This window comes from Barbatula barbatula, assembly GCF_947034865.1.
Source record: "Barbatula barbatula genome assembly, chromosome: 14".
NCBI lineage: Eukaryota > Metazoa > Chordata > Actinopteri > Cypriniformes > Nemacheilidae > Barbatula > Barbatula barbatula.
In genome coordinates, this window is record NC_136777.1 from 10,781,750 (window position 1) to 11,063,931 (window position 282,182).

The 282,182-nt window shown below is 38.1% G+C and overlaps 24 protein-coding genes across 47 annotated transcripts in view; 13 read left to right on the forward strand and 11 right to left on the reverse strand.

Moving 5' to 3' along the window:
* Positions 1-2,101: 2,101 nt before the first annotated feature.
* Positions 2,102-40,112, reverse strand: sorbs1 (sorbin and SH3 domain containing 1). 6 transcript variants are annotated; one of them, XM_079473589.1, is made up of 27 exons: positions 40,012-40,112; positions 30,596-30,638; positions 29,960-30,046; positions 29,672-29,788; positions 28,089-28,201; positions 27,465-27,612; positions 26,861-26,997; positions 26,175-26,235; positions 25,951-26,025; positions 24,452-24,481; positions 24,254-24,350; positions 23,637-23,751; positions 22,188-22,271; positions 17,396-17,445; positions 15,141-15,322; positions 11,307-12,671; positions 9,959-10,044; positions 9,289-9,459; positions 9,120-9,166; positions 8,891-9,005; positions 8,670-8,795; positions 8,189-8,383; positions 7,251-7,799; positions 6,518-6,616; positions 5,817-6,001; positions 5,084-5,190; positions 2,102-4,545 (listed from the first exon to the last, which is right to left on the reverse strand). In XM_079473589.1, exons 3-27 carry the CDS (start codon positions 29,988-29,990, stop codon positions 4,478-4,480), a joined length of 4,353 nt encoding a protein of 1,450 aa, XP_079329715.1. In that variant the 5' UTR covers positions 29,991-30,046; positions 30,596-30,638; positions 40,012-40,112; the 3' UTR covers positions 2,102-4,477. The 6 variants fall into 6 exon arrangements, with proteins under 6 accessions (XP_079329715.1, XP_079329713.1, XP_079329710.1 ...); XM_079473587.1 differs by lacking the exon at positions 11,307-12,671 and having other exon boundaries at positions 5,817-5,869; XM_079473584.1 differs by lacking the exon at positions 11,307-12,671.
* A 999-nt stretch (positions 40,113-41,111) lies between these two features.
* Positions 41,112-51,417, reverse strand: pik3ap1 (phosphoinositide-3-kinase adaptor protein 1). Of its 2 annotated transcripts, XM_079473001.1 has the most exons (18): positions 51,125-51,417; positions 49,829-50,241; positions 49,542-49,694; positions 49,158-49,405; positions 48,317-48,461; positions 47,994-48,136; positions 47,433-47,565; positions 46,414-46,610; positions 45,956-46,118; positions 45,478-45,534; positions 44,582-44,860; positions 44,410-44,475; positions 44,131-44,333; positions 43,941-44,001; positions 43,360-43,527; positions 42,609-42,679; positions 42,304-42,404; positions 41,112-41,823 (listed from the first exon to the last, which is right to left on the reverse strand). In XM_079473001.1, exons 2-18 carry the CDS (start codon positions 50,220-50,222, stop codon positions 41,709-41,711), a joined length of 2,697 nt encoding a protein of 898 aa, XP_079329127.1. In that variant the 5' UTR covers positions 50,223-50,241; positions 51,125-51,417; the 3' UTR covers positions 41,112-41,708. The 2 variants fall into 2 exon arrangements, with proteins under 2 accessions (XP_079329127.1, XP_079329126.1); XM_079473000.1 differs by lacking the exon at positions 51,125-51,417 and having other exon boundaries at positions 49,829-50,345.
* A 1,762-nt stretch (positions 51,418-53,179) lies between these two features.
* Positions 53,180-57,308, forward strand: kifbp (kinesin family binding protein). Its single transcript, XM_079473002.1, has 7 exons — positions 53,180-53,663; positions 53,765-53,863; positions 54,609-54,688; positions 54,768-54,951; positions 55,094-55,187; positions 55,819-55,931; positions 56,033-57,308. Exons 1-7 carry the CDS (start codon positions 53,220-53,222, stop codon positions 56,909-56,911), a joined length of 1,893 nt encoding a protein of 630 aa, XP_079329128.1. The 5' UTR covers positions 53,180-53,219; the 3' UTR covers positions 56,912-57,308.
* A 3,519-nt stretch (positions 57,309-60,827) lies between these two features.
* srgn (serglycin) lies at positions 60,828-64,189 on the forward strand. The gene is made up of 3 exons (XM_079473003.1): positions 60,828-60,982; positions 61,380-61,518; positions 63,175-64,189. Exons 1-3 carry the CDS (start codon positions 60,916-60,918, stop codon positions 63,422-63,424), a joined length of 456 nt encoding a protein of 151 aa, XP_079329129.1. The 5' UTR covers positions 60,828-60,915; the 3' UTR covers positions 63,425-64,189.
* A 984-nt stretch (positions 64,190-65,173) lies between these two features.
* vps26a (VPS26, retromer complex component A) lies at positions 65,174-70,803 on the forward strand. Its single transcript, XM_079473007.1, has 9 exons — positions 65,174-65,350; positions 66,154-66,303; positions 66,382-66,457; positions 66,894-67,050; positions 67,868-68,032; positions 68,165-68,271; positions 68,810-68,878; positions 69,253-69,395; positions 69,522-70,803. The coding sequence occupies exons 1-9, from the start codon at positions 65,348-65,350 to the stop codon at positions 69,633-69,635; spliced, it is 984 nt and encodes a 327-aa protein (XP_079329133.1). The 5' UTR covers positions 65,174-65,347; the 3' UTR covers positions 69,636-70,803.
* A 326-nt stretch (positions 70,804-71,129) lies between these two features.
* supv3l1 (SUV3-like helicase) lies at positions 71,130-77,904 on the forward strand. Of its 3 annotated transcripts, XM_079473006.1 has the most exons (17): positions 71,130-71,431; positions 71,589-71,708; positions 71,820-72,041; positions 72,222-72,299; positions 72,485-72,592; positions 72,675-72,789; positions 72,911-73,079; positions 73,181-73,292; positions 73,381-73,458; positions 73,618-73,709; positions 73,938-74,118; positions 74,238-74,331; positions 75,197-75,416; positions 75,535-75,615; positions 75,702-75,878; positions 76,231-76,379; positions 76,499-77,904. In XM_079473006.1, the coding sequence occupies exons 4-17, from the start codon at positions 72,266-72,268 to the stop codon at positions 76,887-76,889; spliced, it is 2,001 nt and encodes a 666-aa protein (XP_079329132.1). In that variant the 5' UTR covers positions 71,130-71,431; positions 71,589-71,708; positions 71,820-72,041; positions 72,222-72,265; the 3' UTR covers positions 76,890-77,904. The 3 variants fall into 3 exon arrangements, with proteins under 3 accessions (XP_079329132.1, XP_079329131.1, XP_079329130.1); XM_079473005.1 differs by having other exon boundaries at positions 71,182-71,431; positions 71,589-72,041; XM_079473004.1 differs by having other exon boundaries at positions 71,182-72,041.
* An 801-nt stretch (positions 77,905-78,705) lies between these two features.
* hkdc1 (hexokinase domain containing 1) lies at positions 78,706-85,854 on the forward strand. The gene is made up of 18 exons (XM_079473008.1): positions 78,706-78,923; positions 79,928-80,090; positions 80,179-80,327; positions 80,465-80,584; positions 80,762-80,857; positions 80,943-81,042; positions 81,134-81,317; positions 81,473-81,628; positions 82,465-82,698; positions 82,770-83,074; positions 83,240-83,388; positions 83,476-83,595; positions 83,985-84,080; positions 84,169-84,268; positions 84,351-84,534; positions 84,867-85,022; positions 85,232-85,465; positions 85,548-85,854. Exons 1-18 carry the CDS (start codon positions 78,861-78,863, stop codon positions 85,696-85,698), a joined length of 2,760 nt encoding a protein of 919 aa, XP_079329134.1. The 5' UTR covers positions 78,706-78,860; the 3' UTR covers positions 85,699-85,854.
* Positions 85,855-90,084: 4,230 nt separating this feature from the next.
* Positions 90,085-102,164, forward strand: hk1 (hexokinase 1). The gene is made up of 18 exons (XM_079473009.1): positions 90,085-91,144; positions 93,213-93,375; positions 95,371-95,519; positions 95,788-95,907; positions 96,023-96,118; positions 96,216-96,315; positions 96,408-96,591; positions 96,663-96,818; positions 97,030-97,263; positions 97,590-97,894; positions 98,207-98,355; positions 98,720-98,839; positions 98,921-99,016; positions 99,173-99,272; positions 99,437-99,620; positions 99,892-100,047; positions 100,237-100,470; positions 100,670-102,164. The coding sequence occupies exons 1-18, from the start codon at positions 91,082-91,084 to the stop codon at positions 100,815-100,817; spliced, it is 2,757 nt and encodes a 918-aa protein (XP_079329135.1). The 5' UTR covers positions 90,085-91,081; the 3' UTR covers positions 100,818-102,164.
* A 913-nt stretch (positions 102,165-103,077) lies between these two features.
* tacr2 (tachykinin receptor 2) lies at positions 103,078-107,032 on the reverse strand (the record flags this gene model as incomplete). The annotated part of the gene is made up of 5 exons (XM_079473739.1): positions 103,078-103,334; positions 103,489-103,685; positions 104,425-104,575; positions 104,757-104,972; positions 106,638-107,032. The coding sequence occupies 5 exons, from the start codon at positions 107,030-107,032 to the stop codon at positions 103,142-103,144; spliced, it is 1,152 nt and encodes a 383-aa protein (XP_079329865.1). The 3' UTR covers positions 103,078-103,141.
* Positions 107,033-108,684: 1,652 nt separating this feature from the next.
* On the forward strand, positions 108,685-125,439 carry tspan15 (tetraspanin 15). The gene is made up of 8 exons (XM_079472768.1): positions 108,685-108,878; positions 115,131-115,316; positions 115,675-115,749; positions 116,401-116,496; positions 117,998-118,114; positions 120,589-120,639; positions 120,992-121,108; positions 124,236-125,439. Exons 1-8 carry the CDS (start codon positions 108,795-108,797, stop codon positions 124,395-124,397), a joined length of 888 nt encoding a protein of 295 aa, XP_079328894.1. The 5' UTR covers positions 108,685-108,794; the 3' UTR covers positions 124,398-125,439.
* An 11,214-nt stretch (positions 125,440-136,653) lies between these two features.
* rufy2 (RUN and FYVE domain containing 2) lies at positions 136,654-147,707 on the forward strand. Of its 4 annotated transcripts, XM_079472447.1 has the most exons (19): positions 136,654-136,819; positions 137,305-137,459; positions 140,192-140,365; positions 140,698-140,815; positions 141,692-141,793; positions 142,076-142,199; positions 142,287-142,351; positions 142,429-142,494; positions 142,571-142,640; positions 142,737-142,838; positions 143,417-143,533; positions 143,632-143,799; positions 143,885-143,982; positions 145,179-145,298; positions 145,575-145,704; positions 145,882-145,976; positions 146,060-146,108; positions 146,289-146,369; positions 146,929-147,707. In XM_079472447.1, the coding sequence occupies exons 2-19, from the start codon at positions 137,384-137,386 to the stop codon at positions 147,070-147,072; spliced, it is 1,899 nt and encodes a 632-aa protein (XP_079328573.1). In that variant the 5' UTR covers positions 136,654-136,819; positions 137,305-137,383; the 3' UTR covers positions 147,073-147,707. The 4 variants fall into 4 exon arrangements, with proteins under 4 accessions (XP_079328573.1, XP_079328575.1, XP_079328572.1 ...); XM_079472446.1 differs by lacking the exons at positions 136,654-136,819; positions 137,305-137,459 and adding an exon at positions 138,548-139,087; XM_079472449.1 differs by lacking the exons at positions 145,179-145,298; positions 145,575-145,704; positions 145,882-145,976; ... (1 more) ...; positions 146,289-146,369; positions 146,929-147,707 and adding an exon at positions 144,630-144,964 and having other exon boundaries at positions 136,695-136,819.
* A 72-nt stretch (positions 147,708-147,779) lies between these two features.
* On the reverse strand, positions 147,780-152,382 carry hnrnph3 (heterogeneous nuclear ribonucleoprotein H3 (2H9)). 3 transcript variants are annotated; one of them, XM_079472452.1, is made up of 10 exons: positions 152,237-152,382; positions 151,522-151,625; positions 151,289-151,444; positions 151,059-151,202; positions 149,880-150,018; positions 149,218-149,402; positions 148,901-149,106; positions 148,692-148,827; positions 148,556-148,612; positions 147,780-148,428 (listed from the first exon to the last, which is right to left on the reverse strand). In XM_079472452.1, exons 2-10 carry the CDS (start codon positions 151,607-151,609, stop codon positions 148,370-148,372), a joined length of 1,170 nt encoding a protein of 389 aa, XP_079328578.1. In that variant the 5' UTR covers positions 151,610-151,625; positions 152,237-152,382; the 3' UTR covers positions 147,780-148,369. The 3 variants fall into 3 exon arrangements, with proteins under 3 accessions (XP_079328578.1, XP_079328577.1, XP_079328579.1); XM_079472451.1 differs by having other exon boundaries at positions 148,232-148,444; positions 148,554-148,612; positions 152,237-152,317; XM_079472453.1 differs by lacking the exons at positions 149,880-150,018; positions 151,289-151,444; positions 151,522-151,625; positions 152,237-152,382 and having other exon boundaries at positions 148,232-148,444; positions 148,554-148,612; positions 151,059-151,109.
* Positions 152,383-152,976: 594 nt separating this feature from the next.
* On the forward strand, positions 152,977-158,605 carry pbld (phenazine biosynthesis like protein domain containing). Of its 3 annotated transcripts, none has more exons than XM_079473825.1 (9): positions 152,977-153,148; positions 153,229-153,325; positions 154,251-154,349; positions 154,446-154,555; positions 154,824-154,853; positions 154,952-155,040; positions 155,255-155,430; positions 155,579-155,641; positions 155,784-156,549. In XM_079473825.1, the coding sequence occupies exons 1-9, from the start codon at positions 153,065-153,067 to the stop codon at positions 155,894-155,896; spliced, it is 861 nt and encodes a 286-aa protein (XP_079329951.1). In that variant the 5' UTR covers positions 152,977-153,064; the 3' UTR covers positions 155,897-156,549. The 3 variants fall into 3 exon arrangements, with proteins under 3 accessions (XP_079329951.1, XP_079329953.1, XP_079329952.1); XM_079473827.1 differs by lacking the exons at positions 154,824-154,853; positions 154,952-155,040; positions 155,255-155,430; positions 155,579-155,641; positions 155,784-156,549 and adding exons at positions 157,235-157,264; positions 157,349-157,437; positions 157,540-157,706; positions 157,833-157,895; positions 158,078-158,605 and having other exon boundaries at positions 152,991-153,148; XM_079473826.1 differs by lacking the exons at positions 152,977-153,148; positions 153,229-153,325; positions 154,251-154,349; ... (3 more) ...; positions 155,255-155,430; positions 155,579-155,641 and adding exons at positions 156,579-156,675; positions 156,843-156,941; positions 157,031-157,140; ... (3 more) ...; positions 157,833-157,895; positions 158,078-158,605 and having other exon boundaries at positions 155,870-156,445.
* dna2 (DNA replication helicase/nuclease 2) lies at positions 158,260-166,522 on the reverse strand. The gene is made up of 23 exons (XM_079473820.1): positions 166,251-166,522; positions 166,066-166,116; positions 164,940-165,889; positions 164,677-164,850; positions 164,410-164,593; positions 164,034-164,182; positions 163,754-163,885; positions 163,431-163,659; positions 163,239-163,356; positions 162,936-163,092; positions 162,638-162,829; positions 162,336-162,566; positions 162,104-162,220; positions 161,913-162,022; positions 161,681-161,790; positions 161,356-161,577; positions 161,030-161,223; positions 160,780-160,869; positions 160,331-160,538; positions 160,142-160,231; positions 159,793-159,975; positions 159,554-159,700; positions 158,260-158,758 (listed from the first exon to the last, which is right to left on the reverse strand). Exons 1-23 carry the CDS (start codon positions 166,278-166,280, stop codon positions 158,711-158,713), a joined length of 4,116 nt encoding a protein of 1,371 aa, XP_079329946.1. The 5' UTR covers positions 166,281-166,522; the 3' UTR covers positions 158,260-158,710.
* A 117-nt stretch (positions 166,523-166,639) lies between these two features.
* LOC306903859 (E3 ubiquitin-protein ligase TRIM62) lies at positions 166,640-170,222 on the forward strand. The gene is made up of 6 exons (XM_079473395.1): positions 166,640-167,886; positions 167,999-168,094; positions 168,205-168,438; positions 168,988-169,010; positions 169,162-169,295; positions 169,414-170,222. The coding sequence occupies exons 1-6, from the start codon at positions 167,269-167,271 to the stop codon at positions 169,977-169,979; spliced, it is 1,671 nt and encodes a 556-aa protein (XP_079329521.1). The 5' UTR covers positions 166,640-167,268; the 3' UTR covers positions 169,980-170,222.
* Positions 170,223-172,473: 2,251 nt separating this feature from the next.
* Positions 172,474-198,749, forward strand: psda (pleckstrin and Sec7 domain containing a). The gene is made up of 17 exons (XM_079473527.1): positions 172,474-172,611; positions 174,700-176,986; positions 177,609-177,714; positions 179,188-179,719; positions 179,831-180,283; positions 185,699-185,884; positions 186,449-186,529; positions 186,650-186,762; positions 186,872-186,930; positions 187,213-187,302; positions 192,488-192,531; positions 193,718-193,905; positions 195,466-195,536; positions 195,640-195,797; positions 196,467-196,611; positions 196,700-196,843; positions 197,057-198,749. Exons 2-17 carry the CDS (start codon positions 174,833-174,835, stop codon positions 197,306-197,308), a joined length of 4,776 nt encoding a protein of 1,591 aa, XP_079329653.1. The 5' UTR covers positions 172,474-172,611; positions 174,700-174,832; the 3' UTR covers positions 197,309-198,749.
* Positions 198,750-198,969: 220 nt separating this feature from the next.
* Positions 198,970-210,014, reverse strand: nfkb2 (nuclear factor of kappa light polypeptide gene enhancer in B-cells 2 (p49/p100)). Of its 3 annotated transcripts, XM_079473310.1 has the most exons (25): positions 209,796-209,937; positions 209,311-209,370; positions 208,061-208,284; positions 207,334-207,370; positions 206,888-206,966; positions 206,754-206,794; positions 206,368-206,466; positions 206,123-206,274; positions 205,886-205,998; positions 205,639-205,797; positions 203,688-203,792; positions 203,504-203,592; positions 203,273-203,411; positions 203,030-203,149; positions 202,754-202,927; positions 202,429-202,570; positions 202,131-202,245; positions 201,837-202,044; positions 201,579-201,748; positions 201,399-201,501; positions 200,577-200,797; positions 200,362-200,443; positions 200,105-200,268; positions 199,742-199,853; positions 198,970-199,661 (listed from the first exon to the last, which is right to left on the reverse strand). In XM_079473310.1, the coding sequence occupies exons 3-25, from the start codon at positions 208,075-208,077 to the stop codon at positions 199,564-199,566; spliced, it is 2,739 nt and encodes a 912-aa protein (XP_079329436.1). In that variant the 5' UTR covers positions 208,078-208,284; positions 209,311-209,370; positions 209,796-209,937; the 3' UTR covers positions 198,970-199,563. The 3 variants fall into 3 exon arrangements, with proteins under 3 accessions (XP_079329436.1, XP_079329434.1, XP_079329435.1); XM_079473308.1 differs by lacking the exon at positions 208,061-208,284 and having other exon boundaries at positions 209,796-210,014; XM_079473309.1 differs by lacking the exon at positions 208,061-208,284 and having other exon boundaries at positions 209,742-210,006.
* Positions 209,900-220,509, reverse strand: shld2 (shieldin complex subunit 2). 2 transcript variants are annotated; one of them, XM_079473312.1, is made up of 9 exons: positions 220,356-220,509; positions 216,571-216,794; positions 215,901-216,008; positions 215,039-215,233; positions 214,555-214,701; positions 214,259-214,465; positions 213,937-214,174; positions 210,763-210,878; positions 209,900-210,644 (listed from the first exon to the last, which is right to left on the reverse strand). In XM_079473312.1, exons 1-9 carry the CDS (start codon positions 220,397-220,399, stop codon positions 210,469-210,471), a joined length of 1,455 nt encoding a protein of 484 aa, XP_079329438.1. In that variant the 5' UTR covers positions 220,400-220,509; the 3' UTR covers positions 209,900-210,468. The 2 variants fall into 2 exon arrangements, with proteins under 2 accessions (XP_079329438.1, XP_079329437.1); XM_079473311.1 differs by having other exon boundaries at positions 209,995-210,644; positions 216,571-217,793.
* On the forward strand, positions 218,979-229,837 carry glud1a (glutamate dehydrogenase 1a). Its single transcript, XM_079473313.1, has 13 exons — positions 218,979-220,231; positions 222,353-222,433; positions 222,539-222,594; positions 223,045-223,108; positions 224,057-224,151; positions 225,429-225,608; positions 226,371-226,508; positions 226,687-226,824; positions 226,906-226,986; positions 227,231-227,354; positions 228,118-228,209; positions 228,317-228,379; positions 228,913-229,837. Exons 1-13 carry the CDS (start codon positions 219,829-219,831, stop codon positions 229,030-229,032), a joined length of 1,635 nt encoding a protein of 544 aa, XP_079329439.1. The 5' UTR covers positions 218,979-219,828; the 3' UTR covers positions 229,033-229,837.
* A 132-nt stretch (positions 229,838-229,969) lies between these two features.
* LOC306903815 (uncharacterized protein) lies at positions 229,970-231,613 on the reverse strand. The gene is made up of 3 exons (XM_079473314.1): positions 231,428-231,613; positions 230,406-230,612; positions 229,970-230,241 (listed from the first exon to the last, which is right to left on the reverse strand). The coding sequence occupies exons 1-3, from the start codon at positions 231,498-231,500 to the stop codon at positions 230,189-230,191; spliced, it is 333 nt and encodes a 110-aa protein (XP_079329440.1). The 5' UTR covers positions 231,501-231,613; the 3' UTR covers positions 229,970-230,188.
* Positions 231,614-232,978: 1,365 nt separating this feature from the next.
* Positions 232,979-239,394, reverse strand: sncga (synuclein, gamma a). 2 transcript variants are annotated; one of them, XM_079473476.1, is made up of 6 exons: positions 239,088-239,316; positions 235,787-235,828; positions 235,532-235,659; positions 235,290-235,310; positions 234,793-234,849; positions 232,979-233,845 (listed from the first exon to the last, which is right to left on the reverse strand). In XM_079473476.1, exons 1-5 carry the CDS (start codon positions 239,206-239,208, stop codon positions 234,793-234,795), a joined length of 369 nt encoding a protein of 122 aa, XP_079329602.1. In that variant the 5' UTR covers positions 239,209-239,316; the 3' UTR covers positions 232,979-233,845. The 2 variants fall into 2 exon arrangements, with proteins under 2 accessions (XP_079329602.1, XP_079329603.1); XM_079473477.1 differs by lacking the exon at positions 235,290-235,310 and having other exon boundaries at positions 239,088-239,394.
* Positions 239,395-244,826: 5,432 nt separating this feature from the next.
* mmrn2a (multimerin 2a) lies at positions 244,827-258,550 on the forward strand. Its single transcript, XM_079473478.1, has 8 exons — positions 244,827-245,262; positions 251,051-251,173; positions 251,509-251,615; positions 251,806-251,886; positions 252,747-252,938; positions 254,240-254,676; positions 254,767-256,237; positions 257,051-258,550. The coding sequence occupies exons 1-8, from the start codon at positions 244,940-244,942 to the stop codon at positions 257,452-257,454; spliced, it is 3,138 nt and encodes a 1,045-aa protein (XP_079329604.1). The 5' UTR covers positions 244,827-244,939; the 3' UTR covers positions 257,455-258,550.
* bmpr1aa (bone morphogenetic protein receptor, type IAa) lies at positions 257,780-279,232 on the reverse strand. Of its 2 annotated transcripts, XM_079473479.1 has the most exons (14): positions 279,050-279,232; positions 275,721-275,857; positions 268,165-268,277; positions 268,002-268,093; positions 263,065-263,230; positions 262,886-262,988; positions 262,651-262,747; positions 262,463-262,553; positions 261,968-262,106; positions 261,689-261,881; positions 260,921-261,218; positions 260,622-260,797; positions 260,076-260,206; positions 257,780-259,957 (listed from the first exon to the last, which is right to left on the reverse strand). In XM_079473479.1, the coding sequence occupies exons 4-14, from the start codon at positions 268,069-268,071 to the stop codon at positions 259,832-259,834; spliced, it is 1,590 nt and encodes a 529-aa protein (XP_079329605.1). In that variant the 5' UTR covers positions 268,072-268,093; positions 268,165-268,277; positions 275,721-275,857; positions 279,050-279,232; the 3' UTR covers positions 257,780-259,831. The 2 variants fall into 2 exon arrangements, with proteins under 2 accessions (XP_079329605.1, XP_079329606.1); XM_079473480.1 differs by having other exon boundaries at positions 263,065-263,227; positions 268,002-268,277.
* Positions 279,233-279,998: 766 nt separating this feature from the next.
* ldb3a (LIM domain binding 3a) overlaps positions 279,999-282,182 on the reverse strand; it is a 30,378-nt gene continuing 28,194 nt past the window's right edge. For all 4 annotated transcript variants that reach the window (XM_079472412.1, XM_079472413.1, XM_079472415.1 and 1 more), the window contains 3 exons: positions 282,044-282,164; positions 281,849-281,964; positions 279,999-281,770 (listed from right to left, as the gene is read on the reverse strand). In XM_079472412.1, coding sequence (XP_079328538.1) covers positions 281,681-281,770; positions 281,849-281,964; positions 282,044-282,164 — 327 coding nt within the window. In that variant the 3' untranslated portion in view covers positions 279,999-281,680. The remainder of the gene's footprint in view (positions 281,771-281,848; positions 281,965-282,043; positions 282,165-282,182) is intronic.

Genomic DNA, 282,182 nt, shown 5'->3' on the forward strand with positions numbered 1-282,182 from the left:
TTAGTTGTCTCAATACATCCCTTCTCCTGTGAAGAACACATTTAAAGACAGCAGTCTTTAAAGTTGTTAGGTTTACAAAAACAACAGTGTGTCTAAAACATGTATGAACTTTCCCTCCATTGAAACACTGGGGGAACGGTATCCGACAGTAACGGTCTCAGCCGTCCGATACTGTTTCCCCTGTTCTAATGGTGGATTTAAGAACTAAAAGGCAATCAGTTCAAGAACGTTATGTTCTAGAAACAAACTTTAAGTGTTCATTTGTAGCAGAGACGTGTATGTTGCTTGTGTTAAAATCTGATTAATCGACCTTAAATATTTAGTTGAGTGAGCTATAACCAAAAAGCATTACGTTAATTCTGGCTCTCTCCTAAGTAACAACCGATTGTAATATTGAGTAATGCAAACTACAAAACGCCAAACACATTTATATGGTTAATGTCAGTGTGATGATCCAAAAACATGACCAGACCTCATTTTTAAAACGTGCATACGCACAGATTTGATCATAAAGCGTGCAGGGTCTGAGCAGACGTTTGCTAGTCCGAGTGCTGCCGCTTTTTGGAAATATACGTCGCTTGTATAGGATTTGGACATTGCAGGTGCTCTTTCATTCATCAATGACATTATTTAGACATCATTAAAAGGCAGAAATCCGAAACTGTTCAGTTGCGTGCACATTCACAATCATTTGTGATTTATAGATTTCACATCTGATAGAGAGGCGTACGCGCGTTTTTGAATTTTAAGCGTGTCACTCGCTTACCTTTATATCATTCAAACCCAAATGCCCTTTCATGAAAGATGGATTGTATTTCAATCTGGTAATATTTGTATTAAAATATCAGTTGAGCACGTGTTTACTGATAAACATGATTTTTAAAAATCTCATTTGCACTCACATATGTAGATCAGGAAAGTATTCTTTTTGTTTGGGACAGACGTCTTACAAACGAGAGCAGAGAGATCGACACAGGGAGAAAGAAAAGAGCAACGATGAATAACACCAGCATGTGAGATTTGTTTTGCATTTAGCTTCATGGAGAATCAGTTTTATCAGGCTATTGTAAACATGAGCGTTGAAATAGAGTAGTCAGTAATCATACATGGATATAAAAAGTAATGCTTCACATAATGTTAAGTAAACTTGGTACAGCACAGGCCAGACAGCAAAGACGTTGACAGTTCTGCTAACTAGCCTATTTTCCCAACAATCTACAGTGTTTACAGAACATAAAAAATATTTTTTGTCTGGTTTTTCAAAAATCAGGGTAAATCAAACACCATGACGTTTCTGTGGGAATTGTTATGTGGGAAGCCATTTCCTTTTCTTTGGTGCCTCTAAGTGGTACTAGCCAGTATTGCAAAATATCCTTCAATATAAAAAGGTTATATTATGTGTTAATACAATGGAAATCAACAGGGGCCAATAGTGTCTGTTTACCAGCGATCTTCAAAATATCCTGTGTTCTGTTAAAGAAAGTAATTTGCCCGGAGGATGAAGAAAGAAATTTCCATTTTGGGGTAAACTATCCCTTTAAAGGTACCCCTTGCTTTCACCGTTTAAAGAAAGACAGTAATTACAGTAAATGAGAAATGAGGCTGCCAGTACTATTCTGAAATTCTTGTTCTATATAAGAAAGTAATATGGATTTTTTTAGCTGAACAATCCCTTTAAATTGTGGGGAAAATGTATTCATATCAATAAATTAAATAAGTAATTACGATAATCACATTTACTTAACATATTTCATAATTCTTCTGCTTCCTCTAATATGATATACTGTAATCTTCTCTGTAATATGTATTTGATGTAAAGCCGCTTTGCAACAATGCAAAATTGTTAGAAAGTGCAATAGAAATAAATGTGGATTGAATTAAATTGGTTGGTCAATATTGGATATCCTTTCCTGATAAGCACTACAACAATGCCATTCTGGATCTTAAGCAGATTGCAGTTGAATGTAGAGTCACGCTGAGAGTCACTTGTCACCAATTCAGGTGTTCTTTGATTAATGACTTGGTTTTAAAGTGTAGAATGTTGTTAACATCAACTCTAACCCTTCGAATATTGGGATAAATAAACAAAACGTGCCAGACAAACGCTGTAATATTATTTATTAAATATTGCATAATGAGGAAATCACAGCAGTAAATAGTGTTTAAATTCACTGTAATTGTAACAGCACTGCAAATGAACAAAAACAAACAAACAAACAAACAAAATGCAAAACTGACTTCTGCATACAGATCATAAAATAATAATTATACATTACGCTTCTGAGGTGTCATATCACACTCTTGAATAACTCCGGTGATTGTGGTAAAGAACTTTGTAATTGTCTCCTGTCACACGTTTATGTTAACATGTGTTTACTTCTAGGCAACAAATAACAATAAATCAAAATACAACCAGGCACAGTTCTATGAGCCATGTAACCTGAACAAGGCATTTATATTCCAACACAGTGTAAGAATCACTCATTCAGTCATGAGATTGCCTGTGTTAAGAAAATCTCTGTGCTTTCCCAATATTCTTCATATAATATAAACTGTAATATTTATAGAGGTTGCTGCAACTTCAGTCACTTTCATTCATTTATACTTTACATATTTACAACTCTTGATAGAATAGGAAAACTTAGATTTTCAACTTTGTTCATGTTACAGGTTTCTCAGGACACTACATTCATGTATGCTACGCTATACACTGTAACAGTTCTAGAGACCAAAACGCATATTTTCAAGTTTATAGAGATACTAGAGATCGGAATTATTTCTTACCGATATTCTATGATTACTTCTTGACAAAAGTTTGAGCAACAACCACTGATTTAAAAAAGTAGATGCTTTTAATGATGCGTTTCTGCCCATATGAGATTTTCCAATGTCTCTTTTAGAATTACGGAAGTTTTATGCAAATGTCAAATACACGTTTAGCTGAGGGCAGATAATCCTCATCCGCTCTAGCAGCACAATTTCTGGCTTTTCATGGAATGGACCGTATAAAATTGGAGGGGCTATTCAAAAAAACATAAATGTAATTTTCTGGATAGACTAAGAGTCTTCTAGTTTGTAATACTTCTTAAATGGAAGCAAAAGCAAATCTACAACCGGAGTAGATGTGAACTACATTCAGGTAAGGAAGACTAATCAACTGAATAAAACTTGACGGTCCAGATTTAGCATCCTCTACTGTAAATGGCACTTTGAAAACGAGGTACGGGAATCTCATATGGATCGTCCAATCCAAACACACAAACAAATGTCCCATGTTGCCAGCCATAACACTATGTAAATGTCAGCGGGTACCTGGATTAGGATACTGTAAAACATTTTATCTTATAATACACTCTTCAGTACAACCAAATCAAAAATGAATGATTGAAACAGAAAAATATACACCACTCGAGCAAATAAATAGTATGTTTTGAGGCAAAGCTGCTCTGTTCTGTTCTATTGGGATTAGTTTTAGCCCTTCATATCACTATGTTACATAAGTCTAATAATATTTGGTTACCAACACTTTTATTTAGATCTGTTAGAGTTGGTCACTAAATTGTGATCACACAAGCTGAAATGTTGTATATGCAGTAAGTGCTGTGAAGATAAAAACATGCTGCATCACAACTCTCTGTTGGCTTTAAGTCAATAATGTTAATAGCTGTTTAACATCATACAAGCTAAAAGGCCAATATCCTCCTTAACATGACTAACACTGACAAAAAGCTTTAATGCTTTTGATGTCTACAAATAGCTTTGCTTGCATTGACAAACACATTGTAGAATGTAATAATAGTCTCTTCCAATGCTTTGAGAGCATTTCAAACCCAACACAGAATATACATTTAAATCCCACTCTTTAAAAGAGCTTTTCATGAATCAGCATTTCTTTTTAAAAGCAATGGGAGTGTACAATTTAATATTCATTTTTTTTAACATCATGTTAAACTTCCTTCAACGGTTTTCTGACCCATGATCACCTCCGTAATTCCTAAACACCAGATGCCTTCAATACACCGCCAAGCCTCATGCTCACACTGAATGTCTGCATTTGTAGCAAAAATAAATGTTAAACTTTAATACGCTTTTCTGTAATGTCAGGTATGTGATGAAGCATTTTGCATTGTACTTCAGTACAGTTTGCAGCTGTAAACGTACTCACACTCATGGGAAAGTTACATTAATGGCTTTTATCTGAATCTGAGCATTTCAAAAAGCAAAACATGTACTAACCGGTTAAAGGCTAAAATACATCATTCAGCGATTCCAAATAATCCACTGTTGAACTGTGTCTCGTGCTAACATGCCGCAAACCTTATCACATACCTAGACATTCACCTGGGCCAATTTGGGTAGGGATGAGATGTCTCCATTTGATGTCAACACATTGTTGAGTGTCCCAAACATGGTCAGCTTATTAAGCACAGCGCTAGAATCTCTTCATACACACAAGCGTTTCTTCAATGATGTTGCATCACAAATGAACAGCTTTAACATAATTCCCTGGGAAAGTGCCAAACTGCTTTGTCCTCTTCGATGTACCTGCACAGGTAAAAACATAACAGTATCTTAGAATCTCTATATCTGCAGGACATAGTTTAAAAAAAGTTGTACATAGGCAATATCACATTAGAGAATAAGAAATAGAGCAAAATTATTTTCTTAATCAGTTTTTTTGTCTATTTTTATTTATAAAAAAATCTTCACAAGATAACTTGATTTAAGAAGCAACATTTTTTAAGATATTTGTCTTCGATTATTGTTTAATCCTATCAGCATTTTGATGAACAGTGACGGCACCCATTAACTTGCATTGATTTTTGTCAGCACAATTGAAGGGGTGCTGCTGCATTCTTTAAAATATCTTCTTTTGTGTTCTGCAGAAGAATGGCAAGAGTGTGACACCATTTTCATTTTTGGGTGAACTATCACTTTAAAAGTAGTCGTATTTTAAAGAGTCTATAAAACTATATAAAAGTGTTTGATAGTACTACAAGCTGATTTAGTAGCACTGTCGTTTTGTAGATAATAATTTCACATTCAAGACGTGAGTTTCTGTAGTTTCAGTACTGTGACATACCCACAAACCAGCCATCATCACATTTCTCCATGACGTTGACCAGATCTCCTTCCTGTAGCTCCAGCTCATCCTCATTCTGAGGCGCATAATTGTACAGAGCCTGAAATCTACAGCAGAGCACAACACATCATCACTCATTGAACAACACTGAAAACAAATCCCCAAAATCACACCGTATTGACCAAATGTAAAGACCATGATGTCAGTTCAGAGCAAAAGCTGTTGAAAATATTGTGTTTGTGTGTGTGACACGATAGGATTCATGGGACATCACACTGCAGAGCTGGCACTGTGCCATGCCAAATAGCCGGCAGAGAGAATATCAACAATGAGATAAACAACTGGATAGTTATTGGAATACAAAAGCAGAAAACATGCTCTCAACTTTACTTTAGATAATGAATTGGCTGTAGTGAATTGGGGATGTTCCTGTATCTCATTTGGTATAGCAATGCAAAGGTTGTGGGTTCCAGCCCAAGGATCACACCTACAACACTGATGTGTTACTTGAATGCCCTGCGGCGCTTTGCATAAAATTGTCTGCCAGATCCATTTACGTCAATTTAACCCAGTGTTTAAAGTTACCCCTCTATCAAAAGGTCCTTGACCCTGAGTTACTATCTTTTCAAACCCAGAGAAATGTGTATCTTGCATTTTTGTGAGTCAGTGAAAACTCTGGTAAACTACATACAGTAAAGTCACAGATGCAAACGGTGTGGTATGTCGTACTTACATTCCACAGCTCATGCGTCCAGGCTCAGGGCTGCTGCTCTGGGACAGGGGTTGCTGGGAAATGATGAGAGAGCATTTACTGGGAGGAGACAGTAGTCGGTGGGCGGAGTCTATAGGGCGTGACAAAGTACTGCAGTACCTCACTGAGGTTTCTGCAATATTCATGATCTCATTACAAACTGCCTCCTATTGGTAGAAGAGGGTCAGCACAAGAAGTGGCCACAAACCAAGTAGAGTCAGTCATTCAGATGGAAATTGAGTTTTGAGGAGGGAGCATTGCGGTTAGAGAAGATAGGAATGGATTCCGGTAAGTAACAGTGCAGAAAGGAGGGAATGTCCATTAATACCAGGAAAGCCGGGAGTGATGGTAGTTTCCGGAGGACAGGCATGGAAGAGTGAGACAACACAGTGAGTGAATGAAGGAGCTAAATTTAAGCCAAATGCATATAGGACTGGTTTATGTGCAAGGCAGAGTTTTGACATGCATTATAGGGGTGAGTTTCAGGATTACATAATATTCACATGAAACAAAACAGTGAGCCTGATGGATATGTTGGCTTTGTAAAGGCCAATCAGAACAGATCATGAAACTGCTTAAATTCAACATTCATATTCACTCAATACAGGTGAAAAAGATGAAGAAATAGATATGTATGTGGCATCTAAGTGCAGTTACAATATAATGACTTCGAGTCAATTTACCGTGAATGAATTGGCGTTCATGTTGTTGTCTTGAATGTCAAACAGCATGACAGGACTTCTTGAAGATCTCCCGTAGTATTCTAAATCATTCTTTATTGGCTATAGGAAAAAGGAACATGAATTGAATCATTGAATCACCTTTTTGTGTTTTTAAAATGGGGTTTATGTTTATCTCTGAGGTTGAGGTTCAAGATTCCTCAAAATGGTAAAAGTTGATTTTGGTCAGTGTGCAAAAGACTTCAGTACAACCCGACATCAACCAAAGAACTGAAAATAATATGATTGTATGTTAGTAGTGGTCCTTACACTTCTTATAAAACCTCAAACAAACGTGAGTCAAAACATGCTGGAATTCAATTCTCCATACAGTACAAACAAGGGATTTTTTCCCATGTTTTTTTCCATTTTGTTATAGTTGGACTGGACTTGGATTTTTTTATTATTTTGAATAATTAAAACTATCTCTAAAATTGTAATCCTATAGATATGTGGCAAACATGCATGCAACTTCACAACAGACAGCAAGAGATTTATATCCAGGATTTTGTGAAGAGAAACAGAAGTTCATGCATTGGTTTCTCATTAAACAGGCTCAAAACTTCCTAACTTTAATCTGATGGGTCACTTATTGTTACCTATTAGATCTACAGCTTGTGCCAGTGTAAATGTGACTTTCTGTAATCTTATTCATAATCGGGACCTTAAACAACACACCACACCATGCAGAAGATACCTCTGCTGGGCTATTGCCTCTGCTGTAAGGAGCCTTGCGGAGGCTGCCAGCCCTGTCTATTTCTGCCCCATTTCTTTCCTGTAACTCTTGATCCAACCTGTTACCCCCAGTAAGCCAACCCTCAAGCCCAGCGCCCCCACATGGACTCAGGCTGCGAGAGAGGCGGGGAGAGGGCGGGGAAAGAAGGAAGTCCTCCCCTTGAGGTGGAGTAAAGGTGAGGAACGGGGTGGCCGAACTGGGGCGGGGTGGATAGGGTGGGGGTAAAGGAGAGGAGGATGGAGAAGCCATTGGGGAGACATAGTAAGGGCTGCAGCCGATAGGCGGCACAGGGCTGGCCGACAGGGAGGGGGGCAGGTATTCGCCCAAGCGGTATGAAGTGCTTGGCAGAGGTGGAAGGGGCGGAGTGGGTGCAGCAGGGGGGCTGTTGCCGACTCCTCCCACAGTGAGAGAAATCCACTCGTTGGAGATGGCATGGACCTCAGGTGAGATAGAGCGACGAGGGGAGCGGGGGAGAGGGAGGGGGGAGGTGATGAGCCGATTACGAATGGGCTTTTGGAGGACAAGGTGGGGTTGAGATGGAAAAAAAGGAACAACAAAGGATAAGCAAATATGAAACAAAATAGTCAAAACAATAAGAAAAATTAGAAAAAAATCACAGAAAAACGATGAATCGTAAAATTAAAAAATTGATTTGAATTCTTATGGCAGACAATGATTGTGATTATATGATGTTTAGTTTAATCAGCAGAGGAACATAGAACTCCCAAAACCATCAAAGAAAAGTATACTAGTTTATTTAATAAAATGGAACCCTATTTAAAATAGGACCCGCTCTCGATTCCCAACCCTAAGCATCAGAGCTCATAAAAAATGGAAATATAGATAAATGAGTGATGAGAACCATTTACAAAAGTTGATCAGTATTGTGAGGCTTTTACCTGTGGAGAGGCATTCGTGCTTCTATGAGGCGAGTGGCTGATCGGAGGATCAAGGTAATCCACTCCATTCTTCACTCGGGGTCTCTTGTGCACCTCTATGTAGGTGACTGGGAAGATGCCCTGCCGGTTAGTGCCAGAAATTTTGCCTTCATACCAGTTCTCATCCACTCTTCGAATCAGTATAATACGCTCCCCCTGCAGGCAGACAAAAGACTTTAGATTAGCTCCTGCAAACATGAAACGCTGTAGATTTGAGGATTGATTCTCCTCCAGGAGTGTGAATGTGTGCTTCACTGGGTACTAGGTCAAGTTCCCAGGTGAACAGTTTGCTTTTTTAAAACGTAAAATAGAACTTAAAATAATTTACAATAAAACCCATGACTGTCAAAAGATCCAAATAAAAAACACAATTGCGCAGCGACCATATTCAAAGCAAATAAAATCAGACTAAACCGTGAGTTGATAAGCTCTGCTAAATCACCTTTCTGAAAGACATTTCAACAGCTGTGTCACCATTGAAATTAAAACGAGCGATAGCCTCTCCGTATTCCAGCAACTGGACCGGAGCAGACTTTTTGGGCTGAACTTTCTCTGTTGGGGGCAGGATCTGGACAAATGGCGGGACAGAAGTGACAGAGTTTAATGCACATCTTAAACTCTTCAATGCAAAAAAATCTATTCTACTTTAAAAAGTACACATACCTCAACGTAACTGCGTGGAAATATTCCAACTCTCCCATGATGCTCTCCTTCATACCAGTTCTGGTCGACCTGCCGGTAGATGTATACAATATCTCCCTTTTGAAAGGGTAGTTCCCTAAACAAACAGCACAGTGTGTTTAGATTGCATTTGAAATATAGTGTCGGAATAAAACTTAAATCGGAATTTGAAGTGAATGATGAATGGTTCAATCTGAAAAATGAACCTTACTTTAAAGTTTCTGCTCTGAAGTCAAATCGTGCCAGAGCAGGAGTCCTCTGCAGACAGTAGGATTTATGTTAATCACTCTTCTACAGTAATGCATCCATTAAATCATGGTGGCTCTATGTGTCCCATAAAAAGACAATCAGAAAACATGATAATTTTAAAGATTTCTCACCTCTGTGACTTTCCGCTTTTCTTTCTCTTTCTCATTAATAACCAGTAGGTCACCGAAGCGATCATTAGTAATGAACTGCTGATTAGTCACGACGAGCCCTGCGTGTCTCCGAGAAGCTGCGTCTGCTTCTTCCTGCTCCCGCTTCAGCCGTCTCTGCTCTTCCAACATTTTCTTGAGAAAGAAATTGCATTTAAATTCACTTACAGGACTGTATTATAGATAGACAGCAGTGTCCTCTAGCTGAAAATGTCTCTGTAAAACCACTATTATTACACAACTCATCCATCATACGTCCCATTCCTATCCAGCTTGACCAATAATGACCTGATTCCTTCTTTTTTTCTTGATCTAGTCTTGTTAAAAAGTTTTGAAACCAGCTTTACTCATAAGAAAGGAAAATCACAGATGAGATATGAACTCAAACATTTCTTATCACATTTATCTAAATCCAGATCATACAATTTATTTTTTTATTTCTTCAAATCATTTATAGAAGTGACTACATAACTAAAAACTTCATCAAATCTCACGATACAGCTATCTTAGAACAACAGGAGATCGGAATATAAGCATGTCAGAGCTTTTATATTTATTTATACAATTCTCAGGAAATGTTATTTTAATATTAAACAAATATACATCTACAGTATAAACAAAACAAATATGGCACCTCTTTATCTCCATAACGTTTCCGGACGGCCTCGTCTGAGTTCTCTCCATGATCTCCCTGGCTTAAAGGGTGTGAGGAATCGGAATCTGTTTGAGAAACGCAAAATTTAGTTTCTGCTCCAGTGAGAATTATTCACAACAAAATCTGATACAAATCTATTCCTGCCCAATCATTGCATACGTGTTATCTTTACATCATTGAGATACATAGAGCACTGAAAGAGCCTACTTGGGTGATGTCATTACAATCACACTGAACAGAACAGAGATGAAGATGTTGGCTATATATGAAGTTAGCCTATATAACCCAATTATGTATACATACGTATATGGCTTATACATGTTTTATTTAAACTATAGAAATAACAATTGTTTATGCAAACTAAAGGATAAGCATAAGCCATTTTTGTATACCAAAATAAAGAACATCATGGAAACATTTGTGGCTCAACTGCATGCAAACACACAACATTATGACAATCCTCCACAAATGTGTGATGTGATATGTATAATGTTATATTTGGTATAAAGAAAAGAGTGACACAAACACATAAAACATGAGCATTAAATAATATAATTTTGGGTGTTTTAACCCTGACTTAGAACAGATTCACGGCAGTGTTACACCATTGCAAAATGCCTCAAACACCATTGCAAAATTAGCATTTCAGATCAACTCAATTTGAGCTATTTGCAAGGTTTTAGAATAAAGCCAAATGACCTTTAATTTAATAAACTTTTAGAAGATATACTGTATGTTCTATATTCAGTAGTGGCCGAAAATTATCTCCAACTTTTGGCAATTGAAATCTTCCCTCTTTATTAATATATTTAATTAAAAATTCATACAAAATTTGTGTGCATGTTGTATTGGAGTGTTTGGAAGCGGAGAAGAATTTAAGGAAGCTTGGTAAAAAATGACATAAAACACATGTGCAGTTTAAAATGACGACCCAGCAGAATGACTACAAAATATTACCATCTTAATATTGATATTTCATAAGAGATCAATTTGTAGTCAATGTATTCTTTTTCTATGCTTTTTGTATATGAGATTAAAACCCAAATTTCCTGATACATTATAAAGGTAATGAAAAAGTCTTTGAACAAAAGAAATGATATGACACACATTTACAAACCCAACAAAAATGGATAATATGCCCATTTGTTTACACACCACACAAAGTTGGCCACACAGTGCACACTGCAAAAATGGAAAAAGTAAAGTCGTTCGTGATGAAGGACAAGAGAGGAAAAGGCTGGAGGAAGATGAGCGGTCACAGACAGACACAGTCATGCCCGAACATAAGCATGGAGAATTGAATACTCATGGCACTCAGCATAGACACCTTCAGCGTGATCTTTACTGGCTTCTGAACATTCCACATCTGGGAGGTCATCTGAGTTGCACCCTTCACAGGGAGAGACCTCTCCATTACTAAGCCTTTCCAGCACCTCCAAAGAGGACAGGCGTTGAGGAATGACAGGTCTTGGTTTGGGAGAAAAGAAACGGTTCTCCGTCAGGTCTCCAGCCATGGGTTTCATAGCAGAGAGAGTCTTTTTGGCATGTTGACTGTGTAGCTGTGTAGATCTTCGCAAGGAGAAGGGGGCCGGACCCATCAGACGTAAGTTTTTCGCAGGAGAACATCTTTTCTCGTGCTGGGTGGTGGCTTGTTGGCGCTCATGCCTGAGGATGGTGGTGAAACGGGTGTAGGAGGCGGGGCAGGTGCCTTTACACTTGCTTTGTTTGAGGTGCAGGGGGAATGAATCGTGGTGATGATGGTGACCTGTGGGTTCTGAGGAATCACTGGAGGAGTTTTCTTTGGCAGCATCATGTGTACAACTGGTTCTCTCTTCCAATTTTCTCTCACTTTCCAAAACAGAGTCAGTTCTCAAAAAGTGTCTCTCCTCATTTTTGACTGTGCACTCTGGTGAAACAGAAGGTTCCTCATGGTTCTCTGCCTCCATAGCTGGACAATCGTTAGCATGTGCAGGCCCCGGCATGACCAAAGTCTCAGCTGAGACAGCTGATTGGAGGAAGCAAGTGGGTGGGGGGCTTTGGGAGGGGCTTGGGCTGCTAGGAAGTATGGGCATTGAGGCAGAGCGGGTGGGAGCAAAGCTGGAACACTGAATGATGCGTTCAAACTCCATTACCTGGTATGTGACGGCAGCCCGTGGGATGATCTCAATCCTCTCCGTGGTGGTGTCATCTCCAGGCTTCTCGAAATAGGAAGCCAGGCAGCGAACGCTACCGTGGGAGCTCGAGCCCAGGGAGCTTGGCCTCTGAATGTTATGCATGTTCCGATAGAGGGCGGAGAACTCGGCCGTACTTCTCACAGACCCCAAAACAGGTCCATTTTTATGAAGGTTCCTGCTCTCAGGTGAACAGTTACCCTTGGAAGGCGAGTTCAACCTGTGATCATTGTCTGTCGTATCTCCGTTCCGTGAGCCGCATGCCTCTTCGTGTAGATCCTCACAGCTGTGTGCTTTGGGGCGCTGTGTCGGCTCTGTCCGTCTCTCCTGGCTCTCATCAGTAGACGATGATAGCTTGGGCTTAAACTTAGAAGGAAGGATTTGAGGAATGCAGGCTTTGGCGGCCGACAAAGACTTTTTAGTCTTATATTGAAAAGCTAGTACATCACTGGCAATAACTGAGTGACTATTTACAGATGAGCTGGGTGAAATCATATAGCCATTCCCACCTTTATAATCCACTGGCAGGCATGCAGGATACAGAACAAACAGGGCATTAGATTACACTCACAACAGGCACAAATACAAGGGCCCCAGACAACTACGACATGTAAAAGTATATTATACTTTTTGGCTAAATCTTAAGAAATAATATGTACAAATAGGTCCATTTTTCAAATAAGTGTTGTGCATTTAGTACATATAAACACATGCTTATTACAGTTAATAATAAAGCTAAATATGGCCTTTAAATTGCTAATTCAACTATTAAAAAGCTTAAATATACAAATTAAATGAAAGTAAAAACAAACTTGTGAAGCTGTGATATAGAACCAAAATAAGAAAGTTACACAAAAAATAAGTACATATGTATAATGAGTGCGTTTCATTTGAAATTTATTTTAATTTAGCTGTTTTCAGACTCAAAGATACTTTCCGTTTTGCCCCTATGGGCATCACAATATACCGCTATCGACAATACCCATGATATTAAAACCATGATTATCGTTATGCTGTTAATTCTATACATTTCATAAATAATTCAGCATCTGTTTTAAGTTTTGCAGACGCAATGCTTTCAAACTCACTTTGTCTCCCTGCATTCATATTTCAAGTGTGATTAACGCCAGAAAAACAGATGTATTTGCTTTTTAAAAATATTTTATTGGGTATTTTGATAATATTGTTATCATTAATAATTTTTCAAAATAATCGTGTAGGACAAATCTGAACGGCTGCACTTAACTAAGGACTGTTTAAATGGCATTTTAAAAATTATACAAACAACTTTTGGATAAATAATATGTGACGACACTGTAAAATACACCAATGTAATTTGTGTGAAAGAATCTACGGTACTAGTATTTAATTGTTAAAGGCATATTCACCTAAAAATTCTTCCATCAAAGAGTACTTAGACCCCAATGACTACCATGGTCGGAAAATAACTTTTTTGGTTCTGTTGAACACAAATGATATTTTGAAGAATGTAGGAAGCAAACAGCTCTGGGGCACCTTTGACTACCATTGTCATTTTTCCTATGGGGTCCAAGAACTGTTTGGTTACACGCATCTGTGCAAATATCTCTCTCTGTGTTCAAACAAAGTAATGTATACAGATTTGGAACAACTAGAGAGTAATTAATTACATCATTATTCATTCATTCATTTTTGTGTGAACTATCCCTTACAATACAATAACGGGTCTGAAAGTTTACGATAGTTTTTCTCAACTCACACTACAGCACAGATATTATGATCTTGCACAGAATGTTCTGTAACTAAAATAGATTTAACAATAACTAATAGGTGGTACAAGAATAATGTAAAAATGTAGCACTTCACTTGATATTCCCACTCGCAAGGAGTTCTCAATGCGCCATCTGTTTCCAATTCTGAAGTTTGGTCCAAAAGAGACAATATGCTTTTTCATTTTAGTGCTCTCAAACTCCCCTTAACCGCTCCAAGACAGATACTTTACTCCGAATGTGGTCATAAACTCATGTAAGTACCTCCTAGAGTCCTCTAACAGGACAAGAAAGCTCACTAACTTCCACAGGAAATACAGTCGGGAGAGATCTGAGGTTGCATAATAAGATCAGAACCAAACACAGATTAACCAAACAAACAGTATCTGATCACACTGAAGAAAGAAACACCTGGCTTCCTAAAAGCTGTACAAGAATAATGGCTTCTGACTGAATAATGCCTCAAACGTTTTTTTTAAGGACAACATTTTGCTCAAAAACATACTGTGGGAACAAAAGGAAAGAAAAACTAAAATCACCGTAAAGTGTTACCCTTAGTTTTATATATGTATGTCTAAATGTCTTTATAATTTAAAAAAGTTTGGTCATGTTTACCAAATGAACCAAAATTGGGTATTAAAAGCTCCAGTCGGCATCTTCAACCCTGTTGTGTGCTGCTTTCGCCCCACCAACCCAAGCTCCTGGTCACATGTGCTCGCATTCCATTGGTTGACCTTACACGAGTAGTTGACCCCTCATTCCTGACCACCCCTGAACATACTGCATGTTTATCTCCTGCGTAGGGTGAGTCTCTCCCATCATTCCTACCCATTCATCTCCAAGTACAAGCCCTGTCCACACCACTGTCCACTTCTAAAGCAGTCGGACACCCAACCAAGCCGAATCTTGTGCGCTCACACTGGCTAACAGATCATAACAGCAAGTGTAGAGAGAAAGACCAAAGGTCGAACCGGACATCTGTTATGTGTCAACTGTGAGTAATGAGCAGCTTTCACGAAACACAGAAAGACAAATGAGCAGTGTTATTTGTGTGGTGTTGTGAAGGCAGGAATGTGGTAAATGCTGAGATGAGGAAAGCTCAACAGGTATGATTCTACTTAAAAATAGTGTAAAGAAATGTGACTATTTATATAAAAACAGGTTTTGAACACAAAATCAAATTGTTTAAAGTACAATAAGGGTTTGTTTTGGGTCAGGATAAATTATAAATTAGAATCCTACCTTTTGATGAAGTGCTGGGGTGGCGCTTGTTAAGCGCTCTCAAGCCCTGCAGTGGGATGTCGCCGCCCTCCAGGACACTCTTGTAAATGTGTCGATCACATTCTGGAGGTGCCTGCCCACCGGCAGACAAGCCGTCCCTCTTATCCGCGTCACCGTTGTCGTTGCCTGTTTTGCAGGTTGAGCTGTGCAAAAATAGAGATATGAAGATGTGACATAAATCATCACATTCTTGCTACATGTCTGAAAACAACAGTGCTCTGTTTAAAGGATGGAAAATAAACAAATGCTTTGTTTATGGGCATCCTTTGAACACTTAAGAAATCAATGATGATTTGTTATTTCCTATGCACCAACAGGTTGCAGCATTATTAAATAAGAGAGCATCTTATTGAACAAAAAATGCGTGCGGCGCAAATCGAGTAAATGCTTCATTTTCAAGTTTAATGTTAACATTTATATTCAAAATATATCCATATTTATATGTATTTACACATTTGATAATAAATATTGTTTTGTATTGTTGTCTTAAGCTTGAGAGGTTTGCTTCTGTATTTTTTCAGCCTGTGTTCTCTCTTCGATATAGATGAGACAGCACCAGCTGCTCTGGCCCTTATCACAGCATTCCACAGAGGCCTGTGTGGCATCCTATTAAAAACATGCATGAAGGTTTCCACATGCACACAGTAGATAATCATATAAATTATGTTCTTACAGCAAACCATGAAGTAACTTTCAAGGGTTGTGTCCAGCTTTTCCACATTACAAACTCCAGTCACACTGTATAATCTTTACAAATAAGTATGAAAGAAAAAATAAATTTCTTATCTATATGATACGTCGCAGTCCACTATGAAGTAATATTATGAGCTGTCTACTAGAGTCCAGTAAAGCCTATCTGAGTTTCAACACCCTATTATAAAGTGATTTGGGAGGAAATCTACACCATGACAAAGATTTTAGATGCACATACATGGGTCATTATTCAATTAAAAGTCAATCGTGTGAACACAACACTGTTCTTGTGACTGCTTTCCTAGGCGTTTCAGTCACAGTCTATACATTTTAAAGTGGCCATGAGTGACGTAACACCCGGAATGCATCAGATGCTTTCCGCTGGAGACATGTGAGGTGAGCACACGTCATTCCAGACGCCACTGGCTCCAATCTAAGGAACCTGAGCAGCTGTCTGACAACTGCTGGCGAGTGGATGCTCTTACCAGATTTATCTGACCATTCGTTTCCCAACAGCCACTCGAGGTATTTTCATGCTGTTTGGCTCATTTTCAAGGATAGCACCTCGGTCTGTTAACCATAAAGTAGAGGTATGTTTCCCTGGAGGTTACACATATAATGGGCTTGTCTTTCAGACATTCCTCAAGTCATGAGAGCATATTTTGGGTTTAGTGCTTTGGATGAACAAGTTGAGCTTCTGATTTATAACAGGGGAGGTGAAGGGAACCATGTGGCTTAAACAATACAAAACATTGAACTTCAGATTCGAACATCAAAGAGAATTGCTTGAGCCAGATTCTAAAGAGTAATATAAATAGCTCAAAACAATTAATTCGTTCATTTTACAGTATGTTTTAACATTACATTTTGCTGAATTTATCAAATCTATAACTTTTAAGTAAAAATGTATAATGAAAGATTAAATTCATTGCATTTTTGTTAGACATGCTTTATATGTTACCTTTTTACAAATATTAACATTGAGAAGGGAATGTTCTCCTCACAGGCACTTCAAAATGATATATTTAATGCAATAATATTCATTTCAACCCAACATCAAATCAGTAAACATGTAAAGAAGTTGTGGCCATAATAATGCAGTGACATCAGTGTTGTGATGACGATCGCCTAAATGTCACATTCCAGGGAAAACGTCACTCCAAAATGACTCAGATTTGGGGTATATGGGATAGTGGAACAAGCTTTCTTGTCTCGCCTGAAAAACATTTCTAGTTTTAGAATGGAATTTATCACCATGCACTATCCGTGCCCTCTCTTTCAATGAACCCCGACCACAAACACACGAATAATCGCTCGCACGCACACACGCGCTGGCCAGCCTGCAAATGGTCGCTCAGGAAATAGAAAAGGAAACGAGGGAAATCTCCCCAGCCCATGACAGCTCTCCCTGAGAACAGAGGCTTCAGAGCCAGACACACAAACACACACACGCCCACATTTTACAAGGGCATAGAAAATGGAGGAGAGGAACATTTGAGAAGGAAAAAGAAGCATTGACTTACTATTGCTGTAGGTCGGAGGATGTTTCCAAAGGGCTGAAAGAGGGGGCACTCTGCAACAAACCAAACAAAGAAGTCATTGATAGCTCCACGGGCTTGACTCTCTGGCAGCTAGAAAAGGAGAAGGCGCATTAGTCAGTCGGGCGTGCGAGCGTCAGCGACTCTCTTCTGCTGTGTCCGAAACTCACAGGTCCTCTGGACGAAGCGTAGCGTGAAGCAGCAAGCAAGTATTTTGGCCTGCATGCAAGTTGGGGGGGAAAACAAGCGTCTGGAAGCAAGGGGTGGGATTAGCGGGGGTAGCGAGGGGCGCCCATTTTGGGAGGGGGCTGTCAGCACTTCCACCAATCAGATTCCTTCTCTCGCTGTGCCTCTCTTTTGTCTGCTACTGAGTCACTCTCTCATTACTGGCTGACCAGACCAGGAGACAATCAACCAGCTGGTGTGGGAAGCAGGCCAAATGACATGGGCAGACGCAGACGTAGGCACACGTGCAAACAGATTTACACAAATATCTGTTAGGAATACCACTGACATGCTGTTTAGATTCATAAGGTGATATTAATAGCACGTCAAAGGAAGTTCACATAATTTGTGGCCGCGCTGAGCCAATAAGAAGAGTGGCTGTTATTGCCGGGCAGCAACTCTCAATGGCAGATCAGAAAGAGCCATTCACCAGGGCCAGTTTAGAGATGGCTAATTTTAGGCCACTGTTTCTGTTGCTCCTCTCCATGTGCTCGTCACTGATGATAAAAATAGCTGTCGTGACAGCACGCCTCCCGACAAACAGCGCCGATCATGTTTGCATATACGATTGCACAATCCCAGCCTGCGATGTCCCTTTAGAGGAATGCCACATGCGTGCCTGCGCCCCACGAGCACCCTCTCTTCTCTAACCGACAGAGGAAAAGCACAACTCCTGACCACAACATCCATTCATCATGCCATTGGTTGCTAGGTTGAAGGGGATCACAAATAACCTTTGGGAATTAATACAGGCTTTGTATAAGAATTTTAGGCAGTATGGACAACACTATTTATACACTGTACGTTCTAGATGTTTTGTTTACACAGGAACACAACAAGTTGCTTTGAAATCCTTTTCTTTTCCCTTTTTTTCTAAACAAAGCAGCCGGCGCAGCATCCCAAGAGGCCTTGGCACAGACGTGAAGCAATAGCAAACAGGAAGCATGCTCGAAAGCCTTATCTAAAGTGGCAGGCATCTTAATCTAAATACTTCTGACAGCCACTACAATACCTTTGTGTGATGCAGCTGATAAGATAAAGTGATAAGAAAGTGAAAATATGCAGTTTTGTTAGAACAGCGATCAAAGCGGATATAAACACTACTTTGCCACACGTTACAAAAGACCATTCTACTGTAACAGGAAGCCCCATACGGACTCATATCCTGTATCTGACAGTAGTGCTTAAAACAATATAGTATAAAAACAATGTCAATTTATGATTTTATTAGTCAGAAGGAACATAAAGGTTTATAAGCCAGAGACTCACAAACCATCAATGCAGCAAAGCCAAGACTGTCAGAAGTGAGACTTAAGCCGGGTACTTCACATTCTTGACGTGACCCACGGAGACGGTGGGTGAAAGTGACGTGCACAGTATGTCTCAGTGGATAATATTTCAAAGCCTTACGTTATTTGAAATGGCAACCAAAATAGAATTTCTCATATAAGGTCTTTTCTGGAAACAGCATCCGGACTTGTCAGACTTTAGAGTAATGCAGCCAAGTAAATGTGTTTCTCTGATTTCAGTATATCCGTTATAAAAAATAATCACGTTGAGTGTTCCTACAAGTGTAAACACGCAAATACTAATAAAATCCCATGTTTAATGTTATTAGGGTATATACCTCACTGGTTTAGCTGAAGCATGCAATAAACCTTGAGCGATGTTTACCGCAATAGTTCCTAGGATGCAAATTCCTTTCCCCTGATTGTTAATTCTTGTCAGTGGAACAGAGTGTAAATAATGTTCGCTCATTTTCATGTGCTTGTTTCCTAACAGGTGCAGGAGATGACACAAGAAAATTTACAACTTTCCTGTTTTATAAATAGCTTACAATGTGAGTGCGCTTGCAATGCAACTTAACCACATGAACAAATAGGGCTTATGACACCATTTATGGGACGGTTACATTAACATGTACTAAACTGAGTCCACTGTCTATGGCGTATAAACAAGAAGGCTGACTTGGTGACATGAGCTCCTATCAAAAGGACGTATATCGGAAATGGAGATGTACATACCGTGGCATAGGTGGCATTCCATATGATGGTAAACACAGAGACGGGTTGACTCTGTTTGTCACTGTCATAAGGTCTGGTGTCAATCACCGTGCAGGTCAGGGTACATGTAGTCTCAGATAACCTCCAACCCACTTACAGTACACACACAAACAACTTAATGCTTAAAGTTTCTTCTTGTCATACTGTCATTGAGCTTTAAGAGTCAGTGGGGACTGCTTGTGACCTCAGTCAATTTTGGAGTGTTGAGAACTTATTTAAACACTGACGGTATGTATGGTACTCTGATACTTGTAGTTTGTCCTTTGGTAGCAGATTCGAACACCCTTTTAAAATGTTCGAATGAGACAAACACAGTTTTGTCTTTAACAACTACATTTTATGAAAATCTGACTGAGCCAATGACAATTTCTAACAGGCATCTCAAACTAGCACTGCATGTGCGTTGCATCATGAGCACATCAGCAGACTCCAAGACATCTGCTCTCGAGGGAGGTGACTCCTCACCTTCTTCTCTAAACATGGAGATCCATGGAGAGAAAGGGGAACCTTCTGTAAACTTGTGCCATGATGCTGATTGTAAGATTTATGAGTCTTCTCATCCGGAATGTGGCCTGTGACTCAGTGACCCATACTCATGGGTTTGGTTTCACTGACAGAAGAATAGTTCTGAGGATGTGTCATACATATCAGTCAAACATGACAGATGAAAGAGAACCGTATAACAAAAAAAAAATTTCTTTACCCCAAATTAATTTATCATTTATTCACCCTCGCGTCATTTTGTATTGTATTTTATTGTAAGGATAAGCATTTGGGAATTTGACGAATAAATCGTACATGTGTCCTATGGTGTGACATAGCAAAGTTTTGAAAACAAACTGTTCATATTTCATTGTTTTATATTATTAATACTTATCATATAAAAAAGCGTAAGAGATTTATCTGTAGTGTTGGTTTAAGTTCAAAATCTTTGCCAAATTTGCATAGTCTGTCAACTACCCATATATATTATGCAAAGTTAATCATAAATTAATCATGGGTAAATAGTGAAGAGATGAAATGAAAAATGTTCATTCCAAACCTGTGCAGCTTTCTTTTATCTGTGAAACACAAAAGAAGATATTCTGATAATGTCTTTGTTGTTTTGTGTCCATACGATGGAAGTTGGTCCAATGCTGTTTGGTTACCAACATTCTTTAAAATATATTTTTATGTTCTGCAGAATAAAGGTTTGAAATGATATTAGGGTGAGTAAATGATGAATTTTATTTTTGAGCGTACTATCCCTTTAACAGGCATCTCTACAGCATCTATTTAATAATGACAAGGAATTACAGATCAGACATGTTATTTCCTATTTACCTAAAACACAAATCCAAGACAAATCCAAGATCTATGCGTATGACAAACCAAGCGCTAAACATCGGCATGACAGGTTCCTTCAAGGCGATCAGGGTGTCACAACCCAATCACCTTGGGGTGTATCACGGAACAGTACTGTACAGTACGTGTCCATAAGCAAGTAAGTGTGAACAAATGTGCCATTTACTCACAGGTGTTGAGTTGAGGACAACACGGCGCAGGCTCTGTGCCACTGATAGCATAGCAACAGCCTTTCTATCTTTCACTGAACTCACTGACAACAAGCCAATGCTCCCTTACAACGCCTTACTTATCCCCAACCCACTTCAAGGTCAGATAAAAAGTTTACACAGCAAAAAGTAATCGCCGTGACCGGAAAGTCTCCTGCAGAACGCTATGAGCTTGTGCATTAGTTAAGGTGGCTGAGGAAATCTGGCAAGTAAGCTGATAATGCAGAGGTCAACTTTTAAGACAATGTTGCTAAGAGACGCTGCTGAAAACAGGCAACAGGGTTTAGCACATGGGAATCGCTTGGGCATGCTATCTTTCCAAAACTAGTTGCATCACAGCCCGCTGTGCATTTCAAGCCAGGGTAATGTGTACAACACATCATATAAAGTGATTACAAGGTGACTACAAAGATGACAGCTGAAGCGGCCAAAATTATAGTACACTGACTACTGAAGTAGTTTTTTTGGTGATCCACACCTACAAGACATACTGTATGTTTAACGTACAATACAGTGCAGAAGAGTAGTAACAACCAGAAAATATATATTCAAAAGAAGATCATCAGGATGCATGCGATCAATTTAAGAGGTTGAGCTTATCTTGTCTAAAAACATCTTCTCCCTTTGAAATGATCTTTCTGGTTGCAAACTTATTGTAATGTACATCACCAGTAGTTTAATTTATTTAATGCATTTATTTGTATTAAAGCTTCTATACAACACTTCTTGGATAACCTCTGTCATTGTTAGTTACAAGCAACATTGAGTAACAGAGATAAAGGGAAACATACATATTCCCATACAGGAAGTTGAATAAGGGTGGTTCATAACATTAAGGTCCTGAAAATAAAATGGATTACATGCAAGTATCTTCGGTAGGAGTGGGAGATGGGGGGGAAGGAGAGATTGGTGGTCACGTTAATACCACAAACTTACCGGTTTGCCAAACTCCATCTCAGAAAAGAACCTATACCATGGCTCATTCTCTAAATCTACATCTTCCGGACTTACATCCTGAGGCTACAGAAAGGTGGCAACAAGTAAAGAAGGACAAAGAGGAAAAGAGACAGAAAGAGATGATTCAGAATACAAAGACAATGAGACTGAATGATAATGTCACAAACTCGCCCTCATGATCTCAGATAGTAAGGCTGTGGTCTCAGACAGCGGAAGAAACAAACATGAATTAGATTTGTTTGCCGCTTGATGACATAGGAACATCTGTGTTTTCTCAGCGGTCGAAGGAACGGGAAACAGAAATAAAGATATCACAGAAGCAAAGATAATGGAAGAGGTAAATTACATAAGCAACAAGCCATGAAAATATAAATGCATATTGCATTTTATGAGATCATTAAAAACAAAGTTTTTATATGAAAAATTTATATGTTTTGTTACTTGTCAACAATTCTCAAAAACGTTACACACGTTGTTCTGCTGTTCCAAAAAACCTGTCTGTTCTGCTGCATATTGCTTTAAAAAAGCCTCTAAATGTGCTATAGAATTAAACTCATACCATTATTTGTATAATTAGCATCTCCGTCATGTAATCTTAACAGGATGGCACCAGTTCCAGTCAGATAAAAAAAAGTGTCATATCTTTATTCAGCTTTAAATTTTGATTAGCATAATACTAAGTGTATCTTTAAATAAAAATAATATTAACATAATTGTACCACCTAATATTATATGAAATAATATTTAAATCCATTTGTAAATTGCCTTTTAGAAGAGCAGAAGGACAATGCTAATCCACATGAAGAAGAAGCACATTATCTTCTGCCCTAGATCATAGCTGACCTATACCATTTGAATTACTTTCCCTAACAATTAGAAAGGCCTAGATCACACATTGTTCCTGCCTTAAATGTTTCATTGACAAGGCTCCAAAACTCACTGCATGTCCCCCACAGTAGACCTATTACAGCTGTATGTCATCAGAAAGACATTATGCAATAACAACAGATCCAAGAATGAGTCATACTAACAAGATTCAATCATAAAAAATGCAACAAAGCTTCCACGACAAACAGCAGCCTACAGTCCACACATTCTCAGCTTGGTCTGGACATTGCCATGTGTTTGGTCACCATCAATCATGAAGTTTTCCCCTCATGCATGTATTTAACAGTACTGTACTTTACGTGTGCACTGTATGATGAGAAAAGAACATGCTATGTATAACCTCAACCTGGAGATTTCCAGAACGGAAGAATTAGGGTGAATGCATGTATACGCTTAATACAATTATAGAGCGAGACACATCTGTAAGTATGCTGTACTTTTACGTGAAACAGGCAGAAAATAGCTCTTGCAGCGACAGCATGCACAGGTCTCCACCACCAACAGCACTCAGACAACATGCATGTACAAAGAGCGTCATACCGTTCTCTCCACCTTCAGTACAGAAGACTTTCCTGGCTCGTACTCAAATATGCTCCTTGGCTCGGCACGGTACTTCCTGGTGTCTACTTTCTTGTCAGGGGGCTCCCACTCGTTCCTGCAGGGATGCATGGAAACAAGTGATACAGGAAGGTAGGTGGAGAGTCGCCATGGCAACTCAAAAGGAAAAGATTTGGATGAGCGCTATCACATGTGCAGATTATGTTTAAAAAGTATGTTTTTTACCAAAATTGTCTAACAGGCAAAGATGAATTGAAAATATGCAGTATTAATATCAAATTGTTATATATATATATCATTACATAATAAATAGTAACATTAGAACTGTAGTAAATTAACTTTAAAACATCAACAACTTCTCCTAAGTGGTGAGGTGACACACAGTTATAGTTATTGAATATTGGAACAGTGAACTCTCCAAGCCAGAATCTGCTTATTTTGACAGTGTGATAAATGATGTTCACATATTGGGACCATGTGAAGAAATGTTGGGCAACACCAGCCTGGTGTAAGAATTCACACCTTAATGATGGCATCCACCCCTGTGCTACAATCTTTTTCATAAGTCGTCATATTTGCTAAACAGTGTCACATCTCACCTGTGAGGTTTTAGGGAAGATGTGCGTGTTGGCACGGGCATCTGTCCTTTTGAGCTTCTCATGTCTGCTGCACTCTTTGAGCGAGGAACAGTCCACACTTAAAATATGTTTTGCAATTTAAAAGTTAATGCCCAGCTTCACCTTAAATAACAATGCATGAATTATTAAATTGAATAAACAATTAAAAGTGACACTTACCATCCTCTGCTGTATATGCTGGGCTGTCATCTATAAAAGGTAAGAAAAAGAATCATTGGGTGTAACACAAACAATGAACGAATACATAAAGCTTATATTGAAAACAAAGTGAAAGTCTTCACTTTGCAATCACTAAAACTTGTTAAGAACATACACTTTATTGTAATGGAGGACCAGAGCTAGTTGTCACATAGCATCAAGTTCCTAGCTAGAGAAAAAGGCCCAAAATATTAAACGTTTGTGACAGCTAGCTCTGTTCCCCCTACTTCCACAAAGCGAAGGCCCAAAATATACCACATGCCAATACATTAGACGGTGCTCTAATGCTTCATCTCCAGGGGGTATTGTAAACATTCAATATATAGTAGGTGAAAATGACCGGCATTAGTGTGATATTTATAGAAGTCATTATCAGCCAATCATCAAGTCCAGGAGGCCACATTACAGACCAATCTAACCAGTAGATGGCACTATTGCCACAGCAGAGCATTTTCCACACTAGAACATTAATTCAAAGCAGTTAAAATGTTTTTTTTACTTTTTTTGCAGAACCCAAGCGTTTCTAAAACTATTTTCATACTATTATAGATAACATCAATACAAGATGAATTGAGTGTTTCAGACCATCCCATTGCTAATCCAATAGATTCACCAAAGCCATTAGTTGTGTTGTGATGCCTTTAATAATTCAGCAGGATAGTTCTCTACAAGCACAAGCATCATACACATCACAGAGGATTGAGAGCTTTTAAAATAGAGGCTATCAATCTATACGTTTTAAATACACTGTGGTGTGGTATTACCTTGAGCACTATGATGCTTTTAAAGTGCTATAAGTGCCAATGAAACGGTTGACACTATACAACATCTATCGATATTTATGATCGATTCAAAACAAAGTGTACAAACATTGTTTGCATTCTATTATTAGTATTGCATAGTGGACTAAGCCTGGTTAACCTGGTATCCTATCCAAGAACTATGGTTATGCACATGTGTGTGTAAGAACGGATAAATCATGCTGATAAAACAACCAACAACACTTATTTGTAATATTTCTAAGTGTTTATTGTTTCTTACAAAAAAGCTATTTGTTTTTTCAATTGTACATTCATGATATCTTTGATTCAGGAGATTAGACAAGCAAGGTCAACCTGGACAAAAACATCAAGGACCTCAGTGTTCAAGGACACAGTTAATAGACTTTATGCGAGTTGTTAGGTGTTCCTATTTATAAAAAATGGGAACGTGTTAAAGGTCCAGTGTATGAAATGTATCTGATATTCTCCAACTGACAATTATCATGTAAGCACTGGATGCTCAGTGTTAACCGCATTTATTGATCAATGCACAGGGACTAACAGTGTTAGTGATACATGTCAGTTTCATTCTGGTTGTCAAGACCTGCTTAAGGTTAATAAATTACAAAGACCACATAAAGGCTCTAAAGACCCGAATGCCACAAATGATTACTATTAAAAAAACTATGACTAAGGTACCTCTGGTTCTGAGGGGCCTGTCATTGCTCTCAGGAAATATGTAGGTGGGACGATATGGATTTTCTTCGACAGTTTCTGAGTAAGATGAATGCAAGACAAAACACACACTGACAAAATGAACACACACTATGATGTGACCAGGACTCTTCCAAACTCCGTGCACACCAAAAAGCGACAATACAAACATATTAAATACATGTGATTATAAAAAAAAACAGCTTTACCTGGGACTTTGTGGATCTGTTTGAATATGTTTCTGTACCAGTCCTTCGATAACTCTGTGTTCTGATGTAAAAGAACAGTGTGCAGCAATTACACAGCGTCTTTCATTTAAATAAGCTTTTGGACACTTAAAGGGATAGTACACACAAAAATGAATATTCTTTCATCATTTACTCACCCTCAGATTGCTCTTAACCTTTATAAATGTATGTGTTCTGATGAACACAGAGAAAGATATTTGGTAGAACTAAACAGATTTCATCCATATTTACTGCCATAGTAGCGAAAATAAATACTTTATTTATAATAATAATATGGGAGTCAACGGAGGATGAGATCTGCTTGGTTACTGACATTCTTACAAACGTCTTCCTTAGTGTTTAGCAGAACAAAGAAACATATACAGGTTTTCAATAATTCAAGGGTAATTAAACGATGACAGAATTAAAATTTTTGGGTGAACTACCCCTTTTCTTTCCTGTAGCTCAGTGGTTAGAGCATTGCACTAGCAATGCAAAGGTCGTGGGTTCCGTCCCAGGGGATATACTTAGAATCAATTGTATAGGACAATGCAATGTAAGTAAGTGGCTTTCGATAAAAGCGTCTGCCAAATGCGTAAATGTAATGTAAATGTAATACATGTAGTCAAAACATAAGCAGATGAACACTCGAAGTGGGCTGGTCTTACCCGCACTGGGACTCTGGGTGCTGTTGGAGCAGACAGTATAATTCTCTTGCCATCCATGTCTACTAGAGTCTCAGCCGGAGCTATCTGGCTGATGGCAGGGCTCCGGTTAGGGCCACTGTCCTTATCTGCAACAGCTTCTGAAACGTGTGACCACAAACACAGATCATAAATAACCAAACCCAAAACGAAATGTTAATAATTCTACACAATTAGTAACAAGTTTGCATGTCAACATCTCGAGGTCTCTGAATGTCTAAATGAATGATTTGTTATATTTGCACTATTCAAACGGCATTCGTTTCCCCTGTGGTGCTCCGATTTTCATCCCATCCAAATGAGCGCGTTTATCTTTTTCTTGCACACTATAGTAATAGTGGTAAAAATGCAAGCTGTGATCTTCGCCTTTAATCATTCCTACAGTTTATAAAATGCTCAATTTAATAATTCCATAACGAATCACGTATGCATAAATGCACCCCAGTAATAATAACAGCGAAACAAACAGTCCCTAAAATTCTGTTCCCTTCTGTTTTCATTTGTGTATCATTTCAACACTTTACTTTTAATATCAGATCAAGTATTGAGATGCTGCTGTAGTATTTACCTCTGCCGTGATGCAGCAAGACGATTGTAGGGTTCACACTGCTGGTGGGGGGGTAAGAAGAGGACACTTTGGCTGATAAGCTAATAGCACTTTGTGGATCAAGGCAGGACGTGAGGTGACACTTGCTCTCATCTACAGGTGAGTCCACCTAAAGAGACATACGAAAACATTGACTCTTCCTTAACTCTGTGGTTATATGTCTGTGACATACAAACTACTTTGAATCTCCCAGGATTCCCCATTTTGACGACATTTGCATAAAATTTGCTTCTCTAAACTTTTCTTTTAAGCCCATGATTCTTCCTAAAACGTGTTATCGATTTGAGGTGGTTTTCTGGTGTCCACGATTACAGGAGAATAGAAATGTTATCTTGCTTTTGCAGTGTTATCAGACACTGAAAGCATTGAAAATCATATACTAAATGATTTAAAGAGTGAGCAGCTAGTCAATCACAGTTATACATTTGTTTTTAAGTTTGTCAATAATATGTTTAGTTAAACAAATTGTGCTCTGTGTTCTAGAGTTGTTTATCAACTGTTTAGCACTGATATATAACTAATAAAACATGATATTGCATTAGAAAGCATTGTTATAAAGGAATAACGCCTGAAGCGCTGACTCACCTTTGATGGTGTCTCATTGACTTGTGTTGAATTTAAATCAGCTGTGGTGTTGCTTACATCTTTATCAGCCAAACGTGTTTCTGTTTCTCCATTGACCGCACCAAGACAACCACCTGCAATGAGTTCAAACAGTTTGGATTCTCAGTGAATCTGTATATCTTCTAGAAACCTCTTCAAATGTAAAAAGGCATCATTCTACAGAGCTGACAGCACTTGGCAAGGCAACTGTTTGTTTTCAAAGCAAACCGCAAACTCACGCCAGAACAGATTCCTTTAACCTCCATAAAACCAAATGACCAGCCAGAAGCTGTCAGCACTGAACCAAACTAAAAGTCTTCCTCCACAGAGATGCCTATTTATTACTGGAAAAAAGATTCTCTGAACTTTGTCGTGAGAACAAGGGAACTATTGAACCCACTGTAAGAAGTGTTTGCTTCAATGGCCTTTTATTCAGGCACCACAACAATCAAGGCATCTCTACCAAGAGCTGGGAGTCAGCCAGAACAGTTCCAACATGGAGATGGAGAAACGTCCCAACTGAAGGTCCACATGTCCAGAAGTCAAAGTGGGTGTGAGGACAAAAGACTTCTTTGATGACCTCCAGCAAATATGAGCGTTTATTGAAAGCTATTTGGGCAATCAAGTTGTACATGATTGACCTGTCACAAAATGGTTTGGACAGAATGCAGGCAAATGAAGGGTTAATCAGAAACGTTTATTAAATGAAACGCCCACGATGGGGAAAGCATGAACATAACACTAGCAAAAAAAAACACTTCCCGCGAGGGGGACCAAACAAGGGTCTTAGAAAAATGAAATATGTCTAAAAAATGAAACAGGAACAACAGGTAATCCAATGACAAGGGTCATAAACAGCAAATACAAGACGGCCGTGTTGAGAACAAACATAAACAATGCAACGAACCCTGAACAGAGGGAAACTGGGGCTATATAAAGGGAGACATTAACGAGGAGTGATTACATGGGGAGAGTGGCGACAGGTGATAAGAATGAAACCTAACGAGATTGAATAACAGAGCAGGTGATGGGAATAAAACCCTAACGAGGGTGAAACACAGAGAACCCTAATGAAACGATTACGGGAGAAAGGAGGGCAGGGCTGAGAGACATCAAGGGAGGACACGTGGCACCAAGTAACAACATAAAGCCACGTGTCCCCACACATAGCACAACAGAAACCCGAAAGACGTGGCAATGTCATGACTCTGCCCAGTAAGATAGAGAACTCGAGACAGGCAGGACAGAGGAACCATTGGAACAAACTTTTAATGGCAAATTTAGCTTGACGTCCATTGATTTCTGAAATATCAATACCACAACATCAACAATGGTCATTAATAGGACAAACGGAAGCTTATGGAGCATCATTCCTGTAATCAGAGATCGTTTCAGATCAGTAAGAGTTTGATAAGAGCACTTTTAAGCCTAAATTATGTGCAGCTACAAACATAAACTCCATTATTATAATACACAACAATTAGTCTGGCACCATACAGCTTTGTGAAATATATTCAGAGCACTCATTCTATGAAAACATAAAGCTTTCTTCCTTTTTAACTCACGTTTGGCAGAGTTCTCAGGTGGCTCTGTGCTTGAGCTCTCCTCATCGTCAATGTGCACAAGCGTCGCTCTCAACGTAACAGCGCCCTTTCCTTTGCAAACACGGGTAGGGTCCAGTTCTGCATGCATGCATGTCGAGAAATATCATGCAAATGCAAAAAAATGCAAAATATCATTTTGTAGCATTTTATAACTATGCAAATTACGCTCACGTATTTAAGGTAGATGTATTATTTTCACACCGTTCATCTGGGTAGCCTTCAAAAATGACAGTAAAACATTACTCTCACCAGTTGGCATTAGGTCAGGGGAAGTCTTCATAGTTCTCAACGGTGTTACTCGCACGGCAGATACAGTCCGACGGCAGGCAGGTCGAGCTATAAAGATACATCAAGTTAGATTTGGTGTGGAATAATGAAATGAACTGTCACAAAATGAAGACTTCATTGACTTATTGTTGGAGTTCATTGAGAATAATACATTATGCTTGACTAATCATTGTTATATAAAGCTCTCGGGGAGCTTTTAATTCTACAAAGATTGTAATTTACAGTGTTCTGTGCTGCTGGCTGGCACGGATATCAAGGAAAGATGGATGAACGGAAGGAAACAGGGGTCCTGGCAGTGAGAATACCGATTCAACAATAACTCAAGCAAGAAGACAGAGAGTCTCTGTTTCTGATTGCTCACTCATGAGCCTCCCTAGACAGATATTATTCCTTACTACAGCCTTCCATTTATTATTGCAGTGTTGTGATATAACAACCCCTCTGTGGTGTGATTTAAATCTTTTGTTTGTACCGTTGCTTATATTATTTACATTTATGGCCACGTAATTCTCACTTTTCACTTACACCCATATAATTCTACAAACCAGTGTAAGTTCCTAGAACCGGATGGATGTGCACAGAGCAGGGCAAGCTTACCAGGGGCTGCATCAAGTTTCACTGTGCCCTCTGCTGGAGAGGCCTGCAAATGAAAAAAGGTGAAAGGGGAGATGAAGCTAAAAGAAGAAATACAGGCTGAGAACCGTGGTTATTCATGTGTAAAACTCTAAAGAGCCACTGTACAGTTACTTTTGCACAACTTAATAGTCCTCTTATCTGCTTTTTTTTAACCAACAGGTATATCACACACTAAACTCACACCATTAAGCCAGTACTGTTATATCTAGCTCAAACACATTTCAATTCCATCAGGCGCCTTTAGCGATGCAGTATTTACACACCTCACCATTTAATAAATAAAGGAATGAGGTTACAGATAATCTATTTAACATGGCGACCGAGAGGATGCTGATGCATCAGGAAATTGATAAAGCCTCCAACTGATGTGGCACGCCTATGACCATGGTTCACACTGAACAAAGACACAAAGTGACCTGTTACAGAGCACTGGAGTGGGAAATACGGGGCAATGAAAATTTATGAGTTTCCGGCAATGAACAGTCCTCAAGAAAAGAATAGTTTATTTTTAGTTTTCTAACAATGATGAGTAATCCAAGTTTTAATCCCATATATTTTATTGTACTAAAAACAGGTTGAACCTCAATTCAGAGGGGTGGGAATCCTTTGGTCCCTCACGATTAGATTCAGAATCGATTATGAGGGGGTCACAATTCGATTCAGAATTTATTCTCAATGTGTACTCAGAGTCAGACTAGTATTGGTACTTTTGCCTCTATAGTCTCTGAACTGTCATGGCACAAACTGTATTTTAAGCCACTGAATTTTTCATATCTTATAGTGTAAACATGGACCTTCTAATGAGTTGGGATACAGTTACACCAATCTAAACACAAAAAAAGACTTTAAATATATAGTTTAAATATTTAGATTTAGATAGTCTAAATAAAAGCATCTGAAAAGGCTACATAACACTGATAGGCTCTTTCAGATGTTTCGTTAGAGATGGAATCACATTCCACTGTAGATATAAAAACCAAGCAATGACAGCTGCATGTATGAATCCATTGATCATAAGATACAAAATGTGAGAATCCTTAAAGGGATAGTTTATCTAAAAATGTATAATATCTGATCATTTATTCACCTTCATTACTTCATTATCATGTAGACATCCACATGCGCTACAGAAGATATACATTTAGCTAAACCTTCAAAATAAAAAAGCTTTAAACTAATTAGTAAACCATGTGAAAGATTTATTCATAGTAATCTACACGCAGACACACAAAAACCATTAGGCATTTTGTATCTTACCCGTGAATATAGGACCTTCAGCTGCAGCGGCTACCAGCTCAGCTTAACTTGGTTTAAAGTCCAAACAAATAACCAGACAGACAGGGCTACCCTTTAAAAGCCCTTTGTTGTGGCCTATCAAACAAATCCAAACGTTCACTCCCTATTTACTTCAAAGAACTCAACCTTAACTATGCTTTGCCTCTTTCATATCCATAACCAAGATGGACCTGTCAGACCTGCCACCTGGGAATGTGGCACCCACTCAATATGTGATGAACGAATTACAGCATCCCACTTTCCATCCACCTCCACATCTCTGTCTGGAATGCCTGGCACCACATGAGGTTGTGAACTATTTTAGGATAACAGTAAGATAAAAAACATTTATGGGCGTTTTGTAATGTCTGTTTATTGTGGCACATTATCAGGGTCAGGTATACTGTGGAGACAAGTCTGGACCAAAGACAGTAAAAAATTATTTGTCTTTTCAAGGTCATGAACACTGACAGTGACAGTAGACACCTTTGTCGTATTGAATGCACTTTTTTTGATGACCAGAGTAGACCATCCTGCTATATGGTCACTTTATTGGTAACATATGATTTACATGTCATGCTATCAATAATTCTATTAAAAATGAGAAACTGAGAAAGAGGCATAAATCACGATATAATAATATAAATCTAAACAACAACATTTGTGTGAATATAGACGCTGTCATCAGACATACGTTTCTTGTTCGAACTTCTGGTCTATGTTTGTTGATCGGTCTGGCTAGTGGCTAATAATATAACATATTTTATTGTATAACATCTTTTTTAAATAAACATTTGTTTACATTTTTTGAACACTCGCCACAGATGCCATAGAAATCTTTTTGTCTATAAAGAACATTTAACATCCAAAGAACCTTTCTGTTACACAAAAGGTTCTTTGCAAGGAAAAAAGGTTCTTCAGATTATAAAAAGGTAAGAAAGAGATGGTTCTTTAAAGAACTTTTGACAGAATGGTTCTTTGTGGAAACAAAAATGGTTCTTCTATCTATGGCATCACTGTGAAGAACTTTTTAAGCACCAGAGTCGATGTAAATTTGCTTGTTACAAGAAACAATCTACAGGGAATGTATTATTTGCGAATGTTTACTGAAAGTTCCGTTTGGGCCACCAAAGAGTGCATGCATACTAACGTTTGTTTATGTTGATTTACATATCAAGCTATTTATGAATTCATTTGAAAATGAGTAACTGAGAGAGAGTCATAGATCACAAAGAAATATATCTAAACAACAAAATTTGTGTGATTAGTATAAATAAACTTTCAAAGTTCATTGCTTCTGTCCAGATTAAATTGTACTCAGTGGAGATTAAATTGCACTCAGTGCAGCTGAAAATGTATATCAATGTAATGACATTATTCCAAATCTTGAAAGGTCTGGTTGAACACACGGTTTCGGCCAATCTCATATTAATCTTCAGTAACTATAGAGCTCACTATATGCATACTATCTTCGAGGAGTATTTAGTTTGATCACGTTTGTAAAAGATAGATACAGCTGTACGATTAATTCCGAAAAGAAACGACGCCCTGGGGGTGTGCGGGAGGAGGAACTAAATTAAGCACACAAAACATAATTGCATTATCCCTGCATAACTGTTGATTCACTGTAAATTAATGTGGTTTATCTTAATCTATCCGCTCAATCTATCCGTTTCAAATGATCTGCAAATCCAGCGTTATATCCACACTTTATAGCTCAGTGGTAAGACCGTTGCGTTAACAATGCAAGGTTGTGGGTTCGATCCCAGGGGATTGCAGATACCTATGTAAAAAATGTATAGGATAATGCTATGTAAGTCGGATAAAAGCATCTGCCAAATGCCTAAATGTAAAGAGTAACAAGCTGCAGCTGCAGGTCCACAGTTCACCCCACCTTTACACAGCACAGCCAATCTTGAGAGTAAGCGGGAGTTCCTTTCGCTCGTCTGTTGAGGCGTGGGCGGGCATTTCCGGGAGAATTCGCCAATAAGGGACTAAGAAAAATTGTTAAGTAACTGTTTTTCATGTGGGGAAAAAAACTTTCTGAAACCGATACCAACCTTGGGGGAGTGTATCGAGCACAGAAATACTAAGTAATACGTCCAACAAATTTTATGACAAGTTGACCATGTTAAGCAAGATAAGCCAGCACGTTTAACATTGTTAAGAAGTCAGAATGCAGCGTTAAATCACCCCTATAATAAACCTTAACCAACTAACAAGGCTCAGGTCCATATCTTTGGTTAATGCGAAAAAAGGGGCCTACTGCAGGTGGCACAAGGCAAATCGTCTGCATAGTCTATTGCAACACTCTGGTCTAGTGAAATGTCCAGAATGTCAATGGTGAAAGCCGGACCCTATCAAATTTGGCCTAGTTAGAATTTTGATAGCAGCCAATTGCAAAAGAACTGGCATGGCAAAGTGGAAAACTTTAGAAACTATAATATCTGTGACAAGTATCCAACCACCAATAAATCTAGAAAAGATTACCACAGAATTGAAGGGCATATCATTCACAAACTTCTAAGCATCCCCAATGTGTATTTTACCTGTTGACCACTTTGAGATATTTTTAAAATGTTTACCATCTTTAAATCTATTTTTCTGAATTCCTCTGATTCTGTCACGGCCTGTTAATGAATAACAGCGTAAGCTTCTAGAACACAGCTGAAGGTCAACATGTACTGGACAGCTCTGCCCGGCTGCTGTCCAATTCCGTTATGCCAGCCCCATTAAAAAGAGGCAACGCAATCAATAGTACCATGATATTCCACCCAAGAATCTCTGGGGATTGCCTCATTCTATTTCCATGACTGCTTTGAAAGAGTTCAGTATTAATATACAAAAGAGATCTACAAGGGACCTGCTATAGCCGGAACTTTGGGGGGGTGGCTTGTGTTACATAACACAGTTTGACTTCTGCTTTGTCAACAAATGGCAGAATAAAGCTCACCAGGATCACGGCACACAGCTCCAAACATGGTTCGAACAGAGTGCTTTGGAAGAACGACCGTGGGTGTTTAATTGAGAATACCCCTCAATAACGTAAACATCTACAGCAGACACTGGACTAAGGAGTCAACTGTCCCACGCTGCACACATTTTAACAACCACATCATAAAAGGAAATGTATGCAGCTTTGTTCGGGCAAAATTGATCTATACACATCTTTTTTCGGCCTGTGATGGCAGTGCCAGAGAAGTGACGTAACAAACCTCTCAGTTGAATCGCAGTCTGGATTGTAGCAAAGTAAAAAATATAAAAGGATAGTTCCCCCAATTTTCTTTTACTAAAACTGTGTATGACTTTTTCTTCTGTGGAACACAACAGATATTTAGAGAAATGTCATAGTGGTTTGTAGAGAACTTGATTCAATTAGGGCCTGTCGGTGGTTTTAAGCATGACGTAGGCTATTGTGACAGTAAATATAATAACTTACTAATATTAACAATAATACTAATAATTACTTAAAAAGTAATACAAATTACTGAGTGGAACATTACTTTAACAATTACAATGGCTGAACTTAAAGGGATAGTTAAAATTATGTTATCATTTACTCTGTAACCTGTAAAAATGTCTTTGTTCTGACGAACACAAAAACATATATTGAAAAGAATGTCAGTAGCCAAAGAGATCTCATGCCCCATTTACTGCCACAGTAGGGAGAATAGATACTATGGAAGTCAATGGGGGTCTCAAATACCTTCCTTTGTGTTCATCAGAACAAAGAAATGTATACAGTTTTGGAGAAAGGTAAGGGTGATTACATGATGATAAAAATGTCAATTTTTAGTGAGCTATCCTCTGAACCCCCGTTTGTGATTTATCTGGCTTAATCCCTATATTACCACTATCAGGCAAAATAGACCTACACCACAGTAGGAATGCAGTTGCTGAGAGATATCATCACAAACATAGCGATAAAACATGCATCACTTTCCCTAGAATAGGGTGACATTTAAAAAAAGAGCCCAACATTATGTCACAGAACACAGAAGCCTATTATGTCTGGAAGACGTGAGGACTTCACAGCTGTGCATGATGAGTCAAAGTCTCCTGGCTTGGATCTCACAGGCCCCTGCATTTGCTGACTGGGACAACAAGCAATCACGGCAAGGGTGGGGGGGTTCATGGCGCATACACAGCATCAACGGCTCGAGCCAGAAGAAAAGCTTTTGTGTGCCGCATGAATGTTCTAGAAGGACAGATGAGGCAATGATAATGAGTTTCGCACTAGGGCTACAAAGCAGTGTGCAATGACAGGCCTTTCTGTCAGCTTGCATGTCCATGAGTAATAAAGATTATGAGAAATTGTGAGTAATAACATCCATACTGGGATACTGATTAATGCTATATGAGTCAGGATGTGAAATATACCCATACATTGACCATGACTACATTAATTGAACTCAGTGGTTAAAATTGTACCATGGTTTAATACACAAATACAGTAACAAAAATGTTCAAATACCATAACAATATTAAACAATCAATTATTATTTTAACTACCAGAACTAGAATGCGCACAATATCGTGCAACCTTACAATTATTTTGCAGATAACAATCACTTTTCAGACAAACTGCCATTCATCAATTATCAGGCATTATAAATTTGGATGGGATATGTATATGTTATATATATATATATCTTATATAGCCAATGGAGATTTTGTAAGTCGGACTTGGAATGCAGACACAGACAACTGCTGCAGAGCTCTCTGTTGTGTAGCTGGTGCCTGATAATTTTGTCAGGGGATGTCGACTATTCCACCACACCTAAAAACAGCTTGATGATAATCCAAACATTTCAAGTGCTTCCCAAATGGTGGCCAACATGGCAACATGATGGAGGACCCAAATCTGAAGTGTATAGCAATACCATCAGAACAGACTTTATGAAGAATACCAGGCCCATGCTGTGCATAGAAAACACACTCACACTTCGGCTACACAATGACGGTTACCATGTTACCTTAAGATCCGCCATCTCAATACTCCTAATGTGTCCCAGCTACGTGTTACACGGCACATAGTTCAAAATAAATTCAACGGATGACATGTACTTTTCACATTCACTCTAAATATGATCCGCATTCAAGCTAGACATTCTCATTAGGCGAACACCATCCCAGCACTGACCTCACACCAGCTGGCCTACAATCTGTCAGAGCAGCAAGAGGTGAACAGAAAAATCTGTCAGCACAACACAACCTGAAACAGAGACTTCATGTTTGCGTTAGCTTGCTGCTTTATGCACACAGACCTTGAAATGTGTGCCACTGACAGAATAAAAAGGCTCTCACACAAAGTACCACTTAAAACCAGAGCCAATGGGGCTTTAAACAAGTAAAGGGGAAGATAAAGGTTGCTAAGCAACATGGGGTAACATTCATAACGGGGCGGATGAGAGGAAGGGTCTGGTACCACATCCAGTCAAGGGCAACTCAATCATTGGGTTTACAGCTAAGAAAACAATGTACAATGAAGGCTCTGAAATCAATGAAACAACTTATGCTACTGGACAGACATGATTGAATTATGCACTGAAGTATTGGAAATCACATCCTTTCAAAACAAAAACATTTCGATTTGTTCAGGATCTTTTCATATGTGTGCTCTCTGAAAAAGACAACACATGCTTCATAAGTAGGCAAGCTTTTGTCAAACAAAACAGGATATACAATTAATACAATAATTCCCCAAATCCTTTGGATGTGAGTGGCTCAGCGACTCCATAAACCACCATCAATGGGAAGCCAGTGATTCTAACCCCTCTCAAAGCACTTACTTAGTCCACTGTTGTCCAGTCCAGTCACTGTCATATGCCTGCTCTTGTCTTCTTATTCATTTCTGGCTCTATGTATTCAATCGGAGCGAACGAGGAATGGAAGAACGTGCCTAAGCATCCAATAATAAATGCAATGGCTCATTTTAGGTTCACAAGTGTTCAGCGAAATGTGGAGTGGCACCAAATGAGACCGGGAGAAATTGAATAATGGCACAATATTAGCAGTCAAATCATGCATGGGGATAACAGCAATGCTAAAGGAAAGATACCAAAGACTTAAATGGCATTCAGAGTGACCTCATTATCAATGCTTGCTTACAGAAACAGCTATAAAATCTTAACGTATAATTATTGTTAAAAGGTTGATTCTGAAATATGATGTAACAACGTGATGATCCCCTAGAAGACCACAGCTGTGAGAAGCATTCATTCACAAGACAATTCGTTTAAACATTTAAACAGTGTTTCATGACTAATCTTTTGGGTGCCTGCTCACCACACTAGACAGTAACATGATTCTACACGAGGGTTATAAAATATTAACCGCACAACGCAAATTATTCATTACCCGTGTAAGGAGACTGCTTCCAAAGATGCTGGCAGCAACTTCACCCAAATGTTGCAGTCCCTCACCTACTTAAGTTTTTTATGTTGCTCACTTCCTCTTTGCTGAAATTCTATATATCACCAGTGCCAGATGATGATAATATCAGTGTATCTGGCACAGGTGCTTATAGGTCCTAGCTAGCAGATTATATCACTTATACCACAAATGTTGACGTAGAGCAAAAAAAGTTCAGTTTTGTAGTCTCAGTCGAAATTACTGCAAATATTAACATTTCATAAAAGGCTTAACCTTTTTAAAACACTGTTGAACATTTTGATGCATGAAAAGAACCATCTCTTTCTAAAGTTGATGAAGAGTGATTCCGATGTTGTTCAACTGTGATCATCACGTTATTATGGTTAAACCACTGGATATCTTTCAAATGGTCATAAAACAGTTCAAAGCTAAACAGAATAAATTGCCGCATCATTTCAATTTGGTCTCCATTTTAAACTTCCCTGGGGATATTTCTATTAAGTACAATGTACAGTATGTGGAGATCGCCACAAACACTTTTTATAACGTTACGATTTTAACCCCCGTAAGAATATCTGGTTTACAAACCAAATATTTTTCTCTAAATCCTAGGTTAACTTTCTTGAAGAAACAGTCCCCTGCTTTAATCTCTTTTTTTGTCTCCAAACATTACACAGACCATAAAGATACCCCAACCAATGTCCCCTCCTCACAATCAGACCCTGTCCAACCAAGTGCCAACTTAACAACTTTGTTTTATTGGTTTATGCATGTTTATTTGTTGAATACTTTGCACTTTGTAAAACTAAACTATGTTTGGGATTGATGCCTGTGTGGTACACAGTTTATCCTGGCATTTCTTACAAACATAAAGTGCATTGCATTAAAATAACTCCGACTCACTTTTAAAGGGACAGTACACCCAAAAATGACAATTTTACTCGCCTTCCAGTCGTTCCAAATATGTTTAAAATATATTTGAAAGAATGCTATAAACAAACAGATCTCGCCCCCAATCGACACCAATAGTAGGAAAAAACGCAAAAGGGGACATTTTTAAGCTAACATTCTTCCAAATATCTTCCTTTGTGTTTGTTAAGTAATTTATACAGATTTGGAACAACTTGAGGGTGAGTAAATGACAGAATTTTATTTTTGGGGTGTTCCTTTAAAGCTCCAGATCTTTCATGTCTTAGTACACAGTACAATACCATACCTGCCTGTATACACAGTTCTAGATAAACTGCTCGACGTGTCCCGTTTAATGTTTCACGGCATCACCGAACTAAGTCTCGTGTAACTGTTCATTCCCTGCTCCACACATCGGATCCTTCTCCTTCCTTATTTGGATGTCAAGTGCAGTGCAGAGATGAGCAGCGCAATACAAAAAAATACACTGAATCTTTCATCGTTCAATAAAACTCTCAAGTTGGCCTCATAGATGCTTCAGCCTTAACCTCACCAGTTTCATTCTCATGTTACCCTCTTAAATAGTAAATATAGAACTATGAAATATCGCAATATTCCTGAAGTAACAAATACTATGCCGCACGTCTGCAAAGCACCCTGAGTATCTGCAATGGATGGTTGCTGCGGCTATAATAAACCCCGGGTCTTAAAACGAACCGAACACGCAAACTTTTCATTTTAGTTTAATGCGAAATGTTATTCAGGCATTCAAATGCGGCAAATATGACATAATCAGATGTATGTGGGAAAACACTGACCTTCCCAAGAAAGCAGTCCAGCTTTCCGTATTAAGGCTGCACGCTGCACGACTGCGTGACCGTCACTAGTCCGCGCGTGGACCCCACCGCTCATTGGACTCGAGGGGTTGGAGGGGGCGTTTGGATGAGGCACAAACATGTTTACATCTCACAATAAGGAAACCTTACTGAAACAGAATGTTCACACAAACTGAACATTTTGATGACAGTCACTTTTTAGAATACGCATCTAAACTATCTTTATTTTAAATCATGCCAAAGGCTGTATAGCCTTTAAAGAAAACGTAACCATCTATAACATTTAATTATATATCATACACTCTGTTTAGCACTACAGAAAGAGAAGTGCTGTCATAGACGATCAGTTTAAAGATATGACCGAGCAAATTCCGTATAGCATGATGTGTTATTAATAATACATGTGCTAATCACTTGTAAGGTGGTGTATTCGTTCATTTCAAGATATTGTTCAAATGTACAGCATATTGTACAAAAATAACGAAAGAGATAAAGTGCGTGTATGTCTATATCACCCAAGAACAAATCTCCTTTCGAGTCCAATAACGGGTAAATGTGCACTTCTCAGAAATATCCGCTAGAGGCCGCTGGTTACACACAGACCAGCAAGACTGTGAACAAAGATATATTTGGCTGTGAAAAGGAAACTCGGCTTTAATGTGTTGTTCCATCTTAAAGTGATAGTTCGCCCAAAAATGAAAATGCTGTCATCATTTACTCCCCCTTCTGTCATTTCAAACCATAACGACTTTTATTCTTTCACAAAATATGTATTGAAGAAAGTGGGTGACCGTACCAAACAGCACCGACCCACATTCATTTCTATTGTATGGGCACAAAACCAATGCAAGCGAATGGGGGCCAGTCAAGAACATTCTTCAAAACATCCTCTTTTGTGTTCTGTGGAAGAAACTCATACAGGTTTGAAATGACCAGATGTTGAGTAATTCATTTTTGACAATTGATGTGGGGTCTATCACTTTAAAAGCAAGTTGAACATCAGCAATTTATTAAGGCCTTGTTCTAGCAGAAAAACGTAAAATTTTATATTTTTCCATTTTTCCCTCCATGAAACGCAGAAGCAAATTTTAAAAAGTTTATTTAACCCAGTTGTAAAGGTTCAACAAACATGAACAAATAGTGCAAATTCACACAAACACACATACAAACTGTCACTTGCTCTCTACATTGCATTCACACATTTTGTGCTGTGCTATATAATGCATTTATTTTCTTCTCTGCATCGCTCACTTAAGAGTTTGTTTCGTAACCAGCAGTGACAGGCACGTTTAAAAATAAATATGTAACTTTATACATGCAACTTTAAATGTGATGATGTGAACTGATCTAAAAGTGTATTTCGTTTTCAGTTAAAAGAAAAACAAAAATGTATTGCCATAACTATTAATAGTCAGAGAGGACAAACGGAACAGCTGTATAGTAAACAAACAACAAATTTAGATTGCCCATTAAATATATTGAATTTGTTCAGCTGAAAACCATTCAGAATTTTAAACATATCAATTTAGGTCATTTTCATTCATCTTGATAAACTTCGACCAGTAAAAAACCTAGAATTCTGCCCGGCAGTCCTTTGTCCAACTTTGGGAGGACATTTATAGAGTTCAGCATAAAAACTGCACAGGGAAACAGAAAGCCACCCATGTTGAAGTAGATCTTCACCACGTCCGTCTCGGTAAAGGTGGAGGCACAACAGGTCTTTGAGAGGTCATCTGAGGTACCGGACGGATTGGTCTGGACACATAACGCTCGTGTAGCCCGCTGTCCACATTCCTAAGAGACAGTATGTTACAATTACAATAAAATCTACATCCCAACATTTCCCAACACTCCAGGCAAACAAGCGAAAGGATTCAGCTCAAGTCAGATATTTGTGTGCATGAAGAGCTTTTGAAAACATTCTGAAAATCACACTTTATCTTCACATGAAGATGCACGACGGAAAGTTAAGCTGAGCGGAGCCTGACTGTGGTTGGAAGAGTTATACGCTGTGGTTTGTCACATGGGGAGGCGTAGTGTTTTATTTATGAACCGCCTCTGCATCACCTAGAATTTTTTATCCTAACATCTAGTACATCAGATATTCTGGGCAGTGAAACTTTGAGAGTACACGTATTTCACGCTCGCTTTACTTTTCCGCCTGTGTAAAATTGCTTCTTTAGTATGATGGTAAAGATAGTAAACACATCAGTATTTACAGAGACAGACACAGCTGCTGTGTCTGTGATGTTGCAAGCCATCGGAAACACTCACCGGTCTACTGTGCGAGGTGGGACTCTGGGTGGAGGAAGCACGGGTGGAATTTCCGACACGGTGCGGGTCGGTCGTGGTGGGAGCGGAATGTCTGGCGGCTCCTTAAAAAAAGCAAACACATACGTGGTCAAACAGAATAAATAGAAGTGATGTCATTTCTTATATGGCTAGCAAAATCATCTTTTTATTTATATCCTTATCAACAAATAATACATTGCAGGACATTTATCCTGAATAACAGGTCAGTGAAATAGATGGAGTTTGAGATGGACAACGATCATAATCATACTATTAAATATGCTTACATCACAATCTACGTCTGGCCCGCTGCTGTTGCTGATATTGCTCTGGATGCTCAATCTGTGACTGCTACTGCCTGCTCAGGTGACACGTTCGGAATGACATTTAGTTGTACGCATGAGTTCTGTGACATAATCAACTACAGTTATAAGAACATTTAAGTAAAAGTGAAAAAAAAATTCTGTCATAGTTTCCTCACCCTCTTATCATTTCAAACCATTAAGACTCTCTATCTTCTGCAACCACTAAAGATATTTTGAAGAAAGTTGGTAACCAAACAGAACTGGCCCCCATTCACTTCTATTGTATGAACACAAAACCAATGTAAGTGAATCGGGGCCAGCTACCAACATTCTTCAAAATATCTCTTGTGTTATCTTCTGCGAAGAAAGTCATACAGATTTTAAATAACAAGAAGGTGAATAAAGGATGACAGAATTTGTATTTTTGGGTGAATTATCTCCTCTAGCACCACAATTTACAAGTTACTACAAGATTATCTCCAAACCTAATAAAATATATAAAAAAGGTTTATCAAGGATCATTAGCTGATAATTTTGGAGACACCTATTCAAGATTACGCTCAACTGATCACACAACTTCATCAGGCATCTTTACAGTCTCCCTTAAGAACAACTATTTGAACACTCAACCAAAATAAGCTGTGAAGGTAAATCACACGTTTTGCAAAAAAACAGTATCATTTTTGGAAGGTTTAATTGCATAAGATTAAAGAAGTTATTTTTTTTGACATACTAGAAGTGCTTGAGGTACTTCCTGTCTGCCAGCTTCCTCTCTGCAGCGGTCTGCTAACAGGAGGGGGTTGGTTGATCACACGCGGTGCAGGTTCATACAACGAGCAATTTACGTTCTTATTAGACCCCCAAGGAACGTTTGCTTGCATCGGTGATGTTATCATAAGCTCTGATGAAAGAAAAAACAGGAAGATTCTGATGAAAAACAAAAATTGTGTTGCACAAAAACATTCAAGTATTTTAAGCAATACTACAAATGACAAGTCTAGCGTGTACCCTTAATGTACTGACTAAAGAGGAAATTCTTCTAAGAGAACATATATACACTTATATTTGTATACATGTAAATTAACTATGGATATTCATATCTGTCTTCCTACTCCAAAGTGTCATACTGTAACTATATATTGCATGTATTTTTTTTACCAGTTCATCTGTTATTCAGTTTTCTTTAACGGATAAGTGTAACGGAATATTGTTAAATACAAATAAAATGACAAACTCAAAAATACTACATGATGTTCTTGTGTGCTGTTATCTGTTTTTGTACATGTAAATATTCATCTTAAGGAAAATTGATACCTGTCGTTCCTTTGTCTCTACAGCGACGGGTGATGCTCTCCCTTAACCTCTGTAGATTTTCCTTTTACAGTAAACAGACACACATTTACAGGTTTAAAGGCTGCTGTTGTGAATGCAATTTTTAGAAACCACAGAGTTAACCAAAGAACACATCTCAATCTATTTTGACAATTGCCATGAGCTTATTTACCTGCTGAAACCGGACAGAATATGAACGTCCTTCTTGATCCAACTGCCAAGCCTTGAACTCCCGCACGGCCTCTTCGACGGTGAGCTCACACAACTTTACTCTTTCCTGTAGAGAGATGAGCTGCCTCTGGCCGGGGGTCTTCATGCCTGCGAAGGGGTCGTAGTGACTGCTCATGTCTCTGTCTCTGTCCAACCGTGCAGGTGCTGCCAGAAAGGGAAGATAATACTTTTAACATAATGCGTTTTTATCTTATTTATGCACCCCTAAAAACGTTCATACCTAGTGAAGACAAATCCTTTTCGGGCCTTTTGCTTACTGAGTATAGAGGGTCCTTGGGGCAAAACACTGAAAAACAAAATGCAACAAAACAAAAACAAAAACAAACATATATTTTCTCTAGTGCCAAGGCACACCGTTTACTGTAGTAGTTGTGATGAACTCAGGTTTCTACCTTTGGAAATGTAGGTTGTATTCTCATCAGGATCTTGCTTACTGTCTGGTCTTGGAATGGGTGCGGGTGGACGGTTAAGAACTTCTGGACCAATGTTGGAATGTGGCTCCACAATGTCATATATTTGATCAAGGCAGCCGGAATGGTACGGATCCTCTTCCTCCCCGTCCCCGTAGACTTCTGGGTCAACTCCCATGCCATCATAGTCATCATCATCCATTTCAGGTAATCCATCGTTGGTTGATTTATGTTCCGATTGTGACCATTGGGCAGGTTTTGCTAAATAAAAGCATTAGACGCTAAGCCTTAAGTCGACTTTAGTTATAAGGTTACACATCTATATTTGTACAGAAGGTTCTACAACAGAAATAAAAGATAATCTTGAGAGCAAAAATGGTTTTCATAAAATGAACAACATTTTATATGACCAGTCCGATTGGCTGAGCCGAGTTCTAAGCCATTATAAAACACCCCAATTTATAACGGCTGACGCATTCCGTGGAAAAATTATCAATTTATAAACTTTCTGTTATGAAACCTTGTTACGCACATGGATTAACCATTTTATAAAAGCGATAAGCCTCACAAAGCAGTAGGTTACAGTGCATTTTATAAGGGGGTTTTATGCACTCCGCTTCGAGTCGTGCCACAGCACCCCTTAGCCGTTATAAAATACCCCGGTAACCCACTGCTTCTTGGGGCTTATTGTTTTAGTAAACATTTGTAGATATTTAGAAATATCCCTTCGTAGTAGACAATACGTTAATTTTGTAGTAGTTTCGTTGTAGACAATACTTACATTTTTCGTAGTTAAACAATAGGTTAAGATAGATTCCTACAGTATTCGCTGTACATAAGGAAGACTGTGGTGCAAGTGATGTTTCCTATTGACGTACCTTCAAAGAAATGTCTCAGCATTGTCTCTTCAGGGTTAGGTGTTTGTAGGTCCTCATCTGTGAAACATGGATTACGTATACGTGATTTATATAACAGCAATTATTTAAAGGGAATCATTCACCCAAAAGTACAAATTCTGTTATCATTTACTCACCTTTGAAATGTTCCAAATCTGTATAAATGTCTTTGATCTGTTGAACACAGAGAAAGATATTTGGAAGAATGCTTACAACCAAACAGTTCTTGGCCACCATTGACTACTAGGAAAAATTGCTCTGTCATATGTTTGTTTGGTTACAAGCATTCGTCCAAATAGCTTTCTCGGTGTTCAACAAACAAAGAAATGCATATAGGTTTGGGACAACGAGAATTTTCATTTTTGGGTGAGCTACAGTATCTCCAAAATATGGTTCAGGAATGAATGTTATATTGCAAACAATAAATTGAAATAGTGTTGTTTAAATGAGAGTGGCTTACACAAACTCATCTCGGGATTCAGTTTCACCATAGACTCATAAATGTCCTCATCTTCCAAATCTGTGATAAAATTTTGAGACGCTGTCAACATATCTTCATAGATCTCATTCCCAGGGGTGTCCTGAGCCTCCTCCATGTGGATCTTGACCAAATCCACTGTTTCCTAGTTAGTTTAATGAATAAAATAATATAATATATTATTAGTGTATGCAATTACCATCACAAATGTTACATGTACTTTCTAACTACTACTATTATTACTTCTGCTACATGTTACCTAAAACATAACATAATTCATATTTGTAGCTTCAGCTTGTCTCCCGTAGCCAGTATATTAGTGTTTGAACATACTGATAAATAGGTTTGCATTAAGGATTTTGAGAACATGTGGTTGCTCGTCTGGTATAATTAGGCAGTATTGTGCATATAAGCATATAAGCAAACAATAATGAACTTACAACATATTCATCCATAAACTGTCTTAAATCAGAAAAGCCACTTTTCTCTGCTAGATTGTTAGGGTAATCCCCATCTCTGTTCCTAACACTGTAGGCCTGCAAGGCTCCAGGGCACCGCATTAACAAAGATGTCAATTTCTTTAAACCATACTTGGCAGAGAAGTGAAGCAGTGTTGGGAGTTCCACATCACGGCAATCTATGTAGACAAAAATATAATTATTCAGCGATTACAGTGCTTTCCGCATTTCCGTGCAGTAAGAAAATGTCTTTACTGAGAACACGGTACAATGTTGTTCACGGTGAGAACAAGAAGGTTCTGTTCATTAACAATAGTTGTTTGTTGGTTAATATAAACACACAATAAGCAATTTACTTTTTATATCTTTTTAACACAACTACAGTTTCTCACGTTAGCTCATTGTGCATTAACTAATGTTACCAGATACAACTTTTGATATAAAAAATGGATTAAATGATCATAACAATATAATTAAATTAATATGATAAAAAAAATGTATGTAGTTAACTAATGTTAATATATGGAACCCAACTTCAAAATGTTACTGAAAAAGTTCTGATAAGACACTACACTCTTATTAAAATTGACCAAAACAGGGTTCATAAAAATGCAATGTGTTAATCCTGATATAACAAAATATCAAGCAACCTGTAAATTTCAGTGTAAGCCAAAGTCTTGAGATATTACATTGTAGTATTTTGCAACATGCAGTGTTAAAAATGACACGTTTGAGTTACAACACATAAGTGTGTGATCAAATCATAATTGATCGATTTTAATAAATATACAAAACAGTGTTAAAATTAAAACATTCATTTTAAGAGTGTAAATAAATAGGCGATATCTAAAATATGTCAAGCACAAGACATTTAAAGGCATGTCTTATTAACCTGGTTCAACAACAGTGGCCTTAACAATAAATAGTTTCATCATAAAATACTTTTGTAGCTTGTGTAAACGTTATAGCTTAAAACATTCTTTATGAATAAAATAGCTTACTTCCTGCTGTATCATCTTGTGCAATTTGAGTAATTCCAAACACTTCAAATCCACTTAATGGCATACGTTTGTTGACAGAGTCCGCAAGCAAATTGTCCAATGACTCAGGTATTCTGGATGTGATGTCAAAAGCCTGAAAATTACACAGAATGAAAAACCATGAGTTAGAAAGATAAATACCTACAAAAAAGAAAATCTATTTTCTATAAAATAAATGTACAGGTTGCAAGGGAAATATAATGGCAAGAGTACACAAAATAATTGGTTGTGCAATCATTTTTGTGCAATTAATTAATGGTTGATGAGAAATTGTTTCTTTTAGCCAGATCTTTCTAGGAAAGATTTAGCCGAATAACAGGAACAATGCATTATTTAAATAGACCTTTATTGCTTATACTTGCATAAAGTGTTGCGCACTATTCAGGCATGACTTTGAGCTCAAGGACTCTATTATAGTTACATTTTTATGTACATGTGTATACAGTATTCTCCAAATAATGCCTTTTCAAACGTGTTTGTACACAAGACATAATTATATGATTTATTTTATTTCCTCGTTACCTGACACATGAACTTCATAGGGTCTGTCACTTTCTCTAGATACGTGCTAACTTCTTCCATTTCTGTGTAATACCTTACTGTCGTCGAACAGACCACAGACTCATTTTTATAAAGCGTTAATGAGACCACCCCAGCTGGCATGTCTAAAAGAATTCCAACGAAATCAAACAAAACAATGAAACAACATTTTGTCAATGTCTTAAAGACAATGCTTCCTTTACAATAAATGACCCAGGAAAAAATATGTAAATTAAACTGAAAGCGAAAAGAGGCATGGAGGAACTGATATAAAAAGTTCCTCTTTCTGAAGCGTTTTGTCTTACCGGGTGATTGGACTGTAACAATACACTTGTTTGCTAGAGTCGTAGGCATTCGTATAGGGGTCGTGTGCTCGGTGTGAAACTCCACTTCCAGGCTGTCATCATCGTCAAAAGTATTTACCATGATTATATAAATATCCACGCGAGTCTTTACAGGGGCAGACAAACGATGAGTCAAGACACCATTTTGCACCAAGTACAGTGTAAATAGTGAATTATCACATTAGGTCATATTTGGTAACATCGGTTAATGCATGAGCTAATTATCAATATCTCAGCATTTATTCATCTTTGTTCATATTTGTTAATGTCAATAAAATGATTCATGGTGCATTAACTATAATGTAAACAGTTAGAAATGTTGATTATAAAAATGTATTAGTAAATGCTGAAATTATGCCCGGACAAAGAATAATAAATACTGTAGCAGTTTTGTTTATTAGGTCATGCTAACAAATGCAACCTAGTAACTGTGTAAGTAAAGCATTATCTTTAGGGTTGTTTGGGTTCTTATCAAACATAATTGTATTATTTCATTGAATAAGCGTGCGTAATATAATCTTAATCTAAGATTTATCCAGACAGTGACAGTTCTTATCTAAAATGATCCACATAAACGTAATGTTCAATCATGTGAGCTTCATGCATTCAAACTAACACTGACTCTGTCATATCTGTGTGTGTTAATAACTTCTTCTTTATTACAGGAAGAGGCTCGTGTGTTGAACATAGCCCCTTCTTTGAACTTGCGTCCCAGGATGCAGATAGGAACCAGGTAAATAGATTGACTAGATTGCCGTTCAGCTTTGAAATGAGTATTAAAACCGTACATCTCATCACTTACCCCACACAGTATTCTGTCTGGCTGAACGGTGAGGCAGGCCAGGTCCTCATGGGGTGTCTCAGCGACACTTAAACAAGACTGTTCAGGAGGACCACCATCATCAATATTCACCTGTTCCGTCTCATCAGGTAAAGCTAAATCTTGGGGAATTTCGGGAAATGTGAAGTCATCGATGTGTTCTTGTGAATCATTCTGGTCTTCTGGCCGAATGTCATCAATCTCCTGAACATACTGTTCACTAATACATCCTTGAATGAAAAACATATACAACTAATGCAGGCTAATACATTGCAAAAACAAAATGTAGAATTTAATGTTTAATTCCTTAAAACTAGATTCATGATGATATTGATCTAATATGAGTATAAATGGCAACATAAATACCATCATAAATGCACCCCTGTTCCGTCTCATCGGGTAAAGCTAATTCTTGGGGAATTTCGGGAAATGTGAAGTCATCGATTTGTTCTTGTGCATCATTCTGGTCTTCTGGTTGAATGTCATCAATCTCCTGAACATACCGTTCACTAATACAGCCTTGAATGAAAAACATATACAACTAATGCAGGCTAATACATTGCAAAAACAAAATGTAGAATTTAATGTTTAATTCCTTAAAACTAGATTCATGATGATATTGATCTTATGAGAATAAATGCCAACATAAATACCATCATAAATGCACTCCATGATAGTAGACACATATACTGATGGTTCATCTTCAGAATTGAGCTTTCGCCAATGATCCCAGTGTTCAAAATTAGTTGCTTCGTGTTCTGATATTCCACACAAAAAAGCAACAACTTTATGAGGGGGTTGTAGAAGATCCCCTAAAGCATCCAGTCTCTCCGGTTCATTCCAAATGTCAAGGAACACTGTAGATAGCAAAAGTATGATGCACTTGCAGGAGCCAAACAGCTCTTGGTCTTTTAGCAAAGTATTTTCATGTACATCATACAAAATAATGGAGTCCTCTGGAAAGTTACATGATGAGGCCAAGATTTGCTGTAAATACGCGGCCCATTCACTGGCCTCGCTGGCATGAACAATTAACACCTCACACATTGTGAAATGTCCAGGTTTGCTGTGAAATCAACGTACAGGGTTTTTATTGAAAAGGAAACGTTAAATCTAAACAAAAGCATAATAAAGCACTGGATATGTAATTTAGAACAAGCTTTACAATTCCCTATGAATCTTTTTTTTTATCATGAATAAACATGTGTGTCATTTCATTTGAGAATGCAGAATTGGCTATATTGTTTATCTAGGTCAGAAAGAACAAATTCCAACAATAAGAGTCACGTTCATGCACTGTCAATATCTGTTAACGTTAGTTTTAATGCAAAAAACACTGAGCGCAAAACTGTCCATGAGGACCTGTAAATGAGGAATGCTGACAAATGAAAAAATGAAAAATAACAGTACTAGTAAATAAAACCTCTCAACTCAACAAATACAATAAAAGCCAAACCTACACACCTGTTAGCCTGTTCTGGGTTTAATGGAGCGTGCAAGAGGAAGAAACTACGTACCCAAGGGACCTCAAATAACACATTTTTCTATAGGCCACTTCAATAAACTTTCCTACTGTAACTGCTGCCTGCAGTTTTATCTACGCATCTGACTATGATCATATAAAATGAGATAAACAAAACAAAAACAAAAAAAGCTTTTACTGTAAAAGAATAACAGATAAAGCAATTCTGTTTTATAAAAAAGTATTTTGCATGTAACACAAAGCTGAACGCTGACAGACAGTAAACGTGACTACAGGAAGAATTTTAAATCAACTTCCTTATTGTATTCACAATAATTATAGTTATCAAAAAAGCATTAATAATTTTTCACAAAAATATGAAATCTTAAAAGAAGCTCACTTTTTCTAATTCCAAAACTGATACACATACAACATAAAAGATTTTAGATTTTATTGACAATAAATGGGATATATGAGATATACTCACCTTGTGTTTTGTGTCCTGCCTCACCTCAGGGCTGCACAGTGGTTGTACCTTCCCACAGTGCCTTCTGTTAGTATTCTTTCTCCGCTCACCTTATGACCAAAATACTCTCTGTATTTTAGTGTGGTACATGGCTGATCTGTCTTCAGTCAATGACTCAAATCTACGAAAAGAAACAGTCCGTTTCCTGATGGTGGGTGACAGCGTCACTTCCTAAAAAGATCTGTGTGTGAAGCACCGTGTAGACTGAAATAAGCAGAGCTACATGTATTGTAGGCCATGTAAAACAGCATGTGAATAGCTAAATACAGAAGTCATGCACCGGTTCAAAAAAACATTTCTAATTATTCAAAGGCTTCTCAGATATTCACTATACAAAATTGTATTGATGCAAATGTTATTCATAGGGCACATTTTCATTTTGGAGTATGCTTTTGGCAACTGCTTATGGAAACTTGAGAGAGTAACAGCATAGCATAGTGCAATAGACAATTTGTTCAGAAATGTACTTATTTCTTTACTTTAAATGTGGTATGTAAAATGCCAATCTTTCTCTCTTACAACTGATTTGTTGATTTAGTAAGAATGTTTAATAACTAAAAAATCTTCAATAGAGTCTTTTAAATTCTATAAAAGAGTTTTTATGCATCACTTATTTACACCTAAAACAATAATGTTTCAGATTGAAGAGCAGATGCTATAACTGACCCAAGAACTGTTTTAAGGCCTTAAAACAAAAACCTTATGATTATTCAATATCATTCAATGTATACCCTTGACTGTTATATCTAGGACAACATTTAAGATTCATTAAAAACTTGACGACTTAAAGACTGTAAAATAAGGGTTGTGTAAAAAACTTTTTTGACCCAACCAAAGGTTGAGAATAACCCACAATTTTTGTTGCTTTTCTGTAATGTAACAGGTTGTAATTGTTTTAAAGACTTCCTGCAGTGCCATTAATGGTATTATTGATTCTAAAATTGAGCACAAGGAGGAACTAAAACCCAGCAGTCTATACTAGCACTGTTCTAGGTACTTTTGAGTCCCATGCGGAAACGAAAAAATAATGATGTCAATTTATGTTTATATAAATTAACCTCTGATGACATGGGGTCCTGACAAAAAAGTAAATGTGGCTGTTTATTTTAAGACAGTGACCAGCAGTTTGTGGCAGCTGAGGATGTCACTGACCCCATATGTAAGTTTATCAGAGAAGTTCTCCTCTCCTTACTGGAAGTGTCTTCTGGTGTGTTGTTTTCAAGCAAGCGAAAAAACGTTTCTTCGGTGATGTGAAACAAGAATTAGGAGAAAGTGTCATCTTGGATGAACTTAAATTTTCTTCAAAAATACATTAGAAGCTTTTTATTTTAGGTCCGACCCATAGTCCCCGATTTCAGGTGTCCTCTGAAAACACAGACAACAAATGGTACAAAACAAACTTCAGATTTTACGATACAGACATTTAATATTTAAAATTATATTACGGTATTTACAGTAAAATTACAGAAACATATACAAAATTATTCAACGACGTTGTAGATTATATTAGCAGATTATTCATGACTGGAAATAAATGGGTTTGTAAAACGGTGAATGTTTTGAATACGTTTAGCTGGTCAAGTTGCAATAACTCAACTTGACCAAAGGGTGTCGCCAGTGTGCTGTGTTCGAGCGCCTAAAAGCAATCAACTGGCTCTGCTAAGCTTTTTCTGCTCCTGGTCAAAAAAAGAACGTCTAAAAATATGACGTACTTACACAAACCTCACAAATCGATCTTTTAATACGAACAATATAATCATGATCAAAAAACATGTCTAACTTGAAAGTATGCATGTCCGGCTCACACCATGTGCTCGCGACTTGAATTGCCTGTAGATGGCGATAGAGTATCGGTACCGAGTCATACTCTTACTCAAAAGATATGATAAAAACATAATCATAATTACATGAAAACGTAACTGCTGTCTTGAATACGTCACATGAACACTGTGATTTACGAACCTCCTCTCTTGGAAATAAGAACTTTTAAAGTCCAGAGCATTTTTCTTTACTGACCTCTGCTGGTGATCTCATGTAGTAATAACTAAAGGAAAACATGGCTGCCACAGAGAACGCTGAATGGAAGGCTGTGTGCGAGAAATTTCGCCTCGCCCAAGAGCTTTCCGATGTAGAGTCTAAAAAAGACCCCGAGAATAATCCTTTCCGGTCGAAATACAAAGCGAGAGACTTGCTGAAGGAAATTCGTTGTTCTTTAAAAAAAAATGAGTGCGAGGAGGTTGATGTTAGCAATGAAGCCGACCGTGAATCCGGGCAGATGGTGGATGAAGGACTGGAGAATGATGCTGGGAAGGCGTGTGCCGGTGATTCTCCAGCCGGCCTGAGATCGGCGAGACTCGCGGTGCTCGAGTACCATCTCGGCGTGAACCACATAGAGACCGAAGAGCTGTCCGCCGGCGAGCAGCATCTCATGAGCTGCAGGAAACTCATTGACAAGTGCACGACCACACGGGAGAACGTATCGTTATATATACAGGCCCGGGTAAGGTTAAATAAACAAGGCCTACCGAAATGTTTCATTCGCATTTTAAATGTACATGCAATATAACTGCCGATGGTAAATATTATGTTTTTGTCTGACAGAATCAGCTCGGTATTTTGTGGGCTGGTAGAGATGAGATCGAGAAAGCGCAAGGGTTCCTGGAAATTGCTGAATCAATGTATTTGCTCTACATGAAAGAGGTGTGTGTCTAACATATAGTAGGTGACTCAAACATTGTGAGCTGACCACCTAGATGTCATTTCTGGGCATCCTAAAGGTTTTCTTACTGGGAATTCAATATAAAATGTACTTGTCATAATATTATCAAACTTTCCTTCACCATATTATTCAGTCATTAAAAAAACATTGCTTTTTGACAAAACATGGAAAGAAGCTGCATAACCAGTTAACCATTGGTTTCCCAAAAATACAAATTCTGTCATACTCACCTTTGAGTTGTTCCAAATCTGTTTAATTGTATTTGTTCGGTGAACACACAGAAATATATTTGGAAGAATGCTTATAACCAAAGTTATGGGACCTTCTTGACTGTCATAGTAGGAAAATGTTTTTTATTTGTTCTTTTGAACACACAAGAAGGCATTTTGAAGAATGTAGGACAGCAACTGGTTTTTTTTACTACTTTTGTAATTTCCCCTAGTACTATGGCAGTCAATGGGGACCAAGAACTGTTTGGTTACAAGCATTCATCCAAATATCTTTCTCTGTGTTCAACCAAAGAAATGTGTACAGGTTTGGAGCCCGAGAGTAAGTAATTCTCAACGGAACTTTCCTTTTTGTGTGAATTATCCCCAAAGCAAAAGCTTATATCCAAAACAGCCTACAAATGAGTGAACATTTACCATTTTGCGTCCAACAAGAGCTCACAATAAGCGTAGTACATTCTTGGATGTTATGATGATGTTTTGACTTACGTTTTTATAGGACGGTCAACCACCAATGGATCTTGAAGATTTTTTTGTTCCAGAAGGGGAAGATTCGTCACAACAAGAGAAGACAAGAAGGTAATATCTTTATAGCACAAATTTTTTTATTGCGATACCAGAACAACAAGAAAACTCTTATTACTTTACCAACCAACAGGTTTGAAATGGCTTATACTCACACGCTTTATTACCTGGCTCAAGTGTACAAGAATCTACAGCAGTATGAAAGAGCTGGACAGTACTGTCATACTACACTGCAGAGACAGCTGGAGTACAAGCAGTTTGTGCCACTTGAGTGGGCTATCAATGCAGCTACATTGTCACAATACTACATCACCAAGGTACAATTATTGTTATTTGGTCCATGCAGTTTGTAATCAAACCCATGTTCTTTTGTTCTGTGCGTACCATCATCTTTAACCTGTGTAGTTAACTTTCAATATTAAAGTTTCTGACTGTATTTCTCTGTCTTCAATATTGTAGGCCTGTTTCATGGAGGCTCGACATTGTTTGGCTGCTTCTAGCGTCATTGCCACCCTTGCTGGAGAAATCCCCTCAGAGGCAGCTGCCAAAGAAAGTGGGTTTTGAGTTACAGTATATATGTATCTGTTTAAACATAGATATTGTAGGATGAAATAATGGTACTTCCCTCAGTTTCCATTGCTGTGTGAATGAAAACTTCCAGTGAAACTGGAACAGTACAGTCCTAAAATAATTATGACCCTTGACACCATCTGTCTCTAGTTGTGACACTATGTGATTCAGTATGTTGTCATGCTTGTCAGTTGTATGTCATTTCACCAGATCCTCAATTTGTAAGCATCCTGAATACACTCTTGTTGCAGTACGAGGATGCTAAATAGTCTGCTTTAGAAATTAGAATGTTTATAAGATATTTGCTAAACCGTGTACAGGAAACAAACACTTTATAAAAAGCATTGGGCTGTTTTAATATAAAGAGAATATTGTGGTAATTGAAAAATACCTAAAACCCTAAACGTCACTTGGTTATTTAAATTAATTTAATATTTAAATTAATTTATTTGTTTGAAAGGCAAGTTAATTAATTTGCCTTTTTAATTTGTCTACAGGTTTTTTTTTGGCATGACTTCTCTCTTTCAGCATTTTAGCAGTACTCATGTTATGTTGTACATACCGTAACATACAGTATGTGTGTATTAAGTAAGTTCTAATGAATCTCCCCAAAGGTGAGGCTGAAAGTGAAAGACGTGAAGAGCTGCTTCAGAAGCGAGCCGAAATTGCCAGATGCTGGATCAAATATTGCCTCAATCTTCTACAAGATGCAAAAAAGCTTCTTGAGGTAGTCCTTGTTATTTGGGATCTATTCCGATTTTTCGTGCATTTTTACGTTCCGAGAGCTTTCTGTTTTGTCTTACCTGACTACTTTCTATTGCTGCACAGGATAATATCGGCGAGTTAGACTTAGATCGTCAAGATGAACTGAAGAGAGCACGTCGGAATGATGAGGAAGACAAAGAGAAGGGACGAAAGAGTGCCATTATTTTTGGTTCAAGCGATACGTTTGACTCCATTTGCAGCCTGGAAGAGAAAGTAAGCAGCGTTTTTCCTTTGGACTTTGATGAGGCCCGTGCCATCTTCCTGGTGGGTCAGAGCTACGTAGCCCAGGCCAAGGAGTATTTTGCAATGGATGGTCATGTGACGGATCACATTGAAATCTTGCAGGACCACAGCGCTCTCTTCAAGATCCTAGCCTTCTTTGAACAGGATTTGGAACGGCGTTGTAAGATGCACAAGCGTCGGGTTGACATGCTGGAGCCGATCTGCAATGATTTGAATGCTCAGTACTATTTGCTCATCTGCCGGCAGCTTCAGTTCGAGCTCGCAGAAACCTACTATGAGATGATGGACTTGAAGTTGGCTGTGGCTGAGAGGCTAGATCAGCTCGACGTGCACACCATTAAAAAGTTTAACTACTTGTGTTCCTCTTCGATGAAGTATTATCAGATGTTTCTTGACTCCATCCGCTCACCAGAAGGCAAATTTCCAGAAAAGCTTGAGGATGATGTGCTGCGGCCGGCGCTGGTGGCCAAGTTCCGTATCGCCAGACTACAGTCCAAACTCATCTCCAGTGATCTCCCCACTCAATTGGAAAATCTCACCCTTTCATTAGAATCTTACAAATTTGTAGTACAATACTGTGAGGAAAACCCAGAAGCCAGACAGGCAGTTGAAACCGAGCTAGAGTTGAGTGAAGAGATGGTCTCGCTGCTCCCTCTGAAGATCAACAGAATTAAATCAAAAATGGTCACCACCACCTAACATCAGATTAACATGGGCAGTTAATAACTCACATGTGTGCTTCACATAAGTATAAACAACTGGAAAATATACGTAACCGTGCCAGAACTTAGATGCCTTTTATTACACTCATACCGTAGGACCATGTTGTTTTAAACTCTTGTCACATCTGTTAATGCGCGTCACTCTCTCGCTGACATAACTGCATGATTTACAGTCACTAATGTATTTAAATGTGCAATATACAAGTTTAATATTCTCTTTCTTATGTGCATTGTTCTTTCAAATATGATGAATGTTTACCGATGTTAAATAAAATGTACTATTAATGTATTTCAAGCCAATAAATAAACATACAGAACTGACTTCCGTTTATATTATTCACACTTGATATGGTTTTACGTGTCCGTTGCATTTCAATGTAAGAATTAGACTGCAGTGATAACGCCTTTTGACAAAAATATTTAATTTAATAATTTCTACCTGAAATAACAGAACCTTGATGATGTAGTCTTTGAATGCGGCCTTTGAAGTCCACAGTCTTCCCAATGGGACGCATCTCATGTTGCACTGACATTTTAGTGTCCAGGAACACTTGATTCCTTTGTAAGTCATAGGGAAGTCGTAAGGATCACCGTTGAGTCCAGCTGCTTGTAATTTCAGCAAATAACTGCATTTTAGACCCGGTTTCTTTGTTTCTCCTATTCTCCTCAGCCATTTTGCTGCATGTTTTGCCACTCAGGGGAACGTGTCCTGGCGCTCAAAGGGGGGCGTGTTCAAGTGGGAAAGTGACGTCAATGCATACCCTCTATACACAAAGTTGAGCTTGTTTAGTTGATATCTTTTCATATTAATATTTATACAACATTGGTGTACTCACACAGGAAGGTCTGCCATAGTTTTGTGAAAGTCAGCACAGTGCACAGAGAATTCATATTGTGTTGCTAGCTATTATGCTGCCATATTAGCTTAATACAGAGGAAAGTACCAAAGAATACATTGTCGTTTCTAACAAGATTTGAGCATTCTGACACATTTTCCACTTAACTTCACTTGGGTGGACCTCTGAGAAGATGACAGTGTGTAGGGTGTTGTGCTAGTGTCCCCTGTAGTGATCGATTTGGAGCTATGCCACTAAAACCTTTGCTTATGCAGGAAATGACTTTTTGAATCGCTGGCCACCTCTTTGTGAAAGGATTAATAATGTCAAGCAGCTGAAACTGGGGCAGCAACTTGTATATTGAACGTTTTCGAGGTTGTGACATTACATTTATTTAGCACTCAAATGCATTTAACGTCCATAATCTTCAAGAATGTCTTGTAGGATATATTATGCTGAGAAACACACATGGCGTGTTTTAAGGAGTGAACTGTGCAACTAACGTATATGTTAACACACAGTAAGTACAATGTGTAAAGAGCAGTTGACCCACAAAGTAACCCAAACGTTATTGCACTTCCTTCGGTAGATATTTCAGTAATTGTAAACCGCTGCTTCCCTGTCTTTCTATCTCTGTATCTTGGTACTCAATTTTGAATTTAACATAGGTATGGTATAGGACATTCTTCTGACACCTTTTGACTATCAATACTAAATAGTTTTCTGATTTTCAGTGTGCTCACACCATGACCTAAAATCTCAAATAGAGAAAAACATTGAATTCAGACTACCCCGAATGGCCTGTTTCTTTATTAAATGCTTTTGCTTTTCATTATTTTAAATTGAAGTTTAGTAAAGCTACTGTTTCAGGATGTATGATTAGAGATAAGATATTTTGTCATAGTTTCAGCCATAAAGGAGAGGAAGTGCAGAGAGTGCAGTTTAGTGTTTCCCCATTAAATGATTTCAGATGGAAAATATCTTATATGAAGAGACTTTTTTTAAAACACTACTTTTGTGAGTTTTGTAACTGAGACTCAGAGTCTTAATCTGACCACTGTCACCACTTCCATAAATTTGATTTGTCGTTGAATATATAAAATAAATAGGTGTAGATTTATAATTTGTTAAAAACTATAATGATTTATGTTCTCTTATTTTTTTAAATCGACAAAACTTAAATATGTTCAGTTGCTATGCTGACAAATTAGCCATGTTAACAGAAACTTTACAGAGAAAAAACTAAATTTCATATATATTATTTTGGCGCATGCAGAGGAACACTCCTTTTTCTATACTGTGAAATATTAAACGGAGAAACAATTGTCATTTCCTGTCTAAGCAAACCACTTCCTGACAAATATGACAGCTTTGTGTCAGCACCACACAACTGTGTTGATATTTTCAAAGTAGCACAGGCCATACACAACACCTCATTTTTTGTTATACATAAAGTATTGAATGTATTTGTATAGTTTGTCATTTTATGCAAGAGCTGTATGTCACCAGTCTGTGTTCAAGGCGAGTATACCAATCTTTTTCTGTAATGTTCCAAATAACTGCTGTTTTCCACTTGCCATGCAGGCTTAAAAGAGCTGACCATCAAAGACAAAAACAATGAATGCAGTGGGTCACATTCTTATTTTGTGAACAATTTAATCTATTGTCAATTGTCTAAATATACAATACAAACACATTAACTGAATAATGTCCTTCAAAATCTCCCTAAATTCATCAAAATGGCCATGGCATGTATGTTACATTGCAGAATGCCACATCCATTTAAAGGAATTGTTCACTTTCATTATACATTATCTATCATGATAATTTACTCACCCCGTTGTCATCCCAGATGTTTATGTATTTTCTTTTCTTCGTTCTCCATTTAGTGGACTTCAATGGACTCCGAACGGTTTCAGTGCAGCTTCAAAGGGCTTTAAATAATACCAGACGATGAATGATCTTATCTAGCGAAACAATCAGTTATTTTCTAGATAAAAGAAAAATATATATGCTTTATAAACACAAATATAAATGATTCTGTAGAATCTCAACCCAAATACCTGACTGTATGCTATGAGTCAGCATTGCACAACACCATGGGCAATTTACATCAGAGTTGTAAAAACAATAACTTTGATTTGGTATGTAGTCTGGGATAAAAGCAACATGTCAAATGTTGCTGTCTGTGATATGGGCTACACTCTTAAAAGTAGTTTAAAAGGTTCTTAACAGCGATGCCATAGAAGAACCATTTTTGGTTCCACCAAGAACCCTTCAGTCAAAGGTTCTTTAAAAAACTTTCTTACCTTTTAAATATCTGAAGAATCTTTTTTTCGTCACGAAGAATGGATGTTAAAGGTTCTTTATGGAAGTATAATGGTTCTTCAACAAATAACCTTTTGAAACACATTTATTTTTAAGAGTGTAGTGGCCTCCAGGATATTACAGCTGATTATTTGCATCATGTGCTGCTTAAGTCTAGGCTTGACACAGATAGGCTGTTGTGTCAAAAGAACTAAACGGAGACTCTTATTTGGCAAGGAGGCAAACTGTCTATAAAGCATCTAGAACCAGCTGTGAATAGGTGGCCATTTGTTAAAAGTCAAAGTAAAAATGCCAGATATTTTGTTATGTTGGCTTATAAAATACATTCATAAGTGTTTGGTTGGCTCAAGAGTGTCTGGGTGATGCGCACATCACAAAACAATTTTTTTATACAAAATGTATGGGTCTGCTAGTATACAATATTATAACATTAAATGTTATTCTATCATATTTGTAACAAATACAGTAGGCCTATGTCTTAAAAGTCTTTACCTTAAAATATAAACTTGTTTCAGTTTTGTTTTAATTTTCTCTGCCAGTGTTAGTGTTTATTTTTAAAAAGTCCGTTAAACTCGTTTTATTTTTGTTACGTAATGTCAACTTTCCGTACAGAAAGGCATCAACAACTTGTTAAAAATCGGCTCATGTGTTTCCCCATCTTTTGACATCGCTTGCTTGAGAAAACCTTGCCAAACCGAAACGATGTAGGCTGTCAGGAAGCAATGACGCACACAGGGGCAGGGTCTTTCACATATTCTTCTACAAAGATCTTGTCTGAAGTTCGCTGAGACATTTTCTTCTTCACAGGGAACATAGGATGATATTTTACCACAGAATAACGTTGGCACTGGCGATAATATGCCTGTTTGGGCACAGTGGATTCGGTGAGTTACATTTTCAACAAAACAATTACGTCAAAGGATGCGTTGATGAATAAGTTACAGCAATAATGCGATATTTGGATTACGTTCAAAACTCCATCGCACTTGTCTTTTCACGAAGAGCTTTAGAAAGTGCGTCTTTTCAGCTCTAACAAACTTTAAAAAGCACATGACATTATGTGTATAATACACTTTAAAAACAGACAACTAATTTGTCAATCGCTTGTTGACTGTCAAATTGTTGGGATGGTAAAGTTACATGGCATATCAAAGTGTCGTTTTCTATATTTAGCCTATTAACGTTTGTTGGGCTCAAAGATTGTGCCAGCCTTTATAATAAAACATATTTGAGTTAAAAACACAGAGTGCTCATCTAACTTTGTATTATCATTGAGCTCAGGAGCCCCAACCACAGGCAGATATACATGGGTGAAGTGCACACCTGAAGACCGGAATGCTAACTGCGTCACACAGATGGGCCCCTTGTTGCCACTTGAAGGAAAAAGTCCACGACTTCCAGGTTCTGCTGTGAAAGATATGTGAGTTGCTTGTTTATTCATTAAATTGAGAATTAATAAACAAGTCATGTTGAAATCAGAGTCTAGTAAACAGAATCAGGTTTAGTAAACAGTAAAAGGTTACATGGCCAAGTCGCTATCCCAACTGAAAACCTTGTGCCGCAATTCAGAAAAGTTAATTAAAACAAATATACATTTTTTGATGATAATCATGAGATACATTTAAAATTCTGTCATGAATTACTCATCCTCTGTTAAATGTCTTTGTTCAGTTGAACACAAAGAGAGTTATTTTGGAATAATGTCAGCAAACAACAGTTCTGAAGCACCATTGACTTCCATAGAAACATTTAAATGGTAAAAATGCCCCAGAACTGTTTGTTTTCCTACATTGCTCAAAATATCTTCTTTTGTGTTCAACAGAACCAAAAAATTACTAAATAGTTTTTCCTACTATGCAGTCAATGTTGCTTCAGAACTTTTGGTTGCTGACATTCCAAAATATCTTTCTTTGCGTTCAACCGAATAAATACATTTATACATGTCTGGAACAACTAGAGTGTGAGTAATTCATGATAGAATGTTGATTTTTGGGTGGAGTATCCCTTTAATTGATCTATTAATATTCTATGAATATATACATATCTTTTATCTTAAAATTATCTTTCTGTGGTTAGTTCATTTTCTGCACAGCATACAACTGTCCCCTTTATGGTTTCCCATGCTGGGTCACTTCCTTCCACATATCAATCGCACTGATGTCATGGCACTGTAGTACACTGAAAATAATTTCTGTGGAAATTACAGCATTACTGGCAGCAGTTTGCCAGTGACTTATGGTAGATATACATTTATTGAATATACTAGCAACAGTTTGTTCAAAGACAAATTATCATTAAACACTAACAAGTCTTTATCCTTAAAGAAAGAAATTCTGTAAATAAAAAATGATAAAATAACAGCAAAGCATTCTGGGAACCAAAATTAGAAGATAAACAGAAAAAGGTTTATGTGGATTTCTGGTTCCCAGAATGCTTTGCATTTGGCTGTTATTTTATCGTTTTTTCTGTAACAATAAAGACTTGTTCATGTTTAATGTTCATTTATCTTTTTTACCAATAAATTAGATACATATAAATCTAAAGTAGGTTACTGGCAACTGGCTGCATTACTATGGCAAAAATGTTTACAAGGCATCTCATGCGACTATCTAAAGTAGTGTAACTGGTATTTCATTATTTTAACTTTAAAATTAATAGTTAAAAATTAATAGATAATCATAATTTACCCTTGTTCCACATACAGAATTTCATACTGTTATTATCTTATCTTTAAGGCACATTTTATATTACATTTATAAAAACCGGCAGGCTGTGAAAAACGATAACTTTGTCCACACATATTTTCAGGTGTATTCACAAATAATCTTCCTTTTTTCACTCATTCATGTACTGATGTTACCTTTTTACTCAGTACCATAAAGAGTAGGCACTTTACGAAACTGTGTTTGTCACATGGATTATGTTACATACAGTGTATTAAAATTTTTGCTTTCACAATAGGGAGGTTTGTTGGAAGGTTAAGAAACCGGCCACTTACTGTGTGCTCCAAAAATACAGGAAAGAATGAGAGGATGTTGGAGCACTTTTGAATGCCTGTCCTTTTGTTTTCTAACAGATTCCCAATTACCACAGAGGAAACCACTCCTGAGATGGAGGAACAATCAGGAGAGGGTTCAGGTAACTCCGACACAAAGATTTTTCAGAAGGATGGTCCAATGCCGGAGTTTAACATGAAGGAAGAGGAGTCATCAACTGCTTGGATAGAGGCCAGTGGAGACATCGATTATTCCAACTTTGTCGTCCCTGAAAAAAATATCCAAGATTTCTTTTTTAAAGATGAAAATTTGACTCTGTTAAGAGATTAATCGACCCAATGTTTATTTTTCCTCTGCACAATGTAAAATATGCAGAATATTCCCTCTTGGTATAATTAAACGTGATATGCTCTGCAAGCTCTATTTATATTGATAAATATTTTCTATTAAACAAGTATTATTTTATTTACTCTCAATGTCTACAGTGTTACCCCAATCACATTTGACATAACTATCAAAATAATCATTTGAGTTTTGGGGAATAGAATATTCTTTATGTAAAGGCCAACCCCAAAAAATGTTGCCAATTTTGTAATCTTTAATTTGCCAGTATTGTATTGTTTTTATGCGTTGATCATTAAACAAAAACACCTTTTATATAACATTTGTCTTTCATCATTAACAAAAATGTGTGGGACTTGACTATATAGTTATACAGATTATATGAGGTCAGCAATTCAAGCTTCCTGTTTTACCAGAAGAGTGTTATCACACTCTGACTTGTGCATCTATGTTGAGCATTTCCTGACTCTTTCGTCTTCTGACCTGTTTCTGAATAACTGTGGTTTTAAATGCTGTAGTGTTGAATTTGTGCCTTATAGCCATTTTAAAGACATTTCCAATAAGTTTGTAAGAAAGTTTAACCGTTAATTTAGGAATTAATGCAAATGGTTTTCACATAACAAAATACAACATCACAAAAATTTTCCTGTCGTCAAAATGGACATGGAAATGTACTGTATCCACAGTGTTTCTTTTGTTATTTTCACATGAATAGAGAGAACCATTAAAAACATTAAATTGATGGGACAAAGTGAAACCTACAACTGTGCTTTCTCAACAAAAGTGCAAAATGGAAATAATAAAGCATGTCATTTCCTATTTACACCTACACAGATTCCATACTTGAAAGACATTTTTTGCAGCATACACTGTAATTCATTATGGGTGTGTGTCGAAGACTTTAAATAGATTTCATCTGAGCCAGAATACAAAAACACAAAAATAGTTTTTTGTTCACTTTGGACAATCACTATTCAATGAACGGGCTGATATCACAAGTGTTTGTGTACATTATTGCCTTCCTTTTGTTGCTTGTGGAAAGTTCTGAAAATCTGTCTTTATATTTCACCAGTTCTTTCTTCTTTCTCCTTCCTTGTTGATATTGTATCCAGTGGGATTTCACAGTAAAACTGAACACCCAATTTAAGTTTTGAAAACAGTGAGGGTGAATTTGGGGATTTTTGCTTTTAATATAATTCATGAAGACAGTGTATCATTAATCACAATGCTAAATTATAAAACAACACAGATTTACATCTTTCTTTAACCAGCACATCACAATAGGAAACAATAAATGATGTTATTCACCATAATCCCACTCTTGCACTAGCACAATTGCCTTCATTGCTGACGTGACACCTTTTGTTTCAATGGGAAACCTAATGGTAGTGACAACTTTAATTAGTGGGGCTGAGCTTACTGAAATAATATCATTTTTTAAACTGTGTATAAATTAACGTTAACATTGTCCCATTATTGTTTTAATTAAAGTAAACTTTACACTAACAAACTGCTGTCATGAACACTAGGTGTTTATCTGTATAAAAGAGTGAAAATAATTTGCACATGCACTCACAAAACACTTTATTCGTTAAGATGACAGTTCTAATAGCTATAAGTATGAGGATTACTGAAACGACGCATATTTTATTGGTATATTCTTATTTTATTTCAACGACTGAAAAATATTCAACTCAAACAATGAGCCTTATAAAGAATCAGCTAAACATAACATTTACAAGATAAAAGAACTGTGACTTTTATTTTGAAAAACAAATGGATACGTTCTAAATGTTTCTGGATTCGCTCACTGTGTGTTCCTGTAGGTCCTGTACATAGTTTTGCTCAGAGAAACAGGAATCCAGCGGACTCATAGGAAGACTGTGGTCGAGCTAAAGCTACGGCGCTGAAATGGTGAGTATAAAACCAGACAGCATTTATAGATACAAATTATGGCCCCGTTTCTAAATAACACGCAATATAAACGCTCAGAATATTGGCAAACGTGTTTAGACTTCACCTAGCCAAAAGTAGGCCATAGAAGTCCTGGAGGATTCGTTTAGGGTGGGGAAGCAGGGTTATTATCAGACAACGATAATACACTCGCTGTTAGTAAACTGACTGTCCCGTCAAATGTTCCTAATGGGAAATATATACAATTTGTGGTTTGTTTACATTGCATGTAAACATTGCCTTACATACATACATACATACATGCAATTCCTACAGGCCATTTAGCGGCAGCTGTAAAAAACTGCAGTTTAAACAAACTATCTGTTAAACAACCCTCGACAGGCTCGAATTTGCTTTTCGCAAAAAAAAAGAAAATTTGTTATTTAAGTGATACACAAATTTATTTCATATAAATTAACTCTATGTGTGTATTGAGCAAAAATCATATGACAGCTCAAATGCTTTGCATTGCGTCAGCAATTTATTTCCATAAGGGATGATTGTCTTTGGTCTAGATGTGACTTATATTTGTAGAGGCAGAACTTGCTGACAGACGCATGTGACTTTAATTGTAATAGTGTACGAATACGAAAAACAGATTGACATTCATTATTTTGAATGAAATTATAGGTGTTCTAAATGTTCATTTTAATTAGCCATTTCTGATCATATTGTCAATCGACAGATTTCTTTTTACTGCAGCAGATTTAAAATGGTATGTTCCTGTGAGAGCATGGCGAATATGTGTTCGGTTGTTGTTTCAGAGTTTCCTTGGGGGTCTGTTCGGTCCTTTGTGTGAAATCGATGTAATTCTGAATGACGCCGAAAGCAGAAAAACAGCAGAGCTGAAGACCGAGGAAGGGAAATTGGAAAAGCATTATCTGTTTTATGATGGAGAATCGGTTTCAGGAAAGGTGAGCGAACAGATATCGCATGTGCTTGCTTGAGTCTATATATTGACGTTTACACAGTTTGTCTTATGTCACCTCAAGGTAAATATCAATGTGAAACAAACAGGCAAGAGACTGGAACATCAGGGAATTCGCATTGAATTTGTAGGACAGATTGGTAAGTTAAACGCATTTTGTTACTTTCTGGCCTAATGCATTCATGCTGTAAACCCATTATCACAGTTCTGTTATGCCGAAAGCTTAAGAGAGCATGTGGATGTCACATGAAAAAGGCCTAGTCTGTGCTACACATTCTCTGTGAAGGAGTTATGCTGTTATGTACATTTAAGGGTGTTTAAATACTGCACAATAAATACTTGTTTACTTTGTATTTCAATTATAACATGTTTCGTAAATATCTTCCCATTTTTTAAGTATAATTAGTGATACTTAATGCGACTGATGCAAAAAGTCATACTGTATTCAAACATATTATGCAACACCGGGTCCCTCCCTTTTGCTCATTATTTTATGTCTGGAATTCTTTTTTGATTGTTCGTCCTACTATAAACCCATATCACTAATATAGGCATTGTCTGTGTTTGCTCATGCAGAGCTCTTCAGTGATAAAAGCAATACTCATGAGTTTGTAAACCTTGTGAAAGAGCTTGCTCTGCCTGGAGAGCTGACGCAGAACCGCAGCTATGACTTTGAGTTCATGCAGGTGGAAAAGCCATATGAGTCCTATGTTGGAGCAAATGTGCGGCTGAGGTTAGTAGAGTCTGAAGGATTTTAGTGTGCACAATAGTTGGGCACCACAATTACCAACAACAAACAATTATTGAGGTGACAAAAATGAAAATGTTTGTAATTTGTCTGGTGCTTTAGGGTCGTTTCACATTTAGCATGATTGCCTTTTCCGAACCCTAGTTCAATTGCTCCCCCTGCCCCCGCTGGACTGCATTCATAAAAATGTTTTGGGGTTCGAACCGTGGTTTGTTGCGTCATCAAGCCTGCAGCCGTTTACCCTGTCGCTTGTAAGGACGACGCAGGAGAAGGCAGCAAAATGCATAACATTGCTCGCTTCACTTTTATACATTTATGTTTTTGAACCATTGGTTTTTGTTTCCTAAGCTTCAGTACATAACAGCACTTTAGTCTGTATTATGATTGTACTGCAAATGCTCTTAAGAACGCTGAAGGCGAACAGAAATTAGATATACAGCTCTCTGCTTGGAGCACGTCAGTCACCCTTGTCAGAAAAGTGAGTGAAAAACACACAAGCACACATTAATACCAAATAATACGTCATTAATTCACTTCCGTGATTTGGTACGATTGCGTTCATATCAGCAGCAAATCGTACTGGAATTCACATGAACCACACCCCAAACCTCCCTTTTTGAGCAGACTCGGGTACAGTTTGCGAGTGTTCACCCGGGTTTGGAAGGCAGCGTTTATATCATCCAAACGAACCGAACTCTGTGCACACAAAAAGTGCTAATGTGAAATGGACCCAAGATATCTCCTTGCTGTTTTACCCTTTTACATTTCATGAGACGATTATGTGCTTTTGATGTCTCTGCAGATATTTCCTTAAAGTCACAATTGTGAGGAGGTTGTCTGATTTGGTAAAGGAATGTGACCTCATTGTCCATCAGCTGGCCTCTTACCCCGATGTCAACAATTCTATCAAAATGGAAGTAGGCATTGAAGACTGTCTACATATAGAATTTGAATACAATAAGTCTAAGTAAGTGCACTTAAATGTTTCATCTAAAAATGAGTGTGAGTTACACTTGCTTTTAGCAGCGTTTTTTGATTTAGTGGTTTAAACATTCTAATCTAAATCTGTGCTAACAATGGTCTTCATATTACCTGTCAGGTATCACCTCAAAGATGTCATTGTGGGTAAAATTTATTTTCTGCTTGTACGAATTAAAATCCAACACATGGAGCTTCAATTGATAAAGAAAGAAATGACAGGAATTGGTAAGATTTTATTTATTGAATGTATATATACATGACTTTAAGATGCATAAATCTGTGTAAAGTGTGTCATTAAATTAAAAAGTAAAATTTTTCTTTTCACACAAAAAAAAAATTGTGTCATTAACCCCCCGAGCCAAATTTGATTGGAGAAAAAAAAGTTTTTTTGTTGAAAGTAAATAAAATAAGTTCTCTTATCAAGACAAAATCTTGGAAAAAAAGCGTGTCCGCTTTTTGCGCTAAGACCACACCCACTTGTGTGCCCCGCCTAATTAATCCTGAAAAAAGAATTTGTCAAAAACTTTTTTATGGCTTAACTCCACAATTCAGTACTACATAGTTCTGATTATTTGTAATGTATTTCAGCAATACATTTCTAACATGTGTTAAGAAAGAGACAGTGTATTTTATCATCCATGGAACACAGTAACATTAGTAGTAGTCATGAAATTGATCATGAGATTAACCTTACTTAAATGTATTTGTTTCTCTTTGTGTGCTTAATGACATGAGATTTAATACATGTATGATTCCTGTCTAGGTCCGAGTACAACTACGGAGACTGAGACTGTGGCCAAATATGAGATTATGGATGGAGCACCAGTCAAGGGTGAGCATTGCTGCACAATTTTTTTTTTAAACAATGTCCAATAATAGAGATACATCAGGGTGAAAAAAGGGTAAAGGTTTAGGTCTTAGGGGTTTATCAGAGTCCATCTACAAAATTTTGGATGACCGTGGTGTGGCATTCATTTAATTAAAACGCCATTATCATCTTATGAAGACATCTTTTGAATTTTTGTATGTAGACGTGAGATCATTTTCAGTATTTTTTTGTAGTGATCTGATCTGTTACTATTAATGACAGGTGGACTGTAAACTGTGTGTGTACATGGAAAGCCTATAGTGTTCACAAATTTATCTGATTTGCTAATAATAAAAGTATAAGCAGTTGTAATGAAGACCTGACAACTTTTCTGCTAGGTGAATCGATTCCTATTCGGCTCTTTCTGGCTGGTTATGACCTTACACCCACAATGAGAGATGTAAACAAGAAGTTCTCTGTGAGGTTCTTTCTGAACTTGGTTCTTGTAGATGATGAAGACAGGAGATACTTCAAACAGCAGGTACAGAGCATTTGCAAATTCTTCATTTGTTTGAGAGAATTTCCGTTTAGAATGGTTTGCCACTCTTGTAATGATGTTTACTTATTATCAGAAAGAAATGACTTGTGAATTACCGGTTCTTTGTAGGAAATTGTTTTGTGGAGGAAGGCACCAGAGAAAATGCGAAAACGAAACTTCCATCAGCGCTACGAGTCACCCGAGTCTCGGCCGAGTCTCTCTGCTGATCAGCCGGAAATGTGAGCAGGGGGTTTGGAGCAACCCGCCGGGGAAGATTGTTCTTCTGAGTGAGGGGTTAAAAGAAATGAGGAAAAACATACAGATCGCTGTTCACATGGTCGTCCCTCACAGCTTATGCTGATGAACTGTGCCTGAATTGGCTCTATCCACCCTGCCGTCTCAGCAAGCAATCTGTTAGTATTCAAGGAAACTTTTTAGAAAGCACTGGAAATTATGTCAGTCATATAGCACATCTTCAAAGGTCGCACGCCTCCTTAGAAGAAATGTTTTTAAAAGTGCACTCACTGGTATCGTTTATGTTCCACATAGAGCAAAAACACATTTTAGAGAGCTTCCTCATGCATGCTGGCTGGTTATCTGAGTTCCTAGCAACAGTTAATAAAGGCTATGGGGCCCGTAAAAAAAAGGTCAAGTTAAAACAGTACATTCTGTGTCACCCAGGCTGTAAGTTGTCATACGTATTTAACTTATTTTGTGTCTTCTCTGTCTTTTTATAGTCTTCTAAATAGTCTTTATTTAGAAGAGTTTTTGTTCTTCAATTTTTTTAAAGGTGTACGTCTATATAAATATATATGAAATATTTAAAGAGGACTTTGTAAGAAGCCATTCGTGTATTTGGGTATATATATATTTATATTCAACTTATAAGACCAGGTTGGAATAACACAGTAGTTAAAGAGGGCAACTTGAAGTTCTTGTTCAGTTTTCTGAATGTCTTGAATGATTCTTCACTACTAAATATTAACTACACTGCACTCACATTGCATAATGCCTACTTTTTTGATAGGCCATAGATAAAGTAAAATTGTTATATTCCTCGCTTGTCATCCTGCTTTAAAGTTTTTTTGAAAGGGGTTATCAATTTGTCACTTATGTCCTGCTCTTGTATAATTTATTTAGACTCTTACATTCTGTCTCGTGGTCTATACGGTGAATATGGAAGCTGTTAACTTTTTGTTTTGATTTTAAAACTCGCACTCTAGTACTAATATAAATGTCTGCTAATATAAATATTGGGTGTCACTATTGAAAAGCTAAAACGTGTTTCGAAAAACTGATCGAAGCTGTGGTAAAGGCAACTGCATCATTTGTACATCTTGAACAATTGTACATATTCCGCCATAGATTGTTTATCTGCCAAACTATCAAATAAAAAAGCAAGTTTGTACTTAAAACATTTTTCATTGGAATATTTTCTTTCTATTACTAGCGTTAAAAGAGCATTGTTTTACAATACAGGTGTACTAACCCAAATGACTAAATACGTTCAAGGCGACCACATACAGAACGATAAGCATTCATTTAACTGCTGTCAAACTACAAATTACACTTTTGTTTCAGATATTTCTATACCATTAATGTATCATTCTTAGACACGATATAAAAAATATATTATGCCTGTAACATTCACTTTTTACATTCATTTGAAGTCAGGACAGCACTGATGCTCTTAGATGGGAGTGTCTGTAATAACATGGGAAAACACTAACCTGGATTACGTAAGGCACCCTCAACCAATCATATAGGCCCTGTCCCCAATTGCGCACTTGCGTTCTCGTTGCCTTAAATTGCGCATGCTCGCCAAGTCTACGAGTCCGTAAAGTGTCCCATTTGTCTTATTAGCGCTCAAAAGTCTCCTCGCAAGTGCCTCCTTTGTGCTCTCGATGCGGTCTTCGGGCATGAGCTAAATATTTGGCTAATGGTTGCAGGCTTTCTTTTTTAGAGGTCTTTGGTTTCATTTTCCCCGCACAACGCAACAGTGCTGTAACAGCTGAAGCGCCTCCTCCAGTAGTTTATGTGTATGCCACTTTAAAAAATATATAACATTTCCGATTTAAAATATGAAAGAAAACGTATTCTCTCCATACAGGATTGTATAGTACATACATGGACGAGTTGTCTTTTAATTCGCAAATGTTGGCTTTCATGTTCAAATTATTATTTGTTTTAAAACAGGCAATTCGTTGGACACCAACGATCTAGGGGCCTTTTGCACGTTGTAACTGTGGGGATTGTGACCTCCTTGGCATCCTAGGCACTGTTTCTATCGTCAAGTGTAACTAACTCTGATTTTAAGTATGACATTTATAATATGAACTGTGCGATTGCATATTTTATTAAGGAAACTCAACATGTCGGTAAATCGTTGTATTTATTTGTTGTCGCGCTCTAATATTCGATACCGAGTATGCGCTAGCACTACCTCATCAACTGTTGGAGCAGTAAACAACGCTTTCCTGCATCCTAAAAACCCAACATGTGAAAACTTTGCTCAGCTGAGCAGGCATTCATCCTCTAACGGCTCATCGAGACCACTGGACACCTCACTGTTTGTACCTCTCGCCATCAAAAGTGATGAAGGCGGAAACGGGACAGTCGGTGCAGAGTTGACACAACCACTAGACAAAAGTAAAGTGAATGTTTAGCAATGTATCTGTTATTAATGACAAGGTGTTATTTGTACAATGTATAATCGATAACTGGTTAAACATATTGATCTAACAAGAAGTTGAACGATTCTAGGAAACTGTGTCAGAATCAGACATATTATAATTTAAAACATACTTGTTTTTCTACTCGTTCTGACAGGTGAACTACTTAAAGTACTGAATAGATTCTACAAAAGAAAAGAAATGCAAAAACTGGCTGCTGACCAAGGGCTCGATGGTAGGTTTCGTTTTTGTGTAACACACTGGGATGCCATTGTCCTATGTTTATTATAACTAATTGTTAGATCAAAAAGTATGCTTTTATTATGTCATTGTATGAATCTGTTATGATTATGAATGATATTTCTGTTATAATGCATGTATAAAATAATTTTCTTGTTTTATATGTTTGTTGTTCAACAGCCCGTCTCTTTCATCAAGCCTTTGTCAGCTTTAGGAAGTATGTGCTGGAAATAAATTCATTAAGTGCTGATTTGCACATTATTCTTAATGATATTTGCTTCGGAGCTGGTGAGTATTTACAAAAAAATAATAAAGTTGGCAACATCCATAGACAACCCTAACCCGGTTGTCTTTTTGTATCCTTTCCCAGGGCACATTGATGATATTTTCCCATATTATATGAGACATGCTAAGCAGATATTTCCTATGTTGGACTGTATAGACGATTTGCGCAAGATCAGTGACTTGAGAGTCCCTGTCAACTGGTACTATGAATTTAATTTCTTCTCTCAAAACATTAACCTTTTCTTGAACGACAACATTTATCTTTCTTCACACTTGCAAGTATTTGACCAATAGTGAACATGTGATAATTGTGCTTTACAGGTATCCTGAGGCCAGAGCTATTCAAAGAAAGATTATTTTTCATTCCGGACCTACAAACAGTGGGAAGACCTATCATGCCATTCAGAGATACCTAGCTGCCAAATCTGGAGTGTACTGTGGACCTCTAAAGCTGCTGGCCCATGAAATCTATGAGAAGAGTAATGACGCAGTAAGTCTTTCACTCAAACCAGTGTCCTTTAGTTTGAAATATTGTTGCACATTAGTAGTCAATGTAATAAATGAGTGACCCAATGTATGATTGTCCGTTAGGGAGTGCCATGTGATCTGGTGACAGGAGAAGAAAGGATATTTGTTGATCCAGAGGGAAAGCAATCTGACCACATCGCCAGTACAATAGAGATGTGCAGTGTTATAACACCTTGTGAGTATAGAAATCGTGATCTGTGATCATTTTTAATTTATGATGTTGACAATAAAGGAAAGTTATCCAATGCATCATCTTTGTTTAGATGAAGTGGCTGTCATAGATGAGATTCAGATGATCAGAGATCCTTCCAGAGGGTGGGCATGGACAAGAGCTCTGCTTGGTGGGTTCACTTTGGAAAGACATTGAAATTTAAATATGAGGACTAATTTACATATACATGTAGCCTGTTAATCACTTTTATTTTCTTAGTGGCTTTTGTTAAAGATGCATGAAATGAAAGATGATATGAAAATGCCTGTTTTATACTTTTCCTCAAAAGGACTGTGTGCTGAAGAAATTCATGTGTGTGGAGAGTCTGCAGCAATTGAGTTCATCACTGAACTCATGTACACCACCGGAGAAGAGGTTGAGGTGAGCCTGAGATGCAGTTCTTCATCATAACCGTTGTTAAGAGGGGGATTGTTTATCCAACCAGGTTCGGTGCAATGTAACCTTCAGCATTGTTTTGTACAACAGGACATTTTTGCTTTGTTTTATTGCCTCACTTGTGAGTTGCTTTGGATAAAGGCATCTACTTAATGTTTCGTTAATGGTGTGACAAACCAAGCTAAATTAAATGCTTTGTTGTCAATCTCTAAGGTTCATAATTATAAGAGGCTGACTCCATTCTCAATCTCAAATCAAGCGGTGGAATCACTAGATAATCTGAAGCCTGGGGACTGCATCGTATGCTTCAGCAAAAATGACATCTACTCCATCAGCAGGCAGATAGAGATCCGTGGACTGGAGTGTGCTGTTATTTATGGCAGTCTGCCTCCTGGTAGGATTTGTTCAGATGTGTCATTTATGATCTGAGAGGTTATTGAACTGTCTGTGGTAAAATCGTATTGCCATGTTGACATTACATCACATTTTCATAACTTCTTGTTTGGTCAACAGGCACAAAGTTGGCTCAAGCAAGGAAGTTTAATGATCCAGAGGACCCTTGCAAAATCCTTGTTGCCACAGATGCAATCGGAATGGGTCTGAACTTGTAAGTCATTTCTTAAAACCGTAGCATTGAGGTCAAAAACCGATCGGCAGAGGTAGTTTTTTGCCCATCACTCCAATTTTGCACTGCATGTAAACTCAAATTTCCATGTATACGTGGTTTTCAGCGTAGCCGGTTTATGACTATGCATGTGAACACGTGAAAACAGGTTATAGATATCTGTTCATTTTGTGCATGTAAACGCACTCAGTGATTTGATTGATAAATACAGCCAGGAAAAGAATTTGAGAACAATTCAAAATAATTTTCAGTTTTTCTGAATTCATTATTTTTAGTTATGTGTTTAGGTTAAATGATCACACTATTTTTAGTTATGTGTTTAGGTTAAATGATCATTTTTGTTTCATTCTGTGAACTACTAAGAATATTTCTCCAAAATTTCTAATAATTATTTTCCCCAGAAAATGAACACTAGAGAAACAGAAAATATGCTGTGTATTTTTGCAGACCTCAAATACTACAAAGAAAATGAGCTCATAATCACTTTTAAGCAATGCAACAGTAATATTTCGACATGTATTGAGGGAAAGTTGTTTATGTGATAACCTCAATTTGTATGACAGTTTCATGTTTCATGCTGACAGTCTTTCATATTGCTGTTGGATGACTTTGTCACTCCTGGGGTTTTGTTGGAATTCAACAGACACTGGACTGGAATGGCTACAATACATCAAGAAACACTGATTAATAAAAAATGTGGTCTCTTAACATTTTCCGCTACTGTATCTGTTTGTATTATCTGTCCTTCAGATGATATGCTGAATCGTTGCACACATTAATGCAAAGTACATTTCAGATGAGGTTCGTGTATCATTGACTAAGCTTTTGTTGTCCCACCATCCTTTAGGAGCATTAGGAGAATCATCTTTAATTCTCTGGTTAAACCAAATGTGAATGAGAAGGGAGAAAAGGAGATGGACACCATTTCCACCTCACAGGCACTGCAGATCGCTGGGCGAGCGGGACGCTTCAGCTCTGTTTTTAAAGAGGGTGAGGTCACCACTATGCAAAGAGACGACTTGCCTGTTTTAAAGGAGATTTTGGGGAAACCTGTTGACCCCATTGAGGTGAGACTAGTCTTAAAGTTATCCGGTAGACGAGAGTAGCCTACCTGTTTTTATTTCTGATATTTCAAGTAAGATGTTGAATTCATTTCATGAAGTCTCATTAATGTTTTTATCACAGGTCGCAGGATTACATCCTACAGCAGAGCAGATAGAGATCTTTGCCTACCATCTTCCCCAGGCCACTCTCTCAAATCTCATTGTAGGTGCCCATATCCAAATGGATTTTTGTGTGTGTGTGTATTTAAAAATGTTAATTTGTCTTGGACATTTTGAACCTCTGTTCAGGATATATTTGTGAGTCTTTCACAAGTGGATGGACTTTACTTTGTGTGCAACATTGATGACTTTAAATTCCTGGCGGATATGATCCAGCATATTCCTCTGAATCTGCGCACTCGCTATGTGTTCTGCACTGCGCCAATCAACAAGAAACAACCTTTTGTGTGCACATCCTTCCTCAAGGTGAGAAACAGAAACTTTCTGAACCATCTGAGTTGTTAATATGCACAGTTCATAGTGAAAAGGATTTCAGAGGATTAAAATTAAGTTTAACCATTTGACCTTGAATATTTAAAAATGTGAATCAGGGCCGTTTACACAAATCGTTTTATGCATTTTGGCTGTTCTTTTATATGAAAACTGGGTTTTGGGGAACTGAAAATGCAAACCATTAGACAACGCAGTGAAAATGCATTAGCACTGGCATTCTTGTTTCACAGTAATAACAGCAGTTCTGTTTATTTGGAAATATGTCTAAACATTGTTTTCGGTTATAAACAGGTCTAATAAGATGCTTGTCATGTGTCCTCTGTAGTTTGCCAGACAGTTCAGCAGAGATGAGCCTCTTACATTTGACTGGGTATGTCGACATGTGAATTGGCCCCTGAACCCTCCCAAAAACATCAAGGACCTTGTTCACCTAGAAGCTGTTCATGATGTGCTCGATCTTTACCTTTGGCTCAGGTATATCCCCCCCAGAATATAGCTACAAATGTTTTCTTGCATCCTTAAAGACAGACAGCAATAATCGTAAAGTGTGGTACCACAAATGGTAATTCTGTTAAATTGCTGCTCTCTCACAGCTATCGCTTCATGGACATGTTTCCAGATGCCAACCTCATCCGTGAGATTCAAAAGGAACTGGACACAACTATCCAGATAGGTGTGCGTAACATCACACGGCTTATCCGTGCCACGGAGAACCAAACCTCTTCTACAGCGCCCGCAACCTCCACTAGACTTTCTGGTTCGTACCAACCACCAGTGAGGAGGGGGCGTCTATCAAAAGCCCAGAATCAAAGAGAAGAGAACGTGGCGACGGATTCATCCCTGGGCTCGAAGCTGGTGCGGGATGGACTACTGACTGAAGAGCTATTACAGCAACTGCAGAAAGAGTGGATCAGAGAGCAGAGCCAAAATGAAGACTCTTCCATTTCCACAAATAAGGTCAAAGGGAAAAGAAAGAAAAAGTGAACTATTTTGAATCAGACTGACTTTTCTGTACTTTTGGGAAGGTGATGTTTAACAAGAAAGCAGTGTGGCTGTATTTCGTGCATTGCGAGCTTGTGAGCCAGATAGAGGGAAATTGACAAATCTTGCTGCACATATAAAGAGGCCTATACTTTTACCCGTTAAAATAAACTTGATATTTTTATGGCATGCTATTGCCTGACCCCCACAGAAGATGGTTATTGTTATAAAAATATCCTTAATTTTTCATAATTCAGAAATGTTTTCATTAAAATCTAAATAGTGTAAGATAGGCTATCCTATGACCTAGTTATCTTGTCACCCAGTTAAAAGCCAATAATTTGTATTTGCCCTGTTCTATATTTAGCAACATTTTGCAATCCGATGCTATTTTTGTAACTCTGCTTGACCAATGAAATACTACAGCTCACATGTGGAACGATTTTATCAGCAAGCACCTTACTGCATCAGCCTTTTACACTCAAGGTCAATGTAAAGGTCTGTTTAAAAAATCAATGCAAAACAGAACTGGTTATCTTAGTTTGTCTTTTAATGGCAACAATAAAGTGCAAAATAGAACTTAAAACTTCAAGTCACACAAAGTTTTTCAGTAAATTGGAGAGAGCAGATACTTAAACATTTTTAGAAACATTTTTAAATAAGTTCCAGGAGCTTACTTGGTAGAGCTTTGTACTCACAAGGCAAAGGTCACGGGTTCTAGCCCAGGGATCACAGATACTGATAAAAAAAAGATATATGTACACTAAATGCACTGTAATTCTCTTAGGATAAAGACGGCTGCCAAATGCATAAATGTAAAGGATTTGTCCCATTTAGGAGGTCAAACTATATCTAGTTTTATATGAGGATGCAGCATATTGTTACCAAATTGATGAGTGATGATATGATTTTGTCAATCAAATATTATACAAATTTAATAACTATTTATTAATAAGTAGTGGATAAACGCAACGTTTGGTCAATTGTTCTAATAAAATAAAAACATGGCATGAGTTGCAGATGTAGCCTGAAGACATCACACATTAGAACATAGTTTTTCCCCATAATAGTAGTGATTGATAAGTTGATATAATATTTTTATACAAATACAAAAATGTATCATTATTCTTACAACAACTTTGGCCAACAGGGTTGAATGCTATTTGTTTTGCATGATGTTAGGTTAGTTTTTTTCAGGATGAATGCAGATTCCACATGGAGTGAAACACTGATATTTGGTAGACCTTATTCTCTGTGTTTGCTGAAAGCCCCATTTAATCCCTGTCTGTTACTATAGTAACCATATTAGCTAAATTCCTGAACCATATCTTAATCTATGAACACTGATACTTTTGTCATGTTTTTCAGTGTGTATGAAATGCATAGAAAACTAGTCCCGCAAACTTGTTGCTTAAACATTAACCCTGTCACTTATATACATTGCATTTACATAAAAAGCAATTCACAGTCATTTCATCAGTCTGGGCAACAATATCATCTCTCCTACTCGCTGATCTTCTCAGTTCCCTCCTGTTGAATCGAGATACAAGTTCTGGATTTATCACCGTAACTCTTGCCCTCAAACTAAGGATGTTTACATATTCAATTTGAACAGAAGGATTCTATTAGATCTATTGTCTCAGTTTTTAGGTACAGATCACCGGGCAGGTCCCAAAGGAAAGTGTGCTGTTGGAGTAAAGCCAAGCACATTGCTAGGAGAGATTTGAGAGCAGAGGGGTTGGAGCAAGACTCCGGCATTAATGATTTAGCTGGGAAAGGGGAGGGGAAAACATATGCTCATATGTAGAATAAAAACTTTGTCAGAAGAACTTTGACTCATAAGAGGAAAGACCTGGGGTGTTAGGTGCTAGATTTAAAGAGAGGTCACATTGTTTTATTTGGATGACATTTCTGTTTTTAAATAAGCAAAGAGGTTTTTAAATCTGAGGACACGGCCTGCTTCAGGAGGACAAGATGTTTGCCGTGCATTTATTATCGTTTTATTTAACAAAGTTCAAGGAGGATCAGATTAAAAAGGTAAAGTAACGTTTAAAGTAATCTCAACCTTACACTAAAAAGTTTTAATTTGCACACAGAAAATCGTCTAGCCGAATAAACTATCCACAATACGGTTCCCCCATTTGTTCAGGTTACAGGTTCTGAAATGACGGTATGGGATGGTAATGAATTCTGATGTTAATTCTTCTTATGTTAAAGTGTCTGTGATGATGTTCTTTCCTCTCTTATTTTCTATGTTGACGGTAAGAGTTTGTTTAAGCCTAACCCAGTGTATTGTCAGATCTTGTCTGTTCATGAAGAATGTGATTCCACTGTGGCCTGTGGAATCATTAACTCTATCTCACAGGCACTAACAATGAGGATGGGACTTTGACCTCTTCATCTATATTTACACGACTAATTACTTTCCAAGGACGTTCAGTCACACCTTTAATATTTTTGTGAGCTGAATATGTACAGCGATTTTCTTTTAATCCACGTCTGAATATGTGTATTCAGCTACAATCTATATATGTAGTTGATGCATAGATCATACATGTGTAGTGACCTGGTGTGACATAGCAACATTTAGAAAATAAACTGTTAATATTAAATAATTTTAATATTATTATTAGTAATATTTATCTTCATTACTAGTTTTTTCTACATTATTGCCGTCACACACAGAATACATTTGCATATTAGTCTGTCAACTACCCATAAACTGTTAGATCTTTCCATATTAATGTTTTATATAAAAAATCTTGCGAAACGTAAATTGAGTCAGGCGTGTTCAGACTGATAGTTTGTAACATTTTACAACAGTATTCATTTATTACAGTGTTACATCTTCAGAAACACACCTATGTTATCTATCACTGTGTCATATAAACGCATTGGTCACTGAATTTATTAGTATTACTTCTTTGCTTGTTAATTTTCCTTTAAATGCCTTAAAATGTATTACGTCAGTGTCTTCCATCCAGTCTTAAAACGTACGCATATATGCCATGCAATTGTACAATAGTTGTGTTTCTCAACAGGTAGACCGATATCTGTATGCAATGCGGCTGTCTGATGATCAGCTGGTAGACATATCAGCTCGGTTTCGTCTGGAGATAGAGAAAGGACTGTCACGTGAAAGCAACGCTTCCGCCGCAGTGAAGATGCTCCCGACCCACGTGTATTCAACTCCAGATGGCTCAGGTGTATTTACATGACAAACTGCTACTCTTGAAAAATATTCAGGCTCACGTGAAGCTGTTACTGACCTTGTCTTGCGTTTCTCCTGAAGAAAAGGGAGAATTCCTGGCACTGGATTTGGGGGGTTCAAAGTTCAAGGTACTACAGGTGAAAGTTTCAGAGAATGGGAAGAGGAGCGTTCAGATGGAGAGTGAAACTTTTCCCATCCCTGAAGAGATCATTAATGGAAAAGGTTCAGAGGTGATCGCTGCTTTCCACACTTCAGCTAAACATTTATTCATTCAAAAGTTTATTATATACCTGAGATATGAACAAAGAGTAGAGATGTATGTACCTTTTTGATAAATCCTCGTTTCAATTTTCTCTACTTTTTGCAGCTTTTTGATCATGTGGCGGAATCTTTAAAAGCATTTCTACAGAAGCACAATATCAATCAGAAGAGAAAACCTCTTGGCTTTACCTTCTCTTTCCCCTGTGCCCAGTCGAAAATAGATGAGGTAAAACAGCATTTTGACACATTGTCATGTACAGTCATTTTCTTTCATTTACATTTTTTTATTTTGTGGTCAAAAGGCTCGAAGGATTGTTAGTATATTGACATCAGTTCATCAGTGAAAAGAATAAGTGAGCATTTCAATCTCCTTACTGACCCTTTTCTGTTTGTTTTCACACAGGGGGTCTTACTGTCATGGTCAAAAACTTTCAAGGCCAGAGGTGTTCAAGGAACAAATGTGGTGCAGTCGCTGAGAAAAGCTATTAACAAAGTTGGGGTATGAATTTGACTTCAGATTGAAATCATAAGCGTTTACGTATAGCCGAAGGTATTGCTCAGAAGACATATTTGTGTGTGTGAAGGGTGTTGATGTAGATGTTCTGGCTATGGTCAATGACACAGTAGGGACCATGATGACCTGTGGATATGATGACCACAACTGTGAGGTGGGGGTTATTATAGGTAAGATCTCACCCGCCTAACATTACCTTTTAAATAGATTTAAAAATAAACTGTAATCTTTTGTAACACACGAACAATATTTCCTCCTCAGGTACCGGCACTAATGCGTGTTACATGGAGGAGCTGAGACACATTGACCTTGTGGAGGGAGATGAAGGCAGAATGTGTATCAACACTGAATGGGGAGCATTTGGAGATGATGGTGTGCTTGACGATTTCATCACAAATTTCGACCGTGAAATTGATGCTGCCTCTATTAATCCAGGAAAACAGCTGTAAGTGCTGTAAATGACAACATAAGCATAGATAAATAAATGTGTATTCCACATATGGGCATTGAATTTGTGCTTTTCAGTTTATGTGACTTTTTAAGAGCCATAATGAACCAGACTTTAATATTATAAAGGTTGCCATGTTATGTCATTTCCAGATTTGAGAAGATGATCAGTGGAATGTATATGGGAGAACTTGTGAGACTGATCCTTCTGAAGATGGCAAAGAAGGGTCTGCTTTTCAATGGTGAAGTCACAGATGATCTCAGGACCAAGGGAAAATTCCAGACGAACTATATCTGTTTAATTGAACAGTAAGAAACAATACAGATGAATATATTCAGATATTGACTCGGTTACAATAAGCCATACAATTTTATAGCTTTGATGAATCCTAAAGTATTAATCACCATTATTGATTCTTTATGTTTCTACATGTTATTTATCAAATCTATTTGCTAAGACGACCAGTTTGGACCAGCACTCTTAAAAATAAAGGTGCTTAAAGGTTCTTCACAGCGATGCCATAGAAGAACCAGTTTTGTTTCCACAAAGAACCACATTTTTTCACCACAAAGATCCTGATGTTTAAGGTTCTTTATAGAACCAAAACGTTCTTCAGATGTTAAAAGTTCTATGGCATCGAAGAACGTTTTGAAGCACCTTTTTTAAGAGTGAGCATGAATTTCCTGAATAGTCCTGTTTAGTTTTTGCTGGATCAGACGCAGAGCTAGCTTATACTCTTAATAAAAAAGGTGCTTAAAAGGTTCTTTACAGTGATGCCATAGAAGAACCATTTTAGCTCTTTCTTACATTTTTATAACCTGAAGAACCTTTTGTGAAACAGAACAGTTCTTCAGATGTTAAAGGTTCTCTATGGAACCAAAAGGTTCTTCGGTGGCATCGATGAACCCTTTGAAGCACCTTTTGTGTTTGTGTATGAACCAGCACTGTTCTTCTTGTTATGCTGGTTGAGCACATTTTCCTGGAAAACATAGTTAAGAAGTTTGGTAGAAACATCACCACATCTGTATCTTAACCACAACATGTTGACGTGATGTGTTGTTGTTTTTTAACAGCTGGGTTTTTCCTTAATTTAATTTGTGGTAAGTTACACGTATTGTGTATTCTAACTAGAAGATGTTTCCAGGTATAAAGATGGTTTGGAGAACACCAGGATCCTCCTGAAGCAGCTGGGACTTCATCCCTCTGATGATGACTGCATCGCTGTCCAGCACGTCTGCACCATCGTCTCCTTCAGATCAGCTAATCTGGTTGCTGCCGCCTTGGCTGCCATACTCACGCGGATCAGAGAAAACAAAAAGCTGAAGACCCTCAAGACCACTGTGGGAGTGGATGGAACGGTCTACAGAACACATCCACAGTAAGTTACTTCAGATGCTTCTCACAGCATATTTTTGCAGCTTTTTTTATACCTGTATCTGAATTTTCCAGGTACCCCAAAAGACTCCATAAAGTGGTGCGACACTTGGTACCCGACTGTCATGTGCGTTTCGTGCTGTCTGAGAGTGGCAGCGCTAAAGGTGCCGCGATGGTAACTGCAGTGGCACAGCGGTTAGCGTCACAGCGTCAGGACATCGATGGCACCCTAGCGACTTTTGCCTTGAACTTCACACAGCTGCAGGAAGTGAAGGAGAAGATGCAAATTGAGTTGGAGCGAGGCTTGAGGAAAGATTCACACGCCACAGCTTCAGTGAAAATGCTGCCCACGTATGTTTACAGGACTCCAGATGGAACAGGTGAGGCTAAATGTCCATCACCTTTTGTGTATTTATTTACTTTTTCACCAATGTTATTTTGATATTATTTGTTCCAGAGACATCAGTAGGGTTATGAATGATAATGTATTTTAGTCATGATTTAATTGACCGGCTAAGCTAAAGCTGAATGTTGTTACTCCACAGAGAGAGGGAAGTTCCTTGCCCTGGATCTCGGAGGTACCAACTTCCGTGTGCTGGTGGTTAAGATACGTACTGGCATGCATAATTCTGTCCGGATGTACAACAAAATTTATGCCATCCCACATGAGATCATGCAAGGCACTGGAGAGGAGGTAAAATTGTGCTAATGATAGCCTTGTATCCTTTCATTTTACCATTCACAGTCATGAAAGAAATGTATCAAACATTTTTTCTTGCAGCTGTTTGACCACATAGGTCAGTGTATCTCAGATTTCTTGGACTACATGGGTATGAAGAACACTCGCTTGCCTCTTGGCTTCACCTTCTCTTTCCCCTGCAGTCAGTCAGGTATTGACCAGGTAAAAACTCTACGTTTATTTTTACTGCAACTCCTTAGTGGCCACAATGAATAATATGGGAATCTGAAAAATTTCAAATCCTTACCAAAATATAATTTCCATGATAGTCCGCATACATCTTATTTATTCACCCTTGTGTATTTTTTATCTCTGGACAAAAATAAGATTGTTAACCATATTGAAAAAGGATAATGTTGTGGCGAATTGAGTAACTATTCAGTATCGGTAAATTAAAAGTAGTAACACTTATTTTGTGTTTGTTTCATTTTTTATTGCAATACTCTTTAAGTTAGTGCCATTAAGTAATTATAAATACAAAACTTCTGAAACGTTTTTATACACACCTTAAAGCACATAGTCATTGCCTCTTGTATGGTCCGCTTGTTCAGGGATCTTTGGTCTGTTGGACAAAAGGCTTCAAAGCAACGGACTGTGAGGGGTCGGACGTTGTGGATATGTTAAGAGAGGCCATCAAAAGACGAAATGTAAGAAAGCTAACATGACAACAACAACAAAGTTAACTGCTAGTATGGAAATGGTCTGATCTTGATATCTGTCAATGTGCTCTTTCAGGAATTTGACCTAGATATCGTTGCTATAGTGAACGACACAGTTGGCACCATGATGACGTGCGCATATGAGGACCCTAAATGCCAGATCGGTCTTATTGCTGGTATGTGTTCGCCCTAAATTCATGTCCCGTAGTTTCCAAACAAAACAATCGCTACACGGTTTATATGATTCTCATTCCACAGGAACGGGCAGCAACGTATGTTACATGGAGGAGATGAAGAACATTGAGTTTGTGGATGGTGATGAAGGGCAGATGTGTATAAACACAGAGTGGGGGGGATTTGGGGAGAACGATAATATTGAGAACATCCGAACCAGATACGACAGAGAGGTGGATGAAGGGTCACTTAATGTGGGCAAACAAAGGTACGATTTTTAGATGCTTCTGTTCAATAAATATGCCATGTTCACTTATTATTTATTTTCAAGTTTAAATTTTGATATACCTTGTACACCTCAGTGTATAAGTGAAATGCAAATATTAGATTTCACCTTGTATCACTTTTTTTGCCCACATGGAGGCACTATACTACCAAGAGCACTTCGAAGTATTACAGCGTTGTCCAACCTTTATCCTTGCAGGCAAAAATAATACAAAGATTTTACTGATTATTTTACTTTATTGAGACAATTATTATTTCTATTTATTATTATTCTTTGTATATAATTTTGTACATAAACAAATTCTCTGTTTGCAGGTTTGAAAAGATGACCAGTGGAATGTATTTGGGAGAGATTGTGAGGCAGATCCTCCTTGACCTTACAAAAAAAGGTCTTTTATTTCGAGGTCATATCACAGAGCGCTTAAAGACCAAAGGCATCTTTGAGACCAAGTTCCTCTCACAGATTGAGAGGTAAACATCCTTGACATTTTTGTGCAAATTTGCTGACATTAACCACGTACATTCATAAGTCTTGGAGGGAGAATATGCTGTTAATGTTATTTGTGCAGAGATAAAAACTGCTTTGAAGTGAGCTTGATAAACTGCCTATTGACTTTTGAGTATAGACTTTTCACATTTATTGTATTTGTACAACTTTTTGATGTCTTCCTTTCATCTAGTGACCGTCTGGCGCTACTGCAGGTGAGGGGAATTCTGCAGCAGCTGGGTCTGGACAGCACATGTGATGACAGTATTATCGTGAAGGAAGTGTGTGGAGCTGTGTCCCGCCGGGCAGCTCAGCTCTGTGGAGCAGGAATGGCTGCCGTTGTGGACAAAATCAGAGAGAACCGTGGGTTGGATCATCTTGAGATAACCGTAGGAGTGGATGGTACCCTTTATAAGTTACATCCACAGTAAGTATAGATCAGTGGGTCTTATAGATTTGATACATTTGAAGGAATTCAAATCTAAACTTAACTTCTCTTTTTAAAATAGCTTCTCTGCCATCTTGAAGGATACTGTCAAGCAGCTTGCACCTAAGTGTGTGGTGGATTTCATCCTGTCAGAGGATGGCAGCGGAAAAGGGGCAGCACTGATCACAGCTGTCGCACGGCAGCATCATAGAGAAAAACAAGATGCTCACTAGACCCTCAGACACCTGATTTCAGAAGTTTTATTTCAATATTGTAATTTTTGTATATAATGTGGCTTTATGGGCTTTGGCAAAAAGTGTTAATTGTATTGTTGCTTTTGTTATAAAATGTTTAGTTGCAATAAAATGTACCTGTTTGGGTTTCATGTTCACTGTGTTGAGCATCGTCGTGTTATCTGTTTCCATGCTCACTGTACTCTGCATTGCCTCTTTGAAGGCCTTTCCCTCATTTGCTCTTCTTTTGTTCAGACTCAGTGAGCAGTTGTGCATGAGCAGTCAGAATGAATGTTGCACAGAGGCTTAACCAGGGGGTTAACCACCTGATGTGCAGTGGAATGGCAAAACAGTATTTAGCATACATTTTTTTATTTGATATGGAACTACTTAATAAAACAAAATTCTGGATAATAAATAAAGTCTTGCCAGATTCTACTTTAAAATCTTTGTCAGCAAAGCATTATTAAGCGCATGACTTAGTATTCTCGTTGAAGAGAGAGTTCACCCTAAATAAAAGTTCTGTCATCATTTATTGACCCTTATGTTGTTCTAAACCTCTGTGAACCTCTTTTTAGGCTTAAGATTTATTTGACAGTTTTTATGTGATTTAATACATTATTGTGTGACATTAATAACTGCACATTTCCAGTTGTCTTAAATCATTTAAGATTTTACGGGATTAGACAAAGCGGTTAAATCAGGCCAGCCTCTGGTTACAAATCCTCGTGGAGCAGGGCTACTCACCATAATCCTTCTCCTTAATGCTAACTGACTCCTTCTCTGGGATAGTACAATACACCGGGACCATATAGCAGCAAAGACAAGCATGCAAATCAGCATGTCACAGTTCTTACACTTGACAACATGCAAATGACAATGTAAACACGGGCTGACAATGGTTGCCAGATCTTGCATAAGAATCACCAAACCTGATCTGACAAAAAATTCTAAGATTACTTAAAATATACAGTTATGTTCAAAATCATAACAGTCCAACATCAAGAACCAGACCAGTCACTGTTTTTGGTAGAAAGTAAGGTGTAGTAGAGTCCAACAGACCCAACAGCCATGACGTGTAATTTAAACATTAAATGAAAAGGTTGTGTTTAAATTAATAGAAGTGTGGAGTTCAAGACGTAAATCATTCTGTGAAAAACCTGATGTCAAACAAGTGGCCCTTATTTAAGGACAAAGGCAGCAAATGCTCATGAAATGGATGTTTCAACAAGATAAGAACCCCAAACACACCAGTAAGCGAGCAACATCTTTGTTTCTGACCAACAAGATTAATGTTACGAAGTGGCCAGCCCAATCTCCAGAACTCAATCCAATAGAAAACTTGTGGGGTGACATCAATACGTTGTTTCTGAGGCAAAACCAAGAAATGCAGAGGAACTGGGGTATGTAGTGCAATCGTCCTGGGCTGGAATACCTGCCAGAAGTTGGTCGACCCCATGCAACACACATGAAGCAGTTATCAGAAACCGTGGCTAAACAACTAAATATTAGTTCAGTTATTCACAAGAATGCAAAATCTTCGAGCATTTTTCATTTTAACTAGTAAATGTTTGACTTTGTAAAGAAAAATGCAGACACTGCCATATACAAATTAGAGATATTTTTGCTTTTCGCTTGCATTTTTTCGTGACATTTTAATTATAATCACAACGTTTTAAAATGACAATCACAGACCTGTAAGACGCATTACAATAGGGTAGGGTTATGTAAGAATTTAAATCCTACGTGATCTCAAGGAGGCAGCTGGTTAAACATTTAGATTCCCTAATCTACTTTTAAGAACTTGCCTTTCTCCGTTCCTAGCCATCCTTCAGTTATGGAAAGTGATGATGAGGTGACTGATACTTTACCACATGTAAGTAAAAACATTTAATAAGCTATAGTTTTCTCTTAAATTTTGTTGACCCTCTAACTGTGGACCCCCAAACTGGGATTTCCCGATAGTCACAATGAGGCAGACATGGAAGTCCATCCCAGTTTGCTTAATTGGGCTCATGGGAGAGGGACATATGTATTTGCAATACTCCTTTGGTAATATATTTCTAAATGATACTTCATATAAAATTTGGTTATTTGTCATGTTTACAGTAAAATAAAATCAGTGTGGAAATCTTAGTGTAAATCATGGTTGTTCCTATTGTTATTATTGGAAAATGTGGTTTGCCATGCTTTAATAAAACAAAGATACAAACAATGTTTAGATGTTATTGCTTTCTTCTGTATTTCTGTTGAGGACATTTAAAGCATTATATATTACATTTTATTGATGTGTTCTTAAAATGCTACTTACAGTGCATTCATTCTTCAAATCTCCACTGGATTGAGAGTGTAAATAATTTACACTTTATGTTGATTCTGAAATCATTTTGAGCAAAACTCCATATAGGGGACGAATTGAAACACGTTGGTTAAGATTGTCTCTTTAACAAGATTAACCTCTATTGGTAGAGGTCTTTACAACTATATATTGAAACGTACTGCAGTGACCCCCTGTAATACAAATTAAGAGTTTGATTCCAAAATGAGATAATGAAAATGTTGTTTTATTGTGCATTACAATTAATATCAATCAAACTGCAGTTAGTTTGTTTTGATTTAAGCCCTTAATATTAACTTAAACAATACAGCTAACCAACACAATAAAACAAAATAAAAAAACATAATAACATAATCATGATTTTACAACATTTTTATCTATTTTTTTAACCAAACTCTTCAAATAATCTTGTTACATTTGTACAATGACCCAGTACATGCCCTTGTGAAGTTGCTTATTCATGCATGAACAGTGGAACTGTTACGCCTACTGGGTGGGTCAATTGTGAATGTGTAATAGTGAGACAACATTTCAGGTTTCCGCTACAGATAAAGTTCACAAAAACACTCCCAGGGAATCTGGACATGGTTCCCTTTGTAAATTAGTTTTCTTTATGTCCAGGAAATTGTGTGATGCTTAGTGATGTCTACCTGATGTCACCTTTAAGTATAATAAAGGTAATGATTCACTGCAATCTTTAATCCCCTCATGTTTTGTACTGACACTGGTAATCACATTCATCACTGAAAATCAGGGATGTTTTTTTCGTAACTGTCCCTGATGCAATATTTAAGCTTGTAACATTAATGTAATTTGGGGGCTAGCTATTTGGCACAGGGTACAGTAAAAGAATACAACAACAGATAACAACAAGGAGTGAAAGAGGAAAGACCTGTCTACCCTAAAATCTATACAGCTGCCAATGAATAAACATTTAACGTTACAGAAGAGTATATCAAATTATACTTATTCATTGAAGGCGAAGAAATTAATCCCTCCTCTTACAGTTTATCAATGTGGTTTAATTGCTATTCCTTCTTCGTTACCTTGGCGACTGCAAATCATTTTTCTCTGGATCAATTTGCAAATCGGTTTCGCAGATCAGTCTGAACGATTCCTTTAAAGAATCGCAACTCTGAATTCAAATCCCGTGAAACAAAGACGACGTTTAATGGGTTTTCACAGGTGAAGAAGTGTCTCGTGTAAGCTTTAATTTCTGTTTTTGGCTTTAATTTGATTTCTACATCGTTGTGGCTGAAACTATTTGTTATTTGAGTTATAGCCTCCATGGCCACCTGACCAGCCTGCGCCTCCCTGGCCCACTTTTGGGTATTTTGGGTTGTTTTTCCTGGTTTTGGGTGTCAGGTGCCCCCCTTAGAGAGGGGATATTTAACGTTGGTAGTGGGTTGTTTTTGGTTCATGTTGTCTTGTCTCTTATTTTGTAGTTCTCGTCTTACAGTCATTGTAGTACCTTCATGTGTCTTGTTCCTATTGGTCCCCTTGTTCTGATTGGTCTATGCTCATCAGGTTGTTCTTGTTTAGTCATTAGTCTTGTTTGTATACTGTAAGTAGCCCTGATGTTTCCATTGTCTCTTATCTAGTTTTGTTTATTGTAATCACTGTTAGTAAGCTTATGTTTTGTTTTCATGTTAGTTCAGGTTTTTGCTTACTTTTTGTTCATGTTTTTTGAGTGAATAAAAACTTGTTCTTTTAAACTTGCCTTGGACCGTCATTACGTCGTTTTTGTTAACGACAGTTAAACTTTAGTAGTTCTTACTAGGATTTGTTGAAATGACTAACCCTAAATATGAGCAATAACATCACTGATGTTTCTGTATTGATATGGACTTTTTCTTTTTGGCTTCATTTCTTGCCTCCGTATTATTCAGGGTGTTTACCCAGTCACAGGGGACAGCGATTATTTCAGTCACTCACTGAATATGTCTGAACGGTTCTTCACTTCTAAATCCTGACATAGATTACAGCATCCCATCATCATTATTCCATTCTAAAAATAAACTACTTGAAATTTGTCTGATTTTCCACAGTTGAAATACTGGTACGCCGACTGGTATCAAATGTACATAGAGGAAGAAAGAACACATCTTCTTATGAATAGACCAACATGAATGATATTAAAATGTATGAAATTCTGTCATCGGTGGTGGTCCTGTGACGTATCTCTGATAAAACTGTGATCTGATTGGCTCTGACCAGTAAGAGGATGTTAAGCTCACACTCATGCCAGTGACGGGGGGAGGATGGGTGCATGCCGTGGAGCACGACACGCAGTAAGCTGGCCTTCCATCACCATCACATTGTTGCTTTTCTATTGACGGTACCCCCTGCCGATTACCACCCAAAATGACATCACAAACTTTGACATCTCCTTGTTTTCTCCCGCTACACACACAAAAGTAATGTAGCTAAACTGTCAATCATAGAAGCAGGAAACAGTGAACACGGCGATGTGACTTTCGCTGTATGGTAGCATTACTCAGCATTTTTGTTTAAACGATACCCCAGAATGCCTTCGAGTATGTTACACAATGGGGACGTGCTCTACGTGCCTCCTCAAGTAACGCCCCTTTTCTAAAGTGCCCTCCTTCAAACAACAAAAGAAAAGTGAGGGTTAATGTAAGAGAACGAGGAAGAGCACGAGGAGACTGAAATGGAAACAGGAGCGAGAGAATGGAGGGAGAGAGACCAAGAAGAAGCAGGGAAGGAGGGGGCTGTCAGCTGTGCTCGGGCTCTAAAGCCTGCCCATAAACCTCAGCCAATAGGAGAAGAGTGAGTGGGTGGGGCTTAAGCCATTCCCCATCCCAGCCTATGCTGCATCTCTTGCAAGCGCATTATATGCAGCTTGACTTCCTAGGCCGAGGAGTAACAGCGTTGCCATTCTGCTGGGAGGGAACACCCCTACATGCCGGCTTCTCTTGTTACTGTTAACCCACGTTGCTTCTGATCCTCGAATCGGTGCTTTAGCGGAAAGGAACGTAAGGTATCTCTTCTCCAGCTTCTTTTTCACGAAAGAGGTGAAGCAAGATGATAGCAGCACAGCTTCTGGCCTACTACTTCACCGAGCTGAAGGATGACCAGGTCAAAAAGGTGAGTTGCCATCTTTCATATTAACCAGTTGTAGAAACGGTGATAGTATGTGTCCACTCTTGCTCTTGCAAGCTCACAAGGGGTGCATGACAACAGGTGACACAGCACTGCGTTTTAAAGCCGTGAAGTCGTGAGATGTCTCACGTCTCTCCTGCTGCAGCAGTTACGTCACACTCCATGCGACGGCAATGATGAGAGGACGAGGTATACCCTTGTAGGTGATGATGACACACGGCCATCACAGCAGAATGTCGTGTCTGCACGGCAATGTCCTTGAAAGCAGGATGTGGGGAGTTGCCAGAAGGAGAGGGCCGCTTTTTTCATGTCGGTGTGTGAACGTGCCGATTGGGGAGTATGTCTTTGCATGGGGGAAGGTGGGTGTGAACGTCACATGTCCCCTCCCCCGCAGACAGTATTGGGTTACCACAGCTGACTGACAGCATGCTTTTATGGGAGTTTTGACGGGGGAAGACATGTAAACAGTGAGCGGGAAGGCGTGTATGTACGTGCCTAAGGAGGTCATTTTGGGCCAGAACATACTTTGGAGTTTAACTCGCACGGCTTTGCTAGTCTTGCTGTTGATGTATATAAAGTAAAAATGTGTTTTTTAAAATGTGGTAGCTGTAGAGTAAGTATAAGGAAGTGCAATTAGATGTATATTTTTAGGAATAAAATGTGTAAACAAGACATCTATTGTGCTGATACCTGTATCTTTTTATGGTAGTATTTTGAAAATGTACGACAGCAAACTAATTTACAACCTAACCTTTATCTTAAACTTCCTTTTACATCATACAGCATCACACTTCCTCTGACAGCAGTATGTATTCTTGTTGGCCCCTATAGGCATTTACAATTACATTACGTTTATGCATTGGGTACATGAAGTAAATTGAGTCTTATCACAATGTCAGAAGCAGAAGTTATATTGTGTAACAACGTGGTTACCGTAACGACAGGCCATTGTGAAATCTATCCGAATGTGTGACAAAGTTTGACACCTGAGCGCTGCTCTCAAACGATAAGGGTTTTAAGTTTTAACTGAAGAAAATGTCAGTGCTCATACTAAAAGATAAATCCACCGTTCATCGCACCCCATTGATTTAAGATCTTTACCACTGTTCTACTTTTTCAAAGCAAGGTTGGATGTTGGTTACGCAATGACCATTCTTACAAACCCTTCCTGTAGTTTGTTTTAACAGGCCGGATGTAAAAGTTTGATCTTTATTGAGAAAAATCGTAATGCAAAGAGAGACGTGAAACACATGTATTGCTTTTGTTTATTGCATATATGGTATATTTCTAAAAAGTATTGGATATATATATATATAATTTATATTAAAGTTCATTCCCTTTGAGACTTTCATGTCAAAATGATTATTTTCGGTTCATCATTCATTTGTATATTGTACATTCAAATAACATATTATGTATATGTGTGACTGTAAGTGTGTACATAAAGTATTTATCAAGAAATTGATTAAAATTTTGTATTACATAGTGTAAATAATTATTTACATTATAAGCTAAATTTTCCATAACCTGTGCTCACACTGTATTAATCATGAGTCAGCATACGCATGAGCAGGTGCTCATGTTTACAGCTATAGTTCATTTTCATTCCATTAGCCTTCACTGAAAAACTTTCTCTAGCCATTTCCCTGATGAATTTTGTCTGTGTTGATATTATTTCAAATAAATTATTGGTATGTCTCCATAATCTGGCCTGCTGGTCACATGTTTCAAGGACGGAGTGACCTTTCTAAAATGACAAGCAATGACTTGACCGCACATTTGTTAATGTCCTTGCCTATGTGGATATTATTCTACGTACATTTACATTTAGTCATTTAGCAGACGCTTTTAACCAAAGTGACTTACAAATGAGGTAAACAATGGAAGCAATTGGAACAACCTAGGTACAACAAAAAGCATAATTGCAATACCACTGGTTAAACTTATATAGCACAGTATTCAAGCTAAGTTTTTTTTGGAGTAATTCAAGTTTTTAATTTAAAAACAAAAATCTGGTAATGCTAATTTGTTATTGTGTTTATTTTTTTGACAGATTGATAAATACTTGTACTCTATGCGCTTCTCTGATGAGACACTGCGAGACATCATGGCTCGTTTCCGAAGGGAAATGGAGAACGGACTGGGCCGAGACACCAACCCGACCGCTACTGTTAAGATGCTGCCCACCTTCGTAAGATCAATCCCTGATGGATCAGGTAAGACTGCCGCCTTATTATATACAGTATATGACTGTGCATAATATGCATATGACTATGTTTAGCATACTAAGTCAGCATTGAAACGGTAGTGTGTAAGTGTAGAGTCTGCATTTCTGTCTCTCAGTCTCAAAAACAATCATGAGCTCTCTTCTTTGACTCTCTTAAATGCTTCCACAACAAAAAAAAAGGAGAACAAGGTTTTCATAATTGCAATGAGAACTGCACTCAGATTCTGGTCGGTTTGGTGAGTTTCTAGTTAAACCTCAGAAGGTAGTCATTAAAGCTATTGCGAAAGTGGCCATGTGACAAAAACTAGTTTGACAAGAATTCACTTTTAAACGATTTGTAATATAATAATAGAAATAGCTTTTGAAATGAAAACATGTATGCCATTTACTTTACAAACATTAGTCTACATTTTAAAGCACTGATTGATGTGAACTTTCTAACAGTGGTGACAATATTGAACCTGCTGTCCCTAAACCAAAACACATTAGAGCCTCACTGACACTGATCAGGCTTTCTACATGCCCTGCAGGGTCCAACCAGAAGCATAGAGTTAAATAATGGATTATATTGGCTATAATCCCAGTGTTGCACATAAAAGTTGATTTCAGTGCACTTGTTACTGCGCCCAAATGGCAGCTGTTTCTTACGTGTCATCACATTGATGAATTTTCTCTTGCAGACAGTTTAATTGTAACATAACATTTAATTGTAAATACAGTAATATGGATAAATCTAATATCTGACAGATTTTTGCCCAATATGGAGTGTGGTATTATAAATAGCATACATAGATCAAATGTACACTGTGCACTGTCAAAGTGCAGCTCCCTGGCACTAAGGTGTCCCATTGATCCCATTGATATGATGAGTGTTCACGGCAAGTCTCTGCTGTATGATCATGCATCTGAAAGAACGCATGTTAGTTTTTGAGGTGAACTGCAATATCTGAAATCTATAACTTTAAAAACAACCTTTAATAATGAGAAGATTTTAGTGGGTAATGGCATATAAATATTTTGATCACTGGTGGCCTTTTGCTATGGATCCCTTTCATTCCAATCACATTTTACGGAGTATTTTGGAACTGATCTAATATGACCCCCTGAGATCACCATACCAAAAACCGTATTGCTTTTAAACAACGTGCATCTAATCTCAAAACAGGAGGTATCAAGAAATAAAGCCATTTGAGTGTCATTGTTGCCTGGTCACAAGAACTACACATAATATCAACAATCTGGACACGTCGGTGAGCCTTCAGAACCAAGAAAGACATTACAGAGAATGTTCTGACTTAATGCAAACATCTCTTGGTGTTACTTTTCTCTGTTTAATCTCTTTCGCTGTAAAAGTCACCAACACACTTGTTAATCACTGTTTTAATATTAACATTTTCTGTAGAATCTGCTGCCAGGAATTCATGGATAAGTGAGTTTACTGGCTGTTGCCCCAGAGCATTGCCAGGGTTGATTGGTGGCTGTCTTTGACCAGTTCAGTTCAGCATTCCTGAATAAGCCCCCTTAGCCGTGACCAAAATAAATGTTGACACACAGTCTTATCATTGCACGAATAGTGTAGTCTAGACTGATTTCACGGCGCCATTTTGAAATTAAAGGAGGTGGTTACTGGTTTAATGCCTAATGCCCCCGCACATTTATTTATACATAATGTCAATTCACACCTGTGAACTTTTTCACACAGGAGCACAAAATAAGATATTTTGAATGTATTGGTTTCTCTCTTCCATGTAGTTACAACAAATTGGGTGGTGGGGACAAGACCTTTCAAGCTTCATGAAGCACATCATACAGTGCTTTTGTACATAATCTGTATCTTCTAGTGTTCCTAAAAAGGAAAAAGTAACTTTAGAGCCACATGATGATGTGTAATTTTTTACATTTAACCCTACGTGAACTCTCGATAGTGTTAATAAATACTTTATTATATTAATATATATAACTGATTTCTTTAATTCTCTTACAGAAAAGGGAGATTTTATTGCTTTGGATTTGGGTGGCTCTAATTTTCGAATTCTGCGGGTAAAAGTGTCACACGAGAAAAAACAAACCGTGCAGATGGAAAGTCAGATATATGAGACTCCAGAAGATATCATCCACGGCACCGGAACACGGGTACCTCTTGTCCAATTCTTCATTCACAAAACAAAATATTTATTTTTGTGCAAATGTTGTGGGAATATATTTAGGATTATGAATATTAATGAACCTTGAATAATAAAGCAAATATGAGAATATGTTTATGATGTGCTCACAATGTGTTGTGAAGACCGTAACGATTTTGCATGTTAAAATAAATGTTTTGATATTTGGAGGTTTGAGCAATCCTGCTCCAATCAATTTATCTTACTTGTCCTCACTCTTGGCTCTTTGTTTCCTGCAGCTGTTTGACCATGTTGCAGAATGCCTTGGAGACTTCATGGAGAAACAAAATATTAAGGACAAGAAGCTTCCTGTGGGATTTACATTTTCATTTCCTTGTGCCCAGACTAAATTGGATGAGGTAATGAAACATTCGATTATACGTTTACCAAGATGGTTCTTGGTGACAGTTTTACAGCTGTGTATCATAAATACCATTAACATCCATGTAATGCATTGTTATTGTATTTTTACAGGCCGTTTTGCTGACGTGGACCAAACGCTTCAAGACCAGCGGGGTTGAGGGAATGGATGTAGTCAAGCTTCTAAATAAAGCCATCAAAAAACGTGGGGTAAGCTTGATCAAGAAATTCCTTATTTTTTGCCATGTGTTTCACCACTTTGCTTAAAGACTATGATAGACATTTATTATAAGAACATAATTTGCAGGACTATGAAGCAGATATCATGGCTGTTGTCAATGACACTGTTGGAACCATGATGACCTGTGGCTTTGATGACCAGCGCTGTGAAGTCGGCATCATCATTGGTAAGAACGCAATCCAATGGTCTCTTAGGCCCATATCACAAATTAACCTATTAATAAATAAACTAATGGCATTTTTTGCTGTGGTATCTCAGGTACCGGCACTAATGCGTGTTACATGGAGGAGCTGAGACACATCGACCTTGTGGAGGGAGATGAAGGCAGAATGTGTATCAACACGGAATGGGGAGCATTTGGAGATGATGGAACATTGGAAGACATCCGAAATGAGTTTGACAGGGAGATTGATCGTGGGTCTTTGAACCCTGGCAAGCAATTGTAAGCAACAATGTCTCTCAAATAGAATCCGTTTAACTGTTCAGCCATTTAAAAATGGTATTGTTTTGTAGGTTTGAAAAAATGGTCAGTGGGATGTACATGGGTGAGCTGGTGAGACTGATCCTGGTGAAAATGGCAAAAGAAGGACTGCTGTTTGAGGGCCGCATCACCCCAGAGCTGCTTACGAGGGGGAAAATTGAAACCAAGCATGTTTCTGCTGTTGAGAAGTTAGTTTCCTTCCACCTTAATTCCTCAAATGTCAGGTCTTGTAGAGTCCATCCCAGCTTGAATGCCTGCTTCGATTCATTTGTTAACACTTTTCAAAAATTATTATTGTTAAATTTGAAGACAATTTAAGGACAATACAAATGTTTTTATATAACCATAACATCATGATACTATATGCCCGACTTTACATCACTACCTCTCCTTTTTTAGGAGCAAAGAGGGACTGACCAAAGCCAAGGAGATTCTGACCCGCTTGGGCGTAGAGCCGTCTGAAGACGACTGTATTGCTGTGCAGCACGTTTGCGCTATTGTCTCTTTTCGCTCTGCTAATCTGATCGCTGCCACTCTGGGTGCGATCCTCTCACGTCAAAAGGACAATAAGAATTCCCCACGCCTCCGCACCACAGTCGGCATTGATGGTTCTCTCTACAAGATGCATCCACAGTGAGTATTGCATGTAGATTTCTTGGGTTATGACTGAAACTTTGTTGTTACTATGCTTTCTAAGTGGAATAGACTGGTGATATACTGTACACAGAATCAAAGCCTATCAAAAGTTATCTATCAAACAGCATTGCTTAATAAGCATATCATGCACTAAAATCTAAATATTCTCTCTGTACCCTGTGAAACTTGAGAGGGATAGGTTTGATATGGCTACAGGACAGGATGTAATAAAAGAACAATGGTTTTTAATTTTTCATATTCCCCAGCTCTTTAAAATACTCCATTCTAATTGGTCAATCACAGCATTGCGATGTGTCTCATAGGTATGCCCGACGTCTGCACAAGACTGTGCGTCGACTGGTACCTGAATCTGATGTTCGGTTCTTGCTGTCTGAGAGTGGAAGTGGGAAGGGTGCTGCTATGGTAACAGCCTGGGCTTACCGATTGGCCGATCAGACACGTCAGATTGCTGAGACACTTGCAGAGTTCCGGCTGACCAAAGATCAACTGCTGGAGGTGAAAAAACGAATGAGGACTGAGATCCAGAACGGTTTGAGCAAGAAAACCCAAAGCACAGCCACGGTGAAGATGTTGCCCACGTATGTGCGGAGCACCCCAGATGGAACAGGTACCGTAGACTCATACTGTATAGTAATGAACAGGATCTTGGACCTGTATTTTAAATGGGGCGTTTTCTATTAGCAAATAGGAGCAAAAAGACTACAAGAATAAACCAAATATAGAGTGTATGTAAGAACCCTGCCCCGCTGTTATGAACAAATCCAATTCTCTTGATCCTTACGGAATTGCATCGTATTGTAATCCTGGACTTACTCAATACAGTCTCATGACATTGTATTATATTCCTGTTGGTGATTTAAGCTCAAGGGTTTTAAACTGCAGTCCAGTATTGCAGTCTATATTTAACTTTTTTTTTTAGAAAATGGAGACTTCTTGGCTTTGGATCTTGGCGGTACAAACTTCAGGGTGCTGCTGGTTAAGATTCGTAGCGGCAAGAAACGAACTGTTGAGATGCATAATAAAATCTACGCCATTCCCATAGAAGTGATGCAGGGAACTGGAGATGAGGTGGGCAGTCCATTCCTTTTGCATTTTTACAGTAGTTTAAAAAACATGTTTTACAATGGTCTATTGTAACTGTTAGTGCCAATAAAAACATAGTACAGGCACAATGAAAAAAATAACTTTCCTATTTTGTCTGATTTAGAGTAAAAATATCTGAACACCCTTTAAACAAAAAAAATGTGGATGCAAAACTGCATACTGTATGATATTGAGAATATTATCAAAACGTGTTTTTTACATTTCACAAGTTTGAAACTGTCTTGTGTTCTTTTACTGTTTTTTTTTCCAAATGTACTGAATTCTTATTGCTGTTAAATAATAGTAAATGAACCTTAATGACGCTTGTATCTTCCACGACCCCCTTTAGCTCTTTGATCACATTGTGGCCTGTATATCTGACTTCCTGGATTACATGGGAATGAAGAACACTCGCCTGCCTCTGGGCTTCACCTTCTCCTTCCCTTGTAGACAGACCAGTCTAGATGCGGTGAGCTGGCTTTCCTTCTTTCTGAGTCGAGTCTTTACTGAATTTACTGAATGAAATCTTGATGTTGACGTGCTGTTGCAGGGAATTTTGGTAAACTGGACAAAGGGCTTCAAAGCCACAGAATGTGAAGGAGAAGATGTCGTCGGTCTCCTGAGAGAGGGGATCAAAAGGATAGAGGTAAATATAGCGTACTGTCACAAGTGACAGGCCAAGATTTTGGGTAAGAAATCTAGATCCATGTTACTCTGGGTATATAGTACAGGTTATGTGTAGAATGGATTGTGCAAACATAAATAATTCTCTCATGTTTTGTATATGCTGTATTACACACAGGAGTTTGATTTGGACGTGGTGGCCATAGTAAATGACACCGTGGGTACAATGATGACATGTGCATATGAGGAACCCACTTGTGAGGTTGGGCTTATCGCAGGTACAGTCCATATTAAACCCCTGTATCTCACCATTCAAGAACAGACAATTCACAAATAATCCTAAACATTCCTGAAAATGGTGTAAAAGCTATTTTAGACAAGTATCTGATCTTTAAAGAAAGATTATCCATAAGAACATGCTAAGATGTCTGTGTGGATTTAGGAACGGGCAGCAACGCCTGTTACATGGAGGAGACGCGGAACATTGAGACCGTGGATGGAGATGAAGGCAGGATGTGTGTGAACATGGAGTGGGGAGGGTTTGGTGACAACGGCTGCCTAGATGACATCAGGACTCAGTATGACAATGCTGTGGATGATCTTTCTCTCAATGCCGGCAAACAAAAGTGAGCATTTTTACCCAGTCAAGTGTTGTTCTTGCTTGAATTAATTGCTTTTAAGTGAATTGCTTTCATTTGAAAGTTACGTTGGAAAAGTCTAATGAATTGATTGAATGGGAAATATTAAATATTTTATGGAATCTAAAAAAAATCTGAATTATAATGCATCATAAAGGTTATTGTGTAAATATGAAACGTAAAGTGCAGTATTTGCTTTGATGCGTTTTGTTTTTGTAGCATATTTGAGTTTTAAATAATTTTTAATGTTTTTTTTCAGGTATGAGAAGATGTGCAGTGGAATGTACCTGGGTGAAATTGTACGGAACATTTTGATTGATCTGACAAAGCGTGGCTTTCTCTTCAGAGGTCAGATCTCAGAGACACTGAAGACTAGGGGTATCTTCGAAACCAAATTCCTTTCCCAAATTGAGAGGTACTGCAGTCTGATCGTTTTGTTGTATTTCATCATAACAAGACAAAACCTACACATTTGAACTTTTTTTTCAGCAGCATCAGTAGCAGATGAAAATACTAAAAATCTAAAATATGTTTTTATTGTTTAATTATTTTTCATAAGACTGCTCTGTGGGTCGATCATTTTGTTGTTGATCTTGCCCTTTAGTGACCGTCTGGCGCTACTGCAGGTGAGGGGTATTCTGCAACAGCTGGGTCTGGACAGCACATGTGATGACAGTATAATCGTGAAGGAAGTTTGTGGAGCTGTTTCTCACAGGGCTGCTCAGCTCTGTGGAGCTGGTATGGCTGCCGTCGTGGACAAAATCCGGGAGAACCGTGCCCTGGACCATCTGGACATCACTGTCGGGGTGGATGGAACTCTTTATAAGCTTCATCCACAGTGAGTCATTTCAGAATTACATTTCGAAACACCTGCTATTTTTAAATTGTTTAGAAAAAAAACTAGTCCGTTCAAAAACATGCTTATTATTTATTCATTCTTGTTTTATTAAAATTCAGACTTTTTCCACTGTATTTCGATGGCAAGATTATCAGTAAAAATACAACCTAAATTTTGACTTGCTGCATCTTCTCCACAGTTTCTCACGGATAATGCATCAGACTGTGAAGGAGCTCGCCCCCAACTGCAATGTCACCTTTCTCCTCTCAGAAGATGGAAGCGGTAAAGGGGCTGCCCTGATCACAGCGGTCGGGTGCCGTTGCCGTCAACAAGAACAAAAGAGCTGAAGCCAGCCCGGAACAAACCCTTTAGCCCCTACACAGGCTCTCTCGAAGCCTCCATGCGCAGCTGTGACTTCCCTCTCCTTCTCCAAGTAATATTCCATCATGCCCAAAGCTGAGATTTAACCCCTTCTCGCTTCTATTCCTCATTCCTTTCCCACGTACTTGTTACTGTCAGCCTTTCTCCCTCTGTGTGTGTGTGTGTGTGCGTGCGTGTGTGCGTGTGTGTGTGTGTAAATGTGTGTTATTAAGGGTTGGTCTCTGCCAACCATGTTCTCTAAGATGTTAAACTGTTGTTAAAGTATTTATGGATGTATATTAGAAAAAGGGAAGAAATGTAAACCCAAACATTATAAACATTAAAAGTTAAGCTATTTGACCAATTGTATGAAGATATTATTTATTTATTTTTCTATTTGGTGGGTGCATTGTAACATGATGGAAGAGATGGAGATGGATTCCTGAGATAAATTATTTTAATTTGATGAGATTATGCCAAGCTAATTCCAAACTTGATGTACTGTCCTTTGTTTGTGGTGTGGATATTGAGAAGTGTGCAATGCAACAACATTCTCTCCATGGTTTTATAATGGCCAGAGTGAGAAGTAATCAAAGTTTAGTCTTGCGGTCACAGCTGCCATCTTGTGCGATCAGCTGATACATGTTACCCTTCTGGGATGGTTCATTTTTAATTGGTTAAGTCATATAAATGAATAAAGAAAGGAAAAGTATAGCCTTTGCTTATATGAAATGAGTCTTACCATCCGATACCTGAATGGTAAGATTTTGTCACCTCACACGTACAGATTTTGTCAGCTTTTTGCTGTGTATGTATGCAGATATGCAGGTTGTTAGCCCTGTAAACAGCAGTTAATGTCCTTCTGTGTGCCCAGGCTTGGTTATTTGTGTATTTAATGTGGGTGAATCTGTGTAGTGACTCAGAGATGAATGCATGCCTTATTTGGTAACTTGAGCTCTAGCATCCACTGATTTTGTACAATTTCATAGTTGCACTGTTTAAATAGATGGTCCTGGAAAAACTATATAGGAGAAAAACACAAAATATTTTGATGAACTGAATTTGTGTTCTGTGTGTGCTTTTTTAAGTTGACCAACCAATGTATAGCGTTTGGTGTATGTTTCTGAAAATGAAAGAAATGTATTTTTTCCATTGATCTTGAATATCCATTTGCCAGGTGATACACCATAATTTAAATAACCAAATAGTTATTTACCGAATTAGAAACACTGATGTATAATATTAGTTTTAAAACTTTTCATGCTGTCTTCATCTATGTTATTTTATTTTAACCCCTGGAAAACTAAATATTAAATAAAATCTAATTCAAATGGAAAATGCTTGTTATATTTTACATTTGGAACTGATTTCACAACCACAAACAAAGATTGAATCATTATCTTTAAAAAAATGCTTGGACAATGCAAGGTGTCTGCTCCATAGTAAGTAGCCTACACACACCAAAATCTATATAAGTTATATTTAATGTCAGAGTAGAAAATTGAAGATCCTAAAATAAATTATTTTATCATAATTTATGGGTTTCAGAATCAATGTGTGAACTCCTTGAGGCTGTACATTAAAATAAAACATTATTTTAGCATGCAAAATGAAACCTAATCATATAACACAACTGAATCATGCCCAATTTTGTTTTCAATTAAAGACACTTTATTTTCTTTACATCAAGAAGAAGTTTACATTTCAACTTAGGCCTACACTTAAGTTTATATCAGAACAAGTTTTTGGATATGCATGCAAATGTGTAGATACAAATGCGTAGATACAAATGCGTGTAAGCCTTTAAAAATTTGATAAGCTTGGTCGTTTATGTACAGCACGATTTTAACACTGAAATATCGGTTTCATTTGTATTTATTGAAGCTATACGTTTTGTTTTTGATCGCTATAATTATGAGACACACCTTTATATATATATATAAATATATATATATATATATATATATATATATATATATATATATATATATATAGGCGGCATATAAGACCTTTTGCTTTCAAGAAAGGAAAAGATCCTCAAATCAAATGTTTGCCATTTACGTTTATAGCTGCCACATGTAAAATCTGTTGCTCTTTTCAATAGTTTATACGCATACTAGATCTAGGTATATTAATCAGCAATACATAAATAAGGCTTGGTGCTTATGCCATTTGAGTATAGTAATGCTCCACCTTTAAAGCCCACTGAACCCACCAGAACATAAACAAAGTGAAATTTAAATGTGAATTATTAAGTGCAAAGTGTGACCATGCCAAGAAATTCCTCTATTTTATACTATAATTAATAGACTCAGGCTTTGATTAGCTTGGATATGGTATCTTCTGGCTTGTTGACATGGTTACGAACCACCACGCTGGTGGTCTCTGTGCGATAACTGCGTCTCATGTGGAAGGTATTCATGTGCTGCAGCTCCATGTTGTCCTCCTCTGACATCTTCACAAAGGGGCACCACTGGAATGCCTTGCGGAAACCTGAGCGAAATCTTTAGGACATGGAACATTACATGGAAAAAATACAGACGTTATTACAATTTCAATCCAAGACTACATTATTCACATCACAAACACTATGCTCATTATCAATGTTCATTCAATGGAAACATTAATTTCCCTTCTAAGAGGAACTGTGTCTTTTACCTTTGGTTCAAACAGCAGTAAATGATGGGGTTGTACATTGTGGAACTCATAGCCAGCCAGAAGATGGCCAGATAGACCTGCTGGATGTAGTGCTGCTTGTATATGTCTTTGTTGAAGCTCCCCAGAATGAAATAGATGTGGTAGGGAAGCCAACATATCGCAAAGGTCATCACCACCACTATCATCATCTTCACAACCTTTAACAAATAAGAGAAATTGTCCATGATTTCCAGACAATGAACTATCCAAGAACCGACACAATCCAAACAGCCATGGAAAGGTCCAGCAGACAGACTTATTATTCAGGTGAAAATGTGAAAGTAATGGCAAACTCATTTCCTGCTCGCCAGAAGTCAATTCCCAGGAAACTTTTCACCATTGGTAATTCAAAATTACATGCTTTATTCTCTAAACCTCCTTTATCCTCTTTAGGGTGACAAGAGCTGCTATCCCAGCACCTCTCAGGGAGATGTCCAGTCCAACAGGGCACAAGCAGACATGGATGGACCTAAAGGCAATTTAGTGACTCCAGTTCACCTACTGTAATCTGCACTTTTATAGACAGTGAGGGGACAGCGAAGTACCCGGGGGAGACCCACAATGACAAAGGGAGAAAATGCTAAGTCCCCACAGAGAAGCAAAAGTGCAACCCTATAGTTTTTGAGGTCATGACTGAAGTGCCCTTGAGCAAGGCACCTTACCCCTGATTGCTCTGCAGTAATGTGCCACTGTAAAAAAACTACTTTTAAGTCGCTTTGTATAAAAGCGTCTGCCAAATGAATAAATGTAAATGTAGTTATATTTTACACAAAAATACACATTTTAGAAATATACAAATGATAGGACATAATAAGTGCTGTATTCTGAAAACACTGAGTCAGTGGAGATTATCTAAACGTAATTTAAGTTACATAAATCAGTATAAGCTTTGCTGACCTTGCGTTTTGCCTGGATCTGATTCTGATAGTGCTCCGATGCTTCTCCAGGGATCTCACTGCCCCACAGCCTCAGTCCCACAAGACTGTAGGTCACCAGCATAACCAGCAGAGGGAGCACGTAGTTCAGGATAATCACAGCAATCTGATACCTGAAGAGATTAAATTCATCAATCAAATCTGTGATTGATACAAAAAACAAACGTTCATGTGATAAAAACGAAATAACTTAAACTTACACTCAGAGAGACATCACATGGCTATAGCAAAAAGGTATCAACAAATGAACGTGAATTATATATTAAGGAACAAATCTAAGGTCTAATGTCTTACGAGAGCTGATGTTTCCCTCCATAATCGCCGGGCCATTCCACCATACAGACGGTCCGAGGGAAGTAAAACTGGGTACTGGTGTAATAACACTGAGGAAAAGCCAATGCAAAAGCAACGGTCCAAATGACCCCGATCACAAATTTAGTGGTGGTGGAGGAAAGCCTTGGTTTCAAGGGATGGATGATGGCAGGGCCGGATTGGGACTCATTTTCAGCCCTGGAGTTTCATGCCTTAGACCGGCCCACTTTAGTTTACGACTGACTATATTAAAATAATGATAATTAAAACCTAAGTCTGCAATAGCGCACTGTTCTCTACAGCCTTGAATTCATTGTCATTCAGTGAAAATACAGTATCCTAAGTTTTGCTTCACAGTGAAGATTTATGAGAACAGTAAATAGCCGGACAGTATCAGAATCTATTTTCTTTAAGAATTAGTGTTCATAAATATCCAAACATTGAAATAAGGAAAAAAATATAAATTACAAAAGATTTAAATAAAATGTATTGCACTGTCTAATGACACTATAATTTATTTTAATGAAACGTCTGTTTTACAACTTCAAATATTTTTTACAAATATGAGAACATTAATTAAATAATAAAACTATTTGACTGTTATCTGACTTTTTTTCACAATGATTTCTAATGATTGTTTCATCTCTTTTTCCTCTGCATAAGTGTAGCTTCAAGGAAACATGGACAACCCTAAAACATTAGTTAACGCGGGCTTCGAACCGACGTCGGTCCGAATGTGGGACGGGTGCTCTAACAATGAGCTACCTTGCACCTATCGAGTCACGTGAATTGTTTGCACACAACTTTGTTTTGCACGGCCGCCAGCATCTTGCAATGCTCCTATTCCTAAATACCTTAACGTTAGCTTACCGGCCGTCTCCTCGTCTTCATTTGTTTTGAGAAAAAATGTGGTCGGCTTAGAACATTTGGCCGCGTCAGTTTCCAGAGCTTTCTTGCTTTTTATTCTGGCCTTTTCAGCGCCGCCTTTGCGCTTTCTGTCATCCATTTTTTTTCTGACGGTTTTTTATTTTGAGCAACTTGGAGTGGCGCTGTCGGGGGCGGGGCCAGGGAGTCAAAAGATAATCACGTCATCATTAACCTGCAGGCTGCGCTCTGAGTTGGGCTGCGAATAAATATGAAATAAAAAAGAGTGGGGCTGCGATAAAATAATAAATAAAAAGATTAGGGCTGCTGTGAGTGAAGGCAGCCTAGGGAAAGCCACATTTCAACCGTGCCATGACAATACCGGCCCTCGCGGCCAAAAAAACTGACCGGCCCACCGGGAATTCTCCCGGTGCTCCCGATTAGCCAATCCGGGGCTGGATGATGGCCATATATCTGAAAATATCAACCAAAGCACATCTTAAAAAAGTAAACTGAGACAATATATTTTCAGGTAAGATATATAAATGATCGTTAGACTGCCAATAAACCTTCACCTTGAAAGTAATTTACTGCATGCAAAATGTTTTGCTGGCGTGCAAGCAGAAAATGACAATTGATTGGATTATTTGTTGTGCTTACATCAGACTCGTCCTCACTGCAGACATAATAATAATAATAATAATGTTGCCTACTTTAAGTCAGACAAAAAGACCGTTACAATGTAAAATGTATTACATCTTCACCTTTGCATAAGGCTTTTTCATGTTACCACAATACACGAGCCTCAACAATGGTTAGACTATTATTATGAACAGAAGTTTAATTTACAACACATTATCTTCAAGATACAAAAAAGGTCTCATCATAACATAAAATAGAAGTAGGCTACATTTATCATTATTCAATAGCCTCAGAGATTTTAAAGTACAATGAGGATGGAAATTGTAGTTTATGATAAAGAAACACGTTTTCTCTTACCTGTCAACAGCAATAGCTGCCATTGAATAAATGCTTGAGAACATCGCTGTTATTGGAAAGAAGTTTTGAAATTTACAATATCCCAAACCGAAATACCAGTCATTGTGCAAAGCGTACACGAAATTAAAAACGGTGTTAAATGTTGCCATTGACGCGTCGGAAAAGGCGAGGTTTATAATAAAGTAATTGGTCACTGTCCTCATGCGTTTATGTGCCAGAATGATCCAAATAACTGTGACATTGCCAATGATGGAAACAATTACGATTAAAGAATATGCAATCGCCCATAGTGCCACCTGCCAGTCCGGTTGCTCGAAAAGGTTAGTGGAGGTTTCATTCCCATCTTCCTCGTCGTAAAGAAGAGACGCTGAACGTGGGTCCAAAGTAGTGTCCATCGCAGTTGTTCGTTGTGAAAGAACATAAGCCAGTTTATTATGCTTATTCCAGTGAGTTGAGCACTCTTCTTTGGCTAGGACATGGTAAACCTTTGAATTTTGGACAGGTATAATATATGTTTCCAAAAGGTAAATGTTGGCTCAGATTTGATCAGTGCGCGCGGGCTGCTGCGTTATTGCGCCTGCAGTGATCTGAGAAACTGAGGGAATGTGTGCCAGGTGTTGTTAGGGGTGTGTCGGGACCAATGTAATGTATAACGTTTAAGTAAAACACACTTCTGACGCACGGTTTTTAAAACCTGTCACAATCAAGAGATTTACGTGCATTATAGACTACTGACGCGTTTATCGTGGGCAATCATGGATTATTCCCGAACCCACTTAAGTGCACAATAATAACAAGGCGGGCAATTTGTACTCAGTGTAAATAGACACTCCGGTAAAAATATGTCACCATTTTCCCCATTTGTTAGATATGGGAGCCTTGTTTTCCTGAGACGTTGCTTAGCTACTCATTTCTACAATTGTGTGAAATTTGATTTGATTATATTCTGAGCAATGGGGCAGCTGTCTGGCAGCAGGTGGAAAGGTGGAGTGTGGATGGTGCACGCACGAACACTTTGACCAAGGGATATTTTACGCAGGAGTATACTTTGTATTGTCTAGTCTAAACCTTGTTGCATAAATTTTTTACTAACAAGAACATTTTTCATGCAATAATATACAATTCTGTCTTACCCAGCCCCTTTAAATTCGGACCCTTACTATTCACTATGCAATTGTTACAGAATGTTGCATATACAGTAGCTAAATGGGATACATTTAAAATGTAATATAACTGCAACAGTTGCCTCTACGTGACTTATGAAATTATTTGTAACATTTATGCATTTGGCAGGCTTTTATCCAAAGCGACTTAGATTGCATTATCCTATACATTCGTTATATATGTGCAATCTCCTGAGAATGAACCCACGATCTTGGCATTAACACCACGTGCTTACCATTGAGCTAAGCTTGTTTAGTTTGCTATAAGGTTTTGTTTACAAAGGTGGGCAGGGTGGCCCTTTCCAGAGAGCAACTTCTAAAAGAATGATATAATGAGTCTTGATGGAAAATGTGGAAGTTATATAAAAAACTTTTATATATTTTAATACTCTTCAGACTATAAATAATTTATTAATATAAATTAAAAGACATTAAGATTGCTTTTTTACTTTATAAGGACTAAAACAATATAATTTTTCCTCTATAACCATACATCTCAAAAGTTCACAGAATGGTAGCAATAATTTTAATTAAGCAAATGTATTACTTTTCCCACAGTAACGGTGATGCTGAACAGGTTCACTGGTGTACACATGATGTTGACACGGCGAAGACTTTTGACATTTACTGTGAATAGTTATTTGGTCTGTGCAGGTGTGGCCTCTGTTTTTCTGGCTTGCTTTTTTTCATAGCTTGACAATGTGACCATGCTATACAGTATTTATTAATTATGCCATTGCAATGTCTAATATCTACTAATTCTGTGCGTTTTCATAGAAAGTCTAGCTCCCTAAAGTAGTTTAAATTAAATTTATACATCTATTTGTTTCGTTAAATCAAAAGTTATCGAACCCTTTAAAAAGACACAACGCGCTCTGATTGGTCGAACAATCCGTCAATCAAAACGCGACAGTGCGTATGCTCGCTCAGGTAGACGAGTCAAACAAGGAAGTGTTTACTCGAACATGACAAACGCAACCTGCAGGCTTTAAACATGTCAAAGGAAGTCCGATATTGTGAGAGGTGCTCGTACGTCTTCCTCAAGTTATTTTTAGTCGTATATGCAACGATTTTCTGGGTAAGTTTGCTTGGTTCTGTTTTCGTACACTGCATGTGTAGAGGTTACATCAACAAATGTGCGTAAAAAGTGTTTCAGTTTTCGGTAAGGACGCCGAGAAAGGCAAAGAGACGAGGAAGATTAGCAAATGTATCTATTTTTATGTGTATTTCTGGGACATGTCACCCATTGACCGGCTTCGGCGTCTTTAACCCCACCCTTACTGTGCGTTCAGGCCGCCGAGAGCGTCAAAAATCGCTCTGGCCGCGCTGCCAACAACGCAGTAGAAAGAGTCTTGGGCGATCTGACGTTGATCGAAATCTTATCTTGTATTTAAAGGTGCCGCAAAGCAAACAAGCTTGTTGTTTGTGCAGACTGACCACAAGACATTGATCGGTGGAAAGAACTTTATTGTTAGCATGTTTCCGCTTATTTACAGAAAACGTTTAACGTTAATGTTCATCAGCAACTCACCAGGAACACAAACATTCTCAGACACCTTGGTCCACGCATCAGAGCAATAGCACACAGCAATAATCAACCTCTCCTCCATTTTGTTTGGGAACTAATGTGGTCGGAACCAAAGTTTGCAGGGCTGCGTTGTTGGGGTCCTCTCAAGCGGTGGACTTCTACGTTCCGATTGGTTTCCGCTGAAACGCGTCATAGCTCATTACTATAATGTTTTGACGCCCTAAACGGCTTTGCTTCGATACGATTAAGCGCTATAAAAATAAATCTAACTTGACTATATAATTAGATATTTCATAGAATTTCGTAAAAACACATAGTGTCTATAATTGTATTGGTGAAAACTCCGGAGTTTGGTATTTTGTTAAACAGGAAATGCTTCATGAAGATTACATAGGTAAAAAAAAACTACTAACATATAACTAGATATTATTTAATACGTTTTCTGTGGTAGGTCCAGTTAAACACAGAATAATAAGCAAAAATGTTAATATATAATATTGTGTGGGTATAGCCGGAATACAGTCTAATTATAATAATTAAAGATGTCCTTGCTTTCTATTGATAACAAGTTGAACAGATGACCAAAGTATTTCTGTGTGTGCACACTAGTACACTATAAAGAAAGTATGGGATGTGACATCTGACAATAGATAACTTATTTTGGAGCATATATACCACAACATGGTGAATTCTATGCAAGGGGACTCGCAGTGTATGAAGTGAGGAAAAGCTCATTCTAACGTAATAAAAACACAGTTATTCATTATGCAAGGTCTTAATCACCGTGAACCGGAAGTTGTGATCGTTTTTGCCTCCGCAAATTGGTGCATTTCTGAGTGAAATAGAATATTAGTTTAGTTTTAAAATAGTGGGCGTGGCTTTCCTGATTTTCTACGATTTGATTGGGTGTATAAAAACAGCCGTTGCATTTTGGAAATGGAGCAAGCAGCAGACTGACAGTTGAAGAGGAGGAGTTAACGGGTGCTTCGCCCAGCCTTCTAACAGACAGATAGTCATTACAGGAAGGACGTTTATTTTCAGATTTTAACTAAAGATTATGAGGGCACACAAATTTTATACAGATAATGACCTACATTGATAGACTGTTTACGAAAAACGCTGCAATATTTCATGAAAAAATCGGCATTGTAATTTTTAATATCACTGGGACTTTAAAACACCTCTGAAGACATATTAGATATTCTATTGCATTTCTGTCAAAAGATACTGCGAAAAATTAGACACTGGACCTTTGGACCTACTGTATCGGTCCAATTTATTTAAACTTCAAATAATCATTATTTAGTGCAAGTTGAGCAACTGGTGCACTGTTTTAGTTTTCAGACCTTCAAGGGGTTGTGTCTTTTTAGATATGTTGAGATTTTTGCTTTATTGTAATCGCAATGTTTTTATGCTGGGTCATTTTTATTTGTTTTCAGGTGTCATAGCTGTTGTGTTTGTCTGCTATCTCTAAGACGTGTATAGATTTATTGGGTCACGCTTGTTTTGAACCAAGGCTAACAATATGTTTTTGAGGGAAAGCACAATATAGTTATTTGTAAAAATAAATGGTTAAAAAAGCATTTATTTTATATCTATTGACATTTCAACCGGACAGTTATGAAAGCTTTTACTTAACCTAGAGTACTTCAGTAAGATTATACAATGAAAACATTCCAACATAACATTTACATAGTTTTAAAGAAAAATACTATACCTACCTACTGTTTATAAATATATTAGGTTGCCTATATCAATTTATGCTGTGAGCATACCATTTATTTACAAATGTATTAGATTATCTTTATTTTCATTAAATTGGATGTAAGACCTTCACAAATACCTCGTAAACGTCAGATTTGATAGTAAAATGTGTGTATGTTAATCAATTCCAATCACTCGAAAACGGGGCGCGCATGCACGCTCATTCACAGTTAGAATAACCCCGGCCTATTACAGCAATGCAAATTACGTTTCAAGTAATGCTGGAATCCTCTGGACTCCATTCTCTGGTTTGGCTACATTATTTAGCAAAAATGCATAAGATACTAATAGGCTATATGCTTATGTCCACCTAAGCGTTTTTATCCAGCTAAAGTAATAATACCTGGTGCTCTTCACTTTGGAGGCACGGCACGTTATTCGGGAGATGCTTTGGTTGGTGTGATTTAGAATATCTGCAACATTACTAGGATCTCTTTTTAAAGAATTTGACTTAATATGAGAATGTAACAACTAATTTTAACTTCTTCATTGTTGTATTTGATGGTAGGTCAATGCAGTGTTTGTCCTGCCACTTCTCCACTGTGATTAGACAGCTTAGTAAAAAGGACAGGGAAAGGGCAAAAACTTGTGAAATAGCATTATGATATCGTAGTGCATCAAAATGCAGTGTCATCAGTTTGTCTAAAAGAAAACAGAACATTAAGTGCGGTTTTACGCACTGTTTACACGTGGTATGAAGCAGGGAACGGGTGTGCAGTTTTTTCGTACCAACTAACATTTCAGGAATCCAAAAATTTACGTCAAAACGACTTTACGAACGATTTGCACAAAAATCCGTTCTGCTCGTGATACATGAATGAAGCCCATTGTGAGTCAAAGGCTGGTGTCAATGCCACTCAGCATTGTAGCAGAGATTAGAAATGCTATGGTCCGCGCACCATTGTGCTTCTCTTCTGTTTTGTGCCAGGAGCCGGTCTGTATAAGTTGAACCCATCACACTGACAGCATAAACAATTGTCCTCACTCGACCCTGTTTCACTCCATAATGCCACCATCAACTCAGACTCTTGGTGGCCCATTGGCACCAGCATCACAGTGCTGGCAGACCCAGCGCACACTTCCTTCTGCTCTCATATGTGTTTCACAACCGAACAGACACGCGTGCCACATACAAGCCTGTTTGTGAATTATTATGTGTGGATATTCATATTTTTTAAAGTCTTTGCCTGACATGCTGGCAGACTTAATTGGCTTAAAGAGGATGAACGAGTTTGGCTCAGTGGCATGGAACATTTTGGATGTTACGTGAAATTGTTTTGAGTTGTATATTTTTGCTGCGGTAAGTGCTAGAATCGCTGTAGATTGCTATCAGGACCTGTGTTTTTATACATCTTTCATGTAATAAAAATGTTTGTTTAAGCAATGTGGGTTTTCATAAACGCACATTAAAATAAATGGATAAAGCATAAGTTGCCAGGACCACAAAGATGGAACATCAATTGAAAGGTGATGTTGGTGGTCTTCACTCCATCAAACATCATGCTTTCAGTTTTTACAGTCAGCCAAAAAAGGTCACAACTTGTTGACATTTTCCAGTTCCTGAAAGGCTTTGGAGCTCTGCATTGAGGGATATAAACAAAGTAATGATTTTTTATTTTTTTGGTTTTACGTCGATTCTAGTCATAAGGTGCAGCATCTCCCAGAATGATTTGGTCGCTGACCAATTTCTTTGTGCCATGAAGGGGGTCGTGTTATTATGATTTCTATTTTTGTAATCTCTCTGTGCGTTTACATTTTGGTTTTGGATCTTGATGTAACACGTTTTATACCGTTCTCATGGTTTAACTCTGGGAAATAAAAGGTTATTCATAACGTATCTGTGGATTACCTCATGGTGTGTTGAGAGAGAAAGAGAAATGAAGTTCAAGATTAGTTCAGTACGAGAAGGAGCCCATTAGCGAACCAAATTTGTAGCAAAGCCCCCATGGACACAGACATTCTCACACGCACACACGCACACACGCACACAAAAAGTGAGTTAACAGGCATAGAGGGGTTTTACAGCAATTATCAGAGCCCCATTATCCCGCTTATTATTTGATTATGCCATTAAGCTGTGTTCTAGGATGCAGAAGTCAATTTACTGCACGACTTCATTGCCGTATGTTTTCTCCAATCCAGATTTCACATCCTTCATTGTGACACAGAAATGCTTTGAGGTTTTACGCAGCATGCTTTAATTGTCTAATGAGTGAACTAGTGCTCTGGTAGCATTTGATTTCTAAATGGAAATCATACTTGCCCCATCAGGGGATCTATTAAAAGTGTGCTGAACCTTTATATTTTATACTGTTGTCTGAGGTCTACTTATGAAGTTTGCGTGGGTTTTTACATTCGAAAACATTAAAATCAATAAACAACAGGCAATTTTCTACCCTGGTTTTGAGGCCGGCTGGAGAAACACTGTTTGTATGGGTGTGCCGCATAAAAGACTTGGATGTAAACGGCCACTGCAATGATTTTTGCCTGGCCGGGGGGGGGGGGCTGCTAGAATTTGTAAGTTTTATTTAATTAACACTGCATATAGGCAGTGTTTATTGTTATACAATTTATTGTCTGTTTAATATTTGACATGTTTCTCTCTCCTTATCTTGGGTGTGTGGTTCTAGGTGATGGCCCCTGTGAGTGCTTGTCTGTCTGTGTGAGCGTTTGTGTGTGTGTTGGTGCGTGTGGAGTGTTTCTTGTGTGGGTGTGTCTCAATCTGTGTGTCTGTGTCTGTCTTCTGTGTTTTCACCTTTTTTTGTTTTTAGTTGAATAATATTATATGTTTTACTTATAGCCAATATGTTTTCTTGTACAGCTGCTTTGTAACAATGAAAATTGTCAAAGGGCTACATAAATAAAGTTGACTTGACAATGATTGGATAGCAGTTTGCGTGGTAAACTTCTGTGAATTTGGTTAGACACGTAACAGACTTATTTCTAGGATATGATGGCAAGCCTTTTCGTATAGTTTGTATAGCCTATAGTTGAATGATGTTTAATGATATATGACCGTACTTTTTAGGCACCTTCCAGCTATCGCAGGTCTCAAATGTTACGAGAGTTTCCATGATAAATAAACAAACGTCCCGGCTAAATCAACAGTGTTGGCCGATACGTGTATGACCCAGCACCCAAAACAATTAAAATCACTTTAACACAGCCTTGAAAAATGATTATTAAGATCCCAGACAACCTCTGCAATTATTAAAAATGACTAGAGGTCCCCATGTAATACTAATCCCTTGTGATCTCTTACAAAGCAATAGTGACAAATGGTACAAATGTTTTACTGACATAAGACTGCTGCGCCATTCCTGTCGGATCCCACATTGACAGCACAGCACTGCTTTTTAATCCAGCGTCGATCAGTGGCTTGTTCACAAAGGAATCCGAGGTGAAATTGCTCAATGTTTTAACCACGTGAGATGGAACGTCTTTAAAAATAAACTTCAACCACGCATTACTAATGTTGGAATCCGAAGGAAGGTTCTTTTCTTTCACAACCAGGTACTGCACAATATTTTGAGATCTTTAACGGCATATTTATTGCTCGCTCTATCTGGTTCGGCGCAACTTCTGTTACTTCAGTACAGTCATGTGCGGTGCGCTCAACTTATCTATGTTCAGATTGGTGCATTCCAGGACCTGGCGTTCGCTGAGCCTGGTGTCAATAACTGTTGTTATTTCAGTAACAAGGGCGTTTTCAGTTCTGACACTTGCAGGATGTTTGCTTGAATACGACTACCTCTTATATATCAAAAGCTTGGGTTACAATTTTGGTCTTAATTCATCGCCCCTTTAAGTTTCAAGGTTGGAATACATTGACTCAGGAGGTCAACATTTTACACCGTTCTACCGTTTTCTGTTTACTCGTAAATAGCAAATAATACTATACTTGTAACGTTTACACATTGTGATGTTTACAGTACATACAGTGCTTTCTTTTAGAATAAAATTATAATGTAAATGTTTCACACTATTAACCTGATGATGTTGCATTTCCCTGTGTCTGATCTGTATTTATTGTTTCAGTTGATAGGTGCCTTTATTTTGGCCATCGGCATTTATGCAGAAGTGGAAAGGCAACGCTACAAAACCCTGGAGGGGGCGTTTCTGGCTCCTGCCATTATCCTTATTGTCCTGGGTGTGATTATGTTCATCGTCTCCTTTATTGGGACCCTGGCATCTCTCAGAGACAATTTGTGCCTTCTCAAAGTGGTAAGTGTCTTGGAAGCTCATCAGAGCTTTCTTATAAGGTGCCAAGCCTTTGAGGATAAGTTGACCTGATTTTGACTCGCTGCTACAATTTTACCTGTTTAATTGTAGGCGTACATACCCATCAGTCTGATGGACATCTGCTGGTTTTTCAGTAACTCACATGATGAACGTTTTAAGATACTGTGTTTAAGTGAAAAGTAGTTCAAGCCTATGTGTTTCAAGATCTGTGTGGTTTATTCTATAAAATTGTAGCTGTTCTCTAGCTTTTAATTATTCAAGAGTGTATTCTGTATAATCGTATTTATCGGTGCATGTGTCTTTGTTTCACTTGAAATCTACTGTTGCTTTTGCCTTGCAGTTTCTTTACACTCTGGCTATTTGTCTCATTTTGGAACTTGTTGGTGGGATTGTTGCTCTGATCTTTAGGAATCAGGTACTGTGCGCAGTTTTATCAGCTTTATTCTCTTGCTTCTTGCATATGCTGTATATTTCATTTAATTAAAAAAATTAGGTTACATTGACACATATTCTATCACTTGTCCTTTGATGTACACATTATTTAGTTTGCTTATTGTCATTGTCACAATGACAAATGCTATAGAGCTATAAAATCAGATATAGTATTTAAATTATTTTATTGTTTCAGTATCGGATCATTCATAGGTCAATGAAACTACACACGAAATGTGTCACAAAATATTTATGTCTTTAATGACAGTTCCCTTGTTACTTGTTTCATTGTATGAAGAAGATAATTGTAAGAACCGTTACTGTTTGCTGATTAAATAAATGAACTGTTTGTCTGATGCCAGTGCAAATTTGTTTGCCTTCTTGACAATCTAGCAATCATGATGGCGGAGCATGATTACCCATCATTTGTGAACTTCATTGAAATCATATTTCATAGGAGCTTGGTTGTACCAATCCTCAAATATTTTTTTCTAAATGTGCATTTCAAAACCAAATGGGAGCAGAAACAAATGCCTGACATCATGTGTTACAAGAAAACATATTTTGTAGAAAAAAAGAGTATGCAGTGATTAAGACCTTTCCTTTATAACACTGACCTTCCTGTGCTCCATAGACAGTGGACCTTCTCAACAAAAACATCCGTAAAGGCATGGTGAATTATTACGATGACCTTGATTTCAAAAACATAATGGATTTTGTTCAAGAAACGGTAAGAGATTTTTCTGTGGGAGTTCCCTTAAAGATTGCTTCAAAGGCATTACCTTAAAGATTGCTTTTTGGCATTGTTGTGAATGCATAAACACAATAATACATCTTAATAATAATAATAATAATATTGCTTTTTTATTAATGATAAATAATCATTATTTTGCAGTAATACCTTGTACATATAGTACTTTTGAATAATTGAAATGAAATAATTGAAACATTTTTAATCCTACAGTGTAAAAATCTTACAGTTTTTAAAGAATTTAATCTTAAACAACTTATTTAGTTTTATTCTTTATAAATAAAAATGTCTTTCACTATAAACATATCCTTAGAAGCTGGTGTGACGTTTAAAAAGAAATTCTGAAAAGCAGTTTTTGGGGAAATGTATGGCCATAGGTGTCATTCATAAGCTCCAACTGCCATTTGCTTTCACGTAGCCGCTTTTAGATCGTTATATAATAAGCCTTTCCACCACTTACTGAACTACATTGATTCTTAACATGTAGGATCAAGCATAAGGATGTAGACAGTTTTTTTCAAATGTCGTTTTAAAGTACACTGCCTGTAGTTTATAATGTTAGGCACCTAGCGGACAGCATCACAAAAATTCACATCCATTACACGGAAATGTCAATGGCAGCAGCACTCAAAGAGCCCAGTGGCTTTGAGGTGCATTCATGCATATGTGAATAGCTCCGCGTCAGTCCACTGCAGATCTCTACCCTTGTGCATCTGTATCCACCTTTACACTAAAAATATTCCAGCTTTTTACGATATTACCAAGCTTGCCCGACAAGATTCACACTAGAAGTCAACCAAAGGCCAGAAAATTTCAGACTAATAATTTTGCACATTGTGATGAGCAAAATGAAAAGATTTAGCACATTTTATTTGGCTCATTGTTAAAGAGATTACCTTTTGTTTGAACCATCAAGATTTTTTGATTTTCCAACTTGTCACAGTGCTTTACTCATAAAGGGTCATATTTATTTGGAATGGACACCCAATGCTGTATTTATTAGCTTTTGTAATATAATTGTTCTACATTGGCGAATATTTGTTTCTTTTGCCAATCAACCGTTTGCTAAAGTAATTGCTTAAGATGATATGCTCTGCCATTTAAATGAGCTGAAGATGTGGAATATGAATCGTGCCATTCAGTGAGAAAAGACCGGAGTCTATTATTTATTCATACTCTTCCCTTTGAAAGCTGTTGGAATATAAAGCAGCTCCGATTATTCATTTTGCCATTTTATATTTTATGGCCTGTCAATCTAGGTTGAATTTAACAGTAAACAATATATGACAACATTACCCTGAACATGGAAATTATTTTCTTTTCCAGTACAATATTTGAAATTACATCGTAAACATACTCTAGTGTGTATTAGCAACAGACAGACTCAACCGGAGCTGCTGAGTTACGACACTAAATGCTAAAACCATGCTGATATGTCTATTAAGAAGTTGTTTAACTGCTTTGATTCTTGTTTTTCCAGTTCAAATGTTGTGGGGGAAATGAGTACAAGGACTGGGAGGTCAACATGTATCATAACTGCACTGCTCCAGGACCATCAGCCTGTGGAGTTCCTTATACTTGCTGTCTCAACAACAAGGTAGTGTGGATGGTAAACTGAAATGAAATGATGTATGTAGTTATAAATGAGAATTGTTAGCAAATCATAGACATATGACTCTAGTCAAAGCATACATACACATTCGATCAAGTGATCTGGTCTGAATGTTTATAAAAACATTTCCCAGAATTCTTTCTCAAGGATCTGAATTTTTAAGTTTCACTGCTCTATGACTCTTTAGTGAAAAACAGATATTTTGGAAACTAAACTTTAAGTTTGATCATACAATTTGCTTTAGATATGTGCAGCATTCAGGAAAAGTGAATGGCCATTTAAAAAAACTAAAGTTCGTACATACAGAATTTTGCCCCTCCTTGCTTCCCTTAGAAACTAAATCATTCATTGCTTTTGTGATTTTATTTCTTTTGTGAAGTTCTGTTTGCTCACCTGAGGGACAGACAGAAATGGCAAAAGCAGTGGGCAGCATGAAAGAAGATAAATGTTCAAATGTAATTGTGTGGAAAATGTCTGACACCAGGAAAATGGGAAGATCTATTAGAAAGCATCTATTAGTATTTTCATTGCTTTGTGAATGCTTTTTGTTTCTGTACATTTAATTATTTTAATTGCGAATTCTGAAATTAGTCTGTATGTTTCTTTTTTTATGTTTTAGAAGTCATTGGGTTTATAGTAAAATTGCTTTTAGGCATGTAGATATTATTATGTGGCTTGATAAAGATGCTGGCTGGTTTTGATTTGTTTGTTTGTTTGTTTGTGTGATGGCCATTTATTTTCTTGTTAAGCATTCATAACACAACCCAGAGCATTCTCAGCAAGACCCAGAGCTCGATATTGGATTAACCTGCATAGTGTTAGAGCTAATTTGTAAATTTGCAAAGAACAGTTAAAATAAAGGACCATTGAAGCATGATTCTAAAGCAGACTGGTATTGTAAACCCATTTTATGGCTGGGATGAACTGCAAGACTTTTAAAATCTGAACAGATTTTTTTAACTAGACATCATACACATGCAGAATTTTTGAAAGTTTCAGATAGGAACACACGAACTGAGCAAAAACAAGTCCAGACTGAAAATCTGGGCAAAAGCCTTGTAGTGTATTTTAGCCTTTAAGGTCAAGTCATTCACTTCAGAACAAACGCTGAGCTGTTTTCTTTAGTTTTGCCCCAGCTGTGGATTACCTGTAGACAAGCATTACTTCCTCATTATCTCTGTCAAAGGCTAAGCAACTGCTTTTTATATATGAAGATAACATTTGCACATCTAGGTATTATCTTTAAGACTAATTAAATTGTTTTTAATCCCATTATGTGAAAGATAAGGGTTTTGGATTAGAAAAGAGGGACAGCTTTCTTCCCTGCTGCTGAACCAGATATGGAACCACTAAAACCCCCTAAATAAATCAAGAAGTATTATACTTTGAATATTTTGACCTGAACCTAAAAGAGAGCTGCTCAGTCAGAAACTTTGGTGCTGTGCCCATTGGCCATCCTCACTGCCTATATCACCTGCCTGTTTCTTCTTCATCAAGAAAACGAGGCTCTTCTCATCAGAATATGCTATTCAGGTCCACGCTCTTGTCAGTTTGAGACTACTGCAATGCTTTGCTGGCCAGACAGACACCCATCTAGGATGAAGTGAAATGCGCCAGCACGTCTGCTCTTCAATCAACAGAAGAGGACCATGTCCTATTACTCTTGATCTCACTCCACTGGCTACCTATTGCTGTCTGCATCACATTCAGGGCTTTGACACTTGATCAGAACCTCCCTACTTTAGCACACTCCTCCTGATCTGACCCCCCTCCAGCTCACTGTGGTCAGTGAGCGAACATTGCCCCGCTGATCCACCACAAGACACAAAGTCATTCTGTAGATATTTTAGTTTCTATTTGACGGAACATCAACCTGGTCTGCCAGGATCAGAGAAAACGACTGAAAGTGCACTTTGCTGGATCACATAAAAGCATTTTCCAGTTTGTTTCCTGTTGTGCTAGTCATTTTAAAGTGTGACTATTGGTCCTGTCATCCACTTTGCATCACTTGAATGGTTCGGTCATCAGGAAAACAATGTGTTGAAAATATTCTGAGAAATTAATTTGCATGGATTGTTTTCATTTATAAAAGAGGTCAAGTTGCTTAGTAACACAATCAGAAAATGTGAGACTGTTTGCAGAATGATTGATCTAATTCACTAGTTTTGAATAACTTAAAAGGGACAGTTCACACAGAAATTAAAATTCCGAGGGTGAGTTAATGACAGAAATTTAGTTTTTTGGGTGAACTATCCGTTTAAACCATAGAAAGTTGGGATGACAACTCAATCAAAAGTAATGGAAACTTGCTTACACAATGAATCAGCACAAATATAAAATTCATATTCATGATCTAATTTCACAGTTGATCACAGATCACGCTTTACAAGGTTACCTAGACATTAAAGTGTTTTTCTACCTGTATACATTTTAACACCACCTTTGATTCTGTGTTACAGCCTTCTGAAGTTGTTAATACGATGTGTGGATACAAGGTCTTGGACAAAGAGGTAAAGTCCCTGTGTCTACTTGAATAGGCCTCATCTTCATCTATTGTACAATATTGAGAGGTTGGAGTTGCCTCCCAGAGTATTTTGTTATAAAATAATCAATTTCCGGTGCTGATTAACCATGTCCAGGGATATTGTTTTGCGGGAGCAAAGGTCGAATGAATAATTGAGTCATCCCGGTAGAGCAGAGAGACCCCCCTCAGAATGTTAACAGGCTGTGAGGTTAAGCAGCATGCATTGAATAATGATGTGCCTCATTATAGAACCATGTCCAGTTATTGACTCATATAATATTATAATAAAAAGATGACCCTTGCTTATAACCTCTGTTTCTATGCTCTGTTGTCTGCAGAGGCTAGCTAATATAGATATCATCTACATACGAGGTTGCACCGATGCAGTCTTCCTTTGGTTAATGGACAACTACAAAATAATGGCTGGACTTCTTCTGGGGATCTTACTGCCTCAGGTAGGACTCATTAAAAATGATGGCTTATAACGTTACCTGCATAGAACACGGTTTAATAAACATACATTTAGCCGAGAAAAAAGAAAAATGTATTTTTACTTTGACATTTATGCTGTTTGTTTAAATTACATGTTTTCATTGGAGTATAAAGCAGACTATAAAACAATTGATTTCTAAAGAACAAAAGATTCATTTTTCAACCCCTACTGAGTGAGAACTTAATTTATGCTGTGTTCCTGTTGCATGGAATTGCAATTGGTAGAGCATTGCATTAGCAATGCATAGGTCACGGCAGGGGCGTTGCTAGACCTCAAGCTCTTCTGGGGCACAGGCCCCCATTACTTTTCTATCACTTTTTTTCTCAAAAACTTGCTGTGTGCAAGAAGTATGCAACACAATGGACTATACAAACTTCCCTTGAACCACTATTCCTACTGTGCAACAGTTCTGGGGAAGGTAAACATTTATGTATTTAAAAATCCTAAGTGTCTTCGACATACTTAACATAAACTTTAATAAAATGGTTACATGCACTGTGTGGAAATAATGAATGCAGAGAGAAATGTTTCTTGCGCATTTGCATTCATTCTACATTACACAATGATAACAGTCAATGATTTTTCACGTCTGAGACCTGACTGGCTGGGGTAGTAATTTATCAAGTCTTGCCTCCGTCAAACTCATGATCTCTCCTTTCTGCTTCCATTTCCCTGCTTTGCAGCCACACATTCTGTTGTCCATACGCACAGGGGCTATACATGATTGAGTCAAAATCAGATGATCGTTATTATTTCCAAAACTTACTTTAGTTTCATAATTTTTCCATAGCCTACCTCAGTCGCGTGTCGTCAGCCCTGCGTGCCTTCACGCTACAGTTGTTGCATGGAAACACACAGACATGCGCGGACATGGATTTCTACATGAAAGCACAGCTCGACGAGTCTGTGTTATTAGACCGGTTAAAGTGCGCTTTTACAAGCAGAAATTAGTTTACTTTGCGTATAGATCAGTTTTTGTCGCTATTATCAATGAAAATGATAACAGTGACAAAAAATGTAAATTGTTAAAACTTGAACCTAAAATTCATCTTGGGGCACAGCAGATTTATAAAGGAACGCACTGAAAAACATTCATGTCATTTTTTTGCATTGTTAACAAAGTTAAACAATGGTGATACCTTATTGCAATTATTGCTTAGTAACTCAGTTTTTAGAAGCTCTGTAGTGATATTTCCAAAAAGTTTATGAATTATATTTACATATTCTTATCATCGTAATTGCAAGACCATTATTAGGAATTTTAAACATGACAAGGTAAATATTCAATACAACAGCACCCATTTTCATAGGATAGCGTTTAATTATACAACTATTACAAGAAGTTCATAAATTCACTTTGGATAAAAGCGTCTGTTAAATGTCTAAATGTAAATGTAATAATATTAACTTACATTTTAGACACAATATGGCCTGTTATGTTACTCTGTTTTTGCTTTGCTATTTAAGATGTATATATCAGTGCCGGAAAATGTATCTATGGGGACTTCTCATCGATTTGATATTCGTGTTTCAACACCGTCTGAGCTCATGCTGAAGTTCAGACTAATGAAATGGCCCTCTTTATAAAATATCATCTCATTATGGGTTCTCTGGGCGAGAGGGACGCTGTTTGAATTCACACTTAAAAACCATGAATGGGCAGGTTTATGAACACATTCGCAGTCTATAAATCCATCACTCTTTCAAAAGCAGCCTCCAATGTGCACTTTTGCTGTGTGTCCTTCTGCTTTAACCTTTTGTGTTTAAACACTGATCGGTCACACAGAACCGAGTCACAGATGTAGATTATCATATTCACACAAACTTTAAAACCATTAGGCAATTTCATTTATGCAGCATATTAAACATCCTCCCCAACACACAAACACAAAAAGTCATGTCAATCTTCTGTTTTATAACAGCATATCTGAAATGATGGCAATAGAAATTGGGTGTAAGTTTATATTAGGTCAGACTGTGCCTGGGTGTAGGTTGTTTCACAGGAAATCATGCCAGGAGTCTGATCTATGATATGAACAGGGTAATGCTGTGAAAGACACAGATATGGAATCTCCAGCAATGCCTTGGCCCAGATATTCTCATCATATTAACGCAGATGTCATATTGGATTATTAAAGATGCCATCTGCACGTTTTTCAATACGTTGGCATATCAGTCTGTTTGTTACGTTTACAGAAATAGCATAACCGAGCCGCACGAATGACTGTATGCGTGGATGTTTGGACATGTTGGGAAGGGCTTGTATACAACAAACTCCTGAAAAATAAGCACACAAAACAAGCACAAAAATGTATCTAATACATTTATATAATTAAACATACCCGGGATGCCGGAAAAGTTTTGGGAGTTTTGTCTTTATATCCTATATCATTAGTGATCGTTCACCCAAAAATTCAATTTCTGTCTTGATTTACTCACCATCAAGCATACATTTCTTTGTTTGGGTGAACCCAAAGAAAGCTATTTGTAAGATTGTTAGCAACTGAGATTTCTGGAACACAATCTGTTAAAAGCTGAGTGTGGGTAATTAATGACAGAATTTTTGGTGAAAGATAATCAGACAACATTTTTTTCTGTTTAACACAAAAGAAGACATTTTGAAAGTGTAGGACAGCAAACAGTTCTGGGGACCTTTTAACTACCATTGTATTTTTTCCTACTATGGTACCAACAAAATGTGCGCCACATTTGACGAATAGTAACAGAAAGTGCGTACATGGCGATGAGCATCAGCAAATAAAGTTTGGGAGGGTTTCTGGATCTAGGGTGCCTGTCTTAAAAAAGAAACAGGCAGAGTTATTTTATGTCTGATTGCAGAGATTGGATATATTATTGAATTGTAGTGTGTATGTAATGGGTCATTGTTCTGCCTTGTTAAGCAGAAACAGCGTCTTGAATCAGATTGGGCAGCCAATAGAAAGTTGTAACTGGAGAACAAGATGTGCTGTAGCATTTCAATGTGTTCAAATGATGTGAGATTCAAAAAGTAAAGGGACTGAACAACACATTTAAAAGCTTTTCCGACTAAGATGCTATTAAATGTAACAATCTCCCTCTTTTATTTTTAGTTTTTTGGTGTGATCTGTACCTGGCTGTACATCACTCGTGTGGAAGATGACATTGAGGAGTACGGACAGTACATTGATGGTCTTCTGGACAGTCAACCCCAGGATACCAAGCAGCAGAAAAGGCTGGCGAAATGCTTCAAGTGCATGCCTCTGATTGATTAAACCTCATGAAAGAATGCCTTACATGGGGAGAAACATACAGGAAGTAGCACCAGCTGTCGGAGAATTTATAGCTCTGTGAGACACAACAGCGCTGTTACTGTTCTACACTGGTACAAGCAATTTATATTTGTACTTTTAACAGTTTATCTTTTCATCAGTAACCATGTAAAAGTGGGTGGTATAAAAAGTGAACTTGTCAAAATTTACTGATGGTAGGGCTGCTGCCTTGCTTCAATCTCAGGATTATTCTGCTATGTCAGGCCTTAACTACACTAAAGATGCCATATATTTTCATGCTGACTCTGATTGCAGTCTCAGTCAGAATTTCATCATGCAAAGTTTTGCACTGCTTCAGATAACTGTAAACTGTATATCTTAAAGTCCTTGAGGACTGCGGCCACATTCATCACAACAAGACTGCTATTTCTTTATTTATAGTCTATGATGAGTAATAATTAAATCATTCTGACCCATGAACCACTTCGAAACTGAAAGGCTTGGGAATTACATTTCATTTACCCTTTTCCTAATATCATGGTGACCATTATTACCTCAGATTTTTTACCATTTTGCGTGTGAATTTTTATTGCATATAGTATTTGATTGCATATTTTGAATGTCATTGTCTATTATTGCAGCCTTTCTCAATCACTATCTCTTGTTTTAAAGTGTCTTGAATCACTTTTTTTACTGTGGGTGTCAATATGGGGATGGTTATGTTTCTACGTTGTCTTTTTTTTTAATGTGTAAATACAAGAAAATCATAAACTTAGCTGTAAGAAGTTTCACTGTAAATGCATGAGGCTTTAGCTTTAATACATTTTTATTTTAATAAAATGTTATGTTTAAGATTTAACATGAGATGTATTCAGCATGCACTAAATATCGCATTGTGATATATTTCTACAGTTTGGAGGCTTTACATTGTTTTCTTTGATTTTGAAGTGCTCAGGTCTTGTTCATGATTCCTGCTTGATGTGTTAACCTCACTGTTAAAGTCTGAAGCCCTGCTGAATGAATAAATAAACTTTACAGAGTCATGCAGCTGCTTAAGTGAGTCTTTGTCTTTGCATGGGGAACCGAATATTCAGAATTTTTCAATGGAGTAGCATCACATGTAACTGTCTGTTATGATAATGACTATAGCCTGTGCAGAATTTTAGTTACACAGATTCTGAACTCCTATACAAAGAATCAGTTTTTGTTGTTTAATGCTGTATTTCATTTCTCATATCCAGGTTTCAATGAGAGAGACATTTTTTCATATATTCTTTATATACCTTTAGAAATGTAGTTTGGACCCTGTCTCACATGTTTGTGTCTGCTAAAGGAGATGTTTCTGTAAGATATGTCAATCCAGCATCATATTGATTACAGCCCCGATATTGACCTCATTGGTCGTTAGCTTTCCCTCCGCTGTTTATGAACATGTAATTGTGATGCCTCTCCAGAGGCCAGTATCATTAGTGTAAATTCAGATTTAATTTGAGCATACTCTTGACTTTTTGGTCCCAAGAAGGTGGATTGGTTTTGAGCGGGTTTCGTCGGCATGGTAACTTTTATTCTGGATTTGAGATCGCAAAACAAAACTGGACCAATCAGCGCTGAGAAAAGTGATGTTAAACTTACGATGTGAAGCCACTCCCCATGTATCTCTTGCTCCAAAAAACAAAACGGGTAATTAAACGTTTTTAGAGGTATTTGTGCAATGCTCCCTTTATTGGTAATATCTGATACTGGTTCTTATTGTGTGTATATATTTGAACATACTGTATATGGTTCAGATCCCTCCTTCAATGTAGGTTTATATGATTTTTATTTATTAATTTACATTTTTAAAAAGCAACACATCATTAAATCTCCTAATGACATAAAGTGTTCCAGAAAACTACGTTGATTTGACCCATTTACGTGCACAGATAGGGCTCAACCTGTGCAGAGCACATGCCCCCTAAAATTTCCCAGATGGCAACACCTTTTCAGAATAACGCTTTAAAATTATTTATGCCAATTTTATGTTATCCCCCTTCTAGCGTTACATTATAAAATCACGCTCTTATTCTTGTAAAAGCATTTAAACAAATTAGGCGTCATTTTAACGGTTGCTTTGAAGCGTACATTATAGGCAGCTATACACCGAGTACACACAGGCTAAAGGCAGCGTCACTGATCAGAATGTTTCATTCGCGCTTGGTGTGAACACACAGTTACGCTTCATTCGCGCTTGGTGTGAACACACTATTAGAACAAAAGAAAAGGAGAAATGAATGCGTTTTGTAGCTTTAATTAGTATTCTTCTGTATTTAATTTAGAATTTAGCAGTAAAGACTGTAAAGTGCACTGAAAAAAATAACTTGTAGGATTTACTTAATTTTTTTATCGCAAGTTTTTGCATTCACTTTTGTAAAGTAAATTTTACTCTTGAAACTAAGTAAAAGTTATTTTGAAATTGTGAATAAATCTAAATTCTTTTTTTTAGCTGTATATAATAAGAAGGTTGTGTAAATCTAACTTGATTATTTTAAGTAAAATCTACTCAGTTTTTTTTTGTAAATTTAATTTGAAATTTTGAGTAAATCTAACTTATATTCTTGACCTGTATGTTATAAGAAAGTTATGAAACTAAAAATTGATTTGTTTTGTTGCTGATAACAAAAATAATAATTGGACTCAACTGTATCAAAAAGTATTTAATAAATGCTTTATTTAATTAAATACCATTGCAGCATTTAGTAAAATTTACAAAAAAATTAGCAAAAACATAAAAAAAATTACAAACAAACAACATCAAGAATGTTTTCTATAGCATAATCATGTAACCAATTAAATCAATCTAAATACTGTAAGTATAAGCATCAACACTGGTGGCTATTATAATGCTTCGAAAGTTGCAAACGTTTTGATGCATCTAAAGGACGTGTTTTGCAAGGCCACCTCAGGCAAAAAGAAAATTTAAGGTCACAAATTGATTCCTGAATTCCACCTAATACAGTCTTCCAATCTTATGTGTACAACTGACAGCTCTCTATCAATCTTCAGTCCTTTTGAACTCCTCCCCCTCAATTTCCTGCAATTAGACAAAAAATATTGAGTACACCATATTGTCCTTGCATACATACACACACAATTAAACCGTAACTATAAATAAAGAGAATACATGTGAACTACTATTGACCTCTTTATTATATAGTTTAGCTTTTTTAACCCCAATCAATACTTTCCCTTAAGGCAAGAAAATTAGACTTCATATCATAGCAAGTTATTTTTGCAGTATATAAAAAGACGTATGCAAGATCATTTAATAGCTAAAGTATATTAATGATAGATAATCCGTGCAAGAATTAATACATGAGTATACATAAACATGTAAAGAGGCAGATCTGTGCAGATTACAGAACTTCAGATGTGCTAGAAGTTTCAAACTAGGCCTATGTCTCTCTGCACTTTCTATTTTAAAACGTTTACTTCCAGCATTTTAAATGGCGTGGTCAATAGCTTAGTTTTATTCACAGGGCAGCTAAAACTCTGCAAACCAACGATGTGCGTTGTGTACCAATGCACGGCAACGTAAACGTACCCTATATGTGAAGAAACATTTTGTTGCTGCGGTTGGCCAAGGACTATTTATTCCAGCGGAAGGATCGCCATTAGTTATTTTACTAACTGAGAAAGCAAAGAAGGAGTTGCAGGCACAACGCGAAGCGCGAAAAGCCCTTCAAACATGATTTATTCACCATACAACAGAGCCTCTCATAACTTATTTGCTTATTTTAATGCTCCTTACCTGATCAAATGAATTACTGGATGATCGATCAGACGCTGTGGAGGCCGTAGCCTTGTTTTAAATGCGAGCGGAAACAGTTAAGCAGCGCAGTCAAGTTCAGAAACATGTCAGAATATCCCTACACGCGGGTTATTGCGCAAGCCACACCGAATTAACATTAATCGGTTAAACAGCATCACCTAGCCTAGCACACCCAAGTACCGGTAATAAGGAGCGAGAGGACGCGGAAGATAAAATGTCACACATAAAAGTTAGCCTATCGTCAATTTTCGTATTAAAAAATACAAATGTGACGCAAAATATAACGTTAGGCCTACTGCTCATCACTGCTGTTGTTCATTCAGTTGTCCGAGTGAAAATAAAGAAATGCTTGTGAAAAACATTGTCGAATACTTATATGTCGAAAAAGACAACCTGTCTAGAAATACACGACAACCTAAATTAGGCTACTGAACGCTGCAAAACAGTTCTAAAATACAGTGACATATATGAACGAGAAATAATAATAAATATATACTATAAAACATTTAGAAGACAATTAACTTAAACATACCTGCTTGTGTGGATGATATCCGCTTCCTCAGAAACGATCCCTCATAAACGACCCCTGAAATGGCGGGAGTTACGCGCATGCGCATTGATGAATCCTTAGCCAATACTCTTCTGTAATATATCTGTCTAGAAAATATCGAACTAAATATAAAAAAATAATTTGCCATTCACTCGTCTGACCAAAAATGTTAAAGTACATCGAAAAATATTTCGAAATGACACCATTTTGGTTTGTTCAGGTGCGCTGAACTCTACAACGTTTTTTTACGTTCTTATAAATACTTGAGTAATCAGTGTTAATGCAACAAACATTACATCTTAGTATTTATTTATCTTAATCAATACATGCACGACATAAACACCATTGTAGGTTTTACTCAACATTTTAAAGTTCACACATCAACTAACTTTTTTTATGTAGAAATACTTTAGTTTTTTAAATAAAGTCTACTACCCCAAAAAATCATTTTTATCAGTGTGGTTGAGAACTTTATTACATTTCTTTGTTTCCTACCTGTTAAGACTCCCTGTTATTAACAGTGTATAATTCTAAAGCTTTTGAGACTATTATTTTGTTCGATTTAATTTGTCATTAAGATGTTACCATTAAGGGGGGGGTGCCCTTTTTCAGTTTCAGCACATGCCCCCCAATAGTTCTGTGCACGGCCCTGATTTTACCCACATCTGCCAAATCGGTACCAAATAGCCCCAAAACTACCCCAATGATTCCCTACCAAAACTGAAAATATGTCACTCCCATACCTAATTTGCATATTTTACAGTTATGCGTTGCACGCAATTTTGTGCTGAAAATCACTGTGTGTAGTAGTAATCATGAACAAAACATGTTTTCCAAAATAACTATTCTTAAGAATAACCTATATATAAAATCTATTCACTTTTAACCTCCAAAATAAAAAACAACCCCCCTTTAGCACAACTTAAGCCGATTTGAGCACAACGCACAGGAAAATAGTTTTATACTGTTGGCTAGTGTTTTTAACATGCCTATACGACAATAATACAAATAATAATGTTCTTGCTCTTTTCATTTATCAACACCTTTGATCAGACACATTTGACTGAAATACACAAGACAATATGTATTACCAATCCCGCCCACGTCCTCCAGCAGGAAGGCTTTATTTATTTAATAAAATGAGGTCCTTCCTCGTTTGAGTGTGTTCTTTAACTAGATGAGATCATAATTACCTCCTTGGGCCGAGTTAATAATGAGGTAGTTAAGGACTGTTGTGTCTTGCAATCTTCGCCCCTTGCTGATCTAACTCATTTACAATGTCCTATGGGAGGTTCGGCAACCCGTGGCTCTCGAGTCGCATGTGGCTCTTCTGCCCCCCTGCTGCCGCGCCCTGCAGTCTGTCATGATACTGCCGCATCATGTCATGTTTCTCTTGGTTTAGTGGCAGGATCATTAGAGGCAGTTAGGGCCCTTATGGCCTTCCATACACTTTCTCCGGTCTCGTCTCTGTTCCCATCCTCTCGTCTCCTCGTTTTTGATTAATTCCCTACACCTGTTCCCCTCTTGATTTGGTCCCTTATTTAATGCCCTTGTGTCTTCTGTCTTGTGCTGGTTCATTGTGGTTGTGTGGTGAGTCCATGCGTCTTGTTAGTTTAGTCCAGTGTCTTGTTAGTTTAGTCCAGTTTGTATTGGATTCAAGTTTTCGCCTAGTCTTGTCAAGTTTAGTTTAGTTTAGTTTAGTTATTCCATGTTCCTGTGTCCATGTCATGGTTTGTTATGTTACCCCCACGTGGGTCTTTGTTTTGTATTTATTTATTAAATATATGTTAACCCCTTACCCGCTGTCTGCGCCTGGGTCCTCTGTCCGTGTCTCACCCACCCCGATCATGACACAGTCTTTTTAAGGCCCTCTTTATGCGTTTTGGTTTACACCTGGTGTTATCCTTCTATTTTGTCCACTTTTGACCACTTCTGTCCTAATTTCTTCAAGAAATACAACTGAAAAGGTATACACATTTACCCAGTCATACGCCCGGCTGGCAAAAATGTATTTTCTTTTTCAAATATTTCCTTTGAATAGATTAAATAAGTGCATGCAATGTACGTATGAGCGTGAACGTAGATGACAGAAAATTGTATTTCTGCTTTGACAGATGTGAGACAGCGCCGGACACTGTATGCATGTTTTTCGTCTTTAAACCAAACATTTAGGTCTTTAGACGGCATAGTTTATATCCTCATCAAATGCCCACAAAAAACACAAAAGTTCACAGAAAAAAAAGCTGAAATCTAACTAAAGCAGCACGTGCAACACTCCCACTTATTGCCAGGGACAAAATTGATAAATTGCTTACGACTAAATATATTTTAAATCGCACTATATTGTCACCTAGTGGTTCAACTGGGTAACTACTACCTCACATACATAACCTGTGTAATAGTAATTTATTGGTTATATATATTTTGCTAGACAAGACAAAATGTATTTGGTGGGACAGGGCACATAATGTCTCTTTTGGTCCAGAAGGTTGCCGACCCCCTTCCTATGGCAACGGCCGGTTTTTGACGTGTAAGATCAAAAGAGCACTGTGGTATAAAAAAAAACCTTCCCTGACCTTTCTGCGCCAATAAATTTAAAGACACTTTGCTTAGGATGATTGTCAGGTTTTGCAGGGAAATAATCGAAATGCTACACACCGGTCTGTCACCGTGAAGTGTGTGCGTAAACAGCTATGAATATCAAACAACAACATCATTAGCATCTTCAAACTTTCAGCAATTGAAAAGAACTGATTTGCCCGCAGTGTGATGGCCTCTCCAAGGAAGACACTGTGTCTTCCCAAGGGAATTGAAAAGCTGGACAAAATATGCACTCATTATACTGATGATTCCTTTTTGTGAAATATCAATGCTATTTATAACCAACCAAAAATCCTTCAGCACAAGGAGGAAGGAGCTAGCAGTTAATCAAATGTTGTTCCGGGGTTTAATGTCTGAAGAGCCCTTCAAACTCAATCAAACACGATTTCCATTCATGGAAGGATTCATAGTTCCCTGCCTGTGGCATCTTTGGAGTTATTGTGGTGCCTTGATCTGATGTCGAGTATAACTAAATACGTGGAAAAGATCATTGGGCAACAGATTATGCACTTTAATGATTCTTGTAATGCTGATGGGTAGACACCAACACTGCAGGGTTTTGTGATAATGAATTTTCAAGCATAACCCTCCTCACCTCCCCTCACCCCTCATAATATCTTCTTTTACATAATGTAGATTTTGTGTTTCTGTTACACCTGGATCGAAAGCTAAAGTGTGTAATTACATGTAAATTTTGAGGCACTTTAATGCTTGAAACAGACCGTGAGCACCAAAGATCCTACCTTACTGGTATACAATATGAAATTGTAGCAAAAAAACGTGAAGAATACATCATTTCTTTTTTCCAATTTTCTTTTTTTTAAGATACTTAGGTTTTTTAAGATGCTGGTCCTTGATGAGAAAATGTGTATAAATAGTGGTTTCAAGAACAGTGTATGGAGGGTGAAAATGATATGACAAATATAATTTGTGTCAAAAGGTAAGTGGATTTAAATGCTATTTTATTTGTTTGATTCAAATGATTTTAATATTGAGAAGATTTTACCTTGATTATTTTGGTACATTGTTAGCCTATGAAATATTCCAGATATGCTGTAGAACCACCCTGCAAATTTAATCTATTAGATTCTAATGATAACCATTAAAGATTTTGCATGTAAAATTTAGGCTAATTTGCATTTAACATTTACAACTCAACTGTACCTAAAGACTTGAATGTAACGTGTTGAATAATTTTTTTTATTCAAGAGCCAGCAGTAGGCTACTCACAGTACAACAGTGTCTTTGTTTATGGTGGTGGCTTAGTTAAGTGCTTTGTTTGTTTCTATAAACGCATTAATAACTAAATCTATTTGAAGAACTCCACAGAGCCCAAACTCCTATCACAACACCTCAAGTCAATGAGTCACTCAAGTCAAAAATTCTCCTGGTGCCAGCAAGCGTCTTCCTTCAATCAATTTTGTTCATCCATCGCATCAAATTTCTTAAACACCATAGCAGGTGTTCGATTCACTCAGACTTCAATCAAGCCAAAGCTGTAGGAGTTTATTTAAAGCTGATGTCTTGTAATGATATGATTTAGATAAATGAAGTATGCATACTGATACACATTGGATGGGCTCTTCTCAGGAGAAAGAGGTATGGACAATACTGTCACAGTCTCGTCTGTCCCCACGCCTTTTTCTCCTGTGTTTCCCCCAAGGACACTATTTCCCATCACGCTCCACACTCCCGTACCTATATGTTTGTAATCCTCACACCTGCCCATCATCATCCCTCATCACCCGGACTCTTCATCTACCCAGTCTTCAAATGCATGCATTATCTGTTCTCTGTTGTTATACCCTGTTGTGTTCGTTTAAGTGTTCTCGTCTGTGGGGTTCTGTGACAGAAGAATTGACCTCCAGAAATGGAATATATCTGCTTCACCTCTTCAGAGGACATTCTCGAATAGTAGCTCCGCAAAGAGAAGAGGAGGTATGTGGAGGACTTGCTTGACATCTGCCATCAGGTGAGTTGGGACAATAGCTCACTTAACCTGTGTTTCGTGATGGGATTAGATGATGACTCCCATCAGTGTCTTTCTCCCGAGTTCCAGCATAGACCCAGGGTCGAGTTAATCAATCTTATCCTGGAGATAAATGGTCTTGCTTCTGTGTGGGCGAGGCCAGTCCAGAAAAGATCGATCATCATCCAAACACGTGTGGAGCGCCCCAACTCACCCCACCATCAGGGCGAAATCCTCCACAAAGCACCGTCACCATAAGAAACTGCTCAACCAAGCCGGCGCCTGGACATTCACCCGAGCTTCTCCTGGATCAAGTATAGCGGGAGTTTGACCCTCTATATTTTAAAGGAGACAAAAGCCCAAACAAAATACAAAAGTTCACAAATCCTTGTGAATTCAAGGCCATTGTTGGTTTTTGACGTGTAAGATCAAAAAAGCACTGTGGTATTCAATCAAAACCTTCCCTGACCTTTCTGTGCCAATAAATTTAAAGACACTTTGCTTAGGATGATTGTCAGGTTTTGCAGGGAGATAATCGAAATGCTACACACCGATCTGTCACTGCGTAGTGTGTGTGTGTAAACCGCTATGAATATCAAACAACAACATCACCCCCACAGTGCCTTTCAAGTTTTCTGAGCCATCCAAGTCTTTCAGGCCTCCCAAGTTTTCTGAGCCTCCCAAGTCTCCCGAGCCTTCCCAAGAGCCTCCCAAGTCTCCCGAGCCTTCCCAAGAGACTCCAAAGTCTCCCGAGCATTCCAAAGTCTACCGAGTCTTCCCAAGAGTGGTCAGAGTGGTCAAAGCTCCTCAAGCGGTCAGAGCCTTCCAAGTCCCCCGAGCAGTCATAGCCTTCCAGTCCACCGAGCGTACACCACGGTGGCCATCATGGCATTGCCGTTGGCATGATGGGAAACCTGGGATTTCCCCTGTACCCATGCTGCAGTGGCTGAATCTGAGGACCGGGCATGGGAAGCACCTCTTTGCAGCGTCCTGTTTGTTTCCAGCATGACCGTCGCCTCTTCCACCATGCCCACTGCTGCCAGCGCCACCACCATGGCAGACCCCTGCGCCACGGTGGCCATCACCACTACCCTGGACTTCCTCCCCAGTTTACCTGTTACGGCCACAGTAGCCACCCTCCTGAATTCCCCTGGTCCCACTACCACCCCCCTCCCTATTTGTTCACACCTGTTTCTCCTGTGTTTCATTTACATTTAGTCATTTAGCAGACGCTTTTATCCAAAGAGACTTACAACGAGTTCAGGAAGCAATAGGTGAAATGTCATACAGGAGCAATAATACAATAGGTGCTAATACAAAGTTACTAGTTTCAACAAAAGCAAAACACAACTTTTTGTGTTTTCCCCCAGGGACTCCATTTCTCCACTCCCCATGCTCCCTTACCTGTCCCATGTTTGTAATCATCACACCTGCCCGTCATCATCCCTCATCACCCAATAAATACATTCCTTAGTTAGATCTTTGCCTGCTCTCGTCTGTGGGATTCCTTGAAAAATACACTTTAGCCTATACAAAACAGCAGAGACTGCAATAGTTCAGTCATTTAGGGAGGATTTCAATGACTTGAAGTCTTCATACTGTTTGACTGCCATCTACAGTCAGACGGCAAAAGCTGCGTCCCTTGTCCATCTCCTTCATCCCTGCAGTCAATTTTGTTTGGACTTCAAATAATGTTATTCCATATAGTTATGAAATGCTCACTTGATAAAAATATTTGTATAGTCGTATTAATCTAATTAACTAAAATGAACAAACTTGAACTATAATGGCATATGTACATTCATTTTTGCTAGATGGAGATTCGCTGCCTCGGTTTGATTCCGCTGAAGATTTTCCTTCTAAGGATCTTATGGCATTTATTAGTCTCCTTGTTCATTTCCTATGTTCATCTTAGATAACTTATGGAACATTTAGGTCATATCAGCTGCCTAAAGGTTTCTGTAAAGATATTTAGCATGCATTGTGAAAAGATGTGCTGCTCTTTCCATCATGCTTAATGATCTTGGGTATCAAAAAGATCTGATTCATGTAAAAAGTCATACTGTATGTGATATTTTCTTTGAGTTTTGCTTTTACAGCATGTAGAATTAAGAAAAGCTGTTAACAGAAGTTAATAACAAAGTCTGTATTTATAACTTCACCTAAACAATTACAATACTGTCATAATTTACTCTTACACCCTCAAGTTGTTCCAAACCTGTATACGTTTCTTTGTTCTGTTGAACCCAAGAACACAATGGAAGATATTTGGAAAAATGTACGTAACTGACATTCCTGGGACATTATTACCACAGTAGGAAAAAATAATGTATCTATTTTTGTTCTGTTGAACACAAAACAAGTTATTTCGAAGAATGTAGGATAGCAAACAGTTCTGGGGCACTTTTGACTACCATAAAATGTTTTCCCACTATGGTCAATGATGTCCCAGTACTGTCAAGTGTTAACATTTTCTTTGTGTTCAAGCGAACTTGGGGGGGGGGGGTTGTATATGACAGAATTGTATATCCTTAATAGAGTATTCCTTTAATAGATATTGATGATGGTTCTCTAACATTTATTTTTAGAAAACACTGCCACCTTTTGGTTAGAGATGAAGCATAATCAGAGTAAGAAAACGTTTAGTGAAATATAGACCCATTTCACAGCGTTATGTGTACAATCCTGTACCAAAACAAGCTGAATGAATGAATTGCTATGGCAGCAGTGGGACAGGAAAATGGTTTTCCTTACTTCCGGTCACTGTTGCCATATTGTGAAATAGGCAAAATGTCTAACTCTGAACAATCAGTTGAGAAAAAAAACTAAAAGTAGATAAAACTGAGTTAGTGTGACGATAAATGATTACTGTTAAAAAATCAGATCAGATGTTAATTCTGAGAATTACTTTCCTTGACAGTTTCATCTTAGCCAAACAACCCAAAGAAGCAGAAAGAGTACTGAATTGACTCGCATGGCACAGTCTTTGTGGAAAACCCCTTCTAATAATATGACAGTGCTTTCTGTAGGAGGTTTTACATTTTCAACAATTTTGTGTAGGCCTGCCTGCATTATGCATTTAGAAAATGTAATTGTATGTCCTTTTATGTTTTACTAGAAAAGTTATTATCCTGTATGAAAGAAATGCATTTTTAACATTATACTAAATATATTGCAATATGCTATTATGGATTACTGTAATACAGACAAGTTACACAAATGTCCATGTGCTTATATCCTGACCTGTAATATGCAATTTCATTCAAAATTTTACTTCCTGAGTAGCCTGGAGCTCATCATCTATTGGTTGGCCAGTCTGCCCATAAGCCCCGCCCACACATTTGACAGCTTCTGCTACCCCGCACCCAATGCACTCTGCTGTTCCAGCAAGAGACATCTCCTCCCTACTGGCTGTTGATGCAGCAAATGGTTCTGCCTCATCTCATCAGCCCAACAGTAGCAGCAGAATCCCAGAACAGGGTGTAGGCTTCACACGGGTAAGTGTGTGTACTGTTTTCTTTAAAGCACCACAAAGATATTTAGTTATATTTCAGAGACGGATTCTGTGCAACAAGACATAAACTCTTTATTGAATTCAACACTGTTGCGATCATATCTGAATCTTTCCTGCATGGTTTACCTCGCTGAAATCTGTGGTGTTTTGTTGTTTTTATACGGAATGTGGGTAAATCTCCTTCCATGCGAGGGATTGTCCAACAGACCGGACAGGGATTCAGGAAATCAGAGTCATGTGATGCCAGACCCTAAAAGGATCAGCAGAAAAACAGCAGAAACATGTTGTTCAGTTTGTCTGACTAAGGGTGGGAGATAGGGCGGAAGATAGGTTAGGAATAGTACAGTGATAAGCATGTTTTGTTCAGTCATAAATAAAGGTTATTAGTTCCATTCATTACAAATGTAAGTGATGCTGAAATGTTACCCATATAATGAGAACAAAGTACATATTCTGTATTTAATTCAGGGGATTCAGGAATAAAGATCTCACAGAGGGACAAAGCATTCATCGTACCCCTGAAAAGGGGTTTTGGAGAGCTGCTGTCATGTATTCACCTCAGAGCCTTCACAGGTGGGGCATCACCCACAGTGAAAGCATGGAGCGTTTGGCCTACAGTCAAGGTAAGACTTCACAACTCACTTTAGGAGACTTTAGGTCTAGACACAGCCTCATTGCAAGATTTCAAAATATCTCACTTTAATGAAAACTTGAATTATCAGGTAGATGGGAAAGAATAAAATATCATTAAAGTGATGATAACTCACCTGAAAAATACCAAATTCTGTCATTATTTACTTATCCTCGAGTTCCAAATCTGTATACATTTCTTTGCTGTGATGAACAAGGAGAAGAAAATGTGGACGAATGCTTGTAACCAAACAGTTCTTGGACCCTATTGACTACCATAGTAGGAAAAATAACTTAACCCAATTTAATCTGTTGAACACAAAAGTAGATATTTTGAAGAATGTCAGAGAGTAAACGGTTCTGGGGTACTTTTGACTACCATTGTAAATTTTGATAACAACGAGATAAAAAGGCGAGCGCGATCTATTCCAATTTCTGAAGTTTCCAGTCGACTCAACAGCGCGATTTGGGAAGTGTCCGTCTTGCCTGCTGTTTTCACTCCTCTGCTAGCATGGACTATAGATGAAACTGTACTGTATTATAGTCATTTTTTCTGTTAAATCACAAAAATCGCCCATATTTGCTGGCCAAAATCCGTATTTTCCCATACAGCGACCCGTAAGCCTGCCCACACCCGCTGATCGAAAATCTTATATGGCGGCTTCGTTCGTTACAGAACCTTTATTTTGCGGTGAACTATCCCTTTAAATCTGGAACAAGGCCCAAAACACAATACATAAAGGAATTTGGTAATGATTTTACCCAAAATGATTTTACAGGTTATGGTTCATAATGGTATTTTTAATAGAAAAAAAAAAATAAAATACAATATGTATTATTATTGAACAGATGTCAGTTACGGTCATAAGTGTATAAGTATACATGCAAGGTTATAAAATGTAACTTCATGCTACCCAAAATTTGTGTCTTTATTTTGACATTTTAGAGATAATTTCTTGAAATGTGAAAAAGTGTTGTGCGTTACATTATAATGGTTTGTAAAAAAACTTTTGTAATATTTCACGCTTCAGGCAATTTTTCACTCAAACAGTAGAGGGTAGTATATCCATCCTCTTCCCCTGAATCACGTCTTTTTTAACGTTATGACACCACCCCTTTACTGCAGACGGAGTCGTGCAGGAGGGCTCGGGTGTAAACAAATATCTAATCCACTTGAACGTTCCGGATGTTCATATGAATGGAAAGCATAGATCGCGTCTGGGTCGTCGACAGAGAACATCGCAGGGTAACGCGCTTGAATCGGGTCGTTAATCGTTTATCGATGCCGTTCAACACATCGCCACCGTGGATGTCAGACGAAGCGTTATCCTAACCCGTGTGAAATTCACGTTAACGATGGCGACACCTGCAGAACAGGACCTTGTGTTGACAGAACCGGAGAACACTAAAGAGAGATCGCAAGGGTTTGGTATCCTCAGATTGCAGGAGGATAAATCCGCCGGTGAGAAAACCGCCGTCCGGTCTGGAGACGGGAGATGGCAGGCGCCCATATTCGCTTTAGCCAGAAAAGCGTCAGAAACCTTCTCGGGCGGCATTCACGTTCTGCCCAAAGTGAATGAACCCAAAGCATCGCCTTTTGTCGAGGAATGGGGTGCCAAGGGTATGTTTATAATGGTCGTGTTGTAATGGCATTGACGCCTTTCGCGATGTCTTGTTCAGATGTGCGTTTTGTGAATGATGTCATATGTGCATGATGTCATACACTCTTTGTATTCATCCGTGCATTGCATCCCTTTGGAAAATCGACTATGTTTTATTATATTAAAAGTGCAAGACCATGTTTTTTGGGCGGGTTGCTGTACAATTTAGTTTACCATCGTTTTAATACAAATGTAGTTAAATATATTGTTTCTGTAGTGCGACAATGGAAGTTTCGTGGTTACTGTTTCGCTACAAAAAGCACTGTTATGGTGTGGTTAACATAAGGGATGAGATAGGCCTGCCAGTGTTGCCATGATCACACCTGGTGTTTATTCTCCACCCACAGTCATAACAAATAAAGTTATTAATATTTAAAACCTGCAAAACGTGATATGCCACTGAAGGCTGATGAAATCAGTGAAGGTTCACACAAAAATGATAAATCTGTCATCGTTTACTCACCCTCAGATTGTTCCAAACCTGCATAAATGTGTGTGTTCTGCTGAACACAAAGGAAGATATTTGGAAGAATGTCAGTATCCGAGCAGATTTTTTACCCCATTTACTGCCATAGTAGGCAAGGGAGGGTGAGTAAATGATGACAGAAATTTCATTTTTGGGTGCACTATCCCTTTAATAGTTTACCGCACCATAGACTGGAAACAAGTGAAAGTGGGAAGTAAACCAACACAGCGACAGATAAAACATATCCCATTATGTTTGCATATGAATGATTGATTTGCCTAATGGGTACAAAGGGCCAAAACATGTCACTGATAAGTCAAAATGTATAAGTTCAATTCAGTTGTGCGGTAGCTGAAACACAAAAAAAACTATTTATTCCCGCTGTTGTATCTGATGTTACAGCGATGGCAATACTGTCGCACAGTTAAAGAGTGCTGTAAGGTTAAAATTTACCCTGTGTTTAAACTTACCCAGCCATGCAGTGTGGTCACATGTTAGCCCTGATGACACAACCAGAGGTTGAGAAGTGCTGTAATGAGTGTTTGCTTTGAGCGTTCTAGTTGTTTTTAAGTTTTGTATACGTTTGTGTTTTTTCTAGCTTTCCGTGATCCCATGTCAATGGAACGGGCAAACTTATTAAACATGGCCAAGCTCAGCATCAAAGGTTTGATTGAATCAGCTCTCAGCTTCGGTCGAACTCTGGACTCTGACTATCCACCTCTGCAACAGTTCTTTGTTGTCATGGAACACTGCTTAAAGCATGGGCTAAAAGGTACGGTCGACCATCTCCAACATAGAGAAAACCTGTGCATGCTCTATTCGTTACCATATCTAACTTCTCTTAAATATTCTCTGAGGAAGATGCACATTATTTCCTAGGCACCAGACAGATCGCGGTGACTGTGATGCCATGTCACTGTATAATAGGAAAGAAATGAGGAAATGCTATTTTTGATTGTTTTACTCATTTTCAGATGTTAGATCATTTGAAGCTTTTGTCTATTTAACAAGTGCTGACACGTTTATCTTGGAACATTGATGTCAAAGCTTGTGTATGATTTGTGACAGAGTTGTTTAACAAACCTCTGTCTCTCTATCTCCCAGCTAAGAAATCGTTTCTTGGATACAACAAGTCATTGTGGGGGCCTCTAGAGATGGTTGAGAAACTGTGCCCAGAAGCAAGTGAAATCGCAGCTAGCGTGCGAGACCTTCCGGGACTAAAGTATGTGCAGTACTAAAGGCCTTACAATTTGGTTTGCTTGGCTGTCAGATCTGCCCATGTCAGACTGAATCAAATTTAAAAGCAATCTAGTTTCACTTATAAATATACACATGCACTTTTACATCAAGATATGTTATTCAGAATAGGGAAGTGCACATTTCAGTTTTTGTTCCCTATCAGAACTGAAACTTGTAACGGCAAGTAACTAAGCAAGTACGTAAGTAAGCACATTTTCTTAACAACACCATATACACTACACCATTGGTGTGAATTTCAATGCAGACTTTGAGCCAACAACTCATCACTTCACATCAATGACTTGTACACAGCGGTACAGTCATTTTAGAACAGAAAATAAGTTCTTCCAAAACTGCTGCAACAGAAATGGAAACAAAATTCTTTACGATGCCATTATTAGAAATGCAATTTTGAACAGTTTCAGAAGTGCCGTTTTCTGTTCTAAAATAACTGAACTCCCGTGCACAAGTCATTGGTGTTGGATGATGAATATTTGGCTCAAAGTCTGCATTGAAATTCTCACCAAAGGTGTTCGGCTGGGTTTCAGATCAGTCAAGTTCTGTCACACTGACTGAATCAGGCATTTCTTTCTGAACCTTGCCCTATACACAGGGTCATTGTCATGTTGGAAAAGAAAAGGGCCCTTCTCAAACTATTGCTATAAGATTAGAAGGACACAATTCCAGAATATCATTATATGCTGTTACATTAAGATTGCTTCCCATGGAAATTTATATTGTAGTCAAACCTGTTTATTAGGAGGGGGCGATCCAATACTTTTGTGTTGGTTGTATGTCTTGGTTGTTTTAACCTTAGAAAGAAGTATTTTTACTGGATGCCTGTGTGTTTGTTTGTTAGGACACCTCTTGGCAGAGCCAGAGCATGGCTGAGACTGGCACTGATGCAGAAGAAACTGGCAGATTACCTGCGTCTTCTTATCTCCAGAAAAGACATACTTAGGTTAGTTCTTTCTTTTTCACATTGCTTGTGCTGGAGAATCTCATGTAGTGTATAGTGTATCGGATCTGTCAGACTAGTGTTGTGTTTGCTGTTCAGGGAATCAGGAAGCAAGCAGAGAGTGTTCATCAAAGGCATATAACCGTCTGTTAAATGTTGTCCTGCTGCCTGGGATTTTTATCGTATTATAAAAAAAAGTCCTTTCTAATTTAATTTTGAGAATGTAAATGTAGCCAAGTTACAACATGGTAGTTATGTCATTCATAATCTTTCTTTCTCATGCAGTGAGTTCTATGAGAACTCAGCAGTGATGCTGGAGGAGGAAGGGGCCGTCATCGTAGGTCTCCTGGTGGGGCTTAACGTCATAGATGCCAATTTATGTGTGAAGGGCGAGGACCTCGATACACAAGTATGAACTTTGTAAATCTGCCATTTTAATAACACGTTCTTGAAGTTTCTGATTGAAAATTTGACTGTCATCTACTGGAATCCACAGGTTGGTGTTATAGATTTTTCCATGTACTTGAAGAATGACATTGATGACTACAGAAGTGAAGAAAGGTAGAAAGTATACTTGTAAAAGTATGTCAGTGTGTTATTCTTTGTGTATAACATCTGTCATTATGTGTTGTAAATAGAAATGGACAAATTGCAGCTATTTTGGATCAGAAGAACTATGTTGAAGAATTAAATAGGCAGCTGAAGTAAGTTTGTACACTTTCTTAAGCATTCGTACTGGATATACGGTGGAGACTATACATTTCTATTGTTTTGTCAAAGTTCTACAGTTCAAGGCTTACAGGGACGCGTGGAGTCATTAGAAAACTCCAACTCCAAATTAATTGAAGAGGTACAGTTTGGTATTGGGATTCAAAAAGTTTTAAATAGTAAAGTTTCCAGATGACCAGATGTATGTAGTACTAACTGTTGTTGTTTTTAAATGTAGTTGGCTATAGCAAAAAACAACATCATTAAACTACAAGAGGAAAACCATCAACTTAGAACCGAAAATTCAGTGATTCTCATGAAAGCACAACAACGTCTTGAGGTATTATTATGTTTTTATACACATTGCATCCATCTGCAATTATATATAGATAAATGTTTTTTGTCAGGGATGTAACGATTCAGTCAGTTTTTTTTGTTCACATTTTTCTTTACAAACTTAGTTGAATTAGAAATGAACAACAGCCCTTTTATTATTTCTGAATCCTGCACATTTCTTTGTAAAAAAATAATTTTGTGTCTAAACTATAAACAAACTAGGATTTGTATGCTTTTCTAGGATTTCTTTACATTCAAGCATTATCAACATATCAGTTGGCAGTAAACACAGCAGCCCCGATGTTCAAAATATGAATTATGGTTCATTTAACATCTCGTCACATATTAGGCTCACGGTGAATCGTTACAAACCAATTTTTTATGGATTAAAGTACAGTAGTTGTTGTCCAAATACATTCACCATTATTTACATAATAATGGTTTGTTTTGTATTATGCGGATGCTATAATGTTGTATATAATTTAATATATTGTTATTATTATGCATGATGTATAACAAAACCTTTTGTTTAAGTTAGTTAGCAATAATGCCACACCACTGTTTCGTATGCTCTGCTCTTAGATTGCAGAGGGAGATTTAAATTGTGAACTGGACACATTCAAGCAATCTAGGGAGGGCCTGGATGAAATGTACAATGAAGCAAGACGGCAACTTAAAGAGGAATGTCAACTTCGACAGGTCTGTGCTTATCAATATAAAAGTACCTGGAGCGGTGCCTGAAACTGTCAAACCTGTTTTATATGTAATCATTTCTTATTTGTGTCTTTGTGTTTCAGGATGTGGAGAACGAGCTGGTTGTGCAGGTGAGCATGAAACAGGAGATGGAGATGGCTATGAAACTGTTAGAAAAAGACATCCATGAAAAACAAGACACTTTGATTGGACTACGGCACCAGTTGGATGAGGTCAAAGCGATCAATGTGGAAATGTACCAAAAAACACAGGTAAAGCATTTTGGTTACATTACAGACTTGCTTGCTTTTTGTAGCTAAAATGTGTTTTGATGATGAAATTTATGATGATCGACAGTCGTCAGATGACAGCATGAGGCAAAAAAATGACATGATTGCACGGTTGGAGGAGAAGACGAATCAAATAACAGCAACTATGAAACAGCTTGAGCAAAGGTGAGAAGCGGTTATTTATTCATTTATTGGAGATCATATCTAGCATAACCTTCACTCATAGTCCTGATGTGCATACAGAGTATTTACAGTAGCATATTTTGTTCAGCGTAATAATTTAAAGACATTTAATACAACGTCAAAGTTAGCCAAATTCTGAAGATACTATTTTCCAATGTAAATGCACCTCAGGATATGATATCTGTAGATGATTTCAGATCAGTTTCACTGATGGTATCAGAACCATCACTGTTTTCATTGAATTGGTTGATCCAGGGGTGGCCTAGCTAGTCAAAAGCATGCAATGGACTATGCATGCGTATGTTCTGAGGATGCATTGAATGGCTTTCTCTCATCTAACCACTCATCCTATTGCATTTGTGTTATTTTCTTGTTGTGATCTGGTGCTGTCATAGCTGTCATGTCCACTTCTCTCTCCACATGAATCATCCTTCCCTCCATTCATTTACCGCCACCGTACTTCTGATGTTTTATGAGTGCACTGCTTAACAAGTTCTTGAAGCTTTTGGATGAAATTGAAATTCACTGATATTTACATCCTCTTTCCCTTTTTGTTCCCCCTTTTCATTTCTTTTTTCCTCATCTTCTCCCTTCCTCTATATTCCATGTTGTGGTCAATCAACAAACAGCGACAAAGACCTGCTCAGCCAGACGAGAACTCTTGCGATGTCATTTGTAAAATGCGCTAGCACAGATACAGAACACCAGTACAAACTAGTCAAAGATATTTCCTTCTGATTTTTTCGTCACTTAACACTATTGGTCTATGGCCGTATCATAAAAGTGATGAGTTAAACGTTTTTACTAGCCCACTTCTTATTTCCCCACAATCCCAAAAAGCCTCTTTCTTGTGGTACTGTACCATAAATATTTACCCGTAACATTTAACAATGAAAGAACATCACAAATATGACTTGTCTTTTATCACACTTCTCAATAAATTTGATGTTTTGAACTACTTGGAGCTCTTTGCGTTGTGAGTCATTTTTTCAAAACGTCTGGCTTTTTCTTCAGCACAACTCTTCTCTTTCATCTGGCTCTGTATTTGTTTCCGCTCTCTTGTGCCTGTTGAATTTTGGCCATCTCTTTATTTTGTATCCCATACGTTCCGATACATTCCCGTCCTTTCCATTACATTCAGAGCCGTAGTTTTACCCAGTTGGTTTGAATTACACCAGATTGCAGGATGCAGAGAAGGAACGGGCCAGCGCGGAAGACGGAGTGCGCAAATTCAAGCAGGACTTCACTAACAAATCAGACAGTCTCCAAAAGCAGATAGCCCAGAGAGAGAAGCAAATGTAAGTTTTGTAACTATTCTTGTCTTAAAATACGGTTTGAAATAAAGTGTAAAAAGTGTACACTCAGGAAAGTGTAAACTGTACAGTACTGCAATTTGTAATGTTTACCTTTCAATTGCCTTCTATGTAAGACACATAAAAATGCAGGTTACTTGTGAACTCGGGTCAAATGACATCTTGTGCGAAACCTTGCTTGGCAAATCGAATAGCGTACCTAATCTCATTTATTTAGATGCTAGGAGTTCAATGAGTCTTTTTGTTAACTGTTTTTGACAGGATGCAGCTGGAAACCGATTTGAAAATCGAGAGGGAATGGCGACAGACCTTGCAGAGTGAATTGGAGAGAGAGCGAGAGACCATCGCCCTTCTCACCGCTGAGGCTCAGCAGATCAACGGACTGAAAAAAGTATGCTAAATTGCACTTTCCTCATCTTTCGAACTCCGAGATTAATAAAACAATATTCAAAAAAAATTAAATAACATGTCTACAGTAAATATTTATACAGACTTCACCATTCAATATGCTTTTCCATTAAAAGTTTAGCATCTTCTGGCTTCTAATTAGATTTTCGTTTGTTCTCAGGAGTTCCACAGATTGCAGGATGAGAATTCACAGCTGAAGGGAATCTGTGAGGAACAGGAACAGGCTCTGGAGGAACTGGGCTGTAAACTCAGCGAGTATGAGAGACTTAAACCTCAATGACTTGCTGGAGCCTTTGAACCATGTTTTGTCTACTGATACACACACTTTACCTTTTCAGGTCAAAGTTGAAAATTGAAGACATAAAAGAATCCAACAAGGCCCTGCAGGTTTGCATTAAAGAATTGTTAAATAACACAAAAAACTTTCAACATGAACCAGTGTATTACTATCTGATGCGTCACAGTACTTATTTGTAAGGGAATTATTACTTCAATTAAACCACACATGTACATGTTGTCATTTAACATGTTTAATTTTGAACTTTATTAATGAACAGTATATTTTAGGGTGGCCAGGTCTGGTTGAAGGACAAAGAAGCTACCCATTGCAAGCTTTGTGATAAGGAATTTTCCATTTCCAGAAGAAAGGCAAGAAAAAATCTGTGATTTAATATACACTGTTGTCTTCATGACTGTTCATTATACTTTCTTCTCACACACTACACTAGAGTAAAGGGGTAGATCACCCAAAAATGAAAATGCTGTCATGAATTTAAACCTCACGCTGATCCAATCCTGTATAAATGTATTTTGTCCTGTTGAACACAAAGAGAGATATTTGAATGTATGTCCGCAACTTAGATTTCTGGGGCACAATTGACTCTCCAAAAACTTTTAACAGTAGTCAAAGGTGTCCCATAGCTGTTTGATTTCTTTTCTTCAAAATATCTTCCTTTGTGTTAAACATAACAAAAATGTACAGGTTTGGAACAACTTTTCATGACAGAATACATTTTTGGGTGGACTATCCCTCTAACACCTTTTAATAAGTAATTTGGCAAGCACCTTTAAAGGGCATCCTACTCTAAGTTAATAAATGATAGTTGAATAACTGTTTTAATCTATGGGTATCATGTTTTGCTGGCTCACTTTGAATAAATACCAAACCAGAAGACCTAATCTGGTGATCTTCTGCTTGTTTGAACAGCACCACTGCAGGAACTGTGGAGAGATCTTCTGCAACGCATGCTCGGACAATGAGCTGCCACTCCCCGCTTCACCCAAACCCGTGCGCGTCTGCGACACGTGCCACGCTATGCTGCTACAGCGTTGTTCCTCCAATGCCACGTAAGACAGAAATGATATCACACCTCCACAACGGCCACTATCAGCTTTAACTTGGACACTGCGCTGGCCTGCATTGTGTCAAGCTATGACAAAGTGACCAAAACGGATGCTTTTTGAAGTTTACATTTCAGAGGAACAAGCCTGTTACCTCAGATCAGATTTACTGGCAGCTCTATGACATTTGTGCAGTTGGCCAATGTTTGTCACTGAGTGCCCAAAGAAATAGTTGTAGTTTACAGGTTATAAATTATGACTCTGAATGTTTTCGTCAGATTTTTATCATAGCACAACATCCCAATGCATGTTGAAATCATACTTTTGATATAGCATATGAAGGGTGAACAGGATTCATTCCCGTGTCAAAAGTACTCAGTTACTACAGTACAAAAACAAAACTGTGCAAATACAGTTATTACAAGCTACTATATTCTTGAGAAATTATGTTTCTTACATTCATTTGTGCCTATAAAAAGCCAAACTGACAAAGATGGGCAGATTTACCATGCAGAACTGGAATGTTACTTGTGTCGAGAGTGTTTGTGCTGAACTTTATCAACTAACTTAAAAGCACCCAAAAGTTTCAAATGTGAAGTTTATGTATGTGTACATATGACTTTAAGCACTAAAGTGGAAAACTTCACGTGTGTGAGTTTGTTGTTGTCTTTTATAGTACATGGTACAAAACCTCAAAAACAAGGAAAAAAAGATGTGTGTGAATATATAATAAACTGCAAGTACAGAAAACATACAGTATACAGTGAAGAATGGATGGATACCATCTGCTTCATCTGGCTCTCGCTAAAAGCAAGAAAACACGCTTTATTCTGACTTCAAGAAACCTTCAAACATTCTTTGATAAAATATATCAATAAAGGGTTTCATTCATAGATGTGTACATTTCACAGGTTTCCATTTAGAAACGTTACTGAGCAGCAAAAACAGGCGAACATCCAAAATGATGTTATTGGTTTGGGAAAGAAAAGACTCAAGTGCAATTTCACACAGGACTCGAGCATCAAGCTATCCATACTCATTTTTGAGGTCAAAACATACAAAGCGCATCTCTTTAGTTAGACACTGAAATATACAATATAAAATTTAATAAGCAAAATGTACAGAAGCCGGTCAACCTATGCAGCTCAAATATATAGATAGATAAATATTTACTTTGTCTTTAAGCCTGGAAAATATTTTGGCCATATTTTAAATAAACATGTGAAAACATATTTGTACAAAAATACTTTCCAAGCTGGAAGCTCCAACTTTGGCTTGAAAAGTATATGCATACATTGCAAGCTTCCTTAGTACATGCCCCTTAGTCCACGTCCTCTGGAGTTGCCATAGAAACCTCCTCCACGACCTGCAGCATTCCCACCACCCAGAAAACAAAAGACAATTTGAATCATCTGAATCCGATTTACACCTTATCACCTTCTGTGTGCATTTAAGTAAATACATAAACTTTAATAATAACAGAATCTACCAACCTATTTCAGACGGTCCACTTGAAGTTGAATTCAAGAAAAGCTCAATGTAACGATGCTCTAGAGAACAACAAGAATATTAACCTACAAAAGGAGCATTTTGAATGCAACACCAGGTTAAGGACTGGACTCAACTTACGCATATGATTCTTGTCTTTTGACATTGCAGACACAGCATCTTCATGCGATCCAAACTCAACGTCTGCCTCTCCTGTAGATTTTCCATTAGGCCCAACGTCAATGTGCACCCTCACCGGGATCAACGGGGAAAAGAACTGAAAAGAAAAATAAGTGCTCAGGGACTTTGAAAGAAGAGCCCATTCAAATATAATTAAATTTTATTCCTACATTTGCAACGTCTGTCTCGGAAGCGCGGAACGGAAGGCCTCTCATGTGCACAAAATGGCCGCTGTGAACGCCAGAGTTTGAGTCGCTGCTGTAGCCATGACCCCCCATTCCTCCTCTTCCTCTATCGCCCCGAACGCGCTCTTCAAACATTCCATTACCAAAGCAGTAGTTGTTAAAGCCATTGTAGTTGTCAAACCCACTATATCCTTTCAAAGCAGAGAAAAATCAGTAATCATAATTCATAATAATCACATGCACTCCGTGTATTTCATCCTAATGTCATTGTCAATCGTATGAGCACCAATAAAATAGCATACCACCACTGTAACCACCTCCACTGCGCATCTGCTCCAGGACAGCACCTCCTCTTCCAGGCCCAAAGAAATCACTGCGTCCCATTATGGGTCTGTCATACGGACTAGGCCTCTGTCCCATCACCCTCCTGGGTACTTCGTAGTATGCACGCATTTCATTTTGACTGCTTTTGAATATTTCTATGTACCTGAGGTTTTTTTTTTAAATGAAAACTGTTAACACATTTTACAAATATGAAAGAGCAATGAGGAGGACAAGGGGAGACAGTATTTGGGACCCACTGAATAATTTAATACAGAATGACTATAACTGAGAGTTTAAATCCAGGGAGAAACTTATAAGTACATAAAAGGCTTCCCCAAAGTGCTGACATGTAACTTTCTAAAAGCTTTTTTCAAACACAATTACTTGCTTAGTGCATTACAGTGCCTGTTATCAGAAGGCTCCATTGCTTCTGTATTATCTGTTGCCCAACATCATTATGACATTCTATTTCTGTTGAGATTACCACCATTCCACTCTCCCCATGACAATGATATAAACTGAAACATTTCAAGCTTAATAACATTATCCTACCATCTTTTTCCAGAGCACAAAGATGCATGACCACCCCACCCCACATTAAAGATAGCATTATCACCCAGCCCAGTCTTGCCAGCCCCACCTGTGCCCTATTCTTTCCTTGTGTTTCCCCAGAGCCTTTTCTGCTATCTCCTTTGAGGCAAACTGCACGAAGGCTTCCCCTGTGCTCCTCCCCTGGTAGTCCATCGGCAATGTTATCCCATTTGGAACGATTTTCAACCCTTTAACCCAAGGACAAATAACCCCACATGGGGAGACATGTTAAAGAGCCGCAACATTCTCATCTGCAGAAAATAAATCCCCCCAATTTAGCCCCTAAATCAGTCCCACTTTTAGACAGAGAAGCCCTATAGCACACCACGGAGGATATTTTCATCCACACATATTTTAATTAAAAGTTGAATAATTACGTTAAGGAAATCAACACAAATCAAACTGAATTTTAAGGACACTTGTAGAATTAACACGCACCCAATGGTGGGTTATATATGTAAGAATTCAACTCAATCTTGTAAAAAAAAAATAGAGTAAGCTTCAAAATTGAAGGTGACGGATAAAAACAGTTTTTAAGGTAATACTGACAGAATAAAAACATGCTATCGTACAACAGAATACCCAAATATGATTTATTACTTATTATTATTACTATTACATGGTAATTATGAACACCCAGTGGCGACCGGTGCCTCCTTTTCAGGGCCAGCAGTAATGCGAAGCTGGGAAAACATGTGTGTAGCCCGTCGTGTGTGCCTCGTCATGTCAAAATATGTGTTCAGAACGTCACATGAAAAATATGTGCCTACTGCATCGAAAGGGTTTATGATAAAAGAGACACTCCTGTTCAAAAGATACTTGCGAGACACTCGCTTAACACTTAACTCTGATTACACATTAGAATGAAGGCTAAAATACACTACAAGACTTTTGCTCAGATCAGATTTTCAGTCTGGACTTGTTGCAAAAAGTCTGCAAGTGTATGATGTCTAGTCTTTAAGCGAGTATCTTTTGAACACGAGCATCTCTTTTATCATAAACCCTATCAACGTGTCTGCAGCAGGCACGTATTTTGACATGCTGCATGATGCACATAGGTTCATGTGATGCGCCAAACGTGCATTTTGACATGACGCGGCACACACGACGCGCTGAACACATATTTTGAATTACTGCTGGCTCTGAAGATTAGGCACAGATCACCACTGTAAAGACCAAATTTCTAGTAATATCTGATTGTGTTACAAAAATGCAACAACAGATGTACCTGAAAAGAACTGTACAATTTCTTCTTTACTGCAGCCGAAAGGCAGTCCTCTTAGGCGCAGCATGCATCCACTGCTACTATCATAGTCTGTAGGGCCGCATCGCTTCAGCACCCAATCCATCTCACTGCGGTTTGACTTGAACACTACCAGGAAAGGGAAGTAAAACTTAATAATCATCAAGTCAACGAAAGAAATCCATTCTAACACAGACACAATGTTTTAGGAATACCTTCAATATAACGGTGTCCCATGTATTTGCGATCTCTGGCCAGAGCTTTTTTAAAGTCCTCTGATGTCTTTAGCTCCACAAATGCCTCTCCGCTCGGCCGTCCCTCTTTCGAGAAGGTAAAACATACCCCGTTCACTTTCCCCACAATTTCACAATCTGTAAAAAAAAGAAGTATAATCACAGTCAAAAATGTTTACGAAACGGGTTCAGATTCAGTCTCGGCGTATGCATACCAGAGAAAAAGGATGCCACTTCCTCTTGCCTGCATGACCAAGGCAAACCACGCATCCGCACTACATATCCTTCATCATTATGAGACATGTTTACCTTATCAGACCTGTTATGGAAAAAAAGCACACACAATCTGATGAACAACAGTGAATAGAAATCGTCATGTTACTACCTAGTTTAATGTTAACACATGGGCTCCTGTCTTTGTTAGCAGTTCACCTAGATAGCAAGCATAACACAAAATTGACAGTCTCCCCGAACTAAGCAAGCAGCTGACGTTATACCTCTAGACAGAGTTTTTGGCTGTCATGCTTGTTTGTAGTGCTTATGATGGCAGATCATGTTTAGAGACACAATCACGTGGTTGAGTAAGAGGGTTCATTCAAAAGATCAAGTAATCAACGCATGATTCCTCTAATGCAGCACATTCTGTCATCACTATTAAATCGTTGCCTGCTGGTGAAAAAGTGGCTAGCTAACACGTTAGCACTCCGAAAACACAACAGCACCAGTCAAACTGCAAACGAGACTGATGAACTTCAACATTAGCGGGACGTTCGCCGGACAGAACCCAGTTGTCAGTTTCCGGAAGGAAGACAGCACTTCAGTGATCCAAAGTGTACCTTGTATATTATTTATTGAATGTATTTCATACACATACACAATGCACGTTACATTAATAATTAAATATTTAGATATATCTACATAAGAACATACCGAGGAGCTTCTCGCCATCAATCGACCGTCCTCTCAGGTAACGAGTATGACGGCAGTCTAGAAGTCCAGATCTTAAATCTCGCGAGATCTCGGTCCGTGGGAACGTTGACCTCGCTGCAGGCATACAGAACGGTCTACAGCGTGAGCAAACTGTACCAGCAGTGGGTAGCCCTATAAATAACTCTGAAAAAATATTATATTAAAAGGACAAAAAAGCTACTTTCCACCCCCCGGGGGGGCTGCTAGAATTTGATAGTCTTATTTAATTAACACTGCATATAGGAATTTATTGTGTGTCTGATATTTGACCTGTGTTTTGACTTCCATAACCTTTTATGTTTTACTTATAGTCAATGTTTTCTTGTAACAATGAAAATTGTAAAAAGCGCTTTATAAATAAAGCTGACTTGACTTGACTTAAGATCACAGCTGTTTGTTTACAGGACAGAGTATGCATTATGCAGGGATAACACATGGCATATCATCACCGGAGGATAATTATGGACCCATTACCAATTTCTCATTTTAAGTCTTTTTCTATTCATATTCATAGTAGTCTGGTGCTCTCTCTGATTAGGCTGGGGTCATGTCTTCGGTGTAATTGGTTGATGGGGCCAATCTGTGACCAAGTGTGATTTAATATTATAAAAAATATAAATATTGATTTAAACCAAAAGAAAAAACAAGTGATGTCCATTCCAATGAACGCTGAAAGGGTTAACATGAGGTGTTACACCATTGAGGTCAAAGTCCAGCAACCACTGGACTGTGAAAAGATAAAAGTCACCAGACTTCACAGGCCCTTCTTCGGAGTGCAAGACTTATATAATGGAGATTCCAATATTTACTGTTGATGCTTTTACCAATTTACCTTTCAAAGGTAACCCTGCTGCAGTTTGTCTTTTAGAGAATGTAAGTACCTTACACAGTCTTTTATTATCAAATATTTGTCAGTTGTCCTTATTGAAATGTCCTTGTTTCTACAAATTTAGGAACTACAAGATGAACTTTATCAGAGCATTGCTGCTGAAATGAATTTATCAGAGACAGCTTTTATCACTAGACGGAATTCTGTGGATTTTTCTTCAGGTATTATGCTGTGTGCAGTTGAGACGTATTGTACAGCCTACACAAACAAAAGGGTCACTTAGCACTGCTCCTGAAGACCACATATACTCCCACCCAAGTCAAACATACACCTGACCAGCAAATCCAGGTTTAGATTACTGTAGCTTTTAATTGGGGTTCGAACTTTTCTATGCCAGTACAGTATAAGTAGTTTTCGTTTACAAAACGCTCTTCCTCCACACTATAGCGTTTCGCAAACGCTGCCCATTCACACTGAAACGTCTGAAAATGCTAACATCCATTTACTAGTCTGCGCATGTGTAAAACCAAAGACACGTCAGCATGTGTCATTTCTGTCAGGCATTTATTTACTTTCTGCATTATTATGTAGCGGCAGTGTGGAGCAAAGACACAGTTATTTTTTAAATAGACATACTGTGCAATGAGGTACTTTAGAGATGAGTCTCCATCAACCCTTTAAAGGTGTGTAATTTTTGGGATGATCCATTTATAGAAATGCAATATCATTTCCATAGCTGTCTTCAGAGGTGTATAAAAAGCTTACACAATGAAGCGTTATGTTTTTTACCTTAGAATGAGCTATTTCTATATACATTTACCTCAAACAATAACTTAATGAAGAAATGAGATATTCCTTCTCCTAAAATGCAATCTAAAGTATGCATGAACTGGCATTAAAGCTATCAAACAGGAGAGCGCCCGAAACAACTGCGTAAAATGCCTAAAAACACATCATCGTTTTTAAACCCCTCCGTTTTCCTTATCCACACTACAACGCGAAAACGACGTATTAAACGCTCAGTTTTTGTGGACAAAAACATTGTCTCTGTAGACGAAAGGGCAAAATGGAGAGAAAAAGATAAGTGTGGAGAGCCCGAGTGTAAAGTGTTTTGCAATAAAAGCAGTGTTTGATGTGTTTTGAAAGGAGCAAGGTTCGGACTGCGCTGGTTTACTCCCAAAAGTGAGGTGCCACTCTGTGGACATGCAACATTAGCCTCAGCAGCAGTGTTATTTTACATTAAAAGTAAGAAACATCCCTTCTTATATGATCTGTTTATTCAAGAATAAATTGTATAAGTTTATAAAACCTCTTCATTTACACAATATTGTTATCACACAGACAATGTCAACCCTGTTGTGGTGTTTGAGACGATGAGCGGAGAGCTGTATGTGCGTCAACATGGAGAATCACTAGTTATGGACTTCCCCTTAAACAAACCAAAACCTCAGGTATTATAAAGGTGCTTAAAAGGTTCTTCACAGTGATGCCATATAGGAACCATTTCTGGTTCCATAAAGATTCCATCTCTTTCTTACCCTCTTATAATCTGAAACTTTTGTGAAACAGAAAGGTACTTTATGGAAAACCATTAAGACAAAAAGGTTCTTGTATGGCATCGTAAAGCGCCTTTATTTTTAAGAGTGTACTGAATACAGCACAGTGTCACAGTTAGTCAAATAGTGGCTTTGCTCTGAGTTGACCATTTCTGATTTGCAGGACCAACATGAAGTCAAAGATCTTTTGAAAGCAAGTCATCGATTTTTTTGTATCATAAATTTGTATCATAATTTGGGCTTTCTAATATAACGGCGGTCTATTAGCTGAGTAAATCTTTTCTTTTGCAGGCTGTTGTAGGAGACCTAACTGTTCAGGATGTCTGCTATTCAGAAACCACAAAGAAACTTATGGTTCGTCTAGCTGACACATGTGACAGGTACTGCAGGACATTCAGAAGCAAATCTAAAAAGACATGGATTATGGCATTGAGGACAATAAGTGGTAGAACAGAGGAAACCCTCTCTGAAACAAAAGTGTCATTCTAATCAGAAGCTTGTTAAAGCCAACACTAGCATGTGTGTGAGAGAAATCATTATATAATATTGTTGAAAAAAAATATTTCCCAAGAACACTTGCCATTTTGTTGACAGGTCCAAACTTTCATCTTTGAAGCCAGAACCAGACGCCCTGTTGAGGAACGAGTCCACTGGTAAGATTAAAGGCGTCATTGTTACAATGAAAGGAGCACCAACTGCACATCCTGGATATGACTTCTACTCTCGTTATTTTGCCCCTTGGTTTGGTATTCCTGAAGATCCAGTTACCGGTAAGACTCAATGGTAACACAGCTGAAAAATTACATTTGGATGTCTTACATTTTCAGAATGTAAAGGCAATGCTGTTAACCAAGACAAAAATAACAGAAATCAATGTCACTATAACATTTTTAAAAGTCTATAACTTACTTTTAAAAGGGTCTGCTCATACAGTGCTTGCTGGTTACTGGTCTGAGAAACTCGGGAAAAAGAAAATGTTGGGTAGGATAGCCTTTTCTTTTACTGTGCATTTATCATCATACACGGTGCACATACAAATAATACTGTCCACCAAAAATGAATATGTCCATACACATTAATCAGTTTAAAACAATTCTGCTTTCTGTTTGTTGTCCTGGAGCAGCGTACCAGTGTTCCAGTCGTGGAGGGGAGCTGGAGTTGGAAATAAGAGATGATGGTCGACTGGACATTAGTGGTCGGGCACAGATCATTCTTCAAGGAACTTTTAAAATCTAAACCACCTTCCACGATTTACTCAACAAATATGAGAATATATTTAATGAAAACAATATCTTGTTTGTCACACTGAAAAGAAATATAGTTTTTCAGCATATTAATCCCTGTTAATGTTAGTTAACGGCAATACAATTATTCATGTTAGTTCATGGTGCATTAACTACTATGTTTTTAATTACATTTGAAACATGTATTAGTATATGAACATGAACTAAAATAAATAAATGCTGTAGAAGTAATGTTCATTGTTAGTTTATGTAAGCTAATGCCGTAAATAAATGTTAACAAATAAAACAGTAAAGTGTTACTGAAACTATACAGCACTAAAGAGTCTCAGTGTCTGTACCTTTAAGATGACGTAGTACACATTGGGGGTCAAAGTCAAATGCTTTTAATTACTGCTTTATAAACACCTAAGAGTGACAAAATCTTACTGCTAAATTGCTAAAACGCACGTTTTAACTTATGGAGATTCCAATATTTACTGTGGATGCTTTTACCAGTGTACCTTTCAAAGGTAACCCGGCTGCAGTGTGTCTCATAGAGAATGTAAGTACATTACACAAGACACCGTCATATACAGTATGTTCATCTTTATAGCGCATGAATTATTCATTGATTCTTTTTATAATAAAGTCTAAACATCGGAATATTATTAAATGTATCTTTGCAATACATTTAGGAACTTCAAGATGAAGTTTATCAGAGCATTGCTGCTGAAATGAATTTATCAGAGACAGCTTTTATCACAAGACGGAATTCTATGGATTTTTCCTCAGGTATTGTGTAATGTTGTGTAACCTGCAGACATAGCCAACTCAGATTAACAGTCATGTCAAACCAGTTTGTGTTGTTGTTGGTGGTGTCTACAACAGTGCCACTTGGTGGGAAGTCAAGCAACTGTAAACTTTACACACATAAATCAGACTTTTGTATACTTTGAAAGGTGCAAGGTTTGGATTACGTTGGTTTTCCCCCCAAACCGAGGTTCCACTCTGTGGACATGCAACATTAGCATCAGCAGCAGTGGTATTTACCATTAAAAGTAAGAAAAACATGATATAGTCTCTCGTTCAACTGAATTACAATAGGTAATTGCATGAATCTATCATAAAACCCACAATATAATCACAGACAATGTCAACCCTGTTGTGGTGTTTGAGACGATGAGTGGGGAGCTGTATGTGCGTCAATATGGAGAATCACTAGTTATGGACTTCCCCTTAAACAAACCAAAACCTCAGGTATGAGAAAAGAAAACCTTCCAGTATCCAATACTGTCTCATGGTTAATTAAATTGAATGCAAACCGAGTTGACGATTCTTTCCTGATTTGCAGGACCAACATGAAGTCAAAGATGTTTTGAGGGCAAGTTTGACCTCTTATCTCAATATTTTGGTTTTCCAATACAACAGCGGTTTTAGTGGAAAACAGTTTTTATTACTTTTGCAGGCTGCTGTAGGAGATTTACCTATTCAGGATGTGTGCTATTCTGAAACCACAAAGAAACTGATGATTCGTCTAGCTGACACATGTGACAGGTACTGCTGGAAATTCAGAAGCTGAAAACTTCAATAATGCTTACTTGTAACTTGTTGCTAGAATATTTCATGATCCTGAACGTTGATTTTGGTTGTTGGCAGGGGTAAACTTGTGTCTTTGAAGCCAGAAGTAGAAGCGCTGCTGAGACACGAGACCACTGGGAAGATCAAAAGTCTCATCATTACACTGAAAGGCGCACAGACTGGACATGACTTCTACTCCCGTGTCTTTGCCCCTTGGGTCGGGGTCCCTGAAGATCCAGTCACTGGTTAGTTTTCAGTTTTATAATACAAGGTGCATGGAAATGTGTTTAATGTTCGATGACTTAAAAAATAATTTTATAATGCATTGTATGAATATAGTTGTTTTTAAAGCTATTCACTTTGTCTAAAAGGGTCTGCTCATACAGTTCTTGCTGGTTACTGGTCTGAAAAGCTTGGGAAAAAGAAAATGTTGGGTAAAGGCCTATTTTTTCCTTCACTGCATAATTTTATCAATACACACACAAAACAAAGACATCCAAATTCACTTTAAAGGAAAATGAATACAGACACTTGTAAATATACAGTTTTTATTTAGTAGTTGCATAATTAAAATGGCTGTTATTCACAATAAGGTAATCTGTTATTTTTGGAGCAGCTTACCAGTGTTCCAGTCGAGGGGGAGAGCTGGAACTGGAGATAAGAGATGGTGGTCGACTGGACATTAGTGGTCGGGCACAGATCATTCTTCAGGGAACTCTAAAAATCTAAACAAACTTCCACAATCTACTCAATGCATCCGAAGATAGAATTGACAGAAAGCCACAGCATTTCTTTTTTAAATGAATAAAATGCAATTTAATAACAATAGTTTTATTTAACAACATAAGAAATAACATTACAAAATAATACAAATAAAAACGTATTTATAAAATGCACATACAAAAACAATCATGACACTACATTGATAAAAAGCACCAGAGCTTTAAAAACAGTGACATGAGGTAGAAAATGAATTGCTAAATAAAACATAAATTAAGTCACAGTAAATAGTTAATGGCCAATTCCTGCATTGAGAAAGAGCTCTCAGGTCCATTGTGGACTAGAGACTGCCATAATAGCTTTTAAGAACTGATTTTATCATCAATCTTGATTTTATTGACATAACATAATAAACTTATCTTTGAAAATATCTTAAGCTTATGTATATTTGTTCACTCAAGTTTTACAATGTGAGTCTTTGTGAGGTATGCTGTGGATCAGGAGAGAACATTTTTCCTTGAGATCACATTCAGATGCTGGGCAGTGCCTCATGGGCAGCAGGAGGCAGCTGAAAGATGTTCCTTCAGTTAAGGAGAAATCAAATACAGTCTGGCTTTAACCTTTTACTAAATCAGGTTTTACCTTTCAATCAAAAGTTTTATTTCAATAATTATATTTGTAGGCCAAACAAGAAAAAACATTATTACATTATTCTAAAGAAAAGGTTTAATAAGTCAAATTTAACTCGCATTTTTCTGTTGCCGGTATTTGCCTTTTTGACACTCATAGTGGTGGTATCCACAGACTTGTAATTTATGAATCACAAAAGAACCTTGGGTTTTAGTTAAAAATCTTCTTTACTGTGCTGCTGAATAAAAGTCATCTACATCTTGGATGGGGTTGAGAATCAATTCCAATTCGGAATCGAAAAGAATATTAAAATTTCACATCGTCTGATCAGTTCCTATGTGCATATTTTATGAAATGTGCATGTGTTAACTTGTGATCTGCTGATATCTCAATAAACGCCCTCATGAAAATTAACCATATTTTTACTATAGTAAGCAGTGTTTAACTACAGTATTTGCAGTAAAGCACAGTAAAGCTAAATGACCATACAGTTTGTTATCTAAGTGTTTTACTTTAACTATGGAATTGATAAGCATTGAAATCGATAAGCAGAATCGGAATTGCAATCGCTAAAAATGTAACTATACCCAACCCTCATCTTAAATGTGTGAATTGAACAGCCCCTTTAATTGATAGCACAAATAAACCTGTGAAGAAATACTGGATTACACTTTGTATAAGTATACATGCAATTATAAAGCATGTCTACACTGATTGGTGCAAGCTGTATGGTAAAGGATATCATATCTTGCTGCTGAAGATGACCTAAGAGTTTCTCCAGCGGTGCATAACGGCGAAGGGAGGGGGCGGAGCCTAGCATGAGGAGCTTGTGTTTGGCTCTAGTGATGGCCACGTTCAACCTGCGCCAGTCTTGCAGCAATTCGCCTAACTGAATAAAGACAAAATGATCAAGCACACAACAGTCCAACAATAATCACCACACCAGCAGACCAAAATGCAGGAGCGGTTTAGAAGACTTACGTTGCCCTCAGTGTTGCTCCTAACAAAAGACACAATGATGACACTTTTGTCACGGCCCTGGTACTTGTCCACAGTATTGACTTCCAGAGCTTTAAAGGCAGGTCCCTGCAGCAGACTGGAGATGGTTTTCAGCTGTTGCCGGTACGGTGCAATGACCCCAATGTCAGCTGCCCTGCATCCAGCCTACATCAACAACACAAGATTACATTTCCTATATTTTTGTATATATTTATATATATATTTTGTATAAATGTCCTTATACAATACATTAAGAATTTCCAGATTTTTTAGAAGCTATTAAGCATGTTAGAAGAGCTTATATTTGTGATTACAAACGGCATATTCTGACCTTCAGAAGCAAGGTGACAAGGGCTTGAACCAAGACAGCTTCAGTCTGGTTACTGATTCCACCCTTCTCCACTGTCTCTGGAGCAGGGACCTGTAGAAATGATCATGCAGAACATTTATGAAAGCCAGATTTGCTATTCTTGAGATTTAAAGCAAGACAAATTCTAAGAAAACCAGAATCCAGACTAACCTCAGAGGTGTCCAGGAAACACACAGGGTTATTCGGCTCCAGTGCAGCCTGGACCCAATCACTGTACTGTGGTTCACACACATAAAGATCCAGCTCTTTTTCAACCTGTGCTTTACTGGGCAGCTGCAATACTGCACAAGCTGTTCTTTCAGAGCCACACTCCAGTTTGCCCTCATACATCAGAGCATTGCTAAGAGACATGATAGCACTGGAACATAAAAGAAATACCAAATTAATATAATTTTATACTAATAATAACACTAAATTGGTTCAAACACACCTTTCATTGATTGCAAAATACAGTTCATTTTTGTTTGAACGGAATTCTTTCCCTATTCCTCGTTAAATATTCAGATATTAAACGAGGAATAGAGAAAGAATAAACATTTAAATAACAGACATGAAGTTTCATTTTAACAAGCATTAAAAAAATCTAAGTTTAAACAAACCTGTTCATTCGATACTGAACATTCAACTGAACAACTGCATCACTGTGGTGCTCCAGACGTTTGAACAAACTCTCATCCATTCCCAAGGCCCTGAGTAACATTTAGAATATTTACAAAGATGATGATAATAGTGTAATGGGCTTTTATATTCAAAGGAATATGATTTTCAAACCCGTGTTCTCAAGCCCTTGAAAGTTATGTGAAAAGTTAAAGTTCACCTGATTGTTCACAGATGCAGTATTGAGTTTACCTGGCTTCAGCATTCTGTACAATAGGAGGGAGCTGTTGGTGATCTCCCACCAAGACAAATCGCTGAGCATAAAACAGTGGACCCAAACACACGGGCTGACTGATCTGAGACGCCTCATCCACAATGCAGAAGTCAAAGCGTCTACGGCTGAAAATCGGATGCTTCACACCCATACAGGTGGTGGCCACAATGAGCTACAAGACAATAAAGTTTTTTTTATACGGAGTACAGCAACAAACGAGGCACCTTATGTGATTTTAAAATAAAGACATGATGCTTGCGATATCACATGTATGTATAATATCCAAGTCTGGGAATATTTGTACTTCTTTGTTGTAGAGTTCTTCCAGCTCCTCCAGTGTTTGGATGCCTTTAGCCCGACCAGATTCCTCTGTAAAGGGCAGGATGTCATGGTGCACTTTCTGAGTGCGGCCTAATCGTAGGAAGCCGATCTTAAACCTTTTGAGCTTCAAAAGGATGTTGTCCACAGCGGAGTGTGTGTAGCTTGTGAGAAGCACGCTGAAGCCGCAAGCATGGAGAATACGCACCTGTAAAGAAAAAGGTACGATACAAAAATAAATCGATTACAGTTTCTTCAAGAACCAGGTTTGACGATTATTCAATCTGTTTGATACAGATAAAAACACTTACCAATGTACAAATGGTGGTAGTTTTCCCAGTACCAGGCATTCCCACAATAAGTGTATAATCTTTGGACAGCAGCACTTTTTTCATAGCTTGCTTCTGGGGTTTGTTGAGTCCTGATATGAAATGCATCATTCCAACTCATGGATCAGTAATAGCAGCAGTCACACCCTTTTATTCACCAGAGCACATCAAGGGCATTTTACAATAAGCTTGATAAAGAAAGAGTTGATATTACCTTTCAGAATGTTGGCTACGGCGTCCTTGGCATCTCTAGGTAACACACTGCTCAGACTGTCAATGAACTGAGGAGGCCTGAATTCCACAATCAACTCCCTTAATCTTTCACTGCAAAAAATATATGTAACATTTAATAAAGTAAAAAACACACGATGTATAAGATTTTTGACTAATAAAAACTGATCTGACCTGGTTGGAGTGTTTGCCATTAACATAGAGAGGTTTCCTAAATGGGTGCTCAGACCGCCTGCACCTTCATCCTGGTCCAGTCGGAATACTGTGCTTGAGGAATACTTGGAAAGATTTCTGGAACAACAGCAATATAATTAGGTTAAAGAAAATACACAAACTAGACGATGGAGTGCAACTACAAAATTAATATTAAAACCATATACAGAACAAGTATCAGCCAGAAACTTACTTATCTAAAGAGCAAGTTACTCCATTGATTGTAATTTCTGTGACGTATCCTGCGGTCAGGCCTATGAGCACAGAGTCCTGATCACTGACGACAATCCTATCGCCCACTATGAGCCCGGTAAGAGTCTTCTCTCCCTCCATCCTCTCGAAGTTATGCTTATACACACCATCAGACAGAACGCTGACGCTTCCAGCCAACCGCATGTTCCCTACGCAGCCTCCACTTTTCTCCCTGAGAATTAACACAATAACCGTCATACACACTATCTGTCACAATAGTCACTCTTCTGTGAAAACACTCACCTCTGCTGTGGCGTCTGAAGCCAGATGTTGCGACGCCCTCCTTTGTTTTCCATGGTGAGAGCCTCCAGGGTGCAGAGCAGAAGCCAGTGGCTGAAGTACTGAAGATGTACCTGGCTTACGTGCTGGCTCTCCAATTGCACAAAGTCCTTTACATTTTCACTTAGGCTCTCTTCTGGATCTCTCTCCACAGTTCTGGTTGAAAAAAATATGATGATATGTACCTTCCAGCTCAATGCAGCCCACTTCATGTTTTTTTAATAGACAAATACAATTGGAAGATGATAGTTCAGATATTGACCTGTTGTAAAGTGCACAGTTTCTTCTCTGCGGACAGTATTTGCAGGTCTGCTGGTCAGATACAATAGCAGGCAATGGAGCCATGTTACTGTTACCATCCACCTTGACCAAGTTGTTGCCAATGTGATGAGCCAGTGAGTTCCTTATTTTAATCAGCTCTGTAATAAATTTAAGAGCCATTAAGTGAATTAGAAACGTAATATTTCTCATAAAGCATGTGGCTTTAGTCCACTTAGTCTTCACACAGTTGTGGGATGACATTATAAATACATAAATCTTCAAACATAATACAAAACAAAAAAACCTCTCCTGTCCATGTGGTTGCCCACAACGGGATGTAGACTGCCAGTCTTCAGGTAGACAAGAAAACCAGTTTCTGGATCATACCGTCTATCTGAGCTCATCAGCGTGTACAGGATAACCTACAACACAGAGAACTGTTGTGATAACATGATTTCTTTTTAAACATGTAACATATTTACACAACATTTTCTACCTGACTGCGATGCTCGATGGAGTTGGACTCTTTGCCGGTTTTCAGCTCCAAAGGTACAATCCTATCTATTGGCTTTTTGCCCTTGCGATGAATCCTGACGCCCGCGGTCACATCAATCTTCCCCTTCAGGCCAAACCGCGGACACCAGATGTTCTCCTCGATGTCTGCAAAATCTGTGACTGTCACACTACAGGTCGCATCTTGTTTGCTCAGACCGCCGTCACTGGGGCTAACGATTCACAATATAGACAAAAAAAAACATCAATAAACAAAAGTTAGCTATAAACTGCCAAAGTGATTTTGCTTAAATAATGAGCTCTCACAGTTTTAGGGTCAGCTGTTTGATCCCGGCCTTTGGTGAAGTGTGGAGATATTGTTTTGCCCACTCAGATAAAGCGGGAAGATATTCTTCAACTTCCTGTCTCATGTCTGACTGGTTAAGTTTTAGACTGTACCTGAGCCAGGAAAAAACAGACGCAAACCATAGTTAGTGATGTCATTTAACAATTTTGTTAAGGTTTTGACATATAATATTGCTGTGGTGGGTAAACATTGTGTAACCACGATATTTTTATATACCAATATCGGTATTTTGTCACTTACATTTGTCCGAGGTAGTTAGGGCTTCTCAGTGCCTCTGTGGCAAACTTTTGTATCCTCTCTGAGGAAAAGTCTGAAGACATAGCTGCTTTTTGAAAGATATCATGAACGATGGTACCATTTAGCATTTGTTTGGATCCGCCGTCGAATGACTGGTTTATAAAAACACACACAACATATCCTGAATATTAAAATTCCCAAAAATGAGACAGATGAATTTGCATAGTAATGGAAACTATTAACACCATTATAATGAAAAGTACTGTACAGACATGCATGCATAATATGTTTATAACAACATGTGTTAAAATACCATAGAAATGAAATTGTTTCATAAATAATATATCTTTTTTCTCTCGTGTAACTTTCATTTCCACACCTTGAACATCTCTCCCAGCACACCTCTTCTCATACAGCGGATACTGCTGGCAATACTGGTCCCAGACATCAGCAGGTCAGGCAGCAAAACCAGGAAACCAGAGTCTCTATCAACGGTCCACACACCAGAAACACACCTACCTTCCAGATGAATGATGTCACGCACAGCAACTGGAGAGGTCTCCCTTTAATTTAAATAATATTATTATATTTATTAAGAATACCCAATCTATGCTAGAAGATCTCTATCATAAGTAACATCTCCTACCAGCCATCTTTGAGAATGCAGGTCTCCGTGGGATGTGCTGTCTTTGAGCAGGTGATGATCAGGTGTTTCTCAGTGTAACCTTGTAATGAGGACACTTCCTGTACATCCAGAACCCAATATCGATTATGAACCCCAGAGGCCAGTATAGCATGTTCTGGAATGCCTTTGTTTTTTCTAAGTCAAAGAAAAGTGTTTTGTGTTAAGGCCTGCAACAATAAATCAAAATTCAAATGTATTATCACAAACAAGCAAAGTATTCATACTCCAGATGAAACTTCTTGGGTTTAGGTGTCTCCGGTGTTTGCTCTGTGACATCATCAAACCAATCGTCCATAAGATCGTGGAATTCATCCTCCAATGACACTGAAAAAGTCTTCGCATCAGCACTTTTGTCTTTCGCTTGCAGTTCTGCCGTAACTTCTAAAGGTCTCTTCATAGTGACTGGACAGCTGACAAAAGTGTCTTTCTCACTGGAACCTTTTTGTGTTCTTGAAGAATGCGACATCACAAGATCAAGATCATTTATTTCAGAAACCACGCTAAGGTCTGATTTAGGATTTGTGTTCAGTGTACCTGAATTCTCTTTGTCACATTTGCCAAGGCTTAGATGGTACAAGGATTTCTTTGAAAGCTTTACGACACCATTTGTTTTACCATTCATTTTAGCGCAAGGTCCAGGTACCATTCGGCTATTCTCAAAATGTGCAAGATCAGCTTTTACTTTTTTCACAGGACTCTTTGAGTACGCTTTCAGTAATGAGTCTTCAGGGACATTTATATTGGTTCTTGGTAAGTTTGAGTCAGAATCAGACCCTATCGGGAGTTTCTGAACGCTCATGGTTCTGGGTCGCTTGGCACTCTGGATGTTCTCTGAACTGTACAACAACCTCTTAACGGAACCAGAATGATTCGGGCCATTCTTGGGTGCAAAAATATCCACCGGCTCTGGACTGATGCGTTTCGGTGGCGGCCTTAGCTTTCGTATCAGCAGGCTGGTTTGACCCTTGACAGCTTTGGAGTGCAGACCCCGTGACACAGGCGAGCGGTTCTCATACAAGGTGTTTGGAGAGATGCTGTTCTTGCTCCTCAGACTATCAGGGGTGTCTGGAACAGCAAAAAGGTCTGGAGAATGGGGGACCTTTTTGTCCTCCACAAAACTAGTTTTAAATGACAGGGAGGCTTCTGTTTTCTTTTTAGGAGATTTAGCCGAAACCTAAAAATACATTAAAAAGTCATCTTATAAAATGGTCAGACATGAGCACTTTTAAAATACAGTTCACTGCATTACCCTTAGGAAAATATGGTTTTTTTATATAGTAACTGTAGTTAATTCGTAGTTCATGTCAGTTACGTAATCAATTCATGGGAAAGTAAGATTAGTGACTTTACCTTTGAAAGAAAAAAAGCTGAAATGTTTGACTGCACTCCGTTGTTCTCCATCTAGACACCATAAGATAAAGTTATGACATGACAATGACCGAAACATTACTGTTTCAAAACACGTTTACTAGGCCCAGATATCGGCTGTTTGATCATTATGAACAAAACATCAGCAATGACGACAGAGTACTTACAGAAGATCGGCTGGATTTACTCTTCATCATCGCGGACTGTAGGTAACGTGAAATGAGTAAAACGACTTGATTTGAAAAGATCGGCTGGCTTCAATGCGTTATTCAATACGATCCGCAGTCACATCACTATGACAACTGGACATTAAAATAGCTACTGCCGTGCTCCAAAAAGTAAACATAAAATATATATTTCCTCAGCTTAAACCCAGCCTGCGATCTCGAAATTCCCGCGTAACAAAAAAACATGAAAACAGCTAAAGACTGTCGAAATCGACAAGAATGTTCAGTGGTACAACTATTATAGAGGGAAAGTGCAACACCCCGCATCCGCTCTAGCGAAGGACGTCCCGCCTTCGAGTAAAAAGAGCCAATCGGGAGGGACTCCAGTCTGTACTGAGCGTTGTGATGCGCTCATGCGCAGTAGGGTATCGTGGATAAAACGTGTTTTTGGCGCTCAAGAAACTAAATGTATGACACAGTTGATGTCATCAAATTGTCTTATTTTGTTATTTGCGAGTGATCTGAAATATGTCTGTCTTTCCACAGTCAAGTAGGTAGGACTAAGTTAGCTGCCCGGAGGCTTTGCTAATATGTCCGGCTAGTGCGGAGACTCTCTTTAAAGGGACTTTGATACAACACGTGGGCAAGCAAATGTTTCCGCGTCTTTCTTCACATCGCCACCTATTGGATGTGATATTTCACTCTTTTTATTTTTAGGTGAACGACTGTAAACAAATCAAATTAAATAGACACGTTTAGGGTGTTGCTGCGGCGTATATTTGCTTTCGATAGTAACAGAGCACCAACGTGATTTTAGTCAGCATCAACGTTTTGTTCTGTGCTTTTTGAGGTGATCATTCTACGCCTTCAAACTGATTTCATAGGTGAAAGATGAAATACAACCAGGCATTGTTATTTGGATGTGTTTTCTTGCCCTATTAGCAGACATGCACAGTTTGTTGTAATGCAATACACTTATAACATAATGTGACATCTGAGCCTTGTTTCTGAAATATTCATGCAAAGCTCCCACACAGACAGTAGAATGTCCACTAACATGGATGCTGGAGAGGAACTAAAATGTCCTGTGTGCGTAGACCTCTTTACAGACCCTGTTCGACTTCCATGTGGACACAATTTTTGTCAGTCTTGCATCCGAGTGGTCTGGAACATGGATGACCCAGAAACCTGCAGAGGGGGGCCTATGTTCTGTCCTGAATGTCAGATCCTACTTCCATCTGAACTAAAGCTAGAGATCAACACAGGTCTTCAAATAAAAGTGCAAGATGTCTTCGCACGAGAACAGTTGGATCAGTCTTCCCAGATGCCACCTTCATCTATCATGTGTGACCACTGCATTGGGAAGACAGAGGTGGCTGTGAAGAGTTGTCTCACCTGCGATGCCTCGCTGTGTTCTGCTCACACTCTACTACACCAACAGAGAGAGACTTTCAGATGGCACTCCCTCATTGAGGTAACAGAGGATTTGATTTCCTTTAAGTGTAAGGAGCATGGGGAGGAACTGAAGCTCTTTTGTCAGGAAGACCAGGTTCCTGTGTGTTGTCTGTGTATTGTGGTTGGATCACATAAGAATCACCAAGCTGTCAAGTTGCAGGAAGCATGCTCAGAATTCAAGGTAAGGTCTTGAATAAAAACACCTTTATTATTTGATAAACACATTTTGATAAGACAATGTTTATTGCATTAGGAACTTGAATTGAACTGACTGTATATTATTGTTTTCATAGAAGGTGCTGAAAAACAAAGAATCAATTCTTCTCCAGAGTAGACATTCAGCTGAGCAGGCTGTGCAAGATTTGGAAGAATTATTTTCAGAAGTCTCGGTGGGTATTTCATGAAGAGTATAAATGAATAATGCAAGTAAAAACCCTTAAAATGTATTGAACTATAGATGTCAAGTGAGATTTAAATTCAGTGTTTTCATGCTTTTTAGAAAAATACAGAAGCATGCAGACTCAACATAGTTGAGAAATACAGGCAGATAAAAACACAGATTGAGGAGGATGAGAAGCTGATGTTGACCATTCTGGAAACAGAGGAGTTTTACACCAACAAGTGGCTGAAATGGAGAAGTGAATCACTGCAGTGTCGAATTAGGGATATTAACATTTTCCTAAAATCAAGCCAGTCGGTCCTTCAGGAAGAGAATGATATCATGTTTCTGCAGGTACATATTACAGTTTATAGACTGGGTTTTATTTATTCATATACACTAACCACTTCGGACTACCGTTCCAAATCTTCATTTAAAAAGCATCTCTAGATCTATTGGTCATCACAGTCCAGTCTCTGTAGAAATTACATAAAGTCATCCAACCGCAATGTGAAAGAATGATAGCATGACACATTTAGTCTGTGATAAAAATCTAGGTCACCACTGAACTTTTCCCAAGTACATACTGTATATTACTGCTGTATTGCTTAAACGTGATTATGAAATTGTTTTCTCTGCAGTATTTGAGGTCTGGAAAAATACAGAGCATCTTTTCTGTTATTTTACCTGTTTTTACTCAGTGTTCATAGTCTGCAAAAAAAAGATTTGAGTGAAATTTGGTAGAAATGTTGTTAGTAGTTCACAGAATAAAAGCAAAAATGAACATTCTACCTAAACACATTCTATAAATAGAAAATCCTTAAATCAGATTTTTTTTATTTTGTTGACATTTTTTACCTTTTCCCTGGCTATAAATAACTGACAGCAAAATTACTTTTACAGCTTCTCAAAAAGCATGGATTTGGGTGAGATCTTTTTATTGCTTTCTCCATGTCTTGTACTTACTGTAATAAATTATGCTGGCAAATTATGTTTCAAGTTATGCTTCTTATCCATGAAGTCATTTCTAACTGCACTGAAACTCATGATTAAATCAGTCCGTCGTTGTGGTTGTAGCTCAGGGGTGGATTTGCCACCTGTGCCTGTAATTCAGGAAGAGTACTGCACCCAAGATAAGATGAAGACAGTAAAACATCTTGCTGACAATTTACAAGACGTTGTTTTTCAAAACACTAAGCGACTGTGGTCTAGTAAGTGTCTTTTTTAAAGAACATCAATACAAAATTACTATTTTTAGTATGTCATCCAATTTTCAAAAAGTGTATGCACATATTATCATTTCACTGTGTCATATACCGATACCCTTAGGTCTCAGAGAAATAAGTCTAAATCCAACGACAGCGCACCCTGAGTTAGAAGTCTCAGCAGACAGCCTGGAGGTACACTGGAGTAAGAAACCTACCCAAGACACCACACAGAAAACTCACATCACTTCTCAGTACAGTGTACGGGGCAAGGAGAGATTCTCTAGCGGATCTCACTATTGGGAGGTGGCCGTATGGAAGAAACCCTATTGGTTGATTGGTTTGTCATATGGGTCAGCCACTGGAGGAGAGGATCCAGATCATTGCAGTCGTGGCTGTAACAATGTGTTTTGCTACATATATCATGGCAATGGAATATATCTCGTTTGCCAGAACTCTAAAGAAAAGGCACTGACAACAGTGAAAAAGATTCAAAAGCTTGGAGTCTGGGTAGATATTGACCAAGGTGCTGTGATGTTTTATGACGCTGATACGCTGACACTGCTTCAATCATTCTCTGTTGAATTTTTGGGCCCAGTGTACCCCATTTTTAATCCATGTATTGATTTAAATAGACAGAATAGCCAGCCTTTAGCCATTGTCCATCTAAGAAACAAAAATAAGTCTTAAAGCCCTTGACAAAATGTCCAATCTATTTAATGGCACATTCTATATTTATTTAATACAAGTAGGGTTTGTTGTAGTTTCAGCAGAAACATCTTATGCTTTTAATTTGTTTATTTTCATTTTAATGTCTATCGCTTTGCACTCCACTGCAAATAAAATAAATAAATGAGAAAATGTAAATAACTAACAAGGTTTAATATACATTAGTAATTTAGTGATGCAAATAAAGCTATACAGGTACCACGTAAGAGTAATAGTCTTTGTTTAAATTAGTCAATGCATTTGCATCGTTTATTAATTTTTATTAATACTGGCGATAGTTTAATTGTCTGTATGTGTGTCCATTGCATATATACATAACATTTTAATTTAATTTAAAATGATTATCGTCATTGTCAGTTTTTGTTTAGGTAGCTAATGTTAACCGACAGAACCTTATTGTGAATGTGAATTGTTACACATATTCAAATCCTGCTATGTGTATCTTAGCCTACCGTACTCTCGCGTGACGGAACTCGGTTGTCCACAAACTTACGTTAGGCTGGCTTTAGTTAACATAAATCATTCCTTGACTGATTTGTACGCCAATTCCATCACAGTGCTTTATTCTCCGGTCGGATTCCCTCCAGTGATCTGTGAATGTGATACTGGCGCTCCCTAAAGGCAAAGCACAAGAGTGTATTAACAGCTTCATCTGCTCGCGGAGTTGACGTTTCCTGATCCGAGCGGAACTGTCCACTTCAGCACCACAGCGTCAAATATCTGCCGCATCGGAACCTTTTTATGGACACTATCGCTCTTTAGATGTTTGAAGTTGCTTGTCCCTCCTTATCATTCCTTGGAAGTAAACAATAAGGTCTGACACTCTGTCGCAACATCTTAAACATACGTGGCGAGTATCCAGTTATATTTCAGTCATTTGAGCACGAAGGATATCACGTGAGCTCAGATATTGGTCGGTCGCCTTTACTCCGTGAGTCTATTTTGTTTGTGATAATATAGGCTTCCATGTTAAGCTTCCAAAAGTCGTTGGTTGTTTGATTATTCACCTGTTTCTCGTTGGTAGGCGATACCGTGTTGACTTTAAAGCCAGTGCCTACATTTTGAGTGTACATTGTGTGTTGGAATTTATTTGAACCCAGATGCTTTAAGCTCAGCACCTACTTGTACCCAAGGTTATTGTAGTCACAAGGCACCTTAGAAGTTGTCCTTTCCGAAGTATTCTTTCCAAGCCTCAGATAACATGGTAGTAATGCAGGACTGCTTTACTAATGCCTACTGGTTTGGTGAGATGACTGCACACTATAGTTAGTCCATGACACACGTAGTCCTATACTGTATTGTGCTGATTGAACGAAATAGTTTAGTGACTTGAGTTATATACTAAAGTAGTACTTAGTATTTGCATGTATCTGCCTTTTTTTGCTTTAAATGACAATATCCCCTCTTTAGTTTAATATTAAAATGGAACAGGGATGTGTTCATCTGATTCGGTACAACCCCGAGCTTTACAGTATAGATTGACAAACAAGACCGTGAGATATTCAATATTTTAGGTTATACAAATGCTTTACAATTGTTTCGTAATTTATTCTTAATTCATGACTCAATTAAAGAATTCAATAAGCAGGACAGAAATTGGCATTGGCCTATTCGGCCCTCCCCCTTCTACCTTTTACCTAACTCAATGAAGATCAGCCAGAAGAGATTAAGTTCTTACATTTTAAATGTTGAGATCTTAGCCCATCCAATGGCTTTAGAGTTACACTACAAATAGATGTCACAATATCAGACTTAAACTACACAATTATCACGGCCAAAATAATTCATAATAAGGATATTATTGCAGTTTATATTTGTAAAAATATAAATAAATGACGGTACAAAAACTTTCTGAATTTCTTTTTCTGAATATTGGTAACAAATCACACTTAAAACAATACAATAGGGAGGCAGAGAGAGGGAGCTTCTAACCATTTCACTCTTAAGGAAAAACTTGTTGCTGAATAATTTTGAATATAATTAACACATTATCGATAATCATGGTTTTAATATCACGGTCACTGACAGTACTGGTATATTATGTGACCCCTAGTTCTGAGTTTAAGATTTTAAGAAGTCACTGTGGGGCTCTTTTTACGGCAAATCACAGAACAGAGTTTTCCTCTGGGCTGTTTCAGTTTGGATCACTGGTTGTAGTCCCACAGCTCTGAACTGAACCCCTGTTACTCTATAACTCTAAGACCCCCCTCAGGCTATAGACCTCTCTTTGCAGAGTTAGCTGAGTCCCTTTGGCCATCTGTCACTCAGTTAATGCAAAACACAACACTTCAGAGAACAGACTGAGAGGCTCTCCTGATTGGCTTAATTCTTGAATGAGGTGGGTCTTAACAGCCTGAGTGAATGGGTAAGTGCAGGAAGTCCTGTTTGGCTAAGACGGTGTTTCAGTGTGTGTGTGTTGGTGAGACGTATTAAGCTGTGTGGGTGGCGTAATTCCAGTATTGGTGAGCCAGTAGAGCACACCAGAGCTGCTTGTCTGTGGAGGAGAGAGGGAGGAACAGAGATTACAGGTATAGCCTATTTTTCTGCAAATTCTTAAGAAGGAAACATATTGTGTGCTGCAGTGAAACTGATGGTAAGGAGCTGTTGAAGGGGAGTGAAAAGCTAATGTGATGGGTTTGACTTTAATTGACTGTAAATGTTCATGTAACATTTACAGTGGTGAGGACAAGAGGAGGGGTTTAGGGAATCCTATTAGCTAGAGCACAGGAACAGTAGGACTAAATTGTATGATAGAATAAGAGAATCGGTTATAAAAAATATATAAATGTATATTTTACATTCTTGACTCAAATCTTTGGGAATAATAGCAATAAAATAAGATTACTGGACTATAATTGGATAATAAATGGAGATTATTTAAAGTTAATTATTCAAAAACTCAATAATGGGAAAAAGCTTTAAATTCATTTACCTGTGTAGTTTTTTTTACTTAAATAAAAGTTTAATTTTGTTAAATTAAAATGAATTATGTATTAATTTACATTGTTCTGGTATACTACATATTTTGAATACAGTTTAGACGAAATTGTGTTTGCTATGAAACATTTCTAGTTCTAACAGGCAATTGTTCATATAGTTCATATTGCTGCATGTTGTTTCTGTTAAGGAATCTGATCCAAAGACTTAATTAAAGAGGGATCAATTTCAAGTTGGTACAGGTTACCTCAAAACATCTCTGAACAGATAAAGTTACTGGACAAGCAGTATGCAGTCACTATATTTAGGTTAAAGGAGGGCAAGAACAGTACAGAAAACAAGGGATTTGATTGTGAACATGTCAAATCTACTATTTATGTCCAAGCTTCAGTCATTGCCAACTCTCTGCAGTCACAAGCTGTGAAAAGCTTTATTTATCTTTATCAGGTGATGCAGTGTTGCTCAGATACAGCATTTAAGTGGTAACTCCTTTACTTGGCTGTAGCTGTGTGATTCAACTCAATGTCATGAATGGGTTTTCATGAACGCAAAGAAAACATCTGTATACTACAGTATGTGTATATTGTACAGAAAGATACATCTAGAAAGCTATCACACATGTGTACAGTAAATGCATGTGTGTGGTCTCTACAGAAATGTATGCACTGTTATTACCCACCTCCTCCATAAAACTGCAGTGGTGGTCATGCTGCGCATACGACTCAATTAATTGAACACAACACCTGGCATCAGTCCAGTCTCAGCCATATTCTCTAGAGAGCTGACACCTCACTAGCAGGTGTCAGACTAGCATGTTAGAGGTAAGACTGGGTTATGTGAATCTAAGACAAGGTCTCAAACACAGTTTGTATTGGCCAGTCTGATATCCACAGTAGAGTGCAGATTTCTGCATTCATTACAGGAGAAACATATTCATAGTGTATAGTACTGTAGGCCTTTGTTTAGGAAATCACATTATTCCTTAATATGTCCCTGTCATGGGTGCTTTAACTCAATAAATGTAATCTTTATGCAGTATTTTCAACCCAGTCTCAAGGAAGTTTGTGGCATAGGCACGAACATTTGCAATCTATTGATTTTTTTTTCCGTGTCACTCAGAACAACATTTTTCGTGACCCTCAGCATGGCTTTTTTTCGTGTCATGACTTTCAGTACACAGACCACGTGTGCATGTACATTTATTTCTTTATAACCTGATGTCAAAAAGTCATATATATTTTAGGAGGTGGCTAACCAACACCTTACCTCACCCCTAACATGCCAAATCATAACAAAACGTACGAATGAAGAAATTCGTAGAATTTTTTTCCCCTACGTTGACTAGAGTTTAATTTATTGTACCTATTTTACAATAAAAAATGATTGTAAAATAGGTATGAATTCCCATCAGATTGCAGATTGGATTGACGGCTCTCGTCCCGCCTTCCTCACCACATGAAAATTTTTTGTTTGATTCACACTATACAAATTCATACAAATTAGCCACCTCATAAAATAATTGTCTATTTCCATGAGATCAGGTTAGAAGTTTGCTTCACAAACATTAATTAGAAAAATACACAATATGCTCAATACACATGCTCTATCCAAACTGAGCAAGAGGATTGTAGTTGGTTACTTCAAATCTTTTCGACAAGATTTCACACAGATCTTTCTGGGCCTTTCTGCATTTCTTTTATAATTGAATTAAAGAGTCTACAAATGTTCTTCTTTTGCCTTATAGGTGATTTGAAGATGGAGATGGATCCCATACAGACGCCCACCAAATTCTACAGCAAACAGTGTCTTTGATTAAACCATTACAGAGAATAGGCATTATTCTATAGGACAGATCCCCAGGCTACCTTTGGTGGGTCATGTCTCAGTCAGGTAAAATCCTTCATCTGTATGTGGAAGTGAGATCTTTAGCTGATGAAGAAGCAAAAGACCCGGAAGATATGGAAAAGACCAGCTCCCTTATGTTGACAGCAGCAGACAACCTTCACCCATCTCTGAATACTGGCCATAACGCCTCACATGGCCGCATTTCTCCACGTGGAGTACTGCATAAAGGAAGCAGCAGTACCCAGAGTTTGGCCTCCAGTAAATCGACATCAAGACACTCAGTAAGTTTTCAGCTACATCCAGGACATGATTTAGAACAACCAGCTGCCCAACACAGACAGAGCCTGCCATATGATGAGATAAACCAGTTACTCTCTGCTCTTCAATCAGGGCCCACTGAAAATACTTGTCACCTGGTTTGTGCTCCTTCTGAACATGACCGCTTCTATCATGACCACTTCTATGGAAGGGAATCACATTCGTCAGGGCGGTTTACTGCCCCTCCTACACCCAGTGGAACTCGCAAATCCTGCAGCCTAACTAAACGGGGAGAGGAGGGGAAGCGATCTATCGCCACTTTCAGTTACATCGAAAAAGCGAAAATTAAATCTGTGGATGGGCAGGGTAGCTCTTTGTGCCAAAGCGAACCTCAAAATCCTTTCAACAGAGATATTCAAAATCAAGCAAATATTAGAAAACGGCTCAGTGACCCAGTGGGTTTCAACAGCTTGGAAACCATGATCAGCTGTAGCCCGAAACAGCTCAGTCAAACTATGGGAAACTCACACATGTGCACTCCCAGCTTGAGGCGGGCCACTCTTGACTCTATTGCCAGAGAAGCCACCCATCGTGCAATGGAGGAATTTGGTACCCCGCAACTCAGGAAAAAACTGGCAGTCAACTGTGCTGACAGAAAACATAGCATCAGGAGAGCTGAGCAACGTCGCTGTAGGTCTTGGTCGGGGTCACCCATGATGCCATGCAGTTCTAGAACTCTGCCCACCAACGCAACACTAATGGATCATGAACCCAACAGTTCTTTGAACAGACTTCCTAGGAGCCCTGCTACAGACCAGCTGTCAAACCACGCCAAGCAGACCTACTTTACAATGTCACACCCCAGTAACGTCCAATCTCAAGATGTGTCAAACCAGAGGCCTCAAGGATATAGGTGTCGCCCGAATTTACCATCGTGTAAACCAACGGCTATTCAACATGAATTGCCTGCTATGGTCGTAACACAACCATCATGCAACAAGCTACACGGTCATATGGTGAGTGATAGTTCCCGGCAGGCCCACAGGGTTAATTTTAACCTGGCAGACTCCCAAAATATGGAGGAGGAAAGAGCTAGTCATGGAAGTGGAAAGAGAAGTGTATCTCCAGCCACAAGTCCTGAGATGGCTCGTACACTAGCCGAAGAGGCCAGCAAACTCTCTATACTTCTGGAGGCCAGGAGATCTCCGTCCCCAACTCCATCACTGTCGGTGAGATCTGACAGCCCCAGATTAGAGCACCATTCCAGAGAGGATCAGCTCTACACAAACTTTCAGATACAAGAATACAAGACTGGTCTCCACTTCGGTCACGGAGACCCTTTTATACCCCACAGAAGAGGTTCATCCCCTCCAGCTCCGTCAACGGCGAACCGTACGGATGTAATATCTTCCTCCCCTGTACGAGACCCAAGAATAGAACGTGCACAGTTTTCTGGGAAGGACAGCCCTTCCCAGTACACCACGGATATTCACATACCTGGCCATGTGTGTGTGCAAAATGAGACACTCTTAAACCGGACTCTCAAAGATAGCCCAGACAGCAGCAGAAGACCTGTAACCATGACTAACACAGAGACATCAGTCAGTTGGACCACTCAGCAAAAGCATGTTAAAGTGGAGTGCTCATCCAGTGACAAAGACAACTTTAAGGTGGTGGAAAATTATCAAAGGACTGGTCCGGCAGAACTGGGCTGTCAAGTGAACCATTTTAAGGTCTCGGTGCAGCACAGTGAGATGACAGGTGACAATAGTCCTAACAAGAAACAGAGACTTACGGCATCACAGAGCTCCAGTGGAGTCACAGGCAGTCTTTTGGAAAACACTACTCGTGAAAAGGACTGTGTATCTTTAGAGACGTCTAGCAAAACCAGCCAGAAGACTTCGGACATTGGAAACACAGGCATACAGGTGATATAATATAGCAACATTTAAAAACATTGGGTGAGGAGTTAACAGAGCTTTACGACAAACATTTTGGTAAAACTGAAAAAAGTAGAATCCAAGTCTAAATGTGTGGACTAAATGACGCATTGATGTATTTTCTTAATTTTTTTCTTATAATATTCAATGTATTAATTTTGGCAAAGTTTTACCTTCCCCGACTAAATGCATGTTTGAACTGTGTGAACTGGAAACAAGTGACATTAACAGTGACATTTACAGTGATCCTTAAAATATATAAGTGCCATTGTTTTCTCTTAAGCACGTTTCTAAAGCTACTTAAATGTCTAAGACATACTTCTGGCTTAATTTTTTCCTGTCTGGGAAACTGAAACTAATTATTCAGATATTGGAATAATAGTTATTTAAAATTTATGTTAAACAACTGATACGTAGCGTAGATAAAAGATTAACACATGGTATGTATTTTATTCATGGTTAGACACAAATATGCTCTGAATTGAAGAATTAAATTGTAATTTATGGCTCTGAAATGCATATGTTTCTAAGGTACTCTACTCTGATGCTCTGTTTTATACCATTCATATATTCATCTGTAAATATTTTACTGTTCAACTTTGGGTTGTAGTCTGCAGGTGGATCATTTTCACCGCGGCATTCCCTACTCTCTCAGAAGATCGCTCGTGCTAAATGGGAGTTCTTGTTTGGGACCCACTCTGAGAATGAAACAAAAGGTATGAATTTTACTTAGAAATGCCCACCTCAGGCTTCCAGAGCTCAATTCTCTGAAATGTAGGTTTTTTTATTTGCCACTTCTTGTAAACAGCTTGCCTAGCAATAAAAATGTGTAATCCAATTACAGAATAAAACTCACCCTCCAAAGCATGACATTTGGATCTTCTACTCACTATTAAACTGGACTCTTTGTTCTTTCTCATAGAGAGCAGGGACGAAAGTACAGTTTTTCAGAAAAAAAGCACAAATAAATGTTTGACATATTTTGCGGTGGTCGATAACTCACATGTGTGGTCTATCAATACCAGGTGGTATTTTGTACAAATCTAGAATGAATTAATTTAATTTTAAAGATAAGTTGCACTTTGTTACTTTCCACCCAGTTAGTTGGAACAAAATTAACAAAAAAATAAAAGCTAGATTTCTTGTGTTACCATGGTTTTTACTGCAAAAATATGAAATTATTTTATCAAACGTTTTAAAAGTAACCCAACAGCAAAACATTTTTAACTTGTTAAGAATATTTTTGATTGTCACTTTCAGTCCATTGTGTAAAATAATGTAACAGTATGAACAATATGAAAATGAAATGAAATGAAATTAGCATGAAATGGTTCAATAATAAAATTTTCAGTGTGACAAAAATAACAAGTGTTACTTTCATCCCGACAGGAATGACGGGATTTAAACAGGATTTACTTTTATCCTTGAAAACTCTGAAATTCACAATGTGTTACAGCACTAAATAAACTACAAAGATGGATCATTACTGTGATACAGGAAACGAGAAACACAACTTGTATTTGGAAAAAAAGCACTGGTTTTGTAATTTTACAATCTTTGGTCAAAACTGCTTTCCCGACCTAACTGCGGGAAACTGATATAATATTCGGCTGCTCCGTAAAGGGTTACGTGCTGAACACGCTGCCATAGCCTGGAATGTAAATGTAGTAAGGGCTCCGAGAAAATCCATTTGTTGTTATCGTCCCGCGTTACTTTTATCCCTGTTCTCCCCTACCTTTCTTGACATTAGAAAAGTGTAATTCCATTTTAAATGTGTTATGGTACTGGTGTGCTTTTTAGTGTTATTTTGTGGTTGTTCAACTAAGAATGGTCTGTTTGAGGTGTAATTAAATGAGTTCTGAGGTCACAGTGTTCCTTACTGTGGGCGTTTTTCTATCTAGTAGTGGGTGTTTTCTGTGATGTTAAAGATGTTATGTGTTTTATTATTCACATTTGCATTCATGCTTTGGGCAGATGATTTAATCTGAAATCCATTTTGCATTTTATCATTGCATGCATTGCCTTCAAACTTATGACCTTGGTGTATCTAACAGCTCTGCTCTTTAGGTTGAGCCAAAGCAACTTGCATTACCATGTGTTGGAATTCATCTTGTTACATTCGAATTAATATTTACTAAAACTATAAATTTGCAAGTATGAACATAGATCCATTATGTCCCATGTTCCAGGTTCCTACTCCGCACCTTCCAGTGGCTGTTCCAGTGAGTCTCCTACACCCATTCCACCCTCATCTACACCCTCGTGTCCCACATCAGCACACTCAAGACATTGTCAATCAACCGCCTCCCCAAAAACCTCCAGCCACGATGTAAAACATATACAAGTGGAAGTGATCAACCACCTGCCCGCAGCGGGGTCCTCCTCTAAGTCCTGCATCATCAGACGTTCTATCAAATATTCTGAGACAGATATAGATGCAGTTCCTGTGCGCTCCTACAGGGAAACAGACCTGGACTCGGTGATGCTGGCAGAACAGGAGGAGGTGGACTCGGCTTTCGGGAGTATCCGTAGTGTACTGGGCACTTCAGGCACAAGCAGCGCCAGCCCTCTAGATGGAGTGCTGTGCCCACTTTCTGATGGTGAAGAGGAGCTGCAGGATGAGGAGGTGGTGAGCTGGGCCAGTGTGAGGATGCAGGGCGACAAAAAGAGGCAAAACGCATCACCTGAGGCGGGTGAGGTCTTTAGCAGATTACTGAGAGGGTGAGTTAACACACATACCGAATGCAAATAAGGGCTGGGCAAAGTTTACAATTGGTCACACATTTTTAAGACTTGGTTGTAAATCATATCTTTTTTATGTTGTCGTTATAGCCCCTCAGAGAGCCAACCAGACAGTCACACAACTTTAAAGTCTCCCGTCCCAGTGGACAGTCCCCACAGAACCTCATCAGAAGGCTTGGACTCCTTCAGCAGGCACTTTGAGAGTATCGTGGAATCACATCGTGCCAAGGGTACCTCCTATAGTAGCCTGGATAGTGAAGACATCACCCCAAGTGGACCACTGATCTTCACTTTTGACTTTCCAACTCTCACCCCTGAAATCCAGAGCCAGATCTGTGAAAGTGCAAAGCAGATCATTGAACTGAGCTTTGCCCCTCTTGCTCGATCTGAATCCCCCGCTATATCTAATACCATAGAACCTGCAGCTTCTCAGAGCCTGGCAGAAGAGGGCCAGAGTGGTGTGCTTGAAGAAGAGAAATCCTTCAGTGGATCTTGCTCTGATAAAACCCCCAAGCCGGTTTCTGACACAGACGCTGCCATTAGGTGAGTTGCCTCGTAAAGATATTGTTCATTATTGTATATATTTATTGTTGAAATATCTCATCACTGCATGTCAACACTTTGAAGACAAATATGTTATACGTTATACGTATGTTATAAGTTATACATATTAGAGAAAAAACAGTTGGCAGACACACCCGAACACACACAGTATTCAAACTCTTTCCTCTAGCAATACTCAATAAAGTAGTTATTAATAAAGTAGTAAACTACTTTTAGCCTAATGTTTATCTAATTCTTAGAACTATACTTAAAATTACACTTAAGTATACTTGACAGAAAAGTCTAAGAACATTTGGCCTGGCTTTTGTTTTATATACCATCTAAAAATGTTGATATAGTAACTTTAAATATGATGTTAAGTTACAAAACTACAGTGTACTGAAAGTATGAGTGCACATTCATGAACTAACAATGTGCTTACAAGTAAACTCAGCAAACCTACTTAGTAAAAACTGGGCCAATTCGGTACATTGATATTTTTATACTTGCTACATGAAGTACAGTTAAAATACTTGAACTTTGCTTGCGTAATTTTTTGGAGGATATGTTGACAGAAACACTATATAATATCCCTTAACTATGTCTTCAGAGGTGTATAGAGACCTTACATAATGTAATTGACCTTAGAATGAACTATTTCTATCTACATACAGCACGGCTCCCCTTGCATGGAATGTTGTTGAAATGGCTCATGTTTTTTCTACACCAGCCCTAAACGGACTAACTGCTCAACACAGCGAGTTTCGTAAATACTCCTTCTGATAAAGAAGCGAAAACGCGACAACATTTTAATCCTCTCTCAAACTACATAGTGCTTCTAAAGATAGGGGTGAGCAGTCGGTTGCAATTCACAACCTCACCACTTGATGCCACTAAAAGTTACCCAATGGTTTAATTTAAGTAGTTGAAATCAAGTAGTTATGCTCAAAATGTAAATACTGCTGTTGGAGAACAGATGGTAATGGCACGTGGGTAATTTTTTTATTATTTGAGTTACCAGTTGTTCACTTTAAATTTCTTTAATGAGCTTTTCATTTGTAGATAGGGTTACAGTGACAATCTGCATTTAGTTTATGCATCTACTAGTGGAGGGCAGTGCTGAGCAATCTATGTTTCAAAGTGACAACATGATCAAACATTACTGCCCCCACATGCGCTTGACCCCCTGTTAACTTCCGGTACACATTTCCAAATAATGAAGTGCCTGTAAATTATTTCTGATAACAAGCAAACGAAACCGATGGATGGCTGAACTTGTCTCTCCAATATTTTGAACCAAGACTGTGATACCAAGCTCAACCGCTAGATGTCAATGTACCATACTGTTTCTTTAAATGCATCAAAACTACAGGGCCCATTCAACAAAGTTTATTTAATACAATTTTTATACTGTAAAATAGGGATTTAAGTTAATATTAACATACATTAAATAAAATAAAAATGGTTTTATTATTAGACACTAGCCAAACACAGACCGGAAATGAACTGGGGGTCAGGCACGAGCGGTCTATAAGGGATTCCCTGCGTCTGAATTCGCTCACTTGTTAACACTATTCACATTGAATCATGGGAAATATGAGTCAGCCAGTGTACATCGGATGTACACTCAAAATCAGAATGCATTGTGGGTAAAAAGTTGTGAACAAATGTAGGGAATGAGTTGTTTATGCCAGATACCGATATAGTGCACTATATAGGAGATGGGGCGATTTTTAGACACAATTACAGGCTTGCCATTGATTTTCTGGATGGTCAGTTTTAGTTTATCTTTGAGATGTCTCTCTTAAATGTAATTATAAATATAAATATATTAAATTATAATGGGTTCCAATGCGTTTCTAATGTCTTTTGTCGTGTGGTGTTGCGTCCGGTGTAAACAAAGTGTCGACGGCTTAAATCTGATCCTGACCATTTCATAAGCAGCTTTCAAAATTAAGTTCCCCTTGGTAATGTTTACATGAGGTGATTCCGGGGCTATAATTGTAACTTGAATCTGTTTGCACTCCTTCCTGTCTGCTGTGAAAATACATTGAAAGCAGGCTGTAATCCTTAACCTCTGTCTTCTCCAGACATAAAGAAAGTACAACACATTCAAGATCTTTTGCAAAAACTGCTATAAGGTGTTTTGATGTATCATAGTACAATACAGACCATTGTTTGGATGTTTTATCTGAGCTTCAGTGTGGTTATTAAGAGGTCCTGAAAGCCAACACTGTCTGCTTTGATACCTGGCTCATCCACTGCATTCTTTTCCCGTCATGGGGCCGGTTAGCTCTGGAGCTCATCCAGAAACCCTTGGTCTCCATGGTGAGAGCAGATTAACGTGTTCTGTGATTTCAGGGCTTTAAATAGAGAGAGTAGGAAACAACTATATAGCTTCTGTTTCCATTATTTTACTGTATAAATTAAATAAACAGTGAATCCAACTGTATTCCAACACGTGAAAGGATACTTATTATACCTGACCTCATTTGTTTGGCTTGTAGCTTCTGGAGTATGCTGCTCTCTCAAGGTCACAGGGTTGATCCCAGGAAACATCCAGCGGAAATGCATTGCTTATACTGAAAGTGTATTGTGCATAAGTTTAACATAGTGTCATTGTAACATGTACAATTGTACATCATATTTTATGAATGAGACAGAGCACGTATTTAGCACCATGTTGAAATAAAGATTGACAAGTCTAATGGGAGGAACAAAGTTACAAGGCAAGACAAAGAGAGGAAGAGAGGGCTGGAGAAAGAGGAAAGGGGTGTAAACTGTTGTGTTGGTGAGAGGAAATACATACCATATCCACCAGTGAAAAATAGCTCAGCTGACCACACAGCCATAAACACAAGCAGGCGGACAGAAGCAGACAGCAGCTGGTGGAGAAAAAAGAAAAGAAAGATAGAAAGAAAGAAAGAAAAGATGAAAGAGAAAGGGTAGGTGAATAGTGTCCAAGATTCCGGCTGTGCTACGGGAACAAAAAGCTTTTGTAAATGTTTGGATTAGGATAAAAGAATCAACTACAGTGACGTAACAACTACAGGCTTTATCAACAGCCTTTCAGAAGCAGAAGGACAGATTTCGTCTGAAAAGCTGTGGGTTAGTTTCGGACAATGGGAACTTCAGAAGAAGGTGGAAAAATGTGGGATGCTGGATTCTGCACTTACATACAAGCCCATCTCATCACATTATGTTAAGGGTGAAGGGGCGGGGCTAATGGCTCATTATGTGCTCTGCTGGGGAGGTGGGGCTTTGGAGGATAATTACATGTATGCACCGTACCCTGCCATATACCGGTAAGTACAAAAGTATATTGGATTTATATTTTAATGCATTTGGCAGACACTTTCAGGGCCGCCCAAGCCTTTACAGGGCCCTAAGCAGAATTTTATTTGGGGGTCCCCTGTGCCCCAATCCAATTGACTATTGTCAATGTTTGATTATTTGCAGGCACACTTTAAACCTAATGCGCCCAATTCTATTAATTGTTGCTGTGTTTGGGATGTAGGAATGTCTTAAAAACTAAAACACATAAACCTTGCATTAAGTGCATTGTGAGCGTCAAAACATTTGATAATTACATTCCTTCCCATTTTAGTCAAACTGTCCCTTTAAATTATGATCACAGACCTTACAAAGGTTGTGGAATTTATTGTTCAATGCATTTAACTATTTGCAAAGATTCATTTTAAAATTATTTTTTATTTTATTTTAACCACAACCTATAGACACTCTTTTAAAGCCACACTGATTTAATCTTTTTTATGTAGTGTATTTACTTGATAACCATTAAATTAATTTACAATATGCACACAATTATTCTTATCTTATCTCATTAAAACTAGTCTGAATTGACAGATAATTATAAATTACATGAATCACTTAAATAACATATTTTAATTTTATTCTAAATCAGTATTTTGTCGTTTGCATCAGTGAATACTGTCGGATGTTCAACATTTATATCATTAAACACTAACCCTTTGTCAATTAATGAATTTTGTTAGTCACTTAGTGTATTACGGATTTGTTGTTTGTTTTGCGATATGTTGTTTTGTTTGGCACTTTACGGCTTCCGTAGTCTCGAGCCTCCCCCCTCCTTTTCGAAGCACCGCACCAATTTCAGCATGTTTTGTTGTATTTCACATTTTACATAAAAAATAATATGGTCTCACCAAATACCAAATTTTTCATTTTTTCATTTTATTTACATATTTTTATTTTATCAGTGAAGCCGTCGAATACTTATGCAAGGCCTGTTTCACATATTGACATGTTTTTCACCCACAATTGGAATGTACTAGAGCCTCGGCACAGGTGATGTGAACTTTTACCCATAAGCCTTTGTGAGTTTAGCTCACTGAGGATAGTAAGTGGGTGTGTCCTCCTTTGTGACTGTGTTGTTTACTAAGACTCAATTAGGGACAAATCTTTTCATCGAAGGCTCAACTTAGAGGCATTACAGATCTATCAATGTAGCATAAATGCCTGGCTTGAATGTTTCTCACATGCCAGTGTCAAAGTGAAAACCTGGCTGTTACTAAATGTGTGTCATAACATTCAAATGATTGGTTTGCATACTTTAAAGGTATCAAACACAGGTGTCTAAAAACACAAGAATGAAAGTGTGTATGTTAGTCAATGTGTCTTTGTAGAAGCTCTTTCCATATCCTAGAAGCCATGGCGGAAAAGTTCTCAAGTTTTCTTCCTAGTTTTCCTCCATGGTTCTATCTGTCTATTGTTCGAAGAATAAACAGTGTGAGCACAATCCCACTTTTTCAAGTCTCCACCCCTGCTGTGCGTGTGAACTATGCAGTTGGAGGAAGTAAAAAAAATGTAGACTTTCGGAACGTACCAAAGGAAAAAACAGTGAGGGTGATCTGTGACTTAAGCTGTTTGTTTCTCTTACATTCACCACATCTGACTTTGGAATGCAGTGGTTTAAAGGCAGAAATGGCTCACAGAGGTAGAGTAGCTGCTTTTTGAGAAAGTTTTTGAGAAGTGCTTTTTGTTTATCTGTACACATGAAGTATGACAAGTTATGTATTTGCTTTGGCTTGTTTGAATTTGTGTCTGTATAAGAGAGGCAAAGGTGTGAGTTATTGCATTTGCATTAGTTATGTCTAGGTTTAGTTATTAAACTTGGTGTTGTTGTTGTGTCTCTCAGTAAATGGGGGAGTAAGATGATCTAATCATGTACAGAGTCTATTTACAGTACAGCAAACTAATTTACTTTAACAGTATGCATTCATACCTGGTACAATGTTCTTTATTCATGTGGTTCTGTGTAGTGTTCTGAACCTAATCTTTAAGGTTGGCCTGGCCCACTGTTTGAGGTTGGGGTCCAATATCCAAAACATTTATTACTTGTCATGCTGGTTTCATAGTGTCACTTTCTGATTCCAGAGAAAGGCCATCATGGCCGGTGTCTGAGTCGGGTCCAGGGGTGGCTGAAAGGTTGGCTGTGGGCAGCACTGAAACTCTGACTAATGGCAACAAAGCAGACCTCCAAGCTGCCAAACGACTGGCCAAACGCTTGTACAATCTCGATGGATTCAAGAAATCAGACGTGGCACGACACCTGAGCAAGAAGTGAGCATTATTGTAATCTTTATGCAGTATTTTAGAATCTCTTGTTTGTGTTTAACTAGTGACTTTGTATTAGCACTTATCGTACTATTGTTCTTTTATGACATATCGCTTAATGCTCCTTGAACTCTTTGTAAGTCGCTTTTGACCTGTGGAGTCCATGCCAAGTGCATAATGGAAAAATGCCAAATAATTTTTAACTTTTTTTATTCTTTCTTCATGAATTTGCTCATGCTGTTCATGCTCATGTTGATGAAAAAATTGCTGCAGTCTTTTGAAACTATCTCCCTTATTTTTGCCGTAAGTCATTATTATTCGTTACTGGGTTTTGCCAAAATCTCACCAATAAAAAGTATCAAAATTGCACTTCAACTTTTACCACACTATATTTAATCATCCATTTCCTGAGAAAAACTGTGAATTTGGACATAAGAGGTATTGGCAGGACAGAGAAGAAATATAACATACAGTTCCCCAGGTAGAAGGATTTTCACGAGTGGTTTTGGATCTCGCTGTATGATTACAAATCCTTCTATTTCTAATGCATTTGTTCTTTATTGGCCTTAGCAATGATTTCAATCATATGGTGGCAGAAGAATATCTGAGTCACTTTAACTTCACAGGAATGACAGTGGATCAGGCTCTGAGGTGAGAGAAAGCTTTGGCTATTCAAACATGTTTAGTTAAGTAAATATTTCGCATTCATTTTTTCTGTGCTCCAGACTATAATATTTCTGTCTATTTCCTGCTGTCCGTCATATCCTTCAGAGTGTTTTTGAGAGAATTTGCCCTAGTGGGTGAAACACAGGAGAGGGAGAGAGTACTGTCACATTTCTCTAGAAGATACATCCAGTGCAACCCAAACATGATCCTGAATGAAGGTAAACTGTTTGAGCAATGTGTTGATCTGATGTGTATTACACAAAAAGTAACACCAGGGCGTGCTCTTGCTCTGTGTACTAACTGGGGTTCTGCTCCTCTGCGTTTCAGACAGTGTTCACACTTTGACTTGTGCTGTGATGCTGCTCAACACTGATCTGCATGGTCATGTGAGTGTGGGGAATGTGCACCTTGCATATTGTTCAACTAATGCATTAGGAAGAAGCTAATAAGGAGAAAATAACCATGCCTTCAGTAATATAGGCTACTGTATATCCGGTTGTGCAGGAGGAGAAAATCAAGCAACTTTTTTTGCAAAGCATATTAACATTTGTATTGCCCGCCGTGCAGTTGGCATCAAATGTGTTGTTAAGTGTACAGGGACTGTGAAATAGGTCGGTGCATCAGCTGACCTGTGATATTTTTCTTTGTTGCTGTCTTCTTTTGTTCAGAACATAGGGAAGAGGATGTCCTGTACGCAGTTCATTAGTAACCTGGCGGGGCTGAATGATGGCCAAAACTTCCCTAAAGATCTTCTCAAGGTTTGTGTCTGCAAACACTCAATTCATCTATTTATATATGTAGGACAGATTTTTTGTAAATGTTTTGTAGATATTTATAGAGAGATGCCCTACCAGAGTCCAAAAGTAATACTTACTAAGCACCACATATGAGTTAAAGGAGCTTTTGGTTATTTGATAGATGTCTGTCAACTTTATTAGGAACTGCAACATAATACATTAAGTCAAATAAACAACGGACTCTTGGTGATGTAAGTGATGCAAGCAATTCAAATCAAAATGACTAAAGAAAATATCTGCTGCATGTCTTTATCTTAATAAAATATGAATTATATCAAGCTCCATTTCCCTCAGTTAAAGATTTGGTTGTTGTTGTTGTTTGTGTGTGTGGCCATTCAGTGACACATGTAAAAAATGTTGTAGTCTACATCAAAACACAATATGTCTTTATGTACATTTATGCATTTGCCAGACTTTTTATACAAAAGGACTTTCACTGCATTTAAAATATACATTAGTTTGTGTTTCCTCCTCGTATCCAACAAGCCTTACTAGTTACATGAACTCTAGATACTGTGAATGACACAAGCAGCAAGGTTAACATTAACTCTGTGCCATGTTGCTCTGAATGCACGCTGTGTCTGATATTGATTTATTGTCAGTGTGGTATTCACCCCTCCATCACAGTCCAATGAACATCAGAAATTTAGGATTTTCATAGCAGCTGATGTGAATGAACTGTGCTCAGGCTTTTTCTATTTTAGTCCCTTCACTTGGATTACAGGGCACACTGCACAAGAATAATAACCACATGATGACAGCACCTGAACCACTCAGCTGATGTGTGCTTTACATTCACAGAGAGCCTTTCAGCTGTCCGGTCCTCCCACTCTGCCTCCATCACTCTCTCTCCTCTGGCCATCTCTCTCTGTGTCGCTCATCCCCCGGTCTCTCCACCGCCTTCTCATTCTGCGCCTCGCTCTTCCACCTCCCAACCCCCTCTCTCTATCCATTTAACTATGTGTCATCTTGCTCTTTGTCTCACCCTATAATCTTTAAAAACGTACTCTCATGAACTGTACTTAGCACTGTCTGTCTAGGTTATTTCCACATCTATATAACCGTATCTATCGCTGACTTTGCTAATATATTCTGTCTTTATTTTCTCTTTCTCTCGGTTCTGTTCTGTCAGCCTGTTTCTCTCCTTCTACCACACTCTGAGGGTCGAGTAAAGTCTGCTTAAATGGGCTTTGAGTGTAAAGCATTAAGATGCTCACATATTCCTTCCCATAATTCTGTTCCTTGGCCCTGTTTATGGTATCATCCTCACTTTTCTGCCAAAAGACAACAGTTTGTGGGGTTAAGTATAGCACAGAAGGAGATGGTGTCGGCGAGCAAACAGGTTAGGCGCTCTGTGCTCGTGTGGTTCGAGACTGTTAAGAGCTGTGAGAAACCTGTTTGACGTCTGTCTTCATGCCAGCGACAACAGGGTGGCGGGGTGGACACATGGGAATTTGGCTGCCATGCTAAAATGAGAGTTTTGTTATGGTATTATCATAAATGTGATACAAATTGCTCATTCTCCTCCCCCCTCTCTCCCTCTCTCTCTCTCTTGTTCTCTATCATTCAGATTGTATATTATAAAAACAGCATAATTCCAGGTTCTCTCAGGTTTAGATTAAAGGGATAGTCATCATTTACTCACCCTCTTGTTATTTCAAACCTGTATGACTTTTTCTTCTGCAGAACACAAAATAAGTTATTTTGAAGAATGTTGGTAACCGAACAATGGCAGCGCATTCACTTGCATTAGTTTTGTGTCTTTACAATAGAAATGAATGGGTACAACTGTTGTTCGGTTACCAACATTCTTCAAAATATATTCTTTATATAATTTAAAATATAAATAACATTTTTGGGTGAACTATCCCTTTAATAAGGATGTGCATCATAGCAAATTTTTTTTGCTCCTCCCACTTTTCAATAAACTGCCGACATCACAGAGCTAACATTTTTTTGCTTTAGGAATCTGTGTTAGTCTAGAATTTCACAAACAGTCATGTTGTTTTTTATAATATGCCATGTGAGAGGCTGTGGTGTAGTGTGAATGTCACATCTAAAGGGTTTTGTTCGACATGCTTCCCAATTAAACAAATGCAAGTGAATGGGTACCATCGCTTTTTGGTTACCAACATTCTTCAAAATATCTTATTTTGTGTTCTGCAGAAGAAAGACATAATCATACAGGTGAATGATGACAGAATTTTCATTTTTGAGTGAACTATCCCATTAAGAACCATATTTAATCAGGAAGATATTCTTTCACATAGACCTACCTGTAGTTTTTTGCAATACATTATGTCTTTGTTGCATAATTTAGCATGTCAGTATTGCTGTTTATAATCGCAGTTTAACCAAACCTCTGTATTTCCTTCCATTACGTTATCTATGATGTGTAATATTCGTCATTACTAAGCAAACACGGGTGTAGCTCATTTTCATACTGTGTTGGTCTTGTCCTGTCCATTTCGGTTTATGCTTTATTGTGGCATATCCCAGGTGCATGTGAAATCTGAACTACTTGCTCATCTGTCTGCTTTGATGAACAGATGGAGCCCTTTTATGCTCTGACATGAGCTGTTAAAACTCGCTGGGATGAAGGTTGGCTGGTGACAGGGGCCAAATAAAATAGCTCATGTTTGAATAAAACTGGACTCAGACTTCTATGGGATCTGGCCCAATATCCCAGAGCTGTCAGTGTGAGAGAGATGGAATAATCTGCATTCCAAGTTGCCTGAATCAAATTCACCCTAAACAAACATGAGGTTAATGTAGAGGGTTACGATTTACATGATTGGGTTTTTAGGTCAGATGATCATATAGAAATGAAAGAGAAATGTATTTAAAAAAAACACTGCTTTTATCTTTTACATAATTGAAACTGTAAATTCAACATATCACGAGGGTTACAGATTTGACTGAATGCTACTATAGACGATTTCAAAGCAACAACATAAACAAACGTTACTACGCATGCATGCGTCCGTGGACTGCCCTTAACTTCCAGTACACATTAGAAAATAATAGAGATCCTGTAGATTATTTCTGATAACAAGTCAAAGAAGCCGAGAAGAACCGTTACTTGGCTAAGCTTGCATCTCCAATATTTTGAATTTAGACTACGTCACAAAGCTCCACCGTTAGATGTCAATGTCCCAATCAATTTCTTTAAATGCAACAAATATACAGGACTCATTCAATAAATTGTTTATTTCGCCTAATCAAATTAACATACTACAAATCGTTTATTTAATACAGTTCTTATAATATAAAATAAGAAAATAAATGAAAAGTAACATAAATAAAATAAAATATAAATAGTAATTTTATTCGACACTAGCCAGACCGATAAACAAACACATATTGGAAGTTAACTGCAGTCCCGGCACGCATGTCCGATTATCATAAATAATAATAAGGCATAGTTCACCCAAAAATGAAAATTAATCATTTAGCCTCTGTGATTACAAACCTATGGCTTTCTTCTTCAAAACACAAAGGAAAATACTTTTAAGAGTGTTGGTATCCATACGACTGTGGGGGGGGGGGGCAATGATATGGGATCAAGTAGAGCGATTTCTCAGTCACTCTGGGAGACGGGTACAGCAATTGAGGAGGAGAGTGCGAGGGAGTGTGAGAGAGACGGGGAGAGAGAACAGGCGATTCAGGAGATTGTGAATGCAAGAGAAGAGGGAGGGTGAGCACTCCTTCACAGGAGCCTGTTCTCACCACACAGCCCATTTCATATCTGCATCACGAGGCACAAGACTGTGAGGACAAGAAGAAAGCCTAGAACGAGAAGTAGGACGCCAAACCTGCTACTGTTCCTCTGGTGTTTTGTGGGATAGAAGGAGGTCCAATGCAAAGGGTAAAGCCGCACATGAATGTGTGCAAGAATCAGAAAATTGTGAGATGCAGGTACCGAGAGGAAGATAAAAGAGAATTGTGGATCACTTCCAGTACGTCTAAGGCTCTGGAGAAGGGTCAAGAAACAGCACAAAGCAACCGGATTATCTAGTTTCTTTTGTTAATTTTGTGCACTTGCATATCTATTTTGCTGTCCCAGAGGGGGACATGTGGTGACGTCACAATCGGTGGATTTGTTGGGATCCCGGTTTGAGAGTGGGCGGAAGTCCGACCCTCCCAGGCTGTTCCTTGCATGAGCGCATGTGTTTATTTCATGCGTTTGCTTCCATCATGTTCATACTTCTCCATCTGTCTCCGTTCCCGGATCTTCTTCCGTCGTCTCGGTCCTCGCGAGCCATCTGCCCCGCACCTGTGAGCGTGTCAGTGTGCGTTGGTGAGCACGCGTAGGTGTCTTAAATTCAAGCATGCAAACGAGGAAACAACTGGATGTTGGCAGCAGATCCTGTTTGTTCATCACCTTTGGTCTCTCACTCGAAGCAGAAAGTTTGATGCACAATGGCGCGGGTGGATTCGCACAGTTTTAACATGCATAATCAATAGAAAAAATCCATAATGCAATAGTTGGGTTTACCACGGAATGCCTGATTCCTTTGGGACACTTTTCGGGATCTCCCAATGAGCGCTGCCAAAGCCTTTAGATCTGCCACTGTGTCAGCTCTCTTTAATTCACCCGCTGACTTGAGTCTGCATGTTCCCGTGGCGCTTCTCATGAAAGAACGGCATCACTTGAATTCGTCCTTTTGATCTTCGGTCACTACTCCTGTTGGACTCTCTGAGACTTTTATTTGTGTAATCATGATTGGAGTAAACAGCATTCACTCAACTGGCCGTCTGCGCTCGCGTTCCTTGTGCTCGGTGCGATGTGGACGAGATTTCAGCGTGATGGACCCTTTCCGCTACACCAAAGCCCCTCGCTCACGTTCCCTAAAGCCCCTGGACTTTCCCGATCTGCTTGGGAAAGTGCAGGACGGACAAAATCATCCACAAACTCGTAAGAAAAAAGAAAAGGTAACGTTTGAAGCTTAAGGAGGATCCGATAGGGATAATTTTTTCAATGAGGTTTGGGATACTAGAAAATACTAAAGGAAAACAATTGCAACTGCAATTTCTGTTTCATGGTAATTGTTAACATTCGATTGCTTTTTTAGGGACATCGATGTTTGAGAACACACACACACATTTGTGATTAAATCTGTTTTTCTTCTTCTTTTTTTAACAGGCTCTCTACAACTCTATCAAAAATGAGAAGCTGCAGTGGACAATGTGAGTCTGATGTGTTTTTCAAGTAATCAGAATCAAATCAATATACATAAAAATATTAGATGACATGCCTGTTTACAATAACTTCATCAGTTTTTTTGTTTAAGAACCAACCAAAGCCTTACGATGTCCTATGCCCTTACTTTAGACTCTAGCTTCCCAGATTTCATTGCCATGGTTACTGCGAGTTTCCTTTCCATAATTACAGGTTGAAATATTTGACTGGCTAATGCAAAGACTTAAACATAGCCTTGTTCAGGTTCTCTCTCACACACACTTAACTCTTCCATATGCCGAGTTTGCTCCTGGAGGCGTTTCTGCTGTAGTTTTGATCATGTATAAATCATAAACAGAATGAGTGAATGTATATTCCTTTTTTATTCACCAGCGTTTCATCTTCGACCGGCCCTGCTCTCTCTGATTCACATCATTGCACTTTTCATTTATTTAGCATTGTGTGATTCTCAGCTTAAGGCCATCATTCACTGTATGAATCAATGCACGTCACACAATTTGTATGTGCCTGCTGTCTCTCTCTCTCTCTCTCTCTCTCTCTCTCTCTCTCCTCTTCTCTGCTGGCTCTCTTGGTAACCAGTCTGGAGGCCAGCAGTTACTAAGCAACAGATGAGAGCATTATCATTTGAAGGCAAAGGCTAGGTGCTGTACTCGGCAGTAGTTAGAGGGAAGTGTTTAGCGGTCCAGGCCTCTGGGGTCCTCTGGGGTATCTGACTGCACAGCTGCCAGTCAGCTGGAGATGTGTGCAGTACATTGACAAAAGTGCCAAGCGCTTTGTATGTAAGGCCTCTTCTTGAGGATGCTATAGGAGGGTATTTTTTGTTTAATTTAAATACGGCCGGTTCGATACCTACTGAATAAGCCACAGGTTTTTGTTTAGTCAGTTGTTTAGTAAATTCACCCCGAGTCACCAAACAGTCTTGTCTTGTATCTTCTAAAAATCTCAGCAAAACTGGCAAAGCCATAAAAGCAGGTACAGTATGTGCCATGCTTAATTCATACCTGAATGTCTAGTGAGAAAGGTGTGATCTTACTCAATGTGGGGGTTTACCATGGGAAGTAAGTCAGAGAGGGATTTTCTCTCTAATATTTTAATTAAAGGCCTCGTGGGCCTGTCAAATACTTTAAATGTGAGAATGTGAAATAGGAAATAATCCGCTTGTGTGATTGACAGTGATGAGGAGGAACTGCGGAAGTCTTTCTCGGAGCTGGATGGCAGGAAAGACTCCACGTCTCACACCATGAAACGCATCAGCAGTGGAGGAAACCCTCTTGTCAGTGTGGCGCACCAGTCCAGCGCCCAGGTCTACAAGAACGGCTTTCTTGTGCGGAAGGTTCACGCAGATCCTGATGGCAAGAAAAGTATGCTGCGACACTATGTCCTTGGGCATTTCTATTTAATACAGCACTATTATAAATTATTGTAGCTTAGAAAATGAGAAGTGAGTTCTTCCATATCCTATTATTGCAACCACCTTTACTTATGAGGATAAAATGATAGTTCATCCAAAAATGAAATCGCTCTCTAGTTGTTCCAAATCTGTATATATACATTATTTCTGATGAACACAGAGAAAGATTTTTGAAAAGATTTATGTTGCCAAACAGTTCTTGGACCCCATTAACTACCATAGTAGGACACAAACAATGGTAGTCAAAAGTGCCACAAAACTGTTTGCTGTCCTACATTCATCAAAATGTTTTCTTTTGTGTTCAACAGAACCAAAAAATATATAAAGTATTTTCCCTATCATGTTTCAATGGGGTCCAAAAACAGTTTGGTTACAAGCATCCAAATGTATTTCTCGGTGTTCATCAGAATTTGGAATCTGTAAAGATGAGTAAAGGGTGACCTTTAAAGGCATAGTTCACCCAAAAATAACAATTCTGTCATCATTTATTCACCCTCCTGTCTTTAAACCCCTGTGCATGACTCTTTCTTCTGTGGAACAGAAAAGGAGATAGTTTAAGTAATGTTTCAGTGGTTTTGTGTCAATACAATGGAAGTCAATAGATTGTGTTACCAAAGTTGTTCAAAATATATTTTTTGGCTATTAGGTTCCTTATGGTGGTATAAAGTTATAAGTTTGGGGTTCTTCACACATTCAACATTTTGGTTTTTACGTTTTTTTTAAATACCACTACAGTGCATGGATGTATTTCTAAAGATTTAGAGCATATTGTTAACCAGGGTTGTTCCGATACCGATACTAGTATCGGAAATGCCACCGATATATGGAAGCAGATCAGTCTCGAAAATAATACAAGACTAATCTGTTTATGACATATGGCTTATTGCTCCCCCAACTCTTTGTAAGTCGCTTTGGATAAAAAGCGTCTGCTAAATGACTAAATGCAAAATGCAAATCTGCTTCCATGCCAATCCGATACCACATAAAATTCTGGGGTCGGCATTGGCGAGTACTTGAATCCATGTACTGTTCCGATACCTTTTTTTCTTAAACAGGACCTGGTTATGCCCGCTAGCTTTGCTTAAAGCTGCAAATGGGAAATCACTATTGCTCCTGTGTTTGCATTCTGGTTACGTCACAAGCAACCACTGTTTAGAGCAACGAAGAAGAAATTTAAACGTGCTAGCAGTATGTCCGCTGTTTGGCAGTATTTCAGAGGGCCAGCCTTAAGAAAAATAAATATCACGGTCCAATATTTGTCAGATAATAAAATACTGTAGTATACTTAATGTATTTGTTTATGTTTTATTAAGGTCTGAAGCACACCATAAAATAATTATATCCATTCATACAGAGATATAGAGTTATCGGATCAGTACTCGATATCGGCTGATATTCTGAACCCAGGTATCGGTACCGGGAAGGGAAAAGGGGTATTGGAACATCTCTATTTGTATCCCTTTATTTTAAATATATATTTTTTAAGTGTAATAATATATCATCTATTCAGCTCCGCGAGGCAAAAGAGGCTGGAAGACATTCTATACTATTCTAAAAGGGCTGATCCTCTACCTGCAAAAGGTACATTGAGTTTCCCTTCAGTACATCAGTGAACACATTTTTTTTTAAGCGTCTATTAATTGAAGATTGTGATTTGTTTTTCATTGTGTTTTTTTCTTTTCAGGATGAATATTGTCCAGATAAGCAGCTGTCTGACGAGGACTTAAAGAACGCAGTATCTATTCATCATTCTTTAGCCATGCGTGCAGCAGACTACAGCAAGAGGCCTAATGTGTTTTACCTTCGCACCGCTGACTGGAGAGTCTTTCTCTTTCAGGCCCCGTGAGTATCATTACTCATTATCTGTGCTATGAGCTGTAATGTTGCATCTTTACACCAAGCCCAAATTCTTCTATGCAATATAGATTATTCATTTGAAGATTTTTGCCTTGAATTTCCACTTTTACTTTATTTACACCTCATCATTTTAAAGAACGTTGATCGGAAAATGTAGTTGACAGCCTGTTAAATTATCAAGACTCATGGACATACGCACACACGTGAACACAAACCTGCAGATTGTTGATTACATGCAGGGCTGGTAAGACCCCTGTTGAAGTGGTCTCATCTAAGATGAATGACTCGACATGCATCACCCAAGATAATTGATCTTTCTCAGCTATTCTATCTATCCCAGATACTAGAACTCTCTCTCCACACTCCCTCATCTGTTTCACTGCATCTCTGTTTTCAAACTGTTTATTGCATTAGACATACAGAGCCCTCCACTATTATTGGTACCCTTGGTAAATACATGTATGAGAAAAGGCGGCTGTAAAATGAATCTGCATTGTTTCTCTTTTCGATATTTTATTAAAAACAAGGGTGCCAATAATTGTGCCCAAAATATATGGAAGAAATTTGTGGTTACTTTGAGCTAAAAAAAAGGATATTTTTCACCAGATGTTTTGTTTTTGATATTTAGACCTTTTCTGTTTTCTTAACCCCAAGTAACGCAGAGCAAATGCAGTCTTGGATCACACGTATCAACACAGTGGCGGCAATGTTCTCCGCTCCTCCTTTCCCTGCAGCCATTGGCTCCCAGAAAAAGTTTAGCCGCCCTCTTCTGCCAGGCTCAAGCACCAAGCTCTCACAGGTACCCAACACTTTATGTCTCCTTCCCTAATACAGAGACAATCACAGTACATGTTAATGTTGGGAACATGTGCCATTTGTCTTGTCAGGAGGAGCAGCTTAAATCTCACGAGACACGTTTTCGATCCGTTTCCGCTGAGCTGCAGGAACTGCGTCCGTTGCCCCAGGACCGCAAGATTAAAAACAGAGACCAAGAAGAGCTCAAGCAAAGAGAAGAGTATCTGGATTTTGAGGTAAAACATTACGTTTCCCTAATGATTTTACTTACGAGTCAGTTTAAAGATGAGAACTGGCAGAGCATTGCATGAACAGTAAAGGTTATTGGTTTGATTCTCATGGTATACACGTTCTCATAAAATGTTTAGCTCGAATGCAGTTGATTGAAATAAAAGCGCATACGTTTAAATGCATTGTCCCAACTTTAACTTTCCATTTTATTTTTACAGAAAACACGCTATGGAACATACGCCATGCTGCTGAGGGCTAAGATTCGGACCGGGGAAACAGACTTGGCAGCGTTCGAGTCCCGTTTGTTTGAAGACAGTGGGCTACAGAGGGCCCATTCCAGCCCCACGTTACCCCAGGACAACAGCCATGCCATCAGCACCAAAGAGTCCAGCAGGAGTAACAGCAGTAGGAGAGTAAAGCGCTCAGATACAGGTCAGAGACACAGCTACAGACAGGCTGTCAAACAGTGAGGACTCGTGCACAATGGGGCGCTGTGTCCCATCAGGTCTTATTCATGTCGATTCAGGGGCTGAATAGAGTGTTACCAGGATGCCTGGAATTACACTTGATGGCTCTTCTAAAGCCATTGTGAATTGTTACAGTTGGGGTTAGTAGACCACAGTGGCAAGCTTTCGCCTTCATGACCGCTGTTTGGGAATCGGTGTTGTTCGCTTTTCTGGTCAGTAACTGAAGGGCTAGATCTGTCCATGGTGGCATAAGGAGGACCAGCCTCACATTGTTAGGTTACTGCTGGTCTTTGCAACATGTTAAGTTTATCACTGTGTATTTCGCTTGTTGCACGTCGGTTTAAATTGTTTTTTTGTTAAACAAGCTGAAAGGCAGAACAACTGAATCAGTTGCTGTGTTGCTGGGAGAGAGAACCAAACGAGAAGTACATTTTTATATAATGTGAACACATATTGTTCATATATATTTAAGCATTGTAGATTTAGATTTTTTAGACTATCATTTCATTATGTGAGGTCGATCAAGTCAAGAAGCTTTAAAAGTGTATGGAAAGTTTCGCCTGTATTGTCCTTTAAAAGTTCTTAACGCACGTCTCAAAGCATGCCCAAGATGTTTGAAGACAATCAGCTCGTCTCTCGGTACAATTGCTACGAATATGAATGTGTTTTATTTTCTTTATGCCACGTCGTCATTTCAACACAGTGCACAATGATAAAATGAACAGCAATGTGAAACGTTTATTTAAAAGCCATCACAAAAATAATCCCAGCGTAATTAATTTCTGAGAATATTGTATGTAAATGTGTTGGGTTTGAGGATGATGCAAAATCTGTCAAAACCCTTGATACTTGGCTAAACTATTGTATTCTCAAACACTCATTTTCAAATTGTATTCATACGCATTCCACCACCAGAGGGGGCTGTAAATTATGCTCACTTCAGAATAACCAAATACTGTATACAGGAATACCTCAATTACATTGAGACCTGTTTCAAGATAACGTGTCATTGGATAATAAATAATTCTGTTTACAAACTGATGGTCACAGATTATGTTAAAATGTGAATAATTGTTTATAAAAATGTAAACTCTTATCACCTTATTATCCTATTGATATCAGAAACATGAAGAATCCAAGAAATTGTAAGACTTTGTAGTTGTAATTGTAAAACACATTAATGCAAATTCAGGTCATGAAAATCTCAACTGACTGTTAGCACTGCCAAAATATATATTAAAGTGCAGTGAATAAGCATGTTGATTTTAACATTAGATTTAACTGGGACCCAATATCCATCAATGGCACTTAAATAGATGCTCCAACACACTATAAATAATAAGTGTATTTAATAAAAATTGTTATTTATATATTTTGAAATCTGTCTTGAGTATTTCACTATGACTGAAGCGTATTGACTTGGTTTATATATATATATATATATATATATATATATATTTTGCTGTACTTCTAACTTATTTCTAGTTTTTGGTTGTGCGTTATGCATTTTTGCTGTATATACTGTGAATGTTATGTTACAACTGCTCAAAGAAACAATGCTATGTTTGTGTTTTGCAGGCACAAGCTAAATAAATCTGTTTGAAATGATAACTGTTGTTGTTTTGTTTGTTGTTTACAACCATATGATGTTGTGTTTCATTATAAAGATAAAAATAATGTACACAATAGCTTTATTAAAACATGCATGCACATTTACTCATCCACATCAAACAAGCACATAATAACAACAACCAAAAGTAAACATAAATTACAGTGTTGAAAGAATGTCTTTTGACGTATCAGAAAATAGATAAAATTCATTGCATTGCTTCACGATCTGCAAATACACTTGAGTTTTCCTCAAAGGCTGCATATATCAAACAAGCGCTTATAACAGACTTATTAAACATTCCGCAAATATATTCCAAGATTACAACTGTACTTGTTACCGTGATGTGAAAGTTAGCAAGTTATTGTTCTTTAGATACAAGCATTTGAAATGTCTGCACTAAAATCACAGTTTCAGTCCAAACCCAAAAGAATCTATGCGTCTCAAAGCAACTGAAAGCTGCTGACGTGTTTTGTTATGTAACAACAGTATGCTTTTGACCTCAGGACAATCCTCTTTGAATCCTTCTGCGATGTGCTTTATATTTCCACATTGTTGAAATGATGAATAGCCGTCAGTTCGCACCCTCAGTCTGAGCAGGGGCTTCCAAATAAAGTGCCACGTTTCCTCAATGGACGGATCTTGATGATCAGTGATTGGCCACGGCAGGATTCGCTACGCCCTCTCCAACGGAAGAGGGTATAGTGAATCCTGACTGACTACCAAAACCGCTGTCTGCTGTAGAATCTGAAAACAAAATGATGTTGTGTATTATATTTATGGACTGTGCATTTATTCCGATTGTGTTTACATGCTCTGCTGCATACCTGAACATAGCTCGTCCTCTTTGGGTTTGCTGTCTTTCAGCAGTCTCACTCCTTCACTCACACCCAGTGACTGAAGTGCCTCCACCAGGACATCCACCGGACCACCACTCAACTGAACATATACAAAAGCACGCTTAAATAAACGTTTCTTTATTATAAAGAATAGATCATATTTGGTAGAGCATTGTTATCACTGGAAAGGTTGTGGATTCGATTCCTACGAAACGTATAGCTTAAACGCTGGATAAAAACAAATAGCAAAAGCCTGTTACTAACTAAAGCACCCCATCGGAAATGTATGTACTGTACAATACACATACACACCTTCTACCTATACACCTTAACACAGAGGGAGTCTCTTACCTGGTAGTTCTCCAGCAGCATCTGGCACGGCGTGGAGCTCTCCTGATACAGGTGAGTTAAAGTGAGCATGCCCAGTTTTTCTGCCAGCTTTTTCCAGGGAACATCATCTTCGATGAGGATATCACACAGTTTTGTAAGCACCTCTTTATCTAAACTCTGGTTCACTGCAGGAATGGGAACATAAATGAGATCATGACCAAACTATTACGTGTGCGATAGGTATGTGTTTTTGCGAGAATGCATTAAAGCTCCATTACCTTCCTCTGTGCTAATTTTGGTCCTTTTGGAAGCAAAAGGACTAGTCTTAGGAGCTTTTCTACCATCTAATAAATCTTTAACCTGTGGAAGACAAAAGCAGACAGAAAGTTTACATTTATTTAATAAAGTATTTATTTATTCAACAAACCACCCTTAGACGCTTACACACACTATACATCACTATGGCAAATACTAAATCTCTGTTGCATCGAACCTTTTGGCATTTGGCCAGATCAAACGGTGTGTGTCCAGCTGCGTGTCTCTTGCGTGGATTGAATGCACCTCCCTCGGATGAAATCGACATGCACTGAACTTGCTGAACGATCTCAGCTTGAAGCTGCCTGTTGCCGTTATTTGTTTCGCTTTCGTCATCTTCATCTGATGAAGATGAGCTCAGGAAAAGAGGCTCATCGTTCTCCAGGCGTTTATCGGCACCTGATAAAAAAAACAGGAATTTTTACACTTTAAAGTCCAATGTGTAAATGTTTTTGGGAATCTATTGAAAGAAATGCAATACATAACTATGTGTTCAGAGGTGTATAAAGACCTTATATAAATAAAGCGTTACGTGTTTATTTCCTTAGAATTAGTTATTTCTATCTATATACACCACGGGTCCCCTCACATGGAATACACCATGTTGTTTCTACAGTAGCCTTAAACGGACAAACTGCTCTACAGAGCATGTTATGTAAATATGCTACCGTATCGAAAAATGCAACAATATCTGAAGTCACATGTCAGCCACTGTAGTGCTTCGAAAGGGGGGTGGAGTGAGCCATTGGTTGCAATTCACAACTTCGCCACTAGATGCCGCTAAATCTCAAACACTTGACTTTTAAGCTTATTTTGACAATGTTCTAACATTTTAGCTGTAACTACATTACTATGGCAACAAAATGGATCTACACTATGGGATATTGCCTACGCTGTCTGCAAACCAGTCTGGATTTAAATAAATAATAAATCCTCTGCCCTGATGACTGTCATTATTTGCATATTTAACATTGACTGTGAAAGAAGATCGTATTGTTACCTGCAGCGATCAGCATGGAGCAGAGATGAGGAGAACCCTGACTGGCGGCGAGGTGAAGAGGACTGTTACCCCCATACGTACATCCATTCACATCAGCCTTTAACTGTAAAAGATATAACAAGGTATAAAACCACGACAGATGGCTGTTGGCTGAAAAGTTGTTAGCAGCAGGTAATTTACCTCAGTAATGAGATTGCAGGCCACTTTTAGGAGGTTGTCTCGCACTGCCAGGTGTAGTGCTGTGTAGCCACTTTTCTGCTCAGGCATGTTGATTTTTGCTCCAGCCTCCACCAACAATTTAAGACAGTGCTCTCCGTCTTTCTTCACGGCAATATGAATTGGATACTGACCTGAGAAAGGCAGAGGAAAAAAGATCTCAGCCATAGAATACCAAGTGTTATATTGAATAAATAGGGTAAACTCCACCAGAAATCTCACCTGAGAAATCAGCGCAGTTCACTAAATGGGCGTAGCGTTCTCCCAGCATTCCCAGGACCACACGTAATATAGTTTCATCTCCAGTGTGAGCGGCCATGTGAAGTGCTGTTCGACCATCTCGATCCTGAAGACTCAGGTCTGCTCCCATTCTCACCAAAATCTCAACTAGCTTGGGCTGCTTTGTGATCACGGCTAGATGCAATGGTGTCTAAACAGGGAAAGAAAGGTTACAGCTGACGTTTATGACAAGTTTAATCGAAAAAATATTGTAAGACCAAACAGATGCTGTGTTACCTGGCTGAGGTTGTTAAATTTGTTGATGAACTTCTGATGTGGGCTTTTAGTCATTAAATTAATAAGCTGCTGGACCACAGCAGGTTGCTGGTGGATGATGGCCAAGTGCAGAGGCCTATGGGAAAACAAATACAATAAAATAACTGACCACTATTCTATAACAACTCATAAGCAATGTTTCATAACTGTAGATCTACTATTCCTTAAAGAGGGTTTTAAAGGTAGCCCGCACAAAATCGTGTATAACTAACAGAACATCTTAGACTTTAGTGCATTAATATTTTTTTTAAAGCCTCACGTGTCTCCGTTCTCATCCTGTGCTCCACACAGATGTCTCTGTAGATTCAGCAGAGGCCGCACATCTCCGGTGCTGCAGTACTGTAATAAAGCTTGAGCAGTGCTCTTTGCTGTCAAAGTGGCATGATTTTGCAGAGCTGTGGCTAGAAATGACACAGGAAGGAAGCACCCATGAGTGCATAAGCATCCTAAATCTGAATGGCTTGTGTACCCTGTAAGTGTTTGTTTATTGGCTGCTGAGAGCTGGTTAAAAGTTAATTTGTCTACTGTAGCTTGCAACAACATATTTATAGCAGAAACAAAGTCATGCTGCTTCATAGGCTTACCGATCTGAATGAATTGCTGTTGCATTTGAGATCCAGGCTGAGCTTGTGTGTTTGTTGGTTGATTCTGAGATCCATAAGTCTGAGGGGCGGAGCTAGACATCTGTACTCCTCCCCCAAAGCCACAATTTGGAACAAAAAATCCGGAATTATCCAATGTGTTGTTGAATTGATAACCTACAGACAAAATGATCAGAACATAGTTTTTAATTAAATTCTGGATTGATCGAGTTGGAGAAAGATTGAATGAAGAATGGTAAAAAGTTAACTTCTCCTCACCTCCGCCCATTCCACCCCCTCCTCCCCCTGTTCCAGCTCCAGGACCTCCAAAGCCTCCTCTCCAGTGATCATAGGGCTGAGGAAGGTCCTTCATCCTCTTCCTCTGAACCTCTTCTTTATCTAACATGAGAAACAGGAGATAAAAGGTGAACAAACAGCGCATGTTATATCATACACAAATTAAACAACCTAAATTAGGATCACAATGTATTCTGTTGGTTTAGAATACACTACACTACTAACCTTGATTGTGTGGAATATATGTAAACTGCTTGGGTTCACTGCAGTCACCGCCCTTCTTCCTCTTGAGCTGCAGGAAGACTGTGACGGGCCGTGTGATGTCTGTGCAGCGATACGCCGGTGTTTTAAACACGATTGCATACTGATAGGGTTAAGAAACAGTGTCAGTACAGTTTTCTTTTAAACAGACCGTTTACCGTCAGCCAGAAAACCAAGTAATTATTTCTAACACACCTGCTTGTGAACATCAGTGGGGGAGAAATCTCCAAATGCCTCCCACCCTCCATCTTCTTCCTCCTCATAGAAACGGATGTCGATATCATCTGGAAACGAACAAATGCAAGTCTATCATTTGATTTAAGAAATATTACATGTAAATGACTGCAAATCCATCTTAGAGACAGAAAATAGAAATAACCTTTTTGAACTTTATCACAGAGCAGAAAGACTTCTTCTCCTCCGAGCACTGATCCTGATGTTTTATCCATGCGTGAAATCTTCAGATTGGATGCATTTGGTGATTCTGAATAAAGAGTTTTTAGTAGATGAGCATTTCTTCATCTCGTTTGAAGTCATAAAGATTTTCTTTGCAAATAAAGTTGGCAAATTCATTTAACTAATAAAAATATATTAATACACTGCCAGGCCTAGGGAGGCCCGTGCCTCTGTAGACATGTCCCTCTCCACCCCTGTGGCCCCCCGTGCTGACCAAAAAAAAGTATCAATTAATAATGATTTTACATACGAGCGCCAAAAGAGGAACTAATACGACTCAACGTTCTACACGGGTGAATTAAAGCGGCGCACCCAAACACTGTAGCCGCCTGTGGTCCTGCTTGGCTCAGCAACTACTCTTGGAGAGCGGAGCTACAATTTCTCCTGATGCAAGAGTCGAAGCAGGTAAGAAAAAACGATTTGATCTCATAAGTGACTTGTTGTTCTTGCACATAACCATGTTACTTTTGTTTTGTTTGTAAATGTCTGGTTTCTATATGTTTAGAAACGTATTCATATCTAAGCAAACGTATTGAAGCAGAAGCGAATATCTAAATGGCAGTATCCTTGCTACTAGGTCTACACAATGCCCTCACGGAACAAAAATATATGGGAATATACTTCAAAATGTAATGCGATATATAACATAATGAATTTCCATATATGGGAAACTAGTGCTTATATTTTTCAATATACTGCAATATATGCATTGACCATGAATGGCTAATACATATACAATATTTATAAATGAAGACAAAAATTGCATTACATGTTATATTCACTAAGTTGTATCCTTTATTGTGTACATATGTTGCACACATGTTCCCATAATAGGGAAAGAAATGTAATGCATGCCCCTAAGTTCTTTTTCTTCATATAGTTATCATGATGTTATAATGTTGGTCTACTGTGTGTCCTTAAAGTAGTGCTTTCTGCTGTAAATTCCTTTTTGTGACAATATGACTCTAATGTTAATTTTTTTAAGTAAATACTTGGCTTATAAATTGAAATACATGTCGATATACATGCATAAGTAAATAAATGTGTGTTTACTGTACTTCTTTCTACAGATATCAGCCAGTCCGAGAATGATGTACCAGTACAGCCCATCTTGAATATATTCCCAACCACTTTGATGGGGGACAGAAAACGGAGCTCAGACCAAACTGGTATAATTGATCCAGCATTGTTATGCCAAGTTAAGTGTGGACTCAACTGTCCACAATAGGAAATGGCTTTTGCACCTGCACTCACTCTTGCTCTACTGTACAAAATAAATGTTTATATGATTGTAAAGTAAAATAAAGTTTGTAATCTTTAGATCAAATTTGTTTACATTTTTTTAATGTGCCCCTCTGGTTAAACACTGGCCCCTCCTTGGCCCACCTAGTAAATTTTGTCTAGAACCGCCACTGTACACAGCCCTAATATTAACATTATATAAAAATAACAAAAAGCAAAAACAATATTGATTTACAGTCTATTAAACAATGCCTGATATTAAAATGCCTCTTTAACTAACAGAACAGGGAAAAGTTTCTCAGTTTTTATCTCGTTTTTAAATTCATTTGACTAATAAAAATATATGAATACACAGCCCTAATATTAACATAATATAAAAATTTAAAAAAGCAAAAACAATATTGATTTACAGTCTATTAAACAATGCCTGATATTACAATGCCTCTGTAACGAACAGAACAGGGAAAAGTATCTCAGTTTTTATCTCACATGTGTCCACATGACTTATGTTTGTGTTCCCAGATCTGTCTTTTCCCCTCTTAAAATCAACACTGATGTGAGAGTCATTTTTAAGTCCCCTGCTAATTGTTATATTAATGGAGTTATGATTATTGTTGTGCGGGAGAACTTACTACTGTCATAAATGGGGTTGGAGACAACAGACTTCAGAGCTCTTGTGAAACCTCCATTGCTATCCTGAAGGAAAGCTGTGAACTTTAATCTCACAATGTTTAGGTCCATGCTTTTACTAAATTCTTTGGCATCTTGCAAAATGGCCTGTTCCTCTGCATCTGTGTGATTGTGAAAGAAAAACAAAGTGAGAAAACGTTTGCATTCAACTCAAATATCAAATATGCCCAGTTTAGTAAATAAACTTACCACTAAACTTATGACCAGGCTCATTTAACCTCCTCTTCTCTTCTCTTAACCTTTTAGTTAGTACATCCACCACTCCTCTCTTAGTGACATGCAAAATGCCTAAATTGCTGAATCTAGACAAAGAAGAGGACAGGGTTGATGAACACTGCACAAAAATACATTAACAACACTGAAAAGATATCACAAGTGGGTACTTCAATGATGAACAGTAATTGTGTGATTGGGTGATTCACTCACTGTGCTGTCAGATCATTGGGCCCTATATCAATGGTGCATATGCCACTTTCGCTACAGTGGCGTCCCACGAGGCTGTGTGCGTGAACGCGAGGGGGGTCTGTGTGTGTCACTAACTGAACCTCTACACGAGCGTTGCCCCCGTAGTTGGCAACCTAAAAGTTTACAGTTGTTAATTTAACCATTATTACCAACAATTACCAACTATTAACTAAGTTATAGTCATTAAACAGCAAAGACCATGTTACCTTGACTGTGGGATATGTTCTTCTGTTTCTTTCACTGGAAGCCCCTGGCAAACCTCCATGGGACGGGCCCTCACATTCATAACGGAATCTGAATCCCCTCTGTAACGCATATCACATAAATTATATAACACACATACAAACGTATTTTACTAGTAACACTGACTAAACTAACTGACTTTGGGGAATCCCACTTCTGTTCCCAGAATCATCCCAGGTTTTCAGTTTATTCAAAGCAACATATTACAATACAATAAAATGTGTCATGGGTTTAAAAGTGAACCTACTGTATATAAATTAATACCAATTAAAAAAAGTGCTAGACATTAAATTATGGGCACTGGCCTATACCTTAACTTTTTAAACAGGAAATTGTATGGGCACAATACCTGTTTAGGTTCCTCGATTATCTGGAGATAAGGCCCATGTACTGATTTAAAGAGAAATACACAACTTTTGTATAATAAACAACTAAAACAAACCGTCATAAAATTAAACAGTAAGGCATGACACATTATGTTACCTGTCTCTTGCACATTGGGTTCAGCCTTAACCTCAAAAGATGGATGCAGATATTGGAGATCCATCATAAATGGTATAGACTAAAGACATGTGGCAATAATTGGTATTGTTATTTGTTATATTTACTGAAAACACTTTACAATACATGTTAAGATTATTACCATGCAATAGCCAACGTAGAAGAATACTTAAAGGGTAGTAAACAGTACAACAATGAAGAATTCTACACATACTAAGACATTTTTTATGTTTTAGTATAAATTGACAATGTTTTATGTGTTAACATGGATTATGAAAAATTTATAAATTATCATAGATTTCTAAAGAAATACATTTGAGAGAGAGTTATGAATCTTCATAAAGGAAAATATGAAGCTAAATAAGACTAAGAAGATATATTTATAGAGATGTAGCAGTTATTAGCATTGTTAACATTATGCCGCTCACCTCTCCAAACTTTATTGGAAACTGTGTGTCATCCATCCTGTATCGTAAAAAAATAAGAATCTTATTAACACCGACCGTCTCACTCAAACTCCAAAAATACTCAAGAGCTTCTGTGTTCCAGTGTATTCTTCACCATGCTGAACCAAAACACAGACTGGCTGGTTTAACTGAGTTACAAACCCCTAAAGATATCATAATTTCCCCAGTTTTTCCCCACAAGCGAAGGCGTAGAGTTAAGCCTACCAGACAAACAACAAGCAGAGAAAAAGAGCTTCTCAGTTTTACACAAAGGACTTGCGTAGAGCAGTTTCACTTTGTCAGAACAAGCATACGTGCATGAGAGTGTTCAGCCTCGCTCCTTCTCTATTGCTCACTCGCTTGTGATACTTCCAGGAAGTCAGTGAAAAAAAAAAAACAGAGGAAAGCCCCCAGAATACCAGCTCGGTGCTGCCACTCGCGTGATATCCAGAGAAATGCAGGTGCATTGTTTTATCACACTGACATTTAGTCTTCTCTTCTTCTCTGAATTTCCTCAAATTTCCAAATGCATTTTTCTTTGAATTCCCTTCAAACTGGGTGTTTTAAACAAAATTCCTGTTATCAATCCCTCTCTCAACATTTAAAATAAAACCAGTGACTATGCGAAAAAATTCACCAATGTGTACGTTACTAAAATTGAATGAAATCGTTTAATATATATCAGATGCCTACAAACTGCTGTCAATACCTGTGCCAAGAGAACATTTGGGGAATGCCCCTCCTCTTCAGGCTCAAATCTTTGAACCCACAAACACTTCCACTTTAACCCAAATCTCCTGATGCTCAATGTTCATACGTGAGTTTGCTCGATCAGACCGGATCACTATTTTCTGGTATTGTTTGATTATCCATGGATACTGTATGACAGGAAGTGTCTTCAACTGCCCCTGACAGAAATGAGGAAGCAACACACTGCTCGGGATGAGTTGTGTAAAGATTGCGTTAAAGTACCAAACATTTTCTCTTTCTCATGGGGAGAAAAGCAAAGTAAAATATGAATCGTCTTCTGAGCTGTCAATCCTCTAAGGTCACAGTGTGAGTAAACCAGTAAATCCTGACGTCAAATAAAAGGGGGTAAAACACGTCTGGATTACAACCACATCCTGTCCTTCTTCTGTGAAATGATTACATAGTTCTTCTTGCTCACAGCCACCAAGAAAGTCAAAAAAAGCCAATATGTTCATTTTAAAAATGGATTCTTTAAATCAGCTTTATACAACTAAAGGCTAAACACTTAACACAAGACAAACCCCCCAAAAAACCACCACAATGAACCTACTATTGACTCATGGTATAAGGTTATCTGGCTGGTTTAACTCTTTATTTAGGGCAACTGTTGGCGACCCCCAGACCCTCTATTGCAGTATTTCTAAGTGTGGGGCGGACCCCACTGGTGGGGAATAGAGACATGACAAGTGGGGCACGACAAATGGGTGGACATTTTGTAATTTTAATCTCTATTAATTACTTTATTATTGACCATACACTCAAAACAAAACAATGACTTTTAAATGTAAGCCTTACATTTATCTGCACCAGCAGAGAAAAGCAAGACAGACAGTGGACCTAAAGTTTATTACCCTTTTGTTTTTGACTATCGGGGACAGGTGGGGCTCGGACCCCTTCCCTACCTCCAAAGTGGGGAATGGCAGAAGAAGTTTGACAAACACTGCTCTATTGCAAGGTTCAGTGAAATATGCAAGAATCCATGCAAGAATAAGCATATTTAAAGCATGTTTAAACAAGTCTAAATGTGTCACACAATCACATTTCATCCTTTACAAGAATTGTTACAATTTGTTATATTTTAAAGCATTCAGTCTCTAAACCTCTTAAACTGCAAGTTAAAAAATAATTACAGTGTATCAAATTGCTGCCCAATAACGTGTTGGTCTAGGCAGCTCAATGGGTCACTCGCCAGAAGTGGAGAAAATGTACCTTAGTGCTCCGGCCATTCTGTGTGTTGTTGTAGGATCATCCAAACCGGCTCGTCTGACTCTTAAAAGAATGAAATAATAAAAACTTCAAACATATTGTTTAACTGGGATGTGATTCCCCTGTTGTGCATATGCATCAGCCCCAAAAAGTACATCTGACATTTGACGGGAATTTCCTACACGGCACAGAATACAGGGCAAACTTTGCATAAACTAAAAGCAAATTAAGCTTTTGAATATTTCTCACGCACATTAATGAAACACGTTCACGGTTTTTTATTTGCATTTATTTACACAAAAGTGAAAGATCACACCGAGTGGATTTTGTTACAAGCTGCGTTTTTCACACAACGTAACGTATTTCATTTGCGCTACTAAACGAGTCACAAAGGCATTATGTAGAATTGCAGGATTATTTATTTACAGACTTACATGTCTCTTAACGTCGCGTCTTTAATACGTGATTACGTAGGTTAGCAAACGTACCGTTGTTATCCGTGACGATGGTCAGTCGGATCTCGTGTAGTTTCTGTTTAGAGTCAGCTGCTTACCTAACTGAACGACTGCGCAATTTTTGCAACAAGCTAAAACATAAACAAGTCCATGAAGAAAAAACAATATGGGTTTCTATCCCGTTTAGTATTTGCCTGTTTGCTGATGACACTGTACACGTCCATGAATTAAAAGCTCGGGCACTGGAAAGCCCCAGACTAGAGGGGAATTCCAAAACCACGTGGGATACGAGGAGAGTTTTGATTGGTTTAGGTGGAATAGAATTAGCATACGATTCAAAACTTCCGCCTAGAAAGGACAGTGCGAATAAAAAACAACACATAAATATTTGTGTAAATAAAAATCAGCATATACATTAAAACACATAAGAACAAGGTTAAAGCATTATGCAATATAATGGGCACGCATTTATTTTGAGAGCACAAATAAATAATTAAAATCGCATTCGTTGCAAAGCTCTTTAAATTAGATAATACATCCAAATTAAACACTGTTTGTCAAGATTTAATCTTATGTCAATCAACAACATTGTAAAATTGTGACGTGAGGATGAGGCTGTCAATCACAGATTTTATAGATACTGTAAGTGTCTACCACAGGGGACCATAAAACTGCATAGCATCATGTAAAAGTACTTGGAAATTCTTCAGGCCTCAGAAGGGCTAAAGTCTAATAATAAAAAGTTCTGAATGACAGGAATGCTGTTCTCATCACACTGGAAATGGCTTCTGACAGTCAGGAGAAATGTGTTCTTCGTAGCAGTCAACATGGAACTAATCCTGTCAGCAACTACCTGGATGAACCTCACTTCTGATGCTGGGGCTTTGGACAAACAAGACAGAACACAGAGAATGCAACCTTGTTTAAAATAACATGAAATATTCACAGTTAGACACAAACAACAGATATTTTGGAGGAGACGAAAGAGGGCGTAACTTACCTATGCTCTTATTCAGTTTATCTGGGGGAGTGTTCAAAAGGATCTTCTGGACAAGAGCAGGAGGGACTAGCACGCAGATTTGGGTACCTCCATCTCTCACAGTTAAAACAACTGGCCTAAAAAGATGATTCGTGCAGACATGTGATTAAAAGGAATGAAAGGAAATGTAGACCTAAACTCAAGAAACTTAATTAATAATTAAAATTAATATAACACTTTGTATGTAATGTAATAAATAATTAAGTAAATAATAAAAGGCAAATATCAACAGAATCATGGTGAATATTAAGAGACCAAACAAATCTCTTAAAACATGTGGGTTTAAAATGTTTTCAAAATCACAAAAGTATTTTAAAGGTTTTTAAATATATTTTTAATATAAAGTATAATTAAATAATTACAGTATAATGAGTAATATTACAGTGTAACTGTGTGTTCACATAGAGCGCGAATGAGGCGTCAAAAACGCGCTATTCGCGAGTAGTTTGACGCTTGAACATTTTGTGTTTCCTCGCGTCATTCGCGTCATTCGCTTCATTCGCGTCATTCGCGCTATTCGCGCGTGAAAAACGCGTCATTCGCGCTATTCGCGTCATTCGCGAGTGAAATTCGCTTCACGAAAATGTTTTTACAATTTACCGGATTCTCCGACCTCCTCACTCCCTTTTTCCAAGCAAGATCCTTTTTATTCCTATTTTTATGAACACGTATCATATAGCTCCGGGTGTCCACACACTGAGATGAGCGTGTCCTCCATTTTTTATTTCTGCCTCTGCTCGCTACGTCACTACTCAAGCAGGCTCCTGATTGGTTAACGCGGCGCGAATTTCCGCCAAAGTTCAGATTTTTCAACTCGCGCGATTCGCGCAATTCGCGTCATTCGCTTCATTCGCGTCATTCGCGCAATTCGCGTCATTCGCGCCGCCTCATTCGCGCTATTCGCGCCGCAAGCGCGTCTATCGCGTCTTTACATTAGGCTTGTTTGAGATGCGCCTTGCCTCGCCTGAAATATAGGCGAGAGTAGGCGGCTACAGTGAGGGGAGGAGTGAAAAAAAGTGCAGGCAAGCCGGACACTTCCTGAATCTCGCTGTGTTGTGGACTGCAAACGTCAACAATGGAAGAGATCGCGTTCGCGTTCTTTATCGCGGACGAAGTTGATGCAGTTGAAATACCACTGTTTTTACACGAAGATGGTTATGATGAGGAGAATCACCGAAGGTGAACAGTGCTCATTACTTAAAATGGCTTATTCAGTAAATGGTAGGGATATAAATCTATCTGATCTAGAGTGGTATTGCAACTTGCAACTTTTGCAACTTGTCGAGTCAAAAATAAACAGTCCTGACTGCAGATAATTCAGCACCAAAGAAAATTGTTTTTATTATTATTAAAGTTATTTGGGTGAACTATCCCTTTTTTACATGACAAATATTCCATATAAATATATTACACAATTGTTTGTCACCTTAATGTAAGTTTCAATTCATGTTGAATGATTAGGAAAAGTGTGTGCTGCAAATTATTCTTAAAAAATAATATGAAACAACAACACATTCTAAATTAAGAAATGAGCATGTGTGGGTTTTGTTTATTGCACTCCTGGAATCAGACATATCCAAATAAAGATATCAGATAAAAACACAAACATGAGGCCTAATTGTAAAACAGTCACATTAGATGTATGCATGTATTGATGGATTGACTAATTTATTTAATGGAATAATGTTGTACAAAAATGTCAATGTATAAAGACAATACACATCTCTCAATAAAGAGAAAATAAAAAACAAACAGGACTTCACTTCAAACCAAGAAAATAAAAATAAAACATGTCCTAATTACTAAGTACTATAGAAAAAAGTAAATCGTATTAGGCTATAGGTAATGGACTTCTTAGAATTAAGGGGAAAAAATATCAGCTGACATTATCAGCCAATGAGCACGAAGCTGTGTCGTCAGTCAGTCGTTTCCCATCATGCTTTTGAGTAGCGCAGTCGGTGGAGAGCAACTGCGCTCGACTGCTCAATCCGACACAGCCGCCTCGCTGTCGCGAGAGTTTTTGGGCACACGTCAGCATGAGGTCAGAGCAAGGCGGACGTAACTCGGACACTTTTCTAACCGGCATGCAGCTCACGGTGATCACCGGTGATCGGTTCTGCGCAGATTTTGTTCATCTCAAACAAGCCTATTGACTTAACATGTAAATCACTCGCGCTTGACGCCTCATTCGCGCTCGGTGTGAACACACAGTAATGAAACATTCAAAGTCTATAGAAAAGATTAAAATAAAACATTAGGGCTTAAAATTACTCCAAAACACAAAATTACTCCAAACATTTGACTGGAAATGTATTCTGTAGTAATGTTGTAAAACTAAATTTTTTACCCATGTTTTACTCACCCTCAAGGCATCCTGACTGAATATGACTTTCTTCTGGAGAAGTGAAATGGGGGGCAATATTCTGAAGCTCCAAAAAGTGCATCCATCGATCAAAGAACTGCTCGACACGGCTCTGTGGTCTTTACAGGTCTTCTAAAGCAAATCGATGTGTTTGTTTAAGAGAAATATCCATATTGAGAACGGTATTAACGTAAATGTACTACTACCGATATCCCTCGGCTGTGTGTGAACCAGAGGCTTGTTTTTCAGGCAAATGATGGGGACGAAAGCTCCCGCAAGGAGGAGAGGGCATCCTATTGGAATAAAACTAAAAATGCAGTGTTCTTCACCGGAACTTACAACACGACTGCTTCATTTGTCGGAAAAACAAGCCTCTGGTTCACACGCTGCCAAGGGATAACGGTAGTAATACATTAATGTTAATATCTCTGTAAATTTGTATATTTCTCTTAAACAAACACATCAATACGCTTCAAAAGAACCGTGTTAAGAACACAGAGCCGTGTTGAGCCGTTTTTTTATCAATGGATGCACTTTTTGGAGCTTAAAAAAATTGTCCCCCATTCACTCCCATTCTACCGCTTGGAAGAACAACTATACGTGATATTATAACTCCGACTGCATTATTCTTCAAGAAGAAAGTCATATTAAGTCAGGATGCACTATTAGTAATTCAAATATTATTAATATTTTATTATATAAAATTTTTTAGAAAAGGTACTACTTTATTCTTGCCATTGTGTGTGTGTGTGAAAGAGCTATAAAGAACAAACCTATAGTATCGACGCACTCCTGTGTGTGGCAGGCAGGGGTAACAGGGTCTGTAGATGCCGTTCTCATCAGTGTCCAGCTCTGCAGAACACTTGCCACATCCAGTAAAAGTGATGTCACCAGAAACTATGTCCAGGATCCTTTCCAACGGCGTGTTTCCATCTATTATCACTGAAGCTTCCTGTGATGGACTGCTTTGGAACTGGAATGCAGAAATTTTTACTTTCAGCTCAACATCACCTATTGAGTACGAAAAGAAAGAATGTAAGCATAGCTGTAATAAATTACATAATTACATTTTTAACATGACCAAAAACTCTTCACCTGAGAATTTCTGGGACAGAAGTGTGTTGAGATCAATCTCAAAGCTGCTGCTAGTTCTCTCTACACGTGCAGTGCCGTAAAACTCTTTGCATCTATTGTCATCAGCAAAGAGAGGCTGACATGTTCCCCACGGAGTGGAATGCAGCTCAAGCAAACCTGAGGTCACATCCTGTCTGACTAGCAGCATCCTGAACTCCCACACAGCATCTGTAAAGGTGCATTAGCAACAACATACTGTATAATGCAGGATAATAATCATTTGGACAAACACGTGTTTGAGTTTAGTGCTGCTGTACCTTTCTTTCTTTCTAATCGCTGCAGCCAAGAGAGAGCAGCTCCCCAAAGCACAACAGCTCCTAGGCAGCCATCTCCCTGCTCCACAGTCAAAACAGCCTTCAGTACACCTCCTGCTCTGGACATACCATGTACCTCATCTCGCCAGGCTACAAAACAAAAACATCAATCGGTCACAATGACTTACTCTGGTCACCTTTGAATAACAGTTTATAAAAATGTATGTTTTTATTTACCAGCTACCTGATGATAGAGTGCCTAATAAATATTTAGACACAATATTAATCAATATTCTCAAACCAAATGGCATATGCAAACAAATGCTGCACATCCTTTTCTTAAAAGTAACTTTCATAATAAATGTTAATAATAAACCATATTTTAACCAACTGGTCCCATGATCGTGTTTTATTCAAAAGAACTTTAGCTATTAGCTATACATTCTATTTGATCTAAAACACATTGGACTATAATACAGTTTCATACCTGTGATTAAATTACTGTGTTTCACTCTAAGCAGAGCATGAACCAATGTGTCAGGTTTTAATGCTCCAAGGCGGACGAAGGGTATGGAATTTAAATCCTGGGGCTTGCGAGGAGGAAGAGACACCAACAGGGGGCGCTTCTCACACATGTGCGTACACAGTTCTCTCAAAGTGTGAGGGTTCAAGTTTTGTGGAGCTAAACAACATAAATATTACAAAATCAGGGATACAATATATGAAGTTAATCACATAATTATGTAGAATTTTAGAAAATGAAAACAGCGTTATGACATTCCAAGAATTCACTATTGATTTAACAAAGTTACAACTATTCAATAAATGCCATAATTAACTTAAAGGTATACTTGAAAATTCTGTTATCATTTACTCACCTTCGAGTTGTTGCAAATCTGTATACATTTCTCTGTTCTGATGAACACAGAGAAAGATATTTGGAAAAATGCTCATCACCGGACAGATTTTGCCCGCCATTAATAACATAGAAGGAAAAAATACAATGGTAGTCAAAAATGCCCCAGAACGGTTTGCTGTTCTACATTCTTAAAATTTTCTTCTTTTGTGTTCAACTGAGCAAAACAATTTTAAAGTAATTTTCCCTATTATGGGAGTCAATGGGGGCAAAATCTGTCTGGTTATAAGCATTGTTCCAAATATCTTTCTCTGTAAATTTATACAGATTTGGAATGACTCGAAGGTGAGTAAATTATGACATAATTTGTATTTTTGGGTGAAGTAAATGTGTAATACATAATCTTGACCAATAGATTTGTTAATTAGCATCTCCAATGTGGCTGCTGAAACTGACTTGCTTTTAAGCGGATTTGGATTAACCTCTATGTTACCTTGTGGAATACGTTCCCTTGTGATCTGGCCCAGATTCAGAAGCTGACTAGTAAAGGATGACTGCAGTACAGTCTCATTCTTCCACTTATCCATGTGCACTGTCACATCTGACAAAGCAACACAAAAACAGTGAGTGCAGGCTTGAGGACATTTTATACAACACACGTTACTGAAATTATCACTCCATAGCTTCAAGGTGCTTCACCCCCCAAAAATAGTTTATCGTCATATTTCAAAATTGCAGGACTTTCTTCTGTAGAACACAAAAGAAGATACTTAGAGGAATGTTGGTAAACAAACAAAATTGAAACCCATTGTATGGACACAAAACCACTGAAACATTCCACAAGATATCTTTTGTGTTCCACAGAAGTCATATATTGAATGTGAAGCTGACGTTATGCCCTATGTTGCATGTTGCAGTGGCGTCCCATCTTGGGAGGATTATACTCGACTGCTATTATTGTTTTGATATGTACTATTACTTGTTTTGTTTGAATCGAAAGTGAAAGAACCAGGGGCTTTTCCTGAACGACTCTGTGTAATGCTATTGGAGTTTTTTTATCATACACGTGTAAATTGTATATAATCTAGCACTTCTACAACCAATATTTGTAGACACTAATTAAAAAATCCACAGTTCTCCTGAGGAGAGTTCATGGGTTTTACCTGTTATTAGCAGAATATCCCCTGGATTTACAGTCAAAGTCCAGTAAGCTGCTCTCCGCCATAGCACTACCTTCATCTCCACATCTGATTGGTCTGTGACAATGATCGTTGCCAAAGGAATGCTGGATCCAGCTGAAGCTCCTGTTTTCACTTTCACCTCTTTCAAGTGGTATGGATGCACCACAGCCACCAAGATAGCATACCGTACACCATGGGTCCTACACCTAACCAGAAAGGTTGTGGGACCACAGAGAGGCACTACATTAATTGTGCTTTGTTCTGTTACTTTGGTTTTAGCTACAGTTAAAGACAACTTGATCCTTTTAGAAGCAGTGTGACTAGGAGAGATCTGTGCGTTAAATCCAATCTTCTGATGGTCCACAGGTTTTTCACCGTGACCTTCATTAGTTCCCTGAGAGCAGAGGATGCCGTTGGGTGTGTTTTCCATAATCACCCCTCCTTCTTGATGCATTTGCCTTAGACTGTCATAATGCCACTCCACTGAGCTTTGTAAGGTTCCTCCCAAGTCCATCTCTTCTGGGCTGGTCATAGGACTGTACAATTCTGGAGAACATAGGGAGGTTGAGGGTGTTTGTTTGGAAGGCATATGGGGAGAATAGAAGTCTCCAGGAAAGCCCAATGTATAAGATGAGGCCGCTCTGCCCTGAAGGAGCAAGGTTTGAGATTTTGTCCATGTACTCAGATACTCTATCTCCATTGATACAGATGACCTTTCATCATTGCTCTGTCCGGGATTTACATCAGTTTGCGAACTAGAAAAGCAGTTATCGAGATATTCTGCCACTGATACAGGACACAACTCCTCTTCTTCTATGCATTGTCCTTTTGATGGCACTTTACTTTTGTCCTCGCTGGTTTGTGCTACAGGTTCTCTCTCCGGAGAGACAACAGGGTACAGTCTGGTGCTTCCCTCTGTGCCCTGGTTAACCACCTCTCCACACACATCACGTGTTTGCACCTCTTTAACATTATCCATGGGAATTAACTTGCCGTCACTCCAAGTGAGGTCTATTGTTTTCCAGTGGGTGAGTTCTTTCTCCTGGAAATCCAAAGCAAGTTTTTGAGGACATGGAGCGCCCAGAAACACATGGATCTTTGGTTTATTTGACATCTCACTGACTATGGTTCTGTCATACGATTTGGTTTTGCGATGTGTTTTCTTATATTTAACTATTAATAAGGTGCATGGCAGCAGTCATCCGCTGGAAAATGGAAACAGACTGTAGGTTAAAACCTATATAGACTTACAAATGGCCACATACATATTAAGGATCATCATTATAATACTGAACTATAATATTGAAATAACTATCGTTTGCCACACTAAGATAAAAGTACAAATTGCTACCTTTAAAGATTCAATAGCAATCACTTTAAAAAAACAGTTCACCCAAAAATGAAAATTCTGTCTTCATTTACTCACCCTTGAGTCATTCCAAATCTGTCATTTCTTTATAACTTTCCTTTTTCTGTTGTAGGAAACCAAACAATTCTGGGGCACTTTTGACTACCATTGGCAACTTGAGGTTGAATAAATGATTAATTTGTATTTTTGGGTGAACTGTGCTTTTAAAGATTCCTTTTTGTACCTTAAAGGGATAGTTTATAAAGACGGGGTATTTGTAAAGACCTGATTTGTACCTTTAAATGTTAAGTTAATGCTTTGGTAAACAAGAACAAAATTTTGTATTTTGGTAAATTATTTTACAGGTAAGAATTTGGCTTTAAATCCAACACAGAATTATTAGAGGTCAGAAAAACAGACATAAGCAAAGGTTCACATCCTGCAGGAGTTACTGTGGACATTGTATTGTGTCTGTGCAGACGCATTCCTGAAATCGGCTGCTTTCACTTAGCAGAGGAGAAAAACAACAGTTAAACGAGTAACCAACCAGATGAAGGGTGTTGGCAGAATTTTAGCCAATAACAGAGCTGAACAGAGTTCTTTGAAACTGCAGCTTGATTGATTAAAGAGGAGTGGAACATTGTAGTAGGTGGATGTACATTACAGAGAGGTGGCACTGAAGAATGTCAGGATTATCTTAATTCCAAATAATGAAACACTGTAACTCAAAGAATCTTGGGAAAACTCATGGTTTCATTTTTCCTGCCACCCACCTACAGTATTATCCTTGGAGACAAAAGCAGCATATTTCTTTGAAAACAACAGATAAAAACGTCTGTGCTGGATGCATTTCAGGCTAGGACAAAAAACACGAGACAAATAAAATATTGACGCAACAACCCGCTTCACCGTAAACCCAGGTAAAATAACAGAACAATTCTGGTTCCGTCACTATATACTAGCAGTCCAGATACAAATATAATCGAAATGGTAAACCGTTCTTATCTGTTTGCCTAAAGAACACCAAACACAGGGTCAATGCACGTCCTCTTTTTATGCACATGTAAAACAACATTACACTCGTTTAAAAAAACATATAATATTGAATAATGACAGGTAATTTAGGGTTCAAATGTACAAAAATCCACTACTACGTAATATAAGACACATGAGATCAAACTCCTAACTGGTAAGAGGCATCAGGGCCTCTGCTGACCCCACATGACCTCTGCTGCACAACACAAATCCAGTTTTAACAAGTGAAAACAGGATTACGTGGACACATCATACTCCCAAGCCCTTTATACCGTAACGAAAACAACAACAAAACAATTGTTTCTAAGCATTGAATCTATATGGTTCACATATCTAGTAAATGGCATGGATGGCAATGGCACAGCCATTTAACCAAAAAGAATTTAAACTTGCTTTACAGGCCTGTTATTTGTGTGGTGAACGTTTTAATGCACCAATCTAGTGATGGTATGAAAGGTTTGGTAGTATTGTTCAATAAACATGGCACTGGTACATTTTATAGTGACACGAAAGGTTGAACCATCACAATAATCCAGTTAACAGTAACAGCTGTTGTGCGTTTATACATTTTTCTATTTTCCTGACAACCACGAGTTGCAAAATCGTATTCAAAGCAACCGAGCAGTGTTTACTGTATGGTCCGTGAGCGCCCTCCCAGCTTGAGGTGGAGACCCGGGCGCGCCTGCCTGCTGCTTAAAAAAACTCACTAACAGCCTTCATGTTGTCACTTTATTGAGTTGAGCAGAAAAAGGAGGAGCCGTGGTGTTCGTTTATTCAACCCGCCCTACCCTCAAACACCGACCTTCTTGCTTTCTTTCACTTCTTTATAGACAGAATAAGCGCACCAGATCAAAATCATGTACAGGTATCTGGGGGGGCTCGTCAGTCGCGCTGCCGCCAGCGGCGCTCTGGCCTCGGGGTGCGTCGACTCGGCTCTGCCCGCCTCCGCGTCTCTTCTGCGGGTCCGCCGCTACAGCGAGGCCGTGGAGGGAAAGGATGATGATCCAAACTTTTTCAGGATGGTTGAAGGTTTCTTCGACCGCGGAGCGTCGATCGTGGAGGACAAGCTGGTGCACGACCTGAAAACGAGAGAAACACCCGAGCAGAAGAGACACAGAGTCCGGGGAATCCTCAAGATTATCAAGCCGTGCAACCACGTCCTGTCCGTGTCGTTCCCCATCAAGAGAGATAACGGGGAGTGGGAGATGATCGAGGGGTACAGAGCTCAACACAGCCAGCACAGGACACCTTGTAAAGGAGGTGAGACACTTTCACCGCTGGGCGTGTGTGTGTGTGTGTGTGTGGAGTTTTGGATTGGATTCAGTCGGTCGGGAGAGACAGAAAAGGCATGCGAGTTATACAATACAAAAACATATGGTCTTACCTGTCGAAACATTTTCCAAATTCAATGCAAGATGTGAATCGCATCCAAACACATTTGTTTAACCGCTTTCGTCTCTGTCATTTGCCAGACAAATGACAGGCCTCGTGTTGAATTTCGATAAATTGAATGTGTGCAACAGCGACACTCTGCGGTGGCCTTCCTGGCAGGATAACTTGAATTTTAGGGAACTCTGTAAACATCAAAATGTAATATAATAAGACCTTCCATTTAAACTTTAAATCTCGATTGAGACGTTGGCAACTAATTGTATAATACAAAATGCATATTATATTTTATAAAAACTATGTAGCGGAGCTGTTCTTTCATAGGCAGGCCAAACTCTGGTGGTGGATTGAATCAATGAATTTAACTGTACACATATACTGTCCTGCGTTGTTACACGGTTTTAGTAGATTTCCAGTAATCTTCAGGAGAGGAATGTGGTCGGTCTTGTTGCTGTGTATTTATTGTATTGGGCATCTCTGCTTTATCTCGTTTTTTTATATAGCCTACCGTTTTATCTGTGCAGATATATGTGTGCATGGTTACAGTAGGAAGTTGGCGTGAAATCATTCATTAACAGTGTAATGTGTTTTTATAACGTTTGGCTTGTAAAGCACGTCTATTTATTGAGGTATTCTGCTTTGTCAGTACTGACTCGGCAAAGCTTTCCAGGAAGGGAGGTGGAGACCCCAGGGCAGTTCAACCTCTCAGTAGTTTCCTTGAATTAAAACCATGTTCTTTTGGATACTATACTTTTTAGTGTACATTACATTTCTAAATGCATGTTGTTTACTATAGTTGATTAGTTTTATCAATCCCCGTTGTATGTGATTTAATTGCATATGAGTTAGGTTGATCAAGCAAGTGTTGGGATTATTCTTCAGTGTAGATTCAATGGTAGATTTAGATCAATTATATATAATAGAGGCATCGTGTGCTTGTGTGACAGGACATCGCTGACAAGATACACATTAAAGAGTCTATATAAGTAGTTAACATTTCATTTTTATTAGTTAAGATTTAGTTGTAAACTTAACAACAACATCAATGTATTATAAAAAGATATGATATGTAAATTTACTAAAAGTTGTATTCTTTGATCAAGTATAAAGTTAAAGTCAAATATAATGACAGGAACAGGAAGTAGACCTTGAAACCACTGAACATGCTCTTTTCATAGCGTGCATAGTTTGACAAATGACTACGCAGCTGCTAAAAAGCAGAATGCCCTCAGCTCACAACTCAAACACCCATTCGTGAGGAAATAGACCGTTTTCCTGTGGGAATTTCCAGGTTTATAGTCTGTAGGAAAAACCGTTGAAATCGCTAGTCTTAAGCACACAAAAACTATGAAACAAGATTCAAGTAGCATTTGTGAGGACTACCGAAAACAGGATTGTGTAGTTTGGGTAGTCACACTGACTTTAACCACACCCTGTTTTGGTCCTGCCCAGATTTCCTTCGCTCGCACTTCCGCGGAGGGAGTGAGTCATCATGATAGTTGGTTTATTGGCTGTCTGTCCCACAAAACTTCCCCTCTCAGAACTGCAGCAGTGCTTCTGCACAAGGCCGTTTAACCATTTTGAATTTTCCAGACCTCCTACTTTGAATGGCCTAAAATGGATATTTTTAGGAGTTTTACCTGGGAAACAATCCCATTTTTGCAGTGGGTAAATATTTGGGAATCACTAGTCACATGTATATTTTTGTTCATTTAAACCTATGAAAGACTTGAATAAAGTAAGTAAGGGAGAATGTGTCACAAATACAAATCCATATGGATCCTTCCGCTCCATGATTATCAGAATCAAGATGTTTATTTGTTCATAAGGTAGGTTTAGTTACAGTCTGAATGTGGTTTTTGAAATAGTGAGGCCAGAATTGCCCATACTTAAACTCATTAGAAAGCTTCTCATGCTCATTAGAAAGACCGTCTACTGTTCATGCATCATAAAGCGTGTCGGTAAGAAATAAGCATTGCTTTTATTTTCCAGGTATACGTTACAGCACTGAGGTTTCAGTCGATGAGGTGAAGGCTCTCGCCTCACTAATGACATACAAATGTGCAGTTGTAGGTAAGTTGAGCACTTGAATTGTGCGTTTGATTTTGTTGAAGCATTTCGTTTTTTCTTTGTTTTAAGAACATATGATCATTCTTACAACCATTGTGCTTTTAACAGATGTGCCTTTTGGAGGAGCTAAAGCTGGTGTTAAAATCAACCCAAGGAATTACTCTGTGAGTATTTTGTTTTTGATAAATAAAAGTAAATCTTGACCATTCATTTTGAAGTGATATTCACCCAAAAATAACAAATCTGTCATCATTCACTCACCCTCTTGTCATTTCAAATCTGTATTAGTCTCTTTTTTTTGGAGAACACAAAAGAAGATATTTTGAAGAATGTTGTTAACTGGCAACATACAACAATACAATAGAAGTGAATATGTACCAGTGCTGTTTGGTTACCAACTTTCTTCAAAATATTTTTTATATTGTGTTCTGCGAAAGTCATAAAGGTTTGAAATGAGAAGGGTGTGAGTAAATGATGTCAAAATGTATTTTTGGGGTTAACTATCACTTTAAAGTTTCATTTAAATAAATGGCTGGTTTATGCTAGTAAACCAGTCAGAGCTTTAGTTTTGTCAGATGTTGCTTTTTCATTCTTAATTTTTTCTTTCCTTGCAGGACAATGAACTGGAGAAGATCACAAGAAGGTTTACCATTGAGCTTGCTAAAAAGGGCTTTATTGGTGAGTTGTGGGCAAACCCACACAAAATCTGTACTCACAAAACTCAGGAATGTCCCCAAAATAAAAATATCCATCTACATTCAGCTTATGCCCTGCTCTTGGTTCTTCTTTCTTAAAAGAACTAATGAAATAAAACATTTTACCCCTGTCTTGGCCCATCATGAGATTCTAGTACCAGAGAAAGGTTTTTGTGGTTGGTCTTCCTAGAAATAGTTTTTTGAGTAGTTGATGTTTCAAATGGATGTATCTTATGTGTATGATTCCTGTGTATGAGTTGTCACACAAGGTATTTAATTACAGCTTATAGAGCAAAGCAACACTCAGGAACAACAATAGTGAGGAAATACTTAGCACTGTGAGGAATTCAGGTCTATTATGAACCTGCCATTGAAACCTCTTCTACATTACAAGTTAATTGATTGTTTAGCCTCCAAACCAACGTTAACTGGATTTAAATTACATAAGTTTAGAAAACACTATGTTGGTGCCAACATTCCTCGTGTTTTGGGACCTGTGTTGGCTTGCACCTTCATTTCTGTCCTTACAGTATAACTCCTCTCAGTTACCCAGATAGCACACTCCACCTTGCTTATGTCTATTTAACGTCTGCAATACACAGTTTGCTCATCTGCAATGCGTCTCCGAGACGTCTGAAATACGGTTGCTAAAGATATGGAGATCTGGAGAACATCTGCTGTGTCAAAACATCTGCTAAACATCTTGGAAAGAGCAGTTTTACATCCATTCTTAATCATAAACATCTTACAGACATCTTATAGATGTCTTTATTACGTCTCACAGCAGATGAGTACGTAAGCCAGATGGAGCTTGCTATCAGGTAGTGCACAGTTGCCATTTCATGTTACAATGTGTTAACATTGGCAACATTGGTGAGTCATGGCAGTATGAGGGAAGGAACAAAATGTATTTTTTTGTGTTCTGTATCAGGGCCTGGCATTGATGTCCCAGCCCCTGACATGAGTACAGGAGAAAGGGAAATGTCCTGGATTGCTGACACTTATGCCAACACTATGGGTCATAATGTAAGTTTAAGCCATATAATGGGATGCTTGCACAAAATATACTTCTGTTGGAGTGTTTGATTTGCTTGCACTATGCTAGTGGCTTCACATTCATATTAACATAGACATTTACACAAACGTCAAGACTTGACAATAAGGACAGGAATTACACAAATTAATGGTGAACAATACAACGGTTGCAACGGTTGATTCTACCACTATTGTTTCTGTTAGTTGATTTGTGAGTAATTCACTTCAAAATAAGCCCCAATTTACTTTCATAGTAGAAATAAAAATGACTATGGAAATTCAATCGGGGCTTATATTAAAGTGAACTACTCCTTTATCTTATGTTAATTCAAAATGTTATACAATATGCTGAAACTCACCCTTACAAAGTAAATGCTGCAGAGGTTTTGTTTATTTTAAGTTATGTAGTAGTTAACTAATGTTACCTCATGGAATCTTATTATAAAGTCAAAGGTATTACCAGTTAAATACATGAAACTTGAAACACGAACTGAAACCAGTGATGTTATGTTGCTTTTAGATTATTTTAAGGTAACCAAAGATAAAGTTAATATTTACTATGCCGGATAGATAAGATTGCAGACATAACACTACAGGTATAGTATAGTATTATGTTAGTGTGATAAGCATAGGTTCACTTATATGCAAAGAGTCATTCTTATGATTTCTCTTGCTATTGTTCCACTGTTATATTTAACACTTGGTCTACACATGTTGTCTAAAAAAAGTGACTTATTTTATTCATAATTGATTTTTTATCAGCAGGGCTTGTATCATTTTTAGTTTATTTCGTCAATTTTGTTTCCTAATTTCATGATGTATACTGTTGTTTTGCTTTGATGTCTAAATTATGCAGGATATCTCTTAAAACAGACTGTCACCATGTTTTTGACTCGATGCCTAGAGCCTTGACTATTCCTGATAAAATGCATGATGTTATGAGACTTGGAGAACAAAGCTCCCTTTGTGTATTTTTCCATGCTAACAAACTCTACAGTCTGTCCTCCCATGGCAGTCAGTTGCTTTGTCTGGATAGCTGTGATGATGTGTGTTTTTTGCAAGCTGCCCTGCAGCTAGATAAATGAAAGAACATGAGAGATATGACTATATAACATCCTGCTGAGGCACTAGTGATTTGTGTAGTCTTTGTACGTCACACATCTGTGGTTAATTGTTGTGGGTTGGATTATTCCAATTTCAATACAAACAACATTCTTCTTCATTTTTAATTTGAATTCTTATTTTAATTTTCTTTAATAATTGTTTAGGATATCAACGCTTATGCCTGTGTCACGGGTAAGCCCATCAGTCAGGGTGGTATCCACGGGCGCATATCTGCCACTGGTCGTGGTGTCTTCCATGGCATTGAAAACTTCGTCAATGAGGCTTCTTACATGAGCCAGCTGAACATGAATCCTGGCTTTGCAGACAAGACGTTTGTCGTTCAGGTTTGCACATTTGGTTGTCCTTATATCATGCTTTTGTGCCCATTTTTAATCTGTTATCTAAGGAGTAATTCTCTGTATTTAGTCTTTGGGTTTCAAATATGGATATATGATTTAAAACTCACAGTCTGCTGAGAAACAAATCGAGCCATTTGCATGGGTGCTGCTTACAGACATGTTGTACATTAGTTACATTAGTCGATGACTGCAATTCAGCACTTGGTGTATGCTGACATGAGTCATTCTGAGTTTTCTTTTTTATATATTTATAGACTATGTTTGCATGAGAGGCTTGATCAATATTTGTAAGAAAAAAAACATGAGATCTGCATTTTTTCTAAAATATTTACAGTATATTTAATGCCAAAATTTGTGTCTGCATCACTGCAAGCATGGAAATTGCCAGTTTCACATTTAGTTACATTTGATTGCTGCACATAAAAATTGCAGAATCTTTATGCTAAATTTCTTAATTTTAATTTAAATAATGCAAAAAAAAACAGGTTTACATAAGACATAATGATTTTACTGAGATCATATGCTTTTTCCATGCTTACCACAAGATGGTGGCAAATGCTAGAAAAATGATGTCATCTCAAAATAGTAGCGTTCCTTATATTGCCACATGAACATGGTTTGACTTTCTTCAGATTCTAAATTCACATCATTTTCATGTTCAGATGTTCCCTTAAAACCCACATTTCCATCCTTATAGCTGCAGACAAAACTAAATTAAATTCAGTTGTCTCCTGATTTCTCTGGCAGGGTTTCGGTAATGTGGGGCTGCACTCGATGCGTTATCTGCACCGCTTCGGTGCGAAGTGTGTGGGTGTAGGAGAGGTGGACGGATGCATCTGGAACCCAAACGGAATCGATCCCAAGGAGCTGGAGGACTACAAACTGGTCAGTGTAAATCTGTGCTTGTTACATGAACATTGCATGTCATCAAGGCAGAGACAATTTTGTGTAAGACAGCCATTTTGCGGTCAATAAGCAGTACTGCAGACATTACTGTCTCTCTATTGATTTTTGGCTTGGTAGTATTTAGAAGAATGAGATTTTATGCAAACTCTCTCTCCAGGCCAATGGCACAATCGTCGGCTTCCCCGGGGCCACCCCATATGAAGGAAGCATCTTGGAAGCTGATTGTGATATCCTGATTCCTGCTGCAAGTGAAAAGCAGCTTACAAGGAACAATGCCCACAATATTAAGGCTAAGGTTGGTGGTCAGCAGATCCAACCATACCCCAAGTGCTTAACATAGTATTTCAGTTATTGACCAAGTGTTGTGCCTCGATAGATCATTGCTGAGGGAGCCAATGGCCCCACTACACCTGAAGCAGACAAGATATTCCTAGACAGGAACATCATGGTGATTCCTGTAAGTCACAGTATAATAAATTATTATATAGATTATATTAATTTGATGCCTGAGATTCTGAGATTTTAATAAATAAAGTTTTAATAAATATTCTTGTCACACAACAACACAGGTTAAATATTTTTGTTTTGTAAATGTAAAATGTCTTGTTCAGCCAAGGCGATTACAGAATGCTTTTGAGCACAAATTATCACCTATCCATTAAATAATTTATTACTTTATACATTTGTATTTGTATGTATAGGATATGTACCTGAATGCTGGAGGTGTGACTGTCTCCTACTTCGAGTGGCTGAAGAATTTAAATCACGTCAGTTATGGCAGATTGACCTTCAAATATGAAAGAGACTCAAACTATCACCTCCTTAGTAAGTCCATCATAAATACATTAACCACTCAACGTGGCTGTGGCAAAATTGCACAATATATAGCAGTGTTTGCTGTTACTCTTACTGATGAAAGTATATTGCTCTACATATGTTGCAGGCAGGCTGGTAGAATAGGCTTTTGTTATGTTCACTTTGTTTATTCTGTTCTTACAAGGAAATACAACAAGATTAGTATTCCCTTGTGTATTTTGGAATGCTTACACATAAAAAACAAGCAATTGCTCTATCCTGCCTTTCATCTGGATGGCCTGGAATAACCCTACATTATTGGTGGTCACATGGTACAGATGTTGTAGGAAGAGAACAGAGAGGCAGCAACTACACTATAGACTGAATCTGTCAACCTTACTCTTGTTGTGGTTTCCTGCTGGGTAAATGACCTAAATAAAATTCTACATAATTTTGCACAGTTAGGGTAGCAAAATAAATAGGCCTTTCAACTTTTTAAAAGGGAGGCAAGAGTGCTTTTTTGTATATTGTTGTTGACTCTAAAAGCAACATGCACGATCATACATACACACAGTATTTTCTCACATATTCACCTGCACTAGAATAAATGTGGTTAATTCTAATTCAGTGTTTCAGCCTCGGACATATTAGAGTACATTTCAAAACATGTTGGATACGTACACTGAGAGGGAACAAGGAGTTCCTAGTGGAAAAATACTTTTGATCAATATTCCCCTAGACAAATATGTTAGATCTCCGATTCCTAATGGGAATCTAATGCATTCTTTGGCAGTGTCTGTCCAGGAGAGTCTGGAAAGAAAGTTTGGAAAACACGGAGGAGCTGTTCCCGTCGTGCCCACCTCTGAATTTCAAGCCAGAATTGCTGTAAGTACAAAACTCACGAACCTAAGCGTGTGTCTTTTATTAATACGTCTTTTTCTACTATAATTTGTTTTATTACCAGACAATAAGCTCTTTTACATTTTTGATAGGGTGCATCTGAGAAGGACATTGTGCATTCTGGATTGGCGTACACAATGGAGCGATCTGCCCGAGTAAGTACTGTAGATATTATTAATTTTTTCTGCTTTTATTATTTTCCTTTACTTTTTACGTTAAAACAATCATAACATGCAATGTGAGTAAAGTGCACAGATTTAGATGTTTTCCTAACATGATACATTATCAGCTCTGTAGATGTTATGATCTCTTTACGTCATTAGAGACAGTATAGGATAGGATGAGTGCCCCAGGATGATCTTCATTGTCTTCTAAACATTGACACAAACCTGTTACACACCCAGCTACTGTGTTTGTGTGGAACAGAGATCTGGTAACCAGAGAACAGCAACTGGTTATACATGTGCTATTGTTGCTTTCATTCATTTCTGAATTGAAAAATGAGATCACATGCAAGATGCATTTCTAATTCCTGATCACTCACCGCACCCAAAAGGTGTGTGGTTTTGGACGAATCAGCATTTGAAATGATTAACTCTTCATATACCATGTAGGTTAGTTTGATGTACAGTATAAAATGTTTATAAAGCAATTGTTTATTCACAGAACTAATTTTTCCTCCTTTTAGCAAATCATGCGCACAGCCAACAAGTATAACCTCGGGCTGGACCTCAGGACAGCAGCCTATGTCAACGCCATTGAAAAAGTCTTCAAAGTGTACCACGAGGCAGGCCTTACCTTCACATAGATGCCTTTATTATTTATCTTCTCTCTGTACATCTGGGTCTGATGTGTTGCGCAGACCCCGAGATGTATCATTAACCTCTCTGCTCCTCACGTTTACATTTTATACACGCATAAAAATATAGTCTTATCATTTATGCTTGTGGTGACCAATATGCATTTTCAAAAGCCTACAATCTCATCTAGTTCTTCTTTTCAAATATTCATGCCTGTTACAAAAAGCTTAAAACCAAAGTCCCTTTAATGCACATATAATTCTCTTTGCACAGCAGGAATATTTGTCAAGAAAGACCAAAAGTATATTCTGCCTTATTTTTTGCTACCTTGTAGGGTTTGCTTTGGGTCTGGTATTACTGAAGTTGCACATAGAGGACCATTAAAGCTTTAAAGTCACGATAACATTCTTACTGTCATGCTATGTGGCTGTAGCTTCTAATACATAGTTTGTTGTTTCATCCCATTTTTACATGAATGTGGACAAGTGAGAAAGTGATGCAAGGTGAATCTCAGGCTTTTTATATCAGTTACCAAAAATATTGCACAAGTTTATCTAGTTTTGCTGCTCTTTGAAATGTTTTTTTCATGATGACTTATCATAAGCATTTTTAAGTTGTGGCCCTTATTGATAAATGATGGGATTTCTTTATATGTAAATGTAAGGGCTTATTTTTGGCAACAAATCTTTATTTTCATTATAGCATTTAATATTCAACTTTTTGAATACCACTGAAGAACAATATACTTTGTATGGGCTTTTATTGTTTAAACAAATAAAAATAAATGAAAATATGTGGTGTGTTCCAAATTCACCTTTTTTACTGTTGTTTTATGTCAAATATATGGTTTGACCGATGATCAAATGTTTTTTCCAGCAAAGATCATACAAAGGCGATCCATAAATACATTTTTTATTCAATAAACACTTCATATATCGTAATGAAACATGACATCTTAAACAAATAGATGCAAAAAAAAGTGTTTTTATTTGAACAAATTAACATAAGAATGTGATGTGCACAGGTTGTAGTTTCTAATATTTAATGTAGTCCCGCTGAAAATTTTAAACTTCTATTTACAAACGTTATCATTTAAAATGCATTCATGTCCATGACTCTCAACAATGCTGGTGTCTGGCAGAGATGATCCCAATTGATGGTACATCATTTCTGTGTGGAAAACTCACTCGCCAGATCGTCCAGCGCATCATCGAAACCTTATCGAACACAAAATTTTTATTTTTTAGGGTTTTTATTTGGCTTTACATTATTTCTAAGATGATATGTTATATTAATTTTCTACCAGTTTATAGAGATCAAGAGAAAAAAATAAAATATATGCGGTAAGATTTATTTCTCCACTAATGACAGTGAAACTCACCACCGCCATCTCCACTGCTGTGAGCTGCTGGTGCTGCTGGTTGTTGTGTTCCTGGATCTGCGTTAAGGAGGCCACCAAACAGTCCACCTTCCTTTTGCTTTGGTTTCTTCTGTCCCTCAGATGGGAAAAGGTCTCCCATGCCCCCTGTATTATCGACTGGTTTCTTTCCAGTAATTGCTTCCTTCACCTTCTTTTTGGCTACAGATGCTGGAGAATTAAACGGAAATGTGATCAGATTCTATAGATACAAAACAATTGTTTGTTTTCTAGTTTCAAACATCACGTCTCCCAACAATCTCCAAAGGTCGGAGTAAAAAAGGCATTTAAAAAAATTATTCCCCAGTGCATTTCTTTGTTAAGTTGCTGAAAGGCTTGTTTTGACCCTATACTCCTTATGAAAGAATTGCATCCTCAAGAAATATGTAATGTAATAGCTACTTTTGTAAAGAAGAACACTGCAATGATTTAAATCCAATGTATGAAACTAAATGGAAAACAATATTATTAAACTCTTTTTTTTCAGGATGACTAAACAAATATTTACATGAACTCTTGTGATTTAATTCATGCGAGAATTCAGGGTTTTCGAATGGCGTCAAATGTCATACAGTCATATTGACTCCATCAATAGATACAATGGCATTCGTGTTCATTTGATTACATTAACATTACCACACCACACAACTCTGGTGTTTTTCAATACCAGAAAAATATGAAACATTTCCGATTCAGATGCCACGGCAATGAAATCACGGACTATATATGTAAATATACTGCATTTACATCGGCTCAACATGTAAAACAATAAACCAAACATGGCTTTAAAACGTCACTGCTATAGACTACAACATGTTTTACCCCTTTACTAAACTTTTAATCCACAACTTCAGATTTAAAGTAGCTTAGTATAAATTAAAATACCTGTTCCGTTATTCGCTAAACTACGACATTGAGTGTCTTGGAATAAATAGTTCAAAAGTAGAGACACTTTCCACACCAGGTTAAGATTCAGGTTAACTCACCTACTTGGTCCACAGCCTGGTCGACCATTGAGCTTGCGCCTTTATTGCCCAAAAAGCCTGAGAGGAAAGACATGTTTGTAGAGTTTGCAAGCGTGTTAGAAAGTGACGGAAATGTTTTGGGCAGAATTGAGCACGCAGTTTTATTTAGAGCCAAAGCTCACGGTATGTACGTCATTGATGCGCGGTGCCCATTGGCTGCTTCAACCAGGGTGGGGCAGAAAGAAGGTCTCGATAGAAAGAATTCAAGCTTGCTTGACTGGTTGGTCTGGTTGACTGACCCATCACCTGTCAGGGTTTCAGTATAACACGTATGTAACTAAAAGAAAAGAAAAAAAACTATGTGTTATGTATTTTATCATTGGCTATTAGTTTTGTATTTAGTTGGGTGGTGAGGGGTTTTCTTTGCACTTCAATTGAATTTCATTTATAGCCCTTTTCACAATGTGTCTTGTTCCAAAGCAGCTTTACGGAAGAAAATAATAAAAACTGAAAAACACAAAAAAAGGTCAAATACAGCACAGTGCGTGGCGTTTATAGAACAAGCAAGATTATTCTAGTAAACAATATCTAATAAATGCAGTATAACGGTGGTTAATTTAGCAGATTTTACATTAAGTGAATGTTTGGCTGAAAAGATGTGTCTTTAATCTAGATTTAAATTGGGAGAGTGTGTCTGACACTCGAATAGTATTTTTGCTACATATGAGAACGCTCGACCCCCTTTGGTAGATTTAGTTATTCTAGGTGTTATCAAAAGTCTGGAGTTTTGGGATCTTAGAGAGCGTGATGGCTTGTAGTGGGCCAATACAGCCCTTATTAAACACACCTGAGCAAGCTAATCAAGGTCTTTATGATCATAATCACATGCGAGTATTGTCAGGGTTTGACCTCATCTCTGCCCCTCCAACACTGGATTTAAAGTACCCTGGTGTCCACACTACTAAGTTCCAGTTTTTATTCATTCTTGTGTTTTTATTATTCAAAAGACACCAAAGCTGTTGTTGCCTAATTACTGTTTTTGTATGTTAATGTTATGCCTATCAGTGACATCAGTTGCGTTGTTTATGTTTTGGTGTACATGGCTTCCCTATGAGCCAGAGGATAATAATGGACTGCACCGTCTCCTCCCATAACTGGAATGTCAAAAGGGTAGAATAACACATGGGGACTATTATATTTTACAAAGTGTGACATTTCGATGGGCTGTTTTTCAGTGGATTATAATGGCCACATGGGTTTTTAGGCAGAAGACTCTTTGGTTTTAGGTGAAATGTAAATTAAATTAGATATGCGGGTGTGCCGAGAATGAGGGATGTTCTAGGGTGGGAAGGGTGTGCTTGTCTTTCTGTCTTCAGTGTTCATAAATTACTCTTCATAGTTTCACTAAATTTAGGGTGGAGCTTGACGTGCCTCTTTTTCGAACATTTCGTAATGTACATACATTTTTGTATTGTTTTTGCTACCTATAGAATGAACTTAATACTAAATCGGATGGTAATTAAATAACAGCCTTGGATATCAACAATGACAAATTACAATGAGAATAGAAATGCATTTTTCACAAAACTGATTTTATTACAGATTATGTATTTTTAAAAAAGGGTTTCAGATGTCATTGTCCCCCCATGTCAGTTAAATGAATACGGTCAAATGGTTGAAGTGGGAGTAATCCGAAAACGTCGTGCATGACTTCAACAGACATAAATCCTGAAAGCTAGCAACTGCTCTCATATCATTGCAGGTTTTGTAAGTTGTTTAGAAAGGCTACTACAGCAAATTACATATAAGAGAGTTACCAAAGCCTTAAATCAAAACAAATCACTCTATAAACACACTTTAAAATAAGTCTTACAGGACGGGGACATGTTTAGCCAGATATCTTCTTCAATCTACTTACATATGTGTCTATGGATTGGTCTGTCAGGTGTTTGTCTGTTTAGTGGTCTCATATTTTATGCACAACAGATGTTTGGACTGGAATATTTTATATTTTCATATATGCTTACTGTGTAAATACTTTCATTTCCATTACATTGGGTGGTGGAAAACTGATTTAGGGCAGAAAGACTGGTGGTGAACAAAGAATTTACTAATGATGCTTGTAATATGTGATAATATTGCGCATCGCACACTTCACATAAATCTTGCATAGCTAAATAATGTTTACGATGTTACACATGTATTTTTTTCTTGTGAATACTATCTTTGTATGTGATGGAAGTGGTCAGACTGAGGTAAGTAGAGGTTGTCTGAGAGAAAGAGGGCTTCTTTCTCTTTTATTTTGTGAAATTTGGTATTAGTTTGTGTTCATCAGAGGTTTAGCATGGATAACATTCAGCCATTGCCAGCAGCTAATGTACTCTCTCCTCTTAAGCAGCAAGCGGAGCATCATGGGGGCCCGTTTTTCCTGACATCAGTCTGAAATGGAAGAGAAGGACCTTAGGCTTGGTGAATATCATGTTTAATGTCTGCTAATCACAATGCGCTAAGGTACATTTTATGTATGTATCTCCCGTTTTTCTTGGCATTACAACTGTGCTGAAGCGCTCTGTGTTCTAATGAGGTGTGTCCTGTCTGGCAAGTCTGAAAATAAGCACAACTAGTGAAAGTGATTTAGTCTGACAATGCGATCTTGCTGTCAAGTGAGAATAAGGAAGTACGTTTAAGCATCCGTAAATAAACAGTTGTGTTTTAATAAAACGTACAATTTTTGTACTGTGTATACTGTGTTCTGACTCGCTTTCCATAGGATTTGCTTATTTGGTTTTAAAAACTGCAGTATTCACAGTGCAGTCATGTCATCATGACATTATCATTCATTATAAATAATTAATGGTGGCTAAATAAAATAAAAACCATAAATGGTAATGCTGCTATAATACATCTTTCAATTCATGTATATTTCTAGGAAGCATTTTTTCTCTCGTCTGCCCTTTGAATTGTCCCTTCAGTTAGTCTTGAGTGTTCTGAATGACTATTATATTGCTCTCCTTACATGGTTTTACAGTATATATTATAATGCAACAATTATTACAATTATTAATGCAACAACTGTGCACATTTTATGAATTACCCAGATAACTTGTTACATTTGGTTAGATATAGAGCACACCGTGGAGAAGTCATATACAGCTAGTATTTCATTTCAAACCCACCCAAGGCTAACATTATACAGAACACATCATTTCATGATAAATGTAATAAACCGTGAAATGCTCCCACTGGAGATAGATCAGTTTGCATTGTATGATACAGCATTTCATGCACGTGTTCCTGTTGTGTACAGTAAAGTCTGCATACTACAGGAAAGCATTAACAAAAGTAAGAGTAGCATGGCAATATGTTTAATTCTAAGATCCTCTTACCTACTGTCCAGCATCTGTAGGCTGCTCTACAGCTCCCTCTTTCTTCAAGAGCTCCCCCTGGAGGTAGAAGAACATAGACGCTCAATACTAACAACACAGCTGTAAAAGAGTCTTCACCTGTATCTAAATTATATTACCTACTTTTTTTTAGGATGGGTTAGAAGACTATGTACCACTTTTACTGGTCCAATTAGTTAATATTTGTTACAATTTATTAGTTATTATAGTAATTGTTGTCTGAGAGAATTTATGTTAATTAATAATTGTGCTCACTCGGTGACCTGATACAATAATGGTATCACTTTAATAAGTGTTATTCTTTCAGACAATCTGAAGAGATATGTCTAGCTCTCATCTATCCAGATATTTGTTTGTTAGTTTGTAGTTTGGTGTGTTAAAATGGAGAGATTATAATCTGTTGGTGATGGGTTTTAGGTTTCGAGAGCTCTCCGCATGCTTTTATTGCACGCATGCATTTATTGAGTTTTTGAAAGCACCTCAGGGTTCTCCAGCTCATCCTGTCCATGATTGGGTAAGAAGAAAAAGCAAATCGAAGCATGATCATCAAATCAAATATGAAAACAACACCATATGAAATAAAAAGCAATTAAAACCATACATACATGTGGAATTATTACTAGTTTAGTAATAATACAGTGTATCTCAGTAAATTAATCCACCATGTGATGTCTTTTTAATTTTAACGTTACAAAATATTGTATTTTAGGTTTGTGCTCACCTGTTTGACCAGGCCAGTAGATGTGACCACACTCTCCAGGCCTTCCACTGTCTTTTCTGACACCTGATTGGCTCCAGCTACAGCAGTCTCACCCACAAGATTCGCCTGCTCGGTTGTTTTATGAGCAACTAGGACAGACACAGTTCAATTAAAAAGATTTTTTTACTTCTGTAGTGCCTTCCATAAATGTCCATTGTTGAAATACAGCTTTCCGTGCATATATGAAATTAACTGTTTCTGTTAATTTGTTGTCACCTTGGTTTACACCTGTCACAACACCTTCCTTTGTCTTTGTGCCTGTCAAAAACAAAACAGTTTATTACATAGGCCTATTCTTTTGTTTATTGCAAAGTTTAAGAAGCACAGTTGATGCTTCCTCATTGAGGATGAAATTATTACACTTTTAGTCAGGGATTCTAAAAGAAAAAAAAAAATTCCCACAAGCTTTCATTTAACAATTTAGTTACCATCTGCCTCAATCTGAATTTATTTTTAGACCGATGTCTGCTTCTCAGCATCTACAAAATCATAAAATGCCTAGTTTTCTAAGTATAGGCTATTGAACGGAACCACTAAGTGCTATTAAGCAAAACAGATCCTATGAGATGCTTTCTGCATGCTAACTCTGATAACAGTGGAAAAAACCCACTTTGGCCCCTGAAAGGCCCTGGCGTCTCTAGCATCGAATCTCTGTCACACAAGTGTCCAGTAGAACAAACATGAGCTCTGTTACTTCCCGGAACCTAGCCCACAGCATTGCCCCCACCCCCGACATACACACACACCGAGAAAACAACTACATCCCTAAAGAGAGACACATAACATGTTTCTGTTGTTCTGGACAAAGAGCTGATTTACTATCAAGATGCACATTCTTGCCTTTTGCTTGCCACATGTACACAAAAGCTTGGAATCTGAAGTCAATCAAGAAGTTGAAAATACAACCCCTGCCCAACCACTGCTGCATTATGATGTCACCTCTAAAGCATCTCTCATTACGTGACGGGGCATAAAACATCTCTACCTCTGTAGCCTGCTGCTGAGATTAGAAGGAGGAGTCTGTGGTGTACTAAATATAGATGTGCAGAATAAACAGCAACCTGGGCCCATACTAAGAGTTTTGACAATTTTTCTTAATTGTGTCACACAAAAAGAGAAATGTCCATAATAATACATCATTTTTAATAAAAGAAGGTGTGCTCCACCTTTAATGGATCTATAATTTCCAATCCATCTCAAAATAATCTAGACTAAATTTAAACGGTTAAACTGGTATTTTCGGAGTAACTGGTGTTATAATGCAATAGCAATTAAGTGGTATTTGGTGTGATTTGCATAATGAAATCTATGTGAAGATTATATAATAATTAAAAATATGTTTTCAAATAATCAACTAAAATGTATTTGTATGCATGTGAATTATTTAACACTTGTTCTGTGTGTATTACAGGGAGAGAATACAGGGAGTGTGTGTCTCTTCTTTGGATAAGTGACCTGGCAAATGTGTATGCGTGTATGTGTGAATTCATATATTATTGTGTTACACTGGATTGTACATTCGTCGAAGACAGTTATATCCAATACATTTTTTTATCCCAGGTCATACACACGTTGCTTTTCTTTTTAGTCTATGTCTAACCCTGTGGTCTTTTTTAGCCTCTTGGTGGACACAATATGAAATAGAGATCACATGTTATGTACTGTATTGCATTTTTATACCTGACCTATGATAATATATCATATTCATGACTGTATTATTTTGTTATGATGCAAAAGCATTACATTATTTATTAATTATAGATCGAATCTATGTGAGCATTCACAATAAAATATAGAAATGCTTTTACATTCACTTGATCACAGACTTGCAAAAACGTACAACATGCAAACAGTACTCTCTCCCTCCTAAGATGATATGATGGTATAGTTTTTTCTTAAACTGGATGAAAGCAAAGATGTTTTTTGATGCTATACTGACAGACTCCTATACCCGGTGTGTACTCACACTGAGAGCTATTGTGAATCATAAAATATTGTGTATTGACCCAAGCCGACCTTGGTCTCTGTGGGCCGGGATGTGAAGTGGACTGGAAGCAAATGGAATTAAAGTGCGCGCTTGCGCTCAGAGTCTTCAAAAGCAAAACCCAAGAACTTTTTACCTGCCACCACTTTACAGTATATAACACTCACAAAAAAACAGCAAAAAAAACTGTACAGTTACGAAGTTACATTTTTATTTACTAATTGTTATTCTGAAATCAGTGGTTTTGTAGCTTTAGACTCTCAGCTTTATGCAAGTGTACTCCTAAAAGCTGAATTTTTTCCAGATATTCAGATTAAAGAGGCATCATTTACTCACCCTCCAAACCTGTATAGATGTCTTTGTTCTGATGAGCACAGAGAAACATATTTGGAAGAAAGTCAGTTACCAAAAAGTCTCATGCCCCATTTACTGCCGTAGTAAGGAAAATAAATACTTTGGGAGTCAATGGGGGATGAGTCTGCTTGGTTACTGACATTCTTCCAAATATCTTCTTTTGTGTTTAGCAGAACAAAGAAAAACAGGTTTGCAATAATTTGAAGGTAAATTAATGATGACAGAATTTTTATTTTGTGTGGAGTATCCCTTTAAGATGTTTGTGTTTAACACTTTTAATACGTCCTTATTTTCTATAAAACTGTCTAAATGTATAATTGAATGCACAAAAAGTTGAATAGCTGTGATGTAACTTGCCTGTTGACAAAACATTACAAAAGAAACCCACTGACATAAAGTAGGCTGTGACCTTGCTAATACTGAACAAATTTAAGTGTTTGACTTCTGTTTTTATAGTGGATCTGTCTGGAGAATTTGTGTCTTGTCAGGTTGTCAATTGACTGCCTCCTGAAAAATTATTGACATAAAAGAAAGCGCTTCCTTTCCCCCCCCCCATCTATTGTCTTTCCTTCTATCTTTATCTCTCTTTCCTCCAGAGATTAAAACACAAAGTCACAGCTCAGGATAGTGCTCCATGAGGCTCTTTTTTTCATAGCTGCAGTGTTGATCTGATAAGAGGAGACTGGTTGGAGGAGGGCGCTGGCACTGTATATGTTTGAATGCTCTGTTTTATTCTGGTCACTGAGCACACTGGTCAAATGTAGTAATGTGCTCATATTTATCCTCATTGCCTGTTATCATCAGTTTTTATTCATTTGGTTATCTGATATAGATAAAAAATTAATAGTGTTTTCACATATCATAAGCCGAAATATCTTGAGTAAATGCTTAATGGAGATTTGTTTAAGTATCATTAAAAAGCTAACAATCGTTCCTTAATGAGTAATATAAATATATATCTTTAATCATTTGATTGTATATTATATATGAAAACTGTAGATTTAAATGAATTACTTTTAAACGTAACACTTTCAGTGGCACTCTCTAAAACATTGTTTAATAGCTAACAATAACAGAATACAAATAAAATAGATGTAAAAATAAAGCAATACATATAATGAATATAAGTGTGTCCCAATTCAACAATCGTCCTATTTTTCTATCATTCTTTGTACATACCCACATACATGACCCCCTCCTTGGTTTTGGCCGCTGCCTCCTCCACCCCGGCCTTGGTTTTCTCGGCGGCAGCCACCACACCCTCCTTAGCCATAGAGAATCCCTTCTTCAGTGCATCCATGCTGGTATCTTTGCTCTGTCCTTTAGCTGGAACTGTGTCTTGTCTTTTAACTGTTGGATCAAGCTGTATGTGCGCAGCTCTGTGCCTGCCTGTGTGCTAAGTGAGTCTGGCAGAGAGTGTATGCAGTTCCTTTGAGAGAGGGATGGGCGCTCAGTACTCAGACATATTGGGACACCCTTAACAAGAGGCGTAGTCAAGCGCATGAGGGAGAGAGAGAGATAGGGGTATAATAGCAAGTGGGTGAGAGAAATGCCGGTAAATGGAATCCACCAGAAGAAAGCCTTTCCAGTTTTCTGCAGCCGCCCATAATAAATGAGATTCACATATTGCTAGATTAAATTTTTAATGCACAAGTTGAAGGTCATTGTGCAGCTTTATAAAAATAATAAACAGCAGCTTGCCTTAATGTTTTAAAGCTCATATATAATTTATATATAACAATATAACTGTATAGAATTCTTAATATTAACCAATAAACAGAATACAAATTTCAGTGTGAAAAATGTACAACTGTGAAATACAGTTTTATATTATTTATATAATGTAATTATATAATGTGGTAGAAATGTTACTTTTACCACAAATTTTACTTACATTCATATTTTATGGTTAACCTGGTTAACTTAAAGAGGTCATATGTCGCGAATAAATGTTTTACGTGTGTTATAAGTTGTCCATGCATGTATTAGACACGTAAAATTGCTAAAATGGAAATGTCGGAAACAAAAGATGCGTTCTTTCTAAACGCGAATGCTCACCCAGACCTGCCTGAAACGCCTCGTGTAACCACACCCCCACAAATCTACGTCAGTTTGTGGTATGCTTTTACTAAAACCTACCCCTACTGTATACGCAAGTAAGAAAGAAGTACCTGTCAGTACAATTGCTTTGAACCTGATGTTCCAAATATGGTAAGAGGCGTTATATTTCCGTCACACGCTTGCAGTATTCGATCAATCACTACGCACTGGATAACTGGCCAATCATAGCACACCTCGCTTTTCAGAGCGTTGAGATACAATGCACGGTATGTGGAAAATACAGCGTTTTTTAACCTTAAATCATGTATACACATTGCATTAAAACAAACGATCATATTAGTTTTAGCCGTGTCAAACAACTCCTTTGACTGTTAAGTCTTGGCTATTGCTATTTCCAATATTATTGCCGCAGAGAAAATGTCAATTCAGTTATCATTCATCCTGGTGCCAGCATAGTAACTCATCCTCTCTGCCTTATGAAGACTGTTTAGTAACAGCTGTTTAGAATACTTTTCAATTATTAAAGTCATGTGACCCTGTTATCCACCTGTATGACAATGCCCGGTCCAGACTAACTAGATTATCATCGCAGTATATCTAAATATAACGCCTTGCATTTTCACAGGACAAAGAGAGAATGTAATCCAATATCATCAGCTTTGTTCTCAACACCATCGGGTCAATATAAAACCAGACATGCGGAGAAACAGAGACTAGGAAGAGCAGCATGATCAGTGCTTTGAAGTAATTCTTAACATTGTGACAGAACAGTGTGAAATATCTCATCCTTAAATAAGATATCGAAAGCATATTGGTAAACTCTGTGAAATAGACTCTTGTTTGGCCCGAGCACGAATTTAATGGTATTCGTCATCTGACAAAAGGTTTTTATGTTCGGAAGCTTGAGTGTTCCACACCCGGTGATGCAGAGCTTTATTGACTGCCTAAAAACTGACTGAAACATTGGATGTAGGCTACTTGATAACTACCACATTTCCATCAATGCATTGATATGATGAAACAAAACCAAAATTAAGATTTTTATAATGAAGGTCACTCGTCTTGTTTTAATATATTATTTCATGGATTAGATTTGTAGTAAAACCAAACATTTTACTTTTTCTCACTAATGTATCAATACAAAATTTCAGCACAGAGTGACTTTTATAGTGTACCTACAGTGTACAACAAAATGTTGTAGCTGTATAAAGTACTTCATATGCTTATAGGGTACACTGAAAACATTTCTGGGAGCTGAGGCGCCAAAAATAAACCGTAAAATAATCTTTCTGTAATTTTATGCTTTTCGACCATATTTTTAAAAACACATAAAAAATCTGTAAAAAATAGTTTTTTAAACATTGTGGGGGAAAAAACAGAAAAATGATGTACAATTACGTTGAATTACAGTGTAAGGATTACATATTGTACATACTGTATGTACAATAAAAACTGTAAAAAGGGCTGCCTTTATTTCGTTTTCATGATATGTACAGAGGAATTCTGATATTAAGATCTCTCACTAATTCTTCTTTTATATTTTGTCTATAAGAGGAGTCATTGTGGCTTACCAGACTGATCAGCTGACTGTTGTTACTGTAAGACTGTGATGAAGCAACTGGCCCTGATGTGCTTGGATTCAGGAGTCATGAACTTGAGCTGCTTCGAGATTGAAATTCAGAGTAAAATCCCCTCTGTGATCTTACCGCATACCACATCCCTGCTGTCACGGAGGAGAGAAAGGGTGAGGGTTGATGGCAAGCACTTTGAGACAATAACATTTTTCTTTGCTCCATGGTTACATATTCAAAGTAATTGTTTTTAAAGCATGTTAAAAGAGTAAAATGAGAGTGCATCGGAGTATCATCTAACTACCGTGATATACTGTATGAGAATGGCAAACATTCAGTACTATAGTATATTAAAGGAATAGGTCATGGGAGGCTTTGTAATACAGGGGCGTCGATTTCCAAAGTTAAATATCTGCCCATCAAATAACTTTGGTCGTTGTCGCTCAATCTAAAACATAACGCTTTTGTTTTGATGTTAACACTTTTTTGTGATAGATGATTATTGTATAAAAAAAGGAATTTCATGTTCACAGTGTCTAAATATGGGATGTTGGAGACTTTCAAAAGCCATTGCAACATTTTATGTTGCCTGGTTACAAAATGTTTTATTTTTTGATAAATCATGGGTCTGAAGAATTTGTTCAAAGGTGACAACTTCATTGTGAGAAGCATGTTTCTTTAAGCACTGTAGGTAAATGGAAGTTCACCCCAGAGGTTATTCTCATTATGACACAAAATACTAAAGCGGGATGGAGGCCTTCCTGATTGGCTACTGAATGTGAGGAACCAATTTGCACAATGATGCTAATAAGTTAGCATTGAGGAGACAGTCACAAGCCTTGTTGAAATATTTGTGTATGTTTTTGGCAACTGTACAAACAGCAGCTACAAAGGCTCAGGTCTCAGCATTTCCTCCTGCATTGAAATGCACGGACTGAGTGGTTAACCAGTCGCCTTTTTCTATTACTTTCAGTCCATAATTCAGCACAACTAAAAATATTTCATTCAGGCAAAACATATTCTGTACATTTCTTCACTGAATAATAATGGTAAAAAACTTAAGACCAACTATTTCCATTCAGATCTTCTTAGATCAAACGATCTAAGCCATGCTACAGTGTTAGACATCACAAACACATACATTTATAGCTTTGTTCTCTATAAATGCCTAAATTGTGTTTTTTAGCAAATTCCTCAAAAGCTTTAGAAGAAACATCTCAGACAAGGTTGATAGCCTAAGGTCCAGTGTGAAGTGTTGTGGATCTATTGACAGAAATGCAATATAATATACATAACTCGTCAGATGTGTATAAAGACCTTGATGAATGAAGAGCTGTCTGTGAGACCTAGAGGCCCGAGGCCTAAAGTTTAATAAAGATGAAACCTCGGTACTTTCTACTGACCAGTGTACCTATGTGATAACATTGTATGCAATTATTTAAAAAAATAGGTAATAATGCGCCAACCACAATTAAAACGTATCTTGTTGCCTGGGATATATTGATGGCAAAGCACAACAAGTGGCTATTAAAAATAAAATATAACAGGGACTTACCTGATTGATTTAACGAGAAACCCTCCTTTCAGAGGTTTCACTATAACTATGGGCTGTAAAACACTGTATTTTGGGATGCTTTGGGAAGATCTCACTTTGTTTGGTTTTTACAAATAAAGTTCACTTTTTGACACCTGGACCTTCTTTGTCTTAACAATTTTTAAACTACAAGATCAGCTTTCCACATCACTATCTACGCCATGTTTCTACAATAGCTCTAAACAGACAAACTCCTCTACAAAACGCGTTTCTTTAATAGGTTATATCATTTGGGAGAGAAGCGAAAACTTGACGACACCCTAGTCCTGTGTCCGCCACCATAGTGCTTTGGAAGGGAGTGGAGTGAACCATTGGTTGCAATTCACAATCTCACCGCTAGAGGTCGCTAAAATTGCATCTTTAACCTGTGAGAACACCATTCTCTATTAGATATAAAATAATAGCAATAAAACTTTTTTTTTAAATAATTGAGGTCTTTGCTATCATTCTTTATGCAACAGCAATAACACTAGCCATCTATCGGCTTACCAACATTTTACATATTGACTGACATTTGGAGCTCTTTCAATCTGCAGTCTGGCTTGTTGGCAACTTGGAACAGTTTTGAGGAGGTCACAAATCTACAGTATGACTTTTAGTGATTATATATGGAATGTAATTTCAGCAAAGTGTATTAACACATTTTTTATGCAAAAGTATAGATGGAGATCTCTCTAAATCTCCGCACAGGTGAGAATGAAAAGGTATTACTAATTTGTTGGCCCATGAAACAAGTGAGACAAAAGTCAATAGCAATACTGAAGCCACTCCCTTAAACCCTTAACCTGTGCAAGTACATCGTACTTAAAATGTACAAATAACAAAATTAGATCTCACAATTCATACAAATTAGTCACCTCGTAATGGTCTCATTTTACGTTATAAGGATGCCATCTAGTGGTGACTCTGAGTAACTGTCCTTCAAAATTTGATAGCGATTTATCTGCCTACACAGCCTAGGCAGCTTACAGAGGAATAACATTGTGAAGGTCTTTTGAGCTCAATAGATCTGATCGATGTTTATACAAAACCCCTTAACATCTGTTTTTCATATGACTTTCACAGGAAGCTATATAGTTTCAAGTAAAACACTGACTCATCTTTTGACTAAACAGTACCAGCACTCAACATTTTCTCTCATACAGCTGCCAGTGGTGGTCCTCCCACACATTCATATCTCCTACAACAGTTGTAACTGAACGGGTGGGAAAGTGAGAACAAGACAAACATTTAAAAAAGTTTGCCCCACAGAATCTCATCCTTACTAGAGCATGTTTTATTTGGATGAAAGCTATTGCCCTTTAATCTTGCCATTATCTTGCCATTTAATATCCTGAGCTGCTCAGACACGCAAGAAATGAAAGATAATACGTTTATAAAAATTAAAGTCTCCAGCCAAGAGAAATGAACTGCTTCCTCACTGGCATACATATACGTGCATGTGTGTTCTCAGACAGCATGTCCAGCACCTTCAAGATTGTAAGCATGTGATGTGACAGGCCTCATTGTTCCGTCTCTGCGACCTTTCCACAGGCAGTAAGCTGGAGGTGGGTGGGGGGTTAATTTCCGACGATTGTTGGAGGTCTTTGAAACCATTAAGGAGAGCGAGGGAGAGGGGAAGTGAGAGGAGGGGGAAAAAACATGAGGGGAGTGGACAGACAGAAGGAGGGAGAGGATAATTTTTCAGATTGGGGCGGAGAGTTTTCATATAGCACTACGGAGCTTAAAAAAACAACTAGTTCTCCAACTTAGTGTTAGCCTTGGGCTTTGTAGCCCTTCCTTTGTGTTTAGAGGAGGACATAGACATGGCAGTACTGAGGTTGGCAGTGTTACTCCAAGGGCTGCTACTTGCGGCACGATGTGAGGTCAGAGCAAGAGACCCGGAGGTGGAAGAGGAAGACCTGAAGGACATGTCAGATGGTGCCGGATGGACACGTGAAGTTCCATTGGTAGGGTTTGGGGCACCTCATAATGTTGATGGACTAAACAAGAGCCCTGATGTCTATGGAGCTATCCACCATCCTCTGGATCATAAACATCATGATCCCAACCATGGGCATCCCTCTCTGGATGTCCCTGTGACTCCAACAGTTGAAACCGCGAGCCATGGATCTCTTCAACGCACCGGGTAAGGTTCAATTTCTGCTCTGATCTGTGAATATGGCATTCATCATTCTTGCTTTGTGAATTTAAACATGCAGAACAAAGAATTTCCATGTATGGCGGGAACTGTATGGAAAACATACAGTTCCACCACCGTGGTAATATAAACATTCTGCTATAATCTAGCTCATTACATGCATGTCATAAAACAAACTTGGTATACACGGTTTTGGAGCTCATTATTTGTCTTGGGGAGCCACCCATGCTGCGGCTTGTCAAGCCATGACTATAAAAACAAAATGAAGCAGGTTTCCTCTCCATCACTAGGAAGATTCTTATCTTCCCCATCTTTGTTGAAATCAATATTTAGTTGACGTAAAACTAAACACACTTTAAGTCAAGTGTCTGAGCAAACGTTTGGAAGTACCCATGTTGCAAAAGACATCTCCTCTTACCCCACAGCTCCTCAAACTGTCAGGAGTGCACATATGTTTTCTTTCAGTTCTGACAAATCCGCAGTAATTCACCCTGAACTCATATGAGCCGAATGTTTCCTGCACTTTAAGATCAGCTTTGGTTTAATCTTTGCACGAGAGCTGGGTCAACTCATTAACTCAACCCAGATACATACATTACACCTCAAACTGCTCAGCAGCAGCTTGAATCTTTGATAATAGAGGTTAATCCTTAACACTAAATTGTATTTATTTAAATTGTGATTAAGGAATACTAAACGTGCAAGCATAAAGCATTAAATTTGCAATGTTGATATAAGGATAGATGTGATTAAACACAAAAGAAGATATTTTGAAGAAAGTTGGTAAGGGAACAGCACTTGACCCCATTCAGTTGTTTGGACACAAAACCAATGTAAGTGAATGGGAGCCAGTAAACAACATTCTTCTAAATATCTTCTCTTGCTGTGAGAGATCCAGGTGATGAAAGACATCAGATAGGTGGACCTTGGGGTGATGGGTCTCAATCTGTGTGACGATGAAAGGGCTTTTTAAAGAGATGTGAAGTCTTGGCACGCATGAGGAACTCTGAATAGTTTGAAAGAGAAAGAGTTTGATGCCCAGGTGCAGAACACTAAAGAGCGCTTCTCACAGGAAAGGGCACAGTTCCATGTTTTAGGATAGAACGTATGTAAAAAACATAATGAAAGGGCCTTTTTTATATGATTCGAAATTGTACTGAAACAAATCGAGCATCAATATAAATTTCATGCACTTTAATACAATTATTGTACGTACTTATATAGTACTTTAAGCCAAACAATCAAGACTGATATCTTACTTGTTTCTATTTGGAGGTGGATGTGCTATCTTGCAGTGGTGGAAAGTAACGAATTACAAGTACTCAAATTACTTTTATTGAGTAGTGCTTTCCAGGAATTGTACTTTCTAAGTAGTTTAACTGTGTACTTTTATTTGAGTAATTTTTTTGTGCCGTATCGGTACTTTTACTGCGCTATTTTACCTCGCATTGTCATCGCTACTTTATAAGTTTAATTTTCAAGTGAATGGCTAAGGAGAATAATCAGTCCCATCACGTGACCCCGTCCACTCAAATCACGCATTACCAGTTATAATGTTGTAAAAAACGTTCAGTTTCTTGCACAGTTCGACCGATTCACTTAAATAAGACGTCATTACTGCAGGTATTACTTTTATGTTGCCTCTATCTGTATTTGTTCTACCTAAGAAATAATGTCACATACATCTTGGATGGCTTGAGATTGAGTAATTGATCAGCCAGCTCCTCTACAGATATGACTGTTAATGCTGATCCAATGTTATATAGGTTAAAAATGTTTTGCATTTTTTGCATGCAGTATTTGGAGCTCTTATTTATAAATGTTTGCATTGTGGGGTCTAGTACACATGATTGAACAGTGTTGGAAGTGCATAAATAGTTTTAACTGGAAAACTGAGCTCATAATAGACAGACAGACAGAACAACACATTGAATGGTTATTTTGTCTGAGTTGTATCCAGTTATATGTAGGGATGCACAATACATTATCGACCATATCGGTATCGGCCAATAAATGGCCATTTTTAATGTTATCGGTATCGGCCGGTATTAAAATGTATGCCGATATATTAAAGACAATAAATAAATGTAATAAATAAATAAATAATTTCCTCTGGTTAAACTACTTAATCTGCATGCTAATTTCAGTTGAAATACAGTACAGTACTGTATTTCTGTCCTGATCATTCACTTACTGCCATTAGCAAAACATTGTTGATGTATGTACCCACAGTATTTTTGAATGTGAAAATCATAAGATCAAGAGCATATTGTTTAAATCAGATTGTTCTATGAATGCTTTTTTTTCTTGAGACCTGTTAGACTTGTGGCTATTGTAAACATTTTTCAGGAAGAACATCTATAATATGTTTATTAACTAATGGTTACCTTGTTTTCTTGGGTGAATGTTTTCAACTTGTCCTCTTTTTGCCTTTTGTTTCAGGGAATTTTATATTCATATTTAGATACGGTATATTGGCCAATATATATCGGTTATCGGCTTCCAATGTTAAACAATTATCAATTATCGGCCAAAATTTACATATCGGTGCACCCCTAGTTATATGCTTTTTCAGTAAGGTACAGATGTGTTTTGTTAAAAGGAGCTATTATATTCTTTTTAGGTACAATTTCAGCAATGTAACAGTAATTGTCCACAGGTAAAAAAATTTCAGTACTCTTTCCACCACTGCTATCTTGACAACAAAGGTCTACTTTTCCATATATTTGTGCCACGTTGCTGCTTTCTAAATCCTCTCTTATATGCCCGCTATGGTTTCACTTAATCTGCTTTTATCCAGGTCTAAAAGAGTTTCGCAATATATTTATTGTCTGGCCCTCGACCAAACTTCATAGCCAAGAGGTTTACCCCTCAGAAAGTAGGAGATAAACATCCCACTACACTAGCTTTGTGTGCTTTATTTCTTGAGTTGAAAACAACACAACATGGATGAGGAGAGTTTTATCCATCGCAGCTGTTGTACAAAAGTGAGAGGCAAGGAAATGCCTTAAAGAATTAAGAGGAAACCAAAATGAATATTTAGCCTTTATTGGTCTTTAGACCTTTGGGATGTGTCAGAGGAATCTTCTGGAAGTTCTTCACATCCATCATCCTTGTTTGTCTGTTTATTAAAATGTGGCTCATTTTAATATACATTCAGTACATTATGCCAATCTACAACACAAATTTTCTCTAACATGTCAGCTGCGCCATAATTATGGTTCCGAATGTCTACTGTTTCACTCAAATAATCTCTGGAAAATAACATTAGACCAGCGGAAACTATGACAAGGAAGGTTAGAGGTCATGTCGCTGTATATGTACATAAATCCGTGGGTATCTTCCATGAGTGAGGATCCCAGGATGAGGGAAGCTGGAGAGGAGAGAACATCAGCCGCTTCCTTCCTGCAAGGAGCTGAGGCAGGAACAAGCTAATCTGCAGAGGGCAGGAGCAGAGCCATTGTGCTTTCTGAGATGTCATCCATAGAACTAGATGGCAGGAAGTGACATATTGCAAGTTTGAATCAGGCCTGAGAAGCTACTGATTGGAGTAAGGATGCTGATGATAACAGATGATAACACAGGCCAGAGAAAGCACCTAAGAGTGTCGGACACCATCGTTTAAGACTTTAATCCCAGTCTGCCCCAGAATGAAGCAAAATCATACAGTCTTGTAAACCGACACACATATGCGTATAAATACTGGTTATTTACTTCACATTATTGACATATTCCTTTAGGTCAGTAATTATTCATTTATTGCTATTTTTGGTCTGTGTCCATTGCCGGGAGTCTCAAGAAATGTTGTTGTTGGCCAGTAATAAGCAGTTTGTATATCAAAAATGTGCAAGGATTGTTTTTTTATTAGTTTTTATGTTCTTTGGATCGAAGCATTGTGCTAGATAAAACTGTTTATTTATGTAGGAGGAGCTGTGTACCATTTTGTTTTTTTGTATTGTCGGAAATAAGAAAGTCTCCTCATAAGTTTTAAGTCATAATGTTAGTGTCATAGTCTCAAAGTCTATAAAGCATCAGGGAATACTTATCTGGCTTAAATAGTGTTGCTTGCTTTTTTACATTACCAAGGTTAAGGCTAATCATATTTTTTCCTTTTGGGTTGTTTATTAAGGGTCAGTGTTAGAATTTTTAAGTTTTACGTGATTAGCACTGCATATAGGAATTTATAGTCTGTTTAAAATTTGACCTGTGCAGTGTGTGCGCTGGGCAATGCTGGACCCTCTGTAAAGTAAAAGGACCCTCCTTAAGAAACAACAAAGCAAAACAAGGACTCCGACACAATTCACACACACGGCCCATCTGACCAACATTCAAGTTTGATTAATGGAGAAACGCATACAAACTATCTCATTCTCACGGTCACAGAAAGCATTAACCCCATGACCAAACTCTGAACAATTACACCCAAAACAATTCAAGACTCGGCAGGGGATGTGAGGGATCGGACAGAGTGTGGAAGCGAAAGGTTTTGACCTGTCTTACTCATGAACCATGAATCATACATCAAGAGGTTTAAGCATTTAAAAACAACTCATTTCTGTCTGATGTTCCTCTTCAAAAACCCATTTCCCTAATTTACCCTTGTCTGTCTGCGCCTTTATTTCAACAAACCTCTGATCTCTAGTCAGTGCTGTCATTAAATAATCAAAAACAAAAGTCTATCTGGTTCTATATCAGGTGTTCCGATGTGAAACTAACTGCAGTTTATCAGCATCAATTCTGCTATGACCACAGAGAAATGACCTTACAGCTGGTTTCAATGAAATCTCAGCCAAAATCAGTATATCCGACCCCTCTCCATCGGCTGCAAGCTGTAACCTTTTATACAAGTTTCATCTCCTAATAGGACATGGGGATGTTTGTTTTGAAGTGGTCATGGGGTGTTTGGATTCGTAAAGGTTGTAGGCCTCACTACCATTCAGACTGTCAACACCATTATCAATGAACCATTGCTGTTGGCATCAAGACATCCATTCTTTGTTTCTATCTAAGGAAGCAACTATTTGCCAAAAGGTCATATGGTGAACACAATGTGCTGGCAGAAATGCAAATATGTGATATTACCAATTATAGAAAAACAACGTATAATTGCCCTTCAAACTAAAAATTACTTTACCTAAATGCCGCTATAAGACCACATTTAAATCTGGTCATGTTGGTGAACATCAAACTGGTAATGTTTCTTAATATTTAAAAAAATATTATTATAAAAATTGTATATTTTTCTTAATATAACAGTAAATTACTTTTATTCAGGAACTTGGAGGAACACATTAATCCACTGAGTGTAGATCAGTGGTTCTCAAACTGGGGGCTTTGGCTCGCTGGGGATCCCCAAAATGGAGCACAGATTTGATGGCATTTTATGAAATATAGACATTTGCCATAGATTATATGCTATCAAACATCAGAAAAATAAAACCACCAACCAAAAGAATTGATGTTCCAGTATTGTATAAAATAATATGTTTTTGGTTTAAATAAAAATAGAAGGGCCACAAAGTGATACACTCTACACAAAGTGGGCCTTACAATGACAAAGTATGAGACCACTGAACTAGACAAACCTGGAGACATTCCAAAAATACATTACCTCAAATATTGATAAGTTCATGTTATTTATTTCCTTCATTTCCTTTAGTCTCACAGGTACATCATATAGCTGTACTACAGGCATTTGCACAACATCATTACAACATCTCATCCTAACATCCATACTAGGTTGTATTGCTGACCTGTCTTTCAATCTCTCCTCCAGGAATTGGTGTGCGTTTGTGCACAAGCGTGCAGTAAGTGTGGCAGTAGCCTGTGGAACAGAGAAGTACATTATAAAGTCACAGAGTCCCTGTCCTAACAGCACTCCAGATTGCCAGATAATCCTGTGAGTTAAATACATCATGAGTTAAATACATCATACCTTAAAGCTATAGTGTGTCGTGTTTAAGCCAACTGCATTACATTAAAGAAGTGTAAAACCTGTCATCACTGGGTTTGACAAACAAATAAATCTTCCGTAAAGTCTATGTGCCTAGATGCACGTAAAATATGGCACAAAAACATAATTGTTTAATGGGATTATGATAACGTTTATAATCTGACTGAGCAAATTACACACACCACATTCACAATCATTATTTACAATCAAACCTGTGAACTGCATGGCATCCTTCAAGCAGGTGTTGTATGTAAAACTTTTATCTGTGTATTTGTATGCAGGTACAAGATCTCCACTCGGCCAGTGTACAGACAAAAAGAAAACATCTACACAGCACTGCAATGGCGATGCTGTCCTGGACATGCAGGGGAACATTGTGAGGACACAGGTATAATGAGCGTAGTGCCTAACAACTGGATTTGGCTGGGTTTTGACAATATATTTCTTTGAATTATATTATTGAAAACATTTCAATAAGTACATTTAACAAGATTTGCTTTACAACCTTGATGCTTACCTCTGGGAATGTTTGTAAAAACATAAGCTGATCTATTCAACATCATTTTTGTCTGCGTCAGTCACAGACAGTCATGTCTCTGACTCTGAAGACCCCATCATGGCAAGCAATCCACATCCAAGAGGGCATGAAAACAGCCAAGGTAGTGAAAGCGCTGAGATGAAATCTTTAAATCAAAGTGATTTCTTTGTGATCTGTGACAGGCTGCCCTAACCCAAACCAAACCTTAACCCATAATCATTCGAATGACCTGACTTCGCCTGCCGCAGTGGCTCTCTTTGAAACAAAGGAAATGACTAAGTGTGTTTGTGTAACTATGCTACTGCCCCACGTGGAAGGGTGTTCAAGTTTTCTTAAGACATGGGTTCAGCCCACACACAGTGTGAACATGTGTGACGAGCTTGGGTCCAAGCATGGACACAACAGAAGTGGTTTTGTGTATACACACATGCACTGAAGCACACTACAAAAATACCATGTTTTAGAGGAGGCAGTCAAACAAATGGCTGTAAAAATAATCTTTCCAGCTTGTTGTTGGGACACAAACAAAGGCTATGAACAAACCTGAAAATTCCCATGCTGCTGATTATTTTACTGTAATACTCGCCACACCTTTAATGACCTTCCTGAGATTCAAACGCACAGGCCAAATAAACATTCACACACAGAACAACAAGAATTGTCTGATGTCAGCGGTTCAGTTCTTTGGCTATGAGGCATTTAGCAAAAAGACTTAAATCACTTACATCAGCTGTAAAATCGAATACTGTTTTTCGACAACAATATGTTTGTTTATGCTGTAAAGCTGTTTTGATTTCAGTTCACAAACCGTACAGTTGATAAAACTTGGTCACCAAGTATAAGATTACATGTTCCTCTATCCAAAGCCCAGCAGGATTCGAAGTGGTCAGATCATTTGAATTGCATGGTAGAAAACATTGCCATTGTTTCCTATAGTAATCGGAAAGTCTTTAGAGCACCGCATTTCTTCTCTCTCCCAAGGACATAAACTGACTGGGCAGATAGAGAATCAGAACAGAGAACAAAATGACTTCCAAACGATAGGCAGTCCACTGTATGAAGCTCAACAACCGGATGCAGAGAATCAAACAGCAGCGGAATCCAGCGACAACCATGAACACAGCCGTCATACAGGCCATGAACACCACCACCATCAGGACTTAAAGAGGACAGGTAAGTCAAAAAACTGAATCTTTATCTGCAGACATGTGCAAAAAATGTCTGCATGCGCTGATAGTCTGATCCTTAAAATGGTTAGTGTAGTCCATCATACTCTGAAAATGTCATCCTGTACACTTGCTTACCAGGCATTTCCTCTGGTTGTAAGGTGTATTGTCAGACAAATAAAAATATATTTTTCTGCCTGTCTCGTCAAGAGCCGGTCTCCTCCACATCCTTCTAACCAAAGGATGCCGGATTTTATTTTTAGGGGATCTGTCCCTTTAAATAAAGCTAAAGACTGGGGGAAAACCTCCATTCCTCTATGATGTCAACTCCTGCACACTGCACGTTACAATTTTCCACTCAGGATATCCTCTCTTTCTCTGGGAAATACATTGTATGGTTGTGCGTGTGATGTAATATCCAATAGGAATGAAACAGAGGTTAAGATATGGATTGAATACGGACACTCATTTTCTGTACAATGGCAGTGTTATTAACATAACACATTTATCACATTGATATATAACTGGAAGAATCTCTATTCCCCCATTTAAAATTTCTCTCTTTGAGAATATACATTTTTTTAAAGCTTTTCTGTGAAATGTAACTAAAAACAGTGTAGCAGGGGCGTTAAAACACTAATAAATCATATATACTACACTTTAAGTTATTTATGCATGGCCATAAATTCTGAAGCTGTTCCGGACAACATTTTAACAGCACGTGAATAGAAAGAGTAAAACGAGCACATGACGTTGGTTTTCGCAGAACATTTTCCAGCTTTGCACACAGATGTGTATACGTATGTAGAGACTTATACATATGCGTGTACACACAAGCCTCACGGACACATCTGCAGACCCCTTCATATTACTCAACTCTTTACTCATAAAGTAAAAAGCGCAGTTTTATATTGTGGATGTGAAACCCTAGCCTGTGAATGGGTCAGCTACAAAGGTCAAAGGTTACATTAGTGGCCTGGCCTTAGCTAAAGATATAAATCTTTCAGACATGATATGGCAGGGTTTCCTCATGAGTAGCGCAGAAAGTCAAACAGGAAAAACAGCACCATGGGGAAAATGATTATCCAAGAATGACAAGAGAATCAAATGGCTATTTTTGGCAATGTGGTGGATATCCACCCCAAAGGAATCTCTAACCAGTAAAAGCCAAATCATGCAATTAATGTAGTTGTTTTAGAAGTACTAAACATGTGAAAATCTATTTAATAATTCAATGTAAACAAGGTCATGTGAATAATGTTTTTCAGCATCCGTAAAGTTTCTTCACACTCTCCATCTTTTTTGCAGATCCCTATGTTATAAATGAAGGCATTACCAATCCTGAAACGTCTTACCTTCACCATGGACTTCTGCCAATATTGAAGGAGGCCGTGTTGTCTCAGCTGCAACCCGTCTTGGAGAATTTCAATCTTACCCTGAAGCGCCTCTTTCAGGAGGTGCAGGGCTTGCAACACGACATGTCCCAACTCCGGCATCAACAAGTGCAGAGGAGGGTCAGTGAACCTCTGGAGTCTGATGGCGAGGAGCACGTTCAACGGGAGACGGTTGAGGCAGAGCTGAAAAAGAGCTTACAAAAGTTGGAGGAGGTAAGAGCTCAGTTTCACAACCACCGCAGTGAGATAGAAGATAAGCTCCATGCCCAACACAGCATGCTGGTTTACAACCTGACCAATTTCAAGACTGAAATGGACCTCAAAATCAAGCGGAACCAAAAGATGTTACAGGTCAGAACTTGTATTCTCACAACTTTATGTACACACCGCACACTATTGTTGTAGTAAATGAGACCAATAAATGTCTGTTTCATACTACAGGTGAATATCCACTCTCTTAACTCATCAATGGCTGAAGTAAAGCAGGAGCAAGAGAGGCTAGATGAGGAACTTCAGAGGGTCTGGCCTGAAAAGGCACCTGATCCTCAGCCTCATGAGAGCACAGCAGCCTGGGAAGCCATTGCCCGACTGGATAACACAGTCATGAACAACACAGTGGGAATCAGTGCCTTGACTGAAGGCCAAGAACAAATAATCCAGAACATTGAGGACCTCCAGAATGGATGGAGGGATCTGAAAGAGAGGTTGGCACAGACTGGCAGAGAATACCAGATTAAGTACATGGAGACTGGTTTGGAAGTGGATGCGGCCAAAGTAACCGTGCTTGAGGAAATAAAAGTGCTGAGCAGCAATATCAGTGTAGTTCAAGGAGCTCTGCAGGACATGGAGACAGACGTCGATTATCTCTTCACACAATATTATAAGAACATAAGTTCATCAGCTGGCGACTGCAACTGCTTAGATCTCAGGACATCTGTGACACAACTGGAGAAAAGTTTTGCCTATGTGATGGAGATAGCGAATGAAAACCGGTTGGCCCGGCTTAGCGAGGCGATAATAAGGGACAATAATGATGCTTGGGTTCCGTCTGTGGATGATTTGAAACAAGGGCTTCTTAATGTGCAAAAGTCACTAGCGTTCGAGCAAGAAAAGAGCAGGATGTTACAGCACAACATGACCCAGCTCCAGACTTCCCTTCTGGGCAGCCAGCAGGACATCGAAGCACTCCAAGAACAGGACAGGGCCAAGGTTGAGAAGATTCAGCAGCTGGCAAGCACCTTCAACACCCTGCTGCAGGATGCTATTCGGCACTCTGATATACTGGAGGTGTTGCTTGGAGAAGAGGTACTGGAGTTTATGGAATGGTCTCATCAGGACCAGAGGCAGTACTCTATACCGTCACTAAGGGAAAGCATTAAAGATATGCAAGCGCAGATTAATAGACACAGCCATAGTTTAGCCTCGATGTTGAATCCGGCCGGACCTGCGGCAGATGAGCCCTCGATGCTGGAAGACTGGGTGAAAAGCAGACGTGGGGATCAAAAATTGGATCTGTTTGACGAACAGCCAGAATACTCTGACAATGATTTTTGGACTTTAGATAAAAACTTAAAAGAGCTCAAAGCTCACATCAGACAACTTGAGGACCGACGTTGTCTTTCCTGTTGCAACTGCACTAAATCTGCAACAGCTGCTGATGTGGAGATCAGACTGGAAGAGGAGGTGGCTACCTTACGAAAGAACCTCGAGGTTCATCTTGAAGTTTTTAACAGCATTTTCAGTAATACAGAAAGACTTGTTGGCTCAGAGGCTTCTGTGGATTTGGATCGATTGTCAGCTTTGTTGAAAAGAAAGGAAGCAAAGCAACAAAATAAGAAGCAAACAAAGAGACCAAAAAGAGGCCTTCAAGGTAATATCAGAAGCAGGAGGGATGCGTCGCTGGAATCAGCAGGTATGAATTTTCTGTTCGTGTTCGCATAGTACTACATATCATGTACTTTTATGTCAAAGCATTGAAACTTGTTTAACCACTGTAAAAATCCGACCTCAGCATAAATTTTGTAGCGACTGCATCTGAATTTTCCGGTTGCGGTTCTATAAATTATTTAGTTGTAGCTAGCTACAGTCTTTTCATCAGGTGTTCAATAAATGTACATACCATTAACTGAGCTAAATAAAACATTTAGACATTTCTAATCAGAAACAAGTAACTTTAAATTTTTGTACAATTAATGTGACATATTACTTTTTAAAATAGAATTAGAAATAATTTCCTTTTTCGTCCTTGCAATGCAGATGTAATTATATAGACAATTAATAATAGTAGCCATAATCTAAAAATGTAGTAATCATTTACTCATTTAATGTGAAAAATAAAAAAAAGTCTGTCATCATTTATGTCATTTCAAATCTGTATCACTTTCTTACTTCTACAGAACACAAAGAAGATATTTTGAAGAATGTTGTTAATTGTCATCCAATCCCCGTTGTTTAGCAAAATTTTTCAAAATATCTTCTTTTTTGTTCTTCGAAAGAAAGCCAAAAAGTTTTGAAATGTCAAGAGGTGAGTAAATGATGACAGAATTTTCATTTTTGAGTAATCTTTAACAAAGTAAGCATTTTGCAGCAGTACTTAAAACGTTTTACAAAGTTGTTTTATAAGAAAAAGCACCCCGGTGATAAGCAGATGCAACTGCATAGAAACATTAAATTTCCTCAAAATGCTTATTTTATGACTTTACCATTGTCATTTGATTCCAAACAGTGCCCCGTCAACTTCCGGACACTCCATTCATGTTCCTTGCCAGCACTAAAGATGGTGCTAATGGATCTGGCACAGTTCTTTTCGAGCGTGTGGCCCTAAATCACGGACAAATATACTCACCGAAAACAGGCACATTTCACGCTCCAGCCTCAGGTGTCTACCTCTTTGTGGTGACGCTGGACTTTGGACCAGGCCCATCTCTGGCTCAGTTAAGGCGAGGTGGGGATGTAGTTGCCTCCTTGCGGCAACACCGGAGAGAGTTGGGTGCACCTGCTACACGAGTCTGTATCCTGCAGTTAGAACAAGGAGAGGAGCTTCATCTAGAACTGCTGCAGGGAAATGTAGAGAGCGGCAATCAGAAAGATAACACTTTTGCTGGTCTACTAATGCTCCAGACCACCTGAAGGAGCATCTAAAAGTGCAAAAAGACTGAAATACCGCAAACGTCATTTTCACAATGCACACCATGAAAGAGACGCGTTATTGGAAGACTGCACTGTTTGTCAAAGAACAAATTCACATGGTTTTGCTTGACCGACATTATGAGGAACATCAACATGATAAAAGGAGTTTAAATCTTACATTTGGATTCAATAACATCTTACATTTTGTTTCAGCAATACTATATATTCACATACAAACCTACAGCATGCAGCCAAACATGGAAACAACTTTTGGTTTAAAAGAGTAAAAAAGAACTAAAGAAAACTAAGAAACACACAAAAAGTTCTCTGTACTAAAATGATATATTTTTAAAATGATTACATGGACAAATATTATACAGAGTATGAAGTGTACCGATAATGAACCCTTTCAACATGGGGCTGTATAAAACAAGAAGTGCTGCTACGGTAAAGCACAGTAAAATATTTACAGGGCATATGTACAATATAGTCAAATTGATGTCCTATTAACAATTACACAAAGCCTTCAAGACAAAAAGTAGTGCCCTTTAACGTTCCCAACAAACTCCATAGCACTGATGATTACGATAACAAGTTTTCATGAATATTGAGACATGACGACATGGGCTGGATGCAAAATTTATAACTTTTGGTTGTTTGAAAAACATGTTAATATCTCCTTTCAGTCACTGTAGATGTTAAATGCTGAAGCGTCAATTATCCAAGTATTACATGTATGCCAGTTACCAAAGTATCCAGATGTTCTTTAGCTTGGATACGCTCTAGCTAGCCTATTGTACTATATACTAAGGTCATTTATCATCGTAAGGTTTTATGTCTTGGATCTATTTTATTTATTTTCTGAGCGTTTTCCAGAACCGTTCTTAAATATTTTATATTGTCTTGCATTACAGTACCCCATCTGTGCTGGTAGTATTTGACAAAGCACCTTAGTCTGGCACTGATATTACCATTCTGTAGCTTTATTTGTAAATCCTCCAAAAACTAATGTACAGAATTATTGTTTATGTTATCCTTTTTTACAGTTACTGTTTTTATTACTGGCAGTGAGAAAAATAAATGAGTACACTATTGGAAACAAGCTTGCATTTTTTAACACAAAATAAAATCTGCAATGGAGTTCTGTTAACAAGATTTATAAATTTCTTAAAATAATGTGCATTTTGGAACGTACCAGTTGCCAGGACACTATTTTGACGGCCCATGATGACTAACAGATGTTATTTCATTGCAGTCGTACCCTTCACCTTCAGGCATCTCACAGACATGAATGCAATTTAAATAAATGATAAAAATATTGGCAAGGGCATATGAATAAAAATGGCTGTGGTTGTTTTTACATAAAATACATCTTAAATTATAGATTGCACATAATGTTTCCATTGTTGTCGAATTGTCACATCAGTAATGTGTTTCTTGTGGCAATTGAAATAACCTCGAATTGAAAATGATTGACACCAGTGAGTTTGACACGACACACAGCTGTCAGTATGAACATTTCTAAACAATTTTCCCCACATTTAAAAAAGTTTGTACATGCTCAAAAAATATGGTCAAGAGCTAATGTGAACAAATATATGGGTAATGTCAACGGAGTATGCTTCTATACTTTAAAAAACTGCATGCCTTAAAGAAAACATCTCAAAATATAGATGATACATGCAACAAAATCATTTTGACACTTGTGGACAAAATAACACTGCAACACAGCATGCATGTCTTACATTTTAACCTTTCGTAAGGGGAATATATACATTTATAAAGAAATATATCATTTTCCTCAAAAGTTCATGGCAAGGGACCAACTACTTGTATGGGTAAGATTTTTTTAAATGCAGCACAATCTTCCTCTAGATATTCAACAACATGTAGTTAACTGGACGATATTATATGGATTATATCATGTTTTGCTCTATACAATTGACCTAGTACTAAAATATATTTACATTAAATCACAGTATGCTGTACAGAGATTCCATGAGAGGTCAAAAGTATTTTATCCATATGGCAGGAGGTTTATCCCAAAAACTAAAGACACTTTAAAATACCTGGCTAGTGTGTATTATTTTCTAAGGCAGTGGGTAATACATGAGTCCTTCCCAAAACCACCAGAAGATCATTCTTCCCTTCTGGGCAGCCAGAATTCATGGTTGTTGCAATAATCGTCAGTCTGTAATATAGCTTTCACAGAAAGCAGCAAAGACACCAAATCTGATCCACAACAGCCGGAGCCAGAGGCCTTAGGTGTCCCCATCCTTGACTCTTCCTTATACTCCACTGTTAAGAGGATGAGGTCAACGATTCAATAAAACCCCTCAGTTTGTCTTCTCACAATGGTCTGAGGTCAAAAGATGGATCAGATTTTAATGTCTTGAGATTCCACCATTTTTGCTAAAGTCTTCTTGACTCTCAAGCTGGTCAGCCGTGATGCAGGATTATGGGCCCAGCATTCTGACATCAGCTTCAACATTGCCCTCAAGCACTGTGGAGACAAAGAGATCCATTTATTAAGGACTACCACAAGCATCTTATTTATATATATCTCTATCCCTAATGGTTCACACTGACATCTGTTGGTCAGATATGACATTATCACTTACCTCATCACTGTTCCATCTGTTGGAAACAGTTGGCCGCAATCCTTTAACACACACTACCTCCAGCATATCCTGGTAAGATGGATCTGATGGCACCATTTCATAATATGGTAGCTGATACTCCTCAACAATACCTGTAAAACAACCAAATGATGTATTCATTAGGGATGTGCACGAATGTTCGATCCGCGATAAGTATATTAAAAATGTAATTTGAACATTCGTATTTTTGATCGTAGTGGTTGTTCTTAGTAAATTCATATTCGTTCGATATTATAAGTAATGCTAATTTCAACAACTTGAAACATGAAAATGTACATTTTACTGCCACTAATGTTAATGAACATGGCCTTAACATAAGACTGGCACCTATTTCCATAGTTTAAAGCCAGAATTTTCCTTCTAAAAGTACAAATAGGTTCGTCGCCTATAAGTTACAGGCTTTTAGGATCTTAACAGTCGGCATTTAGGTATCAAGCACGTTTACTTTATTATTAACATTATAAACACTAAAGCCAGATATTCTTGTCAGATCTGGGATTTCAATACCTCCAGTCACACAGCGTCTGGCCATTTCCCATATAACCAGCCCATAGCTGTAGATGTCGGCCATGATGTAGGCCTGGAACTGGTTCTTATTCAAAGTCTCATCCAGGACTTCTGGAGCCATATAGCGTCGGGTACCCATTCGTGTACTCAGTGGTATGTCCACTTCATTTGTGTCACTGAAGCATAAAAAATATAATTTCATCAAAATGAACACATAGAAGAAGTTCACAAAAAACTAAAATAACCTTTCTTTTTCTGAGCAAATTAGCTTTCAAACAGAATGTAAAATTATGAAGTACCTGATAAATTTGACAGCAAGGCCTAGGTCGGCAATACAACAAGTGCCGTTTTTCTTGATGAGGATGTTCTTGCTCTTCAGGTCTCTGTGAGCGATGGCAGGTTTTCCCTGCGTGCCGTAGATCTCTGTGTGCAGGTGACACAGGCCGCAGGCTGCAGAGTAGGCCAGTCTCAGCAGGACCTGTGTATCCAGAGTGGTGAACTTCAAATAATCGTGCAAAGAGCCGTTCTCATGATAGTCTGTGATCAGGTACAGCTGCGTAGATGCTCCAGTACCATTAATGTCAGCAGCAATGAAGCCTTAGATTAATAGATTGAGAGAACAGACAGAAAACACAGAATTTATATAGAGCAATGTATTGTAACAAACACTTAGTGCACTCCACAGTATACACTAGGGATGTAACAATATCAAAATCTCACTGTACAGTGTTTATTATGCCAAATAATGACTTGGAAATGTGCCATGAGCTCCCCCCCCTTGAATCATAACTATTGCTTTGAGGCATGAGTTATAGTATGAGATAACCTTTTTATAAAATAAAATAATTGCACCAGATGGACCTTGACAAAGGAAACATCTATTATTTTTCTCTCAATATCTATGTAAGGCTTGGAAGACCTATCGTTTCATAGAGTCATGTGACCATGATAATATTGAGACAATTTTGCGATAACATGATATCAATAATATTGTCACATCCCTAGAATACACTATATGGTCAAAATGTAACACTTTTATTTCACTGTCATTTTAGCATGAAGCATACCCAGTATGTTCTCGTGTCTCATGAGCACGGTCTGGTACATCTCAGTCTCTCTAAACCAGCTAGCCTCCTCTCTAGTGAAAAACACTTTCACAGCTACTTTCTCTCCCCTCCATCGACCCAGCCACACCTCTCCATATCGCCCTTTACCGATGAGACGCACTGTCTGGATCTGTTTCGCTATGGTGCGCTGTACCTGTGGGGTGTAAATGTAAACAGTGAAACACAAGATCGAACACATGATAGTGTAAGATGCTACAGACTGCATTTATCTTTTCTCACCAGCAGAGGGAGCCCAGAGCCACTGCCTGACGTTTGAGACTGGTTGAGGAGATCTTTCAGTGATTCTCCTACTGGGATAAAAGCCTCATCTTGCTCCAGGTCTCTGTGGTAGCGCTGCCTCTCTGTCTGCCACTTAAACCTGACAACAATCAAGCAGAAAAAAACTTGATAAACAGCCATAACTTTACAGCTATGCCTGACCACAGTGTGATTCACCCTGGCTTCCTTTATTATCAGCGAAATCCGATTTTTTTAAGTATTCACTTCATATAAAGACGAACAATTTAGTTTGAACCATGCCAGATGTCAATATGTGCATGAAATCTTGCCTCTAGCAACAGTGACAAAAATGTTTCTCTTTTGCAAACAAAAGGCCATGATGTGGGTGGCATGCATTTTCAAAGGTGCTGTTCAAAATCAGCAGTGGCACGGTCACAGTTCACTTATTTGGACAAACTTCTGTTTGTTTCTGCTTCAGCAAGGTGATGAGCTCACCTGTAATAACAGATAACAGTGACGCAGATGAGGGTGCAGCAGCATACGGTGACTGAAATGAGAAAGGCCAGCCAGTGAGGGTCTGGTGCATCTGAAAAGACAACAGGAAACAACAAAAGTTTCATCTTAAATAAAACTCTTAAATAAAATGCCTTACAGGTGCTGGGAAAAGAGCCCATAAAGCCCACCTGAATCTCGAGCAGGTAACTCTGGCTTTAGGTCTCGATTGCAGAAGTCTAACTGGCAGCATTCAATAGTTCGACGTGTCTGCGCAAACTGTGAATCCTGTAAAACATCAGTTTATGACTAAAGTGTGTTAAACATTGTGATGTTTTAAGTTTAGTTGAAACACATTTGATTAAATGTTAATGTATTTTCATTTCATCATCCTCCAATTAGAATAAAAGAATAAAAATGTCATACTTTGCACTGAAAGTGAGAGCCCTCGTATTTCATGCAGCCTGAGCTTAGTATCATATCTCCATTATCATCTTCTTCAATGATGGCAAAGCACTGCCCATTTGTCCTGTAATGTTTCAAACACAAGGTAAGAACTTCAAAAAGCACTCGCTAGCTTATCACAACCAGTAATTAGCACTTACTCGCAAGTGTTATTCTTGGCGTTGTCAGGGCAGTGACCTGAGCAATGGCAGCTGAGGAACCGAGCAGCATCTTCTGGTGCCACAGTAGAATCATCTCCGGACCTTCTGGAGTCTGATCCAGGCTTGACTCCTGTGCCCAACAGCACATGATCTGGATTCTGACCTGCTATAAGAGACGATAAGAGTCAATGGCAGACAGAAACTGACCAGCAGATGTCGACAAACCACATTTATGGCTAGAGAAACTAAGAAGCCAAGGTGAGTTACGTATTCCCTTTACAGTTTTCTTGTGCTTATATATAGAAATGGAGTGCTTTTCCACCATTGCGCCGAATCTTTCTCGTTTAACTCCATGCAAAGTTTAACAGATTTTTTTTTTTCACGGATGATGACGATTAAGTGTTTTTAATGTCAACACAAGCGTGTCACATGGTGCCCAAGATATCTATGCGCCTTCATTAGCACAATTCAGGACAGTAAGACAACCCAGACGAAAATTCAGAGCCGAGAACAGTTTGTAATTGTGCCGTGTCGAACCAGGCTCACGTGGAAACATAACTGTAACCGTTTCAGACTGTTCATCGCGATGGTGGAAAAGCGTTAATACACACAGAAATGTATAAAAACGTTTACGACGTTTCACCAATGATCTAACTATCTGTTTTCACTCCATGCCTCATTGCTTGTTGTGCCCTCTGCTTTACATGACTCCACTGTAGACGTTCCAGTCCAGACTTGTCCATAAAATAGCGAATCACTCAAAAATCAGCAGTTCTGAAATTGGGAGGCAGGTCGACATGACACTCTTTTTATCAGCTACATTCTATTCTCCGATCCCATTACCAGTCTTTCTCTTTCAGCCTCTCTAGGCGCTGCCGATCTCACAATTAGACTGGAGTCTCCTCCTGGATTCACTCTATTAGGTCTCTGTGATTAAATAGAGAGCTAGACAAGATAAAGGAGCTTTAGTCGCTCTTCAATTCAGTTCATAAATAAATGGATGGGCTACCATATATACGCCGGAAATGTGATGCATTACTACAATGTGTATGTACAGTATATAACATACAAACTGGACTGGCCTGAAAATAAAAAATCTGTCAAAGACCTGGATTGTTAGTTATCACTGAATTATATTCTATGTCTGAATCACTGAATTAAACTTATATTTGTGTCTTTTTTTTATTTGTTAAACTACAAAATCAACTCTAAAACAGAATTACACTGTCTATACTTACATTTATTCGTTTGGCAGACGCTTTTATCCAAAGCGACTTACAAGTAGTTTTTACAGTGGCACATTACTGCAGAGCAATCAGGGGTAAGGTGCCTTGCTCAAGGGCACTTCAGTCATGACCGGCTGGCACTGAGATTCCAACCGGCAAACTTCTGATCACAAACCCAACGCTCTAACCACTAGGCCACAGCTGACCCCGACATAATTTCATTCAACGAGACAAAGCAAACGTAAGAGGTTGTGTGGCTTTGAGTCCAAAAGGGAGAGAGTCCCCTTGATGACGACAGACTCCGTTGCACAATGCGAGCATGGAAATTTAGCATAAAGAGAAAGCCGGAAAGGCTGGAAAATACGGCTGGATCAAGTGGGCAAAGCCCCAAACAGGAACCCAGGGGAACCCATTCTACTGCACTCAAAACATGACTGTGGGATTACAGAAAAAGCTTTTGGACGATATAAATCTTATTGCAACTGTACAATATTGTTACAACCACGGAAGTTACACGACGACGACAACAACAACAACGTTTCCCATAGATTTATTTATTTGTGGCAGACACAATATCAACGCCGGCCATCACGAATAGATTTTACACGTTTCCCCTTTACATTTTTATTTTAAACAGCTTAATTCATTCTAGCGTTTTGACGCTCAGCACCTCTCTCATGTTGTTAGCAGCGCCTCAACGCTAAGCTTCTCTCTCTCTCTCTCTCTCTCTCTCTCTCTCTCTCACATGACAGTGAACGAATGAAAAGGTGGCAGTGTTTGAAAAAAGCGTTACTCCGTGAACTTGCATTCCCAAGTAAACATCAACAGTCACAGAGTGACTGACAGAGAAGGCGGCTGACTGAATTTATCAGGACTTAACAGAAGGTTGTCAAACTATGTTGAGTTTATAAATCAGGATTTCAGCAGCAGTTAAAGTGACTGCTGGCTGGATTAAACATTATTGGGTCGCGTTCAGTCACTATTTTATAATCGTTTCATAAAATATGCGAGAATGGCATTAGGTTGTATTAAAATGTAGTATAATGTGACAGATCAAAGAGTAAAAGAGAAACAGATGTCAAGTCCAATCGCAAACACAACGTGATTGCGTCATAAATACGCTAATTCGTTTGTAATTCTCTCAAAATCCTGTGGGAAACACTATACAACGACATAAAAAAACTAAGATTTTTAGTTTTCCTTCACAACAAGTCATTGTTCTGTTGACTAGACTACATCCCACTTTTGATTAGTTTATCTATAAAAATGTTTTGTCAATGTTTGGGGGAAAATCATTACGTTCAGTATTTAATCGGTAACATATTACAATAAGGTTGTATGTGTTAGCATTAGTAAATGCATTAACATGAACTAGCAATCCACAATATAGTGTTTAGCATGACATTAATCATGTTACATCATGGTTCATTACCTAATGGTAACAGTTACGTTTCATTTTGAAAATGTGTTAGTAGATGAATAAATTAACATGACAATGCTGTAGAAGTATAATTCATTGTTAGTTCATGTCAACTAATGAATTATCTAACTGCTAATGAATACAAGCTTCTTGTAAAGTGTTACCAACAAATAGCCAAAACAATCACGTTTGCAGCAACATCCCTTTCAAAAATTCTCACATTGTTATACATTTTAATTTGAACTATTCCTTAAAAAATCCTCAGACATGCTAGTTTACAAAAAACATTTGTGCCTGCTGGATTCTTTGTGTATTTTAATTCATCTGACCAAGTCATTTAGGAAAATGAACAATAAGAGCAGAGGTGGTATCACAGACTTAACTATTCAATCTACGTCTACAACCTCTCAAAAACAGGAGGCACTTTGGACTGTGGAGACAACTGATGGCTTTCAGTGGGCAATGTCACCTCTCTCTCTTTGGGATTAAGTTTCAGAGGTTCAGACACCTGCCTGAAATTACATCTCATGGCTGCATCTGATGAGCAAAGTAAAAAAGGTGTACTATAGAGGTATTCAACTAGCAGTTACACAACTCTAACACTGGGAGAAACAACCCCACACTGAGAAGTCAAATGTTCACGTACAGCTTTGGTTTCAACCGCCTCCTACTTTTCTGCTGCGTCTGTACAAAAATACATCCACAAGGACATTAAGACGGGTGTTTGATATAATATGAACTCTAGAGAAAACTGAGCTGTTTGAAAATCTGACTACTGGGTAAGTTACAAGACTTCCTCTCCATCCCACGCAAATCATTTACTAGCATCCCAAGAAATAGTTTTTAATCAATCTTTTGGAAAACCACAGGGTCATGAAATAAATATTAATGTACTGTTTATGAAAACTAAATGCAAAATAAACAATTACCTTGTTTCGAGACAAACTTCAGCTGAAAGTGGAAACGAAATCTAGATGACCAAGACTAATAGGGTACACTCTTAAAAAAGGTACTTCAAAAGGTTCTTCGATGCCATAGAAACACCTTTGGGTTCCTCAAAGAACCTTTAACATCTGAAGAACCTTTTTGTTTCACAAAAGGTTATTTGTGGAGAAAAAGGTTATAAAAAGTAAGAAAGAGATGGTTCTATAAAAAATATTTGACTGAATGGTTCTGTGTAGAACCAAAAAATGGTTCTTCTATGGCAAGCTGTGAAGAACCTTTTAAGCAAGAGTGTAGGTAAAATATAGAACAACAAAAGCTGGTAAACATGACAGTACACAAGCCACTTGTCATATCTTAAATCTGTGCACAATTATTAGGGATTTAAATCCCAAAGATCAACAGCCCAAAAGAGTTCAGTATTTCCGGTGAACAGTGTTTGGAATTGTTTGTACCCGCTAGCAATTGAGACCGTGCCATATAGGAAATGGTTAATGTGCTAAAAAAGGAAGAGAGAGCGGTAACAATCAGTTCAACAGCTTCCTTTAGTGGGGGGCCTCAGGGACGCTCATGGTTCAAGACTTAGTCACTACACCATAGATGATGTCTTTTAAACTCCCTGCCATGAGTAAACAAACCACAGCGGTCTCAGGTTATGTTCTAGCTAAAAGTTCGATTCAATTCATATTTATTTGTAAAGCTTATAATAATACATAGTGTGCCTTTCAGCTTCATGTAGGGTTTAGAAATAAGGTATGCTAAAAAAAAAACGTGAACGAATATAATGCTGGAGACCAGTCAAATTATTTTCCCTCATGCTCTAAAACTACTTTTAAAGTTATGAACTGTTGCTATTTGCCTTCACAGCTCAATGACTGTTCATAACTGACCTTTAAATCAGCCTCTGTCGAGTTGACTGTAATGCTAGGTTTACAGGGGGGTATTTTTTTCATTAAACAAAGGTATCTGTTTTCTTTGACATCAGTAAACATCACATTATTAAACATATGGAAACACTCAGCAGGGTACATTTGACTCGTGCTTTTTCTGTATTACAAATCACATCAAAGCAAGGCAACACAGGATAAAAAATACATGCATGCAATGCAAGAAAATGTAAGGTTCAAAACAAAACATGTTTTTAGTTTTAGCCTTGCAATGTAAAAAAAGGAAAGCAGTGGCTATAATCGACTAAACAACAAGTCAGTTTAACAAACAGCTGTAAAGGGAAATGCCATTATCTTTAAATAGCTCATATAAGATAAGCTTGAACATAGTTTTACGTAGCCAGTATGAATATAAGACAAAACAACAGAAAGAAAAGGTGTAAACGATAAAACGACCCTTACCTCCAGTGCATAGCCTTGATACAATAAGAACTCCAGCCAGAACTGCTGTGACAGACAAAAGCCTTGCCATTGTCAAACAGTCTTCTCGTATCCTTTTGAGGGAGGATGGGATTAGTGATGATGTCTGCCTCTGTTTTTAAAGTTCCAGCGAACACTAACAGACTGGTGGAGCAAACAAATTTACAGCTGCGGAGAAGACCAGAACAAGAGGAGAGTGCAGTAGATGATCGGATGGCACTAGAAACTCAAAGATTCCTTCTCACGGGGTCCACGGCACTGTAATTAAAGAAACACACCATGTGTGTGTCAATGCATCTTTCTAGATAATTCAATTATTTTAATATATTAGGTTACCTCTGTTTTTACAGTAACGAAATGCATAACATCATTATGGATTTATCATATAATCTATATTCAAACAAACTTCTTGTACTCATTAGGAGTGTAACATAGACAGAACTGCAGTTAATCATAAATAATGTATGTGAGAGATAACAAACGTAGTTGAATAATTATTAAATGCCCTTTAATAATTCTGAAGTCACCAGACTTATCTAAGTAGTCTCGAACACTGATTATGCACCATTTAACAACAATACGGTTATTTAAAAAAAAATGCACAGGCTTTGCCTCTTGCAGCACCAAACATCATTGCCCCCTTGTTTTGCCTGGGCTTGACCCCTCAACCCGTCAGGCCGGCGCTACTCTTGAATGCTGAAACATGCCCAAAATATTTGATGATGGATGTTCCGCAATTACCGCGCGCTGGCCCCTTCCAGCGTAAATAACATGATGTGTCTGTCCCCTTGTAGGCCTGTGCGCCTCGTTGCAATTAGTTGCCCTGAGTGAAGTCTATGCTGAGGGGGGGACAAATTAGTGGCGGATCGGGCCGGTGTCTGTCACTTCTGATTTGCCCAAGGGGGACAAAGAGCCCCGACCTGTGCCCCACTTTCACACATCCCTGACTGGATAACAAGGGAATAAAGCCGGTCTCGGCAAGGCAGCGGGACAGGATAGCTGTGCGGGAGACTAAAACCAGCGACTGAGCCCGCTAGGAGAAAAGAGCAGATATCAGAAAGCCTTCACGTTTGGAAACCCTTTAGATAAACAAGGTAATAAACAGTAGAACCTATATAAGTCAAGCACACAACGTTTTCTTAAGGTGTGTAAAAGGATAATTTCTTTGTTGTAGCAGGAAATAATTATGGGGAATAGGTCATGACACCCAAGCATGAAAGTATGTGAAAAAAAGTACAGGAGGATATTTAGATGTGTTTGTTGTTGCATACAGGCACATGAGGGCCAACAGAAGGAAGTCCTGCAGGTAAAAGAAAATTTAACTCAGATGTTCCTTATCCATGAACGATCAAGTCAGGACATGACTTGACTCTCTTTACAAAGCAAAAACTTTGGATCTACAAAATAACAACCTCAGCCAGTGCACCCCTGAGAAAAGCTTAAAATAATTTTAATATTAGGCTGATCACATTTAGTATTAACGCACAGGGCCTTTCACATTTTTCCAACTGTTATGTCGTACATCTGTCATTATTATTGCACCTAACGTATCAGAATGTTAAAACAACATACGGCATTGTTGCATTAGACACCCTTGGAGCTCTGCCCATTAAAAGGATTTGGTGGGGCCATAAATGTATGCAAGGAGGCTGAATGAATAAGAGTATTGTATGGCGATGTGTTAAGTACGGTACACCTTTGCAGTCAACCATATGCCCGATTGAGGATGTCTCTCAATGCTTTTAGAAGGAGTAATATATTTCTGTCTTTCCACATGTGTCAGCAGAACATAACTTACCTACATGAATTACACTTCGCCAAAACAAAAAAGCATCTGTGTATGTGTGTAAAAATAAATTTTATGTGGGAGAAACACACGTATGTTCGAGTATTCCACGTCTTTCCAATAAATGATGCAGACCAGTCGTGAATAAGAAGTACATTCCATAGCAGACAGCGATCTTCTAAATAAATCTCACCTTTCCTTTACTACCAGTTCCCTTCTTAGCCTGCACAACGACAAGAGTGGTCTGGTGCCCCCCCCCCACACCCGCTCTCTGCCTGCTTTGGCCCGGATCTCTGGTCCCTCCTGGGGCCCCTCCTTACAGCAGGGCTCCCAGTACTGAGGCCGCCTTCCCTCAGTGTCGGCGCTATGCCCGACATGCCTTTCAAGGCCTGCTAGACTGCAGGGCAGACTTTCTGGCTCCGCTGCCATTGTTTGCTTGGCTGCTTTGAGCCTCATCCCAGTAAAGGATTAGCATAAGAATACTTAGACTCATTGAGATGTGCTTCACGACCAACTCTCGTCGTCTTCATCGTTGCTCCTTCCTCTTCCTTCACTAAACTTGGACAAACTTCGGGAAAACCTTAACCATTGAGAAGCAGATGCTTGGGGGACAGTCAATCAAGCAGAGACTGTGGTAGCACAAGACTCCAGTCTTTCTTGACACAGCAGTAGATTGCAGACAAAGAACAAAAGTTAATCTGCAGAGCACTTGGGTGCAATATGAGCTCCTTCAGCCAGATTCCACTGAAAGGGTAATGGGTTGAGACACCATCTCTACAACAGAGCCTCAAAAACAAAATAGATTTTGGCTGAGAATTCAGCTCAGCATACCGAGGTTGGAAAGAAAAGTAGCTGATAGGATCTCTGTGCTTACAATGGAACATTTTGCCACAGAACAATTTCTAAATGCTGCGTGCTTGATTCACTTTTACTTTCTTGAAAATAATATTTCTTAGTTTATTCTTCCTCGTACTTCTGTGTGTGGTTATACTTGATGATAAAATAAACATAGACATTTTAGTGTTTTGTTAATACTTGAGCTGTGTGGTGGTTGACATTGATGAGGTATAAATACCTTTTATAAAGTTGATACGTAGGTTCGTGTTTCTGATCTCTTTTATTACTGTAATTGTTTCATTAACTACCTTGGAAAGATGGGAGTACGCTGATTTAAAATTTATTTAGCACCGATTGGTTCCTCAGGCTTCCTGGCTTACTTCAAAGCTTAGCTTGAACTGTATTCTCATATTTCTCAGCTTTTCACCAGAGACAGATAACTTACTTCCTGGAATTGAGAAAAAACACATGGAGATGGAAAAGCCCAGAAATATTCTGAAATTACTGAAGCAGTAGAGGTTTATTGAAAGTTAATTGTCCATTACCTGCCACACACATTCCACTAAAGGATTAAAAAGAAGCTGGGTTTCAAGGGTTCGATGAGAGATAGATTCCGTAAAGAGATCTCTGAGGCACTTTTACATCAACTTTTAATCACTTTTAAATTAAAATACCACTTTAAGCTCTACAAAATCAATGTTCAATCTGCTTAGAAAGTTTTTTGAAAATCTTCACAGAACTGCTTTTGCTGATTATACCGTATATCTGCAACACAGCTGCGAGTAAAAACGAGTGGGACTGTTACCAGGGCTCTAGACTAACATTATGGCGCTTTTCCACTGCATGGTACCATCAGGTTTAGTACGTCTCGGCTCGGTACAGCTCATTTCACTTCGGCTCACATTGCTTTTCCACAGCAGCCTAGTGCTGCATCAAACTGGGTGGGAATTAAAAACTAAACTTATCGTCATGGTTGCATCGCCTCTACTGCCGTAGCATCATTGTGAACGTGACATAAACACACGCACAACACAGGAGTAATGGAACATATGGATGGCAGCAAAACAAAATACTGCTAAAATACCAGAGAGTTTGGGAAATCTTACAGCAAAGATCAGACAACGATCATTTGGTTTGCTCGACGGCGCACAGTAGTAAGCTAATGTAGCATTTAGCATTGCATTAAGGGTCTCAATCACTATTTTACTTTCACAAAGCATATAACAAAATGCCAAAATTACGTATTAAAATGTGTATTCATTGGTTATAAATCCAATGACGCTGGTAATGATTCTACAGTATCGGTACAGTCCGCTTGGAACCTCAACCAAGGTGGTACTAAAAACAGTATCAGGAACTATGTACTGTATTGTAGGTAGTACTGAACCCAGTGGAAAACTCCCCAAAAGTTAGCTGTACCGGTCCGTACCGTGGAAAAGGGGCATTAAAGAGAGAAGGCAATGGTGTTACAAAGTTATTCAGTTGTTGCCACCAGCCCTTAATTTGGTAGCACCAGAGTCATGGGGCGAGGTAAGAAAAAAGAAACACCAAAACAATTAAAATGTGTTTAAAACATTAATAAATCAATTACAAATTAAAACAAATCATTGTTTATAGTTTACTAATTTTTATTGCATATATAAACTTGACTTTCAACCCCCTATTAAAGCACATCTTTCTTAAAGCTACTTTCTTCCTTTATTTGTTGTGAACAACTCATATAAGAGAACATAATTCCTTTAATATCAGTGGGTGTTCTATAAACACATATCTTTATCATGCTGCTGCCCCTTTAAGAGCTAGTTCACTATACTGTAACACGTGCGTTTTGTTTCCCAACTGTTGGTTCACGGACTACCATTACAAGGATTCTTGTTAATATGGGAATTGTTACGTATTTTTCTGTTTAAATGTCTATTTCAGAAAAAGTGAAAGAGAACCAGTTTAGTATTTTGGTGCTCTGACTCCCTGGGCGAGTGCATATCTCAAACAACCTGCAAGTAGGGATGGGCGATCTGACGATCTTAAATCGCGATCGATTTTGAAGGCGTCCTCAATCCACTTTTCAACGGAATCGTGAGGATCCTGATCTTGTCTGACGTCTAAAACAAGAGGCGTGTTCGACATCATTCAGCGCTGCACAGACAGACATTGAAGCACCACAAGAGCAGAGAGCTCTGAATGCTTTTTAAAATCACTTTTGCCGTGCTGTGTGATCTCACAAGTTTTGTAAGTGCATCAGACAGAGCGGCTTGTTTGTGTGAAGAGTTTTTGTCCTTGTTTGTGTGTGACGTTAATCGATGTTGCACCGCTAACTCGATTAGTTTTCGTCTATTTTGCGATTAAAACTTGTTTCCCGGCTGCATTGAGTTCATATAGCCTATGTCTAGAGCCCTAATTTTGACGATGCAGACGCGGAATCCTGCTACTTAAATCTGTAATCTGCGGGTTCTGCATGTATGAGTAAAAAAAGATCGGTTCTAGAACCCCTGCTATTCTACATATACATGCTGCCCCTTGGAAACATTATAAGAAAACATGGTATCAGCTTCCACTGTTTGCAGATGATACCCAGCTATATATCTCATCAAGACCAGATGATTCCTCCCAGCTATCCAAATTAGCAGAGTGCATCGATGATATAAAACATTGCATGACTTAATGTGTGTTGCACATTTAACGTGCTATGAGCGTTACGCTCATGGACTTGTATGCGCATCTCACTGTATAAGGACATAAACACATGAACATCATGTCCAAAATAAAACGCAGGTGTTCTTGTTGTAAATTTATAAATTGTAGTACTGTAGTTTCCTAAAGCCCTTGTAAATACTATAGTATAGTACAGTATTTTTATGTGTACAAATATATTACTTAGGGATGCACCAGGGCTCCAGACAAATAAAATCAATTAAGGAGCCATAGACTCCTATGGAGAAAAAAAACAGGCGCCAAATAGTTTTAAACGACTGTTTAAACTCTGAATACACCAGACCAAATTTGTACCCTGAATTAATTTTAACCAAAAGACAATGTGCATGTCAAGACCATATCAATATATTATATATACTATATGAAGAGTAAAAATTGTATTGCTAATAGAGTTTAAAGCAAAAAGAAAGGGGTTGTGTAAATACGTTATTATGTTGACTTTAGTTTGTAATTGACTTTAGTTTTGAAATTAGCATGTTCACAACACAATTTAAAGATAACTTCAAATAAAACTTAACAAGAGAATTTAAATATCGTTTGTTCTCGCTTTGAACAGACTTTAAATGATCCAGTCGTGTCTCAAGTAATAGACCGATAAATAACGTTCTCAGAACTTCTCTGTGGTTAATTTAGTTTTAAACATCACAAATATCACATTGTAAAGGCTCACTAAATCTGTAATATAGTAATGCGCTTGTGTTTGTATATTTGTCAATAACGTTTTTTTGAGGAAGTCTGTGCTTATTCCTTGCTGCCTTATCGGGCCCTGGAGCGGGAAAAAACGGAGAGCAGAGCACTGGTGCGTCTGGGAGTTGGGTGCATATACGAGGAAGGACCGCAGCTTCTAGTCTGTCGCTAGAGCACCTCTTGGGGTCGGGAAGTGAGGTTTACCCGCAGCCGCTCTCTCTCCCGTTGGCATTCAGTACACTGGATTGTTTGGAGCTAGTATGGAGCCAGTGGCGATCTCTGCAAAAATATAACTCGCAAATGAAACTGTTTTAGTCTCGGTCTGAATCACTGTGCACGATAAATCATCTACCATATCGGTATCGGTGGATAAATGGTCATTTTTAATGCTATCAGTTTATAATAAAATTTAGGCCAACATATTATAGCTGTTAAATCGTAAATCATTTCCTCTGGTTAAACTTCTTCAGCTGCAAGCTGCTGACAGTTAAAATACAGTACAGTAATGTCTTTCTGTCATGATCATTCACTTACTGCTTTAGCAAAACAATGTTGATATAGGTAAAGTATGTAGATACAGTATTTATGAATATTTTTCTGGGCTGCTCGGGAAGAACATTCTATACAATCTATAATAAGAAACGTTTGAAGGTTATATAATCTCCAGGCTTGGTACATGATTGTAGTTAGATAGGCGGGACGAGAGCCGGGATTCGAGGTATCACGGAGGAGATTGGGAGCATAAGAGGATGAGCGACTGGACTGTCAGGGAGAAAGTCCAGGCATGGTCTCTTCATGGTTAACCTATTATATAAAAACCGCGATACATGTGAGACCTGAAGGCTTTAATCGATTATTCTTCATGAAAGCTGCATTGATGCACGTTTGGCTTTTATTAGTGACTCAGACTCACAAAAAAATATGATTTAGCCTGATGTATAACTTAAAATGTATAATGTTTGCTTATCGGTATTATAAGAGAGCTTTATACAATAGTATAGTGCTTAAAGTTTAAACGTGTTTCCTGCATTAGCTTCACGTACATACAATACACGCAACACAGTTCATTATCTTTGCTGTACACGGCGGGGAAATGCTGCAGGCGGCAAAACATATTTATTTCATTAGCAAAATTAAGCGCTTCACTCGTTTGCTCTGTTGGTCCCTCCCCTTCATAAATGTGCCTCTTAGAATCGCGCATTAGGCTAGGGGGGGCACTGATAGATAAGTGAATGGTTGAAGGAGGGGAGACAAAAATGAGTCACTGAATGCCCCGCTTGCGCAATATAACATTTCGGAGTATTAGATTTATAATACGTAAAAATATATATTGATCAGTTTTGCAAGTCGCACTGGTGCGACCATTAAGATAAACTCGTCGCACTGGCAGTTAAATTAGTCGCAAAATACGACCATATGGTCGCAGTCTAGAGCCCTTGATACCATAGACACCAGACACAAAATGATGAACTTCAGACTTGTAAATGTTAGTCCTCTAAACTAAAATGTCCAGATCTAAATCCAAACATGTGGAAACCCTTTGTTGAGGTCTGTCCATCTCTGATGGAGTAAGGATTTCTAGCTCTTAGCCAAAGTTATGTAATCACCAAACGGTGGTTAAAAGTGCATTGTTTTTACTGCAATAGATGTCCATGCATAAGAAAAAACAATTGACCTACCGTACAAAAAGATCCATTTCTGTGAAGCATGTTGGCGCAGTTTTTGGTAAGCATTGAGGATGGCTGTAGGTGTCATTCGGATCCAGGTGCTTGAATGCCCAAATGACATTTAGATTCTGGCATAGTATCACAAGAATCTGTAACAAGGGAGACAAAACTTAATGTAGACAAGGATGTAACAAATGTGTGTCATCTGCAGCGTAAAAAAAATATTTTTATTTTATACGCGCAATGCTCTACCAACTGGGACCAGAAGCAATTTATTCATCTCAATTTAACCTTTAAAGAGATAGTTCACACAAAAATTACAATTCTGTCATCATTTAATCACCCTCAGATTGTTTCAAATCTGTATACATTTCTTTGTTCCATTGAACACAGAAGAATATATTTGGATGAATGTCAGTAACCAAATAAACTCACCGCCCACTGACTCCCATAGTATTTATTTTCCCTAGTATGGCAGTAAATGACTCACATAGTATTTATTTTCCCTACTATGGCAGTAAGGGGGGTGTAAGTAAATGATGAAAGAAGTTTTATTTTAGGGCGAACTATCCCTTTAATGCATCCCATTTTGGATTGTTAGACAAGGAATTTTCTTTAATTGTCTACGCAGAATAGCTTTTGTTTATTAGTGTAGCTTTATAAAGCTTTGTCAAAGACAGTACCTTTATAAAGAGTAAATTGCAGGTATAAACTGGGCCTGATGCAAGTAATTTTGAGGTTCAGCAGCTACAAAACATTTTTGCGCCTCACAAGATGCTCATCACATAGGGATTCTTAAATAACGTCATATTTGAATACATGATTCAATTACCCCCAACCAAAATAATATGGTAAACAACCTTTCAGACCCGTCACAAGACCAGAGAGAAATCTTTGCACTATCCCGACCCATCTTTGAATTCAGCCTATCCGGTGCCACTCTAAATAATTTACTCCGATAGCCAAGTGTATTTAAAGCAGATCAATACCATTAAAGGACAGCTGGGGCATACTGAATAAACAGAGACCATTCTTCTCATGGCAAAGGCACAGCAATCCACCAACCCTACTCATTTATCCAATCTGACCTACAATCAACAGCGAAAGAAAGAAATCAATTGCTCACTCTCTTTCCTAGCGTCCTCGGCGAGGCACAGATGACTACATAGCCTACAGTAAGTGTTAAAGAAAGGTCTGTTCAATAAGAACTCAAGAGTAGTGTGTATCAAATGTCCGTGCTCATCTAGGATTAGTGTTCCACCTTTTAGATCGGAAAGATACGACAAAATGGGGTGCACCTTCATGATGAGATGGTTGATACGTGCGGGCCGGGTCTGAGGTGGCTGTGTATGTTTTTCCTCTCCTGCTCAGCCACCCTGTCTCCAGGGTGAGTCAGGGAGGAGGGGTTGACTTGAGATGGAGCAGCAGCCTGAGGAACGCAGGCAGGGATGTGAAACCTGATATATACCTCTTAACCCTCCCGGCCCCATACCCCCTCCCTCCAATCTCCCTGCCTGCCACCTCGCCACAGACTCCTAATGCAATCTGATCCTTCTCACTGTGGCTGAGATTGAAACACACTCCTAGAGGGCTCCGGGGCAACTCAATCTGGACCTGGCAGATATTTTAAAAACGCGACAAACACATCCATTTTTTGTTTTGTGATTTCGCAGAAATCTAGAGATTTATTTTGACAATATATGCTAGGAAAATATGCCCCTATGAAATTATATAGTCCAGGCCACATTCCGATCAAAGCAACAAAGGAGAAAACAGTAAACAGGTCTTGATTTATAAAGAAGCATCATTTTAAAGTCATCCTAAAGCACGTGACCCGTTCATCTGCATATCAATGGGTCATTACTTAACATGTAGAGCAAGGCAGCACTTACTGGAAATACACAGTCACATGCCACATAATTCACACAGTTATATTTGGACATACATGCAAGCACACAATGTTTTGTATTTATTAATAAGCCCTAATTCTGGCAGGCACAGTGTTCACACAGATACTTACCAGTGTTACTTTTCTGTTATTAAAGGGATAGTTCACCCTAAAATGAAAATTCTGTCATCATTTACGAGTCGTTACAAATCTGTATTAATGTCTTTGTTCTGATGAACACAGAGAAAGATATTTGTAAGAATGTTTATTACCAGACAGATTTTACCCCACACTGACTACCATAGTTCTTACAAATATCTTTCTCTGTGTTCATCCGAACAAAGACATTTATACAGATTTGGAACAACTCCACGGTGAGAAAATGTTGACAGCATTTTCATTTTCGGGTGAAGAATCCCTTTAAGCAAGCTGAGGAATGCACAGCTGTCTGGCAACTATATACTGTAAGCAATAGCTTTAATTTTCTCAAATAAATCCACTATTCCCAGCCTAAGCCTCACTCCTCCAGGCCTCCCGAAGAGGATAGCTCCACAGGCAGTGTTTGCATCTGGTTTTTGACCATCTTGTGTACCAGACCTTTAAGCCTCGAGAAGGTAAAGGACGTGAATGGATCACCCTCCCCCATAAATTAAAAGCAGCTTTTGTATAGAGTGGGGAAAGGAATGGTTAAAATAGTCTAAATTCATGACAGCATAGCTTAAATCTAACACATAACATAACTGAAATGTATGGCACAAAGCAGAATTTACGGCAGTTTTTTAGCGTGTTTGTCGTACGTGCGCACGTAAATTAAAAGCAGGTTTTGTATCGAGAGGTGGAGACCAGACCAGTCAAAACAGCCCGAAGGAAGAAACTTACGTAAAGCAAAAATAATTCACAAACATCACGGGAAGAGAAACACAGCCCTAAAATTCGAGACGGTTTTCATTAGAAAGTAAAATAAATATTTAACGTTAAGTAGAAGTGTTGTCATTTTCAAATAAAGTTGCTGTTAGCATTCCGTGACTGTAGAGTTAAAAACTTTTCATCTGCTTTCACAAACCATTAAACATTTTCTTCACACAACAGTAACATAGTTTTACACGTATCGAGCGACGCAACAATGTTATGTAAAAGAAGGTTGTTATACAAACTACATAAAAGTGTGTTTTGATTTGCTAACGGTATAGCACACTAGCTATCGTTTAACTCGTCGCAAATATATCTCGCTCTCGACGAACCTTTAACTTACTAAATAAACCAGCAAATGCCCAACATTTTTATTTGACACTTCTGCAAGCATGTATTTCGCGTATAAAAAAGGACAACATGACACGACTGTCGATATTAAGTTGCTTAACGACGTTACATGGAAAATTTAAAATTCAGCAAAAAACTTTCGTCGGAAGCATTAGCATAGCTAAGCCAACACTTTCAAACGCACTCAACTTACCGTCAAGATTCTCTGTTAAACAGCATATCCGTATATTCCGTTAAATTGCTACTTAGATACTCGAATAATTCAGCGTTGCGGTCGCGGTCGACTCGCCGAGTTCCGTCTGGCACTGACCATCACACCTCACGGCACTCTGACGAAACGACTGCACGTAGTCAATGGGTTACCTGACTCCATAGCGCCCCCTTCTGACAGTCTGTATATTTTGTACATTTCTGGACCGACGCGCTGAAAACAACCTTAAAAACTCATAGTGAGGATTTTCGTAATTTTCTTAAGCGTAATGAAATAATTAAGAGAAAGAAACAATTTACAATCGATCCTTATTTTTTATTTCTATTGCATAAAATGAATGAAAAATAAATATACGCTGTTGCCATCTTTGTGCTATGTGGCCTTTGCCAAGACTGTATGCATTCATTTCGTGAACAATTTTTATCAAAGTTATATATATATATATATATATATATATATATATATATATATATATATATATATAAATAAATGTTATTACAAAACAACGTAGCCAAGAAATAACACAAATGTGATCTAGTAATGGAGTCGTCCAGTCCTATAACATTGCTTTGAAAACATTACCCACATAGTTAATAGTTTTTTTTACAGTTTTAACTAGCTATGCTCATATTATATTCAATAAAACAAAAATTACATATTTGGTAAGGCATTTCTTTCCCATGATTAAAAAACACTAGTAACCCTAAGCATTTTTTCATTCTCTCAAGATACAGCCTACAACTCGAGAGCTGCATCTAACTTTTTTGTTCGTTTGTTTGTATGTCTGGACCATTTTCACAGTGAGCAAGACAGGAGATTGCATTAAGGCACCTTTCAACACAAACAAACATCACGTTTATAATTATATTGGTGCAAAATCACCACGTAACACAGATTTTCTTCGGGGGAGCTGAAATAATACTAATGATCTGCAAATACAGAAAATCGTTTATGGCACGTTCATATGGATACTTAAATACTTTCAGTTCAAATTCCCAGGTGAACTGCAGAATATGGCAGATTGCAAATCAGATAACACATTATGAAAAGTGACACATTCAATAGCATTAAATTACACAATGAAAAATATGTGTTTCTGTAGCATGCTTAAATTAATCCTATTTAAACTGAAGTCTGCTATAAATTACTTGTGTAAAAAAGATGCTGATAATTTATTACATGTAAGAGAGGCATATATCACATGCCAACCTGCTACTTGTGTAAATAATATTTTTAAAAGACAACCTGAATTCTAAAGCAGTACTAAGAACACATCTCACCTCTTGTGTTACGTTAGAATAAATAAAAAAACATGGAAGTGAAAATATATTGTCTATGCTGGCTAAGGACACATTTCTAAAAATGTCTAAATGAAACCAGTGTCTTTGTTCAAGTTCAAGAATTGTATACATGAAAAATAACATCAAACAGACTAAAGAAAAATATGAGTGTCTACAGTCTTAAAGTTTTACATGGGTGTGATAGCCAACAGGCATTAAATAATAACTGTAATATAATAATGAGCTGTGCTCTCAGAGTTGCACCTCACAGGGCAGCATTTACCCACAAAGAAAATAAAGTACATCTGAGTTAACACATTTGTCATTGTTTTAAATAAAGATAAAAATGCCAGTTTATGAAAAAAACTGTTCTTGTCTTAAATGTCTCGTATGAATTCCTCATTCTTGGCAAAGAAAACAAACTGTGCTATTTTAAAATTGTGGCCTATTATTTTTTCCCAGAACAAACAACAAGGTAACCAGGCAAAACATGAACCTCTTAAGGGTATTTCGTTAAACCTCACAGGATGGATATTTTACAGTCTTCATAAAACTGGCGGATGGACAATCCAAAATAACAACACTAATGTGAACATGACAAAAACATTAATGACCTCACTTTCACACATTCATGCAAAACCATTGATGGAGATTGTTAGCACTTAAACACATTCATTCAACAATTAAAGGTGTAGTAAGCTATATCAGAGACACACTGTTGAAACACATAATAACAAATGCTCGCTCTCTCTTTCCACGTTAGAAACCGACCGCCCCTATTGCCAATCGGCTACGAGAGTGTTTTTCTCATTTACAGAGCAAACACTATGTATATATAATATTTTTCTTCAACACACACACACACACACACACAGAGAGAGAGAGAGGGCAGACATCTAGCAAACATTCACAAAATTGATTTTTAACAGCATTTCTTAGAAATTGCTTACTCCACCTTGGACACCTACAAATCAACTCAAGATTGTTATTCTTGCCCATGTACCTTTGGCCTTGAATAACCTATTCAATTCTCTCTAACCACACCAAAGTTTGTCACTAATCCATAAAGTGAATTTGATGTTACAGTATATCAATTTGATAATGTGTATCAGGCAACAAGTGCACATATGCAATAATAACAATGTGCACATTGGGCTTTAATGAATTGCATTGTGTCAGAACACCTATTTTATATATAATTCAGTCATTTGTTTAATTATTTTCTATTTCATTTGGATTGGCACTGATGCCTTGCCACAGAACCTCAATGCAGATGTTATGTAAATTGCATTTGGATCCTTTTCAAACAACTTATGTTGCACTATTACAGCATCTACACATTGATGGCATGTGCATGCTTCTTGCATAAGGGTTTGTCCTTCTTGGAATAGAAAGGTTGTCCTTCCAGGTTCACATTGCACACCTACATATAAGGAAAAAAACATGACTCGTAATTCCTCAGAATTTTAAGTATTTTGTGAAACAATGATTTTGTACATACCGCACAAACAAAGCAAGTATCGTGCCAAGTATGGCCAAGAGCTTCAATAAATTTGTCTCCTGCCTCAACTGGGAAGTCACAGCCATGGCACTTCGTGCTGAAGAGAGCAATGTAATCTGGTGACATGAAAAGGTTAGTGAAAACATTCTATTCCAGACCGGAACCATATTGTATTTTTCCTGGTGGTTCTCATACCTTTCTCACAATAGGGTTCTCCATCCTCCATATGAAACAGGCTATTTCCAAAAGGCTTTCCACAAGCTGCGCATACAAAGCAAGTAGTATGCCAGGTCTGTCTCAGCGCATGCATCACTTCCTGTGGAGCAGATGTTGA

What these genes read in the sequence shown, in the direction of transcription:
- sorbs1 (XM_079473589.1), bottom strand. Translation starts at nt 29,990, where the DNA reads ATGAAGACTTCCCCTGACCTAATGCCAACTG. An exon ending in CCCCAGCACTTCATCAAAAG is followed by an intron (nt 12,672 to 15,140) that starts GTAGGATTCTAA and finishes CATGCCTGCCAG; the next exon opens with TGGATTATAAAGGTGGGAAT. An exon ending in GCACGAATGCCTCTCCACAG is followed by an intron (nt 7,800 to 8,188) that starts GTAAAAGCCTCA and finishes GTCCTCCAAAAG; the next exon opens with CCCATTCGTAATCGGCTCAT.
- pik3ap1 (XM_079473001.1), bottom strand. Translation starts at nt 50,222, where the DNA reads ATGTGTGAGGTGTTAATTGTTCATGCCAGCGAGGCCAGTGAATGGGCC. An exon ending in CATGGAGTGCATTTATGATG is followed by an intron (nt 49,695 to 49,828) that starts GTATTTATGTTG and finishes TTTTCATTCAAG; the next exon opens with GCTGTATTAGTGAACGGTAT. An exon ending in CTATGAAGTTCATGTGTCAG is followed by an intron (nt 47,566 to 47,993) that starts GTAACGAGGAAA and finishes TGTAATTTTCAG; the next exon opens with GCTTTTGACATCACATCCAG.
- kifbp (XM_079473002.1), top strand. Translation starts at nt 53,220, where the DNA reads ATGGCTGCCACAGAGAACGCTGAATGGAAGGCTGTGTGCGAGAAATTT. An exon ending in CGTTATATATACAGGCCCGG is followed by an intron (nt 53,664 to 53,764) that starts GTAAGGTTAAAT and finishes TTTGTCTGACAG; the next exon opens with AATCAGCTCGGTATTTTGTG. An exon ending in CAACAAGAGAAGACAAGAAG is followed by an intron (nt 54,689 to 54,767) that starts GTAATATCTTTA and finishes ACCAACCAACAG; the next exon opens with GTTTGAAATGGCTTATACTC.
- srgn (XM_079473003.1), top strand. Translation starts at nt 60,916, where the DNA reads ATGATATTTTACCACAGAATAACGTTGGCACTGGCGATAATATGCCTG. An exon ending in GTTTGGGCACAGTGGATTCG is followed by an intron (nt 60,983 to 61,379) that starts GTGAGTTACATT and finishes CATTGAGCTCAG; the next exon opens with GAGCCCCAACCACAGGCAGA. An exon ending in GGTTCTGCTGTGAAAGATAT is followed by an intron (nt 61,519 to 63,174) that starts GTGAGTTGCTTG and finishes GTTTTCTAACAG; the next exon opens with ATTCCCAATTACCACAGAGG.
- vps26a (XM_079473007.1), top strand. An exon ending in GGAGCAAATGTGCGGCTGAG is followed by an intron (nt 67,051 to 67,867) that starts GTTAGTAGAGTC and finishes ATGTCTCTGCAG; the next exon opens with ATATTTCCTTAAAGTCACAA. An exon ending in GGATGGAGCACCAGTCAAGG is followed by an intron (nt 68,879 to 69,252) that starts GTGAGCATTGCT and finishes CTTTTCTGCTAG; the next exon opens with GTGAATCGATTCCTATTCGG.
- supv3l1 (XM_079473004.1), top strand. Translation starts at nt 71,765, where the DNA reads ATGTCGGTAAATCGTTGTATTTATTTGTTGTCGCGCTCTAATATTCGA. An exon ending in GACACAACCACTAGACAAAA is followed by an intron (nt 72,042 to 72,221) that starts GTAAAGTGAATG and finishes TCGTTCTGACAG; the next exon opens with GTGAACTACTTAAAGTACTG. An exon ending in AACCTGTTGACCCCATTGAG is followed by an intron (nt 75,417 to 75,534) that starts GTGAGACTAGTC and finishes TTTTTATCACAG; the next exon opens with GTCGCAGGATTACATCCTAC.
- hkdc1 (XM_079473008.1), top strand. Translation starts at nt 78,861, where the DNA reads ATGTTTGCCGTGCATTTATTATCGTTTTATTTAACAAAGTTCAAGGAG. An exon ending in TTAATGGAAAAGGTTCAGAG is followed by an intron (nt 80,328 to 80,464) that starts GTGATCGCTGCT and finishes TACTTTTTGCAG; the next exon opens with CTTTTTGATCATGTGGCGGA. An exon ending in CTTTATAAGTTACATCCACA is followed by an intron (nt 85,466 to 85,547) that starts GTAAGTATAGAT and finishes TTTTTAAAATAG; the next exon opens with CTTCTCTGCCATCTTGAAGG.
- hk1 (XM_079473009.1), top strand. Translation starts at nt 91,082, where the DNA reads ATGATAGCAGCACAGCTTCTGGCCTACTACTTCACCGAGCTGAAGGAT. An exon ending in CCCAGACTAAATTGGATGAG is followed by an intron (nt 95,908 to 96,022) that starts GTAATGAAACAT and finishes GTATTTTTACAG; the next exon opens with GCCGTTTTGCTGACGTGGAC. An exon ending in GAGCACCCCAGATGGAACAG is followed by an intron (nt 97,895 to 98,206) that starts GTACCGTAGACT and finishes TTTTTTTTTTAG; the next exon opens with AAAATGGAGACTTCTTGGCT.
- tspan15 (XM_079472768.1), top strand. Translation starts at nt 108,795, where the DNA reads ATGTCAAAGGAAGTCCGATATTGTGAGAGGTGCTCGTACGTCTTCCTC. An exon ending in ATTTGTGCCTTCTCAAAGTG is followed by an intron (nt 115,317 to 115,674) that starts GTAAGTGTCTTG and finishes TTTGCCTTGCAG; the next exon opens with TTTCTTTACACTCTGGCTAT. An exon ending in ACAAGGTCTTGGACAAAGAG is followed by an intron (nt 120,640 to 120,991) that starts GTAAAGTCCCTG and finishes TGTTGTCTGCAG; the next exon opens with AGGCTAGCTAATATAGATAT.
- rufy2 (XM_079472446.1), top strand. Translation starts at nt 138,823, where the DNA reads ATGGCGACACCTGCAGAACAGGACCTTGTGTTGACAGAACCGGAGAAC. An exon ending in GACTACAGAAGTGAAGAAAG is followed by an intron (nt 142,352 to 142,428) that starts GTAGAAAGTATA and finishes TGTTGTAAATAG; the next exon opens with AAATGGACAAATTGCAGCTA. An exon ending in GAATTAAATAGGCAGCTGAA is followed by an intron (nt 142,495 to 142,570) that starts GTAAGTTTGTAC and finishes GTTTTGTCAAAG; the next exon opens with TTCTACAGTTCAAGGCTTAC.
- hnrnph3 (XM_079472451.1), bottom strand. Translation starts at nt 151,609, where the DNA reads ATGTCTCATAATGATGAAGGATATGTAGTGCGGATGCGTGGTTTGCCT. An exon ending in GGGACACCGTTATATTGAAG is followed by an intron (nt 151,203 to 151,288) that starts GTATTCCTAAAA and finishes CTTTCCTGGTAG; the next exon opens with TGTTCAAGTCAAACCGCAGT. An exon ending in AAAAGACAAGAATCATATGC is followed by an intron (nt 148,613 to 148,691) that starts GTAAGTTGAGTC and finishes GTTGTTCTCTAG; the next exon opens with AGCATCGTTACATTGAGCTT.
- pbld (XM_079473825.1), top strand. Translation starts at nt 153,065, where the DNA reads ATGGAGATTCCAATATTTACTGTTGATGCTTTTACCAATTTACCTTTC. An exon ending in TAAACAAACCAAAACCTCAG is followed by an intron (nt 154,556 to 154,823) that starts GTATTATAAAGG and finishes TCTGATTTGCAG; the next exon opens with GACCAACATGAAGTCAAAGA. An exon ending in TCCTGAAGATCCAGTTACCG is followed by an intron (nt 155,431 to 155,578) that starts GTAAGACTCAAT and finishes TACTTTTAAAAG; the next exon opens with GGTCTGCTCATACAGTGCTT.
- dna2 (XM_079473820.1), bottom strand. Translation starts at nt 166,280, where the DNA reads ATGATGAAGAGTAAATCCAGCCGATCTTCT. An exon ending in CAACCACATGGACAGGAGAG is followed by an intron (nt 163,093 to 163,238) that starts GTTTTTTTGTTT and finishes AATTTATTACAG; the next exon opens with AGCTGATTAAAATAAGGAAC. An exon ending in CGTAGCCAACATTCTGAAAG is followed by an intron (nt 161,791 to 161,912) that starts GTAATATCAACT and finishes ATTTCATATCAG; the next exon opens with GACTCAACAAACCCCAGAAG.
- LOC306903859 (XM_079473395.1), top strand. Translation starts at nt 167,269, where the DNA reads ATGCAAAGCTCCCACACAGACAGTAGAATGTCCACTAACATGGATGCT. An exon ending in AATTATTTTCAGAAGTCTCG is followed by an intron (nt 168,095 to 168,204) that starts GTGGGTATTTCA and finishes CATGCTTTTTAG; the next exon opens with AAAAATACAGAAGCATGCAG. An exon ending in CACTAAGCGACTGTGGTCTA is followed by an intron (nt 169,296 to 169,413) that starts GTAAGTGTCTTT and finishes CGATACCCTTAG; the next exon opens with GTCTCAGAGAAATAAGTCTA.
- psda (XM_079473527.1), top strand. Translation starts at nt 174,833, where the DNA reads ATGTCTCAGTCAGGTAAAATCCTTCATCTGTATGTGGAAGTGAGATCT. An exon ending in TTTAGCAGATTACTGAGAGG is followed by an intron (nt 179,720 to 179,830) that starts GTGAGTTAACAC and finishes TTGTCGTTATAG; the next exon opens with CCCCTCAGAGAGCCAACCAG. An exon ending in GACACAGACGCTGCCATTAG is followed by an intron (nt 180,284 to 185,698) that starts GTGAGTTGCCTC and finishes TTCTGATTCCAG; the next exon opens with AGAAAGGCCATCATGGCCGG.
- nfkb2 (XM_079473308.1), bottom strand. An exon ending in ACAGCAATTCATTCAGATCG is followed by an intron (nt 202,571 to 202,753) that starts GTAAGCCTATGA and finishes TGTCATTTCTAG; the next exon opens with CCACAGCTCTGCAAAATCAT. An exon ending in TGCTGCTGGAGAACTACCAG is followed by an intron (nt 199,854 to 200,104) that starts GTAAGAGACTCC and finishes GTATATGTTCAG; the next exon opens with TTGAGTGGTGGTCCGGTGGA.
- shld2 (XM_079473311.1), bottom strand. Translation starts at nt 217,702, where the DNA reads ATGTCAAATAAACCAAAGATCCATGTGTTTCTGGGCGCTCCATGTCCT. An exon ending in GCGATTAGAAAGAAAGAAAG is followed by an intron (nt 214,466 to 214,554) that starts GTACAGCAGCAC and finishes GCACCTTTACAG; the next exon opens with ATGCTGTGTGGGAGTTCAGG. An exon ending in GGAGTGCGTCGATACTATAG is followed by an intron (nt 210,879 to 213,936) that starts GTTTGTTCTTTA and finishes TCATCTTTTTAG; the next exon opens with GCCAGTTGTTTTAACTGTGA.
- glud1a (XM_079473313.1), top strand. Translation starts at nt 219,829, where the DNA reads ATGTACAGGTATCTGGGGGGGCTCGTCAGTCGCGCTGCCGCCAGCGGC. An exon ending in CCAACACTATGGGTCATAAT is followed by an intron (nt 224,152 to 225,428) that starts GTAAGTTTAAGC and finishes ATAATTGTTTAG; the next exon opens with GATATCAACGCTTATGCCTG. An exon ending in GGAACATCATGGTGATTCCT is followed by an intron (nt 226,987 to 227,230) that starts GTAAGTCACAGT and finishes TTGTATGTATAG; the next exon opens with GATATGTACCTGAATGCTGG.
- LOC306903815 (XM_079473314.1), bottom strand. Translation starts at nt 231,500, where the DNA reads ATGTCTTTCCTCTCAGGCTTTTTGGGCAATAAAGGCGCAAGCTCAATG. An exon ending in CCAGGCTGTGGACCAAGTAG is followed by an intron (nt 230,613 to 231,427) that starts GTGAGTTAACCT and finishes TTAATTCTCCAG; the next exon opens with CATCTGTAGCCAAAAAGAAG. An exon ending in CAGCAGTGGAGATGGCGGTG is followed by an intron (nt 230,242 to 230,405) that starts GTGAGTTTCACT and finishes GTGTTCGATAAG; the next exon opens with GTTTCGATGATGCGCTGGAC.
- sncga (XM_079473476.1), bottom strand. Translation starts at nt 239,208, where the DNA reads ATGGATGCACTGAAGAAGGGATTCTCTATGGCTAAGGAGGGTGTGGTG. An exon ending in GGAGGGGGTCATGTATGTGG is followed by an intron (nt 235,829 to 239,087) that starts GTATGTACAAAG and finishes TGTTTTTGACAG; the next exon opens with GCACAAAGACAAAGGAAGGT. An exon ending in CTACTGGCCTGGTCAAACAG is followed by an intron (nt 235,311 to 235,531) that starts GTGAGCACAAAC and finishes AATCATGGACAG; the next exon opens with GATGAGCTGGAGAACCCTGA.
- mmrn2a (XM_079473478.1), top strand. Translation starts at nt 244,940, where the DNA reads ATGGCAGTACTGAGGTTGGCAGTGTTACTCCAAGGGCTGCTACTTGCG. An exon ending in TCAGGACTTAAAGAGGACAG is followed by an intron (nt 252,939 to 254,239) that starts GTAAGTCAAAAA and finishes TCTTTTTTGCAG; the next exon opens with ATCCCTATGTTATAAATGAA. An exon ending in TGCGTCGCTGGAATCAGCAG is followed by an intron (nt 256,238 to 257,050) that starts GTATGAATTTTC and finishes GATTCCAAACAG; the next exon opens with TGCCCCGTCAACTTCCGGAC.
- bmpr1aa (XM_079473479.1), bottom strand. Translation starts at nt 268,071, where the DNA reads ATGGCAAGGCTTTTGTCTGTCACAGCAGTTCTGGCTGGAGTTCTTATT. An exon ending in CTTGCTGTCAAATTTATCAG is followed by an intron (nt 260,798 to 260,920) that starts GTACTTCATAAT and finishes TTTATGCTTCAG; the next exon opens with TGACACAAATGAAGTGGACA. An exon ending in ACAGATGGAACAGTGATGAG is followed by an intron (nt 259,958 to 260,075) that starts GTAAGTGATAAT and finishes TTGTCTCCACAG; the next exon opens with TGCTTGAGGGCAATGTTGAA.